Source organism: Crotalus tigris, unplaced genomic scaffold (assembly GCF_016545835.1).
Source record: "Crotalus tigris isolate CLP2741 ecotype Arizona unplaced genomic scaffold, ASM1654583v1 scf7180000017842.263358, whole genome shotgun sequence".
Taxonomy (NCBI): Eukaryota; Metazoa; Chordata; class Lepidosauria; order Squamata; family Viperidae; genus Crotalus; species Crotalus tigris.
In genome coordinates, this window is record NW_024096668.1 from 1 (window position 1) to 263,358 (window position 263,358).

General features: G+C 39.5%; 1 protein-coding gene across 2 annotated transcripts; it reads left to right on the forward strand.

The window, feature by feature from the left end:
- The first annotated feature begins 29,190 nt into the window (after positions 1-29,190).
- On the forward strand, positions 29,191-190,832 carry KIF26A (kinesin family member 26A). Of its 2 annotated transcripts, XM_039343331.1 has the most exons (16): positions 29,191-29,422; positions 29,568-29,834; positions 94,541-95,056; positions 114,687-114,844; positions 145,894-146,077; positions 165,745-165,951; positions 168,927-169,020; positions 171,153-171,415; positions 171,679-171,862; positions 173,329-173,488; positions 173,975-174,137; positions 174,823-178,135; positions 183,540-183,730; positions 184,201-184,221; positions 185,136-185,286; positions 188,331-190,832. In XM_039343331.1, exons 1-16 carry the CDS (start codon positions 29,405-29,407, stop codon positions 188,507-188,509), a joined length of 6,069 nt encoding a protein of 2,022 aa, XP_039199265.1. In that variant the 5' UTR covers positions 29,191-29,404; the 3' UTR covers positions 188,510-190,832. The 2 variants fall into 2 exon arrangements, with proteins under 2 accessions (XP_039199265.1, XP_039199266.1); XM_039343332.1 differs by lacking the exon at positions 94,541-95,056.
- Positions 190,833-263,358: the final 72,526 nt, after the last annotated feature.

Consider the following 263,358-nt stretch of genomic DNA (forward strand, 5'->3'; position numbering starts at 1 on the left):
GTTGGCGATGTCCAATTTGCTCTAGGATTTCATGGTGACGTAACCCTAACCCTAAGTGGAATTTTCCTCCAATGGGATTTTCCCATGTATTTTACCAGGAAACATACATAGGGCAGCCTAGAAAAGTCAGTGCCCTCCTAACCATACCCAAGCACTCCTATTTTGTTGGCGATGTCCATTTTGCTCTAAGAGTTCACAGTGATGTAACCCTAAACCTAAGTGGAATTTTCCTCCAATGGGATTTTCCCATGTATTTTACCAGGAAACATAGATAGGGCAGCCTAGAAAAGTCAGTGCCCTCCTAACCATACCCAAGCACTCCGAGTTTGTTGGCAAACCCTAACCCTAAGTGGAATTTCCCTCCAATTTTTTCCCATGTATTTTACTCAGCCTAGAAAGAGTTCACGGTGACGATGTCCATTTTGCTCTAGGAGTTCCCCTAACCCTAAGTGGAATTTTCCTCAATGGGATTTTCCCATGTATTTTACCAGGAAACATTAGGGCAGCCTAAAAAAGTCCCAACCATACCCAAGCACTCCGAGTTTGTTGGCGATGTCCATTTTGCTCTAGAGTTCACGGTGACGTAACCCTAACCCTAATGGAATTTTCCTCCAATGGGATTTTCCCATGTATTTTACCAGGAAACATAGATAGGGCAGCCTAGAAAAGTCAGTGCCCTCCTAACCATACCCAAGCACTCCGAGTTTGTTGGCGATGTCCATTTTGCTCTAGGAGTTCACGGTGACGTAACCCTAACCCTAAGTGGAATTTTCCTCCAATGGGATTTTCCCATGAATTTTACCAGGAAACATACATAGGGCAGCCTAGAAAAGTCAGTGCCCTCCTAACCATACCCAAGCACTCCGAGTTTCTTGGTGATGTCCATTTTGCACTAGGAGTTCACGGTGACGTAACCCTAAGGGTGACATGATAGAAGTGTTCCAATATATCAGGGGTTGCCACAGAGAAGAGGGAGTCAAGCTGTTCTCCAATGCACCTGAAGCAGTGGTGGAATTCAGCCAGTTCACACCACTTCGGCAGAACCGGTAGTTCATTTTTTGTTGCTGAGGCCCAGAATGGACTTCTGGAAGCAGCATCTACACAGAGAACTGGTTTTTCACATATTTGAATCCCACCACTGACTTGAAGGCAGGACAAGAAGCAATGGATGGAAACTAATCAAGGAGAGAGGCAACCTAGAACTAAAGAGAAACTTCCTGACAGAACAATTAATCAGTGGAACAACCTGCCTCCAGAAGCTGTGAATGCTCCAACATGAGTAGTTTTTAAGAAGAGACTGAACAGCTATTTGTTTGAAGTGGTATAGAGTTTCCTGCCTGAGCAGGGGGTTGGACTAGATGACCTCCAAGGTCCCTTCCAACTTTTTTTTATATTATTATTATTATTCCTCCTACTACTACTATTACTATTGTTGTTGTTGTTGTAGCTTAAGTCAAATAATAAAAATCTTTTTCATATTGTATTTTTTTTAAAGATGCTCATTTCTTCTCTATTGCAACTTGTGCTTCCTTTTCACAGTGATTAAGCTTGTTTGGACTCTTAGATTATCATTTTCTCCAGTTTGTTCTAGCCTCGTTCTTGTTGTATGAGGAAAAGCAACATTTAATATTTTTCTTGAATGTCCAGTTAATAACTGGGCTATCAAAGAGGTAAGATAATACAGTACATTTCCATGATGTGGAATTCTTCACCAAGAATAACTACAGTAGCTATGTTCAGTTGATTACAAATGCAAGCATTTTACTCATCTCAGATAATTAAATACCATTTTGCACATTAAACACATATTGACCAACTCAAAATTATTCACTCTGACTCCAAATGCAGCAAACTTAGGTCGATCAATGTATATTAAAGATTGCATGATTGTTCATTTCTGCCTGAAGTGACCACATTTATAACAGGTTTCTTTCTATCCTTAAGATTTATGTACCCTTGCATTTTGCCTATGAAAATAAGTTAGTATTACTTTATATTTTCCATACTTCATTAAACAGAAATTAGTTTATTGTGCAATTCTATGCATGTCTAATCAATTATGTCAGATTGAATTGTGGAATTTATTCTCAGATAACTATGAATTAGCTTTCAGTTGTACTATAATGTCAATAGTAATAATAATAAGTAGCATTTATAGAACAATATGCAAATGCACACTAAGCGTTAGCTTAGTAATCCTTACAACAAATCTGTAAAGAGGCTTTCAAGTTGGTGTAGTGATTGAGGCAAATAGGAGACTGTGAGTTCTAGTCCTACCTTCAGAATAAATGCAGTTGGGTGACTCTGGATTAGTCACCCTCTCTCAGTCCTAGAAAGAAGAAGGCAATAGCAAACCACTTCTCAGAATGATGCCAAGAAAACTTCTGGGACTTGCACACACAGATAAACAGAAACACATAAACCCAGACACACAACACACAGACACAGACACACAGGCATACATACAGAGGCTTTCATGACCACTATCATCCATGTGCAAACAGATATCTGAGGCACATGATGATATCTTGCCAAAGGCATCTCAATGAACTTTTAGTGGAAGTGAAAATCAACCCTTAAGACTGTTGTAGTGAAAAAATCTATACATACCTGTCAGAAATTTTTTCCATTGATTTCAATGAGGTTTTCTTCCAGATAAGAGGCTAGGGGACCAAAACTTTAATGATATTGCAATAGTTTAAAAATGTGACCTAGATGTTAGAGGAAGAAAAAAGAATGTTTTTTCAAAATACAATCCAAAGACCCACCTAATGAGCTGCTTGAGGCTATGTCAAATTGAACTACCATTTTGTTAGGTCATTGCTGGGCAACCATTGGCCCTTGGCCTAATTTTAAAAGTATCTCCAAATAATTAGGACTTCTGCAAGAAGATTCTATCCTAGTCCACTATAAAAGAAGAAACAAATACAGATAGAACAAGGCGTCTGGAAGAAAAGAAAGAGGATAAAGGATGTGCAAAGATTGGCTCTGTCTGCTCACTCATGCGTCACTTACATGCTCAATCTTCAAGGGACAATTGTCCTTAACAGCAAAAAATACCACTGAGCCCTGAGTAGGAATCTAATAGCATGTGTATATGCATTACCATATTAATACAACTCTTCTTTATATGATCCTTACAGACTTCTGCAACCATCAATGTGTCACATTAGGAGGAGGAGGAGGAGTTTTTTCATCTTGATTAAGAATTAATTGTATATAACATACTGGTGAAATGATTTAGCAAGCAGAGGGGATGCCTCTTCTCATATTTTTCTCAGCAACCCCTCACAGATTATTGCTCCATCTTAGGGAATGCTTGTTGCTTTTGGGACTATCAACCAAAAAATTCCACAGGGACTTTAATATGTTTCCTATTACCATGTTATTTTAAGGTCTGATTGTGTCAGGTAGACAAAGGAAGAAAAATGTTATCTTGGACAAACTGCTTACCTTTTTTCTGTGTGACATTAACAAGAAGCTTGCCTGGGGCTATTTCCCCCAATCTCAGAGGGCAGCAGATGTAGAAAATCCTTAGGGATGGAATCTTGGGAAATTTCATCAGCATTCATGGGTGACCTCGCCTTTTCAAACACGATGATGGACTTGATAAATCATCTTTACAATGAATTCTAATTATCGTTTACGTGGCCTGGGTACCTCTTAAAAAAGCAAAGAAGCTAATGTCCCTGTTTCTACATGGGTGTCAGAAGTTGTTTGTCCTTGTGGTATCCCTTTGTGGATTGCATTGTGTGACATTAACCTCACAGTCCTGAGAATGTTCGGTCAAACTACTCTATTAAGTTACATGACTGAGCCAAATTTAATTCCTTTTCCTGGCCCTTCCCCCTCTCTCTCACAATGAAATTACGTGCTATAATGTATAAGATAGGATTAGAAGTATAACATTATAGCAATTAATACTATAATGCCACCATGATTAGTGTGCTACATTGAATTTCATGGATTTTGCTCAGTGTTTCCTAGATTTCCCTTGGGTCCTCTAGACCGAACCTTTGCATTCTTAGTAAATTAAATGGTAAAAAAAATATAATCACAGCAATATATTTAATAAATTCAATTTAGCTGCAAGAAACAGCAATAAATACATCCATTAAATCAAATAATATACGTATACTGTATATTTTACAGCAAGAGGCTGTAACTATTTTCTCCTTTCAGGAAATTCTGGAGTAACATTAAAAGTAAATCTCACATTTGATTGTTTTATTTTAACAATGCTTATGTTTCCTTGCATAGTTTTACGTTTTTTTTCTCTTTCTCAATTTGCCCTCAATTCTATTATAACAAATACAGATCTGTTTAGTAGTGTAGAATAATGCAGTTGTCTCAGTTATTTCTATTATGACAATTTTTTATTTATGGCAACAATTTTTCATTTGACTTTAACTGTCTTTTTATATATCGCATGACCTAAACTGATTGGTCACGTGGCATCATAAGTAATCCTGTTCATCTTGATTGATTTGGAGTTCGGATTGTGTTTAAATCTGGATTCAATAGGGAAAAGGTAATTTGCAATGTACATAGGTGTCATGGTTCCAATAGATGAGGCCAACTAAAACAGAACTCCAAGGCTTGAATTTTCCTTTAAGAACATGTTTATTGGCTACAAAGTATCGACACGGTCAAAAGTGAAACCAAGACAAAGGTTCTCTCCAAAAAGGTACAATATTATAAAGTTAAACTTCCCACTCCAGTATTATGCAAACAACTACTTTTCCCAATAGAATAGTTTGGCAGGCTTTCTAACATAACGCTCAGCCCCCAGTCTAATGAACCTTGGTTACCATGGTTAAAAACTCCACCATCCTTCTCCCATTCTTGTGACAACCAAAAACAAGCAAGATGGCTTCTGCCAGGTTCGTTACAGCGTTGACAGTAGGCATACATGTTGTATTAGTCAACAACTCCTTAGGTTCATGTGATGATGTCATGTGATCCCAGAACTAGATACATATGCTTTGAGGAGGTGCTGTCAGATACAACAAATGCATTCACATGTGCTTCATATCACATATATCTTTGAAACTCAATCAATGTAATCATAGTGAGTACCAATTGTAAGAGTCAGTTTGGGGATTAGCGGTGGAATTTCAGGAATGGCTTCCTTCATTCTAGATAGAAGTAGGTAAAGTAGGTAAAGATAGTACTGATTCCCTTTTTATGGCCCTTGGAATCCATCCATCCATGCTGAAAAGCATAACAGCATATTTTGCTAATGATTTTGAGGTGGAACACACTCAAAAATTGCTCTCTGATCAGCCCTGTTCACAAGGAAGGTATGATATCATACATTTAGCACTCCTCCATCCCCTCAATAATGCTAAGTGTGCCCCTTGGCCACTAAAAGTTTGCCCTGCTGTAGATATCCCATAGATTTTCAAGGCTGGCTAATTATCTGGATCAAACTCATATTGATTAAAACAAATGTTTGCTTATCTTATTACCATGCATGGGAAAAATACAAACAACTCTAATGTGCAGATCAGAATGCTTGGAACTGACAATCAAACAAGATTTTATTCCTTAAACAATAAATACAATATTCAGGAAGAGACAAACATGGCTGGAACCACTGCATGTTATACTGAAGAAACAGACAAATATGACAGCAGCTATAGTGTATACAAGTGCTTTTCTCTGTCAAAACTAGATGGTGTTTTCCATGTTTTCTGTTTCTGTTCTGTATTGTGTGCCTCATGATCATATTTTGTGCTCAAATGATATTGTTATGTTCCTGGGCAACACTGCATTTTGAAAAACATGAAAGGGGGTTTAGTAAATCTAGTTTTGACTGCAAGTAAAACAAATGAAGAAGGAAATGTAACAATTATTGAATCTTCACTGAAGTTGTCTAAGGCAAACTGAAAAGTACACAAAAGCTGAGAACAAAAGCAGCCAACAACAGCTTGTCTAGAGTTGAGAAACGTGTGGACAAGAAGGGAATCTGAGAGCTTCTAAGTTATGTACACACAGGTAAAATTATCTTCTAAAGCTTTGGAAGCAAAGACTTTCATTTGCAATACAGTATTTTTATGGGATGTGGGGATACTTGTGAAAACTCCATCATCCATACCTTTTGACTACTGTTTCGTTGGTTTCCAAAACTGTATAGCAGGAGAAGTACAATAGTAACTGCTTCTTAAAAGTATTCTTTTCTTCTAAGTTTCCTGTTCAGAGTAGGAATTTTTATCATGTCCTACAGAATAATAGTAGAAGAAACAATCTTGGATAATTTTGAAGCTTTTGCAGAAAGCAGAAGAAAGTATGTATAGTGACAGTTGTGGATAGTAATGGAAGGCGAAGAGAAGGGAATTCAACAGACCTAGAGATGGGTCTTTGGAGTTGGGGGCAGGGGGAAGAAACACCATAATTTGTGTCTTCCTGTTTTTCTCCATTCCCAAGATTCAGTGCCTTCCACTCAAAGAGGCCTCTAAAAGGGGGAGTCTTTTTGAAGGGCCCTGATGGAAATTCGAGTTATTATTAAAGATACAGTAATGGATGTCTGTTTATCTGCAGCCCGGCCTCTGTGGGGAGGAGATAAGATATTTATTAAGAGACCTGCTTTAACACCCAAGGATTGCTTTCAGAAGGCCCAAGAAAAATGGACTTTATCTAGTCCATTATTATGTATGATCGCCTGTGTGGATGTTTTACTTTAGTTTGGACACCATGAATGAAAACTAATAACTTCTCTGTTATCAGCAGGACACCCGGGGGATTTTTCACTTTGTCAGAGCTTATTTAAGGGAAACTTGGGGTGGGGGGGTGCATGCTTAAGGTTTGGGAAGCTCTGTTCCACTAGGGAACCTCAAATACTGACTTCCATATAGATTCCATTGGAATAATTTGTAGAAGGAAGGTTTGCAACGGAAAACATGCTTGTGAATGAGAATTCCTGAATGCCAGAAAAAAAGTCTCAGAACTGCACAATCCAATTCTCCAGCTGCTGCTCCATAAAAAGAGCTTATTAATTATTCCCTGGTATAAAAAAAAATAGATATGATCACATTAAAAATCTCCGATCCATCAACCACTGTTTATAACAAGGAACTTGTTACAAAGATTCTTTGATGTTATATTACTTAAATGTCCACTAGATTTAATTTTTAAGCTATTACTGAATATGCAAAAAGAGAAGAAAAAACACAAACACCTCTAGTCATACATATGAAGTATATAATTAAAGAATTAAAATGTTATCAATAAGAAGGAAGAGAAAAATTAAACTAATTTCTTTGGCCATACGAGAGTTTGTTTATAGCAACAGATGAGCCCTTCAGATCATTGTTTAAGTGCCATACAATGATTACAGAACTGGGACAGTCCTTGGAAGTTTTCTAGTCCAAACAACTCCAGGAGGAGACTACTATACAGCTTACTAGAGTCCAAGGTCAGGAAATTTCTCATTTCAAGTTTAGATATTTCTCTGTAAAACAGGGGTATCCAATTTTGGCAACTGTAACACCTGTAGACTTCAACTGGCTGGCTGAAGAATTCTAGGACTTGAAGTCTACAAGTCTTACAGAGAATAAATCCACACCCTCTTCTCTGTGACAACTTTTTAGTCATTGGAGAGCTGTTGGCATGTCTCCCCTGAATTTTCTCTTCCTTAAGATAACCACACCGAGTTCTTTTAATCATTCTTCATAGGATTTAGGCTCTGAGTCCTTCATAATCCTTATTTGTTCTTCTCTGCATTCTTCCTGGTTAATCAGCATCCTTCTTTTATTCTTTTATTATTTATGTATTGCCCTTGTACTGCTGAATTTCACAAGAACTCCTGGTGATGACTATTCCATAACTATTAAAACAAACATCCATGTTAATATTTCATCCATAAAACATCTATCATAAAAATTTCAAAGAAATTAACATATTGAACCACTGTCTTGATAATATTATTAAATTAGATTAAATTTAAAACTGATGAGCCCTTTATCTCTAACCCAATTAATAATGATTAAGTAGTAATAATAACCAGAACTACCAGCACTGGCAATAAGTGATTATTCCAATATGTTCTCCAGAAGAACAATTGGATATACCAATAGAGTATTCTAATCAGTATTGATATACCAATACTCTAATTCATCCAAAAACAATTGGATGAATTCTCACTACCAGGAATTAAATCTGGGAAGACTGAGCTTTTGTTTTTCATCCTGATAATCCTTCTCTTTCACCTTTCATTGTTTCTTTTGGCTTTTAGCATGATCATTTGCAGATGTCTTATGTGGCACCTTGATTAGGAATTCTTATCAATGAGAAACTTACTATAAATCCTTCAGTGATAAAACTACAAGAATTTGTAACATTTTATTCTTGAATACCCATAGAATTGATCCATATGAATATATTCAGAATTTATTCATCCTTCAGTATCGACTATGGGATAAATTCATGCTTTGGTGGTACATGAATTAGCATAGGTCTTTCTGATTCTGTTCTCCACCTATTGGTTCATCTCTGCACTAATATGACTCATATGATCCTGGATCTTTCCAACACACATCTATCCTCTTTTCATCATTACCTTACATTTGGAATCAGTATAAACTGCTAGTGTTGACTTTCTGGGCCATGCAGAGAGGAACACCCAGTTATTTGAATAAATTTATTACAATTCATATTCTGTACATTTGTCTGGATCATGCAATTAAAGTTGATTAATATTTCATGATAATTGGCTACCTCGTGGTTTAATATTTTTCCCTATTTAAGTCCTACATTCTGGAATTGACTCCCCCTTCAATTGCCTTTGGAATCCAATTTCTTTCATTTTAAAAAGGCTCTTAAATGTTTCTTTTCACAAGATCTTCTTCTTCTTCTTCTTCTTCTTCTTCTTCTTATTTTATTTATTTATTTATGAGACTTATATACTGCTTTAAGTGCGAGCACTCTCTAAGCGGTGTACACCAGTAAGCAATGTATATATATATTTACATTGCCCCCAACAATCTGGGTCCTCATTTTACCTACCCGGAAGGATGGAAGGCTGAGTCAACCTTGAGCCGGTGAGATTTGAACCGCTGACCTGCTGAACACAGTCAGCTAAAGTGGCCTGCAGTACTGCACTCTAACTGCTGCGCCACCTCGGCTTCTTCTTCTTCTTCTTCTTCTTCTTCTTCTTCTTCTTCTTCTTCTTCTTCTTCTTTCTTCTTCTTCTTCTTCTTCTTCTTCTTCTTCTTCTTCTTCTTCTTCTTCTTCTTCTTCTTCTTCTTCTTCTTCTTCTTCTTCTTCTTCTTCTTCTTCTTCTTCTTCTTCTTCTTCTTCTTCTTCATTATTATTATTATGTTTATATATTATATTATGATAGTACTAATATAAAGAAATGTTTTGTATTGATTATTTGATTGTGTTAGGAAATGCAATGCAATAATCAGGAAATATATTATTATTTTCATGGTAATATTGAATAATGGTTTTAATTTACTTCATTCAATTACAGCAGCATACTAAATAATAATTGAACCATTATTTTTTAAATAATAATATTATTTGTACCACTGTTTGGAAAGCTATTAAAGAAGAGAGCAATTGACTTCTGGGAGAACTTTACTAAGTTGGAGGCAATAACAAAAATGTTTCTTAGCCTTGCCCCCCCCTCACATGGAAATGGGAGATAATTAACTGCTTCTTCCAAAAATGGATTGATTCCAAAGGTTCCGAGCTATATGGAACTTTAAAAATCAAAACCAGCACTTTGAATTTTTCTCCTAAAATACTCTGTATTCTCAGGATTCTGTCAAGATTCTTCCCCAAGAATTGGAGGCTGGCTACAGTTATGAATTATGATCAGATCCAGAGATGATGTATTAAGGAGAGGTCATACTACAGCCTCTTTCAAGACTGTAGGCATCTCCCCACCCCACTCTGTGTTGACAGCCTCCCATTTTCAGCTAAACATGCTCCTTTCTTTCATCAGCAAGAACTAGAAAGGTCATGGATCCAGATTACAGGTGACAAAGGTCATACTAGAGAGTACCCTATCCATTTCATCAAAGTGCAAAGGCCAGAAAAGTCTCAGATAATATAATAAGTGCTAATCCAGACACTACACTGAATTCTAACCATTAAGAATCAAGATTTTTTATTGGCAAAGTACTAAGCAAAATGATAAGGGACAAGGAGGGAGATCTAGCTGTTCATTTCTCCTCAACAGAGAGTAGACTACTCCCCAAAAGGCAGTCATCTGTCAGCCTGTTGATGCAATAAGGGAGGAGAAACCTTTTGCCTTTCTTACTTCCATAGTGTAGGATAAAACTTGGATTCATATGCTTTGTCAGATTTATATTTTGGTTGTAAATGATAATTTCAGGATTCAATTTATGATAGAAATGGTCCAAGATTGTAACGGAAACAGGAACATATTCCAGATTAAAGTCCCATTGGCTGCCAAGTATACCATTATACTTTTCGCTAAGAGTTACATTACTTATTATTATTGCAGCATGATCCTGTGAACTGAGCAAACTGCTTTGCATCACCAACCCATTTCTGAGTTCTATTTCTTAATCACTCTTGAGATTTGTCCGTGTGATTAGCCTAAAATTACCCTTTTTTTCCACATGCTCCAGTCCCCACCATACAACTGATTCACTGATCCCTACTCACCTTCTCTTCCAAAATGGTCAATAGTGCACAGGAGACAACATGTCAGTGGAAGCACTATTCCATTTTTTGTTCGGGTTATATTGCTTACATGAGGTAGGCGATTGGGTAAACCAAAACAAATCTAGGTTTAGATCATTATCCAATTAATTGTAGCAAGTGAATATAGACCAATTTCTTTCTCTCTCTTGCCAATCAGTGAGAAAGGATGCTAGGAACTGTAATTCAGCAATATATGGTGAGCTACAAGCTCCCCATCTTTAGTAAAACAAGATGGATGGCTACATAGATGGATGGAGCTGATGTATCTTTGGGATCCTTAATCCTTTTGCCTTCTCTGAATGTTCTTATTCCTATCTGGTGTGTTTGTTTGTATGACCACTCTTTGACTGGCCCCAGGCAATTGCTTCCACCATTCATGACACTAGCTGATAAGAACAAACAGGAAGTTCACAAAGAGACAAAATCCATCATCCTTGTTTTATCAGTAGAAAAGGGGTCTTCTGGCTGGCAAGACTGAGCCACAGGCAGACTATGTTGGCAACCAAAAGCGAAGTCTGCCAACATGATGTTCTTAATGTTCATCTGGCACATATACAAATGAAAGAATATTAATTTGGATTGATGAGACATAGACGTTGCATATAATTGTTTCTGATGCATGTATGTTTCTGTATATCTACTGTATGTGGTTTATATGAAAAGCTTTCAATAGGAGACTCAGTGGGGAGTAAAGAAGCAAAAAAGGAAGAGAATGCTAAAGCTTTTCCAATTGGAACTGACGTACCAGTTGCAAATCTGTTTGGATGGAATTAGCTTTGTGATAGTTATCCATATTTTGTACTCCCATTGTTCATTAATGCAATGCAGATTATATTGTGATATTATTTTTCAGTACAGTCCAGTAATTTTAGCTATCTAAAAGAGATCAGAAGGGACTTATTTTATTGTGCATATTAACTCTTAAAGTTCTAAAATGCTTAAGTGCAAATTGCCTGAAAAATGGCCTTTTCCACAGTACTTCTAAAGAATGTAATCAGAGGCCTTTCCCCAGCAAACAATGTAATTAGGGGGCTTTGGGGTATTTTGCCCAATTATGGAATGCCCATTTAAAAGAATCTTTTTTTTTTAAATACACATTTTATTGTTTTTTTTTTTTTACATCAAAATGCTCAGGAAAACACCGTGGTGAAAGGGTAATCAATCATAGCAAAACAAGTCATATATGTATAGCTAAAATTAATACCTTAAAAAATTTCCCCCTCTATTTCCCTCACATAATATAACAAATTTAGTTTAATCTATTTCTTCTTAAAATTCAATCAATCCACAAAATCATCCCTATTACATCTATATAAATCACTCCTGCTTTTAAGCTCCACTAATTAATTAACATATTCCAATTAATCTTAAACAAACATATTAATAAGACTTTGGGTATCCCTTCTACCACACATAATATTCCAAGAATAATATTCTTTTCATATATATTCCATCTCTTAATTTAATACATCATTAATTAATACTCTTTCTTCTCTTATCATAGATCTCTCTAACTCTTCTGCTATTACAAAATAGTTTTCTATATAAACAAAATAAAAACAAACAAACAAACAAAAAAAATTTCAACCTGTTAAGTAAAATTTAAATCTCAACAAAATTATCTATTGTATCTAAAACAAACCTATTATTACACCAGTTATTATCTTATTACTTTCATTTACTCAATTAAATTGTCAAATCAATCCAAATCTCTAAAGCCTTTTTGACCCGATAATTAAGCTTTTAAATCACATTTTTAAATCTGACTCTAGCTTTTTTTCTATACCAAGCTGGTTTCCATAATGTCGCATTTACGTCATCAAATCTCAGTATTTGAGTATTAATGTTCATCAATAAATCAATCTGATCAAAATTCTCTTCCCATTTTTCCAGTATCATGTAAGCAATATAGTCCATTTTGTTCCATATTATAATTTCACTTTGATTATCCAAGTTGTCATAACTTTCAATCAATTGTGTCTGGCTGTCAATTCCTGTTAATTTTAGCAATGAGAGTACTTCACTTAAAGTCATTTTTGGATCTTCAAAGTTCTCCACCCTTTGTGCATAAATTTGTGAAATATTCTCCTCTGTAGTAGTTAGTTGGTTTGTAGAGTAATCATTTAAAGTCTCAATCTGGAATTTTGGGTCCAAAATTTTTCTAAAATTCAGTTGACCAGTGAGTTCCTCCATCTCAAATTGTGTAGACTGTTGCATATAAGTTTGTCCTTGACCTGTAGATTGGTCTTTTAGAGTTTGAAGCCCAGCTTGTGGTTCTACAAGATAATCTTTAGTTTTTCTCCATGACTTCATCTCCTCTTTCATTTCCAATATTATTTCCAATATCAGCTCATAATCCAGTCCAGAATTCAATTGATCAGTAAATTCTACCTCCATCTCAGATTCTGTACATTGTTGTATATAAGACAATCTTGTAGGACATCCTAGCATAGGGCTTTTCTGTGGGAGGGTAAGCTCTAATAACTTTTCCGAGGGATTGTTTTATTTAGCTTTATTTATTTATTAGATTTTTATCTTGCCTTATTAGATGGGGAACTCATTAAATTTGCAGACGATACCAAGCTGGCAGGAATAGTCAACACTCCAGAAGACAGGCTTAAGATACAGGAGGATCTGACAGACTTGAACACTGGGCTCTATCTAACAAAATGAAATTCAATGGTGAAAAAAGTAAGGTTCTACATTTAGGCAAGAAAAACCACATGTACAGGTATAGTAGGGGGTACCTTGCTCAATAGTAGTAACTGTGAGAGGGATCTCAGAATCCTTGTGGACAATCACTTAAATATGAGCCAGCAGTGTGCTGCAGCTGCCAAAAAAACAACAACACAGTGCTAGGCTGCATTAACAGAGGGATAGAATCAAGATCACGTGACATATTAATAACACTTTATAATGCCTTGGTAAGGCCACACTTGGAATACTGCATGCAGTTTTGGTCACCACAATGTAAAAAAGATGTTGAGACTCTAGAAAGAGTACAGAGAAAAGCAACAAAGATGATTAGGGGACTGGAGGCTAAAACATATAAGGAACAGTTGCTGGAATTGGGTATGTCTAGTTTAATGAAGGACAGACGAGGGGGGGCATGATAGCAGTGTTCCAATATCTCAGGGGCTGCCACAAAGAAGAGGGAGTCAAGCTATTTTCCAAGGCACCTAAAGGCAGGACAAGAAGCAACAGATGGAAACTAATCAAGAAGAGAAGCAACCTAGAACTAAGGAGAAACTTCCTGACAGTGAGAACAATTAACCAGTGGAACAACCTGCCTCCAGGAGCGGTGAATGCCCCAACACTGGAAGTTTTTAAGAAGAGACTGGACAGCCATTTGTCTGAAATGGTATAGGGTTTCCTGCCTGAGCAGGGGGTTGGACTAGATGACCTCCAAGGCCTTTCCAACTTTATTATTATTGTTATTATTATTGTTGTTATTGTTGTTGTTGTTATTATTATTTATAAGAAACTCAAGCCAGTGAATGTATATTGTATTTTTTTCATCCTATTTCCCCCCCAACACCAGCACTGGGAGGTGGGTTATACTGAAAAATAGTGACTGTCAGTCAGGATGTGTGATAGATTAATGTATCCTGTTCTTTCAATGGCCACATAGTTCTAACAGAATTTGAATTCCATTGTCTTTTACAAATTGTTATATTCAAAATTGGCACTGACACAAATATTGCTTTGAGTAGTATGAATTGGCATAACCAGGAGTCACTCATAACCTTATTCAAAATATTATTCAATTCCCTTTGAATACATTTTGTGCGTCCCTTGAGTGAAAGGAAATGGTTATAAGAGCAACTGTAGACATTATCAAATGGGTATTTTTTTTTGCAAAAATTAGAATATTTGTAATTCATAATTATGTTTAAGATTCTACTCTGCAGCATGACTGAATCCTCAACACTTTAACATTTAAATATGATTTTGATTTTTTAATTAGAATATGAATTTTCTCCTTCCTGACATGAGACCAGTTATTGCAGGATGGCTATTCTGGGGCTTTTCACAAGAACAGGAAATGTGGATTCCAATCTCTTCAGGCCAAACAAGCTTAGCAGCCCAACTTAAATGAATTATTCAAACCTATATTAAATGTTATAAAAATGAGCTACAAATGCCTAGGGTTTGCATGGCATCCTTCCTTATTGTCCTCCAGTATGGCCATGAGGGTAAGATCTGAAGTTTCCATTTACTTCCATTTTAGATCTTATATTGCTGATATGTCCTTTAATACAGAAAGTTTTAGTTTATGTTTAATCACAAAAGGAAGTTAATGTTACTTGGTGGCTACAATGAATAAAGGGATGGGAACTAGGGAATGGGCAATAATGGTTCCAGTATAATTTGAACCCAGGTTTTAAGACTACATCCTATTTACATCATAAGTGAGCTACTTCTTAGGAACAGAGGAAAAATATAGTCTAAAGAAAAATCATACCACTAGTCCAGCAATATAATCCACTGATTTTCCAGAATTTTCCTCTGAACTGTTATTCAGGTACAGTTTCAAACCTTGGACCTTGTGTATATATATTATATCCTCCAGGGATGAGTAGGGAGGGAGTATGGGTTTTATGCTATGGAGTTTTAATGTTGTAAGCATCCAAAGTTGCTATTTGTGAGTTGTGGAGCCACATACATTTGTTAAACAAACAAACAAATAATCATTATACCAAAAAATTTATTCCCCACACTCACTAACACTGCATTTCCTTAAGTACTAAAGGACTGAAAATGCATTGAGGACAAGTCAAAATTGGGAGTAATGTATGCACAAGATATGCCTCAGGACCATTGATGTGATCCCTGCAAACTTTGAAAGACATTTAGGTACTGATGTCTAAGGAGATTCTTATTCATCCAGGTCATGATTGTCCCTAAGGTGCTGTTTATAAGGCAGCTGGACTTTCTTGGTTGTTTTCCCTTGAAAACATTCTCCTCCAAGCTTCTTCAGTTCTGACTGAATGGTGGGGAATGGAAGGATTTATATTTTTTGCAGTCATCTGGTCATTAAAAAGCTGGTCATCAGAGAGCTAATGACCAACCTTCACAGTGCTAATGACCAGCTGTCTGCAAAGAATATAAATCGTTCCATTCCTCACCATTCAGCCAGAATCGAAGAAGCTTCTTGAGTGAGAAGCAAAACATTTTCAAGGAAAAAAAAAAAAGAAAGTCCAGTTGCCTTTTGAATACCATCTTTGGGACATTTAGGTGCTGAGTTTGCACAGTACACTAAATCTTAAGCCAAATTAATTAAATATAATTCTTGTGTTCAGATAACATGCTATGTGCAAAATTGGCTTCATGCAATGGTTTGACTCCCATTATAAGCTAAGACGGAAGCTGGGTTCCTTCAAAATGCTGTGCCATAAATCTCTCCTGTCCCTATTTTAGCCTAGTCTAATGTTGTGTGAATCAAGTCTTGCAAAGACAGCAGTTGAACTATGGTTAGTTTATGGCTTTGACTCTAATGTGCACTATTATGGATTTTGTTGCTAGTGCCATTACAACCTGTCATTTCCACTTGTGAAGATGTATGGGTAGAGAGAGATCCCCAAAGGTTTCCAGATGCAGGTGTGAACACATGTAGTCCATCAGTAGGCAAAATGATGTGGTTGCTTCAGATGTCAAATGTAGAGGGCAGGAAATAGGAGCAAAATTATGTTGCTGCAAGGTGTGGTTTTTGTACATGCAATGAAGAGAGGACCCAGGTACTGTAGTGTTGAATATAATGTTAGATACAGTTCAGATACATATCACAGTTCAGAAACAAAGGGAATGCTATAATTTATACCCAAATTCAGCTGTACTCAAATATGTGATGTATACTTACCCACTTTGTGTTTTTTAATTCCCACAAAAAATATTGAATATGTCCCTTCACAACTAAACGTTTCCTTATACTTTCCCTAGAAAAACAGCCTAGTAATTTTATATATGCATGTATATAATTCCATTTTTCCACAAAGGATATCTGCATTGAAAAATCATGGTGTTTAACAAATAATTGGATTCTTCCTTGTGGTATTTGCTCTTATAATATTTCATTCACAGCTTGAAATTCTTCTTTGATGGTAATTAATGAAGAAACATCCATATGTGAACTTGCACAGAAGGTCGATGTACAATCCAAGGAATGGTGGTACCTTCTCTGTCTAAAAATCCTTTATTCAAATACTTGGGTGTGGTGGGAGTGGAATCTAAGCTTCTGAGTCTGAGAAAGGTCTTCCCCTCTCCTTGAAGTATAAGGAATAAACTGCCAACTTAAGAGGATTAACAGGGCAAATCCTTGCTCAGTTCCCCCTCTCATTCTTCCAGGAGTAACTTATTCCACTCACTTTCACAGTGCAACCTAAAATGGGGAAGGGGGGGGTTAGGATGAGGGGGAGGAGGTATTGAAGAGGGGGTTCATTGTGCCCATTTCTTTCTCAGCTTCCCATTCCCTTCTCTTCCCATCCTTGGAAGCGATTGATCCTGCTCTTCCCCTTCAGTGCACCGTAAGAACTGCTTGTCTGTCACTGTGAGCTGATGTCACCATAGACAGCTGTGCTTGGAGCGTGGGGGGGGGGGGCAGCAGTATTGGCTTGAGGAAAGGAGGGAACTGTGTCTCTTCTCCCCAGCCCTGAGGCATCTGCTGGCAGGGACGAGGCTCTTGAGCCAGGCACCACAGCGTCTCAGAACCAGGTTGGCTCTGGCAGTGACGCATCTTTCCTCTGAGTCATACGGACAGCGCAAGGGGAAGTTCCGCCAGCCGATGCCCAAGCCTGGCCAGCCAGGCAAGCAACTTTGCTGCTCCGTGGCTCTGAGTAAGCATGGCTTGGGTGGCTGCTGCTGCTGCTGCTGCCGCTCTTGCCTCCTCCCTGCGCCAGCCTCCAGGGTGCGCTCAGCGAGGCTGATCAGATGCTGGACAGCGACTCTAAGGGAAAGAAGGAGGGCCAGCGGTGGCGGCCAAAGCCAGCTAGCCTGGATGGATGGGAGGCGCGCTTGCTCTGGAGAGCGAGAGCTCACCTAAGGCAACCACTCGTTTCCCGGTTCTGCGCTCTTCCCAGATTTGGAAAGTGCTTTCTTTGTTTCCTCGAGCTCTTCCACTCGGAACACACCTTCATCTGCCAATCTCAATCAAGCTTCTGAGTTACCACCACCGGTCCCAACCTGCCGGAGTGTGAGGAAGGCAAGGTAGGCAACGGGGCGATTTGCTCCCATCCTGCGCCTTTGGAGCGCACTTTCTCAGCCCCGGCTAGCTGATGGCAGAGGGGGCTTTTCCTTGCCTGGTGGATTCGACCTGGGAGAGGCAAGAGTCTGGACGGGACGGTGAGAGGAGCTACTATTATTACTGCTGCTGCTCCTACCCTTCCCTCAGGAGGTTTTCCTCCAAGGCAGAGAGAGATCGGTGGATTGGCTTGGGATCCTCAGACACAGCGGAGGGCATCTCAACAAAAAAAACACCAGGAAGTGACCCTCCCCCGCTACCCTTTGGTTATTGCTCAGGAAGCCAAGGAGGTCAATTATCTCCCTTCACTTCTTCTCTTCCCCGAAGCGTAAAACTATGGCTTTCCAAAAAACAACAGAGCCTTCCAGCACTACGAAGAAACCTCCCAGTTTGTTGGAGATCGGAGCGCTCTGCTTGGATTCCGAGATCATCTTCGGGTTTACCAGCCACCTTCTCAAGAGGAAAAGCAAGGTAAGAGAAGGTGTGGCTGGGGAGCTTCCAACAGGAGGGAGGGAATAGCGGCCGCGCTGCTTCGGACTTCCTCCATTTAGACGGCCCACACATGGAGCAAAAACTTAGAGTATGGCAGTAAATAAGCGAAGGAAGGAGAGTTAGAAAGAAAAAGTTGAAGCGTCGCGCTGGACTTTTGATTAGAACCGGCGGAGGTTCCTTAGGCTACCGGCGAACGCTTTCAGCACCGCGGATAGCGCCATGAGTTTTATTAACGTTCATCTTCCAACGCGGACCTTGCCTTCTTTTTCCAAATCTCCTGGACTGCGCCCAGGAAAACAAAGCGCGACTCTACGACTTTCCCTAGCACCCCTCCCACCTCCCAATTCTTATTCTCCTCACTCCACTTCTTGGAGTCCAAGGAGGTTTCACACACATGAAATATTTAAGCAAGTTTAGCGAAGATCTGCCGAGCTGCCGAAGCAGGGAAAGCTTGGGAGTCAGGCACTTTATTGTTATGCACGAGTGCAAGGCGCGCCTTCCTTGTCCACCTCCCAGGTTAATTGCGATGCGGGAGGGAAGGAACGACTGAGCGAAAGCAATGCTAATGAAATCTCCCCCCCCCCCCCGCTGTTCACGGCGCGGGATGCTACAATGGGTCGCTTCCGCGGCTCCTCCATCATTTCTTTTCCGGCTCCTTCTGTTTCCTATAGAAAGTTTCATTTAGCAGCCGGGGAGCTGTGCGTCGCGTCTCTGGTCAATATAAAGCCACGCGTTTGCCATTGCTTTACACGAAGTAATTTATAGAGTAGCATATGGAAGACTCCCGCTCCCTCCCACTGCATTATTATTTTCTGAAATTCTATAGGTTTAAAATATATATTTTTATTCCAAGCGATTTAATTAGCCTAGTAGGTAACAATGCCTATGAGAGGAAGAAAGGCATGTCCCAAGATTGCTCTGTCTTTAGGACTTTTGACCCCGAATCCAGGCATTTGAAAGGAGAGACTATCCTGAGTTGTACCTTCAGATTTCACCCCTCCTTCTTCTCCGTATCCCCTCCCTCAGGCCAGCAGCGTGGCTTGGCGCCTCTCGCGAACCTCGCCTGCTGTGCTCGCAAATTGGATGCAAAGCGCTACGTTTGGCTAAAGCAGCGGTGGCGCGCAGCGGGGTGGGGGAGACAGTCGCTTCTTCAGGGGTGGGCTGATGAGATGAGGCTAGAAAGCTGTCGGTTGGAGGCAGGGAAGAAAGAGGGACGGGGAGGAGACGAAGAGGCACGAACTGTGCATTCCCTTCGGAGTTCCTCACTTTGCCTTCAGGGATTTGCCTGGGGGCTGCGCAAGGGCGAGCGGCTGTGGCGCGCCGGAGGAAGTAGAGCGAAAGGAAGCGGCGATCGCGCTTGAAAACATCCGAAACCTTGGAAAGGGGAGGCGGGAGGGAGCGTGTGTGGATGGCTGCTCGCGCTGGCCCCGCGGCTGAGAGCGAAGTCGGAGGCCGACCCGCATGGCAGCCTCGGGCGTCTCCCTCTCTCCTCTCTTCACTTGACGGATTAAACTTAGATGTCAACCCAGAAGCTGCCACCCCCTTTCATTTACAATTCGCCATTTGCACCGGGAAGGGAAAGCTCCTCCACCCAAGCGCGGGCATGGATTCAGAAAAGCGATGGGGCGATTGATGAAATAGGCTTAGCATTGGGAAGGGCGGTGGCGGCTAGTCCGACGAGGTTCGGCGTGTTTCACTTACCGGCATGTGCATCTGAGAACAATAAAGAGAAGATCCAGGAATAGGTGTATAAAAAGAGCCGAACTATACATATGTATTCTAGTTTATGGACTATCTGCAAAGTTTCTGGTTACACATTTATGACTGAGGGGCAAGAAAAAGAGGAAGGCATGGTCATCCCCGGTATTCAGGGCTAGGTTGCTTGGCAGGAGGAGCGTGGGAATTAAAAGCGCTCGGAGAACGTGGATTTCGCGCGCTTCTTTGCCAGCGCAGATGGCTTAATTTTCTTTTGACGACCGGTTGCAGAGCGACAAGTGACCGGCAGATGGCGCTGTAGCTACAGGGACCGGAGAGTCGCCGGCATTTGGCTGACTGACTTCTCTAATGCGCCTTTTCCCTTAGCTGGGCGGTTGCATCTCTTTAGCGGATTATAAGCCTTCCTCCCTGGTATTGCCCTCAACCAAGGAAAGTGGTTTCAAGCAACCACGAGCAACCATTCTCGCCATGAATCAAAAGAAGGAATATTTAAAAATGGTCAAAACCAGGAAAAGGGGGGGGGGCGTTTGGCATCCTGCAATTTACGTTTATAACTTGTGCATCAATTGATGGAGGGATGAAAACAAGTGACCTGCTTGCCAAATAGATACTCTTTAAAAGTATTATATATCAAATTGCAGAATTGTAAAAATTGGAAGGCACTATAAGGGTGTTCTAGTTCAATCCTCTGCAGGAAAATCAGTTAAACCATCCTCAATGGATGGCTGTTTCTCCCTTTCTTAAATACTTCAAAAAACAACTGAGAACTCAAAACATCTATAGATAGTCTCTCCTAATGTTGTACAGATATCACCTATTTCAAATTATTTGGAAGTTTTTTCTTATATTTAAATAAAATCTAGAGAACTGCAATGTTTATTCATTATTTTCTAGAAAAAGCTCTTGCTTCTCATCCTCTTATGGTATATTTGATATATCTAAAAACTGACATCATATCCCCTCCCCCCACCCTCAGTTTTCTTTTTTTCTAGCTCAGGGCTTTTCAACCTTTTTACTGATTGTACCACTTTTAGGATATGGCAATATTTGAGTACCACCTAGCAAGGTGTCAAAAACTTGATGACCAAAAATATAAAAACCTGTTCAAAGTTGCAATTGCACTGAAATGACTTATGACCATTTTTCGCACTTATGACCATTGCAGCATGCCCAGGGTCATGTGATTTATATTTGGATGCTTGGCAACTGATTCATATTTATAATAGTCACAGTGTTTCAGGGTCATGTGATCCCCTTCTGCAACCTTTTGACAAGCAAAGTCAATGGCAGAACTGCTGGTGTCCAAGTGCTAAGGTGGGACTTCCTTTCCTCCCTCCCTTCCCTGCCTGGGGCCTTTGCGGGTCCAGAGGACTCTCTCACTGCAAGTCCTTGCCTGTGCTGGCTCTTTCCCTCTGCCACTACACTTGGCTAGGCAGGGCTGTGTACCACCTGCCACTCATTAATGTACCACAAGTGGTACGAGTACCACCAGTTGAAAAGCCCTCTTCTAGGACATGTCCTCAAGTCCCTGTGTCATCTTTATTGCCCATCTTGACACCTATTTTGACCTGTCCACATCCTTCTGGAAATGTGATGTTTAGAACTATATACAATCCTCTTTGGATGGTCTCACCCAGACTAGAAGGAAAAAAGGTGTACACAACTTTTTCCAAACCAGTAGCCCCACTTAGCCTGCATATTAGTGCTGCTTGAAATAGTGAATTTTCTGATAACAGGATAACAGTACAGAATAACAGAGTTGGAAGGGACAGTTGGCTGTCCAGTCTCTTCTTAAAAGCTTCCAATGTTGGAGCATTCACAACTTCTGGAGGCAAGTTGTTCCACTGATTAATTGTTGTAACTGTCAGGAATTTTCTCTTTAGTTCTTGCTTGCTTGATTAGTTTGCATCCATTGCTTCTTGTCCTGCCTTCAGATGCTTTGGAGAATAGCTCAACTCCCTCTTATTTGTGGCAACCCCTGAGATATTGGAACACTGCAATCATGTCACACCCCCCAGTCCTTCTTTTCATTAAACTAGACATACCCAATTACAGCAACCATTCTTAATATGTTTTAGCCTCCAGTCCCCTAATCATCTTTGTTGCTCTTCTCTGTACTCTTTCTAGAGTCTCAACATCTTGTTTACATCGTGGTGACCAAAACTGGATGCAGTATTCCAAGTGTGGCCTTACTTTGTAAAGTGGCATTAATACTTCACATGATCTTGATTCTATCCCTCTGTTAATGCAGCCTAGGACTGTGTTGGCTTTTTTGGCAGCTGCGGCACACTGCTGGCTCATATTTAAGTGACTGTCCACTAGGACTCTGAGGTGCCTCTCATAGTTACTACTATTGAGCCAGGCACTAGCTGCAGTAGTGCATTTGGTTTTTCTTGTCTAAATGTTCTTTTTCACCACTGAATTTCATTTTGTTAGATAGCGCCCAATGTTCAATGTTAAAAGCTACATTTAATGCTATTCCATTTATAAAGACAATTAATATTTAATATTCAAAGCTGGATTGCTCTCCATTTAACAATTCTTCCAATCATATTGAGGTACACTCAAAATTCTTGGGGGCCTGCATGGCACTGTGGTGCCTCATCTCTGAAGTAGCCCAGGGAAGCCACAAGGCTGTGGCCCCACGCTGTGCAAAGAACCTTTGTGGAAACATCACAGAGCTTGGCTCAACACATTGCTGGAGGCTTGATGCTTTACAGAGAAAAATGACCAGTTTTTTTTCTGTCTCTCAAGGATGGATTTAAAACAACACAGTAATTGTATTCCATAGTAAATAGCAGCTGACTAGGCAATTAGTTCCTTATGCTAATTTCTCCAGCTGCCGGGTCAGGGTTCCTCTGTAGAAATCATCTCCATCAATTCATCTCTTAGGGGATGAGAGAAGGAGGCAGCTCTCACAGAGACAGTGTGACAATAGAGATGCAAAGGGGGGGGGGGAAAGCAACAGTGAAAAATTCCCGTGCCTTCTCTTATTTCAAGAGACTCCTCCCTTGAAGGACTGAGCCTTGTGCCTGGCAACTGGCCCGTTTAAGTACATCTTTGCTTGAAATTCGTGGAGGGCAGCTCCAGCATGGAAGAAAACAGAGAGAACATGCCTTTTAATCTGAAATGGGCTCCTTGTGTTTGTGGAATGGGTCTCTGCTTAAAGAGAATATCTGTGAATTCACCTTTGAGTTCTGGGATTCCTTTCCAGGTTTCACAAGCACCAGGTAGACCCCACCAAACTGTTGCATGACTCAGAGGGCTTAAAGGAGACATACATCTGGCACATAGGCCACATCTAGCTGGTGTTCAATTTTCCTTGTGGGAAGTGACAATACACAGGATACGGTACACTCTATACCCATCTCGCCTGTAATGGGAAGAAATAAAGCTCATTCAGCTCATGCTTTGCATCAGGAGTGGAGAAGCCAACTATACCATAGCCCACTAAGAGTGTGTTCCCAAGAATATGGGTGGGGGGGTTTAAGAGCAAAATGGGCAACTTAAGTCTTTCAGGTTACAGCTCTACATTAAGAAGTGATCAATGTACTCTCTATTACCACCAACCAGAGGGCTTACCTAGCAAATCATAGAACAAAAAACCTCTCATTGAGACCTTGAGTAAGGCTATCAGATCTAGGCTACAAAGATCCAGGCTTAGGGTTCCCTGTAACTCTCTGTGTTATCTTGTTGTCACCTAGAGGTCTGTAAGTTCAAACCTGGAAAGACATGTCAGTTATAAAAGCCGACTAATATATAAAGAAGACATTCTGACAGGCGTGACCATTATTTCTGCCTTTGCACTGAGGAATCCCAGAGGTCTTTGGAAGCCATTGTTGTATTCTAATGGCAGTAAAGGAGAAGGTACATTTTTAAAAATGCTTTAAAGTAGTGTTTCTCAACCTTGACAATTTTAAGCATTGCTGGCTGTGGAATTCTGGGAGTTGAAGTCCACATGCCTTAAAATTGTCAAGGTTGAGAAACACTGCAAAGAGTCAGTCTGATGTAACAGAAAATAAGCAGACTTCAAGTCTATGGTATTGTATCATAAGAGCCGGGGTGGCACTGTGGTTAGAACACATTACTGCAGGTCAATCACTGCTCACCCCAGGAGTTTGATCCTGAGCAGCTCAAGGTTGACTCAGCCTTCCATCCTTCCGAGGTCGGTAAAATGAGGACCCAAATTGTTGGGGGCAATATGTAAACTGCTTAGAGAGGGCTGTAAAGCATTATGAAGTGGTATATAAGTCTAAGTGCTATTGCTATTGTAATTTTCCCAGAAGAGCATGAATTTGGGAAATGGTACCAAGCACCCAAACTGAATGGACCGTAGAGTCTTTCTATATTAATTTCTGGTTATTTAAAAATATAAATTGAAAGAGGGGGCATTTCACTTTTTAATATCTGTTTTATTCTCTGATGTGGGAGAATATTATTGGCAATGCACCCAAGATTCAACCCTAGTTGCTGCCTGTTCCTGAATGGGCAGGAAACTCATAGAGCTCCTTGTGTGACTTAGGCCCTTAACTATTAAGCATGGTGCTCCTATGTATTATAATGCAGTGGGGAAAAATGACAAAGTTCAATTTAAACCAAGAGCCTGGCCATGATTTTGGATTCAAATCTTAAGTTCAGATTCTGAAAATGTTGTATTGATAAAGGAAAGGACTTTTTATAAATTGTGAAGAGTGCATTTTTATTGAGCAACTATTCCCAATCATTAATTTACATAGCTACTATATATGAAAAAAGGACAGGCATTATAGGGATGATCCCAGATGCCTTTGCCTCAATGTAGCAATGTTAATAAGGGCACCTTTTTATTGCTGCATTTCTGTCACTGAGTAATTATAGACCTATATCTAGAATTAAGATCATGATGACAAGGCAGTTAACCCAATTTGGTATCATGAGTAAACCTGAGAGGGAGTTGCAATGAATCCTAGCTCTCTGAGGAAAAGAATACCTAGAGAATATGTGTTTCCAAAGATTTGTCTTATTATTCATATTATTCACTTTGAATAATTTTCTTCCAGAGCCACTGGGCATAGCTCCAGATTGCAACACAGACAGTAGATACATACACAGATAGTAGATACATATTGAAAAATACTTCACAGCTACACACAGACAGTAGATACATATTGAAAAATACTTCACAACTACACACATATTTCTTAGAGAAAGCAGCATTAAGTAAGTAGCTTCTCAGTCCCATTTAAACAACTAAACTGCAGGATTTATAAAGAAAGCTCTAAAATTTAGGTACCACCATTAAGAAAATCTAATTAGATTTTTACTAGGAGTTACACAAATAATGCCTCCAGCAATATTAAGGTAGAAAGTATCCTATGAGTGAAGACATTTAGAATCAACAGAAGGTAAATTAAAACATATTAGATGATGTCATTTACAATAAAAAAGAAGAGCTTTTGACTCCAGTTATCTAAATGAATGGCAGTGACTAAAAACCTTTCCCCTTCAAAACCTAATCCACTATTACAATTGCGCTTCCATTGGTTCTTAAATTTGTGATAAAATCAAAGTTGATCCTGCAACTTACAGGACTCTGTTTTAGATGACTAGCCCCAAGCCACAAACACTTCAGAAGTTTAAGGGTTAAGACCAGCACTTTAAAAAGTTGATAGTACACATTCCCTATCTTAACAAAGAGAAAGGTGTAAACTGGCCATACAATCCAATCCTCCTTGTGTTTACTTCAGATTCTCACCCACTGCCTAGATAATGTGTACATAAGACTGCAGACTTGGGATAGGAGGAAGGGTAGGTTTACTTCCCTTTAACAAACTCCAGAGGAACTTCTTGCATTTTAACTTGCTTGCTTTCACCAACTCTGCTGTCTTCTTACAAGTGTTTCTCAACCTTGGCAAGCGTGGACTTCAAGTTGCTAAGGTTGAGAAACAATGCTCTCCTAGATTCAAGATTTGGCAAGGGAGGATCTACTATACATTATTGATTGACTATGATGGCAGTTTGAAAGCTACATTGGCTGCCAGTGCAGCCAGTGCAAATTCTGAGCCCATTTCAGAATGCTGCTGCTGCAGCAGCAAATTTGGGGCCAGGTTGTCTCAAGCGATATCTCTTTCTGTAAGTACTTGTCTGTGGGGGTGAGCAGGTAGCTATAAAAAAGGTGGCTTCATCTGGAGCCCTCCATGTGGGAAGGTCTCCTCGAGGAGCTTGATGAGGTGCCCATAATGGCAAAAGAGGCTAAAAAGAGAAGAGACTATTTTCTCTTTTTTTCTTAGTCGTTTTAACAGTTGGGTCCCTTAGACCAGGATACCGATTGTTAGGTACATGGTACTTTCATATATTCGTTCCAAAGCCACTTATTGATGTATTGCACTGAGTTTAAAAAAATAGTGCAACAGAAAGGCCATTAAAATAATTTGTGTTCCTTCCAAAAATTTAGCCCAGCCCATTAGCCTAAAAGGAATCATGAGATTTTCCTATTTTGCTGTTTAACTTGGGATTGCAAGAATGAAGTGTTTCCTCTAATAGGCTGTTTGGGATTAGATGAGGTTAAGGTGGGATCTCAAAGCTGTAGATAGAGAATATGCATGAGGTGACAACTGTAACCAGTTGATAAGAGGGCCGTGCTCATTTCCCAGTCATAAATGTTGCTTGAACAACAATGTATGTTGCTTAATCACCAATGCATATTACGTATATGTAGTATATAATATTTGTTATGTGTATGTCTTTGAGTCACTCTTAACTCCTGGTGAGCACCTGGAGAAGTCCATGCAGGTTTCTTGGCATGATGTTCAAAAGTGGTTTGCTGTTGCCTCCTTCTTCCTAGGGCTGAGAGAGAATCCCTGGCCCAAGGTCATCCAAATGGTTTTCATAGTCTCCCAATTTCTAGCTTAGTGTCTCTAACAATTATACCAAACAGGTTCTCATTTAATACTACTTTGCAAATATGAAGCAATTACAGATTACTTAAGTTAGAATAGGCAGAGTTTGGTAAAGAGACCTGTTAATTTAGAGCACTATATAACAAGCAGGGTGTGGCTGTTATTCTGGATGAATTAAACTGGAGCAAAAGAGTATATAAGTTTATGTCACTAGCTTGGCTTTGTTGACACAAAAATCCTGCATCATTTGAACAAGGCTCCACATAATCCAGTATCCTGTTATTAAGAGTATCAGCCAGATGATTTTCAGGAGCCCACAAAAGCAGTATCAGTGTTTTCCTACCAGCCTATTCAGCTTCGGAATGTGTACATTCCTTTTAGTTCTCCCTGGGATAATAGGTGTTGATAGGCCTGACTTCCATGAATTTGTCTAATCCTACTTTTAAATCCCCCTTGAAATCAACTAAGCTGGTAGTTATCACATTTTCTGGCAGCAAATTCCATTTAGGAACCAAGTATGAAAAAGTACTTTTTCTTGTCTCTTTTGCATCCACTGCCAATTAATTTCACTAGCTGTCTCTGAATGCTGGCGCTGAAGGAAATAAACTCTACATCTTGCACAATTTTCAAAGTTGCAACCATGATCAACACAATACAAAGAGGAACTTAAAGTTGAGTCCTTCATTTTTCTACAGCACTTGTTCCAACCTAGTTTTATTCAGTTAGATAAAACACATCAAGGTTTATCCTCTGGATACCTGTCGGACCCCATCTCTCCAACTGCCTCTTTGGAATTCTTGCCATTTTTGTCTCTGTCACCTTGTTTTAAATAATTATTTTATCTTTGTATACTGCCTAAAGCTGTTTTGGCAACTGATGTGGCTAATAAATTGATTACATATTAATAAAGCTTCTTTGTTCACTGACATTTCCCTTTAGTTTTTAGGTAATAAAAGATATCCTACTTTATACCCAGGTTGGGGAACTCTCAGTGACCGGATTTTGTTTGTTTCTGGAGCTGAATGATTAGAAAAGTGATAGTATAGCTGAATCTAAAGTAATTGGTGACAAAAGGTCCCATATCTTAGGATCAAAGAGTGATTAGGAGCCTTTACCTTCCAGGTTGCTCTGTGGTTCCCTATGCATTTACTGAGGATTCCCCCCCTCCATCCTGTTCCATTATTTAATGCAAACCGTTTCCAATATTTTTAAAGGCCTTTTCCAGAACCGTGGAGTTATTGAAGACTGGCTTTGATGAAAGATGCAGTATCACTCTAGTCTTTTGTAAGATGGACTTTGGTAACATTCATGGGCTAGATCAAGTCTCTGAATCAGAGATCCACATACCCAACTCAAATTCTCTCTCTCTCTCTCTCTCTCTCTCTCTCTCTCTCTCTCTGTGTGTGTGTGTGTGTGTGTGAGAGAGAGAGATTTGAACCTCACTTTTGTATTTGGGTATTCAAAGAAAGTGCTTCACAGCCAATATACACTTCAGTAGATTGGATTAAAAAGTAATTCAGGTGATGACAAGGCCAACAAATCATGTGATAAGTACCTTTGGTTAGGATAATTACTTGGAAATCAGGAAGGCAGGCAGATTTGGGAGGAAGAGAGTGATTTGTTTCAAAGCTAAGGCAAAGCTAAAAAAACAATTTTGGCCAGTGGGTTAGGGTTAGGGTCAGTGGGAGTCATCCTGTGATAAATTTAAATGATGCAAAGATTCCCAGAATTGTTTCAAAAAGAAGCATAATTCATAACATGCCTATACATTCCTTCCCTTTCTCCTTTTTTCCATTTTGATTATGAAAACAGACCTAGGCCAAAAAAATGCAACTTAAATAGCCAGCTCTGCACGTCCCCGTCCCTCAGCCGAGACCCCCTCGCGTTTAGAATCCCGGGGGGGGGGGAGAAACATTGCAGCTGCCAACGGGGCCCCTCCCCTCTCCCTTCCCTTCCCCTCCCCGCGGTTCCACGTGCTCTCGCTCAGCCTCCTTTCCGCGCTGGGGTGGGCGGAGAACGGCGAGCAACTTTCTCCTCCCCTCCCGCCCTCTCCTCCCCTTAGGCTCTGCCCGGGACTTCTCTCTTTTCAACTTTGCAGCCTACACTTTTCCTGCTCTGCAACATGGGAAGCAGCATCATGTAGCAGCAGCAGCAGCAGCAGCAGGGGCCAGAGCGGACCGAGTTTCGCCACGACTTTTCCCCGTGCAGACGCAGCAAGGGTGCTTGCCCGGAAGTTTCCTGCGTCCCGGGGGCTTCCCGGTTCGCGATGGGCTTGCTGGATAGATCCAAGCCGGGAGGCTTTCCCTGGCTAGCGCTATTATAGTTACTGCCAGCTCCGGATCTGCTTGGCTGGAGTCCGGTGGACCGCTGTCCCTTGCTGGAGCCCGGGCCGGGATTTGACATGCCGCCGGTGCTGGGGGTGAGTGGGAAGGGGCTGGAGCTGCCGGAGGCTTCCTTCACCTTGCTGCGCTGGGCGCTGCACCGAGCGGGGAGTTTTCTCGCTCGCCTTCCCCCGGTTGTCCCAAAGCGCCTAATCTTTGCTGCTCCGTTTGTCTCTCTTCCAGGTAACCGAGGGCGGCTCTCGGCGCGAAATCACGCCGCTCTCCCACGAGTTCCCTCAGCGCAAGAGGCCCCTCCAGCCAGCGGCCCCCGAAGACCGATGCGGCAGTCGCCCCGCTCCGGAGGGAGCCGGAGCCGCTTCGGCGGGCGAGCTGGGCCACTTCGAGGGAACCGCCAAAGGGGAATGGTGCAGAAGCTGCCAAGCCAAGCTGGCCGAACTCAAGAGGCAGGCGGTGAAGCTCGCCTCAGGCTACAACTTCCCGGCCCCGCCGGTAGGTTTGCGCTTCGCCTGCAGTGCATGTGGCGGGGGGTCCCGGAGTGAGGTTGTACGCGCGTGTTGTGTGTGTGTGTGTTTCCCGGCGCTTTTACATTCAAAGCCCAATGCGAGCGCGCGCCATGACTTTTGGCACTTAGAGCGCCGCAGGGAGAAGTGAGGTGTATACCTTTGGGACTCTGTGTGGCTTTATGTCACAGATGTACCTACCGCTATGCTCACCAAGTCACCTGTCCTTTAACACTGCTTCGCTTTGGAAGCCTCGGTCGGGCTACAAGGCAGAGCCCTCTTTTCCCCAGTAAAATGCTACCAGTCTGGTATGTAGCTTTGGGAACTGCTCCATCCGCTGTATGCATTCCTGCACGCGTACTGCGTGGTTTTCTTTCCGAGTTGCGCTTGGGGCACTGCGCTGCCGATTGCCCTGGCAAGTACAATAGGGGATTGCACAGTAGTTTGCCTTGTTAGCTGAACAACGCGTAAGCGTGCGCATCTGAGGGAAATGTGCATTCTGTGGCTCACTTTGGGATTTCCATTCTCACTGCATAGCAGTTCACGAAGGAACCTGCTGGATTTGAGAACCCCTGCTCTGCTTTTATATCTCTGTGTTCCTATATTCCTGAGTACATTTGTGTCCAGTGCAGAGTGTTGTCTCACCCACTTGCCCCAAGCAGTATCTGGCCCCTGTCAATATCTGCAGACATGGCTAGGTCAGAGCTGGTGTCTATTATTTCATAGTGGATATTCTTTGCATAAGCCTTCAAGATTTTCATATTACTTCCCAAGGTTATGTAGATCTCTAGAAACTATTTTTTCTCTCTGAATGGGAAGCTAATCATTTTGTATGCACAGTATCTTCAGAACATTGTCAGTACGGTTTTGTGTGTTTGCTGTGTATAACTCTGAATATTGCCATTGTTGCTTTTTAGATTTTTGGTACTGCTGGGGAACTGACTGCATCATATAATCATGCTAGGAATAGCCATGAATATATCCTTGTCCTTGATGCAGTGTTAGTTACGCATTGCTAGGAATTGACAATGGAATCTTTTCTCCCAGGCTCTGGGAAGGCATTGTCCAACTGTAGGTATGTCAGTTGTGCACTGCAGTTGATGCACATCATGTCTGCATGCTGTAAATTCTAATCCTTAGAAGGTAACTTATTTCTTTGAAGTAGAAAAATACTGATCGTTTAATCATGGAAAGACTGTTTGCATATCAGTTTTGCCTTTGATATATGATTTTTGTATCTATTCATTAAGCCTTTATTTGATTTGTATAATGCTGTTATTTCTACAACTTAAGATGACATACAAAAAGTTCCTTCCCCCTGTTCTTTCCTACAACAACAACCCTATGAAGTGGGTTGGGCCGAGGGAGTGATTGGCTCAAAGTCACTTAACCAACTCCCATGCCCACGGAAGGACTAGAATTCATGGCTTCATGGTTTCTAGTCCAGCACCTAACCCATCATGTTCTATGCCCATATACAACTCAGACGAAGATGATTGCTAGATCTTTTCAGAACCAAATATTTCTGCAAATAATTCATTTTCTGTCTTTAGGAAATCAAGTAATTTCTGGTGAGCCTGCAATATAAGGAACAAGAAGCTGCTGTTAAAAACGTCAATGAATTGATGTTTGATTTAGTATATCTATTTACTATTCTTCCAGGACTTAGCTTTAACAAAGATCTCTGTCTGCGGATTTTGCCCTGTGTATTTACTCCTCAAATTTAATGCTTAGATTGATCCTAGGAATTACTAATCAATATTTAATTATTGGCTGAAAAGAACAATAAAACCCTAAACCTAGATCAGGGGTCTCAAAACTTGACAACTTTAAGACTTGTGGACTTCAACTCCCAGAATTCCTTAGCTAGCCATGCTGGCTGAGGAATTCTGGGAGTTGAAGTCCATATCTTAAAGTTGCCAAGTTTGAAGACTCTTGATCTAGATCAGTGTGATAGAATTTCTGCATTCACATAGCTCACTTCATCCAAGAATATAGTATGATTTATGGAATGATCTGTTTCGTACCTAATTTGGAGATAGTGAATGAACCACCAACTATTACTTTAGTTTCTGTTGCATGAACTCAGCCATATAGATATGACTTGTGAGGAGATCTTTGGCATGAACTACTGAGGCTGGTCTTATTTGCCAAATCCCTCACTCTCTGGCTTTTGGCTACACTAAAATATGTTAGTGGCATTGGAAGTTGACAAACTGGATTCATGCTTTTCAGATGTAGATGTTCCGTTTCAGTTCAACTTTGAAGTACAAATATTCTCTTTTACTGGTATGTTAATTTAGTTAGGGGCTAAGGCTATCTGATAATTTGAACTTGGGACCTAGCAAATATACGCCTAAATTTCAGAAAGCAGCTAATAACCAATTGTGTGGGTGTTTGTGTATCTATGCATATATTTCTCTGTCTAGTGATTGCTAGTAAAAGAATAAAAGCTTAGGAAGGTAATGTGAAGACATTCAGGCTTCTGGCTATATGGAATTGAAGTGCATTGATCATTTGATTCTGTGTAGATTTAATTGGAAGTAAATTTTTTTAAGAATGAGAGGGCTTTTCTCTCAAGAAGCAACTGGCATAAGGTGTGAAAGTGTTAGATTAGAATAGCAGAGATGCTGGTTGAATTTGCCAGATGAAGCTGGATTTAGATCAGTGATAGGTCCCAACATTACTGGCCTCACAGAACTGTGGAGTTGTCCTTGGAAAAATGGCAGAATGTAAATGCCCTGGGTAAACATGGCACAAAATGGAAGCTGCTTTTACTTCTAGTGCTGCTGGTGGGCTTGCCAAAAAGTGGAGGTCACATGATACATCTGTTTTACTTGCCAGTATTACTTTTTTCAGACATACAAGTATGAAAAAGTGTCCACACTGACAATTCATTCAGGAGACCACAAGTTAGAGAAGCTGAGATAATCTAGTTTTGAAGTACAGTTCTCTTCATCCTTAAACATCATCATATGACTTTGGGAACTGAAATAGCATCTTGATATCAGGAGTATTCATGTAAAGTGCAGGCAAGTAAGGTCATGTGATGTCATTGTGGTAGATCCGGGTGCCTATGCCAATATTCCTTTGAATAGTGTCTCAATTGTATGGTAAGACACTACAATTCTTCCTATGCCAGAGGGCTAATGTTCAACCAGCTTTAGATTGGACTAGAATGAGACTGAATAGTCCATTGAATGTTTTTTACTTCAAATTAAAACAATAAGGTACTGCTTTTTATGACCCCCCTGGAAAATAATAAGGGGGGTCATTCCAGAGGATGTTCTTCATCTATATTCTAAAGTGATATTATCTATCTTAGCGGTAAGCAACCTTGGCTCTTTTATGACTCGTGGACTTCAACTCCTAGAATTCCTGAGCCAGCATGCTGGCTCAGGAATTCTGGGAGTTGAAGTCCACAAGTCATAAAAGAGCCAAGGTTGCCTACCCCTATTATCTATTTCTAAATTCTCCTTCTCATTGTTAAAGGCACTGATATGCAGCCTGTTTCTCGCTAGTGTCAAACATGCAGCCAACTGGAAGGTGCAACCAGATAATAGGTTTGTAAAGCAGTAATGATCCCACTTCTTCCATATTTACTAAAAGTCCAGAGGTTTGATGGGAATTCCTCTATAATGAGATATCTGTCTTTCCAACTCCTTCTGAGTTCCATTGCCACCTCAGAAAAAGGGTTGTTTCTTATGGAGACCAATCTGACAATCATATCAGTTCTACCTACAATAAAGTCTCATTAACTGGTCCCCACTTTTAGAAGTTTTATATGCGAAGTAAAAATCCTTGAGATAATTAGGATACCTTCTGTCTTTTATTATTTGTGAATTTTTTTCCCTGTTGCCTGAAACCAACCAACTCTAGGTGGCTTACAGAGCTTGCCTAATAAAAACATAATACGAAATCAGATTAAGAATTAATTGAAATAGCAGTTCCAGTTCATGGCTTGAATAAATCAATACAAAAGGTTAAAGATGAAATTTATGGAATACGGCACCATGGGCTTAGTTAATACCCCAAAGGCCTCTGGATAAGCCATATCTTCATGGAAGGGCATAGGGTGGGGGGGGGGCATCTGTGCTTCAAGAGGCAAACTTTTTCAGAGGAGAGAGTTGTTATGTAGAACACTTGCCATTGGACTCCCTTACATTGTACCTTCTGGTAGATGAAGACCCTTGAGTAGCATTCCTTATAGGATGGGTAGATACTACTTGGGAAAGCCCTGAGACTTAAAGGGCTTTGCATGTAGCAAGAAGCACCTTGAACTGCACTTGGGAACTTACTGGTAACCAGTGCAGTTCATGCAGCATGGGTGTAACATGTTAGTACTGTTACTGAATGCTAAGGACCCCTGCTGCTGTGTTCTGGGCTAGCTGAATTTTTCAGAGTGGTCTTCAAAGGCAATCCTGTGTAGAATGAATTAATCTAATTGAGAGATGACAGGGACATGAATGACAATGCATCCTGTCCCAGATAAAGCTGCAGCTAGTTACAGTATACCAGGTGAAGCTCTGCAAAATCCCTTCTGGCCATAATCTCCCCCTGCTCTTTGGGAAAGAGCTGTGAGTTTTGGAGGATTCCCAGATTGTTATACTGTTCTTTCTGAAGGAACACAATCCTATCAAGAGCTGCAGATATCATTGTCCTGGCATCAGTTAGCCTCTGAATCAGCAATGATTTTGCTTTGTTTGGTTGAGCCTGAACCTACTTTTTCTTATCAAGATCTTCATAGCCTCCAGATGCTGGGTCATGATTTCTATCTCCATCACCACTGGGCCTGGAGTAAAGATATATCATTGAGTATTTTCTGCATACTTTTCCTGGAAGTGGTGGATGACCTTTCCCAGTGTTTCGTGTATATGTTAAACAGGGTAGGGGAAGCCCAAATCTTTCAAAGGAAGGTGGATTGTGTAAACAAATATCTACCAAATTGTAACTTTTTGTGGTATGCATTTTATCATTTGGTAAACAGGTTGTCTGGAGCTCTGTATGTTTAGCTGTAACTCTTATGTGATAAAGCAGAAGGAAGTTGTGCCCCTGGTCCAATATTACAGCTTAGGCTAACTGTGCTCTAGGAAATATGCACATGCAGTGTGTCATCTGCAACACAATCCCTCTGTAGATAACCAGAACCTCTCTTGTGCTCTCTAATTAATGATCCAAAATTAATGTTAATAATATTGAATATGATGCACATAATGCCAAATATTACCTGTTGTTTTTTCTTAACTAAATCAATTTCTGTATAGGCCTCATTCAAAAGATTTTAACAGAGAGTTAGATTTTTGCTGATATGTGTAGCAATGTACTGGAGTATCTGAACATACATATCGTTAGAGTTATCAAATCCCTCTGTTATTCATTGATATCCATCAGGCTGAACCAAATTATGGCATGTATGTTGTGATGCAGATGACATCACGTATATTTGCAACACATGAAGCAGTGCAAGTTCTAAAGTACACCTTGTATAAAATGATATGATGCATGTATTGCCATTTTGACATCAAGGGTGGTGTGTAACAGATGTTGTGATTGCCATTAAAAGTCTCAGTGCTTTCTGAGTTTGACTTAGGTTGTTCTTCTCCAGTTTAGCACCCTTCAGATTTGCTAGTGGGCTTTCCCAATGCTTTTGGAAGGCATCTGATTGGAAAAAGTAGACTTATGTCACAGTCATTGCAATATTGTGCACTGCATTTTGTAAATATGCATTATTCCAGACCTGAGTACACATTGGGGCACAAACCAAATAGTAATTGAATTATATTTGATTTTTCTTTATATTAGGAAGAAAGAGAATGAAAATTTGTACTCAGTTATTTACAAGCCATTTATAAAATGAATGAGAAATTTGGGAGCTTTTTAGTCTTAATAGCAATAATTTTTAAAATCAGATTGGAAATAATGTATTGTTTTCCAAACAATGCTTCTCTGGTGATTTGCAATAATAAGAGAGGAGAGAAAGGAGGTCCTGCGGAGGAAGTCATTTTTCCATTGTCCTTCAAGAGTTCCTTTACGAACAACTGAAATTCCCATAGAATCTAAATATAACTTACCTTGAGGAGTGGCTTTGCTAAAATGATGTCAGGTTGTAGAGATCAAGTTGTCATGTTTCAGAGTTTGAGGCAAAGCCTGTTGATAGTGGGGATGTGGAGCAGGAAGATGGGAAGTCTTTTTTCTGCTGGTTTGTTTAGATCAGTCTTTTTTTTGTTCCCTTAATGTGAAATGAAAAAGAAAATCAACTGCAGAATTGTTAAGACTCCCTGTTGTCCAGTTAGTAGTGAATGGAAAGTTAATTTCCCATTGTTTACTTGCAGAGTATAATGACTTGCAAGGAACACATAATCCTGCTGAAGTGATCCTTGCTTTGGACAGGGCTGGTTGTAGCTTTTTAGTTCCGTGTTTTCTATAAACAAGCTTTTGTCAAAGGTAGTAAAGTCAACAGTGAAGAGTTTGCAAACCAATGGCTCTTATTTAGGGGATGAAACGAGGGAGTTCTCCCCTCTGGTCTGTTTGTGTGGTCTCATTTGTACCAATTTCTGAGGAATCCCCCTTTGAGGACGGGGAAAATTAGACCTATCCACCTGCTTTCCTTCTTTTAAGAGTATGCCAAGGAAAGTAATAACTTAACTGCTGTCAGGGCACCCTTGGATGGGCTTACCTCTCAGTGCTCCCAAAATATTCCCAGAAACACAAAAGGGGCTCTGTTTGGATCAGACCAGAGGCCTGCCTTACTCAGCATCCTGTTTCTCAGAGAGGCTCACCAGTGACTCGACAATCTTTGCCTTGGTTATTAAGAACCGTGGTGGCGCAGTGGTTAAAATGCAGTATTACAGGCTAATTCTGCCCACAACCAGGAGTTTGATCCTAACTGGCTCAAAGTTGACTCAGCCTTCCATCCTTCCAAGGTTGGTAAAATGAGGACCCAGATTGTTGGGGGCAATATGCTGAATCTGTAAATCGCTTAGAGAGGGCTGTAAAGCACTGTGAAGCTGTATATAAGTCTAAGTGCTATTGCTATTGCTATTCCCAGAGCCCAGAAAGGCAGCTAACTCACCTTTTGAAAGCAGGGGTGGGCTGTACTTTGTTGAAGAGTCACTGCACATAAAAGGAGCGCTTTGGGGTTGTATAGTTTTTGCTGATATTGATTTTGGTTGGAGGTTTCTGTTGTTTTAGTCTTTTGTGGGCTGGCCAAGGATGTTATTACAATATTGTTCAGCTATATAAATCTTTTAAAGTAAATATTGGGCAAGTTCAGGACAACCTTAGGGTCATTGTGTTAAAATGCTGGTGGGCAATCGATGGAATATATAGTCAGAATTAAATTTTGCTGCACCCCCATTTCTCTTCCTCCCCCCCCCTTAAACAACTTTATGCATATTTTCAGTAGGTATTTTCTTCCTCAAAATGTCAGGAAATTGTCCTTTTCAATTTTCAGTGGTTATGGTTAAGGGAACATTGCAGGAGCATCTGTAGGCTACAATGTGTAAGCCTTGCCAACTCAGATGGTACTGTGCTGTCAGCAATCATGTTCCTCAAGGGCTGGAAAAAGCAAAACAAAAGCACAACCCAAACCCAGAAATTGCCCCTCTCTGCTTAATATACAGAAGTATTGACTATTATTACTTTTATTTTATGCTAATTTGTGGAAGCATCATTTGGAAATTTTTAAACAACAAGTTATTCCTTATTGTGTTCCTAGTACAGATTGATCTCCTTGCACCTGCAATTTATATTGACAAAAATGTGATTTAATGAATGGATCACTGGTAATGTTAAAGAAAACATACTGGGGAAGGAGGTAGTAAAATATAGCAGAGTGATAGTGGATGGTTTGTTCCAGTTTTCTAAATGTGCCATAATGCTAAGAAGCATCAAGATTGCCAGTACTGTTTCTTTTGCTCCTTAAAGCAGTTTAATATGCAGAAATCTGGGCTGGGCTCCAAGTGTGTAGTCTTTTTTTGTATTGGAAAATGGTCATTGTAGTGATGTTAGAGTGGAAAGTGTTAACATCTGAATATTCAGAATACTGTATGGGTCAATGTGTTGATTTTCCACAGAGGCAGGAAATAAGCATTTCTTATGTAACTTGGCAGAATAGTTCTTGCCATTCTTCGCCAATTCCAAGTCCAACTGAGATCAGTGGGATTTGTTTTCTAGTTAGTGTGTTTAAAATTACAGCAATTGTCTGCATGTTTGCTGAAAAAAGCCCCAAACAGTAGGTGCAGCAGGATATCCTCTCAAGTTAACCCATATAGCAGAAGTGAGTAATTTCTGATGTTGTTTTTGCTTTATTCAGCTTTGGGGGCTGGAAGGCATGTCTGGTGACATCATAGGACCATCAGAGTGAGCAAAGCTAGCATGTGGACTATGGATCAGGTAACTCCCCCAGATAGATATGATGTGCAATTTGGTACCTGGACTTGCATCTCCTGCTGGAAGAGCAGACGGCAGCTGTAGCCAGGGGGGCCTTTGCACAAATCCATTGGGTGTGCCAATTGTGCCCATTCTGAACTGGGAAGCTTTGCTCACATCACTCATACTTCAATCCCCTCCTGTTTGGATTATTGCTATGTAGCCTATTTGGGCTATCCTTAAAGACTGTCTGAAAGTTGCAATTGGTCCAGAATGCAGTGGGATGTGACGTTTCAGCTTCTCCTAATTCACCTGAGTAACACCACTGCTGTGTGAGCTGAATTGGCTTAGTTGCTTTTTAATTACAATATAAGGTACTTGTTGAAGGTCCTCCAGGACACAGAGGCAGGTTATTTCTGGGATTGCCTCTCCCTGAAAATATCTGCCCTGAAAGGTTAGATAGGGTGAGTGCACTCCAGGTTTCTCCCTTAAATTTTGCCATTGGATTGGACCTTAGAGGCATATCTTTTCAGTGGTCCCCCCAGCCCCTTTGAACAACCTTCCATTGAGATTTGGAGGATCTTTTAACCTTCTAGAAGGCTCTTTCCCCAAACATTGGGCTAGGATGGGAGTTGAGTTCAGAAGCTGTTTGATCTGATGCCTGGTGGGAGGAAGGATACTTCTGTTTTAATAGTTACTGTGAACCATGTAGAATCATATGATATCAGTATCCATATACACATTCTAAAAAACACCTGGGAACCAGGTGAAAGACTGGGGGACCAGTTTGCCCTACCATTATTCAAGGAATGACATGGTGTCTACATATGGGCTGCAGGTTCCCCGTGCATGAGATTGGAGTTTCTCTTCCTCTTCAGCTGATTTCAAAGACGGGGAAGGGGAGGCTGGCAGGCAGGCAGGCAAGAAGGAAAGAAGAATTAGAAATAACCTCTCACACTAACTTGAGAAAAACTGTCAGCATACAAAAACAGGACGGTCCTTTGGGCCCTGCTCCAGCCCTCTGGAAAACATAGTGAGGTTACTTTATGTAATTCGGAAGTCTTAAGTCTTTTCATTACAGCTTCATCAAGGTCTTTCCACCTGGTCCTGATGGATGTAAGGTACTTGGATGATGGAAAGGGTGAATGCCAGAAGCTTTACTCATTGCTGATGAATGAAGGAAATTGTCTTCCTAGAGTCAAAAATGATGATTCTGTATTCAGGTTTAGAATAGTATGAACATAGAATGATGGTTCACTGGTTTGAAATCATTTTGTAAAAGAGATGTTTCATTAGGCTCAGCAAACACACAAGGCTCAGCAAACACACAAGTTATTTTAACTTCTATAGTTTTCAAACACATAATCGAACATTCATGAATCTTTTCTCATCTGTCTTCTTAATTTTTCCTACTCTGGCATGATAAGGATTGAAATTATACCAACAAGTCTTTGTGTAACTGGCTCTCAGAGACTGATGAAACAATAAAGTTTGAATACCTCTCTATATCCTAGGCACACAATGTCTTTTAGATTGAAACCCACATGGTCCTTTGAATGCAATATATTGGGGGAATGTATTACAAAAGGGGGCAGGGGCACATAAAGATATTTTAAAAATAGATAAGGAATGAACATTTAATTAAATATTAATAGGATCGCTTTCAAGTAATTTAGCTACTGAGCAGTTTTTAGAAGTGCAAATGGAAAATGTATGGGGAAGACTGGCCCAATTCTATCTCACACCCTGCTGTCTGCATTTATTTAGAGATATGCAGGCAGTCATGAGTAAAATTTCACATACATTAACCAGATCATAGACCACATCCAGGAGCTGGTTTTTGGTGCCCAAGTCCAGACTATGGGTTGCAGTACTTATCTCCTTAAGGCATAATGGAACTTGGCATTGTGATTTCACCTCCTGCCAGCTTCCATGAATAATTGGAATGGGATTATACCCAGGCACTCACAACATATGTTTTGCATTTAGGAAGTCTCAGATTTAATCTTTGGCATTTGTAGGTACAACTGGAAAAATCTTATGTTGCTGCACTGAATCAGGCAATACTGAATTAGATAGACCATGGTTGGACTGATGCACATTTGAAACTCTAAACTGAGTTAACAAAGAACACTTCCTGTGCTCACATATGGCTGTGTCCTAATGTGTAAATCATATGACTGGTTTACCCAATATGCTGTGATGTTGGTTGGGTTCCCACAAGATGCTGAACCACAGTTACTTAATGGAACAATACTTGAGGATGGATGTTAGGAGGGCAGAGGTAGGATAGAGATGGGTTTTCTGGACCAAGATTTCATTGGCATACAACACCTTTAACATTGCTGATGCCATTCAGAAACAACTTGGAACAAGGTAAGCACCTATGTGCAAATGTTTATCAACTTATTGTTATTTATATAGTGCATGATGAGAGCATGACAGAAGAGAAGTAAACATATGCATATAATCCATATAATTATACACAAATTAAGCAAATCCTTGGATCTGGCACAGTGGTTCTCAACCTATGGGTCGGGACCCCATTTGGGGTCGAACGACCATTTCACGGGGGTCGCCAAACAGCGCAGTCCACCATTTTTTCCCCCTTTTCCTTAGTTGTGCTACTCCCTTTTATTCTATTGGCTTTTGATCTAGCAGGACACAATTAAAATTGTTTCTGAAGAGTTTGGACTGATGAATGGATGTTTTTCCAGTTCCAAAAGAAATAAGCCAACGAGCAAAAAGACATATTTCACCATTTTTAGTGCTTCTATTGTAGGGAAGTCTAAGGAGAATTTGGCATTGTCAGAAGCACTATAAATGGGATTGGTGCTTTCCCTAAAGAAGCTGTTTTGGATGAATGAGCTTTACGTTGAGGGTTTGGGTGTGGAGGTGAAGTGTTTCATAGAGGCAGGTGAAGTAGTATCAGTATGCAGCACTGACCCCTGGGGCCTACATATAGTACTCCATCCCCACCCCCACCCCCATCAGGGATCTAGACTAGAGGAGAGAGAAGAAGACTGCAATTTATTTAGGCCTCCCAGGCTGGCGGCTGAGGGTAATTACCATTGTTCTTTTCCTTTCCCCAACTAATTTCTCCAGCACCCTGGCTTATTAGAGAGAAGGGAAGGAAACACACAAACCAGTTCAAAAGTCCTGAGGGATGGTGGGGGAAGGGGAGCGTGCAAGAGCATCTGCTCCTGACATCTGAGGTTACTTTGAACCTGTTGAAATACGTGGTAGCAGCTTTATTGTTCCTGCCAAGTGTTCAGCTATGGCGAATCAGGCTTCTCAGACATGTTAATAGCACAGCTGCAGGAGGGAATACTCACCCTGTGTGACTTCAGGTGATTCTCCACATGGGCTTGGTGCTCCCCCTTCTCATGGAAAAGATGGGCTAGGATAATTTCTCCTTCATTCCTGGGCTTGTCCATGCATTGCTTTTCTTTCAGTGTCATGTGGTTCTTCTTGTGCTGTGTATTTGAATTGGATAGATTTGTGGAGGAAAGGGTTTACCAGGAGCTACTAAGAATTATGGTCTGGTTCTAGGGAGGTACTATTTTCAGCAACACCCCCCCCCCCATAAATACCAGTTTCAGGGGATAAGCATGCTGTTGTTAGATGTTCTGCCTCTGGAAAAAATATTTTTGGGGAGAAGTAGGATGCTGGATTTAGAATTAACTTCTGGTCTGATCTAGCAGGATGTATCTTCCTTTATTAAGTTTAAAATGAAATATTGTTTAAAAATTACAAAATCAATGGGAGTACAAACAATGTACTTGTGTGTGTTAAAAAGTCAAGGTGATGGCCATAATTGAATGGGAGAAGCTTTGCTTCTTCTTTTTTCCATTTGTTGCACTTTTTACAAAAGTATGACTTTGGTCACAAAGACATCTTGACTTTTTGAAATCCTCCCTATGATTGCCTCTGGGTACATGTCAGTAAAGCAGTACTAAAACAATCAAAGAAAACTGTATATCATCTCAAGTAACAGATAACACAGACCACAATAAATCACCATGTAAAACAGCTGTGTCAAACATAGAAACCAGGTGGAAAGATCTTTGCTCTTACTAGAAAGACTTTAAAGTAGGTGTCAGAAAAGACACTTTGAGCAAGGTATCCCATTAAAAAGTGCTAAGAGACCATTTACTGTCTTCCTATGTACTGTATCTTGCTTAGAGGAATAGTCAGTGGAAGATCTCTAATAATGAGCTCATTGCATGCACAGTATACATAAGAGGAGAAGGTCCTTCATGATATGGCCTTAGCAAAATTTCAAATTGGATTGAGTCTTCAAATGATTTGGGAGCCAGTGAAGACAACAAACAATGAGTATGAGATGCATGAACCTGGAGTTCTTTTTGCTTTACCATTTCTTCTTTCTTGAATCTTTACATCAGAAAATAGTGTTATTCAGGGATAAGAGTATTGGACTGATCGATATAGGATAAAAGACTGGAGAGCCTTAATCTTTTCAAACAGAGTTCTATATCTTCCAGGTGGGAATATGATATGATTTGGGAGTTAACAATAGTGTGCTTTTTTTTTAAAACTGAAGAAACTAATTGTTTGCAATAGGAATGGTCAATCTGTTTTTCTCCAAATAATTTGGATTAAAATTCCCATAATCTTAGCTGTTGGCTAGATTGTGTGGAATGTATACTGTAGATGCTGGAGTTCAAGACTTTTGCTAGGATATCACTTTGCTTATGTTTGATCTCCATGCAACATGCTGTTGGATTACTCCCTGACACACATCTTTCCCACCTGTTACACTTGGAATGCTAGAAGAATTTACTTATGGGAGGCATATTCCTGGCATGTTCTTTCCATTCTCTTAAGGCAGTGTTTCCCAAACTTGACAATTTTAAGGCATGTGGACTTCAACTCCCAGAATTCCACAGCCAGCAGTGCTGGCTGTGGAATTCTGGGAGTTGAAGTCCACATGCCTTAAAATTGTCAAGTTTGGGAAACACTGTCTTAAGGCTTCTAGCTTTTTCTCTTGACCAGTGCCTGATTGAGATGGTATACATCACAGTGGAATCCAAAGCTGCACCTTCTGATGACCTGTTTTACAGTGCAATCTTGCTCTGTCATTACAGCTTATTTATACAGCTTTTCCATCTGTGTGGTCCTGGGTCCTCTCACTGACTAGTCTGCTTGCCTGTTCTTTCCATGGATGGAACTTCACAGCTGCAGGCCTGCTCTGTTCCATATGATGTATAAGTGGATATGTTTGGGTTCTGCAGCTGCTGCTAGCAAAGAGGGCCAGACTGGCAGCAGGTGGACCTGCTGCTTCTCCTCCTCCTCCTCCAGGAACTACAAACAAAGGCAGGAACCTGAGGAAACAATTGGTGGGATCAGTTAAATTGATCTGAGCCTAAATATAGTAATAGAGCTCGTGTCTTAGGATCAAAAAGTTTGAGGGTCATAATTGATCAGTACTTGTAGACAGAGTGTCTTGATCCTTGGTGCAGGATCCATAGTTGATAGGGTGTTTGCAGATGTTTTCTTATATCTATTAAACTGCCTTCCAGAATTATACTTATTTTAATATTCTTTTATTAATGAAAGGAATGATAGCATGCTGCAAAGCAAGCCCCAGCCTAAAGCACAATATATATTTTCAACAATATTAGAAATGGATGTTGAAAAAAATCAGGAAATTGCAATTAAAAAATATTTGGGGAATCATCTGGTTTTGGATGCTTTTTTTGGATATTCCTGCTATAGAATTAGAAGGAATGTGAAGGAAGGCTAATTTTTGTTTCAGGTTTGTAGTCTGTCTGTCTATCTATCTATCTATCTATCTATCTATCTATCTATCTATCTATCTATCTATCTATCTATCTATCTATCATCTATACCGTTTTTAGCTTACTGTTTTCCAATCCATTTTCTTCTTAAAACATTGTATTTTTGGGTAAGTTTTTCTTCTTTGAATGTTGGCCAGTTAGGAGAGGAATGGTTCTTAAATATCAGATTTTCTAGCACCACTTTTGGAATTTAGTAAAGCCTTAATACCATATGCCAATATCTTCACATAAGTAATTAAAGAGAACAGGATGGAAACTGATATTTTTTCATGTAGCTCTTAACACATCTTCATTCAAATTATTTGGAGATATTTCATATAGGTCTATAGATATAATGCTAAAATCTCTTGGAACAAAAATGGAATATGATACTTTTGTTAAAGTTCAGCATTGACTGGTGAAATATGGGTAAGGCACTGAACGCAAAGTCTGTGTGTGAATGTTCAAACATTAGTTTGTTAATTCCCTGTTTTATGTAGTACTTCTATTAATGTGATTGAAAATCTCTATGAATGGTTGAAATTTTATATATTGATTATTGCCCACTTTAGGAAGGATATCTCTTTAATTCTTACTTCGGTTATTAAATTGTGCTGCATGAATTTCAGCCTAGTTTGCTCTCCAGTTGTTTTGGATTTTAATTCTTATAACTTATGTCTTCCAGGTGCTACATTTTTTTCCAGTAGAGGCTTTCTGGTGAACTTCTGGGCTAATTTAATATAGAACACATTACAATAGTTTATATGGCAAATTGTTGCAAATCAGTACTTTAGCTCCTACACTAATTTAGCTGATTGTCTATCATTATTCTCCCAAATGTGCTTTTTCAAAAGGCAACTGGACTTCCTTTGTTTTTCTTGAAGATGTTTCACTTCTCATCCAAGAAGCTTCTTCGTTTCAGTTCTGAAGAACTGAAGAAGCTTCATGGATGAGAAGCAAAACGTTTTCAAGGAAAAACAAAGAAAGTCCAGTTACCTTTTGAAAAAGCACTTTTGGGACAACCATGATCTGGATGACTGCCAATCTCCACAGACACTTTCACTCTCCTTTAAGCTGGATCTTGGTGATGAGGCATGAGGCACAAAGTGATCTGTTGTATGGAAATCATGTCCCACCACAGTCTTGAATTCTGACATAAAAGAACAAGTTATTTGCCTAATATTTCTTCAATAGGGCTGGGGATATGGTTTTTGTATGACTGATGGCAGTGGAATCTGTTCTTTTGTAGATTTTTCTAAGAAGAAGCAATTTATAACACATCCAGAATCTCACAGTCATTTCCTCTAGCAATTTACCTACGAGATAAAGTAAAAACCATGCATTATTGATACCCATGTTCTGCATTTTGCAGATATTGTTAATTTTTTATCTGCAGCTTTGAAGGAGCCAGGAAAAAGAAATGAATGGTAGGGGGTAGGGGGTGGAGAGAATAGAATATATGTGTATGGGTTAATGTATGAATTTTGCATAATTTTAATATGATGGATATATAGCTTTTAATTTTATTTTAATAGTATTTTGCACTGGGGAAACATTGCTCTTATTCTCTGAAATATAGTTAGACTTTTTATGTTTGTGAATTAGACTGGTATATGTTTTTTCTTGCTCTGAAATATTTATCATGACCTTCTGTAATGATGCAGCTTGGGTCACCATCTTCGCTTAAGCCTTAAATTCTAGGTTCAGTTCAAGACAGGTGAGATAATTTATGAGCTGCAGACTTTAAATGTTGCTTTCTATGCCAATGTCCCCCCTCTCTCTCCCCCCTCTCTTTCACGCACAATAGATTTCCTCAATTGAACTCTTTGTAGCTTGTGAATTTCCAAGCCATTTAGTTAGATCAGTGGGCACATTTTGAATTTTGACAGCATTCCCATAAAATGGTTGCTGGCCAATCACAAAATATTGTGTTATAAAACAAATTGAGGTAACCAGCTCATTAACCTTCCAGCCTTTCCAGGATCCTCTTCTCACCTCAGTTAAAATCATTGGTAATCTTGCCTAGCTACCAAAGATAGCACCTCCTGTTTTCATTTCTTAGAATGCCTGTGGAGGATCACGTGACCAATCACAGTCAACAAATTGTGGTTTGTAATCCTCCTAGGATTTGAAGATATCTTTTGCTTTCTTCTTCCTTGGGACTATCTATTTAGGACAGTGGTTCTCAACCTGTGGGTCGGGACCCCATTTGGGGTCGAATGACCATTTCACGGGGGTCGCCAAACCATGCTGTCCGCCATTTTTTCCCTTTTCCCTAGCTGTCCTACTCCCTCTTATTGGTGGCCACACCCACTTGGGGGTCACCACAACATGGGGAACTGTATTATGGGGTCACGGCATTAGAAAGGTTGAGAACCACTGATTTAGGATGTTTGTCAGGTTGTTGGGAAGTCATATTTCATGGGTATTAGTTGTCTTCCTGGCATTTTCAGATCTTCTGCCATCAGAGTTAATAGATTAGATTAAATGGATCAAGGTAGTGTAAGGGACTTTCCTATATTTCTGAACTTCCTATGTTTCTTAACCTGCTAATTTCAGATAAAATTGTAACATATGCCTTACCAAGGTTAAGCTCTGACAATTTAAACTAGGATAGTGACATTTGTTTATGTTCCAAATTTTTAGGCCTTTCCATTTGCAGATGGCAGTTTTTCTTAACCCAGTTACACAAGAGGACATTAATTTCCTGAACCCTGGCGTATCACCTTCATGATCTACATGATATGAGACTCCTGCCCATTTATCTTTTCCTGAAACAAAAGGCATATTTTGTTGGACATTATGGAAATTAGAAGGCTGAATTAGTAGCAGAGTGGCAATAACTATAATAGGCTGCCTACCATGATTAAAGGTTCCTTTGATTGTAAAGGATAGAGATATTAACTTGGGTTTCTACTAGCAGCAGTAAAGCAGAAAATAATTTGGATTTTTCTTGAATTCTTTTTGATTTTCTACCACTGAAATTGGCAAGAAGAAGCCAAACTCGCAGATTGTCTGCATTCCATAGTGGTTGGCCCTTGTGTTTTTGTGCCAGCCATATGCCTTATTCCGGCTGACTGTTCCAACATAATTTTCATATTAATTTTTTTCCCCATTGGATAAAGATCATGGTAATTACAACTAACAATATGCAACTAGTAAACAGTAACATGTTGTAATGTTGAGTGGTGGAACTCAAAGCAAAATTATTTAAATTGGTGATTGAAGAGTTTGCTCATGCATTAACATTTATTGATGATGGTGCACATATGGAAGACTCATCTGAAATACATGTACGCAAATCAAAGTCCTCATTCTTCAAGGCTATTCCACCCCATAGTTCTTACTGCTTGGTGCGCATTGGTAGAGCTTTGTAGCTGCTACTTTGTGTCCAAATAGAGATGGGGCCTGTTGAACTGCTATATGTAGTAGTCTTCCGTGTTCCCTTTTAAGCAATTTTCAGTGAAATCTGGGCAGTGTCTGAATCTGGAGGTCTAAGATCAGCCTAGGCTTTATAATAAACATTTGGTTCCCCTGTCCTTCAAAGCAGTAACCTCAACCTATCTTTATCTTTCCCAATATAAAAAACATATATATCCTGATACCACGGGGAATGATCCTCAGGGTTTCATCTGCTACTGCCATTTTCCCCCAGATTGGCTGCTGCTGGTAGGGAGTATACTTGTGTATGTAGGAAAATATAAAAGTTTGATAATTGCCATGTTCAATGAAACAGTATTCTCTTCTGAGGAATACTGTAACCCATGGCTGCCAATTTTTGTGGCAGCTTCAATAACCTAATAGCACAGACAACCTCTTTTGATGCAAAAGCTGCAATTAATGTATGAATAGAGTTTTGGGGATTCCACTGTTCCAAAGTGCTTGGAGCTAGATCAAATACATTTAATAAATAAAATAAAACCTCCCCTCATATTCCTTACTTTGCAACTTAACAATTACAAAGTATTATGAATCTTTGTAAAATGTTAGAAAATGTATCAAAACCAGAGGGGGATTCTGGATGCCATATAGCAGAGTTGGAAAAAACTCTGCATTTGCTCCACAAGTTGCAATTTTCAATTTTGTTCTGAGCAGCAGAAACCAAAAAAGTTTTTTTTCAAGACTTAATATAAACAGTTTAACAATATGAACAATAATGTATTGAAAAAAACAATAATGCACACTCTTTTAGAGAAATGGAGTTTCCTTACTGCATCAATTCCTGTTTCCATTGAGGCTGACCTGCTTTTTTGACTGCCAGTTATATTGGACTATAACACTTCATAGCATATTCAATGAAAGGCCTATTATTTATATGGTATCTCCTTGCAGTCTGAAAGTCTCTTACTGAGCATCCTGTTACCGGTGAAAAAGGCAGTAAGTACATCAGAAGGAATTCTCCAGACAAAACAATTGTCAGCTAGCGTAGCAGGAATTTTATTCTTAGCAGTAAAGGAGGAAACAATATCTCAATTGTTGTTTGCTTAGATTGAAGCAAGACCATATTTATAATTTGATATTGACCATTTTTGTTGTTTATTGTTTTGTATAAATATAATATAGATGCTTTGGAAAGTAGCCCAAGGCATGAACATTATATTTATACAAGACAACTGAATTTCAGCTTTCTGTTCTGCTGAGCGGTGAGAGGGAAAGAAACTATTATTAATAGAACATGAGCAGTATCAAGTGAAATGAGTAGCTTTATCATTGTGGTCAGATGTGGTTAGACACCAGGAGTAAAGGCTATTTTTTCTAGCAAGAGCTCTTCTGGGTCTGGAGCTGAAGTCTTATAACCATAGGGGGATTCTCCAACATGGTGCCCATGGGCATCAATATACTGTACCTGCGCACGCCTCAGTTTATGTCCACAAAGTCCTGCCTTCTTGATTTTTTATCAATCTCCAAAAAATAACTTTGGCCCTTTGGCCCAAAGGAGTGTATATGCTGCCAATGCTGCTAAGCAGGATACCTCTAGACTCTAATATTAGCTTTATTGCCAAGAAAACCTTAAGGCCACATTAGCTCTCTTACCAGATATAATCTACTTAGAAAAAGAGCAATGTTGTGGAATTGGAGAGAATATTCTGGGACCCCAAGAGTGGGGGTTCCTGCTGTAATTGGGGATCAAATTGGGGACGTTTTGGAGATAATGGATGCACTTTACTGTGGAGCTACAATGCCGTTCCATAACACAGAGAAGAGGCAGACAGATGCATTTCTGCTAGATAGCTAGTATAAATTAATAGTTCATTTCTTTTTTAGACTGGCAAGAATGTTTATTATCCTGGAGCAATTGATTTTGAATGCTTATTACAATGAATTTAAGAGTGCTATAATGTTATTTGAAGTTTATTGAACAATACTGCATACTCTATCATGAAAAGCATGAAAAATTATATACACACCTACCAGCATAATGTAATTATAAGGACTAGGGTGATACAAGAGGTTTTCTTGTATTTCTGTGAGCCTTGAAGTTGCCAGTGTACACAGCTGCCTTGTACTCATTTCTCAGTTATATTGTTTCTGCTGGAGTCCTACTGGCATTCACCAGGTGAGCTGGCTGTTAGAAGAAATGATAAAATCCTAGTCTGTTGGTTCCAAAGCCAGCCACAAAGACTTTTATATTTGTATTTCTGATTATATTTGTAGGGATTAAATAACCAACATTCTGAATGCAATACCAATCCTTCCCTTCCCACCCCACCCCACCCCATCCCATCCCATCTCATCCCATCCCTTCCCATCCCATCCCATCCCATCCCATCCTATCTTATCCCATCCCATTGTCCTCAAATGTTTTGGATTTTAATTTAACAGAGTTTCTACTTAGCCTCAAAAAGGTTATGCAGATCAGTTCAGCTTTCCTATTTTGCTTGTACCTAGCACGCCTTAGTCAGAGTGGGAGATCAGTGTTCCATCACAGTTCTCCCCCACTTGGCATTATTCTGAGTGCTGAGGGTACCCTTCATCACCTTCAGTTGAATGGTGGTTCAACTTATCTGAAGTTGCATATTTGGAAGAAGATGTTTAAGGCTGTGTATCCCAGTTGCCAAGAAAGCAACATGAGCAGGTCCATTGAGTCATTAAGACTCAAGTTTTACTTGAGTGAGTTTTTATCTCCAATTGTTATGTCAGATAGAATCAAAAGCCTTTTTTTGTGGTCAGCCTTGAGGTATGTAAAAAAAAAAAAGCTTGTTTCCCAGAACTAAATGAAACTACCACAGAAGTGACCACGATTGCCATTTTCTTTTTTCTTTTTCTCAGTTTTTTTAAGGGATATCAGTGTTAACAGTAAATTTAAAACATATAAAGATTAAATCAGTGGAAAATTGTAGTATCATTTCTTTGTCTTTTGCTGTAGCCAGAAAACAACCCAATATGAATTGCGGTCATGATATTTTTATTATCAGTTCTTTCCCACAATGTGTCTCTTTATCCCTTGAAGGAAAACAATTAAATATCTTACCTAATAATTTGCTCCTCCTTCAGAGCATCGAAAATCTATTGTCAAAGGTACTTGTTTCATTTGAAATAATTAGAGTGGATCCTGTGGAAATCTGTAAGTTAGATATGAAAGCGACTATCACTTCCTTTGCTGGTTTTTATAATCCAAGTTGTTAAACAAATGAATTGTTAAATGTGTGGTAGCTTGCAACTGATTGCAGGTAGTCCAACTGGATTTGGGGTCTTGATAGTTGAGCAAAGTGGTAGGTAAGTGAGCAGTCATGTGATTGCTAAATCAAACTGCTGCAAACAGGCACTTCTGGTTGTGGTTGTTAAGTGATCTCAAAGGCCATTGAGTGAATGGAAATAAGGAGTGTGGGATGCACCAGGAGGGTGGGGTAGACTCTAGGACAGGGGTAGGCAACCTTGGCTCTTTTATGACTCATGGACTTCAACTCCCAGAATTCCTGAGCTAGCTATTGAAGTCCACGAGTCATAAAAGAGCCAAGGTTGCCTACCCCTGCACTAGGATATGTTTGTGGTGCAGACTGTGTGTTGAGTATCTCTTTGCCCAGGAGCTGAAAGTCCTCCTAGCCAAAATCCAAATAGGATTTTCAGCCCCTGAGCAGAGAGATACTTGAATGTGGCCTGCACTGGGCCTCCCCCACCACTCTGCACTCCTTACCTTACCACATTGCTTCTCTGTGCAGGGACTGAAAATCCTGCTTGGGTTTTGAATCTCATCTCTGGAGACTGGCTGAAAGAGCTCCCTATCTAAGGATTTCTGCTCCATTCCTGGTTGGCTTTTGGCAAGGAGCTCTTTCAGGCAGCCTCCAGAGCTGAAAGGGTTCCTTACCTGAAATCCAAGCAGGCACAGAGCTGAAATACTTTTGCAGGGAGCTCTTTCAGTGAGCACCCAGAGACAAGGCAGGGGGCAGCAGCTTACAACCTTCCCTGCTAGCTTCCCATTGGCTTTCATTATAGCAGAAATGGTTGGAAAAGATGATGACATGATCGTGGGACTCTTGGCAACTGGTCATAAATAAGACACTCAGATGGTGGTCATGTGACCACAGGGGGTTGGTCGTGGAATGTTTTGCAATGAATGAAAATGCTTTACAAGCCATCATTCATTTGTTTGCTAAATTATATAAAACAAATCCTTTTGTAAAAGTGAAACTTTGATGAACTTGTGTAAGATTTTGTTGATCTTGTATGAGAACCGGTCATTTTCTGAATTTGAATAACATACCCAAAGCCATTAATTATATTTTAAAGAGCCAATAGTTGAGTGTGAATCTGGACATGTTACGTTTGGGCTCATTGCAATTGCAGGATTAATTTTTCCCTCCTTGTTTTTTTCCTCAAAGACAACCTGCTTTATGTGAAACATCTTAAATCCAGTACAGTCGGAGCTCTTCATCTCCAATGGCCATTATCACAGTTGCCATATGCCTCAAAATATGTCAGTGCAACTGTGATAGCTCAGATTCTGAATTTGCTTTTCATTTTATTTCATGATCCTTGGTTGAAAATAAAAATCCTTCTTCAGCTGGGGCATGGATGCTATTTGGATGCATAATGGCTCATTATAAAGTAAAAGTAGATTTTTTGCACCTGGAATAAAATGCATAATATATTCCAAAATTGTGTTTCTAAAACTGAGTTTGGGGATTTATGTGGGAGAAACAATCTAACAAGTTGCCATTTTTCTCAGGATCATTCCACGCAATTGCTTATCTTTCTTGTTGGTCCAGTTTATGAACATGTAAAACTAAAGCAAATGTCAGCACAGTCTCTAGTTTTTATAGCATTATGGTTTACTTGACTCCCTAACATAAAATGCATTTTGATAGTTTCTCCAGCACTGGAGATGGATAATCCACGCAGTGGGTTGAGACTGTATTCCTGGCCAATCAGATCAGTCAGCCAAAGTTGCCACGCCCCGTCTTGGACCATGATCCTCCAGTCTTGACTGATCTTGCCATGAAGAGACATCTACAACTTTTGGCTCCTGGGCAGGTATAGTTCCTTTCCATTAGGGGGGATTTTTTCTAGTAGCTGAAATTGCTTAGTTTAAAAGTTAATTAGAGATAATTTAATTCAATTTAATTGACCACTCAAAAATTTCCTTGCTAAATTGTAAAACTCAGGAAGTCAGATTCCTACAGGGGAAACCACCCCCACTTAAAAGGGGGAAATCCCTAACTCCCCTCCCTAACCAACCCCAGCCACCTTCCAGCAGCCGGCAGCCGCCTTAAACAAACGGGGAGGCTCGGGCAACCCCTCGCGTTTAAAACAAACAAACAAACAAAAAAAAGACAGAAAGGCAAGCAGTTAGCGAGGGAAGCGGAGGACAAAGGGGACGCATGCTGGGAGGGAGATTGATTAAGGGAAACAGCTGGCGTGCGAAGGAGCAGTCTTTTCACTCCAGGCTGCTCAGGATTTTTTAAACGAGGCGCCATTGTCTGCACAGCTGGAAGCACGCGCAGCTCTTTGTTACAACCGCACGTGGCATAGGCAGCCTTGTTAACACATGCGCAGTAGTTTCCTGGCAGCGGCGGCCATATTTTTTGTCCAAACAGGGGAGTTAAAGTTCCTTAAGAAAGCTAGGTTCAGCCGCTGGAGTGAATAATAGGCAAGCAGTACTGGGGTACTAAAGCATCTATTAGTCATTCAGAGACATTCAAATCAGACACATAGCTACTGGTTCCAGGACTTGGTGTCTTCTACCTAAAGTAAATAAGAACCTTTCATAACTAACTGTGTTTAGTTGCCTTTGGCTCCTTCCAGACTTCGGGTCCCCCATTAGTGGCCCGTACGCCTCTGGATTTAGTGGTGGGTTCCAGGCATCCCCAGTCGCGTGCCTGTCCTTACCCACCATAGTCAAGCCGGGTTCCAGGCATTCCCATTAGCGTGCCTGTTCTTATCCGTGCACAGTGACTAACTCTGACAATTTGCAGAGTCTGCTCCTGAGTTCCAGACGCCCCCAGTAGTGCGCCTGTCCTTACTCAAAGTTGGAGCTCTCCTACTACCTGGGTCCCCCCTATCGCGGCCCAGCGTTAGTGGAGAATGGAGGAAGCAATCATTCCCTCCACTGGAGCCCCGCCTTCATCCTCTGGAGCACCTGCTTCAGAGGATTCGGAATCCTCTGCAGCCCCTAGAAAGGCTGCAAGGAAGTCATCAAAGAAGGCTGACAAACAGGCAATCAGAAGACACCAAGCCCTAGAAAAAGAGTTCGACAGAGCCCAGAAAAGGGCCAGAATTGAAAATAGGCAGAATGGGGGAATAGGTTCTGATCTACCGCTGGGTCTCCCTTCATCCCCACGGGCCATTTGGTCATTAGGGAGCTCATCACAGTCCCAAACAGAGGGTGGGATAGGCGAATTCTCATCGCTCTCCCGATCCCCCTCCCCACGGAGGTTACAGGAAACCCCGAGGACCATGCTAACCACAGCACCTGCAGGGTCGCAGGCAATGGTCACTCCTCCTGCATTGACGGGGGATCTGCTAGCTACCCTAATAGCACAGGCAGTGGACCGTGCATTTGAGGCCAGGGCTCAAACTTCAAAAGCCAAGTCTCTAGGACTTAGAACGAGGCATCGGGAGGAAACGGAGGACCATCAGGACCTCTCCTCCGTCTCAGACTCGTCGGTCTCTGAGGAAGCTTACCTGGACCAGCCAGGTACGTCACAAGGGATTCAAATGTCTGAGGAGGAGGAGGACACCTCACCTCAAGGGCCGTCCTTCAGCGGCCTGTTTAACCCTTCTCTTTTTGTTACTATTCTGCGCAAGGCTGAGGCCACAGCCCATCTGGGGCATGGGACACCAGCGGAGCCTGTCACAGTTGACACGGAGGCTGAGCCGACGTTCGCCGAAAAGGTAACCACTCAACACCGCATACCATGCCCGACCATGTTCCTAAACACAATAAGGAAACAGTGGGCAGCGCCAACCTCCCTACCGCTTCCTAGCAATGCGGAGAGGAAGCTATTTAACGTAGCAAGGGAGCTAGAGGGAATATTGGAGGTGCCGGTGGTGGACGAACCCATAGGTCCCCTGATATCGGACACGGCCATATCAGGAGATTTTGCTGAGGCTCTTAAAGCCGAGGACCGAAAGAGTGAGTCCAACTACAGGAGAACGCACCAGGCAATAGCTTGGGCTACCAGGGCGTCTACCTCCGCGTCCTTTTTCACCAGAGCCACACTTTGTTGGCTCCGTGAGCTACAGGGCCGGGTTCCCATGGAAGATATACGCACTCATCAGGAACTCAGCAAAATGGTAGCGGCCACGGAATATGCCTCGGACGCAACACTGTTAGCGACCAAGTTTTCAGCCAAGGCAATGGCGGCAAACAACACGAGCAGGCGCATCCTCTGGCTAAAGAACTGGCAGGCGGATACCAAATCCAAGTGGAAATTGGCTTCGGCTCCGTACCAAGGGGCAAAGCTGTTTGGTGAGGCACTAACGCCATACCTGACAGAGAACAAGGACAAGCGCAAGGTCCTTAAACACATGCTTAAAAGGCAGGACAAGAGACCCGGCTCCTGGGGAAGGAAACAATCCTTTCGTACGGAAGCCAGGGTCAACTACTTTCAAAATTCCCAACCCTTCCAAGCTAGACAGGATAGGGAAAGACAGGGGGACAGACAGAACACAAGACATAGGCAAACACAGGGAAGACGGCCCTTTCGGGGGAACAACCGCCCCTTCCGCCGTACCAGATGACTCCCGCCCAGACCTTCCCATAGGGGGCAGACTAGCAGGGTTTGCTCCCCAGTGGGAAGAGACCACCACGGACGTATGGGTCAGGAACACCATACGTCATGGTCTATATCTAGAATTTCTCTCAAAGCCCCCGAACCGCTTCCGCCCGTGCCCCTGTCCCACAAACCCAACAAAGAGAAGGCTCATGAACGAGGCCGTTCAGCACCTTCTAAACATACGGGCCGTAGAGCCGGTGCCTATGAACCAGAGAGACCAGGGGTTTTATTCTATCCTCTTCGTGGTCCCAAAACCCTCGGGGGGTTGGAGAGCCGTTTTGGATTTGAAAAGGCTAAATTTCTACATAAAATACCGCAAATTCAAAATGCAGACACTACGCTCCATCCTTGGAAGCGTAAGGAAAGGGGATTTTCTGGCATCGATCGACCTCACGGAGGCATACTTGCACATCCCTATCTCTCTGGCTCACCGCCGCTTTCTACGGTTTGCCTACAGGGGGCACCATTTTCAATACAGGGCACTTCCATTCGGCCTGTCATCAGCGCCCAGGGTGTTCACCAAGATTCTGGCGGTTCTGGCAGCACAACTAAGAAACGTACCAGTCAGAGTCCATATTCTAATCCAGTCATCGTCCGCCCAGCAGTCTCGGGCGGACCTAAAGTTAGTGATAAAAATGCTGCAGGACCACGGCTTCTCGGTGAACTTTCCAAAGAGCCATCTAACCCCAACTACGAGAATACTCCACCTGGGAGCGGTCATAGACACAAAGGAATGCAAGGTGTACCTATCACAGGAACGCCTCAGCAGCATAAAGAAAGCCGTAAAACAGGTAAGCCGCGGTCAGTCAGTGACGCTGGTCTGCCTCTCCCAGCTGCTAGGGAAGATGATATCGACCATAGCAATAGTTCCTTGGGCAAGGCTGCACTCAAGAGAACTGCAATGGTTCATGCTCCCGTTTCAGAGACAACAAATCAGTGCATCCCGGAAGAGGGTAGGCATACCTCTGAGAGTACGACACTCCCTCAGGTGGTGGCTATCTCCAGCTCTCCTCAGGGGGTCCCCCTTCAGGGAACCAGACAGAGTAGTAGTCACAACAGATGCGAGCTTATTCGGCTGGGGAGGCCACTTGGGGACCAAGTGGACACAGGGCCGCTGGTCAGCGGTGGATCTCCGACACAACATAAACTGGCTCGAGCTGCGGGCTATTCACCTAGCGTTAAGGCATTTTCACAGCAGCATAAAAGGCAGGCACGTACTGGTCCTGACGGACAACGTGACAGCCAAGGCCCACATAAACCGTCAGGGGGGCACACACTCTCGCTCGCTCTCGGCCGAGGCCCTCCTACTGGGGGCCTGGGCGGAACAAAATCTGGCCTCCATAAAGGCCGACCACATATCGGGGGAGGCAAACATCCAAGCAGATCTGTTGAGCAGATCAACAATAGATCACTCGGAGTGGCAACTACACCCGAGGATCTTCAGGGAGGTCTGTCACCGCTTCGGGCTTCCCCAGGTGGACCTTTTTGCCTCTCCTTCCAATGCCCACCTAACTCGCTTCTTCTCCCGATTCCCATCCAAGGGAGCAGAGCAGACGGACGCGTTACGGAGCCCATGGCCAAGGGGGCTCCTGTACGCGTTTCCACCCTTACCTCTCCTTCCGGCGGTAGTACGCAAGATTCTGCGGGAAAGGGCCGAGGTAATCCTTGTGGCCCCTTATTGGCCAAGGAGACCTTGGTTCGCAGACTTGAGGAGTCTCTCCCGCACGAATCCATGGCGGATTCCTCCGGAGAGGATCTCCCTCAAGCAGGGGGAGATCTCCCACCCAGAGCCACAATGGCTACAACTAGCCGTCTGGCTCTTGAACGGTCAATTTTAGCCAAGGGGGCTTGCTCACAGGGTGTAATTAGGGTCATACAGGCATCAAGGCGCCCCTCCACGAACCGTATCTACGAGGCCACGTGGAGAAGCTTCCAATCATGGTGCTCTAAACAGGAAGTGTTACTCGAAGGGATCACAATTCCCAAGATCCTAGAATTTTTACTAGATGGCCTAGAGAGGGACCTCTCGCCAAACACACTGTGCAGGCAAATCGCCGCCCTCTCAACTATACTTTCTGCCAGCCCCGGTGAATCCTTGGGCAAGCATCCCTTAATACGATCCTTCCTCAAGGGGGCTGCAAACATCAGACCGCCAACCGTGCACAGGTATCCATCGTGGGAACTACCACGAGTACTACAAGCTCTTACCAGAGCGCCCTTCGAACCACTCAAAACATGTGACATTCGCTATCTGACCCATAAGGTAGCATTCTTGGTAGCCATCACGTCAGCTCGGCGGATATCCGAGTTAGCTTCTCTCTCAATGAGGAAGGACCTGTGCCATTTTCACAGGGACAAGGTAGTCCTAAGAATAGACCCTTCATTCATTCCAAAGGTCAACTCCCTTTTTCACAGATCACAGGAAATAGTCCTACCAGACTTCTGTCCAAACCCAGCTCATCCCCTGGAACAACAATGGCACACCTTGGACGTACGCAGGGCACTAAGACATTACATTTCACGCACAGCGGAATTCCGACGCTCGGAAGCGCTTTTCATATCCTTCCACCCTGCTACTAGGGGCCGGAAGGTCTCGTCCTCTACCATCGGTAGGTGGATTAGGGCATGCATCACGGGGGCATACCAGGCGGAGTCCTTGCAAGTCCCCAAGCATATCACAGCCCATTCCACAAGGAGTGCTGCCACCTCAGCAGCATGGGCCATGCAGGCTTCTATTGAAGAGGTATGCAGGGCAGCCACTTGGGCCTCGCCCTCTCCATTCATTCGTCATTACAAAATCGACAGGTACTCCTCTGCAGAGGCCTCCTTCGGTAGGAGGGTTCTCCAGCAGGTGCTAGACCAAAGTTGCACACGGGACCAGTCTATTCCCCAACCCAAGGGACAATAGGCTTTGGTATGTCCCACTGCGTGGATTATCCATCTCCAGTGCTGGAGAAGGGGCGTTGACTTACCTGAACGCCTTTTCTCAGCACAGAGATGGATAATCCACACCCACCCTTATAGACTAGAATAATAGGGTATATTTAGTGGAGCCAAAACGTCTTACTGTCAGTCAATGGCTGCGCTCGAGTCTAGACTGGAGGATCATGGTCCAAGACGGGGCGTGGCAACTTTGGCTGACTGATCTGATTGGCCAGGAATACAGTCTCAACCCACTGCGTGGATTATCCATCTCCGTGCTGAGAAAAGGCGTTCAGGTAAGTCAACGGCCCTTTTGTCATTTTGGTGTTTGGGTTGCTGAGAGTTATTCAAAATACAGAATTTGCCATTGGTTTCTTCTGTAAAACCATTAATGAATAAAATATAGGTAGTATGCTTCCTTTGGACATAAACATCATTGTTAAGTTTATAGGGTATGATTTTTCAGTATATTGTGATCCAGTAGCACAATTTCTCATATAGTAGATTCTCTCCAAATTATTCCAGATATGAAAATATTCTTCCGTACTCTTCATGCTAATTTGCCACAAGTCCAAATAGGTTTGGGAGGATACAAAGACTATTTTCGGATCTTAAGTATCTTCTTGTGTTAATGCCAATCAGACAGTAGTTTGTCATTTTCTTCTTCTGAGATTTTTTTCAATTTTTTTATTTCTTAGTCCAGTCTGTACTCCTGAAATTAGATGTCATTCTTCCATTCAAGCACTAATCATGTCAAAACTTGCTTAACTTTTTGAGATTAGCTACAATCAGCTTAATGCTGCTCATTATAAAGAATTTTCCCCTTTATCCAAGGATATGCCTGTAGGTATTATTTAGAAACCAATTTTAGCTATGTAGTATCAGGGACAGATAAGTCTAAGAATCAGTCACAAAGATAATTCTTAATACCCGTACTAGAAGATCCAATTCTTGACTGAGAGTTCTGGGAATTACAGTCCTGACAGATCTAAAAAGTTCTAGATTAGAAAACATTGTTTATATACTCTGTCTCTTGTTTTAAAATATTGTCTTTTAGAACCTGTAATACTTGTGGGAAGGGCTTGAGGGCCATTTTCCTCTTTATCATTGAGGAAGAAGAACCCAACAAGAAATGGTTGGGTCATGGTGCTGGGCCCAGCCACCATTGTAATTGTCTAGGGTTGGCCTGGAATAAGATAATATCACTTTCTTAGACTATTGTAGATCATTGAAATGACAGACAGTACTCATCAGAATATTTCAAGAGAAGGGGACAAGGCAGAGGGTCTAATGCCTTCTGCTGGTGCTGGGCCTGGCCTTTTAAAATGGCAGGTTTCAGTAAAAGCAAACCACTGGTGCTAGAATGCAACAGTACTGTACATCAGTGATTGTGTTGTATGATGATTTATGAAATTCAGTTATCATATTGAGGATTTTAACCAGCACTTTTCAAATGTTTCAATAGCCATTCCAGAACCCAGCACAAACCTGCTGTGTGAGTGGTTTTATTTAATAAGATGATTATCTACATTTTGATATATTTTATTTGTAAGATTTCAGGTCCTTTACTCTAGTACAGCGATTCTCAATCTCGACAACTTTAAGATGTGTGATTTCCCAGCCAGCATGAAATCCACAGCTCTTAAAGTTGCCAAGGTTGAGAAACACTGCTCTAGTAGTTTGAAATAGTAGGGATGAAGTACAACCTGAAATGAGGCATGGACGTGCAAAAGGAAATGTGGTTCAGCTGTACTATTGTTCAACAATCTCTGAGTGTTTGGCACTGATTGAGGTGGTGATGAAAAACAGTGCCTTTTTAATACTGGATGCTTCAGAGTGAAGATGAGTCACTTTCATTAATAGCTTTTGCTGCCGGAAGAAATAAGGGGATTAAAGCAGTGCCTTCAAGGACAGTGAATTGGCTGGACTGTTTGACCCCATTGTAACTAGTAGCCACTAGTTCCTGTTGTTTTTGACGATTTGATTAGGTGTCTAGCCTGTTCATTGTAAAATGATGGAAAGAAGGGGTGGGGAGAGGAAGTAACTCTCCAAAGTGTATTCCCGCTGGAGAGTAAAAATATATGACTAGGGTGGTGTAGTTGGGTGTGTGTGCATGTGTGTGTTTTTATAAATGTTCCCTTTTGGTTTATGGAGTATATCTGTATTCCCACCTGCTGATTAATGGAATAGTGGGAGGTCTTGGGGAAAGTTTGTTCTGAAAATCAAATTTGGGATTATGAGCAAAAAATAAAAAATAAAAAAAATACAACGACACACCAGTCAATTCTGAGTTATTAATTGGTAGATGGGATTGGAATTTCCTATGCTGGATGATAAGTTAGCTGGACTTTTTCTGACAACACTTGTAGCTGCCTGTTTAGCCAACGATGCTCTTTCCTGGTTCTGTTGTTAACACAGGAAAAAGCATCAGGTCGCTTCCAGTTACACCCATTTTACCATGTGTTTTTAAATTAGGAGGAAAATCATATTTGAAAATGGGGTTGTGCCAGAGCAATGGGAGAGAAGAAAGAAAAGTTTCTGCTGAGAATCTTCCTACAATTGTAGTGGAAATGGCAATGTTCTCACATCCTCACAGTAATAACCATGACTGATGCATGCTTATGGTTAAGTATTTTACATCTCCTGGCTTATGTTAGCGCAAATGTTTTAGCAGCAGTGGTAGCAGCATCTGGCTTGTTGGCAGAATCAGTTGTTTTGAAGGCTCTGGAGATGCCTTCAGACAAGTTGATAGTTAAATGGCTCTCCTACTTTTTCATTCTAGGCAGCTTTCCTCTTCCCCCTATTCTGTTTCCCCCCATTCTCTCTCACTTTAATTTATCATATTTTTTAATCCAAGCAGTTGCGACTGCATTTTAGGTTTACAGGACAGCATTCTTTAATAAAAGATGTAGAAAAGAGATAGGAAGGAAGAGATGTCCTCTTTCAGTGAACACCTGAAGCTGTTTTTCTCTTAGTTTCCCTCTCCCTCCACTCCAAATTATCATGGTTCTGAGTTTTGGCAAACCTTTGCTTGCCATTAAATTATCCAAAAGTTTGCCAAAAGTCAACTTGCCTAGTTAGGAAGGAAAGCAGGGTTTGGAGAAAGAAATGCAGGGAAGAGGAAGCACAGATCAAGGATCTGAAAGGGGACCTATTCTATGTTATTCAAAGTGTAGGACAGGGAACAAAGGATGTAAGGTACAAGAAAATAGATTGTGATTGAATTGCTAAAAAAATTCACGAGAGAGTATGCCAGAGAGGTAGTGACGGGGTCCCTTTTATTGGATGTCTTCAAGCAGCATATGTTGGAAATTGTTTAATTTGAATTCCTGCACTGAGCAGACATTGAACTTTATAATTTACTTGGCATTTTCCATATCTACCATATATACTCACAGATAAGCCAAGAACTTTAAGTACTAAAATACTGCAAAAACTGGTACCAGCTTATTCATAGATGAGCTTGTCCACAAGTGTAAAAGGTAATACTTTTTAAAAGTACCCATATATCCCATGTATATATTACTTCCATATAACCAACCCAACCATAAAAAATGTGGGTGAGTTTGTTTGTGTGGGGCACATTTTTCATGGCATTTTGGTTAAAAATTCAAGGATTGGCTTATTCATAGATGGGCTTATACACAAATATATATGTTGTATGTTTCTGTGATTCTTACCTGCGCTCCATTCTTCTGCTAGCAATTTCCTTTTTCAGCATTGATTTCTTGGCAAACAACTTGAATCAGTGAAGTTTTATCTATTTTATCTGCATTCAGGACAGATTGTCTTACATGTGAAATCTTCACATTTTCTGTGGATAAAAGAGTGTTTTCCATATCGTTTCTCTTAAAGAAATATGCTCAGTTAAAAATAACTTTGGAATTCACTTATGTGACACGAATATCTCCCTCCCTAGGTATAATGGTATGTGGCAAGAGGTATAATGATATGTGGCAAAACCTGGCAAAGAGACACTGCCAAGGAAATGGTCAGAAGAGACAGCATTGCCCGCAGCTAATTAGTAGCTGTGGCAAGAGGCTCAGAAGAGACTTTCCTTAATTTCTCACACTGCACAGAAATAATAGAAGAAATGTACTTTCAGATTTATAAGATTCGGTCAATGTAGCTTTACAGTAACATAGAAACAGTTCATCTGGTTATGTTTTCTGTTTGGTTTGTCCTGACAGTCTTGCAAGTCTGAAAGTGCATTTCTCCCCTTGCTTCTTTTACAGCCCAAGACACTAAGGAAGGTCTCTTTTGAACCTCTTGTCCCACCCACTGTTCATCTGCCGACTATGCCTGTGAGAAAGTATGCTACGTAGAAAATGGCCAGCACCTGTGCAGTTCTTGCCCAGCATTTTTAAGCCAGCACTGCCATGTTGACTATAAGAGATATACTGCAGGACATCTGGAGGCATGTGGGAGAGAAGGAAGAAGGTGGTTTGTGTGTGGGGGAAATAAAGCAGCCTAAAGCAAAGATACTTTTCTCCAGTAGTAGGACTCATAAGGAGTAGCAGTTGGGGAAACAGTAGTAAGAGATGTAGTATGGAAAAGAATGGAGTAATGGTGAGCAGTGAGTACTAGCCTGTGAAGACCTGTGTGTTGCCTAGGGACATGTGTTATTGTGTTGTTTTCTCTTGTGTTTTGGAGTCCACTGACTTGAGTATACTGACAAGGACCTGTATCAATGCTGTCTATTATCTGAGTGTTCTTTTAGCAGTGTCTCTTTGCCAAGTCTCTCAAGGTCATTCCCATAAGCAGGGCAGACAAAGTCATCTTGGGAAATCATGGTGGCTTTCTTATTCTGATAATGCATTCATGAATAAGCAAACTCAGGTATAAGGTTATGGATTTTTTTAAAATTAAGAATCTATATTCTGCTCCTTAAACTTTCTTTCTCTGGTCAGTTTTGGATGTTGTCAGTCCACAGGTTTTCATGTTTTATTCATTTCATCAACACAAGTCCATGTCTAAGTAGACATTTGTGGTGACCATTTGTGTTTCCAAGAATGCTATGAATAATAGGACTTAAGCTTGACACCCAACAAGAGAGAAGTCAGTTGAATGACTCTCTCTTACTCTTTTATCCTTATTCAAAAGAGTTTTCTAGAGTTGTTCTTCTGCTCCACCAATAATGTGTTGTTTATGGGAGTTGTCATCACCCAAACGCTAATTATCTCTGTAGCAAATAGAGTGGAACTGTGGTTGCAGAAATGGTTCTTTGTTTCTAAATTTGCAGCCCATCCATATTCTCATTCAAGAATGAAGCTTTCTGATTATTAACATGCATATTTGCAAATAGTACAATAATTGCCTTGATGGGTCAAGAAAATATTTTAAATTGATGTATTAGGCAAACAAACTATGTGGTGAAATGTTAGTGTTTTCCTGCCCTCTGTGCAGACTGGAAAATTTCCTGCAAACCTGTTTATTTATTTAAGCCTTGTGATGGTAGAAAATTCCCCATTCTACATGACGAGATGCATTTAAAATTTAAAAGATGATTGTGTAGCAGTAAATGCCATGAAGAACAATGAAAAATGGCATTTGCATGAGAGCCACATTTATATATCAAGCCTATGTTTGTGGTTATTTGTTTATTTATTATGTTTCTCTGCTATTTTCATACAGTCGTATCTTGAAGTGATTTACAATCAAAATGATTAAAACTAATAATAAAATACTTTTAAAAATGAAAAAAGTGAACAAAAAGAAAACATTCAACTATAATAGAAATGTATTCTGTGAATGTAGAATCTATAGATTTGAGTTTTTAATTAGAAAATAATTATTATCATCACTATTCCCCTCTTCCTCAAATATTCATTCATAAAGGCAAATCAGTGTTGTGGCCTCCTATTTTATCATAAGATCAATGTTTCTTCATCTGATTATTCATCTTTGATGCTGCCCAACTCCAGTTAACTCGGGGTGGGTTAATCTGTAATGTAAATAGTATTTTATACTGTCTTAATTGTTTTTATGTTTTATGATGCATGTACTTAGAGTCACTTGTTGAGCTGGACAGCTATGCGAGTTGCTTTGTTTAACAAACCATAGGGCCCATCCACCCACTTACTGGCATTACACCAGTATGTTTCATTTTTTTATTTTTAATATGATTATGACAAAATGTTTACAGAGACATTTTGCATGCTAAAGTGGCAGAATCCATCACAAAATGTTGCCAATGCGTCTTTCATTCTAAAGGAGGTTCTGAATAGTGTTCTTGCTACCTCTTTCTAAATAGGATTCCTATTTCTCCTCTGCTCTTCATTATGCTTTTCTTTTTAAACTTTAATTGCAAAGATAAAGCATGTAAAAGCCCTAATTCAACGCTTCCTATTTTTTAAAATCTAAAATATAGTTTGAAAATTCTGCTAACCTTGAGAGACCTTGACTATTCTTTTGTTTGGTAGTAGCTCCATTTTGATTGCATTTATTGTGGCACTCATCAGGCAGTGTTGTTATTAGAAGAATGGTGTAATAAAAATATTCAAAATTGATGTAGGCTTCTGTCTTTTAATGCTTAATGATTACCAGTTTTAAACATATATCTTTTGCATACTTATGTTACTGGACTATTCTTCCATATAGCCCAGAAAAACATGAGCAATGAGAATGGCTAATTTTAAATGTAATATATGATTGATTTATGTTCTCAAAGAGTCAATAGCTTTGAATTTCTAGATACAATTGAAGTGATTCAAATTGAATGTCAGATTAAATCAACTCTGGCTTAGTGAGCTACATTAAATGTGGATGATGCTCTCCTTTAAAATAAAAATGAAATTTTGCTTTGAGAGTGGGAGGATACTGTAAGAAATAGATCTTAAAGACTGATTTATTGTAGAGCTGAGAAAGCATAATTTAGTGCTGCAAAAACCCATTTGTGAAATGTATGGAAATTCTATTTTAAGTCAGTCGAATATCTAAAACTTTATTCACATGAAATCCTTATAAAAACCAATAGGCAGTCTAAATGAAAGCAGCACTACTCATCTCTAATCTTGTACTTTATATCTGAAAATGTTTGAAGTTAAAAGATAAAAAATAATTTTCTAAGAATTTATTTTTCTAAATGGTCTTTATGAGTGATTTGAAAAAAATCACTCATAAAGTGATTGTGCAGTGGCACAATTGGACTGAAATTCATCTCAAGTTAATTAGGATTAAATCTTTTGCATATTGAACACTGAAGGGGATAGTGTTCAACAGTTCTTACTAGGTCATTTTTATCATGCTGTTTCTTCAGTTGTGGCAGCATTGCTTATTGGCAGTACTAATGATCACTAAAAGTCACTTTCCTTGATAAAGGCAGCCAGATGAGTTTGATTCATAAACAAATAAGTTGGATAATCATAGTGATTAGTCCTCTGCCTCCAAATTTCTCTTCAAAGCGATCTTAAAGTTAAAGATTTCCCCTCTCCAGGCAAACCTCTAGGGGGCAATCCTCATGTCCATTTCTTAACCAAGGGAACCAGTTGTCTGAAGACATTTCCGTAATCATGTGGCTAGCATGACTACAGTATATGCCAAGACGCACAGCTGTTAACTTCCCACCAAAGTGGTATTTACTTGCATTTGCATGTTTTCAAACTGTTAGGTGGGTAGGAGCTGGAGTTAGTAGTGGGAGTTCACCCTATTGCGTGGCTCTCCGATCTCAAACCTGGGCTGTCAGCTTTCCAGCTGACATGCTCAGCATCTTTATTCACTGACCCATCATGCCCCCAAACTGATTTTTTATCTTCATATAGCATTGTTCTCCAGGGGAATTTGAGAAAGAGGAAGTATTAACTGCAACTGAGAATGAAATAGTTTCCTTACTACTGTTATCTTGCCTGGAAACATGTCTTCAAATATGGCATCTTCATCATATTTAAGAGGCGATGTAGGATCATTTTGCCCCAATCCATAATGTCACCATGCTCTCAACCATAGATGTAGACACACCCTATTTTATCCAAAATTTTATGCATATTTTAATTTAGGTGTTAATAGTCCATATGATTAGATGCTCTTCATGAAAGAATCGCAGTATGTATGTTAGCACTTGAATAAACTTCTTCAATAGTGGGCATTTTGCTGTATTGTGGGCAGAAGAACAGGTCCATCAAAATAGTTTGTTTACTTCGCTGTGCAGATGTGCTGACCTTGCATAACTGAAACCAATCCAACCATAATTTGCTGCTTTGCAAGAGAAGACAAATTTAGAGGGAAATTATGTCAGGTTTAGTGGCAGAAAATTGTTCTGTAATAAGGAGGAAAAGATGAAAAGAAACCCCATCTGAATCCAATACTCCCAGCTGTTTTGGTGTGTAGAATGAGGTCTCAAGTACCCTAAGAATGCTCTATCTAAAGAATTGTTGCATTCTTTGGTGATTGCTTCTGTAAGGGTATGTGAGAAATGTTATGCTCCATGGGGAAAAAGTGGTGTATTAATGTGGCAGAAAAGTAACTGCTGGATGGCAGATTTATTCAATAAGGCTGTACCAAAGCTTTGGATTTGAAGGGAAAAGGAACGTTGGAGCATGCAGGGATGCTAATATATAGTAGCATACGAGAACAACTCCTTAAAGTAAGCATTATGATCTCTAAAAAAGACTTAAAGAGTTGCAGACATATGGTCTGTGAGAGCCACCCCCATTGCTTTTTCTCCTTTCAGTCTGAAGCAAAGTCCTACTATAGAAGATGTGCAAATTGTATCTGAAGGTAATCTTATTAAAAATTTATGTTTCAGCAGTCAAAATATTTTCATTAAACTCTAAATGTATTTTTCCCTTTTGGAGAAATAAGGGCATTTATCATTTCAGTTTTCCCTGAATAGTTTTTTTAACTGCTTTGATCCCTCTGTCCATCTGCTGTGGGGTGTGAGCGCACACACTTGCGCATACATTTGTGTGTGTGTGCGAGAGACAGAGACAGACAGAGATAGATGGAAAATGTAGGTTTTTTTTGGAAACGTATCTATTCCCCTTATGAACCTTCATTGAAATATTTCTGGATCAGCCTAGCAGTTTGTTTTCTCGACAAATTCTTCATGGAGATGCCAGAAAATCCAGTTCTGGGAGGGAGCCAACAGATTCATTTTCCTCATTCCATGGCATCATTAGGAATGGTACCTTTTAGTAATTGACTTTCCATTTGTTTTGGAAACTCTTAACAGCCAGATCTGTTGCAAAGATACTTGATTTTTTTTGTTTAAACCCCCCCCCCCACAATGGAACATCAAAGCATGAAGCATAAGAACAGCCTTGCTGGAGGAGAACAAAGCCTACCTCAGTCCAGCATTTTGTTTCTCACTGAGGCCAGCCAGATTCATCTGAGGTGTTCCTAAGTAGAGGATGAAAGGATATCCCTTACCTGCAGTTTGGTCCCCCTGCATTTAGCATTTGGAGTCAGGCTATCATCCACCTAAAGGGGATGCTGAGTTTTTAAGATCAGTAGACTTCAACAAATCTATCTTCTATAAATTTTATAATAATCTCCTTTTGAAGCCATCCAGTATAGAGATCACTGATGTCTTGTAATGAATTCCACAGATTAATTATGAAGTATTTTCTGTTTTATAAAACTTTTTTGAATAAGCTTCAGTGGATGTCCATTAAACTTAAGTGTTTGCAGAGAAGGATAACTTTTCCTCCATATCTATGCATTCGATGCTTTTATATCCTTTGATAGTCTTTCCCTCCTAGTTGCTTTTTTTCTAACCTAAAAAGATTCTCCCTTTTCTTGTAAGGATAATATTTAAGCTTTGGTTGCAGATTTTCTGCACTTTTTCCAATTTTTAAATATCCTTTTTTCAAATGTGGTTACCAGAACTGTACATAGTAGTCCAGATAAGCAACTGTACACAATACTCCAGATATTATTTCCTAATAATTCCTGATGTGAAATTTGTCTTCTTCACAGTTGCTATACCATTGCCTCAGCATCTTCATTGAATTACCACTGGAGCCAATATAGTTACAGAGAGCTCAAACTCATCAACATCTGAGTAAATTTAAGGTGGGATGTGTATGTTGTTCCAAAATACATTAGTTTATACTTCCTGGAGTTGAATTATGTTTGCCAGTTAGATTGACCATCTATTTTAATGAGAATTCAGTAGCCTGGGATTGAGTTCAAGGAGCTCTTCCCAGTCTCTTGGATTTCCTTCCCCACACTAAATAATTTGGTATCATCCACAAACTTGGCCAGCTCTCTCTTTACCCCTTAATTTATGAACAAATTAAAAAACACTGGTCCCAGCTCAGATTGTTGAGAAGCTCTAACTTCTCTTCACTGAGAATATTGCTTATTTATTCCTGACTTTGCTTTCTATTGTTTAATCAATTAGCAATACATAAAAGGGTACGTCTTCTTATCCCAAGCCCATTAGACTTACTCAAGAAAATTTGCATTAACAACAACAATAATAAGCTTGTGTGGTATCTGACTCCCAGTACCCAACATCTCTGGGTGGTTCACAACAATAAAAAAAAATACAATAAAATCAATAAAAGATGGCAAGTTTGAAATGAAGCAAGAAGTCTCATTCTCCCTTGCTAAAGACTTGGGTGAAGAGCTAGGTCTTCACTGCTCTTCTGAACAAGAGCACAGTAGGAGCCATGTGGATCTTGGCAGAAGCCTCATTCCTCAATTCTGTCCCAATAGACAGCATTGTTTAGTTGAAAGAACCCAGAACATGCCAATCTTGCAAGATCAAAATGGTCAGGCAGATACTACTGTATAGAAATAGGTAGTCCTTCAGTTAACAAGATTATCTCCCTCTATTGGGTCTGTTGACATTATTGATAAAATCCAGAAGCAATGCTGATTTTCTATATGCTCATTTAAAACAAACACAATTTCTACAGTTTACCTGGTGCAGGCATTAACTATTATTTTTTTAGATGCTGATTAGGAACTTTTGCATGGTTCCTATTAAGACTTACATTTTTATATGCTGATATTTTTCTTCTTTAGGAACTCTTTAACTTCAAAGTTAGACTCTGTGTTATATGTTTGCCAAGTTTTGGGCCTTGACTTTCTTACAGTCACTAAACTCAACCCTGAAGTCTAATTTCTGGAAGTAGAAGATTAGTGTGGTCCTTTCTGCTCAACTTGATAGCAGATTATCCTTGTTGCTATTTCCTTTCCTGTTTCCTTGCCATGGATTTGAACTCTTAAGTATCTTTTCTCTTGTTAAAAGAGTCCTAGCTTGGGACTGAGTTGTTGCATGAGAATATGACTTCATTCAGTAGCTAATTACTTGATTAGTATTCAGCTGCAGATTTAAGCCCCTCCCTCAAATTGTATGTTCAACAAGCAATAAATATTCAGTTCAAGCGGATAAAAGGCAGAGAGCCTCACCCAATTAACTAAACAATCTGTCCTTAATGCAGCTGATTAGTTTTACAAACCCAACAATTCCATCCAACACTCTCCCCTTCCCCCCTCCCTAGCATCCTGTTTGTTCATAAGAGCCCATCATTTTCACCAAAGCTGACTGAGATTTGGGACATCCAGTGCTTTTTTTCTTAAAAAAAAAAAAGATGCTGGAACTCACACACTGTCATACAACCCGCCTTGCCTACCCTATAAGGTTCCATCCCAAAAAGGTGCCGGAACTCTGTTCTGGGCATTCTATGAGAAAAAAAGCCCTGCGGACAATCATATTCTTTACAAAATGGAGATAGTGGTGTATTTAAATACAAAGAGCCCCTTAATTTATTCACTCTTGCCCTTCCCATGGAAGTATTAAAAAAAAGAGAATAAGTGTGTTGCCCCAGGTTGGAGAAAATTGCTCAGTAAGCATTGTTTATGATTTATTTGAATCCATGCATATGGATGAACTTGTAGTTATGCAGCTACCATAGGTAATTTCCTTACTCTCCTAGTATACTTTTGACATGGATCTACTAATTTTCATAAATATTATCTGGAACACATGAAGAGAAGACTCAATAGCTACATTGAACTCAAGGAAAACTTTTGTCTGCAGGCTATATAATATCCTTCTATTTTAAGTGAGGCTTCTCTTCTAGTGTAACAGCTGTTGTAGAAAAACTGCTTCTGTTTGCATCGTGTACTCTATTAAAAGTGCTTATGTCTTGAACAGTTGTACAACAAGTAAGAATTAAACATGTGGTGCTCCCCCACCACAAAGTTCTGTTGAAAAATTACCTAACTCCTGCTGGCTAAATATTAAGTGCAGCTCTCTGCCATCCAAAGATTTTTTGTTCCATTTTTTATTTATTACTTACAGGAATTTGAAAGCGGATATGATTTAAGGACGAATTGGCAATACAGGATTGCATAAATGAAATAAAATGATCTCTAATTGTTTATGAGGTAAATAACAAATCTCCATACATAAGAACATTGGTTCAGTAATGAAATTTATGTCTATAACCCCTTAAAAAGTACCAGGATAAATGAAAGTGATGTTATTCTCAGTGATAAATGAACAAGAAAGCAGGAGCAATTTCTCTTACCAATTCACATTGAATCAAGGGGAGCCCTGGTGGTGCAGTGGTTACAAGGCAGTATAGCAGAGAAATTCTGCCCACAGTTCCTGATGGGCTCAAGGTTGACTCAGCCTTCCATCCTTCTGAATTTGTATGAGGACCCAAATTATTAGGGGAAATATGCTGACGTTGTAAACCACCCAGAGAGTGCTGTAAAGCACTATGGGGCGGTATAGAAGTCTATTGCTATTGCTAGTCTACCATTTTAGTATGTAATTTGTTCCACTATCATTTTTTCCCCTCATTGTTAGGAAGTTTCTTCAGACATTCAGTTGGTATCTGCCTTTTTTTAGCTTAAATTCATATAGGGGATTATTTTTTTTATTTATCTTCTCCATACTAACATGTAAGTTAGCTTACAACAATTAAAATATAAAATAACAAACAAAATATAAGACATAAAACAAATTCTATAACCAAGTTAAGAATTAAAAGCTTGTGGAAGAGAAGGGTTCCTGCCATTTTTATGAGTACTGGGAGAGTGAGCTTCAAATGTACTGCCTTGGAAAAAGTATTCTGTGGACAAGGAAGCATAGAGAAGAAACCTCTTTTTGTTGAACTCTACTGAGAAACCCATACTCCCTGTTTGCTTGGTCAGTGAGCTTCCTCTAAGGAACCTGGTTATCTTACATTCTTAGTCAGCAATAGCCAGTCAATGAATCACCCACTAGGCAGTTAGCAATAACTTTGGGTGACTAATTTCCTACAGAATTCCAAAAGAGTATACATCAAAGGCATTATGGGAATCCAAAATAACATCCTTATTCAGCAGCCTGGTACTCCTCAAGAGTACTGGACATAAAAAGAATAAACATAGGTACAAAGCTGATATCAGCTGTGAGGCAGGCAAATGCTAAGGAATTGGGACTGCCTTCATCTGGGAATAGAAAGATTCCTTTTCCCAAATCAGATCATTGTTCTTTCCATAGAGACCATTCTTAAGAAATTTCTGCAGGATATCAGATTAGAATCTTTTTTGGCTGTGACTTTTTACATTCAGAATATATGTCCTGCCATTGTATTATAGGCCCTCTTCTCTAAATGCAGTGTTTCTTTTTAAGTGCCTGGTTCGTACAGCACCCTAGATGTAATCATATGGTTGGGACAAATTAATGATAAAAGAAAGGCAAGTGGAGAAGCAGCAACATTCAGATGTATCCTTAGCCATAAAATCTAATGAGTGGCATTTGCTGAGATGAAATAGTACAATTTAAAGTATATCTTTAAAAGAAGATTTCATACTTCTGGACTAGAAACCCAGTTATTTTTAGAGCAATTGATAGATATAGCTTTTGTTTGGATAATATCGAGAGGGGATGGTTATGTACTCATCTTTAAATTTTGCCATGCTATTCTTGCAATGTAAGTGCTCTACAAGAGGGAACCTTTATGTTAAGTGTCTTAAGTGTTTAAGGTTCATGGTAGACATGTATAAATTGAGGCAACATGTGAGCCCTGTAATCCTGGAGTATGGCTCATGGAGTCCTCTATATCTCCCCCACAAACTGTATTTTTTTATATTACAGGATGTGATGGAATGTAGTTTGGAATCCCAGGAGAGAGGAAGTGCATTCCGGAGGAGCAAGAGACAATTCAGTTCATATAGTTCATGTGAGACAAATATCACAACATGTATTCCTTGGTTTTTGAAACTTGTCCCAGCTGTGAATAATATGAAATATATTACTTCATTTTAGAGAAAAGTTAATTGAGCTTTTATCTTGGCTCACCAATTTTTCATAATATAGGTGGTCCTCAACTTACCTTGGTCAATGACTATTCCAAGTTATGGTGGCATTGAATGAATGGTGGTTATGACCAGTCTATGGAATTCTGGCTACCTGCAGTCAGGCGATTGTGATATTGCCAGGTGGCAACTGGCTCATACTTATGTGTCCCATGATCATATGATTCTCATTTGCAACTTTTCCTGCTGATTTCCCCAGAAAGTCAGTGGGGAAGATGACAGGGAAGGTCACAAGTCACTGGGATAAGTCTCTCCCCTCCTGCACAAAATTCCTGAGCCTCATTGTGCCCCCTTCACATCCTATAGAATGCTTGCTGCACTTCCCTTCTGTACTTCCTTGTATTCCCATGCACCCTCCCCAAGCCTTCCTGTGCCTCCCCCACATCCTTGTGCCCACCTCACTTCTTTCCCCACTCAGCAGCAGCTACTTACTTATCTGCCAGCTTGCTTGAGACTGGCTGGGAATTGCAATTACCTTCTGGCTTCCCCATTGATTTGGTTGTGGAAAGCAGGCAGGAAACTGTCTTGCCTAATGACTGTGGGATTAACACTTGCAACTGGCACTGCAGGGATTGCCTTTGCTAAGCGATGTGGTCACACTTTACGACCACATTGCATAGTGACAGAAATTCCAGTTTCAATTGCTATTGTAAGTTGAGAACTATTTGTATAGAAAATGTTTGCATATCTTTGTGTAGATACATCATTTGTTTATGTGATATAGTGTATCCATATGGGATGGTGTTTGTGGCACACAAGCTCTGTGCTGCTATTGTTACTTGAAAAGATACATCTTTTGTAGAGATTTTAGTGGTAGACCTCCATGAGTACCACCAGTAAGTTTAAGCTGGTCTTCAACTTCAATAACAACAATAACAATAATAATAATAATAATAATAAAAATTTGGAAGGGACTTTGGAGGTCATTTAGTCCAGGGCTTTTCAACCAGTGTTACGGGTACCACCTGTGGTACATTGGCACCTGGCGGGTGATACGTGACCATCCTAGAAAAGTGATAGTGGGGGAGGGGAATGAGCTGAACTGGTGGCAGCACCGCACAAGCCTGAGCGAGAGATGGCTGGAGCTGCAGGGCTGTCAGGGCTCAGTGGAAGCACCAGGATCAGTGCCACTTTCCAACTGATCAGAGCTTCTTCGGGGCTGTCACGGCTCAGGGGAAGCGCCAGCTGGAGCTCGGCACTGATTCTGGTGCTTCTGCTGAGCCCTGAAGAAGCACCGATAAGCTGGAATGTTGCAGCATCTCCAGGATCTTGTGATTTACATTCAGATGCTTGGCAACTGATTCATATTTATGACGGTCACAGTGTCCCAGGGTCATGTGAAGTGACAAAAACCTGCTGCAACCACCCAGCAGACGGAGGTAATAAAACCAAATACCACACCACCCCCGCTGCCAATCCTCAACAGAAATGCTCACAACAATGAAAACCGCAGACAGGAGGAAGAGCATCGCCGGTTGGGCAGGCAGGTGTCTTGCTCGGCTGTGGCTTGGGGGGCACTTTTTTCAGTGCCATTGTAACTTTGAACAGTCATTAAGTGAACTATAGTAAGTCAAGGACTACCTGTACTTTATTACTTTTTTCCTTTTTTTGGGTGGGGGGTCATCAAGTTTTTGACACCTTGCTAGGCGACTGGTGGTACTCGGATATTGCCATATCTTAAAAGTGGTACAATGGGTGAAAAGGTTGAAAAGCCCTAATCTAGTCCAATCCCCTGCTCAGGCAGGAAGCCCTTTTAGACAAATGGCTGTCCAATCTCTTCTTAAAAACTTCCAGTGTTGGAGCATTCACAGCTTCTGGAGGCAGGTTGTTCCACTGATTAATTGTTCTAACTGTCAGAAAATTTCTCCTTAGTTTTAGGTTGCTTTTCTTCTTGGTTAATTTCCATCCTTTGCTTCTTGTCCTGCCTTCAGGTGCTTTGGAGAATAGGTTAACACCCTCTTCTTTGTGGCAGCCCCTGAGATATTGGAACACTGCTATCATGTCCCCCCTCATCCTTCTCTTCGTTAAACTAGACATACCCAATTCTAGCAACCGTTCCTTATATGTTTTAGCCTCCAGTCCCCTAATCATCTTTGTTTGCTCTTCTCTGTACTCTTTCTAGAGTCTCAACATCTTTTTTACATCGTGGTGACCAAAACTGGATGCAGTATTCCAAGTGTGGCCTTACCAAGGCATTGTAAAGTGGTATTAACACTTCACATGATCTTGATTCTATCCCTCTGTTGGCTTTTTTGGCAGCTGCAGCACACTGCTGGCTTATATTTAAGTGATTGTTCACTAGACTCCAAGATCCCTTTCACAGTTGCTACTATTGAGCAAGGTACCACCTATACTATATCTGTGCATTTGGTTTTTCTTGCCTAAATGTAGAACTTTACTTTTTTCATCATTGAATTTCATTTTGTTAGATAGCGCCCAATGTTCAAGTCTCTCAAGATCCTTCTGTATCTTAAGCCTATCTTCTGGAGTGTTGGCTATTCCTGCCAGCTTAGTGTCAGTCTGCAAATTTGATGAGTTCGCCATCTATCCCCTCATCTAAATCATTGATGAAGATGTTGAAGAGCACTGGGCCCAGAATAGAGCCCTGGGGCACCCCACTATACACTTCCCTCCATGTAGATGCAGTTCCAATTGAGGACCACATGCTGAGTATGGCCGGTCAGCCAGCTACGAATTCATATAGTGGTGATGCTGTCTAACCCACATTTTTCTATCTTATCAAGTAGTAGGTTATGGTCTACTTTATCAAATGCCTTACTGAAGTCCAAGTAAATTATATCCACAGCATTCCTCTGGTCCACTAATTTTGTCACCTGGTCAAAGAATGCAATAAGATTTGTTTTTGACAAACCCATGTTGGCTTTTAGTAATGACTTTGTTTGCCTCTAGGTGTTCGCTGATTTGTTGCTTGATTATCTTTTCCAAGATCTTCCCAGGTATTGAGGTCAGGCTGATAGGTCTGTAGTTTCTTGGATCCATTTTTTTTTCTTTTTTGAAGATGGGAACTACATCAGCTCTTTTCCAATCCTCTGGTAGTTCCCCAGTGCTCCATCTGGTGTAAAAGATATACCATCTGGTGTAATATTTATGGTTTGAGTTACCATTTTATACTAAGTTTCTTTCTCTAACCCTGGAAAATTTTTAATAGGAAACCTTGGAGATTTTAACTGAAAAAACCCTATCTTTTCAGATGATTCCATTTCTCTGTTCCACTAAAACCAAAAGTCAATCAATAAAGCTGATGGAAGGTTTTTAACTCAGATAGAAGAAAATATTTCTTCCTACAATGCAAGATTAATGTATGGAATTATTATCATAGCAGCTTTGAATTTATGGAGAATCAACTACATACAGCAGTGATTCTGAACAGCTGCTTGAATAAACACTGCCTCCACAGTAGTTTCTTGCTGTGACTCCAAAATGAGGCCAGTAAAGCTGCTGCCCTCACAGGGCAGTGGGGCTATGTATATCAAGGGGTGCCATGCGTGTGTGTGGAGTGGAGCAGGTTGGTAAAGAATTCCTGTCTCCCCAGCCTTTTGTCATCTTCAGGAAGTCTAGGAACAAAATCAAAAAGGGAAATCAAGGGAAAAGCAGCTGTCTGGTGGGAGGTAGCAGCAGAGATTACATAGTATAAGAACTTTCTCAAGGTTGCTATTCCTGCCTGAGCTGCATAACAAACATTTGATTGTTGGGAGGCTGTATTTTGGACAGCCTAATGGATAATATGAGGAGGTAGTACTGCAATTGGAAGACCCTGCAATGGAGGAATCGTCAACCACCCTCCAGATCATTCTCCATGCAAATAAATATGTTCACGTAGGAGGTTGCATTGCTTTTTCTGGGTCAGGCTTCAGCCTATAAGATTAGCAGGCTGGTACCAAGAAGGAGACTTTGTTGTGAGGACATATCCTCAAAAGTTAGCAGACTACAAGTTCTCAATTTTCTTGGCAAGATATTCTGAAGTATCTGCCATTGACTTCTTCCTAGGGCTCAAAGAGAGCAAGACTAGCCTAAATTCACTGTGTTAGTTTTGTATCTAAGGTGGGACTATAACTCCTGATTTCCTGGTTTCTAGTCCAGTGTCTTAACCATTGCACCAAACTGGCTCTCAAGTGGGGAGTAACGTGTCTCCAAATACCAGTTGCAAGAAAACCCACAGTAGGAATGTTTCCGCCTCCTGCTTACAGGTGCCTCAAGGTGTCTGGTTGGCTGCTGGGAGAAATAAAGTGCTGGATTAAGATAGACATTGGCCTGATCCAGCAGAGCTATGATGAGTTCGTAAGTATTTTAGTAAAAGCAGATTAGCTTTATAAACATGCTAATGGATTTATAATTGTTTTTCCAGCTGTGTAAGCTACACTATAAATTATAGTACTGTGATATAGATAAAGTGATATAAATGTCAACAATAATAGGCAGTAGTAACAATGGTGACAAAAAAGCCATGTGTTTCTAAAAAGCTTTGGGGGGGGGTATTCCCTGTCCATAAAAGTTACAGTAAGTTAATAAGAATCGGGAAAGAGGAAAATAATGCAAAAATTATTTAAAACCAACAATAAATGTACAAATTAAAAGTCATAAAATTACCAACTAGTTCGTGTATGTAGTTTGTAGAATACATGGAATGCTAGAATTGAATGAAATTAAGAAGGAAACATTTTGCAAATCCAAAGTAAAATATCTGTTTAATTAGATAGTAAAGAAAGGAGATTAAAAGTAATATTTTGTAGACGGTAATTATGGTATTGTTTTTTTTTTTTGTGTGTGTGTGTGTGTGTATGTGTATAGTCTGGTTTTTGTGTTTTGCTTCACATTTCAACATGATAACTGATCTCTTTGGAGTTTGGGGCTTTGTGTCTTTTTAATTACTTTTAAACCACAGCTACTGCCTTTATTTTGTTTTCCTTCCCCTAAATAAACTTTACAGTGACTTGTTGAAATTCTTCCTGTTCAGGGACAACTCCAAAAGATCTGCTCCTTTATTCACCCCCCCCCACACACATGGCTTGAGGTTAGAAATGAAGTCATCCAAAAGGGAGGGGGGAGTCCGACTGCAAGATAAGAGGAAAGGATGTTATAGCAATCAAGTTACCGACAGGCCTCCCAGATGTAAAGATACCAGACTGCTTTCATTTGCTGCTTCCAGCACAGTTCACATTCCAGTGGCAGGGCTGGTGTTATTTGTTAAACAGTTAAGATGTATAACTTCATATCTTTAGGGGAGACCACCAAAGTATATGAAAGCATTTGGGAGGCTTTTGAGTAACTTAAAGACACTATAACAGCAACAAGTTGCTAGATGGATGCTTAAAAAAAATAAAATAAAAAAAACAAAACATGACACATCTCAGAGCAGAGTTGAGGGAGAATGAAATTCATTGGGATCATTTTCTGCAAAAAGAAAACAAAATGAACTTGTTTTGAAGTGTGGAAGTGAGGGGAGGCACTCCCAGTATCTGCTACCAGTAACAGGAACAGGAACTCTCAAGTCATAGGTTGAACAAGATTGCTTGCAAGTGAAGAGCGGTTTACCCACATCATCATTTTGTTTTTTATAGGCATTTTATTGTGTATATGTGTGCGTGTGTACAATTCACCACATATTCACATGCATGTATATGCATATACACAGAAATATACATAGAAGTGATAATGTAATAAATGTTTAAACTTTGGGTGAGAAAATTTCTGGACATTTTGTATCATGGATAAAACAAGTCCATAGTTTTTGATCAAACTGCTCAGAAGCTCACTTTCTTGTTCCTTTGGGAAAATAAAACTAATCAACTGTTGATGAACAACACATATCAGGAATCCAAAGCTGTGAATTGGGTGTGAATTTGGCTTTTCTTTTGGCCATCCCTGGCCCTATTATTTGAATTTTGATTCTGAATACTGGAAATATTTGTAGTATCAGGGTGAAATTGTTAGACTTTGTCTAAAGAGATCAGGTACAAATGTAGCCTATAGTAGGCTGTGACTGAGTAACTTTGGGGCTGTCTTTGTCTCTGCTTACAAAGGTTGTGGATATAAAATGGAAGAGAAATCTTCATGTAAGCTGCCTTGAGTTCCAGAAGAAAAGGACATTAATTGAAAAAAATGAGTAAACAAAATTAAGAACATGGGCATTCTTGATACACAGTGATTGATATAAAAATAATAATTTTTGTTTAATATGGCAATGATAGGACAGACCCCAAACATATAAATTAACTTTACCACTCCATGCAACATTACCAATCTGTAAAATAATCCACCAGATTGTATTATTACCATTAAAATGCTCTCCTCTTGAATGTTTTATTTCATGATGGAGCTGTTGTAAACTTTGAAATTATTGAGTTGAATTTATAAATGAAAAAAAATGAATTTCTCTGTATTTTGTTCTATTTTCACTTATCTAATTTCTGACCTGCTTCTAATTATAACAATTATAAAATAGAAATATAAACTCATTAAGGTTATCATAAAGCTCTTTATGTAGCTTTAAAAAGTTGCCTTGCAGCAAAATGGGTGGCAAACAAATTTAATAAATAAAAATAAAGCAACATACTTTTTCTCCTTTCTACCTTTTCTCTCAAGTATCCTTTTGTTATGTTGTGCTTTTATTCTGTACAAGGTTTTTCAAGCTTGGCAAACGTTAAAATATGTGGGCTTCAATTCCCATGCTGGCTAGGGAATTCTGGGAATTGGAGTCTCTCTGATTTAATTGTTGCAAGCATTTAAAGATACTATTTTTAAAAAGCCTAATACATTTATACTTACTTTAAATAAGACATCCCATTGGTTTTTGAAGAGGAGGTCCTGATTGTTACCAAACCTTCATTTGTGGACTGATAGAACAATGACTCTAACTTTTGTACTGTATTAAAGTATTGAATATTTGAGTGAGTAACATTGCTTTGGAATGATTTTGCCCATACTTGATGTCCTCCAGATGTGTGGGGACTGTAGTTCCCAGAATTTCTTAAATTAGTTTAACAGGAAATCATAGGTGTTGCCATCCTGACACATCTTAAGAAAGCCAGATTGACAAAGGCAATAGTAGTTTGCAGCTTTGCTACTTAGCACCACAATGAGAATGATGACAAGCCATGTAACTGCTGTCCAAAGCAGTAATATATTGGATCTTCTCATTATTTGGATGTAAGGTCATATCATTGTATAAAGAGTTTGCTGCCTCCTTGTCTGTTCCATTCCTTATGCTTCCTTTCCTGTTTGTGGAATATATAAGATTTCTATTGACAATCTAATGTCCTATATTTTATATTGCTAAATGTGGCTTGGTGAGATGAAATGAAAAGAACAAGCAAATAAAGTTTGCTAATTAAAAGTGGTTGGGAATTTGCTGGCAGTCACTGCTATTGATACCTCTGCTCAGCTTAGTTTTCAGCCCAGGGTGTTGATACTAAAGTTTGAAGACCCCTGTTGTAGCTCATCACATCCTTTTTTTATTTACGAAAATTCTGCAGTGTCTATCTAATAACTCTGTATTTTAAAAAAATCAGTTTCTACTGTAGAATTCAGGCATGGACATTGTATCAAAAAACTTGTTAGCAGTTTTCTCTTTTCAAGGAAACAGATATTTTCTAGCTTCATTCCAGACTGGGGCCCAGTGAAAACTTTTGAACAAGCCAGTACTATAATAGTTGACAAGCAGTTTCCCCATTCGTAACTGTTCTCTGCAATGCACAACTTTAGAAGGTTTCTAGGTAACAGGAAGATAGTGGTTAACTGTATAACAGTAGATTTGGGAAAACTGTTGTGGAACAATGATGAAGCTGAGACATGTTACCTGGACCCAAACAGATTGTCACTCAAGTACATAGATAAAGCTTCCATAGCTGAGAAATCAAGATTTTCAAGCATAAAAACCAGTATGTTTGAACTGACATCTAAAGAGAGGAAGAAATACTTTTTAAAAGCTTTCTTTTGCTTTATTTTATGTGGTGGACTGTGCTTTCTTTTTTCTCTTTTTAAATGTTCTGCTTTTACAAGAACTTTCTAAAGTTTTGAATGGCATAAATTATACTATCTTATACCCTTAGATAAATAACTGATGTTCTTGCTCTCTTGGGAAAATTAGTAAATGCCTTTTGATACCACTTGTGGGATACATTTGGTAAACCTTCTTAAAAAGCAAACCATTAATCCCCTTCCCATTTCCTGATTGCCCTGAATTGCCTCTGTTTTTCTGATCACTGTTCTGTTTTCTGTCAAGGAATAGATAGCAGGAAGCAGACTTCTCCCTGTAATTTTTTTTTATCAATAGAGAGGATAATAATGGATATTGCAGCATGTCATGTTAGGTAAAAACTAATTTGTAAGCCGGACAGCATAAAATAGGGAAGACAATTAAGTTAGAAGGTCATTAACATTGATTTTTTTTTCTGGTAAGTGTGTGTGTGCATTAAGAAAAACAGCATGTGTACACATACTCATATCAAACACATTTACATACATATATACAGACATCACTATTTCTTAGATAAAAGTTTGGAAAATAATTTACAGTGATTATCAGATTTTATTAATATCAATTTTAAAATGATCCAATTTCAAAATATAAAATAGATTAGCACTAGGTTTACAATATACACATGTTATAATTCAAAGAAAGTTGCTATTTTCTAAATTAGTAATGCTCAACAATTCTTATTTCTTGGGTTTAAAATAGGATTTCCATTATCTAGGCAGGATAAAGAACACTTCTTGCCTCTGCTTCTTATTTTTATTTTTTCACTTAAACAGTAGATTTCTACTAACAATTTAAAGTCTCTTAAAAAATGTATGTGTTCCTATGGAAAATGTGGCTCTAGAGGTGGTTGAGTAAACATATATGTATAGAGTTGTGCTTTATTGTGTTTTATCTACTGATTTATTATTGCTTTTATATAATTATATTTCTGTGTATTCGTGCTATGTGCAAAATTGCATAGCATAAATACTCTGCTTTAGCTATTATCATTCACAGAACAACCCCATTGGATTAGGCATAGCAATAGCACTTAGACTTATATAGCGCTCCATATTCCTTTATAGCACTCTCTGAGCATGAATGACATTCTTTTTATTTTCTTTCTTTCTTTCTTTCTTTCTTTCTTTCTTTCTTTCTTTCTTTCTTTCTTTCTTTCTTTCCATCCAACATTAGTAACATTGATGAAATCTTTTTAAGGTCTTATGCACAAAACTAATTTACACTTATACTAAGCTGATCATTTTGTTGGCAACTTTAGCATGTAAAGAGCTTAATTGAAAGAATAAGATGAATTAAAAGCAAAATAACTATGTAAGATTGATCACAACTTTTCTTTCTTCTACTGATGGAGAAAGAACTATCAGGGTGACTTGTCAGTGTGAGATGGTAGGTATTTAAAAATGTTGTGAAATTTTACACTTTGAAACAGTTTGGTTGGATTGGATTGGACTATTCCAATGTTTTTAGGATCTGTCCATTTGCTACTTTTCTTGGTTTATCCTTCAAAGTTGGTGGGCCAAGCTGTTTCAAAGTTAAAATTTCACAATTAGGCATATACCAGAATTGTCTATTGATTTTTCTTTCACAATTTACTTCTCTTGCTTTACAATGACAAATGATCCAGTTTAATAATAATCTTTCTCACACACATACATGTAAACACTCTCATGAATGAAAAACTCTTTCCAGGCTTTATGAAATATTACAAACATTTAAGAGTTATATTGGCGAATAGTAAGTGCATTTTTATCCCAATTCATATTAACTGAAAAGCTGCTTATTTGTTTCTACAGTTTCCAAATTGAGTTAAGCAGCTAAATTAAACTGGCCATACTAAAAGGAGCAAATAGCCAAAGTTGATCCTTTCAAAGTTTAACAGAGTTCAGTGGAAAATACTTAAGCATATCTTTAACTTTCTCTGTTTATATCTGGACAACATTTTTCCAGCAATTTGAAATGCTTGTTCTTGAATTAGTTGTTTACTTTGGGTTTCTTTTGGGCTTGCTAGTTTAAATTATTTTTACTCTCTTATGTTTATTTTTAATTTTTGTTTTGTAAGGTATGTTTTTAATCTATGTATGTTGCTCAGAGAACTTTGAATGAATAAATATATTGTATATTATTAATATACAATATATTGTATATTACTTTTCATGCTTTCTCCAAAGTCATACAGTGGTTTGGATTTTTCACAGATTAAAAAGAGTGGCAGTTTTCAAATTAGTATTTATAACTTCTCAAAGGAAATTTGAGTGCCACATGCAGATGTCTTAAGGTAGGGTAGGGCTGTCACATGTTTATGATTTGATCTCTTGCAGTCAATGGCATCAGATATGCTCAGGCAACAACCAGGGACCTAATGAAGCTATTATGAATGGGAAGTGCCTGCCCATGTGTCAGGGTTTGTTTTGAGCTACAGTGAGTACTTATAGAGTCAACTATCATTCATAATTTACCACGATGGGGAGTTTGGAGGGTTACTGGCAATGTAAAGTGACCATCATCCTGTAAGTGACCAGTAATGATCACAAGTGATAACATTGTTTTTTTACTATGTGTGTGTGTGTATGTGCTACCAGATGTCATTTACTTATAAGAAAAAACTCACTGTTATCTAATGATTGGGCAGATGTTTGCTTCTTTTCTCATGAGGCAGGTAACAAGGAAAAATGCAGCAGGGGAAAATGAAAGCAGAAAGCCTAATTGTGTTTTCTAGAATAAAGCAATAGCAGAATAACAGAGTTGGAAGGGACCTTGGAGGTCTTCTAGTCCAGCCCCCACTCAGGCAAGAAACCCTATTGCACACAAATGGTTGTCCAATCTCTTCTTAAAAACCTCCAGTATTGGAGCACACACCACTTCTGGAGGCAAGTCATTATAACCAATCTCTTGCTTTTGCACTTATCATTAGATTCTGTGGCCAGAGCCACAGATAAACTATCCTTGTCTTCACCTAAATCTGACTGAAACAGTCCTCCTATAGAGATGTAGCAATCCTCACATATCAGTCATACGGATTTCTGCTTACTGATATAAACAGGAAGGAATGTAGCCCAGTGGTAGATCTGTAGACCTATCAGAGGGTCATATCCAGTGGTGGGATTTAGCCAGTTCGCACCACTTTGGCAGAACTGATAGCTAATTTTTTGTTGCCCAGGCCTAGAATGCACTTCTAGTTGTTCACCTATTTGAATCCCACCACTCATATCTATCTTCTCTCAGTCTATTATATTTATCTACAACTTCAAGTGAACATCATTGATGAGCTCCAGATACGAGGACAGGTGAAAATTCACTGCATTCTGTGGGATGTTCTTTCAGTAAGTGCATGAGACAGAAGTCCTTCCATAGTTTCAGCACAGCTTTTAGCACAGTTGTTAGGCAGAGAATTGATCCCCAGCAATATGTTTAGGTTTCCCTTCTTACTCTTTTCTTCTTCTTCTACATTGGCTTCCCCTTTCCCCAGCATTTGTTGCAGATTGTAATGTCTTCCTTGTGTAAAACTGGAGGGTGTCACTTCCATATAAGGTTTTATATGGAGCTCAGGCTATTAAGGTGAAGAATTCCTGGTGGTGGTGGGAAGATTATGCAGGGATGATGGGGCAAGGATTGTCACAAGGCAATAAAATGTCTTTAACAGGGCTGGCTGAATGTTTAAAGTCACATTTGATGTTTCTAACAGTACCTTGTGTTTCCTTTACGCCCATCCATTATCCAGGTGTTTTTGTAGCACCAAGTGGGAAAATAAAAGTAATCACCCCATCCAGCTGGGGCCTCCATGGGAGCCGAGGTGCAGAATAGAGGGTTGGAACAGCTGGGGAAAGGGCCTTTGCCTCTCGTTTTTTTATTATTACAGAACAAAAACAAAAGGCGATTATTTTAAAGGGATTTTACAACTTATTGAGGAAGTAATACTCCATGGAAAATAGGGATCTTTCCGCATATCCTGACATGCTATCTTTATGTTCCAGAGGCATCTGCTTGGCTGCTTTGGGAAAGGGGGATGCTCCCCATGGAGACTGCCAGGAGTTATACTGATGTTGCATATTTTAGTTTCTTTTTATAATCAGCCCTATAAACTAAGGTTTAGTTCCCCCAGAGTAAGTACAACACCCCAGGAGACTATTTAACTAAAACCTTCTCCAGACAAAAGACATTTTTTGCATATTGAAAACTGGCATGCCAGAAAGAAGACGAGAATTTGTCTCTCAGACATTTAATCTTCTTTGTAGATTTTTAAAAAATGTTATGGATAGGATTACATTGTGTAATTGATGCAGCAGAAAGTGCTTCTGGATTCCAGCCACTATATTTCATTCTGTTTTGTCTCCAGGTCTGTCTCCCTGCCAATCAATATAGCCTCAAGCCTCTCCCAAGCTTGTAGATTCTTCCCGTTTGCCCACTGGCTTTCCGTTCAATTGGATCCCCCAGTTTAAGGAGTTAGAATTAGAGGAAATTCCCAGCTGCATTTTGCAGTGGAATAGCACAGATCACAATAATTCTTAGCTATTTGGAGGACTCAGCTAGATAATCTCTATTCTTTTTCAACTTTACAGTTCCACAGAATGGAAAAAGGGTAAATTCCATGGGTATGTCTGCCAACTTTAAGATAATCTTACAGTAAGTAAGACTGGGTTTGCTTTAGTTGGATGATCTCTCTGAAGTGTATAGTACCAGTGCAGACATTAATCTTTAAACAAGGTAAACAATGTATGCAGATGGGAAAGTCCTGAGGGATGAGAAACAATTTTTCTAAAGATGAGAAATAATTTTTAAAAAAACCATTGCAGCCCTGAATTTTGCTTTCTCCCATTCTCAAATACTTGACTCTTCCTAAATACATTAGGATCTCACTTGTGAGAGGATGTTTCCCAATATATTCCTGTTTTAATGTTAAAATCAGCTAAGGGGGCTCTTCTGTACACCCCACTTCTGGAAAAATAAATTATTTGAGAACAGAGAGTGAGAAGAAGAAGAAGAAGAAGAAGAAGAAGAAGAAGAAGAAGAAGAAGAAGAAGAAGAAGAAGAAGAAGAAGAAGAAGAAGAAGAGGAGGAGGAGGAGGAGGAGGAGGAGGAGGAGGAGGAGAGGGAGGGGACTGCTTTAATTAGGATTCTTGGACTATGAAATGCATGATTTCCTAAGGCTAGACTAAGACTGGTGGTTTTACTCTAGCTCAAAAGGAAGATGGAGTGATTTACTCAAAGTTCAGTGTGTGCATATGTTTTAGTGGCCGTAGCTTACCACGATAAATATATATATATAATTATGAGGTAATTACTTTAATGGCCTTAGCTTTAAGCATTTTAACATTGTTTATTTCAATAATTCTATTTGTGTCCTGCTTTTCTTCCCGAGAGAGCCCAAAGCAATGCACTAAAACAGTATAAAGTGGGGAATTTAGTTGAATAACACCAGCAAGGCAGTTAATATGAAAGTAGTTGGTTTTATTGTTACTGTTGTGTTTGTATTGTTTTACTGATTTTTAGTGTGCTCTGAGAGTCACTGTTAGAGAGTGAACTATAAATATTTTAACAAATCTGGCACCGAGATTCATCCTTGCTGCTATCTGATAATTTGGTGGGCAGTTAGACATTATAATACACTGATCTTTTTAAGTCTTTATCCCCTTCTTCCTTTGTGTCAAGACCTTGTGTTTTTAGGAAGACTCAGGATTTTGGGAACAGCTTATGGGCAAGGCAGAAAGGATATTAATCTGAGCCTTGCTGCATCTGATTTTCCCTGGGTTTACTGGCTACTATTTTGTCTGTGGAAAGGGTTAACAACTCTTGCACTTCTTCATTACAGTAATATGCATGCTGGCTATTTTCCATAACATGTTGAGTTACACTTATTAAGGACTATACTAGTTGCTTCTTGGTATGCTCCCAAAAATACTGTAGAAGTAAGAGCCAAAGCATTTCAAGTATCAAATAAGAGCAAGTGCAACTTTAGTATGTGCTTGCCATCTGGCTTTGGCTTAATCATAGACTGACATGTCCCCACCCCCGTGTCCAGTGCTTTAGGAATGGTTAGTTAGGAAGATTTTCTTCTGCTGAAGGAATATGGTAGTGGACCTCCATGTCTTCTATGTGCAGAAGAGCTCTTTTACTGGGTCAGAATGCCACAGAGTTGAATAAAGAAACCTGTTTAGTGGATACATGTCTGGAAAACTAGAAATCACTTTTAACTTGTCCTGATAAATATGCATTCAATAGAGAGAGAGAGAGAGATGCAACAGAAACAGTCTTAAATGGATAACAGTCTAATGGTACAGGTAGTCCTCAACTTACAACAGTTTGTTTAGTGACCGTTTGAAGTTACAATGGCATTGGAAAAAAGAGACTTATGACCGGTTTTCATACTTACGACCATTGCAGGATACCCATGGTCAGGTGATCAAGATTCAGATGCTTGGCCACTGATTCAGTTTTATGACAGCTGCAATGTCCTGGGGTTACGTGATCACCTTTTGTGACCTTCTGTCAAGAAAAGTCAATGGGGAAGCAGATTCACTTAACAACTGTGTTACTAACTTAAGAACTGCAGTGATTCCTTTAACAACTGAGGCAAGAAAGGTCATAAAATGAGGCAACCCTCACCTAACAATTGTCTCACTGAGCAACAGAAATTTGAGCTCAATTGTGATTGTAAATCGAGGACAAACTGTTGTTTTCTTATTATAAATGTATTTTAGGACAGAATGCATATTATATGACATGGAAGATTTTTGACTGGATCTTCCAAGTCATTTGAGAAAACAAGAAGGGTTTTATATATCACTGGGGGAAGAGCAGTCACATTTTTCCAATCTAATTCAGATCTGCCTCTCCAGTTACAATATGTACTATACTACTGCAAAGTTATATTGTGTGATGTTACAGAAGAATGTTACAGCCTTTTCAGTCTGACTTTTGAGATTCAGTTTTTGCACAGGAGTAGATTTTTTTCCCTTCTTTTAATGGCTAGTAGCTATGACCAGTCTAGGTTTAGTTTTCTCCTAGGTGTAAAACATCTCTCAGCAGGTGGCTAGAGAGGGGCCTTCCTTTGCTCTGAATATCAGCAACTTCCTTTAAAACTTCAAAGCCCTTTTCCCCCTAAGGTCTCCAGTTCCAAAGGGAGTAAAAAGCTATAATTAAAATACCTTTCAGCAGAACTCATAAATCAGTTTACTAATATGGTAAACAGTTTGCATATGTCTGTAGGGAAAGAGAATAATGGGGCGGTAAATAGTTAGGCTTTCGTTCACTGCTAATAGATACATCTAACTTTGGCAGGAGAATATGCTAATGTTAGATGTATTTACTATGATTGCTTGGATTTAGACACACAATTTGGAAAATATCTTTTGTGATACCTACTGAGGATCAGAACTAATATTTGGTCAGTTTGCTCACTGGTATATTTTTCTATTTTTTTTTAAAAAAATGCTAAATAGCCAGTACATAGTAATAAAACAAAAAAACAAAACAAAACGAGTTAAGTACTTTGCAGAGAACCAGAATGGTAACCAGAGAGGGCTGGCTTATATTAAGGGAGCTTATCAATCACATGTGCTATATGTCTTATTTATTTTAATTAAATTTTGAAGCTGCCTGACTTGATAATGACTCTGGGTAGCTTACAATTAATAGGGAAAAACTGCATATATAGAAAAAAAATCACAACTGACTGAAAGACACTAAAAGGAGAGAACAAAATCCCCTGGGGATCTGCAGTCACCCTATCCCAAGGCCTCAGAGAACAACCAAATTTTTAATGATTTTTCTGAATGTCATTAAAGGAAGAGCAATGTGAGTCTCTGGGGGATGTCATTCCAGAAGGCAGGGGTTGCAACTGAGAAGGCAGACTTCTTGGGATCTGCAAGGTGACACCGTTTAATTGACAGGACCTGCAGCATGCCCATTCTGCCTGACCTCACTGCCTAAGCAGAAACATTTGGAGACCAGAGGTCACTCAAGTAGCCAGGGCTGTTACCAAGGGCTTGATAATTATCATCTTGTATTGCAGCTGGAAGCAGACTGGTAACCAGAGCATCTTGAAAACAGTGAAGACACGTGAGTCTTAGGCAACATATCACAACCCTGAGCTACAAATATTCTTTTCTGTTGGTATACCCATTCTGCACATGTTGTATACATGAAATAGAATAACTTTTGAATTTTAGAGAAATCCTTCTCATATCTGCTTTTTTTCTTTTTTACAATGCTATAATCCATTTGTGACATACATACAAACATATATAGAATGGGCAATACCTGCTCAACAGTAGTAACTGTGAGATGGATCTATGTATCCTAGTGCAGAGGTCCCCAACCTTTTGTGCACCAGGGATAGGTTCCATGGAGAAAGGTTTTTCCACAGACCGGAGAGTGTGTGGTTTTGTGTGCTGCTTGCATCCCACTGACAGGGCTTTGCTTGTTTGTGCGGACCGGTTGCTGGCATGCCACAGCCTGGTACTGGTCCATGAACTGGGGGTTGGGGACCCCTGTCCTAGTGGACAATCACTTAAATATGAGTCAGCAGTGTACTGCAGCTGCCAAAAAAGCCAATGTTAATGCAGCCTAGGACTGCATGGCTTTTTTTGGCAGCTGCAGCACACTGCTGGCTCATATTTCAGTGATAGTCAACTAGGACTCTGAGATCCCTCTCACAGTTACTATTTTTGAGCAAGGTAGCACCTATACCAGTGATGGCAAACCTTTTAGAGACCGAGTGCCCCCAAACCAAAACTGTCGTGCTCCCCTCACTCACCCCTGCCCCCCACCTCCCCGCAGGGCCAAACATCACCTCCATGGCCCACTGCAGATCGCTCAGATGGGCCAGCAGCACCTTGGTGGCCACCCCTCTGCCTGTGCCCCACAGCATCATCTGTACGCAACAGAGTGCAAGGGCAGAGTCTTGCCACCGATGCCCGGCTGCCATGTTCTCAGCTGCGCTGCTCTGCGTGGACTGTGCCCGGGGACGACTCTCCTCCAGGGGGCTGCTGATGAGGGGGCCGCGGGGGAGGCGGGGCTGGAATGACAGCACACATGCCCACAGAGAGGGCTCTGAGTGTCCCCTCTGGCACTCGTGCCATAGATTTGCCACCACTTACCTATAGTATACATGTGCATTTGTTTTTTCTTGCCAAAGTGTAGAATCTTACTTTTTTCACCATTGAATTTCATTTTGTTAGATAGCGCCCAATGTTCAAGTCTGTCAAGATCTGCCTGCATCTTAAGCCTATTTTCTGGAGTGTTGGCTATTCCTGCCAGCTTGGTGTCGTCTGCAAATTTAATGAATTCCCCATCTATCCCCTTATCCAAATCATTGATGAAGATGTTGAAGAGCACTGGGCCCAGAACAGAGCCCTGGGGCACCCCACTACACACTTCCCTCCATGTAGATGCCGTTCCATTGAGGACTACATGCTGAGTATGGCTGGTCAGCCAGCTACAAATTCATTTAGTGGTGATGCTGTCTAACCCACATTTTTCTATCTTATCAAGTAGTAGGTTGTGGTCTACTTTATCAAATGCCTTATTGAGGTCCAAGTAAATTATATCCACAGCATTCCTCTGGTCCACTAAAGAATGCAATAAGATTTGTCTGGCATGATCTGTTTTTGACAAACCCATGTTGGCTTTTGATAATGTCTTTGTTTGCCTCTAGGTTCTGATTTGTTGCTTGATTATCTTTTCCAGAATTTTCCCTGATATTCAGGTCAGGCTGATAGGTAGTTTCCTGGATCCATTCCCCCTCCTTTTTGAAGATGGGAACTACATCATCTCTTTTCCAGTCCTCTGTTAGTTCCCCAGTGCTCCAGGATCTTTGAAAGATATTTGTTCAGTGGTTCTGAGATCACATCTGACAGTTCCTTGAGAACCTTGGGGTACACTCCATCTGGTCCTTGTGATTTGAATTCCTCTAGGGTGGACAGGTGCTCATTTACCATTTTCTTTCCTATCTTAATTTGTGTTTCTAATCTGTTTTTTTATGGTACTGTTTTTGATAGGTTGGACTGTTTTTACCCTTTGTGTAAAGACGGATGCAAAAAATGAGTTAAGTAGCTCTGCTTTCTCCCTGTTGCTTGTCATGTTCTTGCCACTTTCTCCCACTAATGGACCAATCATTTCCTTAACTTTTTTCTTGTTTTTTTTACATGTTGAAAGAAGCTTTTTTTTTGTTATTTTTGACTTTTGCCACAAGTCTTAGTTCATTTTGAGCCTTAGCTTTCCTCACTTCATCTTTGCAGGTTCGGGCTATTTGCTGATATTCTGCCTTAGTTATGTCCCCCTCTTTCCATTTTTTATACTTATCCCTTTTGTCTTTCAATTTAAGAGAGAGTTCTTTACATGTGACATGATAGATATCTTCTGTTACATGAGAGGCTGCCACAGAGAGGTGAGGGTTGACTTATTCTCCAAACCTCCTTTGGGCAGGACAAGAAGCATTGGGTGGAAGCATGTTAAAGAGAGACCCAACCTAGAACTAAGGAAAAACTTCCTGATAGTGAGAACAGTTAACCAATGGAAAAGTGTCCTGGAGTCGTAGGTGCTCCATCACTGGAGATTTTTAAGAAAAATCATTTGTCTGAGATGATATAAAGTCTTCTGCCCTGGTCAGAGGGTTGGACTGCCTCCAAGGTCCATTTCAGTCCTGTAATTCTATGTTTATTTGCAAGTCTGTGAGTTTTGGAAAGATTTGCTAATTTGGAAGGATATAGGTTGTTAATTTGGAAGCTTTAGTTAAGAGAGGTGATTTGCTTTGTCTGCTTTCATTACATCATAATAAGGCATCTACCATCCTACAGTCTAGAATTTAAAATACAAAATCCTGTGATTTTCTGTGAAAGACCTTAACTACAGAAAGAGCTCAAAGTGAGCCCTTGAAGTTGTTGGAGGTCTGTTGAAGGACATTAGTATTAAATATAGGAGTATATCCAAACTGTATTTAATCTTTGTTTCTAATCTTCACAATAGCATTGGCTGGGGAAGCAAGTCCAAGGAGGTAATGTTATACTTGCTGAGCCCCTTGTTCAGCCTGACTTTGAAATAAAGTGTGAGATAAACTCACCCAGTGGAAGAAGAGTATGTGATGTTTTAAAGTCAGCTTTTTGGTGTGCATATCACCATGAAAGAAACCACAGATTTCTTGAATTTCTCATCAAAAAAATGCATTATCATGATGTCTAATTGAATGCATCTAGGTTTTGCAAATGATGAGAAAGTTGGACTGAAGACAAGCAATATTTTTGTAGAGAGTTGAAACTAGCCCTGCTTTTCCATGATTTAAATTCATGATTTGTTCCATTGTCATTTCATGCCAGAATAGTTGAATAGGCTTTTAATGAAATTGAAAAGCCTGACAAATTTTCTAACCAAGGGAAAACTAAGACAACCGATAGCACTATGAGAAGCAATGCTTCATTTATATCACCTTTGATTTTCTGAAGTGTATATTCACCTCTGTTTCTCATTCTCATACTATCCTAGGCAAATCTTTTTTTTTTTTTAAACCTCCAGAGAAGGAACACCTATGACCTCAGGAGACAAGTTGTTCCACTATTTAACAGCTCCCACAGTCAGGAAATTGCTTCTTTTTTCAGGTTCAAAATCAATGGTGTCAAATCATTGGCTCTTGTTTTATCTAGGGGTGCTATGAAGACATCCTCACATAATGGAAAACTGCTGTTATGTCATCACTCATTTTTCTCTAGAATACCCATTTTTAAAACAATTTTAATTAAATTTAACCTCTTGAGTCCCACCTGGTTCTTTTGCTCTTTTCTGTAACTTTTTTAGTTACTCAGCATCCTTTTTGTTTTATGACAAACTGGAGCCAGTGTTCCAGGTTTGATCTGACTAGTGCAGCATAAATGCAGTATGGCAACTTTGCATCATCTTGTCATTGAATTTCTGTTGATGGAGCCCAAAACTACTTCATCTCCTTTGGTAGCTGTGATGGCGAGATGGGCGGCATATACACTTAATAAATAAATATGAATAAATGTTGCTTACTCATGCTTAATTTATGAATTATCAGGACATATCTTTCTTGGAGGTAGTACTACTACTGAGCCTGGTATCTGACATGGAATAAGGCAGCTGGTTGGATTAGAAGACCTCCAAGATGTCTTCCAACCTCTATGATTCTTTGTTATCTTCTGCTTGGTTGCATGGTTTGTAGTACAATTTTTCTAATTATTATTAGAGACAGAAATAATAATAGATAGACTAACAGGATATGGTAGAATTCTTTTTTTAATGTTTACGCAACCAGCATGCATCCTTTCTTCAAAATTGTAAGATTTTGAAATGTGGTGGTTTTAATAAAAAATATCTGCAAACAGTAAGTTTGTTTCTCAGCATGATAAACTTAAATATATTAGATTTCATTAGGAGTGAGGGAAAAACCAAAAATAAATCAAGTAAAATCTATATATTTGACACATCACTAAGAAGAAAGTATAAAATTTACATGGAAGGAAATTGCTTCCTTTCCCAAATATTGCATTAGAACAGTGTGTCCCCAAAAACCTATGTTAGAAATATATAAAAGTGCACATTCTCTTGCAGACTCTTTGTTTTTTAAACATGGCTTGATACAGAAAAAGAATGAAAAACTGATGTGAAAAATGAGATGTGAAGTGATATTGAACAGGCTGGATTTGTCCATCCCTAGTTATCATTGTTTTTTAAATGGAGAGCTAATTAAAAGGCAAGTACATGAGCAGTTATCAAGTGCACCGCAAGCTCTATTATTAGTGCCTGATAATCATTTTCATGCTGGGCATTATAGAGTGATGGTGCTTATTATGGCTTATTAATCAGGTATGAAGGATCTGCCAAGGACTCAGATGATGCTTAAGTGTGTGATAGCCTAATACATTCATATGTAATCACAGACAAGGAGGAGATTGTATAGAATGGTATTTCTCTCATATCTAAGAGCTAAGTTACAGTTCATACTTGAACCCTAAATGATTTCTTTTTAAGTGTTTTTGTTTAAATTATGGTACAAGGAAATTTCAGGCTGGCAAGATCTACTTTTTTAAAAATTGGAACTCAGAAGGTCTAATAGATTAATGAACAAGAGCAGGATTATGCTAAATTCCTAGATCTGGGAATGGAATGTTCCCCAAAACTCTGGAACTTTCTGTTTCCCTCTAAATTAGGGGTCTTCAAACTTGGCCCTTTTATGACTTGTGGTCTTCAACTCCCAGAATTCCTCAGCCAGACACGCTGGCTGAGGAATTCTGGGAGTTGAAGTCCACAAGTCATAAAAGGGCCATGTTTGAAGACCCCTGCTCTAAATCATATTGAATCTCCCCCACCAAATCTTGGTATTCTAGGGGTGGTTCAGAGATTTTGGGAAGAAAATCCTCCCAAAATGAAAGTGGTTTATAGTGTTCTGGGTGGTCTAGCCCTGAAACAAGCTGGATCATTATATTTGCAAGACCTCAAATCACTTTTGTTTTGAAGGATTCAGTCCTGTAAACTATCCAGTCTTGTAAGTGAATGTTCCAGGGGGAAAATGGAATTAGAATTGGAAGTTCTGTGAAACATTCTGTTCCTCCATTAACAAATTTTGCAAATCTCTGGAGACTTATGCAAAAATTATACACTTAGAGTTTTAGAGTTGAACAGAGCTCATCCACCCAAAATGCATCCCTTTGGGGGCCATTTTTGTCTCAAGAGAATGTTTAGATACATATTTGAGGATGGTATGCTTGAATAGAAAATAAATTAAACTCACCTCTGGGCATATACAATTAGAATATTTTCATGTGACCTGTAGTAAGAATGATTTCCACTGGAGACTATAAAGTCTATTGCATGTTGAAATAGAAATATTGTACTATAGTAGATGGCCCAATCTTTTATCTGTGCTTTTGGAGAAAGATTGTGGCTTAGTGCCAGAACAAAGACTTTACAATAGATATCCCATTTAGTTCAAGGATCATATTAAAGAGAGATTTGAGAGAGGTTTGCCTCAGGCTTGTAAGAACCTGCTGTGAGAGAAAATAGGTAAGATTAACTATTATATAGTTAATATAATATAGCTTGTACCACAATATTTGATTTTTTAAAAAAATTTCTTGATAATTAACTCATTGTGCTTCTGTTCTTGTTTTTTTTTCAGGACCCACAATTATCAGCTTTAATTTTTGACAAGCTTCAAGTGCCTGAATGTTTACAGAAACCTAGGAGTGAAGGGGAAAGCAGGTGTGATGTTTGTGCTGCCCACCTGAATCAGCTGAAGCAAGAAGCAATCCAGGTCATCCACAACCTTGACCAAGCCAGCTGTCAAGAGGCAACAGGACCCCCCACAAATGCTGTGGCAATGGCTGCTGTGATACCAAGATTGACCTCCAAAAATATGGTCAGTGTCTCTTCTCAGAGGGACTTGTCCCTCATGGCTGGACAGGGGGGTAGACAGCCTGGCAACACTACAAGCTATTTCTCTGGGACCGAGAGGAAGAAGGGACTAGGGTGGCCACAAGGTGCAGGTGGCTTCCCAAACTCCAGCGTTCAAGTGACAGTGGCTCCCAGTGGCCTTAGTGGGGCACTGAGCTCAGTAACGATCCAGGCTCAGCAGTACCTTGAAGGGATGTGGAGTATCTCCCGAGTAAACAGTTTTCTTCCTCAAGCTTGTCTAGTAAGTAATTGCCTACTGTTTCTGATATTCCATATAGTTACAGGTTTTGTTGCCTCTTTTCTTGAAAGCTTTTACCTTATCCTGAGGGGATCCAGGAGTTGGGATGTTCACTGAATCCTATTTTTCTTTTTTCTGTATTCTGTCAAAACATTTTTTAATTGTTTTTTACCCAATGACATGAGTGCCCCAATTAACTGGGTACGTAATGCTGAACTATCTCTTGGAATGTATTTATTTAATAGATGTTTATCCTTTATTACTTGAAAAGTAATTCAGGGTGGCAAACATAGTTAATATTTTCGTTCCTCCTATTTTCCCATAACAACAATCCTATGAGATGGGTGAGACAGGTGACTGGCCCAAGGGCACCCAGCTGGCTTTCATGCCTAAGGTGAGACTAGAACTCATAGTCACCTGGTTCCTAGGCCAGCCCCGTAACTACTACAGTAAACTGGCATTTCAACTGATTATTTTACTGTCCAGAATGAAAAATAATGATCCACCTGATCATTTCAAATACTATCCATGTTTGAAACCTGGGAATTTCCAATGCTTTTCACCTTCTATCCCTTCCCCAAAAGATAGAATACAGATAGTCCTTAACTTATAACCACAACTAGGGATGCTGCAACAATAATAAGTTGAGGTTAGGTTGTAAGTCACTTTTTTCTCCCAGTGCTGTTGTAACTTCGAACAGTTGCTAAATGAATGGCTGTAAGACTAAGGGCTACCTGTAATTCAAGAGCTAATATCAGAGCTGTCATTGCCATGCTTTACCTACAGAATGCAAATCCCTTGGAATGATGCTAGTGGGGTTTTCCCTTCTGCTCCTCATTTTGAAAGAGGGAGAAGCACTTTCTGCTGTGGGTGGCAGCCTTGTTTCAGGGAAAATGGAAGTAAGACTGAGGAAAGTCCAATGGGGAAGAGCTTGTGCTGCAACATTTACAGTATATTTACAGTGTTCAATTGATATAGTAACCCCTCTTATGTGTGTGAACTGGGCGCCTCCCAGAATTTAAATTAAAAAAAACACCAAGTCCATATAAATAAATAGTCAAAATAATAACAACGGAAAGCTCTAAAACCAAGTTCAAATAGTGAAAACAATTCACCATAAAATATTAAAATGTGGGAGAATACCAACCAGTAGGTTAAAAGCAATATGGTCATTGTATATATTGGCGTACATCATAAAAGCAATTAAAACAATACAAAATTGATGTAGTAAAACTATTGCATATATGTTAATATATCCAAGAAACTGAGCCCTAATTGTTTAGGACTGGGCAGAAATTCTGAAGATAGGCAACAAATTATAGGTTTTTTTTTTTTTAGTCTTACATTTGAATTAGTGGCCATGGTTGCTATTTGATTGTATCATTTGAGATTGACAAGGCTTGAGAGCTAAATTGTCTTGTTCAATTTTACAGTAGTAGTCACAGAGCAAAATACCTCATTGTAACAGTTCCACTTTATGTGCTCAAGTGTTAAACTTGTCATGAAGATAGCCTTATAATCTTTTGTGATGCTTGTGTAAATAATTTCTGTGTAGAATGGCTGAATTTTCTTTGACTGTTGAAGAGTGTAATTATGGATGCTACATTTTCATAATAGCTTTTTATTCACCTCCGAGTTAACAAACTGGAATACAAATTCTGTATGGTTTAGAGATAATCCCTGGATGAAGTATGGCAGCTGTTCAGAACTAAATGGTTTCAGTAAACTCTCAAGAAATAATGAAGTAAAAAGTTCAGGGATGTAAAAGATACATTTGTGTTGGGTTTCAGTTAAGATTCTAATAGATATTGATATGAATCTGTGAATTTACTGGAAACAGGCCAACATATGAACTGTGAACATAGGTTATTTGCTGTATTTCCTCGTAATGTATTAATATATCATACACAAGCAAAAAAAGGATAATATGTGGCTTTCTTGAGCAGTCAAATTTTCCAAAGAAACAAGGTGGCTTCTAATTATTGTTTATGCTATAAATATAACAACTTAAGTATTATTCCTACACTTGTGCAGTTTTCCTTATAAATATTAAAGTTTCACATGAAACTCTGAGATTCCCAAATTTCTGATTTTGAATGCTCTCTAGGTGAGTAGCCACAATTTTTCTCCATCCCTTCTTCATTTTTAAGAATGAGCAAGTACGTGCATCAATGGCCCACAGAGATCTCTTCAGTTCTTTCTTTTATCAATATTTAGTATAAAAGGATGTACTTTTTTGAAGCACAGTCACTAGATAACAGTTCACTGGATGGTTACCAGTGCAGAGTTTTGGAGCAGGTCAGTCATATGATAGTTGGAGAAAAATGGAACAGAATTAATCATGATGGGGTGGAGCCAATACTAATCATATTTTGTTTATTTATTTATGTTCTGGCCTAGTCCCAAAGGATTGGGCAGTGTGCCATATCAACAAAAATATTCCCCCTAGAATAAATAAATCAGAACAATGACAAAATCAAAATCACAAACATGAAAGAAAAACTCTAAATCAAACCACAATCACTTAGTGTCCACGGTCAGTTAGCTAAAACAATAATCATGTTGAAATAAAAAAGGTTTTCTTTAAAATAAAGAAATATATTATAATAAAACACAAACAATTTATCAATCCCCCAACTCCCCTCCCAAAAACCCCCAAACCACTAAAGTGGGTAAGAATTCTTTATTTTAATAATGTTTATGTTGTCTGCAGCTAATAGACTGTGGTGATAGTTAAGACACTGTAATGCAGCGGTTCTCAACCTATGGGTCGCGACCCCATTTGGGGTCGATTGACCATTTTTCGGGGGTCGCCAATGGTGGCGATCCGCCATTTTTCGCGGCGCCGTGCACGCGCGCCATGCATGGGGGCGGTGCTGTGCATGCGCGTCGCGCATGGGGGCGGTGCCACGCATGCGCATCGTGCATGGGGGTGGTGCCACGCATGCGCATCGTGCATGGGGGCGGTGCCATGCATGCGCATCATGCATGGGGTGGCGCTGCGCATGGGGACGGTGTCGCGCACGCGCGTCGTGCATGGGGGCGTCGCCGTGCACACGCGCCGCGCAAGGGGGCGTCGCACATGCACGTCACGCATGGGGGCGGCACCGCACATGCGCGCGGTGCCACGCATGCGCAGAATGTTTGTGTGACGGGGGTCGCCGTCACACAAACGTTGAGAAGCACTGCTGTAAAGTCTTTGGAGGAATGAAAAAAATAAAACTTCATTACCACATAGGAATTATAACTGTTTAATTATAATTGTTAATGTTGCCATTCAGTCACCTGAATTGCAAGATGGGTGGCAAATGAATTTGATAAATAAAATAAAATAAATATTCTAATTTTTTTGCCATATCAAATACATTATTTGATATGGCACGTTTTGCACACGTTTTGTTACATAAGATGGCTATTTTTGCATTTGTTCTGTTTCTGGTTCTGCAAAAATCAGTGCAAGACTCTGATGTTTCACAAGGTAAAACCACTTCTCTGATGTTACCAAGGAAAGAGTTATGAAAGTTTCCAGGAGTTGAGTTCAACTAAAAAGAAATTTTACTTTTTTATACCTATGCATAAAGCCAGTGTTATCATTGCTGAATATTAATTATATCATTAAGTTGGATTTTATATGAGAGCTTGAACTGCCTTTCCTATCCACACCGCAATTAAAAATTATGACAAATAATTGGTTTGTTTTTACTTGATTCAGAATTTGGTGTTTATGAATATGCTTGAAGATAATTTTCAGCGACTTACATATGAGAGGAGAAAGCTAATTTCTTAAGTGAGAAGTTAGCAACTCAGAGAACACTGGTTGGAAAAAAAAGTATCCCATGTGTTTATTATTATTAATGGTCAACTTACAGATTTCAATCTGGCACAGTTAGTGGCAGATAAAAATGCATGATTTTTCTTCCTGTTGTGTGTAGGTCTGCATCTGAAGTGCAGCTCCAGGAGCCAAATTGCTGCTGAATTGTAGTTTTAATAGTACAGGAAGAGACATTATTTATCTTAGAATAATTGACTGTATCTGATTTAAGTGGGTTTTTTTGTCTGATTTCTGTCCACTGTCTAGTCTCCTCCCACTTTTGTGAATGAGACAAAGGCACAGTTCAGAGAGTAAGAATGGCTCTAAGTTCAAAAGAAGTATAAACATCCATGTTCTATATGCCACAGAGGTTTGATCAAAAAATGCATTCTGAAACCACAGTCTCAGTCCATTCTCTTTCTGAGTATAAAAAGAAAGACTAAAGTCCTAAAACCTCTCTTAACCCAAGCATCCTGCCTGAGAAAAATCCCCCAAGCAACCTCTGTTTGATCTTTTCTTGCTTGCAGGCCAAGCACTTATTAGTATAGTATCTCATAAAAGGACCTGCCCAAACTAGCCATAGAAGCCCACTTGAGCCAGCAGTCCTAACTACAATGGTAGGCCTAGATTTCACTTGTTCTTATTGAAAACCAACTTTAACATTAGGGATAGATTAGAAATTCATAGATTGTCTAAATACTTTAGGCAATCCCAATATTAAATATCTGATTACATATCTTTTTCCAAGTGTCTCTCAGTTGCATAGGCATTACATGTGTAAATGGATCTACCCCAAAGATATAGTGATTATTTTGAACTAGCTCTAGTTGTGAGAGCTCAGGATTCCACTGGCTTGTTACTATACCTGTTCTAGAATAGATGGAAATTTTTAGAAGATGCAGGGGTTTCAAAGTAGGCAAACCAGTAAAAACTATTGCTCTGAAACTAATTAATTAATGTTTTCCTAGGGATTTTGAAAGAGATTGCCATCGAGATAAATAATCCTTCTTAACAAAGCCATTAGCTCTTTTGTAGCACATGTAAGCTGCTGAAGAATAGAAAGTTGGACTAGAACTGTACATCTGTATTGTAACTTTTACTTGAATGATGATTTTATTTTTATTTATATTCCTTTTTAAGTACAATATATAATATTGCTGGATTTCACTGTGTGATTTCACATTTCAGTAAAGACCATTTTCATGTTCGGTAGAATACATTATGCAGGATCCAATCTGGGTCGGTCACTGGAAACAGGGATTTAGTCTTCTGAGCTTTTGGATTTGTGCTGGAGCCCATCCTCAGGGAACATCTCTCTTATCAGAATTCTGATCCTAGTTCCCGACCCAGATTGGATCCTGCAACATTATCCTGGGACCCTTAATTATTCAATATTATTCTTTGCCTTCATCGGTGAGAATACGTTATATCAAATTTTTTGGATACTCTTCTATGAATGAGGTTGTGTGTGTGTGTGTGTGTGTGTGTGTGTGTGTGTGAGAGAGAGAGAGAGAGAGAGAGAGAGAATAATTATATCAATTTTTTTGGATACTGTTCTATGAATGGGGTTGTATGTGTGTGTATGTATTCAACTGTTACGTTAGTTTTCAAACTCCATTTTCTATAACTTCATAACTGACAGTTTCATGGACTTTGTTAGCATTTTATCTTTTTAGAATTTGAAGATTTTTTTTGTACATCTCAAGAACAATTTGGGTGTACTAATTGAAAAAGATTTATTATACTCCTGATAATAACATGAAATTGTTTCATGACAGAATCTGTATATAATAGCACAGTGAAGTTTTAGTTCTCCCTTTTTCCTCTTTATGTGTGCTATTGATTTTATTTCACTTTCAGGCAGTAATGGATTTATAATTAGAATATAGTCACAGTAATCAATGATGGGATTATTAGGCATATAAATAGAACTTTTGAAACTAAGATGAGGTAATTTTCTGCTGCAACTGAGGAACAATTATTGAGGTTTTGCTGAGGATTTTTTAAATAGCACTTGCATACAATTAAAGGTGTTTTAAAGGAGTAAATAAGGCTGGTTACCTACTTTAAAATAATAATAAAAAATAACTAGAAGAATAACTTCATATGTTGCGTTGAATTCTGTGTCTACTTACCATAAGTAGACAAATTTAAAAGTTCCTGAATTGTATTCTGAGAAATCTCTTGATAGAACCACAAGCTTGCTTTAATTCCAAAAAAGAAAAAAAGAAAAAAGCATTTTTGGGGAAGTTACTGAAGTCAATAATTTGTGAAAAGAGTTAACTTAATCCAATTAGGTTCAGTGAACCCTAACTACAGGTACCAAGGCTTGAATTTATATTACATGTTGTTGGTTGTTCACCTTTCATCCATGGAGTCTGACACAGCATGCATAAGTCTCCCATCCTGCCTCATAAAAATTCTGTGCTTGAGGTTAGGGTGAACATAGATGTGAACTTAAGCTTTTCTGTTCCTCATCAGAAACCTAACCACTGTAATGCATAGCCAGATGTCTGAGGACATTGAATGGGAGATGGAAGTAATAGAGTCGGTTCATGAAGAGAAAAGAAAGCAAATAACATTATGTTTTGAAGTGCACACATTTATAGATACTTTATTTTATTTTATTATTATTTTATTTTTCTATATTCTGATGATTGGGAATTGGAAAAGTCCCCCCCCCCTTTGCAGGAGAAAAAGTTGCCCCCCCCCCTTTTGTAGGAAGAAGGGATTGAATTACCTGGACATGCTTTCGGCAATATTGAAGATCTGCCAGACCTTGGACAGCTCCCAAAGATCAGCAAACAAATTGCTTTATAGGTTTCTACAACTTGTAATTTTCAACTGAGATAAAGCTTTGCCAACTTTTCTAAATCCTACTTCTCCATTGAGGTAAGAATAAGAGAGTCTTGATCTGCCATCTTGGATTTCCTATACTGTGGTATAGTTTCTAAGCAGATCTGTTTGCATGGGCCAAGAACTTATGGGAAAATGTAGAATTCAGTGTGTCTGGCTTATTTGTGTATTTGGGATCTTGGGTAATTGCCTCTGTGAGTTCATAATTCCTTTTTCTGATGGAATTTAATATATACAGTACATTGCTTCCATGAGAATCTTGAGATTCTGCTATTATTCCATGTGGATTTATTCTGGTAACAAATCATGAGCATATTGTACATTGCTTCTATCTTCTCCACAGCCATCTTTACCAAATACTGTAATTGCTTCTAGGATATAGGATAGTTGGGTGAGGAGTCTGGGTGCAGGCAAATATACTTGTTGAAGTTTACTGAACAGCAGTCATGATTTACACTGCGATGATTATTTTAATATGATTTTTTTAATTGAAAATTTTTAAATATTTTTACAAAAAGCAAAAAACAAAAAAACAACCCTAACCCACCCACCCCAACTCTCCCTCTCCATCCCCCCCAACCTTCCCAGAGCTGAGTATAGGCTTAATTAAAATTTTTAAGAATCTTAAAAAAATTGAAAAAGTATAAATCATAAATATATCTAAATACCTTACATAAACAACTTATAAAGTAATTAACAATAAAATATATGTAAGAAAAAAGCATAAGTATTAAAAAGAAAAAGTACTTGAAAGAAAAAGAGATAATAAAAAAAAGAAAAAAGAAAGAAGAAAAGAGATATAAAAAGAGTACAATCTATAAAATATTAAAATTTATATACAAGTTATTAAAAAGCTAAATGAATATTTTTATATCCAATTTATATTGTATAAAATTTATCCATTTTTCCCATACCGCAAAGAATTTCTCTTGCGATTGCTCCTTTAAGAAAGCCGAAATCTTTGCCATGTCCGCCAAATAAGAAACTTTAAAAAACCACTCTTGCAAGGTAGGCAAAGATTCCTTCTTCCAATATTGCCCTATTTTAATATGATTGAATCTTTGGTTTTCAGACTAATGGAATGATGTACGCTGTAGATCCTTTTTATTGCAAAAAAGAAAAATTAACAACAGCTTCCATGATAATTAGATGAGAGAAAAAGATGACTTTCCTGTCCCATCATTTACTGTGCTGTCCCACAGTCAGGGATAACTGCTCTAAAATACAAGAGGCAGGCAAGGAATTAATCAACGAATAGATTTAAGGGAATCCCAGTATTTTAGTTAAGCCAAACAAGATCCAGAAAATTAAGATAAAGCAAAGTTAGGTATACAATGTCATAATACACAAAAGTAGTTTAGAAATTCAGGATACAACTGGTTACAAAATACATTAAGTGTGGATGTTGTTTTCATCATTAGATTACTTCCAAGTGATAAACTTTCTGATCTAGCATGCAAGCCTCTATCCGAATCCAACTTATTCAGTTCAGAAACAAAGTAGTTCCTGAATGTTTCTCCCAAGGAGCCTTTACAAAATTGTACTTCTGCTCAGTTCTCAGACTCTCAGCCCAGCTTGACCAATATTTCCACAGGCTTGGAAGCTACTTTGAAGCATCCATTTCACTTTGGCTTCTCATTAGCAGTTTAGAAAATCATCCTTGCTTGCCATGATGGTCTGACATATGGCCATTAATAACTAAAATGTCCCTGGGATTCTGTGATCCAAATAACATGGGAAAAATTTATTTGAAAATTATATATAATATATAGTACAATGAAGACCAGTTTGGTGTAGTGATTAAGGTATCAGGCTAGAAACCAAGAGGCTGTGCATTGTAGTCCTGCCTTAGGCATGAAGCCAGCTGAGCTAGCCTCCTTCAGCCCTAGGAGGGAGGCAGTGGTAGACCATTTCTGAAAAACCTTGCCAAGGGGACTTCAGGAACTTGTTCAGGCAGTCTCTGAAAACTGAATACAATTGAATGGAAGTAAATATATATATTTACCAACAGTGCAGTGTTGAAATAATAATATAGGTACAAAATTCTTACCTCAGTGTTTTATGGGATAGCTTACCTATTGCATATGTAAAACTCTGAGGTACATGTTTAGATACAGACAGCAGTGATAGTTTTCTTGCTACTGTGCAGCAGCTGCAGGTATTAAAAACCTCTATAGAAATGAAGTTTAGTAATAAAATTCCTCTTATGCTGTTTTTAATGAGCCCCATTGGAATCATTGGCAAAGAGCAGTAAAAAGTTGATGCTGAGAAATATTTTTCTAGAAAAAAGCATAAACCGCATTTCTGTACTTTTAGTGGCAATTGTAGTGTATAATTTTATTGACACCGTGGCCAAATATGTGTATGCGTTCTTTATGCTTCTAGGAAGGTTTTATGGTCTTTGAAATTCCACAGGGAAAGTAAAAATTTGTATAATATTTATTCTAGTTAACAGTTATGGATCATAGAATCTTAAGCTAAAGCATTTTAAAGTGAGACTATTATTATTTCATGAGCAAGCACATTTTTGTTTTGGGAAACTTGTTACATTTCTATTCTAATAGCTATGACCACTGTGAGATGTTTTAAACTAAGTAATAAAACTACTTAACCTCTTTCAGATTTGTATGTCAATGCATCAGTCAGAACCAGATCAAAACCTAGGAAGAATTTCATATTGCTCTTTTTTAAGGAAAGACTTATTGGTGTAAACCACTGTTTTTAGATCCCTTCTCAGTATTCCTAGGTTCCTGAATGATGAAATGAATCATGATAGTTGAAACTTTGTGAATGATAGCCAATTACAATAATCTTTTCCTGCAATGCCTAGTTCCAGGAGTTTTTGTGCAGATTCTTAGTCATGTAGGGCAGCAGTGAGATTAGTGCTGGCCACTGCCCTAGATGATCTAAGAGCCACTTCATGCCCTAGTTTTCTCTCACCATGTGTGTTTCAGGTAAATTTGAAATATAGTTCCCAAATTTTCCATTTCTTGCCAGCAAAGCATTCTAGTTTGACTCCAGCTGAAGAACGCTACATTGGGAAAGTAGTAGTTTGAGGTTGTAAAATTTTAGCCTATATCAGCTCAAGCTACAGTGCTTTCCCCACCTGTGAGCCTTCTTCAGTGTTGTAGATTAGACACAGAAAAGAAGGCCATTCGTCCTGATTGACATTCACAAGAGGAGCTGATACAGTTTCAGTTCCACATCTCAATCTGAAATCCATCTAAAAGGAGTCTAGCTTAACAATCAATCCATTCACCCGGGGTCTTTACATTGGCATTTCAACAACAACAACAACAACAACAACGTTGGAAGGGACATTGGAGGCAAATTGTTCCACTGATTAATTGTTCTGTCAGGAAATTTCTCCTTAGTTCTAGGTTGCTTCTCGGCCTGCGGGCCGGCAGTTTAACACCTCTGGGTTAGGGGAACTAAATATGTCTAGCCTAATGAAAGGAAGCATTAGGAGTATAATGTAATAGTAATAAAGTTGGAAGGTACCTTGGAAGTCATCTAGTCCAACCTCCTGCTCAGGCAGGAAACCCTATACCATTTCAGACAAATGGCTGTCCAGTCCAGTCTCTTCTTAAACACTTCCAGTGTTGGAACATTCACCGCTTCTGGAGGCAGGTTGTTCCACTGGTTAATTGTTCTAATTGTCAGGAAATTTCTTCTTAGTTCTAGGTTGCTTCTCTCTTTGGTTAGTTTCCATCCGTTGCTTCTTGTCCTGCCTTCAGGCGCTTTGGAAAATAGCTTGACTCCCTCTTCTTTGTGGCAGCCCCTGAGATATTGGAACTATCATGTCATCCCTAGTCCTTCTCTTCATTAAACTAGACATACCCAATTCCAGCAACCGTTCTTTATATGTTTTAGCCTCCAATCCCCTAATCATCTTTGTTGCTCTTCTCTGCACTCTTTCTAGAGTCTCAACATCTTTTTTACATCGTGGTGACCAAAATTGGATGCAGTATTCCAAGCGTGGCCTTACCAAGGCATTATAAACCTTCTCCACTACCTTTCTCAAATGGTTATTCAATATGGTTAGATCAAGAGTTGGTTTCTTTAGGGGATGTACCAGCACCTTCTTCAAGGTAAAAGGCATAATCCCTTCCCTCAAAGAAGGATTTCCTGTCGCTTGAAATCTGCATATTCCATTAGTTGCCTAGAGGAACCTTATAATGAATAGATCCAACTCATATATTGCCAAGGACCTGTCCATAAGATTAAAAAAATCCAAGGTAATATTGAAAGATATTACTCTGTCACCCTCAAATCTCATGTCATATCTTCCTTTGTTAATCACTGATAACTTGTCTCTTGGACTCATAACATTTCCTGCAGTATTCCTCCCTCCCTGCCCCCACAACCATCAAAGTGAGACACTCATCCAACAGATATTTGTCACTGACATAGGATTGGTCCTCTCCTAACTCTTATCATTTAAATATTATAAATTATTATAAAAGTCCAGCCACTCAACCAAGCAATCCCTGTCCCCCTTTGGACTCTGGTGTTCTCAAGGTACTTCCACTTGCACTTTCAATGCAGGTTGGGCCTTTCTCTGTTTCTCATTCAGAGAGCAGAGTTCTTAAACCAGGCCATAATACTTGTGTAGTCAAGGCAAAGCTTCATAGTTGAAACCTACAAGATAATCAAAAGCAAATCGGTCTTGAATCTCCAGTGACTCTGAGGGTCTGTGATTCTGAAAAGTCTTTTTGAGTCTGAAACAAATCCCTGTCTTCAGGACTCTGTGATTAAGGATTAGTCGTATAGTAGAAGGATAATAAACTATTGAAGTAATACTGAGAGGAAATTTTGGAATATCACTGTTTCTTGTCTCTTTAGAGTATCACCAGCTGTTCATCTCAATCAATCCTAGGCATGACAGAAAACAGCAAAAAATGCATGGTTATGAAGCTGTATTCATGAACTTGATGTAAGCTTTGCAACCAAAAAATACGATATAGGCTAGCACTTGGTAGAGTAGCAATGCAAGCCTTGGAAAAGCTATTCTGATACTGGGGATGTGTCTGTCAGCAAAAGTCAGAATTACACAGGAAATGTTTTTTCCTGTGACAATCCAATCCAGTATAGGAAAAAGTATTGATACTTTTGAACTTTGCTATGGGAGAGGATTCTTGAAAATCTCATGGGCAGCCCCAAAAATCTCAACAAATAAATCATAGAAAATATCAATCCAGAATTCTCACTTGAGGCACAAATGACCGAGCCAAGTTGGATAGATTATGCAAAATATGGCTCTCTAGAGAAATCTAAAGTGCTAGTAAAGGTAGATGGAAAGAGAAGAACATGAGCAGTAGCATGGTGGATGGAAGTCAGGGCTGCTTCAGGCATACAAGGCACCTGTGTGCAGAATTCCATTTGCTAACTTTGCCCCTCTAAACAAGTCTTTTTAATATTCAATTTTTTTAAATAAAATTACATAACAAAAATTATGCAAGGGCCTGTTGAATCATGGATATAGTTTCTTTTGGTGGTTAAGTATTCATATGGGAATCAGCCCAATCACTGATATAATATATTTTTTAAAAACCCTTGTATGGTGCACTGGCACTGCACATTGGCTGCCTATCTCAGAATGAAGAAGCAAGCAGGAAAGTATCTTGATGAACTCTAGAGAGAGGTTTCTTCCATAGAGACTGCCACAGAGAAGGAGCATTTCTTGGTCCTCATCCCATTTAGCTCATGGAAGGTGGGGACATTCAGCATCTTCTATTGGAATGCTTAAATGAACCACCTATAGTTGGAATAGACTGTCCTCGATATACATGAAAGCCAAACTTTTTAAACTGGGAGCTTAGATTGTATCTTTAAACCTGATGGCAATTATTCCAGTGATGGAAGCAACAATATTATAGTGTTAAATATTCTCATCCTGGTTAGCAGCTGTTCTACAGTAATTTGGTATAATTGTGCTTACCAAATAATCTCCAAAGGCATAGAGAATGCATTGCAGTAGTCTAATTGTACAATGATGAGGAGGTGAGTAATAGTTATACAGTAATTCGGTCTTCCTCAAGTCTTTCTCAACAATCTCCAAATCTTTTGGGATTGGAATTACCATGCTTCCCAATCTACACACGTTTTTTGTTGACTGGAAATTTTTTGTAAATCTAATATATCTGAGGATCATCAAGACAGGAAATGCTTCTTTGATCCACAGATTCTATTCTCACTTTATTGATGAATATATATTGTTCTTTTCTCTGCAGCCAATTTAGTTTATCATCATATTCAAGAAAACACACAGATACTAAATTTAAACCTATGGCATCAGTCACTTCACTCAAAGTCTTAGAAAAATGTGTCAATAAGAGACAGGATCTTCTTAAAATTTTCTCCTCTGTCAGCATAGCAAAACTTGTTTAACTGCTAACTTTAAATGTGTTAATTGAATAATTAAAGATTTAGTAGTGTGATATGGATCATCTATAGCACGGGTGTCAAACTCGATTACATCACGTGACATATCATGATGTATTGTGACATTTTTTGCCTTTGCGGAACCAGAGTGGGCATGGTCTGTGCATGACGCATCCGGCCCATGAGCCGCCAGTTTAACACCCCTGATCTATAGAAATGTTGTTTTCCTAATTAATTTATCCTGGCAAGTTGACTTCATTTCTTCATTTGACACTTGGTGTATGGGCTTGTGAGCTTTCCATTCCATTGACATAAGGCATGAAAGATGAGCAAGATTCTGCTTTCAGTGATTACTATGGCATTGTTATGTTACTGGCATTTCATTTTTTAAAAACAATAGAGGTTTCTCAGACATGGACAATTAGTTTTGTTAGAAAAACATAAAACAGTCTCCCCTTATTGAACAGGAAAATAAGCTTCTTATTTTATAAGCTTCTTTATACAGTGAATTAATTGTGCTTAAGTATTGCCTGCTTTGATCTGCAGGAACTTCCAGGTTTTTAGATAAATGAGATGAAGGTTGCATCAAATGAAGGTACTAGTCCTCAAAATATTTTTTGAGGATGTCAGTCCCTATTGGTTGGAAACTACCGTACGTCCTTTTTCAAAGACCGTTGTAAATAATGATCTATCCAAGGCTAAGGATGTAGTGTGGGAAGCTAAAGTCAACGATATCATAAAGCACCATAGTATGAATTCAGTTGATAGTACAGAATTAAAGACCCAGGAACTGATGTAGTGAAGAGGAGTTCTGATGTTTGTGTGAACATATTAGAGCAAAATCTTGGAAACACAAGAAAGGCTGCAACTGTTATTATTTGCAGCACTGAACTTAATAAAAAAATAAAGTTCTCAAACCTATACTCTTGCCCTATTGGTCTGCATTTGTCTTGTTTAGACTGCCCGATTATTCAGAAGTACAGGTAGCCCTTAACTTGCAACCATTCATTTAGCAAATGTTTGAAGTTACAATGGCACTGAAAACAATGAGTAATGACTGGTCCTTGCATTTGGGCCATTGCAGCAACCCCACAATTCAGATGCTTGGCAACCAGCATGTATTTATGATGGTTTTGCAGTATCTTGCGGTCATGTGATTTCCAGTTTCTATTTTCCCAGCCAGCTTCTGATGAACAAGGTCAATGGAGGAAGCTGGGTTCACTTTTACAAATTTCCTGCCTGAGTAAGGGGTTGGACTAGATGACCTCGAAGGTCCCTTCCAACTTTATCATTATTATTATTATTTAACATCTGGAAGGATTGCTTAACAACCGTGGTAAAAAAGGTATAAATTTGGACATGACTCACTTAAGGTAACAATTGCCTTGCTTAACAACAGAAATTTTGGTTCCAGCTGTGATCATAAGTTGATATTAAACTCTGTGTTCCTGGTGCTCCTCTTGGCTCAGAAGAACCACTGAATTTGGGCTGGTATCTGAAGAAGCAGGTGCTGGGGTGGTGAATTTCCCCCCCCCCCCATAATTCTATACTGGAGATTCTCTATGGATTCAGAAACTTTCAGAGCTACATTTGGCTTACCCTCTTCCTCTGAGAACAAGCTAGCTATGAAGTCCAAACAGATTATATAGCATATGGGAGGCATAACTGTCCTAGAGCATCACTGTTAAAAACTAAGTTTTCTTGGTTTGTGTAAACAGATTGATCAGAAATTACTACAGAACAACCTCTCCCTGTCAGTGTAGTGTGCCATCCTCAGGTTATGATGGCAACTGGAACTTCTGGAATTGCCACTAAGTGATGCAGTCATGTGACATTGCACTTTACAATGGCATCAGCGATGGAAATTATAGTCCCCATTCCTCTCATAACCCATAAACTACTTGTACTCAACATGTTTGATTTCATTAGTGTTTTACTTGTGTGGCAATCTGTGTCTGGAAAGTTGTTTGCACATAGGCTTTCCCACTACAGATGGACATTCTAATGTATGGACATCTGGTGGTAGTAGAATGGTAGTTCTTTCTTTAGCCCTGAATGACTATCATGGTTCTGCCACTAGATATTCAAATTTCAAATGATTCCTTCCTAAATGCAAATAAGATATGAAGGTCTCTTCTTCTCTGTAATAAATGCAGAGCAATGCCTGTGGCATACTATGACAAGGCTCTAACATGTTTACCATAGGAGAAGGTTGTAAAACATGATCTATGGCATCAAAGAATTTAAAGTTTTGTGGCATCCTGGAGAGTGTTTAATTGCATTTGGGTTTCATTACAACACTGTCTCTTTTTGGCTAAATTTATTTTAACTAATTAGTTTGAAATGTCAAAGTAGTATTTCAGATGCAGAAATGCACATTATTCATATAATGGATAAGCCTAGTGAAAAATATGTATTGTGGCATCTGATCTAATTAAGCATTTTTAAAAGATTTCATTATTCTAGTAAACATTTCTAAGGAATTGTATGGAATTGTATTTCTCATATTGGTACACACATATCAGTGGCTTTTTAGATGGATCAAAAGAAGGTATAATAATTATAAATCAATCTAGCTGGAAATACTATCTGAAGGATAGTATAGATGATCCTTAAAAACCCATAATAGGTATGTATCGCAGAAGAGAATGAGGATGAATATTTTTATCCCACTTTTCCTCCAAGGACCTCAAAGCAAGATACTTCAAACTCTTATCTACTTTTATCTTCTCAATCCACCTTAAGAGATAGGTTGCAGTAAAAAGAGAGGGACTGGTCTAAATCACCCAGTTGTGACCATGCCTGGATTGGGAGGTGCTGTTCTTAGTCACCTCATAGTTGAACTGCTGCATCATTTTGTACATGGGGATGCCCTTGAAAAGCATTAGGAACCTTCATCTGGTCCAGAATTCAATAGCATTTGAAGTTTTGGATACATCACAATATGCTTATATAATATTGCTGTCATGTGAGCTGCATTGGCTTTTGGTAAGTTTCCAGGTGTTGGTTGTCAGTTTCAAAGTCCTGTGTGACACAGGATCAAGTTACCTGCAGGACTACTTCGTCCAGTGATTTCTGCTCTCCTTACCAGATCTGGCAGAATGGGCATGCTTTGGATCCCATCAATAAAACAGTATTTTGTTTATCTTATTTATCAGATAGATGGATAGATGGGTGGACATAGAAATTGGGTGGATGGCTGAATGAATAAATAAATAAACAAAATCTCTAGGTTGTCTGAAAAGCTTTAAATACATGTTCATGTATTTACATCTGATTATCTGGAGTGGTGAACAAACATATATAATGCCTCTTAGATTATATACTGAATGCAGAGTACTTGGAGAGAAGAAGGGGCTCATATAAAGAAGTGGGGAACAACAGATGATCAGGGATAGCAAAATACCAAAAAACCCACTATACTTTGATACACATTTCTCTCACTTTTCAGCCATTGATTGATTCACTAATTATGTGCCATTAAGTCAGTGCCAACTGGGGCTCTTGAGGTTGTTTCCTGTTCCTGTTTGAGGCTTTGTATTTCCTGTGTCATGTGTTTTGACCTGAGTCTGAGTGTGCCCTTTTGGTATTGGTGGGTTAATCCTATTATGTCCCCAAAGGTCATGTCTTTTAGAGTTTGGGTGGGGTACGTAGACTTTAGAGGTGTTTGTCTTCTTAATTTCACAGCTTCTAGCTTACTGGCCCAACCTTACTGAATGGATTATTATATCTGCATTTCTAAAAGCTGGTTTCTGCTGAATTTTCTGGCTTGTGGGAAGGGAGAAGTTTCTACCTTTTAAAGATCTTCTCCATTATTCCTTTGGAGAAATTTATTCTACCTTTTCAATATTTCCAAAATATTTCTTTCTCTGGATTCTTCCCACATGACTTTTGGTAAGTTCCTCTTAAAACAGAAGATGTTTGAAGAGATGTGAGACTGAGAAATAATTCCTGACAGTTGTAACAGGCAGATAAACAATTCTACCAGGCACCAATAATTCTGAAAAACAAAACCATTCTGCTTATGGTTTTCTGTGTTTTCATGCTTGTCAGATGGTTTAACAGTACATTACCTGTAACAGAGGTTTTCTGCATTATTCGTGTTATGTTTCTCTGGTTTATGCTTTGAATCTTGCCTAGTGTTGCACATGACTTCTTTTTATTACTTATTATGGCTGTACAGAATACAGGAAATATCTTGTCAGATAGACATGAAGGGTTTGCAAACATATGACAGCACAATAGGCTTAGATCAGCCTTCTGCAATTAGGCACTCTCCCAGAAATGTTGGAGGGCAGTTCCCATCAGACCTGGATCAGGATGGCTACAGATGATGAGAATTATAGCTCAATATATCTGGAGAGCACCAGGTTCAAAAAGACTGGATTAAACAATCTGTTCAATTGATGTAATCGAAAGCATGGCAGCTTCCAAATTTTGCAGACGACAATTTGTAAATTGTCTTGTAACTGTCCTTCTGTTCCATTTGCAATTTTTGATTCTCCAGTAATATCTCCTCCAGGATCTGTTGCCATCATTTGTGAGTGGCCAGAGCTATACAGGCCTTTTAAGTTTCTCCCTAAGTAATTCCCTTTCTCTTGTCTCTTATTTAGAACTGGAAATATTATTATCTAACTGTCTTTGAGAAACAGGACACTTCCACACACCCTGATTCCTGTTTCTGACTCCTTTAGTAACCAGGTTCAAAGGCAACTTGTTGTCTTTCCTAATCCCATAAACTTTTTAATTCACTCTCCTCTAGCTGACTAATAGGATGTAAAATATATAGTTTATTAATTTTTTTTTAAATAGCAGCTTGTTGTGATGATGAAAAGATAACTTGCTATCAATTTTGGAACCTGGTGCTTTTCTCAGTAGTTGTACTATGGTTGCATGGTGTTGCAGTATCTGGAGTGATTGGGGGGGGGGAGCATTCTAAATAATAACTGCATAAAGGCTCCAAAAACAAATAGTTGAAGACAGCGTGTGGCCAGGAAGATTGTCCTGGAAAAATAAAAATCTCCTCACCTACCACTTAGGTGAGGAAAGAAAATGAATTACTGGTAACTCCAGACTTATAGAGATTCAGAGAAAGAAATACCTCTAGCAGTAAGGTGGCCTGTCCATGGAAGGGAAAAAAGTATTTTTGTCAATTCTTATTCTACTTCCTTTGCCTAGGTTTCAAGGCATAAAGGAATACTTGCAATTATTTGCAGATAATTGCAGATATGTTTTAAAGTAAAATCAGCAGTCTAGGATGAATTTTTGTCAAGTCCCTTTCCTTTTGAGGTCCTGTAAACAGAATATTGTATCTGCTACAGCTCAGAACAGGATGTAATGAATGTTTTCACCAATAGGAAAAGAGGTCCATAAATTTGATAGAACATTCAACACAGCAGATGGAATGATTACAGTGTTTATGTCTTACACTTGCTTTTTCTCTCATCCATGCAGTCATAAATAAATAATTTTGGGCTCACCATTGTTGAGACAGAAATAAACAGCTCAATTGCTGAACATAGATGATGGTAGGAGAACAGAGGTATGGAACTTAGTTTGAAGCAGTGCAACAATGTGGTATGGATCTTTCAAAGCTGCAAAGGGATCTTTTGATTTTCATCAAGAAATTGTTTTCTTTTTATTAAAGTGTTTTTGTCTCTTCATTTGGATATTTTAAAAAGATCTATGTTTGCTATGTTTCCTAACAATTGCAGTTGCTATTTGATGCTACTGTCCCCTTTCATTAGTTCTATTTTCTAGCATTCTATCTTCAGCCTAACAAAGCTTGTACATTGGTTGGAATTGCCTCATATCTGTCCCAGGATATATCCCAAACATCATGATGTAAGATAAGTATCCTTACTACTATTACCACAATTAGTTTATTCACTTAACTAGTACTTTACCATGCAAAAGTCAGTCCAATTTTTCCCCAATCTATACCTTCCAGAAGTATTGAAATTGGAGATCTCAGAATTCTGTGGTAATAGTAATAAATGATACAAGTAGGCAAAAAAAAATCAATTTTGTCTTTATCAATGATTAATTCAGAAAGCCTTTTATTTATCTTAAATCAGACATGTCAAACTCGCAATGTCACGAGACATCACACAACGTATTGGGACGGTTTTGCCATTGCTGGCAATGGGATGGGTGTGGCTTCCGGATGACGTGTCCGGCCTGCGGGCCGACAGTTTGGCACCCCTGTCTTAAATCATGATGTTAATTTAATTGCATTTATTTAATAGAATTAATACCATTTTTGTGTAACTGCTCTTGTGTGATACTTAAATATTCAATATCATCTTAAACAACTGACAACTATCGCATGTAAAATAGCTCCCTTCAGTCCTACTTAGAGGGGCAAATTATGAGGTATGCTGGGAACTGCAATTCTGTAATAGGCTTCTTAGTCTGGCTGTAGTTTCTCATAGTGATGTTTTTAATTATGCCCTCTGTAGCATTTGGATGACCTTCTAGTTTCATATTATTTGAAAACCAGACTAATAAATGCTTCATCTTAACAAATATTTTAAATTACTCTGTTTTAAAGTTAAATTAAATTAATTTAATTTTTCATAGGAGGCAACAACAGGAGAGTGTGGAAAAGAAGGTTCTAATTTTCAAGTTACCTCAGGACAAAACAACTGTGACCAGATGGGGACTGGCGGTTCCCAGAGTTCGGTTGCTCCTGCTGGCGTCTCCACAGGTACTTCAGCAGCAGCTTCTTTCTTCATAAGGTAATACTGCTGCATTGAATATTAAGTGGCGGCAAACCAAATGTTCTTAAACTTCCTTCCTTTCAGTGACTGCTCAGGTAATTGAATGCAGTGAGGCTGTTTGGATAATGTAATTATTATACATGGCAGCACAAGTCTGAAACCCCTAGTGAGGGGGAAAAGTAGCTACAGGAAATTGTGGGGAGAAACTGATGGGCAAAATTAACTTCCTCTTTCCACCCACTGTGCAACTGCTGGAAATCTTGCCTTTTTAGCCCTGCTTTGCCAAAAGAAAAAAGAAAAAAAAAACCTGCCTGTGTTATAAAAGTGCATAATTCTGCTGCCAGCATTGGTTCCACCCCCATCTTATTTGTTTTTCTTTTTTTTATTGAAAATTTTTACAGTTTTACAATAAAATAATCCCCCTCTCCCACCCCCCCTCCCACCCATCATCCTCCCCCTTCTTCCCATAGCTGAATACAGGGTTAATAAAAACTAAAAAAAAAACCTTACAACTTAAATAAACATCAAACAATTAATAAATACATTCAAAAAAAACAACAAAATTTTAAATACTTTAACTCCAATATATAAAAACAAAACAAAACAATAGTTCTAATCATTACCTTAAACATAAATTATTCAAAAGCTAGACAATACTTTTTGATCTCATATTTGTGCTGTATAAAATTCACCCATCTTTTCCACACCCAAAAATATTTCTCTTATGATTGATCTTTCAAATAAGCCGAAATTTTTGCCATTTCAGATAAATAAGAAACTTTAAGAAACCATTCCTCTAAAGTAGGCAAAGATTCCTTCTTCCAGTATTGCCCTATCAACAGCCTTGCTGCTGTAATTAAATTCAACATTAAAATAATTTCTTTATCATCACAATCAACAATAATGCCTAACAAAAACAATTGTGGTGTAAATTTTATCCTTCTATTAAAATTTTTTTGAATATTCCACCAAATCTTAATCCAAAAAGCCTTTATATTTTTACATGACTTGGAAATTTTGTGATTTTCTTAATAAGAGTTCTTAGCAATTGTATCACAAGATAGATCCTGGCATTCAGTTTATGGGAAGCTGTAATAATTAACAACAATAGGCAACAAAAAAGGAATTGCTCATCTAGATAAGTTTGCTTATGAACCTTACTTATGATGAAGTAGGAGCCTCTTGTGAGATTTTCTCATTCAGAAACTTTGGAAAAGACTGCCAGAACCCTGTGCATTCAGAAAATCTAGGTTCCAGGAGAAATTAGAAAAGACTACTCTCTAAAATTTGGAATAGAAAGCATTCCAAGGTTAATAGACTACAAACCAGGAGACCCTAAGTTTTTAGTGCAACTTTAGTCCTAAAAACCAGCTGGGTGAATTCAGGCTAAATTGCTTTCTCTGTATACCCTTAGGAAAAATGAAACCATTTCTGAAAATCTTGCCAAGAAAACTATGAGAATTAGTCTAGAATAACTTGAAGTGCCTCCCTCCCCCCCAGTCAGTTATATGGCCTAAAGGCAATCTTTCAGTCTCTTTAAACAATTCTTCACATCTGTTTGGACTGGAGTCCCCAGTCCCTGGTCCCTGGAGAGGTATAAGTCCGTGGCCTCTAAGGAATTGAGCTGTACAAGTGGTGGGGAGTGAGCGAAGCTTCATTTGTGTATATGTGGGATCTAGGTTGTGTGTGAAACCACCTCCCACCCTCCCATCCCCTGATCCTTGGAAAAAATTATCTTCCACAAAACTAGTTCTTGATACAAAAAACTGGTTTAGGCAACCTTCACACAGAGTGATACATAAGCAATTATTTTGTTTCTTGCATGGCATTAAATAAAATAATAAATTTGCCACCCCCCATTTTTGGGGTGTGTTGCATGATGCTCTCTGTGGACATTGTATGTCAAGTACTAGGAGGAGCAACTAGTCAACCTATGCAAAATCTAGATGGGGCTCTTTAGCATGATTCTTCTTTCTGCTAAACTGCAAAAGAGAAAGAATACCTGAATAATATTCTGTACTGTACATTTGAAAGCCATTATTTTTATCTCACACTGATTCCATCTGTTTTTTTATAGATAATATCCAAATTATCTACGTAACTTGGAAAGAGGTTACTTTGTTACTTTCCATAAATGTAGAATATGTATCCATTTTGAGTGAAAAATTGACATTTAAAAATGGTTGCTTAACTTCATCAGACTGGTGTTATATTTGATATTTTTATTCATTTGCCTCAAAAGCAGTGCTTTTTTTCTAAAAAAAAAAAAAAAAAAAAAGGTGCCGGAACTCACACATGTCATACAACCCGCCTTGCCTACCCTACAAGTTTCCATCAAAAAAAGGTGCCAGAACTCTGTTCTGGATGTTCTATGAGAAAAAAAGCTCTGCTCAAAAGGAATAGTTTTTATTTCTCTTTTTTCTTGCTTCCTCCTCCCCCCCCCCTCTTTGTATATTTGTATATTCTATTCTTTCAGTTTCCTAACTGAATATTAGGAAAACATCAACAAGAAAATCAATTACCCAGACAGGTGATGGGCTCCCTTTCACAAGAGGGAGGGTAGAAATGAAGGCTAGGCAACCATCTGTCAGGGATGTTTTAATTTGGATTCCTGCATTGAATTACATTGGATGGGGAAAAAAAAATAACCTCTTCCAAGTTCAATTCTATAACTCAAATGCCCAGAGCTGCACTTTGATGCTTTATCTTTAAAGAAAACCTTTTAGTACACTTATTTCTAGAATCAAATGTTCAATCATATTTGTATGCTTCTGGGTTTTCAGATTAAAGAATCTAATTATTTGCTAATGAACATTAATGATACATATAAACTGAGGGTCACTCTCCTATTACAGGCACCTGATGGTTTGCTGATAACCATTTGGCCCTTAGATTGACCATAAAATACAGTCAATAATTGAGGTGACTGAGAGAGCAGAGATCTTACCAATTTTAAACCTGACAAGACAGCTTGTCAGGACTCGGGGTACTGATTGAACAGTGACTGAGCATATGATTAGGCCATTGGAGCAGTAATGAAATGGCAAAGAAAGCATTGCAACATTAGTACAACTGCTAAATGACTAATGTGCTTCCAAGGCTCAGGTGCTTCAATTAGTTCTAATAAATTGTTCACTTCGCTATTCATTGTGAACTGTGGTTAGTACTGTGTAGGAAGCTTTGAATTGTTTTGTATGCCATTTAGGGATAATGATGGGATAGTAGCAGCAGGAAGGACTGTTTCCCTTCCTTGTGTTCTTCCAGATGAGTAACTTCTAGTAGTACTAATCGAAAGGCATTATGCAGTTGCTCCCTTTTTCCTTTCCTTAACAGGTTTTCAGGAGTAGGAAGAAAAAGATAAGTATTACAAATATAGAACATTAAAGTTTTGTGCTTGAGACATGGCAATTGCACAATAAATATCTCCTGAATCTTCCGTTGATGTTTGGATCACACATGATTATTCTTGGAGAACTCTGTTTTCTGCCTGTATTCTTAGTTTTGCACATAATGACTGTTGTTGAAAACTGTTATATAGACTTACAGTATGTGTTAGACATCCATACTATAAAGGATAAGTAATAATGAGTTCAGGAGCTCCTGAATTACAGTTTCTGCCTTTTTTTTACCATTGGATGTATGAGGTGAACTGCTGTTAATTGTAATTTCCATACTCTCTTTATATGAAGTAAATAAATATGATTATATTATAATGGGAGCCAATTTAGTGTGGTAGTTAAGGCACTAGGTTAGAAACCTTGAGGCTGTGAATTATAATCCTTCTTCAGGCACAAAGCCAGCCGGATGACTTTTGGACCAGTCACTTTCTCTCATCCTTAGGAAGAAAGCAATGGCCAGCCATTTTTAAAAACACTGCCAAGAAAACTGCAGGGACTTGTCCAGGCAGTCACCAGGAGTTAATACTGATTCAGAATCAGTCTCAGTCAGTCAATCAACCATAAAATTATTTCCTCAACATTACTGTTCTTTCTTGGGAAAATATAGATAGATACCTTATGGCATATTAATGGAAACCATTTGTAAGGTGCATGAAGTTTATATACCAGCCAAAATAGCCTAATATTAAATCTATTGTTGGTCTTTCAAGACTTCAGATAGATGAATCTAGAGTTCTCCAGCACTGGAGATGGATAATCCACGCAGTGGGTTGAGACTGTATTCCTGGCCAATCAGATCAGTCAGCCAAAGTTGCCACGCCCTGTCTTGGACCATGATCCTTTAGTCTTGACTGATCTGGCCATGCAGAGACATCTACAACTTTTGGCTCCTGGGCAGGTATAGTTCCTTTCCATTAGGGGGGATTTTTTCTAGTAGCTGAAATTGCTTAGTTTAAAAGTTAATTAGAGATAATTTAATTCAATTTAATTGATCACTCAAAAATTTCCTTGCTAAATTGTAAAACTCAGGAAGTCAGATTCCTACAGGGGAAACCACCCCCACTTAAAAGGGGGAAATCCCTAACTCCCCTCCCTAACCAACCCCAGCCACCTTCCAGCAGCCGGCAGCCGCCTTAAACAAACGGGGAGGCTCGGGCAACCCCTCGCGTTTAAAACAAAAACAAAAAAAAGACAGAAAGGCAAGCAGTTAGCGAGGGAAGCGGAGGACAAAGGGGACGCATGCTGGGAGGGAGATTGATTAAGGGAAACAGCTGGCGTGCGAAGGAGCAGTCTTTTCACTCCAGGCTGCTCAGGATTTTTTAAACGAGGCGCCATTGTCTGCACAGCTGGAAGCACGCGCAGCTCTTTGTTACAACCGCACGTGGCATAGGCAGCCTTGTTAACACATGCGCAGTAGTTTCCTGGCAGCGGCGGCCATATTTTTTGTCCAAACAGGGGAGTTAAAGTTCCTTAAGAAAGCTAGGTTCAGCCGCTGGAGTGAATTAATAGGCAAGCAGTACTGGGGTACTAAAGCATCTATTATTCATTCAGAGACATTCAAATCAGACACATAGCTACTGGTTCCAGGACTTGGTGTCTTCTACCTAAAGTAAATAAGAACCTTTCATAACTAACTGTGTTTAGTTGCCTTTGGCTCCTTCCAGACTTCGGGTCCCCCATTAGTGGCCCGTACGCCTCTGGATTTAGTGGTGGGTTCCAGGCATCCCCAGTCGCGTGCCTGTCCTTACCCACCATAGTCAAGCCGGGTTCCAGGCATTCCCATTAGCGTGCCTGTTCTTATCCGTGCACAGTGACTAACTCTGACAATTTGGCAGAGTCTGCTCCTGAGTTCTAGACGCCCCCAGTAGTGCGCCTGTCCTTACTCAAAGTTGGAGCTCTCCTACTACCTGGGTCCCCCCTATCGCGGCCCAGCGTTAGTGGAGAATGGAGGAAGCAATCATTCCCTCCACTGGAGCCCCGCCTTCATCCTCTGCAGCCCCTAGAAAGGCTGCAAGGAAGTCATCAAAGAAGGCTGACAAACAGGCAATCAGAAGACACCAAGCCCTAGAAAAAGAGTTCGACAGAGCCCAGAAAAGGGCCAGAATTGAAAATAGGCAGAATGGGGGAATAGGTCCTGATCTACCGCTGGGTCTCCCTTCATCCCCACGGGCCATTTGGTCATTAGGGAGCTCATCACAGTCCCAAACAGAGGGTGGGATAGGCGAATTCTCATCGCTCTCCCGATCCCCCTCCCCACGGAGGTTACAGGAAACCCCGAGGACCATGCTAACCACAGCACCTGCAGGGTCGCAGGCAATGGTCACTCCTCCTGCATTGACGGGGGATCTGCTAGCTACCCTAATAGCACAGGCAGTGGACCGTGCATTTGAGGCCAGGGCTCAAACTTCAAAAGCCAAGTCTCTAGGACTTAGAACGAGGCATCGGGAGGAAACGGAGGACCATCAGGACCTCTCCTCCGTCTCAGACTCGTCGGTCTCTGAGGAAGCTTACCTGGACCAGCCAGGTACGTCACAAGGGATTCAAATGTCTGAGGAGGAGGAGGACACCTCACCTCAAGGGCCGTCCTTCAGCGGCCTGTTTAACCCTTCTCTTTTTGTTACTATTCTGCGCAAGGCTGAGGCCACAGCCCATCTGGGGCATGGGACACAGCGGAGCCTGTCACAGTTGACACGGAGGCTGAGCCGACATTCGCCGAAAAGGTAACCACTCAACACCGCATACCATGCCCGACCATGTTCCTAAACACAATAAGGAAACAGTGGGCAGCACCAACCTCCCTACTGCTTCCTAGCAATGCGGAGAGGAAGCTATTTAACGTAGCAAGGGAGCTAGAGGGAACATTGGAGGTGCCGGTGGTGGACGAATCCATAGGTCCCCTGATATCGGACACGGCCATATCAGGAGATTTTGATGAGGCTCTTAAAGCCGAGGACCGAAAGAGTGAGTCCAACTACAGGAGAACGCACCAGGCAATAGCTTGGGCTACCAGGGCGTCTACCTCCGCGTCCTTTTTCACCAGAGCCACACTTTGTTGGCTCCGTGAGCTACAGGGCCGGGTTCCCATGGAAGATATACGCACTCATCAGGAACTCAGCAAAATGGTAGCGGCCACGGAATATGCGTCGGACGCAACACTTTTAGCGACCAAGTTTTCAGCCAAGGCAATGGCGGCAAACAACACGAGCAGGCGCATCCTCTGGCTAAAGAACTGGCAGGCGGATACCAAATCCAAGTGGAAATTGGCTTCGGCTCCGTACCAAGGGGCAAAGCTGTTTGGTGAGGCACTAACGCCATACCTGACAGAGAACAAGGACAAGCGCAAGGTCCTTAAACACATGCTTAAAAGGCAGGACAAGAGACCCGGCTCCTGGGGAAGGAAACAATCCTTTCGTACGGAAGCCAGGGTCAACTACTTTCAAAATTCCCAACCCTTCCAAGCTAGACAGGATAGGGAAAGACAGGGGGACAGACAGAACACAAGACATAGGCAAACACAGGGAAGACGGCCCTTTCGGGGGAACAACCGCCCCTTCCGCCGTACCAGATGACTCCCGCCCAGACCTTCCCATAGGGGGCAGACTAGCAGGGTTTGCTCCCCAGTGGGAAGAGACCACCACGGACGTATGGGTCAGGAACACCATACGTCATGGTCTATCTCTAGAATTTCTCTCAAAGCCCCCGAACCGCTTCCGCCCGTGCCCCTGTCCCACAAACCCAACAAAGAGAAGGCTCATGAACGAGGCCGTTCAGCACCTTCTAAACATACGGGCCGTAGAGCCGGTGCCTATGAACCAGAGAGACCAGGGGTTTTATTCTATCCTCTTCGTGGTCCCAAAACCCTCGGGGGGTTGGAGAGCCGTTTTGGATTTGAAAAGGCTAAATTTCTACATAAAATACCGCAAATTCAAAATGCAGACACTACGCTCCATCCTTGGAAGCGTAAGGAAAGGGGATTTTCTGGCATCGATCGACCTCACGGAGGCATACTTGCACATCCCTATCTCTCTGGCTCACCGCCGCTTTCTACGGTTTGCCTACAGGGGGCACCATTTTCAATACAGGGCACTTCCATTCGGCCTGTCATCAGCGCCCAGGGTGTTCACCAAGATTCTGGCGGTTCTGGCAGCACAACTAAGAAACGTACCAGTCAGAGTCCAGTGCTACCTGGACGATATTCTAATCCAGTCATCGTCCGCCCAGCAGTCTCGGGCGGACCTAAAGTTAGTGATAAAAATGCTGCAGGACCACGGCTTCTCGGTGAACTTTCCAAAGAGCCATCTAACCCCAACTACGAGAATACTCCACCTGGGAGCGGTCATAGACACAAAGGAATGCAAGGTGTACCTATCACAGGAACGCCTCAGCAGCATAAAGAAAGCCGTAAAACAGGTAAGCCGCGGTCAGTCAGTGACGCTGGTCTGCCTCTCCCAGCTGCTAGGGAAGATGATATCGACCATAGCAATAGTTCCTTGGGCAAGGCTGCACTCAAGAGAACTGCAATGGTTCATGCTCCCGTTTCAGAGACAACAAATCAGTGCATCCCGGAAGAGGGTAGGCATACCTCTGAGAGTACGACACTCCCTCAGGTGGTGGCTATCTCCAGCTCTCCTCAGGGGGTCCCCCTTCAGGGAACCAGACAGAGTAGTAGTCACAACAGATGCGAGCTTATTCGGCTGGGGAGGCCACTTGGGGACCAAGTGGACACAGGGCCGCTGGTCAGCGGTGGATCTCCGACACAACATAAACTGGCTCGAGCTGCGGGCTATTCACCTAGCGTTAAGGCATTTTCACAGCAGCATAAAAGGCAGGCACGTACTGGTCCTGACGGACAACGTGACAGCCAAGGCCCACATAAACCGTCAGGGGGGCACACACTCTCGCTCGCTCTCGGCCGAGGCCCTCCTACTGGGGGCCTGGGCGGAACAAAATCTGGCCTCCATAAAGGCCGACCACATATCGGGGGAGGCAAACATCCAAGCAGATCTGTTGAGCAGATCAACAATAGATCACTCGGAGTGGCAACTACACCCGAGGATCTTCAGGGAGGTCTGTCACCGCTTCGGGCTTCCCCAGGTGGACCTTTTTGCCTCTCCTTCCAATGCCCACCTAACTCGCTTCTTCTCCCGATTCCCATCCAAGGGAGCAGAGCAGACGGACGCGTTACGGAGCCCATGGCCAAGGGGGCTCCTGTACGCGTTTCCACCCTTACCTCTCCTTCCGGCGGTAGTACGCAAGATTCTGCGGGAAAGGGCCGAGGTAATCCTTGTGGCCCCTTATTGGCCAAGGAGACCTTGGTTCGCAGACTTGAGGAGTCTCTCCCGCACGAATCCATGGCGGATTCCTCCGGAGAGGATCTCCCTCAAGCAGGGGGAGATCTCCCACCCAGAGCCACAATGGCTACAACTAGCCGTCTGGCTCTTGAACGGTCAATTTTAGCCAAGGGGGCTTGCTCACAGGGTGTAATTAGGGTCATACAGGCATCAAGGCGTCCCTCCACGAACCGTATCTACGAGGCCACGTGGAGAAGCTTCCAATCATGGTGCTCTAAACAGGAAGTGTTACGCGAAGGGATCACAATTCCCAAGATCCTAGAATTTTTACTAGATGGCCTAGAGAGGGACCTCTCGCCAAACACACTGTGCAGGCAAATCGCCGCCCTCTCAACTATACTTTCTGCCAGCCCCGGTGAATCCTTGGGCAAGCATCCCTTAATACGATCCTTCCTCAAGGGGGCTGCAAACATCAGACCGCCAACCGTGCACAGGTATCCATCGTGGGAACTACCACGAGTACTACAAGCTCTTACCAGAGCGCCCTTCGAACCACTCAAAACATGTGACATTCGCTATCTGACCCATAAGGTAGCATTCTTGGTAGCCATCACGTCAGCTCGGCGGATATCCGAGTTAGCTTCTCTCTCAATGAGGAAGGACCTGTGCCATTTTCACAGGGACAAGGTAGTCCTAAGAATAGACCCTTCATTCATTCCAAAGGTCAACTCCCTTTTTCACAGATCACAGGAAATAGTCCTACCAGACTTCTGTCCAAACCCAGCTCATCCCCTGGAACAACAATGGCACACCTTGGACGTACGCAGGGCACTAAGACATTACATTTCACGCACAGCGGAATTCCGACGCTCGGAAGCGCTTTTCATATCCTTCCACCCTGCTACTAGGGGCCGGAAGGTCTCGTCCTCTACCATCGGTAGGTGGATTAGGGCATGCATCACGGGGGCATACCAGGCGGAGTCCTTGCAAGTCCCCAAGCATATCACAGCCCATTCCACAAGGAGTGCTGCCACCTCAGCAGCATGGGCCATGCAGGCTTCTATTGAAGAGGTATGCAGGGCAGCCACTTGGGCCTCGCCCTCTCCATTCATTCGTCATTACAAAATCGACAGGTACTCCTCTGCAGAGGCCTCCTTCGGTAGGAGGGTTCTCCAGCAGGTGCTAGACCAAAGTTGCACACGGGACCAGTCTATTCCCCAACCCAAGGGACAATAGGCTTTGGTATGTCCCACTGCGTGGATTATCCATCTCCAGTGCTGGAGAAGGGGCGTTGACTTACCTGAACGCCTTTTCTCAGCACGGAGATGGATAATCCACACCCACCCTTATAGACTAGAATAATAGGGTATATTTAGTGGAGCCAAAACGTCTTACTGTCAGTCAATGGCTGCGCTCGAGTCAAGACTAAAGGATCATGGTCCAAGACGGGGCGTGGCAACTTTGGCTGACTGATCTGATTGGCCAGGAATACAGTCTCAACCCACTGCGTGGATTATCCATCTCCGTGCTGAGAAAAGGCGTTCAGGTAAGTCAACGCCCCTTTAGCATAATCCTACTATATGATATTTTTGTATTTAGCAATAAAGAGATAGATCTTTTAGAAATGTGCATGTTATGCTATTTATATTTGTGTATAGGCATGTACATATTAACTTAAACATTTATGGTATACAAAGATTAGTCAAAGTCCTTCTAGCCATTAGCATAGTTTCTCTACTGTCCTTCATAGTTGAAATCTCCTTTTAGGACTGCACGCTTTTCATTTTTGCCCCTTCCTCATCTTAACATTCATACATTATTTAATACAGTGAACAATGTGAACTGCCTTTTGTCTTTCTGAACTGCTTGCTGTCCAGGCTTTTGTGATGTGACCTTGGTTAGTAACCATAGAAACATGTTAAAAGCATCAGCCTAAAAAAAAAAAAAAAAAAACCAAAAAAGAAACAGTAGTTTGGAATGACAATTCAGTGAAAGGAGATCATGATACATTAACAATAATAAAAGCATATATTATGTCTAACCTGTTAAACCTGATTATTCTGGATGATCAGCACTTTCAGAATGTTCATCAAGATAGAGGAAGACAGAAACATATCGTACATTTTAATAATAGTCTATTTTGAAATATTTGTAGCCAAATCTTGGAAAAGCGTCATCTCAAGTCTTGCTTTAGCTCTTAAAACAAGCATTATTTCCTTGTTGAGTTGCTGATATATTCCTCAAAATTTCTGTATTTAATAGCTAGAAATGTTTATACATCCTGATCATTCTAGGAATAACTGGCACTTCAGCTCAGTGTAGAGCTGGCATCAATGCAAAGCCATTTAGGCAGATGGAGAATGCATAGCTGAGTCTGTAGTTATGTAGGTCAGTGCAAGCTAATGCAGAGGACTCCAACCATTCTCATTGGCGGACTGGAGAGAAAGGGGGAGAAAAGCATTTTACAGGTGCATGCAGACACACAAACGGGGCCGCAAGCGTGTGCGATGCAAACGGGACAGTGCTAGTGCCCATGTGACACTCACTAGCACAGCGCTGGTTTTGCCCTGTGGGACCTAGCATCGCCCCATTTTTGTGCAATGCTCCGCCTGGTTTTCATGTTGTGTGCCGCCTGGTTTCCCCCCATTTTTGTGCCAGACAGCACCAGTTTTTGCACTGCCCGATGTCCAGTTTTCCCCTATTTTTGTGCCATGCACTGCCCAGTTTTCACATCAGTGTCCTATTTTCACCACACAGCGCCCTGTTTGCATAGCGATGGTGGCGCTAGCACGAGTGGGGATGTTCCACAGACTGGTAGCCAGTAGGGTCGCAGACTGCAGGTTGGGGATCCCTGAGTAATGGATTCTGTGACTCATCAGATACCAAGTTATTTCCTTAACAACTTACATATAACATTACTGGAGGCTATAGAGAGAAGTCAAGATTTTTTAAAAGAAATTTATATGGTCATTTTTGAGGTACTGTGGTGGTAATGGAGAAATCTCTTTGAATGAAGTGTAATACTAAATAAAGAACAGATGTATCGTATGATAAAGCTGCCCCTGTAATGAGCATTTATTTTCAATGATGTGCCCAGGAAATAGGGCCTTCAATTTATCATGAGATGCATTATAGTAAGATTAGACAAATTTTATATTCTTTTGTGTGGAAATGGATTGTAGGGAAATGCTTTGCTCCATGAAAATAAAAAATAATACTGGATTAGTGTAAAGTTTGATTATGTTAAATAACCAAGCACATTAAGTCCTTCTCATGTTTTCTTAAATGATTGTGAAGATGTTGATGAATTGTCAATTTATGCTGGCTGTAGTAAGATAGGATGTATTCTTCAAGCTTTCATTTGATCATTTAGAAATGGGAGAGGATAACACTGATCTGCTTTTGAGTTTTCTTTCTTATGCAAGCCCAACGCCTTGGCTTAGTATATATCACAAATTCTTGATGGAATCTCAAATTCATTGTCTTTTACATCTGTCCATTCATTTGAAAAATTAGTTATATTTTAAAATAGAGAAAATGTTACTCATTAATAAATGAGTTGGACCCAAGCAGTTTATTATTTAATTCACTGTCTGATGTGAGGGAAAAAAATGTTTCAAATCCCCTACTTGTATAAACCTGTTTGACTGACCTTGAAAAAATCACCTATCTCAAAGAGTTGCTGTGATGCTGAAACAATATTTTGGTATCCTCAGAGGCAGTTCAAGATATCAATGTATAACAAAAATGTTCTTTATTCATTAATTTCAAATTATGCATTGCATGACTCATGCATAGATTTTCTGGCCTTTACAGACCAGTAATTGTTGATTCTGGGAGAGAAAATTATCCTTGGTATTTGAGAAACAATTAGCCATTTGGGATATTGCTCTAGCATCCTGTGTGGATTATTGAGTGAATAATTCATGTTTGTTAGACCCTTCCATGCTGCTGACCTTTGTCACCTTCAGATGATCAAAGGGTTATACCAATCTCATTTTGACAAATAAATTGGTTCTAGTATACGCTGGAATGGGTGACTGACTACAAGCTCCACAGGACATTACATGCCAGTTTTGAAGGAAATGACAACTACAAGCCTCCTTGATTGGCCAGTTTTGTTACTTGATGAGGGATAGTATTCTTCAGAAGAAGAGTAAATAATTTTTTCATGTTCCATGCCTATGCTCTCCAGATTAAAGGCTTGGATGGACTGTGCAATACCATATGTCAGCTCTTTAATAACTCAGAATTTATCAAGAATCCAATTTGGGCATAAGATTTGTACACTGTTATCTTCCACATCCTAGTTTCTTGAACTGTACACAGGATGGTGCCCTGGTTCTAATACAGTATTAGTGAAATACATTGCTTGAATGTTATTTTATTGGTTTCTCTAGTCAGCTCTTTGGGCTGCATGCATAGCCAATGGGAAGATTTCAGTAGCAGACTGCAATGTCAATTTAGGCTTGGTAGCATTATTGCATATTATATTATTTCGTTTCCTTCACCACTCTAAGTGGCCTTCTCTTAGCAAAATAACATTTACTTAGCTCATATTGTATTCTGTGTTAACATTTGAAGGGAGGGAAGAATTATGGGTAGCTGCAAGGACATGCTTATTACAAATAATCAAAAATGAGTCTCAGGAAGCCATAGTTCAAATAGAGCGTTGTACATTTTTATGAACACAGAGGAGAGAAATCTTACTGTCATGAAGAGTTCACATTTTAAGGGGAGGCAAAGGAAATGTGCCTGGCAAAGTCAGGGTTCTAATGTATGAGGAAAAGGAGATTAGATAAGAACCTGCAATATGTAGGAGATGTATGAGTGTATGAGTTGAATATCTTTGCAGGTGGCAGTCTTAGATGGGAAGGATAGTAAAGGCTGAAAGTAATGGAGAAGCCAGGGAGGTTAATAGACAGAATATTGGAGGAGGATTGAGTGATCAGATTGGAGGGAGGGAGATGAGGGAGGCAATTTTAGACAGGAGCAATTTGTGAAACAACAATAATGCTGAGTGGGAGACTCAGTTCAAAACTAAAGATGTGGGTTAACAAAGGAGGGTATGCGGGACTAATGTGACCAGAAGGAAGAATAAGGAATGAAATCAGTCTGAAGGCAGGAAGATTAGTGTCTATGCAGGTTGAATAGATAGAAATTATGTCTAGAATTGAGAGAGCAAAAAAATGAACTATTAGGGCTTGTGGGTGACAGAGAGATAAAATTGCGCACTTCATCAACTGTGACCTGTGCGCACTGGAAAATCTGCATGAAGAAAAGAAATAAAGAAAATAAAAAACTTTGGTATATGGGATAGAGCCAATAACAAATGGAAGGAAGAAATGATTGAAAAGTATTATGATGAGAGTTTTAAAATGTAACTTTTGCAATTTTCTTGTATGGCCGAAAGTCTGCATAAATACTTTTTATTATTATAATAATTTCTTAGGTTTGCCTAGCTTATAGAGTTTTTTTTTTTTAAAAAAGTAACTGATTTCAAGAGTGATATGAGTGAGGATTTGATTATTTTCCCATTCATCCCATTATTGTGTTGCTAATAGCTGTCCCTTTATTAAGCTGCAGATAATGTTGGAAGAAACAACTCAAAGGAATACAATCTAGGTTTCCAATTGTGTTTCTCCTTAGCAAATAATATAACTTTGGGAATGCAAAAGATACGGGGGACAGTAGGAGGATTTAATATCTCCTATTATTCTACTGCATTATTTTTAAATCCCAAAAAATGGCAGTTAATATGCCTTGTAGGGGAGCAAGTTGAGGAAAATCAGTGAAGTTCATTTTTTTTTATTTAGACTAATTTTTATATTATCCATTCAAAAGACTTTGGTTAAGACACTAGTATATGGACATTCCCCATAATGAGCCACACATATAACATAATTAGAGGATAATGTGAAACCATTGCCCAATAGACAGCAGCTAGGTGTTGAATACTTTTTTAAGCAGAAAAAAATGACCCTGAAAAGCTATCTTTCTTTTGATCGGTATTAACAAAAATAACTTATGGAATTAGATAATTGAATGACTATTATTAAACAGCCTTCTATGGCCTTATGCATTCTTGTTTCTTTAATCAGTTTTAAGGTACTGTACTATATTGCAAACAACCAATCACTTTTTTTTCTGCTTTTATGGATTCACAAAGTAAACATAATTGTATTACTACATTTTGGACTTTGCATCTACTAAATATAGGCAACCTTTCTCATTCAGGCACTACAGAAAATAGGATGGAGAGATCAGCTTTGCAATTTAGAACTTCATAAATCTGTCATAGTACTAATCTTCTCTTAAGGGCAAAGCTGTTCTTTTTTCCCTTAAACAAAAGGTGACAGTCTCAATTTGCATGAGCCCTTAGGCACTGAAGCTTGTTGCAAGTGAAATACTACTGAGTTTCTATTAAATGCCAGTGGGGTAGAAACCAACTAAAAGAGAGAGAGTACAAACTAAAGTTCTAACTATGTAGCCCTTGAAATGTATTGGGCTGTACTGTACTCCCATCATTCTAATTACAGTAAGAGGATCATTTCCTATAGGGTAAGTAGGTATATTGCTTATATCAACTTCACCAGACTTGCCTGGAGGATCGCTAGGAAATTCTAGAGCTGTAGGCAATCTTCTTCTTCTTCTTCTTCTTCTTCTTCTTCTTCTTCTTCTTCTTCTTCTTCTTCTTCTTCTTCTTCTTCTTCTTCTTCTTCTTCTTCTTCTTCTGCTGCTGCTTCTTCTGCTTCTGCTTCTTCTTCTTCTTCTTCTTCTTCTTCTTCTTCTTCTTCTTCTTCTTCTTCTTCTTCTTCTTCTTCTTCTTCTTCTTCTTCTTCTTCTGCTTCTGCTTCTGCTTCTGCTTCTGCTTCTGCTTCTGCTTCTGCTTCTCCTCCTCCTCCTCCTCCTCCTCCTCCTCCTCCTCCTCCTCCGTTACCAGGAGCGACATTCAGCTGAAGGAAGTCTGCTTTTAAGTGGTTGCACTATGGTGGGTTAGTGAATATGTCTAATTTGCACCAAGCATTCATTATATATATGACATTTCTTTTATTCAGGAAGTTGATGTAGGCATAACATAGTCCCTCCACTGATTATTTTATTCTCACAGTAGTGAAGCAGTGATTGGCCTAGGATCATCCAGTGAGCTTCTTGGCTAAATAAGAATTTTAGCCTTAATTATCCAAAGCCTAGTCCAGGATTCTGGCTAATACTTCTGACCAGGGGTTCAACGCAGTCCTTCCAAAACATTAATCAATCAGAATAGAGCTAGAAGGGACATTAGAGGTCTTCTAGTCCAACCCCCTGCTCAAGCAGGAGATCCTATACTATTTCATATAGGGGGTTGTCCAGTCATTTCTTAAAAGCCTCCAGTGATGCAGCATCTACAACTTCTGAAGGCAGGCTGTTCCACTGGTTAATTGTCCTCGCTGTTAGGAAGTTTCTCCTTAATTCCAAGTTGCTTCTCTCCTTGATTAATTTCCATCCATTGTTTCTTGTCTTGCTTCTGGTGCTTTAGAAAATAAGTTGACCCCCTTTTCTTTGTGGCAGCCCCTCAAATACTGGAATACTGATATCATGTCACCCCTAGTCCTTCTTTTCTTTAGACTGGACATATCCAATTCCTGCAACCCTTCTTCATATATTTTTGTCTCCAAGCCCTTAATCATCTTAGCTGCTCTTCTTTGCACTTTCCCCCCAAAGTCTCAACATCTTTTTCATAATAGGATGACCAAAACTGGATGCACCATTCCAGGTGTGGCCTTACTAAGGATTTATAAAATGGTATTAATATTCATGTGATTTTGATTCTATGCCTCTGTTTATACAACCAAGGATTGTATTAGCTTTTTTAGCTGCTGCTGCAGCTAATCCATTAATATGGATTGCCTGATCTGTTTGAAAGCGCTACTGCTTAATGAGCTTTTGGTAGAATACTGTTATATGGCATGCTATCCTTTATATTTCTGCAAATAAAAGAGTTGTAGATTTATTTCATCAAATAAAAGTAAAAAATTACACAGAGAAGTTGCCTATTGTTACCTTTTTGTTCTTTTTTACTTCCTTAACAAATAAGCTATTGTTCTGAACTATCCATTTGTTGTACATATTTCTTATCCCAATCCCCTTTCCTGTCCACATTTTCCTAATCTCTTAAGCAATCTTCAGACTGCAAGATTTTGTTTGTTTTTTCTCCAGTACTTTTTGTGTGTCTAATCTCCAAATGGGCTGTTCCTTTAGCCTGATTGCCTTCTTCTCTCTTAATAACTTCTGACTTTTATTTCAGTTAGTTGTCTTTATCTGGATATCTCTTATTTAACCCCCTCCCCCTCTACAGGTTGAGAGCAGCTGCTGTCATGCTCAGTAGCTTTGCTTTCCTGGGGTTTGTAGCATTCCATAGTTACAGTGATAATCATGACTTGCCAAGCATGCGGTAATTTGACAGTGTGCACCTGTTTTTGTCTCTTTTTTTATTGGTGACATTCCAACTGTTTGGTACCATTATATATTTAACTATTGTAATGCTTCTCCGGAGTTGACAGCCTTGACAGACTGAGGGATAAAGATCTGTCTGTATGCGTGTATGTATAATTTTGTCTTATTATTGGTAAGGTAGAAAGCATTTTTTTGGTATTCATAATATGCACTTCTGAAGCCTACAGGTCAAGTTGCCTTTTCTTTGACTCAGACTTAGTTTGTTTGCTGTTAAATTATATTTGATGGATAAACCTTAATTTTTATTCTAAATGTAATACAGCAATAATATGCTTCATGTACATCCTACATTAATATACATTCTATGTTAACCATTCATAACACAGGGAGGATTAAAAGACAACTTGGTTTCAATGGAGTTATACACTGGTTTCCTCTTACTCAGTGTCCATATGGGTTTCTGCCTGCTGTGCATCTTTTAGTATTATTCTTTATCATTTTCACCATGTAAATATACTTGCACTTTAGATTTTATGGCTTGATTTATATAGTTTTCAAGGAATGGCAATAATCTCTTTGTGCATACTAGTTCATTTTTAGCTCTTTAAGCATGCAAATAGGAACCCCAGTGGAGGGAACCCATTCACTACCATAAACCTTCCTACTTGGTAACTGTATATTGGGCAAATCAGTAAGTAGGATGGATAGTACCTAATAGAACCTAGACTAGCTCAGTAAGAGGTTCCACAAGAGCAAGGATGACATACCCATGGTCGTAGATGTTGTTGAACTTAAATTCACAGGAGTTGTCAGAATTACTAGTGAGAGATACTGGGAGTTATAATTCAGCAGTCTCTGAAGGCCCCAGGTTCCCATTTCTCACTATAGTATCTTTTATAAGGGTCTTCTACAACCTAGAGCTACCATTAATCTGGAGAGACTCTGACCATACTAATTTCACTGAGAGGTAAATTAAATACCATCCCAGTAAATATTTGCTACATGCTTCTGCCTGACAATTGTTTCTGTGCAAAAGCTACTGTTCCCTTGCCATTCTGGTCTCTTTTCTTCCACCTGGTTTCACTTTTGCTTTTGAAATGGTGAGAAAAATGGGTAATCAAAATTCAGTTCCTCCTCTCAATTGAGTTCTTAGCTTCCAGGAAAAGATAGGTATTATTACAGAAGTTCTGAATGGACTTTTGAAGTGAGGCTAAGGACTGTATATAATTAATCTGAGATGTGGCCCTATGGCTGCAGATAATTGGCAGTGATGAAAGAACTAAGCAACCTTCATCTGCCTGTTGTTTGGTTTTATAAATAATCTCAGCCACTTCATTAGTTAGCATTTCAAGAAGAAAACTATGTTTACTTTATACTGCAAGAATTAGGATCCTCTGGGTTATGGTTCACGTTTATCCCATAAGGTTTCTGCTGAGTCTCTCTCTGAGAACAAAGAGAGGTTGGTTTCAGTGAGACGTGGCTTCAGGTGATGGTTCCTCGGGGTTTTCCTTGCCTTTCACCAGAAACCTGCTACTTCAAAGGGCTGAGAATGTCTTGAGGTAGCAGTTCTCCAAGTAGAGCAGGGGTGTCTCCTCCTACACTATTATTGTGTGCCTCTGCAATGAGGACATGAGCTGTGAAGGAGTGAGGCATGTGAGTAGGCTATGTATTCTGGGCTCTGAGACCAGACCAATTCCATTTCCCATTTTAATGTATCATTTGCCTCTTAGAAGAGCCTTATGTCCTCTGGACTCTCAGTGAGTCTCTTTTGCCCTGAAAAACATTTAAACCACCAAGGAATGTGTATGCAAATTTCCCAGTACAATAATTTTGTTAAGAGTATGCTTTCCTACATCAAAGAAAACTTCACTTTATTTTTTATCATTTTAATAGCATTGGTGTTTCTTTTTCTTTTCTCTTTGTCACAAATAAATCTCACAACAATCAGTGGCAATTGTGAAAGCCCAGTTGATTTCAGTGAGCATAATCCCTGGAAACTAACATTATTCTTCCCATTGTATTTGAAGAAGAGAGCTCACCAAAAATGTCCAATATGTATTTTAAAACTTAGGATAGGTTTTTCCAAACAAAGTTATTTGCTTATTTATTGTGTTTTAAACATAGTTGGAATAGATCTATCCTTAAGGCAGCTATTTCCAAAAGATACAGATTTTGCTTTTTTTTAACACTCACCCTGCAAAAACAATATTGTAATTGTTCTTCGCTTCCTTTACTGAATACAGTTCAAGTATCTTTTTCTTCATTGGTTATGTGATCTTGTATGATTTTAAGCAATCATCTATAATCGTGGTTCTCAACCTGTGGGTCAGGACCCCATTTGGGGTCGAACAACCATTTCACGGGGGTCGCCAAACAATGCAGTCAGCCATTTTTTCCCCTTTTCCTTAGCTGTGCTTCTCCCTTTTATTCTATTGGCTTTTGAAAGCCAATAGAATAGACTCTCTTGAATAGAGTCTAATTCTATTGGCTTTCAAAAGCCAGTAGGAATTGTCCAGGCTGTCTCTGCCCTGCTGAGCCCACCAAAAGTCCCATTCTGCAAACGGTGCTGCACCAGTTGAGTAGTCCTGACTTACGACCAGTTGAGTAGTCCTCGACTTACGGCCTGTTGGGGGGTCATGGCATTAAAAAGGTTGAGAACCACTGATCTAGTATTTCCCACTACTTTGCTTTGTATGATAATTAATTTGGAAGTTTAAGAAAGTGGACATCCAATTTGATTTTCTACCCTGCTATGGATGAATCCATGCATCTGGGCCCTACTTTTGAAATTTCGATAGTCCTTGGTTTGATTTAGCAATGCAGGATTTTGTTACAAAGTGGTGAACAGCAATTCCATTTGTTCCTGTTGATAAGCCTAATAATGTGCATTTTAAAAATTATTATAAAGCAACATTATTGAGCATATTTTGAAATGAATATAGTATCGTGTTCACTGGAAGATCACTATCCTAGTTTGTAATTCCGGTCTAGATAATAAATGTATTGTTATTAAATATCTAATACAGAATTTTTTTTTCATAGAAAATGGAAGAATTGAAGGTAATTCTTGAAAAAAAATTAAATATACAGGATAAAAATTCCTGATTTCAAGAGACATGGAAATAACTTTTTAGAATGGGGGTAATCTGCATTTCCGGCTTAGAGCCAGATCCACAAAGTGTCAAATTTTTACTACTATTTTGAAGTTCATTGGTTTGGCTTGGAGCCAATTGAATGAATTACTCAAAATAGTTTGCATATTTTATTTTTTTTCATCAAAAGGCGGGTGAGGCCTGTGTCTGAAATTCAGTGTGAGAAATGGCCTTCAGACAATAGAAGGTATCAATCAAAATGTCATTTCGTTATGCTAGTTAAATGACTTTTTTGAGTCATTTAACATAAGCGAATGACTTTCTAGGAAAAACAATTGAATTTCCTATAAATTTTACTGCAGAGTTAATTATATTAAAGAAGGACTGCTAGTGCAACTGTTGCCATTTCTTTGTTTTGCCTTATATGCAGATATATACAAATCAGCAAAATCTGAAAAAGATCAGAAATGACGAACAGATTTTAGTTCATTCAACAGCATCTCGCTAGCTCATGGGTGTCAAACTCGCCATGTCACATGACGTGTCGTGAAGTATCGTGAGCTTTTTTGCATTGCCAAAGCTGGGGTGGGCTTGGCCTCCGTATGGTCAGTCATTGAAGCACCAGCTCCAACTTATTAGTCAGTTTCCTGGATCTACTCTTGGCTGATCTATACTGTTCTTAGTGTGCCATTGTACAGTTTCTTTGCCAAACTCTGTAAGAACCATTTTGTAATAATTGGTATGAGTAAAACATTAAAAGAAACCTCTGGCAGTTAAGATATAAATAATATGAATAATTAATGTTAAAATGTATTGTGTTTACTAAACACACACATTTATTGAACACTAAAAATTGTAGTGTTAAAAGAATACAAAAGCATAAAAAAGAGAAAAATGCACATAAAACAGCATACCTGCCATTCATAAGTTAACATAACCAATGTATGGATGCAAGCCCTTCCTCCTGACCCTCATATTTTTGACATATTAGGCCATTTATACACAATCACAAACACACACACACACACACACACATACAAACACATTTATTAAAATGAATTGTAGAACCATTCTAGCTTTGGTATGGCTGTATGTCTCAGTGATTCACAAATAACTAACTCATGCTATCTGTAATTGTGCATTCCTTTTGACTTGCAAAACTGTAGGTTTTTTCAGAGCCTCTTTCTGGAGGAAAATATGCACGTCTTGAATAATAACATCAGACTTTTTTCAGATTTTGGTTTTAAAATTTAGATTTGCTTTCAACATTGGAAGTGAATCTGAAGAAAGATTGACATTATCAAGCTTGTTATATATTCTTTTGCTTAAATTCCCTATTCCAGTAATCGTTATTAACATTGCCATAACAAATAAGCTTAAGGCATAAATGGCTTCATCTTTATACCACAAGACTCTTTGCTATTCTTACTGAGGCAGAGTATAGTGAAAGATCTATCAGATTCCACTAATTTGGAATATCCTATTTTAGACTCTAGAATTGAGAATTTAAGACCTTTAATTATCCAGGCATACTATAATGATTTATTTTCAATTTTGGTTCCCTGGATGAATACCATTAGTGAATTGGTTTTCCTGGATTTCTGTTTCTTGGCTTTTCTTTATTCAGCTATACAATTTAGCAATCTGTAAATTGAACAGAGAAAAGAGCAAGCTAGAGGCCTATCCCTTGCCATTTGATATTTGAGTGCTCCTCAATGTGCTGTATATTAGTTTTTATTTTCTGCCCTGACACCTTACTATGAGGGAAGAACTCTCTGGAGCATCTTAAAAGACTTCTATTAAAGACAAAAAGAGTTAAGCAAAATGCAGACAGTAGATCTCACAGTCACAGGAGAAAATAATATATAGTGACATTTCAAAAGCATTAATTAGGGAGGGAATCAAAAGGTAGTGGAATGGGTGTTTCAGCTCCTTTTCATTATGTCTTTTGCAGAAGATTAGTCAAACTCAAGGAAAAAGATAGTACATGTATCTCCAGCTTTCTCAGACTATAAGGATTTTGCTTAAATCAGACATGTGTGGTTGTTATTAACCTTAATGTCCATTACCCTTCATGGATTTAGGTGAAGATTTCCTAATTGTATGTGAAGATTACTGAAGGCATTGAAAAACCCAATTTATAATAATTTACTGAGGAAGAGATTAGCATTGGACCCCCTATGCTTTGCAATATATCCATATTGTAACACTTTATGTAGAAATAATATCATTGTCATTTGTAATTGAGGTTGTCAGCCCCAACATTGTAGAGTTTTTTCCTATAAAGCACGTGCTACTGAAACAGTATATTTCCTTCTTCTTTCTAAGGAGACTGTTGCGATAATTTTGTTTTAACTCCATAGTGAAGAATTGTGGCTTAGATTGTTAATGGCAAATTCTGGAAGATTTTTTTTAGCAGGAACTAGCCACCATAAGGATAATAAGTTTCAGCATTTACAGAATGACAGTAATGGGAGGAAAGACATCTCCCTCTCCCTCCCTCTGCCATTTTTGGTTGAATGTTTTAGGAGGCAGGGTTGCTGGAACTGATGGATGCATAACTGATTGAACACTGATTCTCATGCGCTTTTTTTCTTTATATCTCATCAAACTGCCCACATGACCTGATTCTGCACATTCAGTCACCATATATTTTAGTTACATAACTAGAAGTGCAGAAATAGTGCATCAAATCCACATGGGCCATATGAATAAGCTACATTAGCTGGCTGAGATGCACGGGATTCATTTCAGGATTTTAATAAGCACTTTCCTCATTGACTGTCATCTTTGCAAAACAATTTATATCTGGTTCAAGATACAAAGCAACTTTCTGGTAACGTTTCCTATGAAGATTTGTTAAGAAATTTATTAAGATTATTTAAGGAAAAACTTCTTAACAGTGAGAACAATTGACCAGTAGAACAGCTTGCTTTCAGAAGTTGTGGGAGCTCCATCACTGGAGGCTTTTAAGAAGAGACTGGAAAGACTGAAATGGTATAGGGTCTCCTGCTTGAGCTGGGGGTTGGACTAGAAGACCATCAAGGTCCCTTCCAGCTCTATTCTGATTGATTGAAATATTTGTGTATATGCCAAATAAATCCCGCCTATTTTAAAATAGTCTGAAATAAATTTTCAATAAGTTTTCTTCATTGGTATAGAATTTTAAATTGGCCCAGGCAACATACAAGACATTTCAATAGTATTTTGTCTTAAAAACCATATTTTTATTTCCCTCAGGGGCTGCATTTATTGGCCTATATTTGCCAAGTGCCAGTGCACAGAGAATGTTATGAAATTGGCAAGCTCTTTGGGAACTAACGTTGCTTGTCCTTTGCTGCTGTTCCAGGCATAGTGCCATGCTTGTTTTCATTACCATATAGTTTTAATACATTCCTTTAAGGAAAATCACTAAGATGATAGTTGCTTCTTCTGCTGTAAAAGGCAGTGAGTGCAATATAATTCAGTAGTTCAGAAAACTCCAATGGGAGTGGGTGGGAGTGGCAAGTTACTTTGTTGTACAAGTGTGATGATTGTTCAGAATCTAGTGGTTATTTGGCAATCTTTGTATTTTGATCCTTGTATTGCAATTTCATATAAATCCCCGAATTTTTGTTTTTGCTCCTGATTATTGGTGGTGCTTCTGAAATTGCCCCTACAGAAGGAACTTTAGTGCCCTCTATATAAACCTTGCCAAGCTGTTGCCCTCCAGATGTGTTGGACTATAATTCCACTCAACCCAGCCAGCATGGCAGTTGGTGATGCTTGACTGAATGTTTTCATATATAAATAAATGTTTTGGAAGCTCCAGAGACATTTATTATGCAGCTGAAGTAAAATTAAGATTGCATATTGTGCTCACTGTTAACTGCTCTCCATAACAGCTGCTTTCAATTTTTTCTCTGAGAAGAAGCAACCATATTTGTGTATGTGTATGGATGCGTGATTATTTAATACTAGAAAAAGTTGATCAAAGGCAGTATAACAGTTTATCATAATCTGCAATACTATGTAGAAAATGGAGATAAGAGATTTGGTCTTTTTCCAGTAAAGTTAAACCCTGGAGTCACCCCGATTTAAGGCGGACAAAATGAAATCTTTTTTGATATTATATATAATAAATTTTGAGATCGATATTGCAAGATCACCTCCAGACTACAGTGATTTTTGAAAGGGTCTGAACAAAGTAATGATGGATATATCTATCCGTGGCTCTACCAATATATCTACCAATAATAGATATATTAATTGTCCATAATAAATGGACAACATGCCATTTGACAAGAGCAACAGGGCAAAAAAAAAAAGGCATGAGTTCCATCAGGAATTAGAAACTGAAACTTTTTGGTCAAATCCAGCAGTTTTATTTATGGCAGTCTTTATACCAGACATGTCAAACTCATGATGTCACGTGACATCACACAACATATCAGGATGGTTTTGCCATTGCCGGCAATGGGGTGGGCATGGCTTCCAGATGACGTGTCCGGCCCGTGGGCCAGCATTTTGACACCCCTGCTTTATATCTTGTGTGGCATTTTCCATAGAATCTATATGGGAGAAAGAGAGACGTCATGAATTACACTGAACTATCTCTCCTAAGTATTAAGTGGTTCAGATGCATTAATCATAGGATTGCCTTAGTGAAATGAGCTGATAATGGAAAATTAGAACATCCTCATTGCCTTATTCTACAGAGAAATACATACGAAGAAAATGGAGAAAAAGAATGGAGAAAGCCTGTTTTTGTGGGCTGCTAAGATCTGTTGGATAGATAGTAATATATTCAGCTAAACCTCCCTCAAAACTAGGAGCTGTGCATTATCAGGAGTTCTGGGCTGTGGAGGGTTTATATGACTTTAGAGTCTTATATGCCTTTATATGTGATGTGAAAAAAATGATTGAGAAGCCAGAGTTGCAATATTACTGGGACCAATGTATATATATGCAGTTGTATCTCTACCTCACTTGAACTATATTTATGGAGATTGAATATTTACATGTGGTTTCTATTTACCGTATATGCCGGCGTACAAGGCGACCCTGCGTATAAGATGACCCCCGTCTTTGTCGCCGAGTTGCATTCCTAGAACGTCGGAAACTACCAGTATTATACGCCGGAAACTACCAGTATTATACGCCGGAAACTACCAGTATTTCCGGCGTATAAGACGACCCCCATCTTTGGCGCCGATTTTAACATTTGCGGAAGTCGCCTTATATACCAGCATTTATGGTAATCATCTTCCAATGATTTAATATTAGCTTTATACATCTCTGCTTCACCCCTCTCACTGATTCCAAAATAAAAGTTGACAGATTATCCTCAAAAAGATTCTTATGGATTCTAAATTGTTGTTGTTAGTTGCGAAGTCGTGTCCGACCCATCGTGACCCCATGGACAATGTTCCTCCAGTCCTTCCTGTCCTCTGCCATCTTCTGGAGTCCGTTTAAGCTCACGCCTACTGCTTCAGTGACTCCATCCAGCCACCTCATTCTCTGTTGTCGCCTTCTTCTGTTGCCCTCAATCTTTCCCAGCATTAGGCTCTTCTCCAGTGAGTCCTTCCTTCTCATTAGGTGGCCAAAGTACTTGAGTTTCAACTTCAGGATCTGGCCTTCTAAAGAGCAGTCAGGGTTGATCTCCTCTAGGACTGACCGGTTTGATCGCCTTGTAGTTCAGGGGATTTGCAGGAGTCTTCTCCAGCACCATAGTTCAAAGGCCTCAATTCTTTTGTGCTCAGCCTTTCCTATGGTCTAACTTTCATAGCCCGAACTGGGAAAACCATGGCCTTGACTATACGTAATTTTGTTGATGTCTTTGCTTTTTAGTATGCTGTCTAGATTTGCCATAGCTTTCCTCCCCAGGACCAAGAAGCGTCTTTTAATTTCTTGGCTGCAATCCCCATCTGTGGTGATCATGGAGCCCAGGAAGATAAAATATGTCACTACCTCCATTTTTTCCCCATCTATTTGCCATATATTGAGAGGGCCGGATGCCATGATTTTGGTTTTCTTAATGTTGAGTTTCAAGCCAACTTTTGCACTCTCCTTCTTTACCTGCATCAAGAGGCTCTTTAGTTCCTCTTCACTTTCTGCCATTAGAATGGTATCATCTGCATATCTTAGGTTGTTGATATTTCTCCTGGCAATCTTAATTCCAACTTTTGATTCATCTAACCCTGCCTGATGTACTCTGCATATAAGTTAAATAGGCAGGGCAACAGAATACAGCCTTGCCGGACTCCTTTCCCAGTTTTGAACCAATCAGTGGTTCTCTGTTCAGTTCTCACTGTTGCTTCTTGACTCACATATAGGTTTCTCAAGAGACAAATGAGATGGTCTGGTATTCCCATCTCTTTAAGAAGTTGCCACAATTTGTTGTGATCCACACAATCAAAGGCTTTTGCATAGTCAATGAAGCAGAAGTAGATGTTTTTCTGGAACTCCCTAGCTTTCTCCACGATCCAGCGTATGTTGGCAATTTGATCTCCAGTTCCTCTGCCTCTTCAAAATCCTGCCTGTACCTCTGGAAGTTCTCTATCCACATACTGCTGGAGTCTAGCTTATAGGATTTTAAGCATAACTTTACTTGCATGTAAAATGAGTGCAATGGCGCGTCAATATGTGTCTGAACTGTCCTCCTAACAATGTTTCCATATTTTTCCATTCAGATTTATGTCTAATGATGAGTGGACAAAAAGAATTGTGATTAGAAGCTTCCTTTTTCTATGAAGGAAATACTTTAGCCAATGAGAAATTTAAAGGAAAATGTATCAATACAACTGCCTAATCAATGGGCTCAAAACGGGATTTTCTCAATCCATTTCCCCCATATGTTGGTACATAAAAATATATAAAACACATTTTAAATAAAACAAAAAATATTCATTAATTTAGAGAACACATGATAAAACGAATAGGCCTAAATTATGCAATGATTTATGCAAATTTGTGTCATTTGGGAGAATAAATTAAATGTTCAGTGAATGACTCCTGTTGAGCAGGAAGTAAGGATATGATGTTTGATGATCCCTTGGTTTTTAAAATATATTTATTATGTATAAGGATGCTTATGGTGTCATTGGAGTTGCATTAGTTGAAGACATAAATGTGTGTACTTTGGTATGATGGCATATTGTTGGATGAGAACTCAAATGATTTGCAATGAATATTAGATAGATTACATGTTGCAATGAAAAGTATGTATCAGAAAATTAATGAATCAGATAAGGGTAATTTAACAGACAAAATAGAGTGAATACTTTCAAGTAGATGAATTTGTCTATTTTGATAGAATGTTTAGTGAAGATGTGAAAATTGAGAAATTTAAAAATATACAAACTGGTAAAAAGGTAGGGAATTTTGTGAGGTCTGTTATGAAGGCTGTTTACTTGCTGAAAGAAGTAAAACATTTGCAAGAGTGTGCTTCTGAGCTTTTTGTTATATGGGAGTGGAAATTATGTACTGTATGTCAGGAAAAACACAAACAAGAATAAGTTGCACTCAGTAGGAGTTGTTATAAATCAAGAAGACATAGAGTTAAGAATAAATAGATCATGAATGAATGTGGATTGAATACAAAAGTGAATGATCAATGTGAAGTAAGCCTATTGAGGTGATTTAGTTGTATGGAAAAAAATGAGTGAAAGCTACATTGCAAAACATTGAAAAGTGAATGAGCTGAAAGGAAGGGGAAGGTAGAAATTGATTTTTTTTCTTACAGCTACTAGTGCTTCTTGATTTTTCTTGATGTGATCTGTGTAATGTTGTTTATCCTGAAATGTAATATAAGTTCATTCAAAAAAGGTAACTGCAGTCCTATCAACATGGGCACATTATTTACTAAACATACAGGTAGTCCTTAATTTATGACCACTCTTGGGACCAGAATTGCTAAGCAAGGTGATTGTTGAGTGAGTCAGATTTACAGTCTTTTTTGCCATGGTTGTTAAGCAAAATACTGCAGTTGTTAAGTAATTCATGTGATTGTTAAGTGAATCTGGCTGCACCAATTGACTTTGCTTGTCAGAAGCCAGCTGGGAAAGTTGCCAATAGTCAGTCACCTGGCCCGGGGGATGCTGCAGCCCTTGTGAAATATATGCTGGTTGCCAAACAGCTGAATTTTGATCATGTGACCACAGGGGATGCTACAATGGTTGTAAGTATGAGTTAGTTATAAGTCACATTTTTCATTGCTGTTATAATTCTGAACAGTTGCTAAACAAATGGCTGTATGTTGAGGACCACCTGTATTTTATTTTATTTTCACATGTAGAGCAGTGTAATACAATACTAAAGGAAACTTGTTCCAGCTTGAGGGGTTTTTTATACTTTTTTGTTTCAGTTTATTTTGGTCTAATGTTGCTGATTTAAGTAAAGATGCTGCTGATGATTATTTTTTTACAATTTTGATGATTCTATATTTAGGTACATATTTAGAGTTGCATAGAATAAGTTTTTGGTCATATAAGAATGCTATATTGCCAAAATCAAATTTGGGAATAAAGCTTTCTTGTTTAAGTGTGGCCCATAAGTATACTTGTAAAGGATTTCAAAATAGTTTCTATAACATTATTTCAGAATTGAAATGAACTACAGTTTAATCTAAATTTCAAGTTTTAAGAAAGTCAATTCAAACCAGATGCCAACTAATTTTGGCTCTCCCTTTGACAATTATTTTGGTTTGAATTTAATCTAGTATTAGATTGTAGCCTTGGATTTTATTGCAAATCTAACACCTTTATTGTATATCTGACCTACATCTTTCATTTGTGGATTCCCTTGTGAGCATTAAATGTATCTGGCTATTAACACTCAGCCTGGGTGTCTGAATAAACATTGGATGCGTAATTCAATCTAAGCATTTTTTTCTCTTTTATATATTTTTCTCAAGGGGACTCTAGCTGCAGTCTGTACTGAAGCAATCATTAATCTATCAGGATTTCATGTATCCCATCATGGAGCATTGAAAAGATTCTCTAGAGCTATTTTTTTCCTATTTGTTACTTCCATGTTACAACATATTATGGTAGCTAAAATATGCATAATATTCCCTATTCATCAAAAATATGGAGATGTCTTTTTATAAAGCAGTGAATATTTCAAGGCTGTTTGGTCATAGAGAACAGTCTTAACCCTGAGTATCAGAAATACATCAATAGTATCTCAGAATTGCAAGACACTCTTGTACTAGCTGTCAATCAGTTTATATAAACATGCAAATTAAATTGTGCTATCAAACCAGAGCAATTTGCTGTGGCCTTTGGTTCATACTGCATTTCAGTTTTATTTTGTTGCTGTTATATCCTCATATTTTGTGCTCAAGAGAGATCCTTGCTATATTCTAAAATAGAATATATCTTGCAAATTCTTTTGTGGGCAGATGTTATATTATGTTTGTAGAATGAACTGAGAGTCAGCCTTGATTATCCTAGTAATGCATGCTATAGTCTTTTATTTGGTTAGTTATTCCTTAAACAGATTTTCATCTTTTTGCTAAATGTATCCAAGGTAGTTTACAATTTAAAATAATGGTCATGGTTATAGGTTAAAAGATCAAGGAAGAGGAAAATGAGTGTATTGTTCTGTTCATACATAATTGCATGCTAAGGAATGATCATTGTTGCTTATGCATCAAAACAAACATCATCTGAATGCTAGGGAAAAAAAATATTTGTATTCCTGTGGGTGGAGGGTGGGGTGGGAAATGGGGAATAATCAAGAGTCGCAGAACACAATTCTTGATGGAGATTAAGCCTAAAGAATGGATAGGTAATTTTGGCCAGGGACCACACTGTGTGTTTTCTCTTTGGCCTTTGAGGGATTCAAGAGGGCATGGCTGTTGATGCATGGGCTTGTGAGGTGGTTATCCTTCAGATTTTTCACTTCTCAAATTTTGCTATTCAGTTTTCATCTTTACAAGTATACCAAAATAATGCTTTAATATAACTAACTTCTAGAATGCTAACTTTGAAAGAAGGCAAGACTATGGCATATTTAAATTTAAATGCCTGTTTTGTATGGATTAATGTGAGCTTTATGTGAGTTGGAATGGAATGAACACATGGTAAATGACTTGATCTGGAATTAGATGGATTTCTCCTTTGCTTGTAGTCCTAGCTATTTTTGTGCATAGAAATCATTTTTTTTCTCAAACTAATGTGCTACTGTTTGGAACATTAAAAAGTGCCCTTCAATATATTTTTCTTTTATAAGAGACAATGAAATTAAGAACAAATTTTATAACCTTACACATAACCATGCTGCTAAAATTCCAATTGGTTGCTGTGGCAGTCTTGGACTTGATTTTAGACCACTCTTCCCCTCTGCCCCCAAAACTTTCCATCCTTCTTTTGATTTTTACACATAGTTTGGGGGAGGGGGAAGGTTTGCAAGCTTCAGTCCAATTAATTTGCTTTTGCCAAAAGTTTTTGCTTTGTCTCTTAACTTGTTAGGGTACGAATTAATGTAACTTTTGTATAAATGTTAGCAGCAGCAAAAGCCCATCTGGCCCTGCAACTGATAACTGGATTCTTTCAGCATTTTATGACTTGAGGTTCTGGCAGACTTTAATCTGATTCTTCTAGGCTTCTGCCAAAGTTTTTTTTTTTAAGTTAGAATCTAACTGAAACTCTTTTAGAGATAAAAATTACATAAATATCTTGCCAATTCATTTTTTTAATCTATTTCTATTATTGCTGACATTTAAATTCTTATAAAATCTAATTATAGAGTAAAATTGCTTACTTTGTTAAACAAGTGGTCATGGTGCTGAATATCTGTTTTGTACCAATATTAATTCTCTTTGTATATAATAATGCTAACTTTTTTCTTGGCCTTGTTTTGTTCAGAGCTGCCCAGAAACTTAACCTGTCCTCAAAGAAAAAGAAGCATCATGCACCTTTGCTGCATTCCCATGGTGTCTCTCTCTATGCCACTAATTTTAGTGGCATCCTACAGATGTATCCTCCTCCAGCACCACCATGCCTTTTAAGAGCTGTATCAAAAGTCAAAGACAACCCAGGAATTGGAAAGGTATTTAAAACTCTGTTAATTCTCTAGTTGCTTCTTCAGTAATAATGAAGAATTGGATAGCCAAATGTATTCTGACTGGAATGAATCTGATCTAATATAGATAAACTGTTTGTTCTTGTTGACAAGAATGTAATCCATGGTTACAGATTCCTGGTATTTCAGAAGCAGATCATCATAAATTTTAATTTCAATTGGCACCTAAGCTGTATCTGAAAGCTGCTGCAAAGAAAGCTGTCCCAAAAAAGAGCTTTCGGAGAGGTGCTGGAACATTGGTAATAGTAGGTCTGTTAGGACTATGCTGAAACTCTGGGAAACCTTTTTCAAATATGGATGTTCCCTTTTTCATATTTATGTCTAAGATTATGTGGAAGTTATTTGGTAAAAATTATCTGTGCAGAATTTTTCTGCACAGCCTGAAGATTAACTTCTCGTACACACCACTGCCTCACCCATGGGTCACTTATGTAGTGTCACTCTCTGGATATAATATGAGCACAGATATATTGAAGTTTTGCTGCGGTATCAAGGTAGGCCTTAATAGCGGCTTTAACTCATGTTCATTCAGATTCATTCCTCATCGTCCTCTAGCGGCGCTCTAGACGTCTCTTAACCCTTTTCAGCTCCCTAAGTTCTTCTATAAACAATGGGGAGTGGTGGGAGGAATGGACCAAGAGAGATCACAGGTCTGATTCTACTGAAGGCCTTGGACACCTCCCAGTTCTAGACCTGGGCCAGAGCTTCAGTAGGACCATGCAGCAGAGTTTCAGGTATAACCCTCAGTTCCCTTTGGAATCCCACCAAATCTATCAGTTGCTGAAGGCAGATCAGTTCAATAGGTGCTACCTCCCTTCAGAGGGCGATAAGAACCTCAAAGTCACCAGGATGTGATCTAACTATGACAAAAGGCACAGAGGTGACTCCCCTCTCAGATCACATTGCCATTACTCTGACAAGATGATGTCTGGTTTGTGGCCACTGTTTCATGAATGACCTAGGATAGCCCATGGTTGCCATGGTGGTCCTGAACTCCTGAGTTGCCTCCAAGGCCCACCCCAAAGAAAGCAAATTAATGATAAATTAAGAAGTTTTCATTGTGTCTTCTGTCTGCTAGTTGGTGTTCATGGATATGTTTTGCTATTCATATGCCTGTCTGCCCTACATAGTGGCTGTTACAGTCCTTACACTGTATGTTGTAAATGACTCCTGTTTTTATTTCTTAGGCTACTGGATCTTTGATTCACTTAAGATGATTTGGAGGGCTTTAGTTTGTTGGTTTTGAGATGTTTTTGATGTATCACAGTATTATCTTTTTCATAGTTTGCATTGGTTGTACTGTAGCGTGTTGTATGGTCAGACAAGTTTCAATAATATCCATTTTGCTGGAAGATGTATAGATGATCTGTTTCCTTTTCCTGGGGTTCTTACATAGCTCCTCTTGTGGGAGGTTGAGTTGTTACTTTGGTAGTGGAGCATTTGGTTCACATGAGTAGTCTTACAATAGACTTGTTTCTAATTGGCCACCATTTCCTCTGCTGATGAAAATATCTTCTATGTTGTTGTTGTTTTCTTATTCCCTTGTGAATTTTATCCTTTTGAAGAAGTTGATAGTTTCATGTCTTCTTTAGTTGTTCCTTTTTTATTATGACAGAGGTCTCTTCTACATACTAGATCCATACTTTGGTTGATGTATGGGATCAGTGGTGGGATTCAAATATGTGAAAAACTGGTTCTCTGTGTGGATGCCACTTCTGGAAGTCCATTGTGGGCCTGGGCAACAAAAAATTAGCTACCAGTTCTGCCAAACTAGTGTGAAACTGTAATGCAGTGTCCAGAAACTATAACAGTCCCATACATATGCCACTTAGAATCATACAGCCAAAATATGGATATTACCCTGTTGTGTCCCCTTTATGGATTACTGCCTTGTCATGGCGAAGGGGCTTGCGTAACTCAATGAAGCTATCAGCTATGCCGTGCAGGGCCACCCAAGACGGACAGGTTATAGCAGAGAGTTCTGACAAAATGTGATCCACTGGAGAAGGAAATGGCAAACCACTCCAGTATCTTTGCCATGAAAACCCCATGGACAGTACTAAAAGGAAAAAGATATGACGCTGGAAGATGAGCCCCTCAGGTCGGAAGGTGTCCAATATGCTACTGGGGAAGAGCAGAGGGCTAGTACTAGTAGCGCCAGAAAGAATGAAGCGACTGGGCCAAAGCCGAAAGGACGCTCAGCTGTGGATATATCTGGTGGTGAAAGGAAAGTCCGATGCTGTAAAGATTTTTTCTCCATAGGAACCTGGAATGTAAGATCCATGAATCAAGGCAAGCTAGACGTAGTCAAAAAAGAGATGACAAGAATGAAAATCGACATCTTAGGAATCAGCGAACTAAAATGGACAGGAATGGGTGAATTTAACTCAGATGACCATCAGGTATACTACTGTGGGCAAGAATCCCTCAGAAGAAATGGAGTAGCCTTCATAGTCAATAAAAGAATAGGAAAAGCAATACTGGGATACAATCCCCAAAATGACAGAATGATCTCAATTCGAATCCAAGGCAAACCATTCAATATCACAGTAGTCCAAATCTATGCCCCAACCACTGGTGCTGAAGAGGATGAAATTGACCGGTTCTATGAAGCCCTACAGCACCTTATAGAATTAACACCAAAAAATGATGTCCTTATCATCATGGGGGATTGGAATGCTAAGGTAGGAAGCCAAAAGATAACCGGAATAACAGGCAAGTTTGGCCTTGGAGAACAAAATGAAGCAGGGCACAGGCTAATAGAATTTTGTCAAGAGAATACGATGGTCATAACAAACACTCTTTTCCAACAACCCAAGAGACGGCTCTACACATGGACATCACCAGACGGTCAACATAGAAATCAGATTGACTATGTACTCTGCAGCCAAAGATGGAGAAGCTCTATACAGTCAGTAAAAACAAGACCAGGAGCTGACTGTGGCTCAGATCATGAGCTTCTCGTTGCAAAATTTAGGCTTAAATTGAAAAAAGTAGGGAAAAGCACTAGGCCACTCAGGTATGAACTAAATCATATTCCTGATGAATATACAGTAGAGGTGACAAATAGATTTAAGGAACTGGATCTGATAGACAGAGTGCCTGAAGAACTATGGATGGAAGTTCGCAACATTGTACAAGAGGTAGCAACTAAAACCATCCCAAAGAAAAAGAAATGCAAGAAAGCAAAATGGCTGTCTCAGGAAGCTTTGCAAATAGTTGAGGAAAGAAGGGAAGCGAAAGGCAAAGGAGAAAGAGAAAGATACACCCAATTGAATGCAGAATTCCAAAGAGTAGCTAGAAGAGATAAGAATGCCTTCTTAAATGAACAGTGCAAAGAAATAGAAGAAAACAACAGAACAGGGAGGACCAGAGATCTCTTCAAGAAAATTGGAGATATGAAGGGAACGTTTCATGCAAAGATGGGCATGATAAAGGACCAAAATGGCAGAGACCTAACAGAGGCAGAAGAGATTAAGAAGAGATGGCAAAACTACACAGAAGAACTATACAAGAATGAGCTTAACATCCCAGATAACCACAATGAGATGGTCATTGACCTCGAACCAGACATCCTAGAATGTGAAGTGAAATGGGCCTTAGAAAATCTGAGCAACAACAAAGCTAGTGGAGGTGACAGTATTCCAGCTGAGCTATTCAAAATCTTAAAAGAAGATGCAGTAAAAGTGCTACACTCAATTTGCCAGCAAATTTGGAAAACTCAACAGTGGCCACAGGATTGGAAAAGGTCAGTTTACATTCCAATTCCAAAGAAAGGCAATGTCAAAGAATGTTCAAACTATCGCACCATTGCACTCATTTCACATGCTAGTAAAGTTATGCTTAAAATCCTACAAGCTAGACTCCAGCAGTATGTGGATCGAGAACTACCAGAAGTACAGGCAGGATTTCGAAGAGGCAGAGGAACTAGAGATCAAATTGCCAACATACGCTGGATCATGGAGAAAGCTAGGGAGTTCCAGAAAAACATCTACTTCTGCTTCATTGACTATGCAAAAGCCTTTGATTGTGTGGATCACAACAAATTGTGGCAAGTTCTTAAAGAGATGGGAGTACCAGACCATCTCATTTGTCTCTTGAGAAACCTATATGCGGGTCAAGAAGCAACAGTGAGAACCGAACACGGAACCACTGATTGGTTCAAAATTGGAAAAGGAGTCCGGCAAGGCTGTATACTGTCGCCCTGCCTATTTAACTTATATGCAGAGCACATCATGAGAAAGGCAGGGCTAGATGAATCAAAAGTTGGAATTAAGATTGCCGGGAGAAATATCAACAACCTAAGATATGCAGATGATACCACTCTAATGGCAGAAAGTGAAGAGGAACTAAAGAGCCTCTTGATGCGGGTGAAGAAGGAGAGTGCAAAAGTTGGCTTGAAACTCAACATTAAGAAAACCAAAATCATGGCATCCGGCCCTCTCAATTCCTGGCAAATAGATGGGGAAGAAATGGAGGTAGTGACAGATTTTATTTTTCTGGGCTCCAAGATCACCTCAGATGGGGACTGCAGCCAAGAAATTAAAAGACGCTTGCTCCTGGGGAGGAAAGCTATGGCAAATCTAGACAGCATTCTAAAAAGCAGAGACATCACCCTGCCAACAAAAGTGCGTATAGTCCAGGCCATGGTTTTCCCAGTTGCAATGTATGGCTGTGAAAGTTGGACCATAAGAAAGGCTGAGCGCAAAAGAATTGAGGCCTTTGAACTATGGTGCTGGAGAAGACTCCTGCGAGTCCCTTGGACTGCAAGGCGTTCAAACCGGTCAGTCCTAGAAGAGATCAACCCCGACTGCTCTTTAGAAGGCCAGATCCTGAAGTTGAAACTCAAGTACTTTGGCCACCAATGAGAAGGAAGGATTCACTGGAGAAGAGCCTAATGCTGGGAAAGATTGAGGGCAATAGAAGAAGGGGACGACAGAGAATGAGATGGCTGGATGGAGTCACTGAAGCAGTAGGTGTGAATTTAAATGGACTCCAGAAGATGGTAGAGGACAGGAAGACCTGGAGGAATGTTGTCCATGGGGTCGCAATGGGTCGGACACGACTTCGCAATTAACAACAACAACAACACCCTGTTGTGTAACAAAATGTCTGTAGGAAAACAACCAAACTTCTAGAGCTCTAAAGAGTGTATTGTTCAATTCTGAGCTACATATATTATTTTTTATTCATTCTAGATATATCTGCACAACATAGAGTTTGATGTGAAAATAGTCTCATAAAGTAAAATATTAAGGTTTCCATTTTGCAGCTAAAATTCTGGAATATTTAATGCAGATTGTTAAACTTTGGAAAAAGGAGGAAGGAAGATGTTTATCATATGTCTGTTTATTTAGCTCTATATATCTATCTCACAGTTCAAGGCAACTCTGAATGGCTAAGATAATGAAGAAGAGAGGAAGGATAGGAAGGGAGGAACAAGGGAAGGAGGGAGGAAGGAAGAAAGGGAGGGAGGAAAGAAGAAAGGGAAGAAGGAAGGAAGATTGATTTGTTAAAAATACATAAGACATATTGTAACAAATAATATTAATGAAGATGCTGTTAAGGGACAAAGGGCCTGGTTGGTTTGTGGTCACTAAGTCCCAAATGTGAGAGTAAAAGTCAGGTCTTCATCAGGCAATGGCAATTCAGGGGCTCTGTTGGATATAGCAGTGGTGGCCAACCTATGGCACGGGTGCCAGAGGCAGCACTCAGAGCCCTCTCTGTGGGCTTGTGCGCTGTTGCCCCAGTCCTAGGCCTTCATCTGGGTTTTATAAAACCTTTTCACTTTAGGCCTCCACCGCCATGTGCAAAAAAAAAAAAAAAAAAAAAGGTTCAATCAGTCAATTTCAACTTCTCGCGAAAAAAAAAGATCTTGCAAAGTTGGAATTGATTGAACTCTTTAGTCCCACCCAGTCTGCCGTTACCACCACAGCCACGCCCACCCAATTTGGCCACACTCAGCCAATGGGCCACACCCACCCAGCACTCGACGATGCATAAGTGGGTTTTGGGTTCTATTTTGGGCACTCAGTCTCTAAAAGGTTCGCCATCACTGGGATATAGGATTGTACAATTTGTTGACAAAAGTTATTTGAATCAGAGATAGCCAAAGTTTACTGTAACAATTTAGTGGCTGGGCTCAGGGTTTTGAAGGTCATTAGTAAGATATTGATCAGGTTTGCTGTAGATGCTATTCCACAATTCCCAGTGAGTTTTCCTCTGTGCATTTCTTAACTCTTGCACTAAGGAAGCTAGCTGGGATGTGGGATGAAACTCTGCAGCAAACCTGATCAGTAAGTACCTTGATGTCAACAAAGCCTTAGTCTGAGGAACCAGACTAAGTAAGTAAGTACATGACTTCTACCACGTACTGTACTTACAAAACTGCAACCTTTCTTTGCTGCCATAAAAATTCTGACAACAGATTATTTTTGAGTAGAAAAGGTGATCTGAGGAGATACCTTGACTTGGGTGTGGAATGGAAAGATACGTTTTCTTGTAGCAAATTAGCATACACATACAGTACTACTATTGCTATTCTTTGGAGTTTTTCTCTTGAGAAATAAGCAGCTTTGAAAAACCTAATAAAAAGCACAAGAACTAAAGAAACATATAGATAAATATATATATAACTTGCAAGATTTTTTCCCCAGTGTACATATTTCTAAATTACCTTGTCAGATAAAAGTTTGCTCTGTGATTGAGCAAGAGAAAAGGTTAGTGCTTTAAACTTCAAAAATGTGAGCATTTTGGGAGATCTCAAAAATAAGTTGCATTAACATTTAAATTCAGTTATGGTAGAATTTATTCTCAGAATTATAGAACTGGAAAGGGTGTCATTAACAACAGCTAGATTTTACACTTTCCAGTTCCCTCTCATTAGTTTGAGGTCATTTTAGGCCTCTTTAGAGAGCTGACAAATATTAAAAATATGCAAGGCAAGAATTATTTCCACTTAAAGTAGTTGGAAGATTCTCTATAAATTATTACATAACACCACAGGGATTGGAGTGTATGTGTTTTAAAAAATCAGGATGGCAGCCACGACCATACAATTGAAACCCTATTTTTTTTAAAAATGACACACTTAATGCATGCAACCCGCCCCCAGCTTTAATCATATCGTTGCAGCTACCATCTTGATTTTTTTGACTCTCCTGGTGGATGTCCCTGCATGACACAATGTACTATGAAGATGTCAGTATGAAGCATCCCTATGATTTCCCTGATAGATTTTATTAAAATTTACAGAGAATGGTATTCTATAATTTGTCTAAACCCATGTTTCTAAACCTCGGCAACTTGAAGATGGATTCAGCTTCAAGAATTCTCCAGCCAAATGGATTCATAACTGGCTGGCCAACTGCATTCAATGTGTAGTCCTTAATGAACTGCATTTACATGGAGGGAAGTATGCAATGGGGTACCCCAAGGTTCTGCCTTAGGCCCAATACTCTTCAAAATCTTCATAAATGATTTAGATGAGGGGATAGAAGGGCAACTTGTCAAATTTGCAGATGATATTAAGCTGGCAGGAATAGCCAACACTCCAGAAGATAGGCTCAAGATCCAGAAGGATCTTGACAGATTTAAATACTGGGCATAACTAACTAAATGAAATTCAGTGTTGAGAAAAGTAAGGTTTTAAAGTTAGGTAAAAAAAACCAGATGCACAGGTGTAGAATATATGGTACTTGGCTCAATAGCAGTAATTGTGAGAGGGATCATAGTGGACAACAACTTTAAAATGAGCCAGCAGTGTGCTGCAGCTGCCAAAAAAGTCAACAGTCCTAGGCTGTTTTAACAGATAGATAGAATCAAGAAATGTTAGTATTGCTTTATAATGCCTTGGTAAAACCAAACTTGGAATATTGCATCTAGATGTTGAGACTCTAGAACAGTGGTTCTCAACCTTCCTAATGCTGCGACCCTTTAATACAGTTCCTATGTTGTGGTGACCCCCAACCATAAAATTATTTTCATTGCTACTTCATAACTGTAATTTTGCTACTGTTATGAATCGTAATGTAAATATCTGATATGCAGGGTGTATTTTCATTGTTACGAATTGAACATAATTAAAGCATAGTGATTAATCACAAAAACAATATAGCAATGCTTGCTGGAGAAGCTTACTCTTCCTTGCTCAAAAATGTTGGGAGGGAGGGAAGGGGAAGGAAAAAGAAAGGAAGATTGAAGGGGAAAGGAAGGAGATGGAGAAGGAAGGAGATTGAAGGGGAAAGGAAGGAAGGAAGGAGAAAGAGATTGAAGGGGAATGGATGGAGATGGATGAAGGAAGGAAGGAAGGAAGGAAGGAAGGAAGGAAGGAAGGAAGGAAGGAAGGAAGATTGAAGGGGAAAGGAAGGAGATGGAGAAGGAAGGAGATTGAAGGGGGGAGGCGCTGCCAAGGATGCACAAGCAGCTCTGCACAATTGCCCGGGGAGGGGGGGAGGCTCTGGCGGAGAGCCTGGTGGAGAGCCAAGCGGTGGCACCTCCGGGGCCTCAGAAGTCGCACGGAGGATCTGCGCGCCTCGGAGCCGCTGGCTGCTCTCTCACACCCGCCAACCTGGAGCCCCCCCATTCTCATCCTGGCACCTCTTGCCCTCTCACAGCTGCCCCCTGGGACCTGCCTGCCCCTCCAGCCATCACAGTGGCGGGGTCACGGGAGCCCCTTTCCACACCACGCAGCCCATAGCACACAAGAGGGGTGCGGCCAGAGCACCAACTCCTGCTCGGAAGGCGCTGCTTCTCCCCTCCTGGCCAGTCCGGCTGGCCTCCGATGCACATGTAGGCATCGCTGCCGCCTCACCCTCTTTCCTGCCCCCTGGCTGCTTCCGAGGCCTGGAGCCCGGCAAGCTGGGAAGGAGTCACTCCTGCCCGGCAGCCCCCCAGCCGCGCCGGGTGCCAGAGGGCCGAGGCGGCCTTTGACAGTGAGGGAGGCGGGCTGGGCGGCTCAGGGGAGACTCCCGTGTGGTGTGTAGGGTGGCCGGGCAACCAGGAGGCATGGAGACCAGCTCGGTGCTGCAGCTAGCTCAGCCGGCAGCAGCGGCAGCGGTTTTCTCACCCTTCTCTCCTTCCTCCTGCTGCCCTCAAAGTGGCTCGGGCGGGAGCTGGGAGGAAGAGAAGTGCCTGGGGGAGCAACTGGGCTGGTGGAGGGGCTGGCGGGCTGCATGGCATCAGCCCCCACAGCGGCTCCATTGATAGACGGAGGACCAGGCCGGGCAGCGTGGGGATGACGAGGACGGTGGCAGCGGTGGCCACTGCTGCATCATCGGGTGTCCCCGCCGCCCCTGCGCTGCCCGGCCTGGTCCCCCATCCATCAATGGAGCCTTGGTTGGGGCACCTGGGCACAGGACCAATCAGGAGCCTGCAGGAGGTAAGTCCGCCTGAGAGAAAGGAAGCGAAAGTGCCTCTCTCTCTCTCTCTCTCTCTCTCTCTCTCTCTCTGCAAATGACAGAGGAGGCCATGTGGAGACGAATGCGGAGCGGTGTCTCGGTTCCTAAGACCATCGGAAATATGTGTTTTCCGATGGTCTTAGGCGACCCCTGTGAAACGGTTGTTCGATCCCAAAAAGGGTCGTGACCCACAGGTTGAGAACTGCTGCGCTAGAAAGAGTGCAGAGAAGAGCAACAAAGTTGATCAGGGGACTGGAGGCTAAAACATACACAGAAAGGTTGCAGGAATTGGGTATGTCTGATTTAATGAAAAGAAGGACCAGGGTGACATGATAGCAACGTTCCAATATTTGAGGGACTGTCACAAAGAAGAGGTAGTCAAGCTATTTTCCAAAGCACTTGAAGACAGAACAAGAAGCAACGGATGGAAATGAATCAAGGAGAGAACCAACCTAAAAATAAGGAGAAATTTCCTGACAGTTAGAACGATCCATCAGTGGAATGGCTTGCCTTCAGAAGTTGTGGGTACTCCAACACTGGAGGTTTTTAAGAAGAGATTGGACAGCCATTCATCTGAAATGGTAGGTCTCTGCTTAAACAAGGGTTTGGGCTAGAAGACTTCCAAGATCCTTCCAACTCTGTCATTCTGTTATTTGGCAGAATAAAAAAAAATGGAATAATTTCTTTGTGCAGTCTCATTGAGCACTATTAAATTTAATGTCAAACTAGTAAGGAAGATGTTTGAAAGCCATTTAATACTGTGACCAAAAGAAGTTAGATTATGCTCAGTTTCTGACATTAATGTGCCACTTAAGATAATTCATCAGATTGTGGTATTTAAAAAAAGACATCCTTTTTACAACAAATGGTGCTTTTCCTTCTTTCTGGAATTGTAGATAACCTTTTTCAATGTAAAACATTATTTTTCTTTGAACTCTATTCAACACATGGTTTATAATTTAGTGTCATTTACCAGACTAACAGGAGGTGTTAGTTTTATTCCAAAAATCCTTTCAATTTTTAAAACAACAGAATAAAAGAATAACAGAATAACAGTTGGACGGGACCTCAGAGATCTTCTGGTCCAACCCCCTGCTCTAGCAGGAAACCCTATACCATTTCAGACAAATGGCTGTTCAGTCTCTTCTTAGTCTCTTCTTAAACACTTCCAGTGTTGAAGCATTCACCACTTTTGGAGGTAATGTTGTTTCACTGATTAATTGTTCTAACTGTCAGGAAATTTCTTCTTAGTTCTAGGTTGCTTCTCTCCTTGATTAGTTTCCATTCATTGCTTCTTGTCCTGTCTTCAAGTGCTTTAAAGGAATTTATTTATCTTTTTGTGTTAAGCAATATAAAGCTGTTTGTGTGTATGCATGGGAACCAAGAAAAAAATCCATCACTTAAAATATCGAGAAATCATATATTTAGTTCTTTCATTTTTTAAAAAAATTGATTTTTTAAATCTCTTCTCGTCAGCCATAACTGAACACAATTTACTAACTCTACATAGACTTTCTTTAACTGCTTGTATGTCCTCATCAGTTCTTCTTATGATAGTTGTTGGATGGATAACAAATAGCTATTTAAATTTGTCATCTTTATTGTTACTTGTTTCCTAATAACTTCAGTGTAATTTTCAGTATAAATATTTTCAGATCATGTCTGGATCTGATTTGGTCACCACCCTCCTTCCCTCCACTTTAAAGCCTTAAGGCATTTTGTAAAACTAGAATAATAGTAATCTCCATTATATGATTGAAGTCAGATGAAATGAAGTTTATCATGATGATATAAAGTAATAATAAAATAATAAACCAACCTGATTTTTGTTTATTGCCTTGTATCGATAATTAATGCACAGAAAACACATAGTCTCTCTAGTGAATGCTTTTAATGAATGAATCAAAAGGTGGAAAGTTGCAAGGAATACTTACTGTATTTCATTCTGTATCTACTTTTAAAAAAAGTGGTTTCATGCCAGCCACTGGGGAAAAGAGAATCAATTGTCACTTAGTATAGGCTATAGTATGAAAAGAGTAACGTGACAGTACTTCTTTTAGGTTCTCCCAAGAAAGTTTAATAGTTGTTCTCTTAGTATAACAATTCTTGCATATAAAAGTGCCATAAGCAGAAGCAGTGCAGTGTATGAAGGATATCTTGGGACCAAATCTACAAGTTATATTTTTCTCAGTCAGTGGTAAGACTGTGGGTGATTTCAGATGGGAACACTTTAAAGTGCAGAAGCAGAATGGGGTTGTTATATCCTTTTCAGGCCTCTTAAAATTTTCATATAAGAGAAAATAAGGGAGGAAAAATAACTGGATCAAATCAGAGTTGAATTGTGGAGTCCTCTCTGAGCTTGATTGTTTGCTTGCAGAAATTTGGTTTCTGACCATACGTTCTTGATATCAGGAATATAATCTAAGAGGGAAAACATTTGATTTTGTTCTTGTTACAACAACAACAACAACAATAATAATAAAGTTGGAAGGGACCTTGTAGGTCATCTAGTCATTCAGTCATTAAAAGTTGGAAACCTTTACAAATCTACTATAAATCACCCAAAGAACTAATAGTAGTGCTGCCATTTGCTTCTCCTTTCTTCAGAGAAATGATACAATATCTGATTTCAGCCTAGGACATTATGGCCCACATTTATTTGTTTGCTTATTGATGGGTCAGCATTATTAAAGAGTTTACCCATATTATCATGCATGATAATATGATAAATAAAATCAGCCTTAAATCCAGTGCAAATTAAAACTCAAATCACTTCCAAAATACTAGAATTATATTTGGCTCTAACTAGATGCCTGCTGAGAGCAATAAAATTCATTCAACTAAATGTTTAACTAAATAAACCAGCCTTTAGGACTGTTCTTCAAGTGATGAGAAGTTTTAACAAACTTCAAAAGAGGCTAAAAAGAACTGCAATTCTTGATCTTGAAGTGCAGATAATTGATACAGGTAATACAAGTTACCTTTCCAGTAATTCAATTCCAAACCATTTAAGGCTTGAAAAATAATATTATTTTCAATTTTATTGAAATACAGAATATTCAACTCTTTCGTTATTTCCAGTTCACGTTAGAATAAAAATAGTTATAGTCTCAATCTCCTGAACCAATGTCTGGAACTCTGAGATGGATAAGGGTAAACAAATTGAGTCTTATCAAGATAGGAAAATGGATAGCCCATAATGGGCTATCTTAAAGGAGTTTGCTATTCCCTAAGAGCATTGTTAAGAAGTCTTCCCTGGATGCCAGATTATAGCAGTTAGCTTTTCAAAGCAGGTCAAGGTTAGATGTGGTTTGTACTTCACTGGGGTCCACAAAGATTCTCATGAATGTAGATTATATTAGATTATATTAGAAAATACCCTCCTAAATCTTGAAATGATATACAGTAATATTAAGTAATATTCATATTCTCAACAGTTTTCCTAGGCTGAAGTCCATTTCCATGCTGCCCCTGTCTGGAAAGCCTGACATGGCCTCAAAGGAATAGAATATAGAATCATAGGACTGAAAGGGACCTCAGAGGTCTTCTAGCCCAACCCCTCCTCAAGGCAGGAGTCTTATACTATCCCAGTTAAGTGGTTGTCCAATCTATTTTTGACCCCTCCTCAAGGCAGGAGTCTTATACTATCCCAGTTAAGTGGTTGTCCAATCTATTTTTGAAAACCTCCAGTGATGGAGCACCTACAACCCCAGGCTATTCCATTGATTAATTGCTCTGTCAGAAAATTTCTCCTTATTTCTAAGTTGTGTCTCTCTTTGACAAACTTCAACCCATTATTTCTTGTCCTGCCCTCTGATGCTGTAGAGAATAAGTCAATCCTCTCTTCTTTGTGACAACACCTCAAGTACTGGAAGACAGTTATCATGGTCCCGCCCAGATTCTTTTCTTCAATAGGCTAGACTAGACATACCTAAGTCCTGCAACTGTTCGTCATACAGTTTAACCTTCAGACCCTTTATCATCTTTGTGAGTATCCCCAGTAAGTTCTAAGGTGAATAGGCGTTCCAGGAGGGCGGCACTATTTAGCATGAGAAGCCTTGAAGTGCCAGTTGCATTGCTGAGTTATGGGGTTTCACTGTGTGACTTTCCCCTTGTATTTTTTTCCTGTGCCCAGCCTGTGCTTCTACATTGCACATAGCATCTTGAGCACCTACAAAATACTGCTGCAGGCTGCAGCACCTATAGTGCAGAAAACCAAGGAAGAAAGCTTAATAGCTTAATAATAATACATGTGTCCTACACATAGGAGATTCTAAAAAGGGAAGTGGAAAAAAATTGCTGGAAAACCTGCACATTCATTTGCAATCAGTGTAGAGAAGACAGTAATCTAATTTAGTGTAAAAATAGTAACTTCCTGCATTCCATCTGGCTTTTGTGTTTGATATAATATTTTCCATATATGTGTTTCTATCAGTCCTAATTGTTCAAAAAATGAAAATTAAATTTGTTTGGGGGGGCTCTGCTTTACATGTTTTGTTGCATATGTGTATGTGAATGTTTAAGAGAGTATTCGTCTGATTTGTTTTCATTTCAGCATCAGCTTAACATGCTGTTAAAATGACAGGAATAGAAGCATTTCAAAGTGTGTATGTTGCTTCTGTAACCTTCTGTCTCCCAGTTATTTTTATTTATTTTTAAAAGGGTAGTTTTGCACTGTGGTAGGATTTCCTTCACTAATCCTGTTGAACACCACACCCACCAGCACTTTTCTCTTGGACTCATACTGAAATGTATAAATCCGAGAAGTTCAGCAGTTTAATGTTAACCTACCATGTTTAAACCCACATGAATTACTGAAGCAGTTAATTAGCAAGATAGTTGTGTGATTTGCATAATACAGACAGCCTCATGAATAAAGACAAGCATCCATTCTTATGAGGATGCTTAGAAGGGCTGCCATGCATGCATTTGTTTTAGGATAATTTGCAGGAATTATAATTGGTTTGTAGAAGAACCTTACAGCTTGATTTCTAAACATGCTGATTATGATCATGCAGTTAACATAACCAACAACTTGAAATATATGACTGTCATATTGTTCTCTACCCTGTAACAAAACACAAGGAAACTATATTAAAATGATTTAAAAAGACATAGAATTTACAGATTAGGTAGGAGGAGGTAAACCCTACACTCCCTCATCCTCAACTGTCACCTTGAAGTTTTACCAATTGATGGGAATCTGTTTTGAGAAGACATCCAACATCTACAAACATATTGAGAACTCAAGCTTAGTTTATCAGAGTTTGATCTTTCATGAAAATGAAACTTACATTCAAATATCTGGATGGTCCTCATTGTATATGCTGATGCTGCAGGTAGACCAGTCCTTCTCTGTCATCACGATAAGTTCAGTGCATTTTTGTAAGACCTTCATTAGAGCTTTTTGTCTGCTATGAGCCTCAAATATTCTCCTTTATTGAATAATGCTGGTTTGGTACCATAAGGAGTATAGCACCCAAATTTAAAAAACCAATTTTATAAAGCAACTTCTTGTTTGTTTAGCACTTTGTCCATGGAGAACCAAGGCAGATAATACTCATCTTCTGGGCTTTCCTATGTCTTCCTGATGTAATTGTTAATATCTTTATTAATTCTGGTGTTAAAGTCTCCAATCAGTAAAATATCTGCATTTGTCAGCAATTGGCAGCTCTTTTCAAAACAATTTGCAGATAGGACCAAATCTTAAACTGCATGTTTAAACTTGCCAACAGAGAAATAAATATCAGTACAAAGAGTTGGCCCAAAGGATTTATTTATCTAACTGGATTATGTGGATGTGATTGTTATCAGATCAATCCCTCCTCTGTATAGTTCCCTTAAAGTCACCCGAAATAAAAGTTGATATTATTCACTTTCTCTTTCATGAAGATCCAATTTCATTGGTGGAGGAAAAACCTAAAAAAAGAGAGGGGGAAATATTCTGGTACCATATCTCCTGTAGGAAAATAATCTCCATTTTTTCCAAGTATTGTTTAAAGTGGGTATCCACAAGCTTGTTCTGACTATCTGGTAATGTTTCAAGGAATGACTTTAATATTTCCAGGGCCCTGGGAGCCAATTAGTCAGCAGTGTTCGGAGTCTTATGCTTCTACCAAATTTCAGGAAGGTGTACAAGACGATAGGGAATTTAGGACATCATAAATTTTGCTTTCACAAATCAAATCTGTCTTGTTTTATCGATTCATTTTCTGAAGCTGAGGGGTCCCCTTAATCTTTCTCAGAGCCTTGGTGGCACAGTGGTTAAAAGTATAATATTGCAGGCTAACTTTGCCCACAGCCTGGAGTTCGATCCTGACTGGCTCAAGATTGACTCAGCCTTCCATCCTTCCGAGGTTGGTAAACTGAGGAGCCAGATTGTTGGGGGCATTATGCAAATACATAGTAAACTGCCTAGAGCAGGGGTATCAAACTGCCAGCCCGTGGGCCGCTTTCATCATATCGAAGCCACGCCCACCCCATTGCCGGCAATGCAAAAAGAGTCGCAATACGTCACAACACGTCACGTGATGTGGCAAGTTGGACACCTGTGGCCTAGAGAGTGCTGTAAAGTGCTATGGGGCAGTATAGTGTAAGTCCAAATGCTATTGCTATTCCTCAGTCAGAGAGGTGGTGGGAGTATGATGAATTTGTTCATAGTCAGATCCATCTCTGCATAGTCATCCAGTTTCAGTGTGATATTCCTCATTGGGAGTAGGGGTTGCCTATATTGCAATGGATTCATTTGCTAGGACAAGTGAATCCATAGTGTATTTGAAACATAGCTTCTCATCTACTAAAACAATGATTTTAAAGAAGTAGGCTCTCAACTGCAGCTCCTCCTTTATGATCCTTCCACTTAAATGCTGATTAACCACTATGGAACAAAAGATGGATGAGAAAATAGATATTTATATCTGTATATTTTTTTTTCTTGAAATCTCCTAAGCTTGGTCAGATGTTATAGTGGCAGAGGTAAGTTCAAAGAAGATATTGATAATTCCTAGTTAAATAGAAGATTTTTTTTATATTCAAATCATGTATGCTCACACATCTGGTGTGAAATGATGCATAGCAGGAACTTTGGATCTTTATCTGCATGACTAGATCAACTTTGTGCAAGAGATGTACAAATTCTAAGTTTCTTAAGACATATCTGAGCATTTTTGTACAGAATTTGCAGTGCTTTTCTCTTAAAATAAGGTCATCCATTGCCACTAAATGGAGAAATACAAAACTAATCTTACTATAATTAAGATTTATTAATTATAAATAATTAAATGGACAAAAATGAATACATCTCAGGTCTGGTGTATTCATATTTTGAAATTTGTGTAGCTTCCAGTGTGCACAAATGAGATTGCATCTCTGTGGGAGAAATATTGGCTTGCGGTGAATTACGTAAATTAATGTCTTACGCATCTTCTTTTTCTTCCTTGAAATTGCTAGTTTTGTGCCATTGCTTTTGCATCTATAGCTTTTATTTTCTTTGCTTCACGTAAGTGCATGGCAATAATCAGCTTGAGTTTTTTCTCTCTCTTGCTGTTGTTGATTGAGTGGATTGTGACCTTCAGGGAAGCACCTTCATCCCTAAAGCAATGAATAGTGATTGCAGGATTTTCATCAGTATCTAGTTATTGGCCTGTGGGGTTTAAAGAGTTTTTTTTTTTTTTTTTGAGATCTCCCTTTGATCTCTGGCCTCCTCCTCCTTTCAGGGTTACCTAGTTTAAACACCCCATCTGATGATGACCTCACATCTCCTTCCAGATGTGGAAAGAGAGATGCCATGTATTTGATCCACAATCACATGGAACATGCTATTTTGAGGGCATTTCCTTTCTTCTTTCTGGTTCTGTTGTTTGAGATACAACAGAGAACTGATAGGATTTGGGGTGAAGAATATGTCTCAATCTTTGGGTTGTAATATATAGGTGACTAACTGCTCACATAAATATAGGAGAAATTGTTCTTATATCTAAAGCAGGGCTAGAACGTTTTACAATATTTACTGTTAATCTGTTTGCTGTATTGAACATCAGACTCAATCACTCAATCACTCTCCCTTTCTCACACATAGGTGTACATACACAGGCATACAAAAAATTGGGAATTATACTTGATATTATATATTTATGCAAAAGTATATATTCCCCAGCTCATGAAGTTTACATGGAAGAGATTTACTATTATTTCTATTTGCATCCATGTTTAAGAGCAGCAGGGTGGAAAGTATTTCTTGTACTGATCAGTTTCTTTAAAAAAGGAGGTGGGGAGGCTTGCAAATTGTCCTTTCAAATTCCAGTTCTTAGATATGAACAGTTAGAATTGTGATAAAGCAATGTTTTTTTCTCACTGTATAATCAGAGGGTTTGGCATATCCTACTTATTTCTGTGGCCAATTCCTGTCAGGTCCTGATTCAAATTTTGCAGTCAGGATATGGTTCTTGTTTTCTTTCCATTTCTCCATTTTGCTCTTTTGGATATTGTGTTTTTCAACCCTGCCAATATGTCTCAGAAACATTTAATTGGGTTGGAATAGTCTTTTCTTGTTTCCTAGATAAACCAAGGGATATAAATGCTGTGAGTCTGACATTCTTCATGTAGCATAACTGAAGACCACGCCTGATTGAGACAATTTGTTAGATTCTAGTTGAGAAAGTCAGTTTTGGTTCACTGTATTTTATAAACTTAGTTGTATTAGAAGATCAGTTTGTTCTGCTGTTTTTATCTAACATTCTCCTAAGTCAGGGTAAAATCATGATGACTGAAGTGAGCATTGGTGTAGCATTGATAAATGCCACCTATCAAATATAAACAGAATATTCATAGTTATAGTTCCTTATACTTCAGTGCATTTTTTGAATTGATATCCTCTTTGTATATTTATTTACAGAAAATGATACTTACTTGGCCCCTTGGCAACATTCTCAAGGTCGAAGGAACCTCTCTAACATACACTGGTAGTAGCTTCATGCAGCTTTTATTGGAAACTAGTCTTGAATGTGTCACCTACAATACTTACTTTCGCTTTGAAGCAATTGCTTATTTTATTTTAAGGTTCAGTTATTTTCTAGGACTGTCATGCCATATTCATATCACATTTGGATGATGGGGGAGATGGAAGAGGGAAGAAACCTAAATGCTAAAAAAAGGATAGTGACTTCCCAAAGCTAACATGTTTGATGAATATTGTATTTGTGGTAGTAAGTGTTTTTAGCCAAGAGGATTTCAGAAGATAATTAACCTTGATGTTTTCCATAAAAATAATATTCAGATCTGTACTTTGGGAAATATTTCATAGGACAGATAAATATATAATATATTTAGAGATGGCAAAGCACTCTGAACTGGTGCTCTTTTTTAGAAATCTATTTCTATCTTCAACATGTTTCAGTTAATTCAGCATATTTTTGGATAGAAAATATAGGTATGCAGTATTTGTGCATATATATTCTTTTTATCTGAAGAGTCCAAAAAGTAAATTGGAACAGGGAGAAGCGTTCTGTCTCTGACTGAGAGAAAATCTCTCCAGCTCTGTAATTGAGTAGAGTTTTTCTCACCCAAATCCTGTGTGTTAAACATTACATAATGCTGGCACTGCAGTGTAATTAATATTTATTGATATACTGCCTTGAACATGGAGGTCGCATTTAGCTCTTGTGATTCATTACCACTGGTAGAACTATCTTTCATGAATTTGTCTTTTCCCTCTTTACATCCATTGAAGACAGCAATACTTGTAATAGCAAATTCCTCCATACATTTTAGACTGAGTAAAACATGAATGCACAAGGCTACCTACTTTTGCCTTTTTTATTTCTGCTTTGTACATTATTGTATAATGTTCTGAACATGATGTGTAGAAGCTCACTGTAATAAATACCTACACTGATGCAAGCGGTAGAATATGCAAAGATTTTGTGGGAAAACCTTGTGTTTGAAATTATATGACCAATAATATATTTTTTTGGCAGGCTAATTAATTCAAGCTTAAGACATAGGCTGTAACTCAGTGGAGGAAGACATGCTGTGCATATGAAAGGTCAAAATCAGAAAGAACTCAGAAAGATTCTTATATGAAATCCTCTGTCAGCTACTATATACAGTTTAGTAGATAGCTAGATAGACTCATGGTTTCATTCAGATCTGTATAGGTACTGTAAACCAAAGATTTGAGATACAGTGTTATTATTTACTTGTAACTAGACTAAAATCTATATTTTAAATGATTTTTAGGTGAAGGTGATGATGAGAATTTGCCCATCACAAGGAACACATGACACATCGGAATCTATGTCATTTCTGAAAGTAGATTCACGAAAAAAGCAGATCACACTTTATGACCCATCTACAAGTGGCTCTAATGCAAGTCACCGAAGAGGAGCTGTGGCTGTCCCAAAGATGTTTGCTTTTGATGCAGTGTTCCCTCAGGATGCTTCCCAGGTACCAAAGCTGAGTATATAAAGCTCATAATTTGAGTTTCTGCTATGGCATTTAATTCTGGCAAGAGAGTTCTTTCCTGCTTTTACAGTATTTTTTTTCCCTTTGAATTAGTTGGTTTAATTACTGGGAAGGCATGCTAATTAATAGTCAGTTTGCAAGGCCTCACGCTGTTTTAATTTAGCCCAGATGTGAAATTAAGAAGCAATATCTGTAGAGGTAATTCTGTTCAGTGATTATATTCCTACTATCTTTCTTGTGTGGTTTAAAGCAACATATACGTACAACTTGTGACTTCCATAGTATCCCTTTTTAGTCTTAGTTATAGCGTAGTATTTATAGGCTTTGGCTTATCTGTACCATTATGATAGATCACCAAATATTTTGTTGATTGTGGAAGTCTATTTTTTTGGGATAGTCTAGTTTTTTCCAAAGTATATTGCAGTGATGGTGAACCTTTTAGAGACTGAGTGCCCAAACTGCAACTCAAAACCCACTTATTCATCGGTGGGTGCCGGGTGGGTGTGGCCCATTGGCTGGGTGTGGCCCATTGGGTGGGCGTGGCTGTGGTGGTAATGGCAGACTGGGTGGGACTAAAAAGTTCAATCAATCAATTCCAACTTTGCAAGATCGTTTTTTTCCCAGAGAGAAGTTGACATTGACTGATTGATTGAACCTTTTTTTTTTTTGCACACGATGGCTGAGGCCTAAAGTGAAAAGGTTTTATAAAACCTAGCTGAAGGCCTAGGCTGGGGCAACAGTGCGCTTGCCCACAGAAAGGGCTCTGAGTGCCGCCTCTGGCACCCGTGCCATAGGTTCGCCACCACTGGTATATTGACTTCAGTTCCCGTAATCCCTACCTAGCCCATAGGAACTGAGAAAATCTAGAATGCTGCAATGGTTTTCATAGTGTTTTCAAGAAAACATAGACAGGCCTCTTTGAGAAAATATGTGATGGCCGACTGTCCCCCCTAAAAAATGGCTGCCCATCATTGCCAATCTTTGAGATTAGGCACAACTGTGGAACAATGACCCATATTTAAAACAGACTCTTGGCCTGCAGTCTAATGCATGTACATTGGACAAAAAATGGCCTAAGTAGCACCCTTAGCACATGTCTTACAAGATGCAATGGGACCCTTCATTAGAAGGATTTTCTAATGGACTTTGTAGGATTTTCACAATACACAAGTTATAATGTCCCATTGGAGACAATTGGAAGATTGAAATAACCTGTTTTTGAAAGTACAACTGACAGTGTGTGTTTCACCAGTTTTGTTACTTTCTGTATCAACATAGTCCAATTCATGGCTATAAAAACAAAGAAGGAACAGAATTAGGAAGACTGCTCTCCTTCAACCACCATGGAGCACTCCTCCCATTCCTCCTTTGTCTTTTTTCTTTTCTCTGACTAAGAAATAACTCACCATTCTCTATAATTCTTGCCATCCCTCTTCCTTTCACGTTCAGATGGTGTGAATATAAACAGAAAATGTACTAAAACATTACAAAGAAATCAGTTATGCTTTATTTTCACATATATATGTGCCCAATATATCATGAACTTGCTGTCTGGTATTCATCTACATGTGAATGGACATTGGATTCCCCAACTCCTTCTTCCCCCCTCTCCCGGATTCTGATAGTATTGTCAATGAAAGGGACCTGGAACATACCTTCTTAGATCTGATGGAATAAGGAGAAACAATGGAAGAAGACATCTTGCCTGACCCTAGACCGTTTGTTTGGAATATAATATAGTATATTGTGGAAACTCAGAAAATAAATTAGTTCAGTAATACAATTAAGTCTGGTATGCAAATGTATCTTGTCAGTGTATCTGGTTAGATGAAATATTCCACTAGCATGTTATAATGCTAAGATGGAGACATAGAGTCAGGTCAGTGGGTTTTATGGCTCCCTTTCCTTTCTGTTCTGGCATGAATTTCCCCTCTATTTTTTAAGTAGCCTTGATTTTGGTTAAGAATTAGAGCTGCTTATGGTTTGCATATGGTATAAAATTAACAAATCTGTGTTTCCTATTGGATCAAAATTTGAAATGTGGGCTTACCGTTGATTTGAACATTGTTTTTATGAGTTGAGACAGTTAATATTTATCATAATATTTATCTGAAATGAGGACCTTAAGTTAGTTTATGTGGCAACTTGGTCAGCTTTAAATTTACAGTATATTATAACCCTTGGCTGTAATTATGGTTGTCAAGAGAAAAATGGCAACGAAGCATAGATTTAGCTCAGGAGCTGGTGTTTGTCTGAAGAGAACCAGGCCAAATACATATGATATAGCAGGAGGTTGCTGTCCTGAATGGTTCTCTGGCCGGTAAAGAAAACATAAAGCTGTCAGGAGATGACACATGCATCAGAAACTCAAAAGTAGTAACAGAACATGTGTACGTAATTTAGACTTCTATTTCCTGTGCTTCCATTACATTTGAAAAAAGAAAATCTGTTTTCTCCCCATTGAATAACATTCCTCTTCCTTTCTTTCCCCAGCACACAGATGAGACTTAAAAGCATGCCCTTTATGTCTCTGTGTGTGTGCCAGGAGATGTGGTTGTCATCATTAAGATTAAAACAGAAAACTTCAAAAAAATTTCATTTGGGGTGCTTGAGTTTGCTTGCTTCTCCTAAGCTTCCTTGGCAGTGCATGATCTGCTAGTATTAAAAAAAAAGATGGATGATGAGACATTACATTAATTCTATGTTTCTAGGTGAGCATTTCCTTTGCCATTGAATTTATGGAATTGATATGCCACGGCACCCTCTTTAGAGGAATAGGAAATCATTTGTGGCTTATGTAATAGGTTTAACTGGAAAAAAATGGAATATAGACACTAGAATAGTGTAACTCATGCTATGAAATGTGCAACTATATTGCTTTAAGAACCATTGTCATGTAAAAATAACAACACAATGCAAGTCCATGCTTATTAACTGACTTCCAACTTCTTCACTAGGCTGAAGTGTGCTCTGGAACAGTAGCAGAAGTAATCCAGTCTGTTGTGAATGGTGCAGATGGTTGCATCTTTTGCTTTGGCCATGTCAAGCTTGGTGAGCTCCCAAATTCATTACAGTTAATTACTATGTCAACCTGGTAATTACATGCTGTCAGCTCTTGGAACAATAAACCTGGACTACATGAATAGATTAGAATTTTTTTTTAATTAGTTATGCAAACTTCTCCTGCTTTATTTCTACACTGGGACTTTAAGTTCTGTGCAATCTTTTCTTTCTTTCTTTCTTTCTTTCTTTCTTTCTTTCTTTCTTTCTTTCTTTCTTTCTTTCTTTCTTTCTTCCTTCCTTCCTTCCTTCCTTTCTTTCTTTCTTTCAAAAAAACCCAATTGAATAAAAGGTAAAAAGTAGCTTATGTGCATCTATCAGGTTCTTTAGAAACAGATTTTGTCAGGGATAGGTGTAACACAATTCAAACAGCGCAAAGAACTTGCAGAAATTAATTGGTTACAAAGTTACAAAGAATGGAAGAATTAATTAAGTACTGGTGGATTAATAATGAAATATGTAAAAGCTACTTTTTGCACCTGTTCTCTCCCATTGTCAATTAAGGTGTGTGCCACTGGTTATAATCTGAAGACTTGTATGAAGAAAGTATTCTGTTTCTGTAAACCAGATGTTATCTACTTATAGCCCATTTTTATCCCTCAGTTGAAAATCATCATCGAGATTGCTAGAATTTCCATATATAGAAAATTCAACTTTGGAATTTAATAAATGTTTCCACATGTCTTAAGATACAAAATCCCAGCTTTTTTGGAGGTGAACTAGAATAGGGGAAAAGTGGTAAAAAAAATTACTCCGCCAATGTGGGGAGGAATATCCATCATGAGGCTCCAATATAAATTCAAAGCACTTGAGTGACAGAAATCAAATGCCATTTAAATGCAATGCTGCCTTCATAGAAGTGTAATTCAAGGATCAAGATAAGTCTTATTTATTTTACATTGGTTAATCACATGAATATTCTAAATGTCCATCAGTTCTCGATGTTAGATTTTAGGTAAAACCTTGACAAACGTGTGTCCAGAGGAGAACAACCAATGGGAAGACGTGAAGAAAAATTAAGTAGGAATTATTTGAGGATTTGAATGTATTTAATCTGGAGAAGACCAGTTGGAGATGCTATACTAGTGGATTCCTGAACTGGTCAGGGCCTTGATTTAGAAGCTCTCCAGTTGTTTTCCAGTCCTTCCATTCTGTGATTCTATGAGAGCTACTTCTAATTATTCTCACTGATTATAGATCTCAAATGAAGGGCAGAGAGCTTTGGATTCACCAAAAGACCCCAGAATTAGATCCTTTGCTTTCATCAGCCTAAGACAGTGGTTCTCAACCTGTGGGTCGGGACCCCATTTGGGGTCGAACGACCATTTCACGGGGGTCGCCAAACCGCGCTGTCCGCCATTTTTTTCCCTTTTCCCCAGCTGTCCTACTCCCTCTTATTGGTGGCCACACCCACTTGGGGGTCACCACAACATGGGGAACTGTATTATGGGGTCATGGCATTAGAAAGGTTGAGAACCACTGGCCTAAGATGACAACTATTGCCAGTAACTAGGATCTCTTAAAAAATATAATACCCCCCTCCCCCCAAGATTTTTGAGTGAAGAATTAATTTGCTTTTCCTTGAAATATCAGGAAATGTGAATGATTCTTTAGCAGAATATTTAGGAGGAAGGTGGCTGCATTAAGGACAGCCAGACAATTGACCTCCTGAACAGACTTGTTGGAAAATGAGAGCAGATGAGGCAGCTTTTTTCTTTCCTCCATTTCTTTTTGTAGTCCGAGGAAAGACAAGATCCATTCTCTGCATTGGGAAGATTCACAGTGGGAGAGGGTGGAGGTGGGTGGCTTCATTCCTTTCACAAACACTATTGCTTCTTCCTTTCTCCTCCTCTCACCAGCAAGTCAGCTGTTCCAGAAGTTCACTTGTTTATTAATTACGCATAAATCATCCACTTGTTGATCTTGGTGCGTGTGAATTCTCTCAAAACTTAAATAGCAAAACAGATTCTTGCCAGAATAAGAAAACAGGAGAATCTTCCTTCTACCGAATAAAAAAACTCTGATAATTCTCACACACTTCTATGTAAAAGGACAAGCTGACACCGTAACTAAAGTAATGTGCTTAGTGGGCCAATTACATTTCCATTTGCTTTCCATTTTAGGCAAATCCTACACAATGTTTGGAAAAGATAACTCCACACAGAGCCTTGGCATCGTACCTTGTGCTATCTCATGGCTCTTCAAGTTAATCAATGAGCGCAAAGAGAAGACTGGGACTCGTTTCTCAATTCGAGTATCTGCTGTGGAGATTAGCGGCAAAGATGAAAACCTTAAGGATTTGTTAGCTGAAGTAGCCACCGGCAGTCTTCAAGATGGACAGTCCCCAGGGGTCTACCTACGCGAGGATCCGATATGTGGAACACAGGTATAAAATCTCAGGACAGGTGGGAAGTGTGGCCTTTTCTTTTTTCCTGACATTTCTTTTCTTTTCTTTTTCCTGAAATGCTTTCATCTGTCAACAATTCCAATCAGTTTTAAAATATATATTTTAATTGTCTTTTTCATTTTTAATCTCCAGTCCCACAGCGTACATATTTGTTTCTTTTAGCACCCTTGAGTCTTCCCCTGTTCAGGAAGCAGGGATCATTCTCTCTCTCTTAATTAGTCGTTTTCTTGTTTATATTCCAGCTTCAGAATCAAAGCGAATTGAGGGCCCCAACAGCAGAGAAAGCAGCTTTTTTCCTCGATGCAGCGCTGGCTGCCAGGAGTACTAGCAAACCAGAATGTGAAGAAGAAGATCGGAGGAATTCGCACATGTTTTTTACACTTCACATATATCAATACCGTATGGAGAAGAGTGGCAAAGGAGGAAGTATGTCAATTTGGCTCAAAATCTCTTTCTTCTTGCATTGATTTTTCAAAAGAAGTGCAATTGATTTTTTTATCAAAAATTAAAGTCAACACTGAAGCTGATTGTATTAGCCAAGAAAGCTTTCAACTGGACTGCTTTTTGGAATATCTAATTTGAAAACCTAGTATTCAGTATTTTACCTTTTGCTCCAAAAGATCAGGTCCACATGTAGGCTCCCCTTCCCAATCCTGTTTTCAAAAGTTTTTTTGCAGTAGTTTAGGCTCATAAATAGTCTAATAAATGGTCTAATAAAATAAAGCTAATAAATAGTGTAAATTTCCTTAAGGAGCTTCATGTCTGAGTAGGGAGTTGAAATCACTCTCTTTCTGGTTCTTAACTGCCATCGCAGCTACTGTGCCATGTCAGTGAACAACTAGATAGAAAGCTGTGTGAATTGGAATATGCATATCTTTGTGTCTATTAAAAAGTCCAGCTGCTAACCCATTGGGATTTAAAATTAACTAGAAACGTGTGCCTCTTACACAAGTGGAGAGATATTTCTGCACAAGATATTTGCTAGATGTTGATAGCTGTGGGAAGCTAACAGATAGATACAGGTAGTCCTTGTCTTACAATCGCAATTGAGCCCAATATTTCTGTTGCTAAGCAAGGCAGTTGTTAATGACTTTTGCCCCATTTGATGATCTTTTTGCTACAGTTGTTAAGTCACTGCAGTTGTTAAGTGAATCACACAGTGGTTAAGTGAATCCAGCTTCTCCCATTGACTTTGTTTTTTGGAAGCCGGCTGGGAAAGTTACAAATGATGATTACATGACCCCGGGACAGTGCAGCTGTCAGAAATAGATGCCAATTGCCAAGTGCCTGAATTTTGATCCCATGATCCCGTAACTTGGAACGGTAACTAAACAGATAGTTGTAAATCAAAGATTGCCTGTAGTTACTTCTCCCTGACCTGAATTTTTAGGAAATGTTACCCAGTTTTATTAATGTCCATAGCAAGGTTTGTTATTGCTATGTCATCTGAGGTTGATTATTACTTCTTGCCTGTAAATGGAAATGTTAAAATATTAAGTTCAGTGACGAGATCTGCACAGTTAAAAATAACATTTGAATTCAAGAAATGCTTTCCTAATGTATTGATTTCATTGGTTTGGTTTTAAAATTCCTACTGTCAACCATACAGTATATATGTTCACTTGTTTAAATATAGACATACACAGAATATTTTGTTCACATCTTTTTGATTCTAAAACATGGCCAGAACTAAGCAAATTAATAGTAAATTTACAATTAGTAAATTGTTGAGCATTATTATTGGTTTGCTTGATTTTGTCCATCATGCAGTCATTTAATAGGCAATAGTACTTATCTTCTATTTCCATCAGAATTTTATTTCCTTCCATTTTATTTTTGATTATCCTAACAGACTTGAATTAGTATATATCTGTGTTCCTATGGCTTTTCAGTGTCAGGTGGACGCAGCCGTTTACATCTCATTGACTTGGGAAGCTGTGAAAAAGTGCTAAGCAAAAGTCGAGATGAAGGAAGTTCCTTCTCCCTCTCTCTGTCTGCATTGGGCAGTGTTATTCTGGCCTTAATTAATGGTGCCAAACATGTGCCATACAAGTAAGTGAATTGCTCTGTGTGTAATAGAGTCATGTCTTTCAGAGTCTTAGCATTTAACTTGTAGCTATGTTGTATAATGACTGGGAAATGATGAATTACATTTTTTACTTCCTTTTTCTCATGTGAACACCCCAAAATGATTCACCTGTGTCTGAGTAAGAGACATGTAACTATTTTCATCAGTTTTTGATTAGGAAAAAAAATTGATTACTTTGAAACAAAATCAGAAGGCTAATGAGCAGAATTCTCCTTTCTTAGTGCAATGATAATAATCTAAAATAAAGCTCAAGCTGATTTTTGTTTTGTAGAATTAGGATTAGATTGCCTATTCTTTTTTTTTTTTTTGAAAAAATCACAAAATTTCATTTGAACCTGAGATATTTTTTTTACTCATTAATTTGTTGTGATCACTGAGAAATAGACTGCTTGGAAAAACAATAGCAAGAAATGGAAATATTTCAAACCACTGTTTATACCTCTGCATAGGGATAACAAACTGACAATGCTGCTAAGAGAATCACTTGGGAATATCAACTGCAGAACAACTATGCTAGCCCACATATCAGATTCCCCAGGAAGTTATGCAGAAAGTCTTATGACACTTCAACTTGCCTCTCGTATCCACAGGATGAGGAAGAAGAAATCCAAGGTTGGTGTGCACAGAGAAATAAATATTTTACAATTTGGAAAGAATTTTGCTAACTTTCATCGCAATATTGTAGTATTCCTTTACTGTTAATTTGTCTTGCTAGCTTTTGACCTCAGGGTGTATTAGAGAAAATATTTGCCTGAAGTATTACCAAAGTCAATATCATAAGTCATATGACATTTCACTTTATAACTGCATTGCTTAGTGATCCTGGTTCCAGTTGTGATTGGTAAATGAGACCTTCCTGTAGTCCAAACCTATTCATAGTCTCTCATTGCTAGAATGAATTGCATAATGACCAGATGTAATTAGGCTTCAGATATCACTGATCATATGACAACACAGTCATATTGTGAAATGTGGGCTGAAACCAAGATTTTGTAGACATTAAAGCAAACATGCTGTATGAAAACCTATCACCCAACGCAAAATATTGTATACTTGGCCATTCAATCAATATTCCTTCATGGTGATTGTGCCACTTAATTGCCACATCATTCTTTTTTGCCTTTTGAAAACTGCAAGTTATCATTAAAAATGTATCATAAGTGCCTTTTATTGGAATGATTCCAATAGATACCAAAAGTTATTCTGTAAGAAATGAAAAAGTGACTCCTAATTTGTCCTCTTGTGAATACATTTAATATTAAAAATCCTTCTGTGTTATTTATGTTTTTACAATCAGCAGTATGCATCCAGCTCATCTGGAGGAGAAAGTTCATGTGAAGAAGGCCATGTACGAAGACCTCCTCATCTGAGACCATTTCATCCAAGGACTATAGCTCTTGATCCTGACATCCCTGTATTGAATCTTTCTAGTGAACATGATTATTCCTCAAGCAGTGAGCAGTCCTGTGACACTGTTATCTATGTAGGTTCCAATGGTACTGCTTTGTCAGATAGAGAGCTGACAGATAATGAAGGCCCTCCAGAGTTTGTTCCCATAATCCCTTCTTTGAACAAAAAAAGAAGCAAAGACAATTGTGGTCTTCCAAAAAGCTCTGACAAAGATCACTTTAAGTGTAACACCTTTGCAGAATTGCAGGAAAGATTGGAGTGTATCGATGGAAGTGAGGAACCTGTCAAGTTTCCTGGTGGAGAGATTACTGCTGTAGCTTCCAGTAGTACAGTACCCATGTCTACAGAAAATGGGCAGTCTAAATCCAAACCATCTTCTCCTCTTGGAGGCTTTAAAAAAACATTTTCACAAGAAACAGGAACTCCAAAAAAGGGACATAGCATTTATTTCCAGCACAATGTCACTTGCCCTGAAAAGAAAGTATCTCCTTTAAAAACAGAACATGCCAAATTGCAGTCAAAACCTGAAAGCAAGAGAGTAGATTTCAGTGGGGATAATGAAGTAGTGGCTGATTCCTGTCAATTATCAACAAATAATTCTCTTAAGACTCATGAATCAAGTCAAGCTGATGATGAAGTGGTTGTGAAAGAAAAAACTTCATATATGAGGAGACCATTGCCCAGCCCTGCTCCTCCACCACCTCAGCAGCAGGAATGTCTAGTGACAAGCAAACAAGCATATCTAAATGTGGATCACAACAATTTCATCAGGACCCCACCTGTAGGAATGAGTAAACAAGTGGCTAGTGAAACTGAACATAACACCCTAACTAATGACACGGAACAGCAGGCAGATGGTATTGAAGTACATAGATTTCGATCATCTTTCCGAGGCACGTGCTTTGACAGGGATATACTGACAACAACAGTGACTTTGCAGAAGCCTGTGGAACTCAATGGTGAAGATGAACTTGTCTTTACAGTGGTTGAGGAGTTATCTATCAGTGGTATTATGGACAATGGAAGACCTTCTAGCATCATCAGCTTTAATAGTGACTGTTCTCTTCAGGCTCTTGCCTCTGGTTCTAGGCCAGTTAGTATCATCAGCAGTATAAATGATGAGTTTGATGCTTATACCTCTCAGGCGAGCACAACAGGTGTCAACATTGATATTGTTGTGCCCTTTTCTGAAGAACCCTTCACTAGTAGCAGCAGACGTTCTTCGATCAGCTCATGGCTAAGTGAAGTCAGTATCTGTACAATTGGAAGTGATGGAGCCCATTCCAGTGATGGTTTTCTTATGCAACCCTCTTATGGCTGTAACACGTCCGACGAACCTTTAACTTTGGGTTCTCCTAATATCTCTGTTCCCTTGAAAACTACCTTGAATGATAGTGGCTTTTACTTTTCAGAATTGGAGAGTGAGAGCATGAATTCAAGCAAAACAGCCTCAGGAGTCAACAGAAGCCTTCAAAACTATGACTTAACCAAAGTGTGTCAGATTGGAAGTACTCTTTGCATCACTGATCAGACCACAAAAGTTAAGCTTTCTAATTCTCAAAATACTCCAGTGATGGAAACTATACACTCCAGTCTTCCCCGAAGAACAAAAGCTACCTCATCTCTGACTCATAATAATACTCTCTGTGACAAAGAATTGCAAAAGCCACATGTGATGTTTGAAGATCCCTGGTTGATTCGCACAGATGATCATCTGGAAGCCAATACCACAGATCTGTTACCTTCAAATTCTCAGGCATTTAGTACACATAAACAATCACCAAGATCTACCCAACAATTTAGTAACTCAACTAAGGCTTTAAAATCCCAGACATTACTTGCCTGTTCACAAAGGGTGGTAGATGGTTGTGAAATGAGCTGCAAGTCTTCTAGTGGAGTTGCTAAAAAATCTGAAGCTTTCCCTAAAATTCCACATCTTAAAAGAGGTGCCACCACATTGGGAGTAGTTCCTGTGTCACATAGCAGTGGTGCTTTTACAGAAAGTATGCACAGAGGGAATTCTGAAGCTGCTTTTGCCATTGGGAGCCTGAAAAAGAAGAATACACAGCAAAAGATGAGTATGTTACCCAGGCCAAATGGCATAATACCTCCAGCACCTCCTATTCGTAAGTCCAGCCTTGAGCAAAAAAATGGAGGGGCCAAAGATGTAGGATTAGAAGCTAATAGGGCTGCTGCAGTAAAACATGAGGATGAGATTGATTCACGACTAAGAACTGGGTTATGTACTGCTGAAAGTGCCAGTAACAAATATAGCCCCAGAGGAGACCATTCCTTGCCAAAAGCAACTTCAAGTTTAAAGGCCAAGGCATCAAAAAGTGAAGCTGTCCATCGTTATGGGAGCCACACATCCCTTGAAAGATGTGATAGCTTGATATCTATGGGAGCAAAAACTAGTCTGAATAAGGAAAATGGTGGTGGCAGCCTTAGCAATGGCAGAAATGGCCGACTAGTCCCAAGACTGGGAGTTCCTCCTGATACTTCTGGCCTGACCGCTCCTCCATTGTGTGCCATGTCTGTATCTTGCAAAAATAGTCAGATGAAAAGTGCTACCAGCCAGAAAACTGTGGTAAGTGGGAATAAGAGTCGTAGCCTTTCAGCCAGTGGATCTAAATCGCTGAGCTCTTCTGTGAAGTCATTGGCTCAGTCCTCTGGGAAGAACTCTAGCATTCCTTTGAGTGGGAAAACAACTCCAAAGTCCTCACAAGGTACAAACAATAAACCTGGCCGAGGAACAATTATGGGAACTAAGCAGGCCATAAGGGCAGCCAATAGCCGTGTTAATGAGCTAGCGTCAGGAAGCTCAGGCAAGACGAGCCATTTCCGGGGTTCTACAGACTCTGATAGTGGCAATGACAGTGGAATTAATCTAAGTGATGAGAAGTCACAGATCCAGGTGCTTCCATCTCCATACAGTAAGATAACTGCACCAAGAAGACCTCAGCGCTACAGCAGTGGACATGGGAGTGATAACAGCAGTGTCTTGAGTGGGGAACTACCACCTGCAATGGGTAGGACAGCTCTTTTTTATCATAGTGGTGGCAGCAGTGGCTATGAAAGCATGATCCGTGACAGCGAAGCCACTGGCAGTGCTTCTTCAGCACATGATTCTATGAGCGAAAGTGGGATGTCTTCACCAAGTCGCATGAGAAGTTTGAAATCCCCAAAGAAAAGATCAGCAGGTAAAAACACAATAACTACAAAAAACTGGTATAAGCATTTCTATTGATTTGTGTCTGTAGCAGGTCTGTCAAAGCCTTAAGCCTACCTATTAGCAAGTAAGGTATCTGAGAAAATGCCATCATAGTAGTCCTTGAAACTGAAAGTATGTTTAGACCTGACAGATTTTTAATTTGTAAGTAGCACCTGAGCTTTAGCCTAAGAGGCAAATGATCAATCTTCATGGCTTAATGAAAGAGGCAGATCCTCAATACTACATTTTTGATTAATAAATTCTGGCACTGAACTCCCTAAATACATGTTAACTAGTAATGGCTATTTGGAACCAGTTGCTTTATTATGGGACAGGTGTGACTGATACTCCATGGGGATGCTAGCAGATTTTATTCTGTTTCATACAAATTACATGGGAGAGGTTGAAGTTTTCAAGGGCAGCTTGAAAGTTTTCTTGAAGAAGAGATAAAAAGAATCCAATTTCTCAGCCTATCCCATGTAATTCTTTATTCTAACACTTTTGGGGAAGCATCCATGAAAAAGAGTAGACAGTTACTTTAAAATAGATATTGTCCACTGTTATAGCAGCTCCCATCTTGTCCATAAATATTCTATTAACTGATGTTAGATCCATCTGAATAGCTGCAAATGAACAGAGTATGAAGCAGGATGGACAGATGTGTGTGTCTTTGTATGTGTTTATACACACAAAGACACAATGCTTGGGCGGTGATGGGTATGAATAAAGGTGTGTTGACGTATGGAAATAAAAAGGATTGTGAATGGATGTGTTGAATATGGCATGGGTGACTTTGTTTCCAATCCATATTTAGCTCAACTGAGCCAACTGCTATCATGGGTTACCAGATTACCACCATAAACAACACAACCCACAGAGTGCAAAAAGAGTCTCACCCAGGTTTTGAAAAGATATGTTCATTTGAAAGTGGTGTTGTATAATTCTAGCAGATATTCATACAAATCTTTGATTGGTAGGTCCCCAAATGAAAATATAGGAATTTGGAAATAGTGCACTAAAATATCTGATTAATGCATGGGTGTCAAACTCGCCACATCACATGACGTGTCACGACATATCGCAACTCTTTTTGCATTGCCAGCAGTGGGGTGGGTGTGGCTTTGGTTTGGCAGTTTGACATCCCTGGATTAATGGAACTAATAATCTACAAACCTAAGGATCAACTGAAATTAGAAATAAATTGGAGATTCACAAGCATAACAGTTCCAGAAAAACTTCTTTTCACTGAAGAGTTTACTATTATGTTCAACTTTTGAAAAATGGATTTTTCTAGTTTGATGGTGCTTATGCCACACTGGAGAAAAAAAAAAACACTTGAGAAAAGAAAGCGCTAGGACAGTGATGGCGAACCTTTTAAAGACCGAATGCCTAAACTGCAACCCAAAACCCAATTAAGCATCATTGGGTGTTGGGTGGGTGTGGCCCATTGGGTGGGTGTGGCTGGGGTGGTAATGGCAGACTGGGTGGGACTAAAAAGTTCAATCAATCAATTCCAACTTTGCAAGATCTTTTTTTTCCACGCGAGAAGTTGAAATTGACTGATTGAACCTTTTTTTTTTGCACACGGTGGTGGAGGCCTAAAGCGAAAAGGTTTTATAAAACCCAGCTGAAGGCCTAGGACTGGGGCGATGGCACGCGTGTCCACAGAGAGGGCTCTGAGTGCTGCCTCTGGCACCCGTGCCATAAGTTCGCCACCACTGCGCTAGGAGGAAAGGAGTGAAACAGCTGACAGTACTAACTACTGGGAATAATTTAGTCCATAATTGCTGGTCCACAGTGTCCATAGAGTGTTAGCTTAGCTTCCCTTCTTTAGGCAAGACCTAGGTAAGAGTGGATTTCCCAGAGGTTTTGTTTTGTTCAGCAGCTAGACTTTTCTTCAGCAGCTAGACCTTTTAAAATTTTCCCAACCTACTGAAGTCTCAGGCTTAGCACTGCATAGAATTCTCTATCAAGATGACATGGAATATCCATCTGCCAATGTGACATCTCTTTACCCTAAAGGATGTTGCATTAATCCTGGAAGAAATAAACAAAACTGAGACTATATCAAACAAAGAACCCTGTGAATATTGTTAAACTATTGTCACAAATGTCAGAGGGAAAATACCACTTTTTAAATGTAAGTTTGAAATTTACCATCCATGGTAGGAGAATGTTAAAATGCATTGCTGTGACTACTTATCTATTAGGGATGCAGTCCCAATTTAAAAGCCATAGATGATATTTGTGTACCATTTCCTCGCAGGTCTAGGATGCATGCACATACAAATATGTGATTATGTTGTACTTCCTAGTTGTAACCAGTTTATTTTACTGTGTGACCTATTGCTTTAAATAGGTCCATTTCAGCCTTTGCAGCTGCTGTTCTCTTTTCATAGCACATCAGCTTCCCAAGTCTACCCTGCAAATCAATATTAACAGCTGTGTAAAGTTGCCCACATATTGAGAAGGTATTATGGCTGATGGATTTATATTTGGTTTTGCCCCAGGAAATGCTTTATAAGGCATTTCTTTTTAAAATGGCAAACAGTTCTTTTCTCAATTGGAATAGTCCTCTGCTGATAAATTACAGTTTACCTTTTGGAGTGTTTAGTGCTTTGCCACTCCTAATTTAGTCAAATGTTCTAGATTTTGGAAGAAAGAAAACTAATTGTATATTCCTATTGAAAAGTATGTCTGAATTCAGTTGGGCCTAATTCCAGGTAAATTAGTACAATTGTATATAAATATGTATATTTATTTGAAGTTAGCATAGCCTTAGGATAAATCATTGGATAAATGGTCATAAAGCAAAAAATCATGACTCTGCTGATTTATGACAGCAGTTCTGGCTGCAATTGTTCAGTGACCTGTGCACAGTTGTTAAGCATGTTGTCATGTGACTGCATCTTGTGACTTCCTACTGACTTTTCAGTTGCTTTGCTTATCAGAAGGCAACAGTGAAGGTTGCAAATGGCAATCATGTGACCATAGTCATAATTGCATGCTGATGCCAAGTAATGCCTGAACTGCAATCATGTGACCATGGGGATGCTGGAATGGTTGCAGTTTCGAAAACTGGCTGTACATCATCTTGTTCAGAGAAGTCAAAGCTTTGAACGGTCATCAATGAGTGATCACTAAAGAGTACTAAAGAGTGTTATAAAGACTCAAAATTGTGTTTATGCAATAAACTTTACTTGATTACTGAATTCATTCAATTTCTCAATTTGCCCAAGAAGCTTAGCTTGTTGTTCAGATGAATTTAAACTGATCACTCCCAAGAAAGTGGACAGGGCTGTAAATTCTGGCAGATGTGTTCTAGATCTGTGTCCCACCAAGTTGGATAAGCCATGTCAGATATGGCATGTGGTTGGCTCAAAGTGGTAATTAATAATTCATTGTGGGTGGAGTGGTGCCACCTGCCTTGAGGGAGGCAATGGTATATCCCCTTCTTAAGAGTCATCCTTGGACCTAACTGTATAGTTTCTAACTTTTCTTTTTAGGGGAGGTTGTTTATGAATTGTAGGTGCTCAGCTTCATACGGCCCTTAATTAAATGCATTTGGCTCATTTTCACTCAAGGCTTAGCTTTGAGACAGCATTGGTCATGCTTATGGATGAGGCCTTGGGTTGGGGGGTGATGCATCTATCCTAGCCCTACTAGATCTGTTTAACACACTAACCTTCTGGTTGTCTTCTGGACTAGCTCTGGAAGTGGGCTATTTATAGTGGTCATTCCCCTTCCTCTGTGGCTACTTTTAGTTAGTGTTGGTGGCAGGGAGAGATTGAGTTCTAGCACCCTGCAATATGAGGAGTCTCAGGTTTTCAATCTCTTGACCTCTTTTGCTATATCTACATGAGGGAGAGGTCATCTAGAGGCATGAGTTGTGGTATCATCAGCATATCCATCTAGACATCTCTACCTCTGGCCAACCAAGCAGTGGTGTCCTGGTGTTGGCCTGGAGGCTGCAAGGATTCAGATGGGGAGGAGATAACTTTGACTCAACCGTAGCAAGACGGAGTGGCTCTGAATTTTTAGTCTCCTGGTTCTGGTGAGATGTCATCTTTGACTCTGGCCAGGGAGGCACTCTCCCAAATGGAGCTTGCATGGAACTTTGGGTTCTCCTAAGCTCACAGTTCCTGCTGAAGGAGCAAGTAACAGCCATGGCCATGGAGGCCTTCATGCATATTTGTCTTGTGTGCTCTTTCCTGGACCAGGAGGCCTTGCTCAGCCACTTCCTGGTTGGGTTACTGCAATGTCCTCTATATTGGCCTGCTCTTGGGGACCATCCAGAAATTTTAAGAGGCCCAGAATATAGCAGTACATGCAATTGTGGACATTCTATGGTTTGTCCATATTTTATCGCAGCTGCATGATCTGTAATGGCTTTCAGTTTTTTTCTGCAATTCAAGGTGCTTGTTATCACATTTAAAACTCTGGATGGCATTGAGCCAGGTTATTTGTGGCACTGCCTCTTCTGGAGTGTATCTGTCAGTTTCACCAGTTTTAATAGGATGTTTATATGCTCTAGGTCTCTTGCCTTAAACTGCTTTCTGTAGCAGTTCTGGCCCTGTGGAACTCTTCCCATTGAGATCTGGCAAGCCCTTATTCTGTTAGCTTTTTCAAAAGTCTTGAAGATCTGGCTTTTCCAAAAAGTGCTGGAGTAGAGCGAAGCCGGAACCTAGTACAGTTGAATATTAGTGTTTGGATTTGTTGTTTTGTGAGCCATATGGACTATAGATAGACTTTGATTTATGACCATTCATTCACTTAAAGGTTGAATGTAGTGGTCTTAGGATAGGGTCTCAGAGTTCTGGCTATTGCAGTTTCCTTGCAGTCATATGATCATGATTGCTTACCTTCCCTGTCAGCTTCCCACAAGCAAACACAATGGGGAAACCAGTTGGAAGTTGGAAATCATGGTTGGGTGAGATCTTTGCTTAACAACCTGAATAGTCCTTTAATAATAGCAATCAGGACTGCATGTTTGGTCACATGATTTTTCACTTTATGGCTGACTTTTTTTTGCTTTACAACCACATCATTTAGCTTATTATGATGTCACAATCCTATTTGTTTACTTAGATTGTCAATCATTTTGATATGGAAACTTTGTATGTTAAGGCATCACAAAATTAAGGAGAGAAAAGAAAGGCATTTGGGTCAACTGATATTCATAGGCATACAATTCCAGTGAGAACTGTTTAGTCTCAGCTACAATTATGCTTCTTGATTATACTGCCCTGGGACAGAATTTCACTAGACACACAATGTAATTATTATTATAGCAAAATGTCTGTGGCTACATATAAGTATTATAAGTATTGTCTGGCTTAGAATGTTCATGGATTTTTTAGGAGACAAAGATATGAAGACATCTTTTTTTTTAGGTTTCCAGCGCCGTCGACTGATTCCAGCTCCTCTGCCTGATTCTACATCTCTGGGCAGAAAACAGAATGTTGCTGGCCAGTGGGTTGATCTTCCCCCTTTACCGGGGACTTTCAAAGAGTCATTTGAAATAAAGGTTTATGAGATTGATGATGTGGAACGATTACAGCGACATCGACAAGAGGAAAGTGAGGTCAGGATACATTTTACAACAAAGTGGACAATATAAATTTCACAATTATTGCTTAAAACCTAGTATACAAGTGGAAGAACAGTTAGTAATTAAATCAACATCATAAGCCATTTTTAAATAGTTCATATGTTGGGATATCTTGCCCATTGAAAATAATTTGGTCTACCATTAATTGTGTTTAATGTTGTTGATGGAGTGAGTGGAGAATATCAATTAATACATTATGAGTAGGCTTTATAATAATTGCCTTCCTGATGAAACTTTATGGGTCTCCTTTCACTAAAGGGTCATTAACTCTTTATGTAAATGGCACAACATATAATTTAGTATTCTGTTAAGTTCAAGATGCTGTGAGTTTAATTTATTTGTAATTGGCAAAACAATCCAGTTAATTCCGATAGGTAACAGGAATTACAACCATTAGTCTGCTACCTGTTTAAAATAACTGCTTTTTATTTCATTTACAACAGCCTTTCCAGGATGTTGAAAAGGTAAGTCATGTATTTCCATCTTACTTATCTCTTCAGAGCTAGTTATTTCTGTGGTAAACATAAAATTTCCAATTAGTTGTATTGTACACACAATTGGGGATGGTTTCAATGCAGAACCCTCAGGCCAATGGAAGGAATCCTAAGTGAGTTTGTAAAATAACTTCTCACCCAAAGGCTACATGAATGCATTTTTATGTTAATTGATAACTCTACAATTAATCTTATATCTTTTATTATACATTGTTTCTGTTGTTTTAGTATCCATTATTGTAAATTGTGTTTTGCTGCTTTTTAAAATTTTGAATATATTTGAATTTTATTAGCACCATTATTTTAGCTTTACATATAGTTTATTTTCGTTGTCCTGAGAGCTTAAACATCAGACAAATAAAATAGGAGTGGAGACTTTGTTTTCTCTCCTACTTTTACTCTGCAAGCCCTTTACCAATCCACTTTCAAACTATGATGAAAATGAAGTAAGACAACTGGAGCATGGGTTATGGAGTAAACCAGATGGGGAATGATTAAGCATACCACCTGCATATAGGGTTGAGATTTTGAAATTTTATTTTTTTCTAATGGAATTATATTTCCTCATTTTACAGGGGGAAAAATAATTTCTGTAACATATGTTTGTAATTTAAGAGTATTGTAAAGGAGTACATTAACTCAGAATGGCAATAAATGCCCTAAGTGCTTATAGAAGGTTGCCTTTATTAAATTAGCATCCATGAAAGTACACTTTTAGCCAAGATAGGGTGGGAGAAACCTTAGCTAATGTTTAATATTGCTTGTTGAGGCTGCATATCAGTGGTTGAAATTGAATGGTGTGGACTATAGACTTCTGGGAAATTGGGAAAAGCAAGCAGATGACCAACAAAGAGTTACAGATAAGTAATTTTTGTTCCCTAAAGGGCTTGATATATTTTAATACGAAACTGAAAATCCTAGAGAGACGCCACCAAAGGATTAGGGAAATGAAAGCAAAGCATGAGTTATTGAAAGAGGAGTTGGAAGAAACAAAATGCAGGCTGATGTTGGATCCATGCAAGTGGAAAGGAGAATGTAAGTATTTATTTAGTGCTAATAGCTAAAATGTCTAATTTGACACAAAATTATGAAGAATGGTACAACCTAAATATTTTAATGCAGTGTTTTGATCCAGAATTGTTGAAGAGCTTTAGGGATAGATATTAACTGCCTTGATCTCTTTTCATAATTCATCCTTGTATTCTTTCTGTCCTAGCTTTATATTAATTCACTTTTAAAATATGGAGCTCTTTTAAAATATGGTGGCAGAACAAAGTTAACAAAAACTAAATTAAAACATTTAAATGAATTACATTTTTAATGTATTTATTTTAGATTTGAATTCAAGAAAATTTAAAAGATAAAATTAAAAAACCAAAAAGTTAAAGAGGTTAACAAAAATATCACTATTTGATTCAGGTAAAACATTTTTTATTGACAAGTCTATGTTTAGTGTACCATCAAAAGCCCTCTGATTATTTCCTCTTTCCATTACTTGAGTAGTAAAATTAAATTGTTAACACTGTGGGCAGGCCCACTGTGGATAAAAATCACATCTCAATTTTATGCTGCAATTCAATCAGGTTTGTGGAAAAGGGAGACTAGTGATCAACTCATTCAAGGTTAAGGGAAGATATTTATGTATGTAGGTATGTATGTACGTATGTCATATAGCCAGTCATTTACCAGAAAGAACTCTGGATAGAGTTCTAAATGCTTTTAATATAAAAAAGCATTTAAAATAACATTGACCCTCAAATAAGACTTGCATCCTGCAATAATACCATGCTGGCTCTATTAATACCCCAGATCCATGCCAGGCCTTCAGTGGTTTTCTGAAGGATCAACAGGGTTAGGGCCATCAGTATCTCCTAGAGGAGGCTATTCCATAAGCAGACACTGTGACAGAGAATATTTGCTGCTGGGGTTCCACCAGGCAACACTGTTTTACTAAAGACACTCAGAGCATAAACTGCTAGATCTAGGGAGATGGGCAGAAACCCATGACATATAGAGTTTAAAAGTGATAACCGGCACATATAAAGTATATTGCAATAATTCAATTGGGAGGTGATAAAAGCTTCTGTTATGACTCAGATAGGTAAGACGAGGCAGGCCTCCAGAGAGTTCTTTATTGCTCCTGGAAAGAGTTAAGAAATGAACCTCCACTGACCAGTCAGGCTCCACCCCCAGTCCCCCAAACAACAGCCCTTAATTACCTAGCAAGTCCACAAGGCAAAAGTCTTGGCAGAAAGCCAGGGCAGTTCTCAAGGCAAGGAGCAGTTTTCCAAAAGGGGCACAGTGAAACAAAAGACAAATGCAGTTCACAAACGGGCACAGTTCAAACCAAAAGGCAAAAAGCATTTCTCAAAACAAGACAGGGTCCAAGGTAAGGCAGCCCCTTCAGGGCCAGGGCAAGCCAAGAACAGTCCTCAGCAAGGCAAAAGCAGTTCTTGAAGCAAAACAAAAAGCAGTCTTTAATGCAGACAAAAGCAGTTCTTAAAACAAGGCAAAAGCAGGCAAAGCCAAGAGAGTGTAAAGAAACAGTTGTTCCTGGCAAAAGCCCATCCTCACGGTGTCTCCTTAAATGTTACTCTTCAGGTCAAACTCGTGAGAAGGGGCAGGGCGCCTTCCTCCTGAGTAGTCAGGTCACCCTGCACTGACTCTGCCTTCCTTCCATTCTTTGTACTCGGGGGACCAGGCAGAGGAGGCATTTGCTCTTCTCCAGAGCTCTGGAGCTCCTCTGCTCTTCCTTGATCAGCCTGAGCCCTCTCTTCCTTCCTATCTACTCTTCTGAGGCCCTATGGGCCCAGGACTGCCTCGTCCTTGTTCTCAGGCTGTTCTTTTTGAGCCATAGAGACTGCACCATCCTCTGCTCCATCTCTTCTTCCTCCTCCTCCTCCTCCTTCTCCTCCTCCTCCTCCTCCTCCTCCTCCTCCTCCTCCTCCTCCTCCTCCTCCTCCTCTGACAGCTTCAGTGATCATGAGAGGTGCCTCCTGACCAAGGACAGGATATAAAATCTATTTGTGAAAAGGTTCTCCTAACTGCAATTTGTACCTCCCCTTTAAGAGGAGCGGTGATTCCAGGAGAACCACCAGATTATGCATACACTGACGAAAAGTAACCTTAGCTAGAGTTAGATGGCAAATATCTTGTAATGGTTGACCTGAGCTAGTTATTTCCCATCTTGACCTGTTCAGCCTCCAGACACTCAAAAATCACGTCTGCAGCAACACTTGGATAGCTTCAGGTGGAGGTATACAACTATCATCAGTATGTTTTATACTATGCAGACAAATCACCCCACTCAGCAGTAGATATTTAAATAGAAGTGGAAAGAGTTTAGCCCTGTGGCCCTGTATAAAGTAAACATCTAGACCTACCTACCCTACACCTACCAACACTGTCTGAAACTGGTCTTGGAGGAAGTAGGAGACTCACTGAAGAACCATATAAGCTAAATAAATAAATGCCTCCCACTTCCAAGCCCTTAAACTGGACTAGTGGGATACCAAAATTGATGGTATCAAAAGCCACTGAGAGGTCAAATAGCATCCAGATGAACCCACCACCCCTATCCTGAGCCCCCAGAGGTCCTCCACGTGCACAGTCAGTACAGTACTTTCTTAATACTACTTCCTCTCTATAATGCAGACATGTCAAACTCAGGATGTCACATGATGGGACTGTTTTGCCATTGCCGGCAATGGGGTGGGCGCAGCTTATGCGTGACGTGTCCGGCCCATGGGCTGGCAGTTTGACACCCCTGCTATAATGGGTCCAGAGAATCTGCTTCTTCCACAGACCTTTGAATCCCCATCTGGGATCCACAACATAGAGTCCAGTTTGTTCTAAGGCTGCCATTGCCTGCTTATTCCAAGCAGTAGCTAAGACCTTGACTGAATTGGAATCCACTAGGTTCATTAGGTGTCTGGGATAGACTGATCAAAGAGATCCCTCCTGTTGGAACCTCCTTTCTTAGAAATTCTTAATGCATAATGCTGGTTTAAGATTGTTATTATTTCTAGATGCTTGCTTGGATATTAAATATCTTCTTTGTTTGTTTTTTATGCTACTAGTTGAGGTTGATCCTGATCTTGATAAGGAATCGCAAGATTATCTGGAGGCATTAGAACAAGTGACAAGTGAACTAGAGCAATGTGTGAATCTGTGCAAATCGCATGTCATGATAGTCACCTGCTTTGATATCGGAGTAATCAGTGACATCCAGGATGGAGCACAAGAAGTGGAAATTTGAAAACTTTTCTAAAGGGATTTAAGGCAGTGGAACCAAACTTTCAAGGAAGAAAGAAAAAAATAGGTGTATTGGAAAGTGAAGGTGGAGGCGTGAGAATTTATTGCGACAAGGAATGTTGTGGAAACCAGAAACTGTCAAGGAATTGGAATGTTCTAAACCTTTATGGTGCCTCAACAATCTATGAATTGTACAAAGCTTACCATAATTTCTAAAAGAGAAAAGCAGAGAAGAATATGCTGAGAACTGTTTGAAAAGTGAAGTGCCTTTACCATTCATTTGTGACTTGTTTCCTTAATTTTTTATTTGTTGCTATAATTGAAACCAGCAAATCAAAACAAATCATAAAATGTATTCCTATGAAATATTTTCTACTGTATAGTGTAATTTATGACTATATGTAAAAACAAAACAAAAATTGTAGCAAAAGCAATAATTATGTTTTCACACCTGAATTTGCCTCCTTGTTTCATGGAAAAGCTGGTTTATGTAGCAGAACAACAACAAAAAATTATATTGTAATTGCTTTTTCATGGTTTAGGATTTGATATATTTTTATGAACATTATCTATTGGAAAGGTATATAATGACATTTTGGAGCACTTGCTTTGTATTCAGTTTTGATACTCTTTTTCAGAACACGCTTTTTCCATGTTTTTTCTATACAAATATTAGGGCTGAAATGTTTAATAGATTGATTGGTTACATTTGTCAATGAAAACACCATAAGTTTGATTAAAAAGGTGCCTCCTGATTAACTGAGCAGCAGATTTTAAAACTTTCATTTAAACCTATTTTTAATACAAGGAAAAGCTGAGGATGGCATGTGGCATTTCCAGTTCTCTCTGCTACATACACAGAAATGTCTGTTTCCAGGTGGTGCTTATTGCAACATACCTGTGCATGTGTTTTTTAAAAACAAGATATATTACTTTTTCCTCTTCAGACTTTTTGTTTTTATTTATGTGCATTTAAATGATTAGTGAATTAATTGATTAGTAAAAAGCCAAAACTCAAATAGTTGATTGGCCAATATTTCTTTTATAAGACAGCAGTTCTAATAAATAGGTCAACCAGTTAAGTAATTTCATGGGTAACATTCCTAAACTACAAAGCCCAGAATGGCTTGAGATTACTTGTTGGTAGGTCTGCCATAGGAGATAGGCAATGAAAGCCTTGGTAATAAAGGACAACCTATATGTTATTGTACAAACATGATTCCATAAAAGACCCAGTGGTTTCTACTTCTAGTCAAATCCAATTTGGGAGAGAAAAAATTTCAACAGTGACACTTTACTCCATTGTTGTAGAGCTGATAGAAAGAGTGTTGAGCTAGCAAATTATCAAGTAGGATATGGGTCAAGCACCACATCATGGTTTTGCTTTTGAAAATGGCCTCCAATCTCTTTGACTAGATGAAAAGAGCTATGAGAGCTTTTATATACACGTGTATGTATATTATATAGTTTTGCCCTAACTCTGATAATTAACTGCATTCATTACTATCCCCCTTTCCTAGAATTCCTTAACCAGGGGTTGGCATCATGGAATCTCTTACCCCAATATATCTATCTTGTTTTTTACCATTGGAAAAGCTCCTCCTACCATAATTACTGTCCCACTGAACATGCCTGGGGTGCCTGGTCATTGTTCAATCTTGGACCAATGTCGTGTTGAATTGGGGAGAGATGGTGGAGTATAAAGTTGCCAGCCCCTGCCTTAATCTAACTTGATGAAGTCTGTTAACTACACTGTGGCATTTCTCTCTTCTGAGTGCAGGAAAAAAAGAGTTGGTTCCAGACTTAGTCACAAGAGCAGATCCATTGAAATAAATTCATTTCCTATGATTTCAGTGGGTCTACTTATCCTATGACCAGGCTGGATCTAATCCTCTGTTTACAGCCAAAATCGCACAGAAGTGGGGTATAATGTTTTCTTGGGGGAGGGGGGTAATTATTAAGTTAGTCCATATTTTTGTATAGTTTTAACAATAAATATAGCATTTGCATTTTATGAACTTTGAAAGACAAATATATCTTTTTACAGTTTTTCTAAGGAAGGCAAACTCTCAGGATTGTTTCTAGACATGCTGCATGAATTTTGTGCTCTTTCTCCCTTTCTTTCTATTCTTTTTAAATAAAACCACTTTCAAGTGGAGACTGTTGATAAATTGTTGCCAAACAAAATAACTTTTCGAAAAGTTTGATAGTGTATGTAATGATTGCATTTCATAGGGAACCATATTTTCTGTCATCCTACTATGTACGGGGTTGCGTTTCCCCTCCAGATCCTTTGTATAAATGTATACAACAATGGCTTGCTTCAGCTTTTCCATGTGAATAAAAAGATTTGTCTATTGCTGTTTTCTTAATTTTAATGGGTACCTTTTTCTTCTATAGCAGTAGGGAATAGAACACTTGTACTTGTCATCCTTAAAAGAACCAGTGTAAAGTACCAGGGTAGAAAGTGGGAGTTCTAGTGCTCCCTTAGCTTGGAAAGCCAGCTGGGTGACCTTGGGTCAGTCACTCTCCCTCAGCCCAATTCACCCCACAAGGCTGCTGTTGTAGGGAAAATAGAGGGAGGAAGATATGTTGGATATATTTGCTGCCTAGAGTTAGTTGTAAAAATAATAAAGGCAAAATACAAATAAGTAAAAATAAAAAGTTCACTGTATATTAATTAAAATACATACATAGTAGTTAGGATCTCTGTGATTTATATTAAGTAATACAGTATATATATATTGATCCAATCTGGGTTGGTCACCAGGACCAGAGGTTTAGTCTTCCAAGCTTTCAAACTTGTGCTGGAGCTCATCCTCGGAGAATCTCTCTCTAGCAGAATGTGTGTGTGTGTGTGTGTGTGTGTGTGTGTGATGCTAGGATAGAATCTAGTAATATCCATCCTTCATAATTGGATCCAAACCTATCATTAGAAGTTGGAATATGGGAAGGAGCAGCAGTAAAAGAGCATGTGGGAAACATTGGGGACCATTGTTGGCATATCTCTTCTTTAAATACATTCCCTGTATTAAATTCAGGGAATATAATACAGCCATTTGTTTAGTGACAGTTCAAAGTTATAACAGTATAAAAAAGTGATTTATCACCATTGCAGCATTCCCATGGTCAAATGATAAAAATTCAGACACTTGGCAATAGGCATGTATATGATGGTTGCAGTGTCCCAGGGTCATGTGATCACCCTTTGCGTCCTGACAAGCAAAGTCAATGGAGAAGCCAGATTCACTTAATAGTGTTACTAACTTAACACCTGCAGTGATTTACTTAACAACTGTGGTAAGAAAGATCATAACATGGAACAAAAATCATTTAACAACTTGTCTTGCCTAGTAATGGAAATTTGGGGCTCATTTGTGTCATAAGTTGAGGAACTACCTGTAACATGAATTGGTCAGCATCCAATTCGTCCTATAAAACAAAAGGATAGAGACATTTTAATAATAGAATGCATTCATATGCTGTAAAATGCCAAGGATGAAGCATCTGAATGTAAGAAAAGATGAATTGATCAGCTAAAATTTAGAATAACAACAGCAGCTGCAGCATGAAATGTGTATAAATTTTCAGTACTTTTCTGTGCAGTTAGCAGAAAGCTCAATCTATAATTATAAATCCTAATTATTTTCCTTTCGTATTCATACACTTATTTGAAGAAATAACAATTACTCAGAAGGTAAACAGCCTCAATTACAAAATCATTAAGCACCAAGCTATCAGTTAAAAGGGATCAATTCTTGTTGCAAAAAAGACTACAGTTGAGACAAGTAGATCAATTGGCTGATCTCTTAAGCAGAAGAGAAAAAGTACAATGCAATCCAAGAATTTCATGGGATGAAAGCAGGATTCTGTCACTGGATAATAGAAATGAAATTTTGTTCAAGACTTGCAAAGGGTAACCTAGGAATGGTATGTTCAATTTATATTGTAGTAATATCTTTAGTTGCAGATAAATGATGGTCTGTGATGAATGGATTTGGAAGCATTTATTAATCATATTTATATAGCCTCTCATCTCACTGAAGACAACTTTGGATGGCACACAACAATACCATACTCTTTCCATCCATTTCCCTGCTTTTTAAAGAATTTTTCAGACACAAATCACTTGCACAGACACTGGGGCTATGCAGTTGTTGTCTTTAAAATCTGAAAATCCACCAAATAAATTGATGCCAATGATTGAAAAATGTGGTTACACAGTATGTATGTGAATGATTTTTTTAAAATGATTTTTAAAAGAATTAGGGAAAGTGTAGGTTCACCACATTCACTCCTTCCTGCATGCAGATCAATCAAAGAAATTAAATATAGAAGCTGGGCAGGAAATTGGAATTCTACATATCATCTTTTGGCCTTTAAGTCACAATGAAGTTTCAGGCAGGAAATCAAGGAAGGGAAATGATTTCCATCAGACTGTCTGAGCTGATTGCAGATAGATCACCTCCTTGGTAAGTAGTGCTCTCTGGATGGGTGGGATTCATCTCATCTGACTAACATAGCCATTGCTTAGAGTGCCAGGAGATGAATTCCACAGTTCTGGATGAAACTCAGATGGGGGAAGGCCGTATTGGTGCTTTCTAAAGATCCCCATCCTACTTTGTATTTTAGTCCCCACCAATTATTTTCTGAACAAAACGTCTGGATTTCTTATGCAAAAAGAGCAAATGGAAGTTTGTGAAGTCTTTCCATTACAAATACTGATATTAACAAATGTGGAAGTCATTGAGCTTCTAGTACTATTTTCTGGCAACTACTGAGCAGAAGATCTCCACAGCTACCTCTCAATTGTTATTATAATCAGTGATATGGATAGAAATAGGATGGGGAGGTTAATGGATTTTTTTAAAAAAATTATTTCCATTTTGACTGTCACACCAGAATTTTGAAAATAACTTCCCCTAATGTATTAGTGCCTATTGTACATATTTTTTAACTGCACCTATTTTCATATTGTCATAGTACAGTAGTCCTCAACTTACAGCAGTTCAGTTAGTGACTGTTCAAAGTTATAATGGTGTAGTAATCAGTGCTCAGTCATTGCAGGATGCAAATATGGCTGACTGCCTTCACAGCGTTTATTCTTTTTATATAGTTTTCCAAGCAGCAAAAGTTTAACATGGCAATAGCATTTTATTGGTAAAACTCCTTACCAGTCCTTAAGGATAGAAAGCCAGAGGCCCAAAACAGGGTGCAGTTTGTTGCAACTTCCTGTTGGTGTAAGCTAGCTGATATCAGGCAGGTGAGGTCATTGTACCAGCCTGGGGTACTTTCCCACATTGCCATGGTGATGTGAAGGGATGAGATAATGTAGGCGTTGGAAGGGCAGTTTGCTGCACATGACCTCTACTTGGCCCCCACCTCTACATAACGGCACTGAAAAAAAATGACTTATGACCATTTTTCATACAACCATTGCAGCATCCAGATGCTTGGCAACTGGTTCATATTTATGACAGTTGCATTGTCTCAGGGTCATGTGATTGTTTTTTGCAACCTTCTGACAAGCAAAGTCAATGGCAAAGCAAATTCATTTAACAACTGTGTTACTAACTTAACAACTATAGTGATTCACTTAACAATGGTGGCAAGAAAGTTCATAAAATGGGGCAAAACAAATGTCTCACTTAGCAATAGAAAGGTTGGGCTCAATTGTGGTCGTAAGTCGAGGACTACCTATATGTTTCTCTCTCTCTCTCTTTTTTTAATCCAGTGCTTAGCATACTCTGAGAACTCACATTATGTTTTTTAAACTCTGGTTTATGAGTTCATATATTTTTGTGCCCATCTGATTTTGATTTATTCAATTAATCATGATTAAGCAAAGTAAGTTTAAGTATGTTGTGTGAACAAACCTTTGATATTTATCCTCAATCTAATGGGATTTAAACTTTTAGAAATCTATAAAGGGCCCTGCTGGATGAGATTAAGATCCATCTAATCCAGCATGGGATCCAGGGCCCAAGCAGGTACATTAGGGAACCTTAAAACCATGTTCAGAAGTTCCATAGTCTTTTTGTATTATCATTTAATATGACAGTGACTATATATATGGGCCCCTCCCTCTTGGACTGAAAAATGGAGGAGACCTTGAGCATCCTCTCAAGGTCATGCAGGTTGGGCAGATTCCACACGGAACTGGTAGTCCCTAAGATATCCCAGAATCAAGCCATGTAGGGATTTATGGGTCAACAACAGCACCGACTTAAACTAGTGACTGTCATTATAGCAGCAAATTCCACTATTTATTTATCAATTGTATAGAGAAGAACAGATCTGAATTTCCCTTCATTTAATTTCAGTGTTAAGTTCCAATATAGTTGATGGCGAGAAATAACTGCTCTTTATTTTCATTTTCTCATGCAAAATTGTATGTATTTTGATCTTCTCTTATCCAGCTTTGCTCTGAGCTGTAGTGTTTCCTCACAGAAATTGTAGGAGAAAAGCAAACTGATCTAGAAGGTGGGATTAAATATGTTAACAGTTTAGAGTCATTGTGTTACCACAAGTGACCTAAGTCCAGCCTCCCATGGATTCTGCTGACCCTAATCCAGCACCAATTTAGCTTTGACTATTAATTGACTAGATTCTTGTATTAGAGGTAGCAACAATAAACATTTCTGTGCTTTAAGCATTATCAATGCTTCTGGTTGTTTGCACTTGTCAGAAATGTTGCTGTAATCACCTAATCTTTTTAAGTGTCTCCCCCCTCACTTCTACAGCAGCCTTTTTTAGTTATAGTAACTAGAATAGAGCATACCTTGCAGCCTTATCATGGATTTATGCAGGAACATTACTATATTGACTTTCATTTTTAATTCCATGCATAGTGTTTGTTAAGATTGCATCTCCTGTGTTCCTCAATATATTCAAAATCCATGAGGGCATTTTCTGTAAGAGTAAATTGAAGATTTTTCTTTCAGACTGGCTTTTGATTTTATAGCTCTTAGGAGTTGGTTATTGTTATTGCTGCTGCTTTTTCTCCTATTATAGTCTTTCTTCCTTTCTAAAAAATAATTTGTGTTGCATTTTTGTATTTTTATTGTCGGGCTGTTTTTGTTTTGATTGCAAGCTTTTGTTATCTGCTTTAAAAATCGTTGCTTGGAGGGAAAGATACAGGTTACTGTATGTTTTATTATAGATGCAGAAAAGAAAGGCCTCAGATCTAATCTCTAGCTTGTCTGTATCACATGTCAAGCCTTTAAGAAGGGAAAATGTAATTGCTGACCTTCGGATTGTGTAGTCCAATGACCGCTGTCCATAGCATTAAGCCAAAAAGAAGTCTTTCTCATTGCAGGCTGTTGGATTCATTCAAGGGAAGATGTACAGGATTCCACTTTGGGCATGCATAGCAGAGTTGGTGCTTGGGAAAAAAATAACAGTAAAGCAGGAAAGGAAAGAAGGGAAAGGAAAGGAAAGAAAGGAAAGGAAAGGAAATAAGAATGGAAGGGAAGCTTATACTACAATAGTACAAATTTATCCTGGGATGCTGAGGGTTTGCCCTTCAAAATGAAGAAGGTGGGCAAAGTGGACAGAAAATCAAGAAATTAGGAAGGAGCAAATGAAACAAAGATCTATTTTCTTATGAAAGACAAATAAACAAAATTGCTTTAGGCAAGAATCTATAAATGAATGTGCAAAAGTCCGTGATAGCCTGTGTATTTATAAGATTTTACCTTATATCCCCTTTACACTATTATATTATTTTTATGGGTTATTGTATGTTGGGAGAAGAAAGTTTACAGCGCTAATATATCCAATTGGATTTACTAGTGAACTAAATGGACAGGTAGCTACTGAGCCCAAGAAATAGAAAAATCATCTAATCATTTCCTTTTCCTGCCATTCTTGCATTATGTAACATTGTTTTATTTTATTTATTTATTGCATTAATTTTCAATATTTTTTATGGGAGTTCAATGAAGTGTTTATGGGGTTTCTTCTAATTTTATTCCCCTGACATCAAGCCTGGGAAGTCAGATGGATGGAGAGATTTATAACTAGCCCCAATTCATCCAATGAACTGGCTGAGTAGAGATTTGAACCGCTTTCTACTTAGTCTATGCCTAGTCTATGTGATTATATAGTTATGCTGCTAAAATATTACATTTCTGAAATACTTCCAATGCTGTCACTTGAAGAAAATCATGCTTAGCTTTAATAAGGACATTCTGGCTGAGATCCAGTATCATGTAAATGAACTTCTCTTTGTGCAATGGGAGTTCCCTTTCCTAATGGATTTTACCCTCATCTGTCAGTCAGAGAAAAGACTCCCACATGATCTTGATCTGTAGCATGAACATAATTTAGCATACAACTTTTTCAGAGCTCTTTGATAGTCATCAGAACTGTGCAAATGCTTTGAAATATGTACTTTCAACTGTCTGGACATGGGACACAAAGCTTCTTTTTTCAAGTCATTATAACATCTTTAACCAGATCCACATGGCTGCTTTAGGTGACGCTTCCTGACTGTCTGTTACTTTGCTTTGCTAGGGAAGTCTAATCGTCTAAGGGAATAATCTGGGGAAATAAGAGGAAGAGCCAAAGCCAAAACAACCATCATGCAAAATGTATCTCAGCCCACAGAAGGAAAAGAGAATGCAAGAGTAAAAGAGGGGAGAAGTACTTTTAGACTTCCATTAGGTGATGTTAGTACTCATGGTTTGTGCTTCTTCCTGGACTACCACAAAGGGATGACATCGGTTGCAAGTTGGAAAACACTTCTCTCCTCCTTTAAATTTACTCTCCCCCAAACTAGGGAAAGTCTCTTCTGAGATGCTGGGCTGCTGTTGGGAGTTGAGATATCTTTTGTATGATGATGTCTAGACTGCAGCTCTTCCCCCTATTTCTCCAAGGTCATTCCCACAGACCATTACAGGAAGAATGTAAAACAAAGTGCACATGCATATGAAGGTTGCTACAGTTGAGAGAAGCTTCCAAAAAAGCCACAAGATAAACATGGAAAAAGAAGTGTCTCTTTTAATGACCTCAGAAAGAGGCTTCACACCTCCCATGTATTCTGAAGCATCTTTTTCAAAGGAACTGCACAGACCTAATAGTCATTTTGTTACTTTTTTCATTCTTAATTTCTACATTTTACTCATTAACACTATAACAATATGTTACCAAGTAACATGTTATAATAAAAAGCTTAACTTTTTTAATACTTTGAGGCAGTATGCTATTTTTTGTTCAGATTTATGGTACTTTCTAAAAGAAATACATCTCTAAATAAGTGTTTTCCCTGCAGAACATTAACTGTTGCATCCATTTTTCTGGTTCTGATATATTGATCAGTATTTTGAAATTGCAGAATTGCAATTCTTGGGCTGCAATTTTCTACATTCCTCTGGGAGTTACTTCTGAGTAAATACACAAACGACTAGCTTAGTTGTTGTTTAATGGCTAAGGAAAAAAGTTATTGGATGATGTAATATCAAATAAATGGAACTGTTACTTGGCAGCCTAAGCTTGTATGGAATAAAGCACCCTGATCCACAATTCATTGATATATGGAGCTACTTTATTTTCTTATTAAATTTGCACCAGAGATAGGGCACTGTGGATTGGGTAGCCAGAATCAATTACCAATGACTCTTACTAAGAAAGTGCTAAATAACTTCAAACCAGAAAGGACAAGTGATTGTGGAAACCAAAGCACTATGCAGTATAAACATGACATACATATGGGCAAAAAGGGGGGGGAATAGAATTTCTGTAGATTTTTTGGTAGGTAAAACATGGCTTGATCAAAAGAAAGGAATCCACAAATATACACACAGCACAGGCAATTGCTAGCAAAGGCATGTAATATAGTAGTATGTGGTTTTGAACCAATCAATTTCTATTATGCAGGATAGGCATAATCTTTCCACTGTCCATTGTTGCTAAAGGAATCACAGCTTTGTTTGATGTTTTCAAGCTGCCTTGTTTTTCTGCAAGTACTTTGCCAATCCTAATGTACTTATTGGTCTTTTCTCTATGTCAATCAGCACTTAACAGAAAGGACATGCAGGAGCTCTGCAGAACATAACTCTTGATAGGTCTGTTCTTTGTTGTTGTTGTTGTTGTTAATTGCGAAGTCATGTCCGACCCATCGCGACCCCATGGACAACGTTCCTCCAGGTCTTCCTGTCCTCTACCATCTTCTGGAGTCCATTTAAATTCACACCTACTGCTTCAGTGACTCCATCCAGCCATCTCATTCTCTGTCGTCCCCTTCTTCTATTGCCCTCAATCTTTCACAGCATTAGGCCCTTCTCCAGTGAGTCCTTCCTTCTCAGTAGGTGGCCAAAGTATTTGAGTTTCAACTTCAGGATCTGGCCTTCTAAAGAGCAGTCGGGGTTGATCTCTTCTAGGACTGACCGGTTTGAACGCCTTGCAGTCCAAGGGACTCGCAGGAGTCTTCTCCAGCACAATAGTTCAAAGGCCTCAATTCTTTGGCGCTCAGCCTTTCTTATGGTCCAACTTTCACAGCCATACATTGCAACTGGGAAAACCATGGCCTGGACTATACGCACTTTTGTTGGCAGGGTGATGTCTCTGCTTTTTAGTATGCTGAGGTCTGTTCTTTACAGCAGGGCTTTTCAACCTTTTCACCCATTGTTCCACTTTTAGGATATGGCAATATCCGACTACCACCAGTCGCCCCAAGGTGTCAAAAACCTGATGACCAAAAAAAGAAAAAGAAAAAAGTGATAAAGTATAGGTAGTCTTTGACTTACAACAGTTTGCTTAGTGACTGTTCGAAGTTAAAATGGCACTGAAAAAAGTGACTTATGACTATTTTTCACACTTATGATGTTTCAGCATTCCCAGGGTCATGTGATTTACATTCTGATGCTTGGCAACAGATTCATATTTATGATGGCTGCAGTGTCTCAAGGTCATGTGATCCCCTTTTGCAACCTTTTGACAAGCAAAGTCAATGGGAAAACCAGATTCACTTAACAACCTTTTATATCAGGGGTGTCAAATTCAATTTCATTGAGGGCCGCATTAGCAGGGGGGCTGTTCTTCCTTCCTTTTTTCCTCCCACCCTGCCTCCTTTTCTCATTCCCATCTCCTTCCTTCCTTCCTTCCTTCCTTCCTTCCTTCCTTCCTTCCTTCCTTCCTTCCTTCCTTCCCTGATCCTGGCTCTTCTGCTGAGCCCTGACAGCTGATCTGAGCTTCTGCTACCAAGTTTCAGTGGTTCTGAACCACTTTGTCTGTGTGGCAAAGAGAAAACCCTTGATAAGTGGGTTGATTCCACACAAACTGCTAGCTTCCACAGATGGAATACAGCAGCATATCCTACATCCCTCAGGATGAGCTCATCCAACATCCTGGTCCCAAGGGAACAGCCTGGTCTTCAATGGTTCCTGAAGGCTAACAGGGTTGTGGCAGTTGAATTTCAAAGATGAGATCACATAGCAGCAATGTGGTATTATATTTAAGTTAATAAATGTATTGCTGTAACCACAGATCTTAACATAAGTATACCACAAAATAAAATAAAATAAAATAATAAAATAGTAATATAAAATACCATAATAAAACTATTAAAATGTTACAACAAAGTAAAGCCAAAGCTACAGTAGATCTAAGAATTTAAGTTTATTTTTCTAAGTTTAAATGACAGCAGTGCAAAAATAGCAACTTGGTTGCTGGCAGTTGGAAATACATGTGCAATAATACATGTGCAATTTTTTCAAGATCAGAGTCCTCAAATTTATGTACCATTAATAACTTGGCCTTGATCTCCTTATAAATAGTACAGTGGAGGACATAATGAATAATATCCTTCATTTGACCAACACCAAAAGAACAGAGGCATTGTTCAACTGGGGGGGGGCGCTTTACAAAATCTCCCTTCAAGATATGTGGAGGGCATCCCTCTGCAAGTGAAGGGACATTAAAGCCATGCTCAGTGGAGCACTGGTTATATTAAACAAATACTGGGAGAAGCTTCAATGTTTCTTATAATGAAGACACCGGGATGAAAATTTAGATGACAATACTACAGTACAGTTTATTTATTATTTATTTATGAGACTTATATACCGCTTTAAGTGCAAGCACTCTCTAAGCGGTGTACACCAGTAAGCAATGTATATATATATTTACATTGCCCCAACAATCTGGGTCCTCATTTTACCTACCCCGGAAGGATGGAAGGCTGAGTCAACCTTGAGCCGGTGAGATTTGAACCGCTGACCTGCTGAACACAGTCAGCTAAAGGGCCTGCAGTACTGCACTCTAACTGCTGCGCCACCTCGGCTCTTGTGTTGCATCTTTATTAGCATCCTTTTCAAAAAAATATTTTCTTTATCTAGATTTAAATTCTCCCAAAGGTGTGATAGGGAATACATTTGAAGAATAGGTGACAGATGTTTGGTCCATTGATTCCCAGTTATGTAATGGAGAAAGCAGAGCTTGGCAAGACGGGACTCTTGAAGAGTTTTTCGTTTCTTACAGTGCCCCAGCAATGCAAGGCATAGTCTAACAGTGATAGTCCTATCAAATTGGGCAATGACCTTCTCATCTCATCTCTAATCTCAACACCACACAGCATCTGTGCCACAAACTTGCCTTGTAATATTTTAAGTGCTACCAATTGCCTTCCTTTAGAATAAAAAAATATCAGAATAGCATCCACCGTATGCTGGTCAGTTGCCAAGTTAGTAGACAAGTGGGCTTTCCATAAAAGGGACTTATGAAAGTTGATGTTCAGATATTCCACAGAGGGACATTGCTATGTTTGTTGGATGTTAATTCTCCATTTGTATTTAGTACTATTTTCCCCCCAAACAACTACCCTTGTTTTATTATAATTTATTTTCAGTTTTTCCATTTCATAGTTAAGACATATGGCCAGTAGAAGATTAATATAGGAAATAAGAGCCATGTCATTGGTACATATTAACAATGAAGTTTTCTGTCCATTGATTGAAATACACCAGAGGGCATACAAAACAACTCCATGTCACTTTAATTGACGTTACCTCTGCCTTTGATTCTTTTTTAAAAAATAATATTTTATTAATTTTACAATTTTACATTTAAGTATTTAAAAAGCAACGTGGTGGCTGGGTTAATCAATAGTTCGATAACAAAATCTTTAGCACAAATCTCAGGTTACAACATCAAATATTTCCTCTCTTTTTCCCTTAACATTTACTGTCTCATATTTAAGCTAATACAGTTCTTATTATATCAACTCACTAAAAACATCATTATTACATTTATCAATAAATTTTTAACTTATACATATCTTAATTATTTTTTACATTCAATCTTCATAAACAATCCATATCCTGTTATTAATTTGTTTCCAAAATTTTAGTTTCCCATCAATATTCCAATTTAATCTTTGATATTTATAATTTTCAAGTTTTAGGTAACCAAGATTTCCCTTATCTCAATTTATAACAGAATCTAATATCCAAAATACAAGATTTGAATATAATCTTGTTCTATTTCCTAAAAGTTATCTATTTCCCACCATATTAAATCATCTACTTAATAATACAATATCCCCTTTAATAAATCAAAACTATTGTATATATTACCTGGGTTAATCAATAAATCAAACATATTCATAATAATTAATTATTTTTCTTTTAGGTCTAATTTTTAAATATTAAACAGATAAAATCCTTATTTTCAACTAATTTCCAAATATTTTAAATATAATGATCAGAATTCCCCTTATCTCAACTTCTCCCTTTAACCCTCTAATTAATAATATGAAATCCCCTCTAATAAATCAAAACCCCAATTTTCTTCAGCCTTATTCAGGCTTTCTTCCTTTGCCAACTAGACTTCCATATCAGTGCTTTTAGACTGTCAACTAGATCTCCCTCTATTATTGTATATGCTATTTGAAATAAAGGAGATCATTTAATTGCCATTTTTTGGAAGGACTAACCCATTTGTATTCATAAAGTTGTCTCCCTATTATTCCAATTCCCTACAATTGTCCTAATATGTTTATCTTCCATTCAATCTGTTCTTCTTCTTTCTCTAATTTCTTCTGATTTATATGGAAAGTCTTTTCCATTTTCAATGTTGTCGCTCCCTTTTCTGGATTTTCCATTAACTGTATTTGTTGGTCAGTTGAGTCCTCTGTCTTTATATTTGATTGTTCCACTTCTTCTGTTATCTTCTGCGTTGTTGGTTCTTTGGTTGTAGTCAAAGTTTGGGTTTGTGGATCTAAGCTGGCATCTTGATCTTTTATGTTGGGTCTTATTTTATCACAAGCTGAAAGAATGGTTTCAGGTATTGCTTTCAACATGGAAAGGATCTTTTCCTGATCTTCATCCATCTCTTTCATGTGTTTATAAATAGTCTTTATAGTAGAAATTATTTGTCAAGCAAGATTTTATAGTCCAAGATATTTCATCATCTCATATAGTAACCAACATTCCTCAAATAAAGAGATAGGAAGGCAATTCCCCACCTATAACTCTGAAAGTCAATAAGGATTTACATTCACAGTTCAAGCAGGCCAGTTATGCCACCCAGCTGTTCTCTTACAGCTGAATTTCTCACAGGTGGTGCCAAGGTCAGAAGAATCTTATCTAAGATCTGGGCTTCGAGCCAAGTCTCTATTAGGAAATAACAAGTTGTAATACCAAACGTCACCACAAGATGTCACCGATGCCATTTAAGGATTTTTAAGTCCCAAATTTTTATAATCTTTTTTCCAATTTTATTTCTTTTTTGTAGATAAAAGTAAAAGTCTCCAATAAAAGTAGGAAAATTTTTGGTCCCCAAGTTTCAGGAACATATAAATCCAATTAAATTAAAGTTGTTCTTTTAATGCATTAATTCCCTGGGTAGTCAGTCGCCGCTATTCTTAGAGAGTGGGATAGAAATTCCTTGCCCTCTATCCTCACAGGGGGAAAGATACTTTAGGCAGATTTTACAGGAAAAGAAAGTACTTAGGGTAAAGAGAACATCAGATCTCACCCAGTTTCATCCGCATTGCTTTCGAAGTGTTTGGTGGTAAGTTTGATTTCAGCTGTCTGCAGCCTAGTGATAGGCCATATTACTATGGCTGATCTTTCCTCCACCAGTTTGGAGGGCTGCCCCGGATCGAGCGGAAGGGATGCCACCCTCCTGCGATCAAGCGGGGATCCCCTCCTTGCTTGTCGCCCCTATAGGGCGACTTTCGACCCTGTCCAGGGTTCCCCAGCAGAGTGAAACTGAATGCGGAAGATGAAGCTCACTTTCCAGAGGCTACGGCGGCCGTGATGGCAAATCGGAAGTCATGCCTTTGATTCTATTGACAGGTCTCATCTATGGGAGAAACTAGCTAGGACAGATATTGATAACTTCTTCTTAACTAATTATTGAATTATATACTAACATTGCAGCAAGAGTACGAATGAGCACACGAGTCCTTATAACATCCTATCTTATTGGAGAGAGAAGTTAAACAATGCTTTTTATTTGCTCCCTTTTTATTTAATTTCTATATTAATGATATAATAGCGGCTGTGAAGTCATTACCTGGCATTGTCATGTGACGCTAATGCTACAAAGATTGCATTGTTGCTAATTTTGTTTCTGATTTTAGTTTTGTTCAGTTTGAGGTGCTAGTGATCACCTTTAAAGTCTTGCTAGGCTTGCTCTTCTATGTGGAATAAACAGGAAAAAATGCAATCATTCCGTGGTTTGTTTTTATTTTTTTGTTTTAGCAATTTCATTATATTGAAATGCTGCTTTCAAATGAAGTATCCACATTTGGCAGTCATTCTTACATGCCTGACTTTTTCTCTTGTCCTCCTGAAGATAAATTCTTGTTCTGCAGTTTGCCTCAATGATCGATTTCATTCTACCTTTTAATATTAACAAATGAACTTTTTGTTTTAATCCCTCCACATGTTAAATTACAAACTGGAAGCTTGCTAAAGTTATGTTCAGAAAAACATTAAAAACAGATGCATTAGATATTTAGGAAATGCCAGAACACTAGGCTAATTCCCTTCATTTCATGCAACTAGCAGCGGGGTGGGAGGAAAGCCACTTAAATTTGATCATAGAAACCAATTTTCTTGGCTTCTTAGTTCAAGAATAAGCTTGGCTGCTTCATCAATATTTCTTCTGTGGTAAAACCACAGGAAAAAAACACTCTGAATCAGCTAATTCAGATGGAGTTAATTTTGTGCTCTTGGAAAAACATAAGATACTTATTTGAAAATCTTGGAAAGCACCTATTATTTGTTTGTTTGTTTGTTTGTTTAATCTGGCCACTTGACTAGCAAGCAGGTCCTCCCAGAGTCTAGCTAGATCAGCGGTTCTCAACCTGTGGGTCGGGACCCCATTTGGGGTCGAACGACCATTTCACGGGGGTCACCAAACAACGCAATCCGCCATTTTTTCCCCTTTTCCTTAGCTGTGCTACTCCCTTTTATTCTATTGGCTTTTAAAAGCCAATAGAATAGACTCTCTTGAATAGAGTCTAATTCTATTGGCTTTCAAAAGCCAATAGGAATTGTCCAGGCTGTCTCTGCCCTGCTGAGCCCGCCAAAAGCCCCAGTCTGCAAATGGTGCTGCAAGTTGTCTGCAGCGAAAGCGAGCTGTCTGGAAGTTTCCACCCTCCCTGCAGAGCAACTACTAAAAATGTAAGTAAAAGAGGGCCAGGGGTGGGAGGTGGGAGGCCGGCGGGTGCAGGGAGGGTTGCTGGTGCGTGTGGGGCCCGGTGGGTGCCTTACCTCCCTTGGGCTGGGCCAGCTGGTGGCCCAGCCGGTGGTTGGCCTGTGCCATCTCTGCCACTTGCCAGCTACGCCTCGGCTGGCACAGGGGGCGGCACCACGCATGCACGGCGCTCCCGGGCAGGGAAAGTCCTCAATTTATGACCGGTTGGGTAGTCCTCGACTTACAACCAGTTGGGGGGGTCGCGGCATTAAAAAGGTTGCGAACCACTGAGCTAGATAAATAAAATGATATGGCTTTATAATATCTGCCTCTGCTCTACCTCCATTTTGGTTTCTTTCTGGAACATCTCTAAGGGTCATGGAGCATTGTGAGTTTTAAGGCCTCCCAGTTCTAGGGTGTTTCCACCTTTAACTCTGCATGGGGGTGCATTATTCCAGAGACAATTACTATGCAATTTGGCTGTCATCCTGGAGTCTTGGGTCCTGCTCAAAGGGCAGGTGACAGCTCAAGTCAGGGGAGCTTTTGCACCCATTCCTGGAATGAGAGGCCTTATTCACTGTAACTCACACTTGAATTTGTCTCCCATTCAGCCTTGTGATTGCAGGGGTGCTATAACAGCTGGAACTCTGAGGACCCATCATAAGTCCCCATTGTTCAGCATCATCATAACTTTGAATGGTCACTGAACAATAGATCATAATTTGATTCTTATATTAACTTCAAGGAACTTTCCCCCCAAAAACACTTCTGTGGTTCTCTGCTTCTGGAATTGGACTTTGAATTGTCTGCAACTGAGAGAGGTTGGTGAAGTCTCCACACCCACATTAGATTCATTAGATCTCACAGCACAGAAAAGTGGTGCTTTCTGGTGCAGCCTTGGTTCATCTTTCACTTGATACAATGCATGCTAAACCAGTCTCAGCCGCTACTAGATAACTGTGAGTTGTATATATTTCACTAGCTTAAGGCACTGGTTGTATCCTAGGGGTAGCTAAGTGTTATATGGTTGGGCTTGCCCATTACAAGTCTGTGCAATTGAATCTAAAACCTAAAACCCAGGGAGAATTTAAATAGCATCTAAGGAGGAAAAAAGAAAAGAAAGGCAAAGCCTTATCCCACTAATTGTGAAGGCCATCTGTTAGAACCAAACTGCTAGGTATTGTCTTAAATAAGTGTAATCCCATCTTTGTATGTGAACTCTGTTTTTAATCTGCACAAAACTCACAAAAGGCATCTGTTTCAGAATTTAAATAGCTAAGTCTAATCAAACTAATTTGACTCTTTCTGCAATAGGCTTAATTGGTAGCCTAATTTGGTAGCAGAAAGGGCATACATTGTTTATTTACATATCCCTTGTTTTTTTTAGCAGAAAAACAAAGTCCCTTAATTGTCTTGTATGGGATACTTTTTTCCCAATACTCTTTATTAAATACTTTAAAATATTAAGTATTTTATTAAAGATTTTAATAATAGTAACAGATATACAAACTATAATTTAAAAGACAAGTAAAGTAGAAGGAAAAAAGGAAGAAGGGGAAAAAGAAATAAAAGGCAAAAAGAATAATTGAAGAAGTGACTTCCAATCATCTTTACAGCAATCACATCATATTTAAGTGGGACTTAATGGAGGACTACTGAATCCTCCATTTCTCTCTCAATGAACAAAATAAGGTTAGTTTGTGTTTAGTGATCCAAATTCTAAGTCCAGCAAATATATCTTGATAAGAGATTAATTACAGGTTCTGTATGTCCAGCCTGCACATAATTTGATTGTTGAAGTAAGTACACTCTTATCTTGACAATGCCATCTACTTTCCCTATATAGATATCATTAAGATTTCAACTGAAGAACAAAATAGTTTTTAAAATTACTGCATGTTCCCAGATAATATATTATAAATAAGTTTCCAGTTTGGAGTTGGAAAAAAAGGTTAATCAATTCATTTACTTATCAGATTATATTTCACTTTTCAAATCCATTATGAAGAATGCTTATAATGAAATATTGAAACCAAAAATAATTCACTAGGCATTGTTAAATGAGGGAGGGATGGTATGTTGTGGACAACTGTCTTCTTTTCCCAAGGCCTTATGACTTGCTGAGTTCAAAATGAAAGTAAATTGTGACTGTTTTCTTGATCGTTATTGTTATTATTTCTCATGCCAAATTCTTGATTTGGCACAACCAGGTCATGGTTGCGCCAAAGCTTCTTGGATGAGAATATAAATGTTTTCAAGAAAAAACTAAGAATGTCTAGCTGCTTTTTGAAAAACACCCTTGGGACTTTTAACAACAACATAATAGTCTGAATAAAAGAAAATATATTGCATTAGCTATGGAGATCCATAAATTGTATTTCATGAAAGTCCTTTTTTCTTCTTCAAAAACCTTTCCTTCCTTTAGAGCATAGAGAGGTCACACATGCCACTTTTAAGAAAGTTGCTTCTGTTTTAACAAGAAAATACTCTAAGCTATTTTAGTGGTCATATTTATGTTTGTTTGCTATTATCTAACGGTATTGTTTGAGCATGCAAGTACAACCTGACAAGCATTATTTCATTTTTATGAGAAGCTAGCATGAAAATTCCAGCCACATGGATATGGGCTACCAATCTCTCCTGATAAGAATGAGTAACAACGATGTGTCTTCTATTTTTCCTGCAAATGAATCATTTGATTGGGAAACTGTGAAACCCAGATCAGAGTGAAATGTTTTCCAGTATCTGGTTTCCTGTTTACTGCGTTTCTCGATTGGATATCTGATGGTTTCTCCCTTCCCTTCAGATATCTACAACAGCAATGCCAAGGTTTTTATCAAAAACTGGCACCATGGCTTCATGGCCTTACAGGATTGCGAGACTGCAAGACCTGACCTTGTCTGGGTGGTACATGACCTGGGAAGGAAATTGAAAGTCTGAGACTGTCACAGTAAGAAAGGCTTTACATCTATATGACAATCCCTCCTCCTTTAGTGACTAAATAAGAGTAAAAAAAAAAAAAACCAAACAAGTTAGCTCAGAATCAGTTCTACACTTCTAGACTTTTCTTGATATGAAGGAAAAATCAAAATATCTCTAAATTCTTCGACATAACAATGGTCTTCCACATTGCCACTAAACTTGACAGGGCCAGAAAATTTAACATTTGCCAGAATGACCTCTTTCTCTTTTGCACCCAAACCATTATTTCATCACTGTTATTGGAACATTAGAGTCTCCTATTTTTTCATGGGTTTTAAAACTACCATAGAAACTTAATAGATAAGTTGGAAATTAAATCTAGAAGACCAAGAGGAAAAGATAACCACCGCAGTGGTGTTTCTTAATTGGAGGAAAAAAAAAAGTAATATCATTCAGTAATAGATCAAACAAGTGGCATAAGCAACAAAATGATGCAAAATATGTGGAGGGAGCTTGGTTAATATAGGGGGAAAATGAAACAAGCAAATTATGTAGGCTGTAACAAGGCACTGGATAGCCTTGAAGAAATATCCTGAGATAAACTCTTGCTGATTTGCTGGGTTGGCAGGACCACCATTGTCTCTAGCTGGTCAAAACTCTTCTTATCTGGGCTCAGACATTTTTATGAAGGATGTTTGGGGAAGAAATCTTCTCAAAGAACAAATGCATGCATGTTTATGATGTAACTTTGCATGGCTATTCTTTATTAATATGAAAATTATTTAAATGATTGTATATGTAATGTACAGTGTATATCTATATTTCCAAAATACAGATTTAACATATTGATACAAAACACCCATTTAGTTTCAGGACTAAGGGGGATTTTGAACCTGTGTCCTGCCTATCATTTGTCAACAATTCATAAAATAACGTATGGTTAATTAACAACTAATTCACAACACTAATGCATTAGAGATATTAAAGAGTCTTCAATAAACTCTTCCAGAGAGAAATTGCTAAAGTTCTTCAATCTTAAACAAAAAATATAATTTAAACAGGATTTGGTTTAAATTTTGCTCAGAACCAAGACAGTCTTGAGACATAGTAGGCCAATTATTTATTATCACTGCCCATTAAGCAAGCTGGGTAACTTACAGGTTAAAAACATCAACAAATACACAAGCATAAAACAGTATTTATTTTGAGCAATTGCCTGAAAAAAGCTTGTAAAACAATGGAACTGGCATATCTTCAGTGGCAGATTTAACAAAGTATAAGAACAATCTGACAGAATCTGGAGTTCTCTTTCTCTTCTCTGTGTTTGTATGTGTGCATGGAATCTCCTTAATGAAACCCGGGGGCCAGCTGCCTCAGTCTTGCCTCTTCCATTAAAGCATGAATCTCAGCCCTGCCACCCATAGATAGTTTTTTTTAAAGTCGCCAGTATTTCCAAGCCTCTTGGGAATAGAGTAAAAGTTTATTTTGCTCAACTCAGCAGTCTGCCAAGAGTGTATCTCTCTCTTTTTCTCGCTCTCTCCAAATGGTAAAGAACATTCTTTTTCTGAATAAATTATGACATGTGTTGGAAAATCGGGGTCCTAATTAAAGCTGGCATTTTGGTGCTGCCTGCTGGTTAGCTGCTTCTGAGCTCCTTGCTGCAAAGAAACATAATTTGTGACATGGGAAGTCTCTGGCAGGCAGCTGATGCCTATAATAAAGGCCTTCCACCCTACTTCAATACTGGCTTAGTAACCTTGAGGGCAGAGCTTTGAACTTTTGATCTATAATAACCTTTGTAGAGAAAAACAAAGAAAAGTTATACTTAAGTTTATTGCTCCAAACGGCCATTCAAGCAATTTAGGCTTCCTGTGTGGATCTCAGGGCATTTTTCAGCCAAGTTGTAAAATGGGTTGTTAGTTCTGTTTTTATTTTTATTTTAGGCCACTACTTATATTTGCACAAAGAACCATTCTGGTACAATGATTCTGGTTGGTTATATTCCAGCCATCTTTATTTCTTTGGGTTTATCTTTTTGAACAAATACTTCCTAATCACTCATATTGCTTGGGGACTCTTCTAGTCAGTTGACCAAAGCTCAGATGGACATCGGTTTTCTTCTCCAAATGTTTTTCTGCATTAAGAAATGCTTCTTTTCCCCTTCATAGAGGAAGTGTAGCTCTGGTGTATGTAAGTACCATATAAAAATAAAGCTTCTGAAGACTCTTGAAATTTCAGTTCAAGAATGGAACTTATAACTAAATTATGCTACTTGGTTATTAACCTGTGTCAATTTTTGGCACCATGGGACCATCAAGAAAGATATAGAAATGGGAGCCAGGTGATGCATACTGGTTTTACTGACCATCTTTAACATTATTCTCCTGCCTGGCTGGCTTTCATTGCCACCTGGTCTTGCACATATGGCTATCTAGAATAATGGCGATGAGAACAAAATAAAATTATGATACACTTGGCAGAGCTGTCTGATGCATTTGAATTACTTTTTTTCTGACTATGGCTCACTGTGCTGAACCCTTTAGTGAGCCATTCAATCACATCTGTTTCCATGTGACATTTGTAGCTTCAATCTCCTCACCTGAGACATAGGAGTCTCTAGGCTTGTGTATTTAACTAGAACTCTTGGTAAGAAATATGCCCCTGCACTGCATTCCATATACTGTACATTTTTAGATGTGACTTATAATTCTAGGAAATAGGAGGATTGCTGTATATATCTGTGACATATAAACTGAATTTGGCTTTTTCCACAATCAGAGTAAATCCCACTCCAGGTGAGGGGGTTGGAAACAAAGAATGTGGGGAAAATAATGCCTTCCTTTGATGTTACAGGATCTAAGGAGACAACAAGACACTAAATGTTATTACAGCCTGTTTGCTAATGTCTGAGATGTGGCCAGGTGTTTCATTAGATGTTATTGCTTTGAAAGTTCAAATTGATTCTATTCAGGAGTATTTTTATTTAGTTATAACACTAAATCTACTATCTTTTAGTAGGAGAACAGGCAGAGTATTTCATAGACTGAAGGAATATCAGGTTTGGATAACTCAGACCTAAAACAGGCTCAGTAGAAGCCACTGATGGATAACATGTTGGGTCAGAGTTCTGCCACATTTTCCCAGAAAAAATTGGCAGGATATTATTATAGTACATATATTGTCTCATCACCATAAGATGTATTGGCTGTTGAAATATCTACAAAAGTTTTTTTTAAAAGAAAACATCTTTCAACTGGAGCTGATGAACTACCTAGATAGGCACATGTGGCAGCAGTAGTATGGGAGTGATTGAATGTTATCTTCTTCATGCTACTTTTTAAGCTTCCTGTTCTAGGTTATGGACCGGGCTTTCCTAGTTATCACATCCAATTACTAGCCAAATCTGACCATCCAGAATCAACTAGGTGCTGGATGCAATAATAGAAACATCATTTACAAGTTTCAACTACTTCTACTTTATTCTCTATTAAAGGAAAGGTCCTCAACATTTCTGGCTCTGTGACTGGCAATGGTGGTGGAGGGGGTGGAGAGAGGGGATGTGCCTGCCGCTCGCACAAATGGAGCTTCGCACATTTGCCTGTGGCTTGTATGGCCCAGTTCCCAATGGACTGCTGACCGATACCAGTCCTCAGGCTAGAGACCCCTACTTTATTAGATCTGTAAACCTCCTCTAGCTAATATAGTTAGTATATTTATTTTAAGAAGGCTGCAGACGAATTTAATCTCTATAACAACAAAAATGATAGACGGTAGCAATGAAGTCAATCAACAGAGTGAAAAACATATTTTGTGATAAACAGTTGAAGGAACTGGACATGTCTAATCTGAAACAGAGAACCAGAGGAGCAGGAGAGATGACAAAGGTCTACGAAAATGCAAGGACAAAGTAATTGATTTTTGATGGCTCTGACAGCATGATGCTAAGGACTTCTGTGCTATTGATTTATAGCATTATTTAACCAATATAATTTGCCATATAAAGGCTACACACATTACTGTATATTACTGCTGCAATGGCTGGATGCTGCTATAAATTGTTAGCATAAAAATTATCTAGCTCTAAGAAACATGTTATAGGAGATAGATTTCACTTAAATATTAGATAAACAATCTTGATGATAGAAACCATTTAACAATGATTTTATTTCACAAGTTGATGGCTCTTTCTGGCTGGAAGTCTTCAAGCAAAGGCTTGGGGTTAGATTTCCTGCATCTAGTAATCTGAAACAACTACAAAGCCTCCTCCAACTTTATCTCCTTAAACTTCAAAAAATGTTTCATAGGGTTAGATTTGGCTCTGTATTTGCTATCTCTGCAACAAACAAAACATAGTTCAAATTATTCAATTTTTGCAGGATCCAATCTGAGTCAATCACCAGGACTAGAAGTTTAGTTTTCCAAGCTTTTGGACTCATGCTGGAGCCCATCCTCAGGAAATTTCTCTCTCTCCAGAATATGTGTATTCAATTTTTGTCTTGGGAAAACTTACTATAATGAAGGTTGGAAAAGTTTATATGAGAGACTAAATTGCAATCATGAGTTTCTGGTTCAGTTTCTGCCACTTTGAATCAAAAAATCTGTAAGACAGAGGGCTTAAAATGATCTTTGAGGACTTGGAAAGACAAGTGGACTGGATCAGCCTGAACACTGCTTTGTTTAAGCATACATTTCCTCTGGTGCTTAATTCCCTGGCTTTTGAACTATTTATTTACTTACTTAAATTTACATCCCACTATAATTCAATTACAAGTTCATAGATATAAGTATAGTTCATAGATATAAGCATATGCAATTAAAATATCCACTGTAAAAATCCACAAATAAAGCATAGTTCAAAAACTAGCAGTTGAAAAAGAACAATAGAAAAGAAGAAACAGCACCAATTCCAAAATGCTTGATGAAAGAGTTGTTTTTAAAATGCAGTTAGGGAGGGGGCCAATCTAATTTTAACCAGGAAGTTGCTCTAAAAGGCCAGTGCTGCCACTGAAAAGCCTCTCCTGAAGCGGAGAACCTTCAGTTACTTCTCTGGGGAAAATCATGTTAAGTCAGGTTTATTCTAGATGGAATACCAGGCTCTGAAGTTAATTTGTAATTATTTCCCAAATTCTGCAGGCCAGAATAAGATGAGGTAATCACAAATACTTGAAAGTCATCCCATGAAGTCATCCCAAGGACTGACCAATTCCCTTGATTATTGTAAAAAACAACAACAACATAAATGTGCAATCAGTATTCATGTTGAGGCCATTGGCATGTGTTGTTTTATATTTAGAACAAGAATGGCATGAGATAGGGAAGAAATATTGATTTAAAACTAGAATTGGGAGGCTGGGAGAGAATGAGAGGTAGACACAATTTCGATAAGATTATCCCTTGGGATTTAAAGACATTTAAGTCATGAGGAGTGACTGAAGAATAGTGGAAATAAAATAACACAGAAGGAGAGGGTTTTTGTTGTTGTTGTTGTCCTTGGTTTCTGATCTTCCCCCAAAACTTGTGGATGGCTCTTTTTGTTTATTAAAGACATTTAAATCCCTCTTTTCTGTTTTGGGGAATTCTGAAGTTCTAAAGTGGTTGCTGTCTACGGACAGACTGGATTGAACTATGTTTAATCTTAACCAGGAGAGATGAGGACTGAGAAAAAACTTTAAATTTGATTTTGGTTGGGGAGTTGCGTTGATGTATCTTGATTGGTTGTATTATGCAAACTGTGCTTGCTTGATTAGTTCATGGTTCAAAGTATTATGGAAACCAAGAAAATGGGTTCATTCAGCAATTTGTATAAGCATAACATATGAGCACAGCTATGAACTAGTATTAATAACAATATTCATGCTGATGCTTAAATGAAATGAGATAAGAATCACACTTTTGCAAATCCCTTCAGAGTTTCCTTGGCCAGAATTTTTGTGTCTCGGGAGTAGGATGTTATTTATTTGTGGGCGACAAGGCTTAATGTGTAACATGGAAACATTTTCTCCCCTGAGCATGTTCTATCTTCAGTTTATCATTTGCAGCAGCAAAGTTCATTACACTTTCTAGTAATCTGTAATATTTCTGAATGATGCTATACCAGAAGAGTTTCATTCTAGAGTAGGGCTGTCATCTCTCATCATATTGTGTTTTGCAGCTCATATATAGCAACCCTAATCTAAGGAATTGTGAGGAGCAAAATATGACAACCTCAGTGGAAGTAAGGCAAGGAGTACCATCTTTTAGAAAATCTACCAGCACTGTGTCCAAAAGGTGCTTTTTCAAAAGGCAACTGGACTTTCTTGTTTTTTTCCTCAAAGATACTCCGCTTCTCATCCAAGAAGCTTCCTCAGTTTTTCTTCAATTCTTCAGTGAAGAAGTTCCTTAGATGAGAAGTGAAATGTCTTCAAGGGAAAAACAAGAAAGTCCAATTGCCTTTTGAAAAAGCACCTTTGGGACAACCATGACCTGGATGACTGAGCATCTCCATAGAAACTGTGATCAGTTGGTGATTAATTACATACATACATGCATATCTGTGACAATATTCGTATTGGGAAGTAACCAATGTTATGCAGTACTCCATACTGCATACTCAGCCTCTCAGTGTCACCTTGCATCATGAGATGAGTGGCATACAAATTTGCTAAATAAAAATAAAAAAAATATTCCATTCATCTTGGAAAAGATTCCTGTTTCCACCAAATCTACTACTTCATATTGCATGTTTTGCACCCCCCCCCTCTCTCTGTGTGTGTCTGTGTCTCTCTGTTTCTCTCTCTCATTTTGTTTTCTTTTCAAGCATTACTTTCTTGGTCTTTTCCTACCTCTGATTCATTCATTCTGACTTCATTTATTGTTTTCCAATTCAATATTCGTTCATTCTCTCAATATAACAAAACCATTTCAATGTACTATTTTCTGTTGTTCACTCACTTTAATATTCAATCCATATTCATTCAACATCTCTTTTTGTTTCAGTACCACACTTTTTAAGTGCCCCATTCTTCATGATTCCTAACATAAGCAATTGTCACTTTCCTAACACAAAATAAGCAGCAGTGCTCTTATAAACAGCTATTCTGGCATATTTTGAGCAACATTGTTCACAATAGGCAACATATTTTCCTTCCCCTTTCTGCATTTTCATATCTTAAGTGAACATTCTATTGAAGTATCCAGATTCATTTGGTTGTTGTAATTGTTAGCCAAATGTCTGTCTCTTTTGCTACTTCACTCATTTTTTCTTTCTGCAAATAAATAAATAAAAATGATACAATACTATTAATAGGGCTGATCCAAAATCTCAATTCATTTACTAAATGAATCAACACCAATTATTTTCTTATCTTTAGATGCTTCTCAGATTCTGAACTGAGAATGCCTGAGAAAATACTTACCTTGTTGAAGAAAAGAATGAGGGGGGACATGATAGCAGTGTTCCAATATCTCAGGGGCTGCCACAAAGAAGAGGGAGTCAAGCTATTTTCCAAGGCGCCTGAAGGCAGGACAAGAAGCAACGGATGGAAACTAATCAAGGAGAAAAGCAACCTAGAACTAAGGAGAAACTTCCTGACAGTCAGAACAATTAACCAGTGGAACAACCTGCCTCCAGAAGTGGTGAATGATCCATTACTGGAAGTTTTTAAGAAGAGACTGGACAGCCATTTGTCTGAAATGGTATAGGATTTCCTGCCTGAGCAGTGGGTTGGACTAGATGACCTCCAAGGTCCCTTCTAACTTCTTCTTCTTCTTCTTCTTCTTCTTCTTCTTCTTCTTCTTCTTCTTCTTCTTCTTCTTCTTCTTCTTCTTCTTCTTCTTCTTCTTCTTCTTCTTCTTCTTCTTCTTCTTCTTCTTCTTCTTCTTCTTCTTCTTCTTCTTCTTCTTCTTCTTATTATTATTATTATTATTATTATTATTATTATTATTATTATTATCTTGTTTTATATATTTTTTCCTGTTGCTTTCCACAACTTTTTCAAAGTGCCGTAGTCTTGATTCTCTTTTCTCTCCTGATTCATGAAATTGTCATCACTAGAAGTGATGGTATCATTGTGCAAGGCAAAAAGCTAAGCCATCCTTGTAAAAACCTGTTGGCCATCATAGCCCAGCATAAGAGTGATTACAGATGGTGTTAAGGACAATGAAGGCAAAGAAGGAATAAGCAAAAGAGAGTGGCTGTGCTGAAGAAACTTGAATATGTTTGCCATGAATGTAGAAAATGTAGAAGCTCAGCTACTGATTATATTTGAGCAGTTGGCACCTTGAACTCCTGACAAGCAAATAAACAAAATGTGATGGTCAAATGCAGTTAGTAGTAGTTTATAAATCTTATAAAGTAGTAGTTTATAAAAATGTGATGGCCAAATGCAATAAGTAGTAGTTTAAAAATGAGATTGCATATACAAGCTCTCAATCTCCTCTGTGTTGGCTTGTTCTTGCAATTGCTGCTTACATACTGAGGGCAGCATTAGCTGTGATAAATGCCATTCTTTCTTCAAGGAATTTGCACCAGGGATGACAAAAAGTGCTAGATTCTCAGAAGAGCTTTTTAAAGAGACATTAGAAGGGGAGGATCGGTATATTTTTAAAGATGAGCTGTCAAAGGAAAGGTTATTGTAGGCCTGCTGAGTGCATTATTTATATGGCTTGGACCTTGTGAATAAAAGGAAGTATAAATCTCCATGTAACTTTTCTATCCCCTTACCATTTATATACCTATTTTTCATAGGAATAATTTTTCATCTCTTTCATGTATTGTAGTCTTAAAAGCTGAGATCAAGAAAGAGATTTTTAGGACCTGGTTACTCAGAATGCTCACATGCTCAAAAACATAAGCATTCATTCATTCATTCATTCATTCATTCATTCATTCATTCATCCCCCCCCTTCATTATTTGAATGTTTTTCTTGGTCTAGCTACACAACTTCTCACTTATTGAGCTTAATCCAAGAATGATAGACACAATGAGCTTGACAATTCCCAGGCCTTTTGAAGAAAATTGATTGATCTGTATAGGTCTGCCTTTTCTTTGGTGTCTTCCACCACATTCCCCAAAAGGCAGATGTAGAACATGTTCTTTAATTTTTATTTTAAGGAAGAGAAATGGGGCAATCCAAGGAGAATCCAAAGTATGGATCAGTATGCAAAATATTATATTTCCAAGAGTTATTTCAGTACTTAGATTTCTCCACACCTCTATTTATTGACTTTAGTGAACAAAAAAGTTACTAGATGTAAATACTGAGGATGGGGGGCTCAAATGAGCATTATGTCATCTGTGTCTCTGAGGCTCTTAAAAATATACAAATAGCCATTGAGAGTCTTCTTCCAGAACTATTACTGCTCTGATCCTCTTTACTAGTTGAAAATTAATCAGCTGCCATAGTTATTATCCCAAATACCCCATAGTAATGCAAGAAAACATACATCTTATAGGAAAAGTACTGAAATGCCTGCCACTGCTACTATCCTCTGCACTCATGTTTTGATAAGGCAACCCACCCTTCCTTATAGCTTGTAACAATGCTTGAGAAAGGAATAGAGGGACAGACTACAGGTAATCCCCAAGCTGCGAGCGTTCCCTTAGCAAACATTCGAAGTTATGCAATAAGCACCCCCAAGTGCTTACGAGCAAATCCCAAAATTACAAATATTGTGGCACCACAGCAGTTGTTCATCCTTATGAGTGACTGTAGTGGCACTGCAACATTCACCCTGGTTATTCCTTCCCTCCCCATCCCCCGCCCTGGGTCTCCCTAGGCACCAGGCCTTCAATACTCACCCTGTGAAGATCGAGATCCTTTGTTTTCTTGGCTGCTCTTTTGGTGCATTCACAGAGAATGGAGGCCTAAAGTAATGCAAGATCACATGAGATCAGTGGTGTGAGTTCTCATGCTACTGATGTTGTTATTATGGTTCTGGCTAATGAAACACTTCAAAGAACTTCCAGGCATTATTTTCCTAAAAGTCTTTTATTGTTACAAAATGTCGGCATAGGCACAATGGGGGGATGCTAGGATCTAAGTTCTCTTCCTCTGAGCAGTTAAATTATCAGCATGTTTCCTCCCTAAATTAGCTGTCATATCTCACATTATCCAATTAGTGTGAAGGTCAAATGTTTTCTTCCTCTTTCTTTCCCAGGCTTTACCCCCAACCCCCCTTCTGCTCTGTATTAACCCCATAATTACCAGACAATTCTGCATATTATCAAAAGCAAGAATATACAATATTTGCAGTGTTGACAGTTGTGTTATTTTATGGTACTTTAGGCCTCTGTTCTCTGCAACAGAGAACAGAACCGAAGCCGGAGGATGCTTCCATGTGCCTCTGGAGGCTGGATCTGCCACCTGAGGCCTTTTCCAGGCCACTGCCACCCAGATCTGAGGCCAGGGGATGCTTCCGTGGCCCTCTGGAGGCTTGATCCAGGCACTAGTGGCCTTTTCCAGGCTGCTGCTGCCTGGATCTGAAGCTGGCGGAACACTTCCCTGGCTCTCCAGAGGCCCATTTCGAGGTGGCAGTGGCCTGAAAAAGGCCTCAGATGCCCAGATTGGATGGGAGAAGCATCTCCTGGCCTTGATCCGGGCGGCAGTAGGAACCTCAGCAGAAACAGATCTTTTCAATGTGATTCTGGCATGGCAGGAAAGAAGGGGGAAGCATGAGGTATCTTAGTGGGTCGGGAAGGCCTTGGAGGCCTGTTCCATCACTAAGCCCTCCATGGCCATCCCCACCCTGAGATACCTCATGTTCATTTAACGAGCCATGTGCATTTTAATGAGGAAGTGATCTTGTTCATGGTACGAGATTAACTCCTACGGGTTTTCGAGTTACGAATGGAATGGGCAGGCTCCATTACATTCATAACTCAAGGACTACCTGTACACTCTCTACTGAGAGGACTTTGACAATGGAGGAGGCTATGAACAAGGCATATGGAGAGATATTGTGAATAGAAGAGTTGGCTTTTAATAATCCCAAATGGCATCTATGCTATGGTTTAGCGCCCAAATATCTAAAATGCCACTTTTTTCATAAAGATTGATAAGATTCTTGATTTGACATCCTTTCCAGAGTGCTCTTCCTTTCAGTTGTGAGATGAATAATAGCTTAGAACTGCATCCAAATTATTTACTGGTGTCAAATTTTCAGTGTTGCTTCAAAGAACTAGTGAATTATAGATACTAATCTGGGGGCATCAAAAAGCAGTATTAAAAAGTGTCACTGTGAGAAAGGTTAATACTTTCTGATATTAAAGAGTCACAGAATCATAATCTTGTTTATGAAAAGTCTTTTACATCAGCAGAATGTGGAGAGAAAGATGACGTAAACCAGAGTTTCTCAATTTTGCCAATTTGTGGATTTCAACTCCCAGAAATGTCCATATGTCGACTTCAATTCCCATAATTCCCAGCCAGCAGAAGAAGCTGTTATGAGTAGATCAAATAGTCAAGAGACTATTTGATCTGCTCCGAGGATTTGAACTTCAGAAATGACTAACTACATTCTTTATCATTGCTAGGATAGTGTAATCCCCTTAATCCCTGAACTGGAATTTGGAAAAATAGAGATCTTCCCTCCTACCATTTAGCATAAAAATAAAACAAATCAACAGACAAATGCCTACAGTTCTATAAGTCATTTCTGATCAGGACAGAATATAATGTGTAGAGTACTTAGAACTGTATGAAAGGATTTTTAAGGAATACTTTTAAAATTCTAAGGTTTTTTTTTATGTTCCAGTGTCTTTTGTTTTAAGAAGAATGTGATAAAATTTCAAATGAAAGAAATATTCTTACAATGAAGATTATTAGTCATTAGCTTAAAACAGATTGAGAGGAGGGTTTTTTTGGGTAATGGGGAGGATAAAGAATATGTTGGAATTAATTATTGAGGTTGAGGATGCAGAAAAATATAAGAGATTAACTTTTATATAAAAAGGTTTTTCTATATAAAAAATGTAATTAAGACATTCAACTAGCTAAGACAGTTCATAAAACGTTGCTAAATGTGGATGTTGGGGATGAAATACTGAGAAGCAATGAAATAGAATGAATGGTAGCATTTTCTTTCAACATCTCTTTTCCTCATGCAAGACTTTATAATTGGGGAGACCACTGTTGATTGGAGTGCAGGGATTATTTGATATGAGGGAAGATTTGTCCAATTTTTCCTTTTCCAAATCACCTCAGTGGTCTTTTAATGAACAGTGGAAATGTCTCCTCTTTTTGTGGCAGTTGCTTCCTCAGCACCATCTTTTAAACTTTTGAAGCTTGCCAGATTCGGAAGAACCAGATAAGGACCTGAGCTTCAGAGAGATTAGAAATAGGAACAGAAAGGCTTAGAGTTATCTGGTCTGCTCTGGGTAAACGAAACTTTATAGAATTTTTGGATCTATTTCAGAGATTATGAGTTCATTTGAGTTCATAGTACCAGTAGGATCTCAGATAGCAAAAATATGCCTATGATGAATCTGGTGGACAGGAAGAGGTCTCTCTTTAAATAACAATCTCTTTCTGGTGAACATTTGGATGTGGAATCATCACCATCATATCATCATCTGATTAAAAATCTTTATCATCATCCTGAAATGATTAAAAAGTAAACAAAGAAACTTAAGAATTGGACTGCACCAGGAAAGAAGAAATGCATCAGTTTTGGTGTGTGATAATTCTCCATGAAAGCTGGGCTATTTGATGAAATATAACTGGATACTGGAAAAATTGAAAAATGGATGACAAATGGTAGAACATTTATAATAATAAGAGACAGGGACAAGGCTGTCATTGTAAACAACTACAATCCAATTATTTGCTTGCCAACAATATTCAATCTGTTAACTTGTACATTTGCAAGTGCAATACTGACCTGTTTAATCAAAAATTCATTGTATCCACCTGGAGAAAAGAGTCACTGTTGAAATTCACAAGGCACAAAGGATCAATTACTGATTGATAAAATTACCCTAAAATCTCAAGTGAAGAAAAGCAACTTATAAATGGCTTGTACTGATTATAAAAATGAGTCTGAGTCTCTTCCACACAATCGGATACAGAAATATTTGTAAATATGTGGCATTAGACAAACATCCAGAATTTTGTAAAAGAAGCTATGAAAAAATAGCAAACAACCACACGTTTATTTAAATGATTTTAAATGACTCTGGATCAGCGGTTCTCAACCTGTGGGTCGCTACCCCTTTTGGGGTTGAATGACCCTTTCATGGGGGTCGCCTAAGACCATCGGAAAACACATATTTCCGATGGTCTTAAGAACTGAGACACTGCTCCACATCTGTCTCCGCACGGCCTCCTCCGCCATTTGCAGAGAGAGAAACAGAGAGGCACTTTCGCTTCCCTTCTCTCTCTCTCTCTCAGGTGGACTTATCTCCTGCAGGGCTCCTTATTGGCCCTGCACCCGGGTGCCCCACCCCCTGGGAGAAGCGCGGCCAGGGCCTCGTGGCTTGGAGCTGCCCGGGGAAGCCCCGGGATCCTGGCTAGGAGTGGCCTGTTGGAGGCTTTGCTGAGCGGGCCAGCCCTCCCAAAAGCCGTAGCCCAAGGGAGACCAGCCCCTGCGATCCCCAGCCAGCCTGACCATTGGACCTGCTGGCCGGGAAGGCGTGCCGGAATCCAGGCTGCCAGGAAGGAAGAAGGAGATTCGGCAAAGGTAGGAGAGGAGAGCCTCCTCCTGGGGCCGGTGCTGGCGGTGGCTTCCTTGCCCTCCCTTTCCTCCTCCCCTTCTTCCTCTTGCTGCCCCCAAAGTGGCTCGGGCGGGCGCTGGGGCAAGAGGGGTGCCTGGGGGGAGCAGCCGGGCTGGCAGAGGGGCTGGCAGGGGCTGTGCGGCACCAGCCTCCACCGCAGCTCCATCCCAGCAGGGGCGGCACTACTGCTTGTTCAGAACTCCTTGGGGCTTGTTTGCACGAGCTTGTGGCAGATCAGTAAATAAAGGGGTGTGGAAGCCAAACATCCAAGGCATTTGCACCCTTAACGTGTGGACACTGCTTTCATGACTTGCTGCCACCACCGTCTCTCTTCCTGCCCTGCTTGGGCAACGCGCTGCTGCTGCTGCTGGCTGAGCTGGGCTGAGCTGAGCTGAGCTGAGCTGTGGCTCCAAGCCGATCCCCATGCCTCCTGGTTACCCGGCTGTGCTCTGCCCCCAGCCACCTTCCATGCTGCACCGGACCGGGCTGGAGCCTTCCCCGTGCCACCCGGCCTGCTCCCTCGCTGTCGGAGGGCATCTGTGTGTGTCTCCAGACCTTACTGTACTACCATCACCAGCAGCCCTAAAAAGCACTGTGGAAGAGTGGGGAATGCTGGGAGTTGCAGTTCATCACCATCTGGAAAAACATGACTCTCCAAAGATCGATCAATCCTTCCTTCCTTCCTTCCTTCCTTCCTTCCTTCCTTCCTTCCTTCCTTCCTTCCTTCCTTCCTTCCTTCCTTCCATCTATCCATCTCCTTCCCTTCCCCTTCAATCTCTCCTTGCTTCCTTCCTTCCCCCCTCAATCTCCTTCCTTCTCCATCTCCTTCCTTTCCCCTTCAATCTTCCTTCCTTCCTTCCATCTCCATCCCTTCCCCTTCAATCTCTCTCTCTCTCTCCTTCCTTCCTTCCTTCCTTCCTTCCTTCCTTCCTTCCCTTCCATCTCCTTCCCTTCCCCTTCAATCTCTCCTTCCTTCCTTCCTTTCCCTCTCCATCTCCTTCCTTCCTTTCCCCTTCAATCTTCCTTCGTTCCTTCCTTCCTTCCATCTCCATCTCCATCCCTTCCCCTTCAATTGTGGTCCACTTTAATATCTCAATGGCTTTCAATAATACCGGTCATGGTATCCTTCTGGGCCAGCTCAGGGGAATAGAAGTAGCACTGCATTATAGTAGGGGAAAGGAAGGAGATGGGGAAGGAAGGAGATTGAAGGGGAAAGGAAGGAAGGAAGAGATTGAAGAGGAAGGGATAGAGATGGAGATGAAGGAAGGAAGATTGAAGGGGAAAGGAAGAAGATGGAGAAGGAAGGAGATTGAAGGGGGAAGGAAGGAAGGAAGGAAGGAAGGAAGGAAGGAAGGAAGGAAGGAAGGAAGGAAGGAAGGAGAGAGATTGAAGGGGAAGGGAAGTTTGTTTTGTTGATGAAGGTTCCTCATGAATGTAAAATATGGTTGTCTGTTCAGTTTTCTGTGAACTTGAGAGGTAGCATGCCTTCATTTGGCTTGATGGTGAGGGGAGCAAGAGATTTCTTTTTTCTTCATCTCTCTGGTGACCTTAATCTCTGGGTTTGTAGCATTAAGTGTTGAAGCATGCTTTTAATTTGATTTTATTTTAGGATGACAAATGTGTCATTGTCATATCTAATCTTTGCTTGGGATTTGATTTTGGGAATGTCAATGCTTTTTAGCTGTTACGTGACTACTTCTGGTACATACCTTGATTGGGTGTTTCTGTGATCTGATTTTATACATAATTGTTAAACTGGAAGAAGGTAGTAAGGCTGAGGTTTAAAGAGGCAAAGTGCACAGAACATCTCCCTAGGAAAGATCAGAAGAGACATGTGGGTGGAGGCAGCTATAAGGAGACCAGCCAGAAACAGACAAAATATGAGAAGGATTAAGGGGTCCTCCCTGGCTAAGGTCAGTGACTTATCCACATACAACTAAGCTGAGGGGCCACAAAAGGAGATTTTTAGTTAAAAACTAAATGGAAATTTGTGAGATCCCTTTTTTTCTGAATGTTGTTGATCTTCCCTCAAAGAAAAGAGCCACTTTCAAATCTTTCAGCCATTTTTGTGATAGTTGAGAAACTATCTCCTGTACTTTCTGCCTGCCCCATATGATTAGAGAGAGTTGGAATGTTTCAGATCCTGTTGATTAAATCATATCATCAGATGAGAACCAGGAGGTGGACCTCCTTTGTTGCAGGGCTTCTCTTCTGTAAGAGAATTCTCCCTGATCTCATTTAAATGGGCCATAGAGACTGGTTCTTCCTCATGGCCTTGGGCTAGCATATGTTGCAGGCCTCTTATGGGAATGCATTGTATTCAGATTGTGTGTCTTATAGTTCCTTTCTTTTTATTATACTGCTGCAAACTCTTTTTAATATTATACCCAGCCTGAAGTCATTATAGAATCAGGGCCTTAGAAATTTGACAAACAAGCATACTTGTTGCACTTAATAAGACATATTCCCCACAACGGCTCAGATGACAATATATCTAGGCTTTTGGCATATAAAAAATGGTGTGTGTGTCATCAAAATGTCTGCTATCATTGATATCACTGAAAAAGAACCAAAACCAAAACAGAACTCCTTAGAAAAGCTTGTGTGGTGAACTCTAGACTTTAACCGTGGGAGATTTTTCTCTCCTTCTGAACAAATTTGGTGAAAGAATCTTCACAGTTTCTCTGCCTGCAAAGTGGGATGAGAATTTGAGAGGCTATTTTAGAACATTGGCCAATTTAATGTTTATTTGCGCTGCTTATCTTTCTCAGAGGGGGTTCCCAAATAGAAGGCACCCAAGGCTGCCAGTCAAACAACATTTTGCAACTAGTATTTCTTTTTTCCTTAATGGATTTTTGTTTCTGTTGTTAGAAAATCGGAGAATCATCAGAGAACTCAGAAATATAGAAATGGCTGACATTGGAATCCCTCATAGCATTTTGTAAATGAAGGATAATGATGGTACAAAAGCCCACTTGCCTTAGAAGTATGGGACTGATTTTTCCTGATATTAAGGTCATCCTTCTCCATCTCAAACATTTTTATTACTGTAGAGACAAATGACATTCATAGATGGAATATTCATGAACTAAACAAAATGGTTAGCCTGACAAATTCTTCCAGTCACATCAGAGAAGTAGCAAATCTGCTAAGCTTCTCTTTAAAAATCTCTGTTTTCAGATCACAAGTTGCAATAAAACCAAAAAGCAAGCTGCCTTTGTGAGTCTATCTGAGGGGTGGTTTTTATGAGCATACTTTTGTTAACTAACTGCTGTGATCTTGCCTACTGAGTCCTGAAATTAAAGTTTAAAAAGAGAAAGGGGTGGGTGAGTAGAGGGGAGATGCCCAAAAGCAACCAGCAGCTGAATTGACAATGATTAGGTAGATGACTGTTATTATTGGAACTAACAAGTTGCTATTTGTTTGAAGTGCCTTAGCATGGTTTGCAAAGCATACAATGGAAATGAAAAGCAGAACAAATAATGTGGTGGTGGGGAGACATTAAGCCATTTGAAATACTGTGGGGAGAATGTAAGCTTGCTGAGATTTACATGCAAAGAAAAATTTTATAGGATGTGATTGCTAACAAATTCTGCACTCATGTCCACTGGATGATTGCAGTGTTACAGCTCAAAGGTTTGGGCACATACCCAAATCTATACAAGGTCTGGACAAGTTCCCAACTCTCACTCCATCCCACCCCAGGAGAGTTTGTTTGTTTATGTATTTATTTATTTAATATGCTGCCCATATAAAGCAATTCTGAGCAGCTTACAAATGATAAAAAGATAAATATAAAAAAAATTAAAATTAAGAAGAATGATATAAGAACTAAGACCAAGTGGACCGACAACACAGAGGTATAAGGTCTTCTTCTTAACCCCATCAATCCCCTCCAGCAAAGATGATCCCCATCAGTACCCCATGCCAACCAGGAGAACCAGGTTTCAAGCCCCTTCCGAAAGATCAGGACGGAGGAAACACACCTTACCTCTGATGGTAGAATTTTCCACAGGGTGGGAGCCACAGTTGAAAAGGCTCTTCTCCTCAACCTCGGCAGCCTTAAAAGATGGAGTTTGCAGCAAGTCCCTTCCACTGGAGCAAGAAGGTGTGTGTGTGATAATCCCACTGGAGTGAGATAGTTCCAGAGATACCCTGGATCCGTGCCATAAATGTTGAACAATTATATCCTAATATGGGATTGAGAGAGAAATATCTGGTCTTCTGTCCACAAAACATAAGCCCTTGAGGGTAATGGACAGAATCTAGACAAGTGAGGGATAACTTCTTCCACATCAATCTACTTCTAAATTAGGATAAAGATACTATACAAAGGAAAGCTGTTTTCAACTCAGACTACTAGTTCTTCTAGCCCAGCATTTCTGATATTGGGAAGTGTTGGGCTTTAGGGTCTGTGGTCTAAGCTTTATATTTCCTTAAGTTTCACTAGAGTTGCTAGCAAAATGACAGGAAATCTGACATTTTAGATTTTAGACTTTGGTCACTAAATTCTGAAGCTCAACACTGTCCAATAGATAATGGCACTGAAAGCCTATAACAATATACTGCTGATATTGTTGAGCCCTTCATTATTTTCTTCAGGATGTCCTTTGAAAATACACACATAGGGAACAGAGCCTTTCAACTGCACTTTTGCTCTTAAAACGCAGTTAAAGGCAGTTAAAAGAGATAAAGTCTCTTTCAAGTTGAACTTCTTTCCTGGTGGCTTTGTACCCACATCCATTTAGTTTTCTCGGGAACTGTGCAGAAATGGTTTGCAATTTCCCAAGAGGTTTTTGTTCAATTTATCAGTATAGGCAATAAGACTTGCTCTATCCAAATGTTAACTGTGGTCCAGTTCTGCTTAATTTGTTGAGATCATACAAGGCCCACTAGTTGTTATCTGGTACCTGATATCAGGCAAATATTGTTTCATTTTCTCAGATTTTAACTTTCAATGTATCTTTTATCCCTACAGTCCTGTCCTTTGTCAGTTTAGTGACATTTTTATTAGTTGTTATAAACCACTCTTTTTGATTTTGTGTGTGTGTGTGTGTGTGTGTGTGTGTTTGTATGTTGCCTCCAAATCAGCCTTGACTCCTGATGACTGCCTGGATTAGTCACTGCTGTTTTCTTAGTAAGATTTTAGAAGATTTCAGCCTCCTTCCTAGGGCTGAGAGAGAAGAACTGGCCCAGTAATCCAGCTGGCTTCAAGCTTCAAGCCTAAAGTAGGACTAGAACTCATGGGCTCCAGGTTTCTAGCCTGATGCCTTAACCACTATACCAAACTGGCTCTTGTAATTTACTTTAGAATGATGAATCTCAAGATTCACTTTCAATAAGCTATGGAAACTGTGTCTATTTTCCCATGACACATTCTATGATAATTTAGTTATTATAACATATAAACCATGATTTATAGCATGATCATTTTAGACATGACACCTCGGTGGCAATACTATGTTGCAACAATCTCCTCTGTGGCCTTGTGAGGGTGAAAAAAGAAATGAGGGCCATGTCCTGGAAATTTGCCCAGCAGTGATTTATGGTTTAACATAACGATGGCGCTTTTTTTTTTTAACTGTCTGGGAACTTTACTTAACAATTCTGACAAAGTGGAAGAGGAGAATTGTGGATGAATCATGTGGGTAAGGCTAGCTTTTAAATTTGTTTTCTGTGTTTTAGGACAAAGTTAGGATTATATTTCTTTTTAAAACAATGTTAATCCTTTGTCCACACTGTAATTTTTTTGCTTCCTTTCTCTAAATGGAAAGAAAATCATGGTTGGAGAAATCTCTTTACAGCCATATGACCCCAAATATAGGACCAAAAGTTACCCACTCCTGGTTTAACATATTGTGCAAATTCAGCCAGTTGTGGTTAAATAGATAAAATTTAGCCAAACCATGGCTTAACATGACAAGAGAACCCAGCTAGTTTGGCTTTCTATTCATGGAATTTTAATATCCATTCTATATAGTTTTATATGTTGTAATTCATTAACAACAAATAAATTACAACCAAACGATTATTTGGACATAGTGTGGGGCAGCTGGCATAAATCTATAGATTTGGAATTAATTAAATAATATAAATAAAATGGTGATTGTTTCTCTCTTAGCTTGTAAATTATTCCAATATCTTTGCTTACTATTTTGCTACTTGGCATGAACCTGGTCTATGCAATCTAAATTATTGCCTCAAAACTGCAGCCTAAGGAAGATAATTTTGCAAACTATGCTTTCTACAATAGTCATCTAGAGAAAAGGTTACATTTAAAGTTCCTGGCATGCATTAGGGATTAAGTCCATTTATCAAGGTTAGTTGTAAGATTTGCTATAAATGAGCCATAGTCAGAAGGACTAGAAAGTTACAGATAAGAAATAGGCTGCAGGAGGCAGATATAGAGCTAAACTTGGTTATACGTCATAACTAAGATGCCTTCTGGCATTTAAATAGAGTACTGAGGCTCAATCAGAGATGGCTGTTGAAGTACAATTATGCTAGAAAACGAAGCAAAAAAACCCCACAGCCTTTTAGATGAAGCAGTACAGTATGCTTGCTCTTTAGTTCAGGAATGAGAATCTGTGGTCTTCCAAGCATTGCTGAACAATAGCTCTTACATTCTATAAAGGATATTTTGACTGGATTTTCTAGACTTTATATGGAATTGGTTTGTTACATAAATCTTTTCACTCTGGTTCGACATAAACAAGATATGTCAGCCATTCTTTCCCAGATATATCTGGAGCTCATATCTCAATTTGCCAGACATGAGAAATATGAATATGTTTCTTTATATGTCTGTCATAATTACGAGAAATCTCATTAATGATTGTATTTGCTAAGAAAGCAGACATTGATCCATCTAGTAAGACTAGTTCATTCACATTGGAAGAGCTCTACTGCTTTTCTATTCCATATGCCAGTGGTGGTGAACCTATGGAACGCGTGCCAGAGGTGGCACTCAGAGCCCTCTCTGTGGGCACGCACGCCGTTGCCCCAGCAGAGTTCACCAGAGTAGCGAGCACGTGGTGTTTGAAAGTGATAGGGCAGGAAGTGAGCGAGTAAGCGGCATTGGGGATTATTTGCAGGAAAAGCAAATGTTTTTCCAGAGATATGAGCTTTTCCTTAATGTAGCTTGTTGTATGAGTGACATAAAGGAACATTTAAAATGCCATTTTATGGTATGTATTGAAATATTATTTTGTGATCTTTGCTAATAGTGCCTTTGTCCACCCTCTGTACTTTTCTGTGTTGATAGAATCATTTTCTACTCTTACCATTCTTGGTAAAGCATCATGTTCACTGACAATGTTACGTTAATAACCAATATTATTGAACCAAGATTATATATAATTTTCAATAAACAGTTCTGACAGTGTTTCTGTCAATTCTAAATTCTATTAGAAGTTTTTCTAATGCAGTTTTTGTATAGAAAAATGTTGTCTTTCAAATACCTGCTATTGATCTCAGTACTGATTGCCAGATCTGATAATCCAGGGGGATTATCTTTCCACAGTGGTGGCCTTTGGCCCTAGGCAAACGAGTCACTGGAGGCCTCCATGGAAGATAAATAACACAAATCTATATGGGTGTTCAGGAAAAAAAGGCACTCCATTATTAATAATAGGCGGTGTCAAAGCTGATACAAATATACTGATGCAGGTGGCTGCCTAGCTAAAATGAGGCTACACAATCTTCACTGTAAACTAAGTAAAATTATTGCAAAACTGGCCTCCTTTAAGTGAAGGTGTTCTGGACAGTTGCTCCTTTTGCTCCCTTAAACCACCTCTGTCCTTCAAAAATAAAAAAATAAAAATGGAAAATTAACTTTATGTCAGGGGTTGTTGTATTACTGTTGTTTCAAAACACATCCAGAATGATTTCAGTAGCATTATCAAATTGAGGTGTAGAAAAGGATTAGCCAGCTTGAATAAGAGTCAAATATGAGAGATTAACTCTTAAGGAGTTTCCAGTATTTCCAGCTTCTTAATTCTTGGATTTTTTTGAAGTTAAGGATGAGACTCTTGAGGGAGAGATTATGCACTCATCTTAACATGAGTAATAACTTACTTGGAAGTAGGAATTCTAAAAAAAAAAAAAAAAAAAAAAAAAAGATGTTCTGAATCAAGTGACCGGCAGACAGAAGTGGGAGTGTTGGAGATGAATATATTTAAGATCTCAAGATCAGCTTTGGTAAAAGTAATCAAATTAATAAAGAACCACTTCTATTTAGATAAATGCACCATTACCTAGAAACTAGTAAAATATTTGAAATTAATAAAACACATTAAATCATTCTGCACTCATTTTATTTGCACATTATTACCAATACATGATTAACTTGAGCATGGTTGATTCAATCAAGCCGAATTTATGGGTTTATGGAACACCTTGAGTAGGACATTAAAGCTGGACTAAAATGTGGTTGGCTACTTTGTGCTTCAGTGTATTGTATTAAACTAGCCAGAATGGGTAGAAATTCTCAGGCAACAACATGAGATATTTTGTCAAAACCTATATTTTGGGAACAGAGTGGTTGGGAGTATATATTAATGAAAACTATAAAAATGACATTTCTACCCATTTCTGTTTGTTATTTTAAATATTCAGGCTAATCTTCTAAGAGACTGGCTTTACCAGAAACAAATGCCCAGAGGTGATGAAGTCTATCTGGAGAATACACTAAAATCTCACATGCACTGATCTCAGAATTTATGTTTGGTCCTATCTATTTTAATCCATTAGATCAAAACATTTTCATGACACTATAAGCTACCAAATGTTCAAAAGACGAAAAAGAAACAGGATCTATTTTTTAAAAAAGAGGAATGTTCTTTGTTTGGAAAAAGAAAGAAGTGGGGAAGGCTGATAGAACGTGCCAAAATAGCTAAGCATTTAATGTCCAGGAGCTTTGCTTTCCCAAGAGTTTTCTGAGCATTCATTTAAATAATTTCCATTTTGCGTTGCATTAAAGTTGACAGAGGGGAAACAAATGAGCAGCCATCTGCTAATCATGTTAGTGTTTCATAATAAAAACAAAGTTGCAGCTGAAAGGGCAAGAGATCTGACTTGAGGAGCATATATAATTTGACTGAGGGTCTTTCCCACTCCCTTGTAAAATATTTTCCACTTGTTCTTGAATTGGCAGAACATACTTCCAACATGAAACCTGCTGCCTCTATGGCCTCTGTTCTCTGTTACTGTCAGTACTTGACAACTCTCCAAGGTAAAGGGTGACAAAGCCTAACAGGTTTTACCCACCTTGAGGCTTTCCTTGAGTTAAAAGGAAATAAATGCTACTTCAATACCCATTTTAGGCTAATTAGGGCTAAAGGCTATCTCATTCATAAGCTGGAGATGAGACTACAGCAATATTATGGAGAAAAGGCAGTAAATGAACGTTGGCAGGACACTGTGTGATTGGTAGGTATAAGTGGGGACACAGCTTAGGAAATGGAGGCAGATTTCTGAACACAAAAGGAGTGACCTAAAATCATTCTTAAGGTTCAGCATGATGAGATGGTGTTTACACTTCAGTGTCCAGGATTTGAGCAGGACTAAACTAGCAATGTTGCCTCAAGGGAAGTACTGCAGTGTAGTGCAATGCATAATGTAGTGAAATAATGCTGGAGAAAGTAGTGCATGCTCACAGCCAGGTCTGTCCAAAATCAAAGAATTTCAGGGGGTGACTTTGGGCTACTTATCATCTCTTGGCCCAACCTGTTTCACAGTCATGGGGTATTGGATTACATTGTCATGAGCTCCTGAAAGAAAGACTATATAAAAATTCAATCAGAATAAAGCTGAAAATCATCTTGGAGGTCTTCTAGTCTAGCCCTCTGCTCAAGCAGGAGACCCTGCCTACAGTATACCATTTCAGACAAGTGGCTATCCAGTCTCTTCTTAAAAACCTCCAGTGATGAAGCACCCACAATTTCTGAAGGCAAACTCTCCCAATTGTCCTCATTATTAGGAAGTTTCTTCTTAATTCCAGGTTGCTTCTCTCCTTGATTAGTTTCTATCCATTGTTTCTTGTCCTGCACTCTGGTGCTTTGGAGAATAATTTGACCCACTCCTCCTTGGGGCAGTGTCTCAAATACTGGAATACTGTTATCATGTCCCTCCTAGTCTTTCTTTTCTCTAGATTGGCCAAACCCAAATCCTGCAAGCGTTCTTCATATTAAACACAATGATGTGGTTAAAGCACAAAGGGACCATCTATTTCAAACAAAAGGGGAGAATTGATTGGCAAAGTGAAAAGAGCAGCAACGTGGAAGAAATGATCATGGAATGCTGCAGTTACTGATTTTAAAGGAAAATGAAAATATAAAAACCTCAGAGTTGAATTCTTGAGGTGGGGCACTTGACTCAAACACCATGCTTCAAAGGATGGCTTAATATTTGAAATGTTTGCCTCAGTGACTTTGACCAAGCAATTGGGAAAAGTAGGTTTAATGAGCAGAATTGCCACCTTAAATTAGTAGGAAGATTGCTGGATACTTATCATGAAATAAGCTCAATGAATTTCATCCAAGGACTTTGTGGGAATTGGCTAATCTGAAGAACCTGGACTGTCCTCTTGTCATTCTGGCAAGCTAGTCAATTTTTCAGATGGGTTTTTAGGAAGTGAAAACTTTTCCTTTCCTAAGCTACACACTCTCTACTTTCTAACAAGTTTGCATTGCCCAGAAGATGGAGAAGTTAGAAGCTCTGGTTTGAAGGAAGAAAATCCTTTCTTTGCCCAGATGAGAATAATCACTGCTTTCTTCTTCTGAATCTAGAAAGAAAAGCTTACTGTGCTGAATCAGAACAGCTGTGTTGCTTCAGAATAACTCTTCACCCCTTCCACTACCCTTTTTAATAACTCCTCTAAAGCACTGCTTCTCAACCTTGATAACTTTAACATATGTGGACTTTAGCCCCCAGAGTTCCCCAGCCATCATTTAAGCTCTGTTCTGGGAACATTATAAAGCTGCGGAAGTTGAGAAACATTGCTCTAAAGCAGGATGTCAAACTGCTGGCCTGCGGGCCGGACATATCATGTGGAAGCCACGCCCACCCCCATTGCTGGCAATGGCAAAACTGGCCCGATACATTGCATGATGTCATGTGACATTGTGAGTTTGACATGTCTGCTCTAAAGCATCAAAAGCCCAAAATAGATGTATGGGCTCTATGACCACATAGTTAGCATGAAGGAATATCTTGCATATATACAGGAGGTTCTCAAATTATGACTGTAATTCTACCTAGATCCACAGTTGTATATCATGGCAGTCATTGAGCAGATCACCATGTGACTGTGCCCATTTTTAATGACTTTTTTTGCAGCAGTCATTAATTGAACCCATTTCTTCAATAAACTGGATGGAAACCAGAAATAAATGCTTGAAACCAGAAAGAAAAAAAAAACACCAAAAATTGTGGCTATATGTCTTCTGGATATTGTAAACAGCTGAAAATGCAAGTCGATTTCCAAGCACTCAAAATTTAATCACATGACTGTGGGGGGGGGGAGCTGTCAGAACTCCAGGACTGGGTTGTAGCTCCAGGAAGGTCTGTCATAACTTTGAATGGTTGCTAAGTGACCACTCATTAAGCAAGAACTACCTGTATGGGAAATCTTCCAACTTGAAGTGTTCGATGTCATTCTTCAGCCCTGATGCTAAAGTTCTGAAATTCACCTCTTTCATTGGAATGCCAGTGCACAGACAACTTTTCTATTGCAAAACCATACATTGTCTGCAGATTATAAGGGCAGAGGGGAGAAACAGATTGTTTTTCTCCAGGCTGCTTTGCCATTTCTCTTGTAAACATTTAAGCTCTGATCTTTGCAAGCAAACAAAAATCATGTAAGTTAGCAACTGTTCCATAGTTTTTATAATATGCCTTTGTCTAAGCAATTTTGTCAAAGTTCATAGTTTTTCTATCAGGGTCTGAGCTTGTAAATGGCTGCTTTCCAAAGTTCTTGTGACCTAGAGCAGATGGGAAGGAGGGTGGATTGTGAACTTCACACCTTCTTTGGACTACAGGCTTGAGGCAGCTGGAGAAGGAGGCAGCATAATTCTATTCTAAAGTTCAGGGTGCAAATGCCATTTAGTGTATGTGTGGAATTGGTGTCATTTCATAAAGCTTAAAGTGCAATTCGGTAACAGGAATAAATCAGAATGTGTGGATTTTTATATTTTCATGTGTTGATAGGTATTCACTATACTCCAATACATAAGGTTTTTATTTTCAGGGAGGTGGTGTAAAGTTTTTCATGACTAGAATATCATTATCATGTTTTCAGACTGACAAGTTGTGATTAGCAAAGCTCTTTCTCTCCTTTTGCACTGCCCATCAAAGCCCCAACTAGACGTATTGTCTCTGGAGTCTTAACTATGGAGAATTCAAGCTCATCTAGATTCTAGTAGGAAAACTGATTTATTTACATGGCAATTTATGAAGTTCTGAAATGGGGCTCTGCACACAGTGTGACAATATTTATTTATTAGATTAACGGAAGAGAGAATGCTGCATTTTGGAAGCTGTGTGATCATATAATAGTAATAATAATAATAAAGAATAAATGAAGTATAGAAAAGAGACATGGCAATGCAAAGTATTACATGGCCAGTACATTAAAAAATTAGCAGGCAAAGCCAATAATGGCAAAACCTGACAATGGCTAATAGCGGGAAAGTTGGAGAAAGAGACAAAGGAGCTAATTTTGGTTGCACTATATTAAGTTTTAAGAACAAATGCATACTAAGTCAGAATTGAGAATATTGCAACCAACAGCAAATGCCACCTCTGCAAAGAAGCTGAAGAAACAGTGAACCACCTAGTTAGCTGCTGTAAGAATGCACAAACTGACTACAAACAATGGCATGACAAACATGCCACAATGACAACAATGGTGCCATTGGAATATCTGCAATAAATACCATTTGCCTGCAAGCAAGAAGTGGTAAGAATACAGAATAAACAAAGTAATAGAAAATGAAGAAGCTAAAGTGCTCTAGGATTTTAGAATTCAGACAGGTACCTGCCACATATTTCCCTTGACTTAACAACTGTTGATAAGAAGCCCACACACACAAATATAATAGTGAACATGGGAATTTCTGGAGAGAGAGCAGAAGAGAAGAGAAAGAATTGGAGAAAATTACAAAACACAAAAACCTGCAAATAGAAGTAGAATGATTATGGCAAAAGAAAACAGATAAGTACAATCCTAAAACATCTGGAACACCATTTGAATATCATTGGCATTGATAAAATTACAACCAGTCAACTCCAAAACCTGGAACAGCTTACATTCTGTGACAATACCTTTAACACCATGAAATAACAACATCTGCCTATTCTGGGTCCTTGGGAGGACTCAATAGGTGGATAAAAATGCCAAATACAGTTTAAATATCTGGCTGTATGACAAACTATAATAATAATAAATAAATAAACCTGCAACAATATCTGTAGCACTATCAAACATCCACATCTGCCTATCCCAGGTCCTTAGAAAGGACTCAATAGAGAGACAAAAATGCTAAATCCAGTCTGAACATCTGGCTGACTATATGACAAACCATAATAATAAAGAATAATAATAAACCACTGTTCCTTTTTCTAAATATCTTTAAATTTAAATTGTGATACTAAAACAGGAGGATATAGCCTTAGGACAGCATTCAGTCTTCCCAAATGATATCAAATGTGACAAAAAGAGGAAATTGTGTATGAAGGAGTAGTCTTATAAATAGAATTTAATTGATTTAATTTAGCTTAAATGAAAATACATATTAAATTAAAGTAAATTTATATTTTGATTAGATCTTGACTACTTTCAGGAATGTGATTGCTGGTGAGTTTGAAGTGATATTATTGGCTACCCAACATTACATATACCCGCACTAGAAGAACTACTCATTCATGTGTGAATGTTGACCTATCTTCCCTAGCAAGGATAGATACATACACTTTAAGCCAGTAATAGTTAGCTTAATATTGAGGATGAGGAAGAAGATCATATGAACTTGGCTCATAGAACATAGCTAACCATTTCTTAGACCCATTCCTGGTAAGCATGGGTCTTGCTTGTCCATAACTCACCACATACAAATAGTCCTCATTTAGCAACTTCCTTGTTTAGAAATCACAGTTGTGACAGTGATGGAACTTCATGACCAGTTCTCACATTTATGACCTTTGAAAGTCATAAGCAAAGCAAAGGAAAGCTGCAGTAAGATCATAAGCACAGTTAGCTTCACTTATTGGCACTCCACTTGATGACTGAGTTTCCAATCCCAATTATGGTGGCTAAACAAGGACTATCTATATATCTAGATTTGGGTAGGAAAAAAACTTTTCTGTATCTGATAAGACATCATTTGCTCTAAAAATTCCAACCAGAAGAAAATTTAAGAGAAATTCTTATGGTGTGGTATTCAAGCCTGTAGTTAATTATGAGTTGGCTGGGGATGCGTGTAGGAGGGAACTAGTCTCACTGGGCTTTTTCAGTGACACTGTCAGAATCCTCAGTAAAGGGATTATTGCCTTCCAGACTTTTTTTAAAAAATCTTTCTCAAGATGGAATTTGGAGAAATTTGGTAGAGATATTCAGAAGGCCACTGGTGCCAGGTTTTTCTAGAATTTCTGCTGCAGAACTGATGTGGGAATGGAGGCTAGAGAAGGTTGACAACATTTCTTTAGGATCTCCTGTAATTTGCCCCTTAAAGTTATGAAAAATTCTCAGAAACTGAAACTTTATGATTGCATGAGTTGGCAAATTTGTGTCCCCTGCAGTTCTTTATACACTCTCCTCTGCAGTGAAGAGCTATTTGCAAAGGGACAGTTCACACAGAAAGAGGGGAAGCTCCGAGACCCTTGTTAAATAAAATTGCTGCTGAGCAGAAAAGTGAAAGCTTTAGAGAATAACATTACGAAGAGCAAGAAGAGCAATAACCTTTAGATATTTCACATCAGGGAAATTGCTGACTTCATAGCAGAACCAGATGGGATTTATTAGAACTTTGGTTAGGAATTGTATATATTACTGTACTTCGTGAGTCAGCATCTGCCTGATGATAAAAATGCTAATTTAACATGTTTTGACTGGTTGAAATGATATGACCTTAATATAGCCATTTTTCTTCCAAAAGAAGAATCTCTCTTCAACAGCTTACTACTTTCTTTTTCCGCTTAATTTAGGCAGGGTTTATCTTCAGCAAAGCCTTCCCTCAGTGAGCAAATGAACTCAATCTAACATTTATAATAAAAGCCTGGTAATGGTTTGCTGGTTATTACTGCTTCTCCCTTTCTTGCTCTTCCCTTGTTTGAGTTACTGTTGGAATTGCTTTTGTATTAAAGATGTTGTCTAGTTATTTCATCTTTTGAGAAAGAAATGCCAGTCATAGAATACTGACAGATATAAAGAATTTTGTCAGAACTGTAAAACTGGCAGAAGGACGGAAGGATGGAAAGAAGGAAGGAAGGATGGATTTGCAGCCTTCTCCAGCCAGTTAGTCTTCAGGCAGATGTGCGTTCTGTCCACTAATTTGGCCACCCTGATTTTAAAAATGTATTTGTTTGTGTGTGTGTATACATATACAAATAGTAAGTATTTTCCAGTGAAACCGATCTAATAGAATACCTGGTCTACTGCTATGATTACTTTTGCCTTTCAGCACCAATCTAGGAGCATTTTGCAGGCTCAAGTCGCTACTGTGATAAACTATTTCTGTAAATTTAGATTTTGCTGACTAGCTATATTAGTCTCCCTTTAACTCTTTGTCAAGGAGAGACTGCAGGTGGGGGATCAGCTTGTGAACTCGCCAATAGGTGTGGGACGACTAGGAGCGTTACAGCCAATCGAAGCAAATGAACTGGTGACTCGCTGAAGGAGCAGGGCGCAGAAGCAGCTGGCCATATAGGTAAACTCCCAGATACTTTATTTTCACTCTGACGATGTCATTAGTTTGGCCGACACCTGGTGCTCGATTTCTTTTGTTTTTCTAATAAAAAGCCTGAAGATGACGAATGTGACTTCGTCGAAACGTCGCCAAGACACTTCCAATTTTACGTGGGAGAAAACCCGAACAACCAAAGACCTACATACAAACAACCAAAGACCTACATACAAACACCCATATATATGTTTTCTGAGGTTTTCGCAGGTGTTTGTATGTAGGTCTTTGGTTGTTCGGGTTTTCTCCCGTGTAAAATTGGAAGTGTCTTGGCGACGTTTCGACGAAGTCACATTCGTCATCTTCAGGCTGGTGCTTTCAGCTTCGTGCTTCCTGGAATGGACAAAAATACAAACAAACAGAAGGAGCACCCATGGGATCACCCCTCTCACCTGTCATTGCCAACCTCTACATGGAACACTTTGAAACCCAAGCTCTAGAAAAATCGGATCACAAACCCAAACTCTGGCTCAGATACGTAGACGACACCTTCATAATCTGGCCACATGGGAAAGAAAAACTGGACAACTTCCTCACACACCTCAACAGCCTACACCCCAAAATACAGTTCACCATGGAAACAGAAGCTAACAACCAACTTCCCTTCCTGGATGTCTTAGTCTACAAGAAATCCAATGGCTCCCTAGGACACACCATCTACCAGAAGAAAACACACACAAACCGCTATCTGCACGCTCTCTCACACCACCACCCAGCACAGATCAACTCTGTAGCCAAGACACTCATCTCCAGAACAAAATGCTTAGCTGACGAACAACACCTAAAACCCGAACTACACACTCTCACCAATGTACTAACATCCAATGGATTCCATAGAAATAAGATTACAAACCTAATCCAAAAAGAAACCCCCACTAAAATCCAAGACAAAGAACAAGAAAACGGCAAAGCCCTCCTCCCATACATAAAAGGCACCACAGACAGAATCAGTAAGATCCTCCATAAACACAACATCAAAACAGCATTCTGCACAAACAGAAAAATATCCACCATCCTTAGAAACCCCAAAGATAAAATTGAATTAGAAAATCAAGGAGTATACGAAATCCCATGCACCACTTGTCCCACCACATACATCGGACAAACCAACAGAAGAATAAGTGCACGCATTGAAGAACATAAGAACTCAGTCAAAAAAGAGGAACCAACATCTTCCCTGGTCCAACACCTTAAAGCCACAGGACATGAAATTGACTTTAAAAGTACCAGAACCATTGCCAAAAGTGAACATTTTAATAACAGAATAATCAGAGAAGCCATCGAGATAGAAAAATGCCCACACAGCATGAACAAGCGAGATGATACCTCCCGCCTACCAGCCATTTGGAAACCCGCCCTTATTGACAAACGACTCCCTAACACAAAAAATACCAGACCCACACTCACAAAAACCACACAGGATGTCACCACCACACATCCACGCAAAAAACAAACCCAAAGCCACACCGATGACGAGGCACGACCACAAACCAGAAGCCAGACCACAGCTGCATCATTAGCCACTTTAAACCCCTCCAATCCATACATGAAGCAAACTGACACCCTCCATGAAGAGGAAGCACGACCACGAACGCGAAGCCAAAAAATAGCAAGGCAGCCCAAAATCTCAAACCCCTCTGCAACTCAGACTAACCTGAGCACAACCAAACAGAACACTCCCCCAGCCAATCAGAGCACAGCCAAGCCCCTAACCATTCAGAACACACCTCCACCCAATCAGAACACAGCCAAGCTCCCACCCAATCAGTTCATACCCCCACTGGCAGTTAAAAGGAAGAAACAGCTAAGACCACACATTGCTGCTCAAAGCACGAAGCTGAAAACACCAGCCTGAAGATGACGAATGGGACTTCGTCGAAACGTCGCCAAGACACTTCCAATTTTACGCGGGAGAAAACCCGAACAACCAAAGACCTACATATATATATATATATATATATATATATATATATATATATATTGTGTGTGTGGTGTGTGTGTGTGTGTGTGTGTGTGTGTGTGTGTGTGTAGGTCTTTGGTTATTTGGGTTTTCTCCAACATCAAATTGGAAGTGTCTTGGCGACGTTTCAACGAAGTCTCATTCGTCATCTTCAGGCTGGTGTTTTTGGCTTCGTGCTTCTAGGAGCAATGTGTGATCGTAGCTGTTTCTGCTCTGATTGGATGGGGGGTTGGCTGTGCTCTGATTGGATGGGGGTTGGCTGTGCTCTGATTGGTTAGGGGAGTGTTCTCTTTGGGTGGGGGCTTTGTTGTGCTCAGGTTAGTCTGAGTTGCATGGGGATGTGAGATGGTGAGCTGCATTGCTATTGTTTGGCTTCGTGTTCGTGGTTGTGCCTCATCTTCATGGTGGGTGTCAGTTTGCTTCATGTATGGATTGGAGGGGTTTAAGGTGGCTAATGATGCAGCTGTGAAGATGAGGCACGACTACGAACGTGAAGCCAAACAACAACCCCCCATCCAATCAGAGCACAGCCAAGCTCCTAACCAATCAGAACACACCTCCATCCAATCAGAACACAGCCAAGCTCTCATCCAATCAGTTTATACCCCCACTGGCAGTTAAAAGGAAGAAACAGCTACGATCACACATTGCTCCTAGAAGCACGAAGCCGAAAACACCAGACTGAAGATGACGAATGAGACTTAGTCGAAACGTCGCCAAGACACTCCATCCTAGTTTTAACTAACTCGCCCTGGATGTTCTCTATATGACAATCAGGACATCAGCCTTCACTGCTCTCTCCCCTCCACTCTTGGTGTTCATCCCCTGTGCATCTTCATCGGGGTCACTCCACACTTTCCGTTGGCGCGTTCGGGTCAGTACTGCTGAACGGGGTGATTGAGTTGTTACAGGCAGTGGGGTTCGAGAGGCTACTCTTTCCCCTCCAGAAGCGGTGAATGCGCCAACATTGGAAGTTTTTAACAAGAAACTGGACAGCCATTTGTCCAAAATGGTATAGGGTTTCCTGCCTGAGCAGGGGGTTGGACTAGATGACCTCCAAGGTCCCTTCCAACTTTATCATTATATATATAAACAGATAAAAGAAAAAATGAACACCAGGATATAATAAACCAGCCTGTTTAATATAAACAAGCCTGTGGTTAAAAAGAGTTACTAAGCTTTCGTCTGGCCAAAAAACTGCCAACGTCATCAGAGTTAGAATAGCAGGAGATTGGGAAGGCAGCTCATATAGCCTCCTGCCTCTGCGCTCGGCTCCTTGAGCGCGTCATCGGCCCATTGATTTTGTTAATCCTTATCACACTGAGTTGTTCCGCATCAGGCAAACTGTCTTTGACTCCACTGGTTGTTTTGGCTGGACAAAAGCTTAATAACTCTTTTTAACCACAGGCTTGTTTATATTAAACAGGCTGGTTTATTATATCCTGGTGTTCGTTTTTTCTTTTATCTGTTAGCATAATGCCCAGGATTCGCATTTTTAGTATTTTAAAAGACGTATGTATGTATGTATGTATGTATTTATGTATGTATGTATATGCAGGTCTTGGTGTATTCGGGTCTTTTCCCGTGTAAGATTGAGAGTATCTTGGCGACGTTTCGACGAGGTCCCACTCATCATCTTCAGGCTGGGATCTTCGGCTTCATGCTTGTGTGAGCAAAGTGTGATTGGAGCTGCTATCTCTCTCTATATATTGGTGGGTGTGTGTGGAGTGCTGGCTTAGTTGCTGTAGGTGGATTGGTTGGCTGTGTAGGAGTTATTGTTTGTGGATTGTTTCGTAACATCCTAAGTAGTTGAGATGCTGGCTGTGTGCCCATTAGTCTTTTGTGTTGTAACGACCTGGGTAATAGGTTGTGTGATGACATCCTGAGATCTAGTGTAGTGATATCCTGAATTCTGTGTTGCACCATCCTAGGTGGTTAGCTGTGCTGTAACATCCTGAGCTTTGGCGTTGTAGCCTCCTGAGTTCTGTGATGTGATATCCAGGGCTGAAGCAACTAAGCCAGCACTCCACACATGGCAAAATAAGGTTGACATTTCTACTGCTGCTGAGCAAGTGCTTTTTGTGGGGAGGGAAGAGGATGGATCACACATTTGCAGACCAAGGTGCAGTAATCTATAACATTAATTGTCTGAGAGGTTTTCTTCCTTCCTTCCTTCCTTCCTTCCTTCCTTCCTTCCTTCCTTCCTTCCTTCCTTCCTTCCTCCCTCCCTCCCTCCCTCCCTCCCTCCCTCCCTCCTTCTTTCTTTCTTTCTTTCTTTCTTTCTTTCTTTCTTTCTTTCTTTCTTTCTTTCTTTCTTTCTTTCTTTCTTTCTTTCTTGGTAGTAGAGCATTTGTGAATTTGGGGGATTATTCTAGTTATCTAGATCAAACTTTTGAGTAAAAATATTTCAAAAACTAAACGGAAACATGAAATAAGTTACTTTGATTAGAGCTTTAGAACAGGAGTCTCCAACCCCCAGTCCGTGGACCAGTATTGGGCCACAGCATGCCAGCAACCAGTCCTCACAAACAAGCAAAGGCCCATCCATAGGATGCAGGCAGCACACAAAACCATGGACCCTCCAGTCCATGGAAAAACCTCTCTCCACGGAACTGGTCCCTGGTGCCCAAAAGGTTGTAGACCTCTGCTTTAGAAAACTGATTTCTACAAAATATATTGGATCAGTCAAATCCAATGAAATGAAAATTTCAAATGTGCTACAATCTTTGGTATGAATCACACCTTAGTTTTCACCTTAGCAGAACAGGCAAGATCAAAAGGGAATAGCCAAGAGGTATAATTTTCTCCTTTTTTGTCAGGTTCCTAAATGTTAAATGCATGTCCTTTCCCAGCAGGAAACTCACAAAAGGATGAAACGATCCACAATGAACTTCAGTCTATTAAATGTCACCCCCCCAGAATAGGTAATTACTGCATGCATATTAAATTGAAGCAGTTCTTTCCTTATGAGGTGTCTCTTTTACAAGCAAAAGTATTACTGAATCTTAATTGGTGAGGCTGCAAAACTTCTCAAGCCATAAATTAAAGACTTTCCAAATATAAATGTTAACTGCATCTTTAAAATTTTGTTTTCCAAAGAATTTGCCAAAAGAATGTTGAATCTGCGAACAGAAATATATGAAAGGATTCAAGTTTATGATGGAGTTTTGACAAGATAAGTTAATAAAAATATGGAACTACCAATAAAACAATCCAGTTACCGTATCTACATACTATTAGTAATGAACTCAGATGAATAAAAAAAGAAAGATATATAAGTTTTCACCAGCTAATATCACCTGCTTCCACATATATAATATATGCACACTTCCCCTATTTTCTTTCAACTCTGAACTTCCCTCACGTTGCTTGAATATATTCTGGAAATCTTTAAAGTCACAGTATCAGTCCATCTGGCTCAGTTTAATTTGCACTGACTGGCAGAAGTTTTCTAAAGCTTCAGAGAAAAATCTCTCCTAATCTGAAAGTGCTGTGGGGTAGACTTGGGATTTTCTGAAGGCATAGAGTGTGCCTCATCTTTGAGTTTTGAAATCTCCTTTAACAAAACTTCCCACCATAGGAGAGCCAATTTAGATAACTAGCATATCACCACATCTTAAACAAGATTATTTATGGAGGGCTGAAAATAAGTGGAATAGGGCTTCCCTTCAATTATCAGTCAATGAATAGATCATTGGTTGTCTAATGATATTAGCAAGGAAAAGAAACCCAATTTGAGACTACTATTATTAAGTTAGGGGAGTCAATTCTATCTGAAATTATAATGCAGAAATAATCAGGGATAACTCAGATTATGTGTCCCATGAGGAAGGTTTGAAAGCTTTGTGGCCCCATTCTATGAAACAGGTCATTAACCTTGACAAGGATTCCTTCAGACCCACTGGATTTATGAGCTGTACAACTCTTCTGTGTTCTAATAGCAGACTTCTGTTCACAAAGGTCAGGGGTAACAGCAAATAAATGGCAATGAAATTTCACCTATCTAGTCCTTAGATACAAGAGAAAGCATAAAACTAGAATGATGCTAGAGGTAAAACAGGACTAGATCTGACAGGTCTGAACATATAGGCTGTCCTGGCACTGTATATGCAAGCATATTTGGAAGTATGCCAACTTTCTAAGAGAGCTATTATAGCTCTAAGGTACCTTCCTTTTTAAGTTTGATTTGTATCTATTAGAGAGTTATTAATTTTCGGTTTCTTTATCTTGGACTTCAGTTGTTGTTTTTGCCATTTTTACTGGATATAATGAAAATAGCCAGCTATATTTGGGATTCTAAGACTCTAGTGCTGGCCTCTGAAGGAATAGGAATGAAGTCAACGTTATAGTTTGTACAAAGATATCCACAGAATTTTTAAAGACCCAATTTGAAGAACCAGCATATTACCACATCTTTAAAATGGTTATTTATGGAATTATTTGGAAAGACTGGAAATAAGTGGAATAGGACTTCTCTTCAATTGTCAATGAAGAGACAATTGGTTGTCTCTTCTCCAAGCTCACACTATCCAGCTCTTTCAAAACTGTTCACTCTACAAGACACTCTCCTTTTCAGACTTGCCCAATTCGAGTTGCCTCTGGGTTATGAATTTTAATTTTCAGAATTCTCAGCATGGCTATACTGGCTGAGAATCCTAGAATTTGCAATACATATGTGGAGGAGACTCAGGTTGGAAAAGTCTGCTTTGCCTGGATTTCTACATAAATCTTCCTGGATGGCATTGAGTTAAAGTCATTGATAAAGATGGTTAACAATATTTTCACTGTTTTCTGTTAACCTATTATGAATGAATTCTTTAACTGAGTAGAAAACTCCTGGCCCATTTGAGCTTGTATGTTGTTGTTAGTTGCAAAATCATATCCAACCCATCACGACCCCATGGACAATGTTCCTCCAGGCCTTCCTGTCCTCTACCATCTTCTGGAGTCCTGCTTCAGTGACTCCACCTAGCCACCTCATTCTCTGTTGTCCCCTTCTTCTATTGCCCTCAATCTTTCCTAGCATTAGGCTGTTCTCTGGTGAGTCCTTCCTTCTCATTAGGTGGCCAAAGTATTTGAGTTTCAACTTCAGGATCTGGCCTTCTAAAGAGCAGTCGGGGTTGATCTCTTCTAGGACTGACCGGTTTGAACGCCTTGCAGTTCAAGGGACTTGCAGGAGTCTTCTCCAGCACCATAGTTCAAAGGCCTCAATTCTTTGGTGCTCAGCCTTTCTTATGGTCCAACTTTCACAGCCATACATTGCAACTGGGAAAACCATGGCCTGGACTATACGCACTTTTGTTGGCAGGGTGATGTCTCTGCTTTTTAGTATGCTGTCTAGATTTGCCATAGCTTTCCTCCCCAGGAGCAAGCGTCTTTTAATTTCTTAGCTGCAGTCCCCATATGTGGTAATCTTGGAGCCCAGGAAAATAAAATCTGTCACTACCTCCATTTCGTCCCCATCTATTTGCCAGAAATTGAGAGGGCTGGATGCCCTTGTATAAGTAATGCTAAATCATAAAAGGTAATCTTAACTCTTGATGTCTACATGGTGGGTAGATAGACAGCTAAATAAATAGACTTACCCCTTAAAACAGGGGTGTCAAACTCGCAACGTCACGTGATGTGTCAGATGTATTGCGACTTTTTTTCCATTGCTGGCAATGGGGTGGGCACGGTTTCACCATGACGCATCTGGCCCACAGGTCGGCAGTTTGACACCCCTGCCTTAAAAGATACTGTTTCCATCATGGGCTTTGTAGCTAATCTGAAAGATGTACATAGATATAAATGTTTTTCTTTAACATTGTGGGTTGTTGTTTTGCTTTGTCAGCAGCACCTGGCCTCAACATTATCATCCTGTGAAGGAAAGATCAAACTTTTTTTCCCTCTCCTGGCAAGGAACATGATTATTAAAAGGTTTCTCTAGTACAGCTTGTCCCTGTCAGAAACCGAAGGTCATAAAAGAAGATGCCACAGTTTATTTATTTCCACCCCTGCTGCTCTAATTGAAGGGTCAGTGGCAAACCTGTGCTGTGTCCCCATTTCTTTATAAACCCTCACAATTTATTCTAAAAGTGAGTAAAATGGCTTCAAGATCCTTAAGTAGTGATCAAAGACTTTGAAAGATCAGCAGCTTTGCTCAATGTGGTTTTTAATATATTTTTTCTGCTTCTTTTGGAAAGGACATTTTCATGTTAGATTAAAGTATATTTTATATTAGAGTAAGTGTATTTAAATACTGCAATAGCCAAACATAAAGGGGAAGGTGGGGGATTATTTTTTTATTCTGCATAAAGGGGAAGGTGGGGGATTATTTTTTTATTCTAGAAATGAGTGACAGTAAGGCTTCATTAATTTTTTTTTTTAGCTTGGCATAGTTTTAGTAAAGTTTTTTTTTTTAAGATTATAGTTATATGTTATAGATTATATAGTAAGAATAATGTATTATTGTGGTTAAATAAAATTGTTGCAGTGTTTTTCTACTAATGTTTTTAGAACTTTTGCAAATCAGTTCTTCCTTTGAATTCCTTCATGGTCCTCTCAATTGCTACCAATAACCTCATAATATAACAAGAATGATTGTGATATACCTTTAGATCAGGTGTGTCAAACTGGCAGCCCGTGGGCTGGATGCGTCCTGTACAGGCCATGCCCACCCTGGTTCCGCAAAGGCAAAAAACATTACAATACATTATGATATGTCACAATATGTCACATGACGCGATGAGTTTGACACCTGTGCTTTAGATTTTATTTATTGACATAATAACAGATTTAGCTTTCTCTTCACTATGGATAGTTTCCTATTGCTGAACATTAACATACTATTGTTACCCATAGCAAACAAAATATTGATATTGTATTTGGAACCATACATCTTTTAAATTATGCATCTTAGGACTTGGATACAATCCAAGCTTCTTAAATATATACTCCGGTTCTGATTGGGTGGAGGTGCATTCTGATTGGTTAGGGGTTTGGCTGTGCTCTGATTGGATGGGGGGTTGGCTGTGCTCTGATTGGCTGGGGGAGTGTTCTGTTTGGGTGGGGGCTTTGTTGTGCTCAGGTTAGTCTGAGTTGCAGGGGGAGGGGACCAGGGAAGGGTCTTGAGAGTAGCAGATCTGGCCGTATGACCCAGAACACGGGGGACAGGAATGCCCGACCCCATGGGACTGATCAAAAGGGAAGGGGAGGGAGAAAAGAAAAAAAGAAAAAAAGATGAGGCATGTAGGAATGGGGGCATACCCATGGGGGGAGGAAGGATATCTGAGAGGGGAAGACTGATAAGAATGGAGGATGAAAGTCAGGAACAGCATGCAGAGCAGCGGATCGGGGGGGGGGCAAACAAGAGAAGGAAAGACTGACAGGAATGGAGGAGGGCAGGCAAGAACAACATGCAGGACAGCAGACTAGGGGGGAGAAAAACCTGGGAAGGAAAGTCCAACAGGAACGGCCATCGGAATGTGGGAACAGCATGTAGGACAGCAGGTTAAGGGAGGAGGAAAACTAGAGAAGAGGAGATGGACAGGAATGGATGAACAGCAGGCAGATCAGCAGATTGGGGGGGGGAATTGGAGAAGGGAAGATGGACAGTAAAGCAGGAAAAGCAGGTAGAGCAACAGATTAGGAGGGGAAGAAAACTGAGGAGGGGAACATCGATAGGAATAGATGACGGAAGGTAGAAGCAGTATGTAGATCAGCAGGTTAGAGGGTTGGAGAAGGGAGGATTGATAGGAATGGAGGATGAAAGGCAGGACTGGCAAGGTAGGGATAGAGAAAAACTGGAGGAAGAAAGATTGATGGGAATGGATGATGGAAGGCAGAAATGGCAGATAGACCAGCAGGCTGGGGAGGGAAAAAAATTGGGGAAGGAAAGAGGGACAGGAACAGATGACGGAAGACAGGAACAGCAGGGAGATCGGCAGACCGGGGGGGGGGAACTGGAGAGAGGAGGATTGATAAGAAGGCATGATGGGAAACAGGAATAGCAGGTAGACCAGCAGACCAGGAGGAGAGAAAAACTGGAGAAGGGAGAATGGATAGGAATAGATGATGACAGGCAGGAATGGTATATAGGTAGGCAGGTTAGGGGAGGGGAAAAATTGGAGAAGGGAGGATTGATAAGAATGGATGACGGAAGGCAGAAAGGGTATATAATGGCAGGTCAAGAGAGGAGAACAAACAGAGGAGGGAGATGGGATTGGAATGGATAATGGAATGCAAAAATGGCAGGCAGACCAGCAGACCAACAAGGAGAATAAAAAGGGAAAACCCCATGGCGGGACTCTTGTAATACCGGATCGGAAGGTGTACCCCGTAATGAGTAGGAAAGAGCGATTGGAGAGTATATCAGTAACAGCAGTACAGGGAGGAGGAGGCTGGACAAGGATGACACAGCAGAAAAATGCAAAATTGGAGTGCAATAAAGAGAGGGCGGGGCAACTAAGGCAGTCACAGGCAATCAGGAAGAGTGGCCCTGTCACGCGAGCAATGAGCAAGCAGTTAGATCGGCAAGGGGATAAAAAGAACTTCCCCACCCCGAGCCTCACTCTGAGGACACTGGCAGAGGACCAGCGAAAGCTAAGTTGTTTTTAACTTTGTATATAACTGTTTTTATTGTTTTAAATATTATTTTAACAATAAATAACTAGATTATACTCTTCCCGGAGATCGAAGATTGCATTATTGAACAAATATGCCCGGGATTCGCATTTTTACACCCATTAAGGATATATATATGTCCTTATATATGTAGGTCTTTGGTTGTTCGGGTTTTCTCCCGCGTAAAATTGGAAGTGTCTTGGCGACGTTTCGACGAAGTCCCATTCGTCATCTTCAGGCTGGTGTTTTCAGCTTCGTGCTTCGAGCAGCAATGTGTGGTCTTAGCTGTTTCTTCCTTTTAACTGCCAGTGGGGGTATGAACTGATTGGGTGGGAGCTTGGCTGTGTTCTGATTGGGTGGAGGTGTGTTCTGATTGGTTAGGGGCGTGGCTGTGCTCTGATTGGCTGGGGGGTTGGCTGTGCTCTGATTGGCTGGGGGGTTGGTTGTGCTCTGATTGGCTGGGGGAGTGTTATGTTTGGTTGTGCTCAGGTTAGTCTGAGTTGCAGAGGGGTTTAAGATTTTGGGCTGCCTTGCTATTTTTTGGCTTCGCGTTTGTGGTCGTGCCTCATTTTCATGGAGGGTGTCAGTTTGCTTCGTGTATGGATTGGAGGGCTTTGAAGTGGCTAATGATGCAGCTCTGGTCTGGCTTCTGGTTTGTGGTCGTGCCTCATCATCGGTGTGGCTTTGGGTTTGCGTTTTGCGTGGATGTGTGGTGGTGACATCCTGTGTGGTTTTTGTGAGTGTGGGTCTGGTATCATTTTTTGTATTAGGGAGTCGTTTGTCAATAAGGGCGGGTTTCCAAATGGCTGGTAGGCGGGAGGTATCATCTCGCTTGTTCATGCTGTGTGGGCGTTTTTCTATCTCGATGGCTTCTCTGATTATTCTGTTATTAAAATGTTCACTTTTGGCAATGGTTCTGGTATTTTTAAAGTCAATTTCATGTCCTGTGGCTTTAAGGTGTTGGACTAGGGAAGATGTTGGTTCCTCTTTTTTGACTGAGTTCTTATGTTCTTCAATGCGTGCACTTATTCTTCTGTTGGTTTGTCCGATGTATGTGGTGGGACAAGTGGTGCATGGGATTTCGTATACTCCTTGATTTTCTAATTCAATTTTATCTTTGGGGTTTCTAAGGATGGTGGATATTTTTCTGTTTGTGCAGAATGCTGTTTTGATGTTGTGTTTATGGAGGATCTTACTGATTCTGTCTGTGGTGCCTTTTATGTATGGGAGGAGGGCTTTGCCGTTTTCTTGTTCTTCGTCTTGGATTTTAGTGGGGTTTCTTTTTGGATTAGGTTTGTAATCTTATTTCTTTGGAATCCATTGGATGTTAGTACATTGGTGAGAGTGTGTAGTTCAGTTTTTAGGTGTTGTTCGTCAGCTAAGCGTTTTGGTCTGGAGATGAGTGTCTTGGCTACAGAGTTGATCTGTGCTGGGTGGTGGTGTGAGAGAGCGTGCAGATAGCGGTTTGTGTGTGTTTTCTTCTGGTAGATGGTGTGTCCTAGGGAGCCATTGGATTTCTTGTAGACTAAGACATCCAGGAAGGGAAGTTGGTTGTTAGCTTCTGTTTCCATGGTGAACTGTATTTTGGGGTGTAGGCTGTTGAGGTGTGTGAGGAAGTTGTCCAGTTTTTCTTTCCCATGTGGCCAGATTATGAAGGTGTCGTCTACATATCTGAGCCAGAGTTTGGGTTTGTGATCCGATTTTTCTAGAGCTTGGGTTTCAAAGTGTTCCATGTAGAGGTTGGCAATGACAGGTGAGAGGGTTGATCCCATGGGTGCTCCTTCTGTTTGTTTGTATTTTTGTCCGTTATAGATGAAGTATGTGTTGGATAGGCAGTGGTTGGTCAGATCTAAGATGTGTTTGGGGGGGTTATATTTGTTTTGAATAGCTGTCAAGGCTTCTTTGATAGGCACTTGGGTGAAGAGGGATATGACATCAAAGCTCACAAGTAGGTCGCTGGGCTGTAAGTTTTGTTTCTTTATGATCTCTATAAAGTGGAATGAGTTTTTTACGTGTGAGGTGATGGATTCTGCATAGGGCTGTAGTTGTTTGGTGAGAAATTTGGCTAGGTTTTGTAGAGGTGAGCCTATGGAGCTGACTATAGGTCTGAGTGGGGTTCCTTCTTTGTGTATCTTGGGGAGACCATAGAGTTTGGGGCATCTGGATGATTTCTCTCTGGGAATGATTCTTTGCTGGATCTCTTCGCTAATGGGGGAGGCTTTTATTTTGGATCTGGTGGTTTTTTCCAGGTAGGTGGTGGGATCTGTATTTAGGGGTTTGTATGTGGAGTCTTGGAGTAGGTTGGTTAATTTGGTTTGGTAGTCAGATGTGTTCATAACCACCGTGGCGTTGCCCTTGTCTGCTGGTAGGATTATTATGCTGGTGTCTTCTTTCAGGTTACGTAGTGCTGTCTGTTCCTCTTTGGGTAAGTTGCTTTTGGGTGGCTTGCTGGTACAGAGGATGTTGGTGATTTCGAGTCTGATTCTGTTAGCGTCGTCGGGGTTGATTTTGGTCAGGCTGGTTTCAACTCCACATATAATGGTTTCAGTGGGGATGTGTTTGGGAGCGACTGCAAAGTTGAATCCTTTGGAAAGGACATTGGTTTCGGCTTTGGTGAGGATCCTATCTGAGATGTTATGCACTGTTTGTTTCATGTGTGGCTGTGAGGGAGGAGGGGTTTGTTTCTGGCGTTCTTGTAGTCTTCGGAGTTTGTTGGTGTGTGTATCTGTCTTGAGGGTGGTCTGTGTTTCGGCTCTCCAGACGGCGAGTTGTTTGGATTTGTCCCAAAGTGCGGGGTGGATCTTGTTGCTGAGTTTGAGGTGGAGTGTGAGGAGATCTTTGTTAATTCGGTCTAGGAGGAATCTTTTTGTGTGAAGTTCATTTCTGATTAGGGCCAATTCTGTTCTTTTCAGGATCCGTTTGGTGGCTGCAGAGTTGGAGTGGAATTTCAGTTGGAAACATGTGGGGATTAGATTTTGATCTCGGCAGTTACGTAGGAATGCGAGGTCGCATAAAATGGAAGCTCTTTGGACTTCAAGTTTTTCATAGGTCCTGGTCAGATGGTGGATTTCCTCCCCGTAGAGGTTCAATATTTGTTTTCTGAGGTTTTCGCGGGTATTTGTATGTAGGTCTTTGGTTGTTCGGGTTTTCTCCCGCGTAAAATTGGAAGTGTCTTGGCGACGTTTCGACGAAGTCCCATTCGTCATCTTCAGGCTGGTGTTTTCAGCTTCGTGCTTCGAGCAGCAATGTGTGGTCTTAGCTGTTTCTTCCTTTTAACTGCCAGTGGGGTATGAACTGATTGGGTGGGAGCTTGGCTGTGTTCTGATTGGGTGGAGGTGTGTTCTGATTGGTTAGGGGCGTGGCTGTGCTCTGATTGGCTGGGGGGTTGGCTGTGCTCTGATTTGGCTGGGGGTTGGCTGTGCTCTGATTGGCTGGGGGAGTGTTCTGTTTGGTTGTGCTCAGGTTAGTCTGAGTTGCAGAGGGTTTAAGATTTTGGGCTGCCCTTGCCTATTTTTTGGCTTCGCGTTTGTGGTCGTGCTTCTTCTTCATGGAGGGTGTCAGTTTGCTTCATGTATGGATTGGAGGGGTTTAAAGTGGCTAATGATGCAGCTGTGGTCTGGCTTCTGGTTTGTGGTCGTGCCTCATCATCGGTGTGGCTTTGGGTTTGCTTTTTGCGTGGATGTGTGGTGGTGACATCCTGTGTGGTTTTTGTGAGTGTGGGTCTGGTATCATTTTTTGTGTTAGGGAGTCGTTTGTCAATAAGGGCGGGTTTCCAAATGGCTGGTAGGCGGGAGGTATCATCTCGCTTGTTCATGCTGTGTGGGCGTTTTTCTATCTCGATGGCTTCTCTGATTATTCTGTTATTAAAATGTTCACTTTTGGCAATGGTTCTGGTATTTTTAAAGTCAATTTCATGTCCTGTGGCTTTAAGGTGTTGGACCAGGGAAGATGTTGGTTCCTCTTTTTTGACTGAGTTCTTATGTTCTTCAATGCGTGCACTTATTCTTCTGTTGGTTTGTCCGATGTATGTGGTGGGACAAGTGGTGCATGGGATTTCGTATACTCCTTGATTTTCTAATTCAATTTTATCTTTGGGGTTTCTAAGGATGGTGGATATTTTTCTGTTTGTGCAGAATGCTGTTTTGATGTTGTGTTTATGGAGGATCTTACTGATTCTGTCTGTGGTGCCTTTTATGTATGGGAGGAGGGCTTTGCCGTTTTCTTGTTCTTTGTCTTGGATTTTAGTGGGGGTTTCTTTTTGGATTAGGTTTGTAATCTTATTTCTTTGGAATCCATTGGATGTTAGTACATTGGTGAGAGTGTGTAGTTCAGTTTTTAGGTGTTGTTCGTCAGCTAAGCGTTTTGTTCTGGAGATGAGTGTCTTGGCTACAGAGTTGATCTGTGCTGGGTGGTGGTGTGAGAGAGCGTGCAGATAGCGGTTTGTGTGTGTTTTCTTCTGGTAGATGGTGTGTCCTAGGGAGCCATTGGATTTCTTGTAGACTAAGACATCCAGGAAGGGAAGTTGGTTGTTAGCTTCTGTTTCCATGGTGAACTGTATTTTGGGGTGTAGGCTGTTGAGGTGTGTGAGGAAGTTGTCCAGTTTTTCTTTCCCATGTGGCCAGATTATGAAGGTGTCGTCTACGTATCTGAGCCAGAGTTTGGGTTTGTGATCCGATTTTTCTAAGCTTGGGTTTCAAAGTGTTCCATGTAGAGGTTTGCAATGACAGGTGAGAGGGGTGATCCCATGGGTGCTCCTTCTGTTTGTTTGTATTTTTGTCCATTATAGATGAAGTATGTGTTGGATAGGCAGTGGTTGGTCAGATCTAAGATGTGTTTGGGGGGGTTATATTTGTTTTGGATAGCTGTCAAGGCTTCTTTGATAGGCACTTGGGTGAAGAGGGATATGACATCAAAGCTCACTAGTAGGTCGCTGGGCTGTAAGTTTTGTTTCTTTATGATCTCTATAAACTGGAATGAGTTTTTTACGTGTGAGGTGATGGATTCTGCATAGGGCTGTAGTTGTTTGGCGAGAAATTTGGCTAGGTTTTGTAGAGGTGAGCCTATGGAGCTGACTATAGGTCTGAGTGGGATTCCTTCCTTGTGTATCTTGGGGAGACCATAGAGTTTGGGGCATCTGGATGATTTCTCTCTGGGAATGATTCTTTGCTGGATTTCTTCGCTAATGGGAGAGGCTTTTATTTTGGATCTGGTGGTTTTTTCCAGGTAGGTGGTGGGATCTGTATTTAGGGGTTTGTATGTGGAGTCTTGGAGTAGGTTGGTTAATTTGGTTTGGTAGTCAGATGTGTTCATAACCACCGTGGCGTTGCCCTTGTCTGCTGGTAGGATTATTATGCTGGTGTCTTCTTTCAGGTTACGTAGTGCTGTCTGTTCCTCTTTGGGTAAGTTGTTTTGGGGTGGCTTGCTGGTGCAGAGGATGTTGGTGATTTCGAGTCTGATTCTGTTAGCGTCGTCGGGGTTTATTTTGGTCAGGCTGGTTTCAACTCCACATATAATGGTTTCAGTGGGGATGTGTTTGGGAGCGACTGCAAAGTTGAATCCTTTGGAAAGGACATTGGTTTCGGCTTTGGTGAGAATCCTATCTGAGATGTTATGCACGTGTTTGTTTCAGGTGTGCTGTGAGGGAGGAGGTTTGTTTCTGGCGTTCTTGTAGTCTTCGGATTTTGTGTTGGTGTGTGTATCTGTCTTGAGGGGGGTCGGTGGTTCGGCTCTCCAGACGGCGAGTTGTTTGGATTTGTCCCAAAGTGCGGGGTGGATCTTGTTGCTGAGTTTGAGGTGGAGTGTGAGGAGATCTTTGTTAATTCGGTCTAGGAGGAATCTTTTTGTGTGAAGTTCATTTCTGATTAGGGCCCATTCTGTTCTTTTCAGGATCCGTTTGGTGGCTGCAGAGTTGGAGTGGAATTTCAGTTGGAAACATGTGGGGATTAGATTTTGATCTCGGCAGTTGCGTAGGAATGCGAGGTCGCATAAAATGGAAGCTCTTTGGACTTCAAGTTTTTCATAGGTCCTGGTCAGATGGTGGATTTCCTCCCCGTAGAGGTTCAATATTTGTTTTCTGAGGTTTTCGCGGGTATTTGTATGTAGGTCTTTGGTTGTTCGGGTTTTCTCCCACGTAAAATTGGAAGTGTCTTGGCGACGTGTCGACGAAGTCCCATTCGTCATCTTCAGGCTGGTGCTTTCAGCTTCGTGCTTGAGCAGCAATGTGTGGTCTTAGCTGTTTCTTCCTTTTAACTGCCAGTGGGGGTATGAACTGATTGGGTGGGAGCTTGGCTGTGTTCTGATTGGGTGGAGGTGTGTTCTGATTGGTTAGGGGCGTGGCTGTGCTCTGATTGGCTGGGGGGTTGGCTGTGCTCTGATTGGCTGGGGGGTTGGTTGTGCTCTGATTGGCTGGGGGAGTGTTATGTTTGGTTGTGCTCAGGTTAGTCTGAGTTGCAGAGGGGTTTAAGATTTTGGGCTGCCTTGCTATTTTTTGGCTTCGCGTTTGTGGTCGTGCCTCATTTTCATGGAGGGTGTCAGTTTGCTTCGTGTATGGATTGGAGGGCTTTGAAGTGGCTAATGATGCAGCTCTGGTCTGGCTTCTGGTTTGTGTTCGTGCCTCATCATCGGTGTGGCTTTGGGTTTGCGTTTTGCGTGGATGTGTGGTGGTGACATCCTGTGTGGTTTTTGTGAGTGTGGGTCTGGTATCATTTTTTGTATTAGGGAGTCGTTTGTCAATAAGGGCGGGTTTCCAAATGGCTGGTAGGCGGGAGGTATCATCTCGCTTGTTCATGCTGTGTGGGCGTTTTTCTATCTCGATGGCTTCTCTGATTATTCTGTTATTAAAATGTTCACTTTTGGCAATGGTTCTGGTATTTTTAAAGTCAATTTCATGTCCTGTGGCTTTAAGGTGTTGGACCAGGGAAGATGTTGGTTCCTCTTTTTTGACTGAGTTCTTATGTTCTTCAATGCGTGCACTTATTCTTCTGTTGGTTTGTCCGATGTATGTGGTGGGACAAGTGGTGCATGGGATTTCGTATACTCCTTGATTTTCTAATTCAATTTTATCTTTGGGGTTTCTAAGGATGGTGGATATTTTTCTGTTTGTGCAGAATGCTGTTTTGATGTTGTGTTTATGGAGGATCTTACTGATTCTGTCTGTGGTGCCTTTTATGTATGGGAGGAGGGCTTTGCCGTTTTCTTGTTCTTTGTCTTGGATTTTAGTGGGGGTTTCTTTTTGGATTAGGTTTGTAATCTTATTTCTATGGAATCCATTGGATGTTAGTACATTGGTGAGAGTGTGTAGTTCGGGTTTTAGGTGTTGTTCGTCAGCTAAGCGTTTTGTTCTGGAGATGAGTGTCTTGGCTACAGAGTTGATCTGTGCTGGGTGGTGGTGTGAGAGAGCGTGCAGATAGCGGTTTGTGTGTGTTTTCTTCTGGTAGATGGTGTGTCCTAGGGAGCCATTGGATTTCTTGTAGACTAAGACATCCAGGAAGGGAAGTTGGTTGTTAGCTTCTGTTTCCATGGTGAACTGTATTTTGGGGTGTAGGCTGTTGAGGTGTGTGAGGAAGTTGTCCAGTTTTTCTTTCCCATGTGGCCAGATTATGAAGGTGTCGTCTACATATCTGAGCCAGAGTTTGGGTTTGTGATCCGATTTTTCTAGAGCTTGGGTTTCAAAGTGTTCCATGTAGAGGTTGGCAATGACAGGTGAGAGGGGTGATCCCATGGGTGCTCCTTCTGTTTGTTTGTATTTTTGTCCGTTATAGATGAAGTATGTGTTGGATAGGCAGTGGTTGGTCAGATCTAAGATGTGTTTGGGGGGGTTATATTTGTTTTGAATAGCTGTCAAGGCTTCTTTGAGAGGCACTTGGGTGAAGAGGGATATGACATCGAAGCTCACTAGTAGGTCGCTGGGCTGTAAGCTTTGTTTCTTTATGATCTCTATAAACTGGAATGAGTTTTTTACGTGTGAGGTGATGGATTCTGCATAGGGCTGTAGTTGTATGGCGAGAAATTTGGCTAGGTTTTGTAGAGGTGAGCCTATGGAGCTGACTATAGGTCTGAGTGGGATTCCTTCCTTGTGTATCTTGGGGAGACCATAGAGTTTGGGGCATCTGGATGATTTCTCTCTGGGAATGATTCTTTGCTGGATTTCTTCGCTAATGGGAGAGGCTTTTATTTTGGATCTGGTGGTTTTTTCCAGGTAGGTGGTGGGATCTGCATTTAGGGGTTTGTATGTGGAGTCTTGGAGTAGGTTGGTTAATTTGGTTTGGTAGTCAGATGTGTTCATAACTTACATGGAACACTTTTGAAACCCAAGCTCTAGAAAAATCGGATCACAGAACCCAAACTCTTGGCATCAGATACGTAGCGACACTTCATAATTCTGGCCACATGGGAAAGAAAAACTGGACAAACTTCCTCCACACACTCAACAGCCTACACCCAATACAGTTCACCATGGAAACAGAAGCTAACAACCAACTTCCCTTCTGGATGTCTTAGCTACAAGAATCCAATGCTCCCTAGGACACACATCTACAGAAGAAACACCACACACAACCGCTATCTGCACGCTCTCTCACACACCACCCAGCACAGATCAACTCTGTAGCCAAGACACTCATCTCCAGAACAAAACGCTTAGCTGACGAACAACACCTAAAACCCGAACTACACACTCTCACCAATGTACTAACATCCAATGGATTCCATAGAAATAAGATTACAAACCTAATCCAAAAAGAAACCCCCACTAAAATCCAAGACAAAGAACAAGAAAACGGCAAAGCCCTCCTCCCATACATCAAAGGCACCACAGACAGAATCAGTAAGATCCTCCATAAACACAACATCAAAACAGCATTCTGCACAAACAGAAAAATATCCACCATCCTTAGAAACCCCAAAGATAAATTGAATTAGAAAATCAAGGAGTATACGAAATCCCATGCACCACTTGTCCCACCACATACATCGGACAAACCAACAGAAGAATAAGTGCACGCATTGAAGAACATAAGAACTCAGGCAAAAAAGAGGAACCAACATCTTCCCTGGTCCAACACCTTAAAGCCACAGGACATGAAATTGACTTTAAAAATACCAGAACCATTGACAAAAGTGAACATTTTAATAACAGAATAATCAGAGAAGCAATCGAGATAGAAAAACGCCCACACAGCATGAACAAGCGAGATGATACCTCCCGATACAGCCATTTGTGAACCCAGACCTATTGACAAACCGACTACCTAATACAAAAATGATACAGACCCACATCAAAAAACACAGGATGTCACCACCACCACATCCAGCAAAACGCCCATTCTAAAACCCAAGCCAACACCGGATGATGAGGCAGACCACAAACCAGAAAGCAGACAGAGCTTCCATCATTAGCCAATTCAAAGCCCTCCAATCCATACACGAAGCAAAACTCGACACCCTCATGAAAAGGGCACGACAACAAAAGCGAAGCCAAAAAATAGCAAGGCAGCCCAAAATCTTAAACCCCCCTGCAACTCAGACTAACCTGAGCACAACCAAACAGAACACTCCCCCAGCCAATCAGAGCACAGCCAACCCACCAGCCAATCAGAGCACAGCCACGCCCCTAACCAATCAGAACACACCTCCACCCAATCAGAACACAGCCAAGCTCCCACCCAATCAGTTCATACCCCCACTGGCAGTTAAAAGGAAGAAACAGCTAAGAACACACATTGCTGCTCGAAGCACGAAGCTGAAAACACCAGCCTGAAGATGACGAATGGGACTTCGTCGAAACGTCGCCAAGACACTTCCAATTTTACGCGGGAGAAAACCCGAAAAACCAAAGAACTACATTATATATATATATATATATATATTATAATATATATATATATATATATACACACACACACACACACCACACATAATATAGATATATATAATATAGATATTATAATCAATATATATATGTCTGTTGGTTGTTATATATATATATAATATATACTAGATATAGTAGTAAAGTTGGAAGGGACCTTGGAGGTCATCTAGTCCAACCCCCTGCTCAGGCAGGAAACCCTACACCATTTCAGACAAATGGCTGTCCAGTCTCTTCTTAAAAACCTCCAGTGTTGGAGGTTGTTTACTGCTTCTGGGGGCAGGTTGTTCCACTGATTAAATTGTTCTCACTGTCAGGAAGTTTCTCCGTAGTTCTAGGTTGCTTCTCTTCTTGATTAGTTTCCACCCATTGCTTCTTGTCCTGCCTTCAGGTGCTTTGGAAAATAGCTTGATTCCCTCTTCTTTATGGCAGCCCCTGAGATATTGGAATACTGCTATAATGTCCCCCCTTGTCCTTCTCTTCGTTAAACTAGACATACCCAGTTCTAGCAACCGTTCCTTATATGTTTTAGCCTCCAGTCCCCTAATCATCTTTGTTGCTCTTCTCTGTACTCTTTCTAGAGTCTCAACATCTTTTTTACATCGTGGTGACCAAAACTGGATGCAGTATTCCAAGTGTGGCCTTACCAAGGCATTGAAGAGTGGTATTAATACTTCACGGGATCTTGATTCTATCCCTCTGTTAATGCAGCCTAGCACTGTGTTGGCCTTTTTGGCAGCTGCAGCACACTGCTGGCTCATATTTAGGTGATTGTCTACTAGGACTCCGAGGTCCCTCTCACAGTTACTACTATTTAGCATGGTGCCACCTTTGCTGTACTTGTGCATTTGGTTTTTCTTGCCTAAATGTAGAATCTTGCTTTTTTCACCATTGAATTTCATTTTGTTAGTTAGTGCCCAGTGTTCAAGTCTGTCCAGATCCTTCTGTATCTTAAGCCTGTCTTCTGGAGTGTTGGCTATTCCTGCCAGCTTGGTGTCATCTGCAAATTTGATGAGTTCCCCATCTATCCCTTCGTCCAAATCATTGATGAAGATGTTGAAGAGCACTGGGCCCAGAACGGAGCCCTGGGGCACCCCACTACACACTTCCCTCCATATAGATGCAGTTCCATTGAGGACCACTCGCTGAGTACGGCCAGTCAGCCAGCTACAGATCCATCTGGTGGTGGTTCTGTCTACCCCACATTTTTCTATCTTGTCAAGTAGTAGGTTGTGATCTACTTTATCAAATGCCTTACTGAAGTCCAAGTAAATTATGTCCACAGCATTCCTCTGATCCACTAATTTTGTCACGTGGTCAAAGAATGCAATAAGATTTGTCTGGCATGATCTATTTTTGACAAACCCATGTTGGCTTTTCGTAATGACTTTGTTTGCCTCTAGGTGTTCGTTGATTCGTTGTTTGATTATCTTTTCCAGGATCTTCCCAGGTATTGAGGTCAGGCTGATAGGTCTGTAATTTCCTGGATCCATTTTTTTTCCTTTTTTTTTTTTTTTTTCCTTTTTTGAGGATGGGAACTACATCAGCTCTTTTCCAGCATCTTGTGTTCCAGGATCTTTGAAAAATATAGTTCAGTGGCCTCGATATCACATCTGCCAGTTCCTGGAACTCTGGGGTGTATCCATATGGTCTGCGATTTGAACCATCTAGGCTGGACAGGTGACCTACCTACGATTTTCTTGCCTAATCTTAAAACTTGGTTTCTGTTTTGTTTTTTATGGCACTATTTTTGATAGGTTGGTTGTTTTTTCCCTTTGTGTAAAGACAGATGCAAAAAATGAGTTAAATAGTTCTGCTTTCTCCCTGTTGCTTGTCACCTTCTTGCCACTTCCACCCACTAATGGACCAATCGTTTCCTTCACTTTTTTCTTGTTTTTTACATGTTGAAAGAAGCTTTTTTGTTATTTTTGACTTTGGTCGCAAGCCTTAGTTCATTTTGAGCCTTGGCTTTCTTCACTTCATCTTTGCAGGCTCGGGTTATTTGCTGATATTCTGACTTAGTTATGTTCCCATCTTTCCACTTTCTATACTTGTCCTTTTTATCTTTCAATTTGTCAGAGAGTTCTTTATGCAGCCATGCTGGTTTCTTTTGAGAGCTGTTGTTTTTCCTCTTTGTTGGTATTGTGCTAGACTGTGCTTTTATTATCTCATTTTTCAAAATTCCCAAGCTTCTTGAGTTGTTTTCCCCTTGAGGATTCTCATCCATGGAATCCTTCCCAAGCCCTCTCTAAGTTTATTGAAATTAGCTCTCTTGAAGTCCAAGACTCTAGTTTGACTGTGTTCTATTGGTTGTGCTTCTATAATGTTGAATTCTAATATTGCATGATCACTTCCTCCCAGGGTTCCTATGGCTTCAACACCGTCTATCATTTCATCTATGTTAGTGAGAATTAGATCCAAAATGGCTAATCCCCTAGGTCCCTTCTCTACTTTCTGGGAGACAAAGTTGTCTGCTAGGTTTGTCAGGAATCTGTTTGATCTTCCACTTGGTGCAGAGTTTGTCTCCCAGTGATGTCAGGGTAATTAAAGTCCCCCATTACTATTGTGCTTCTTACATACCTTAGTTAGCTGACTAGCAAAAAGTTCATCTATTTCCTCTGTTTGGTTGGGTGGTCTTTAGTATACACCTATGGCAATGTCATTTCCCCCCCCCCCTTTTATATTGACCCAAATGCATTCAAGACAGTTTTTATCATTGTTGTACTCTATTTCTGTGGAGATGTAGTTATTTCTTATATAGAGAGAAACTCCACCTCCTCTTTTATTTGGTCTGTTTCTTTTAAATAATTTAAATCCCTCTAGCTGTGTGTTCCATGTGTGAGTTTCATCCCACCAGGTTTCCGTAATGGCAACAATATCGTATCTGCCCTCATTAACCTGAATTTCTAGTTCACCCTGTTTGCTGTTCATACTCTGTGCATTGGTGTATAAACAATTGAGTCCTTTGTGGGTGGCCCTGTGTTTCCTTTCTACATAACCTGTGTGGTGCCTGAGTTCCCCTATTGTCTTACCACCTATTTGGTTAGTGCACTTTATGTGGCACTCGCTATTAGAGGCTTCATTTTGATTGGTAGCAAGGTTGGTATTCTTGTCCACACACACATCTATGCTACATGCACTGATAGCCCTATAGTTTTTAAATTGCTGGGGACAGGGTTGTTCCGTATCAATTAACTCCCTGTCCCCGCTGTTTAGTTTAAATTTCCCTCCAGAAAATCTGTGAATTTATAGCCGAGTAACTCAGTCCCTTTTTTTGATGGATGCAAACCATCTCTTTTGTACATATTTTGATTGGACCAGCTACTGACATCGTGACTAATATATCCAAAGCCTTCCCCTTTACACCACTCCTTTAGCCACATATTGAATTGTGCTATGTGCTGGCCTTTTCCATTTTGCTCCTTATACACTGGTAAAACCTCTGAGAAAGTAAGCCTACAGCCTATTCTGCTAAGTTCCTTCCCCAAGCTCTGGAAATCATTCTGCACAGAGAGTACATCTTTTTGGGACAGCTCATTAGTGCCAAGATGTACAATAGCCTCCACATCACAGTCCTTGCTGCCATTCTTGATTATTTTAGAAATACGCTTCTTGTCCCAATGCTGCTCGAAGCACGAAGCTGAAAACACCAGCCTGAAGATGACGAATGGGACTTCGTCGAAACGTCGCCAAGACACTTCCAATTTTACGCGGGAGAAAACCCGAACAACCAAAGACCTACATACAAACATCCGCGAAAACCTCAGAAAACATATATATCATATATAATCATTCCCAGAGAGAAATCATCCAGATGCCCCAAACTCTATGGTCTCCCCAAGATATACAAGGAAGGAACCCCACTCAGACCTATAGTCAGCTCCATAGGCTCACCTCTACAAAACCTAGCCAAATTTCTCGCCAAACAACTACAGCACTATGCAGAATCCATCACCTCACACGTAAAAAACTCATTCCAGTTTATAGAGATCATAAAGAAACAAAACTTACAGCCCAGCGACCTACTAGTGAGCTTCGATGTCATATCCCTCTTCACCAAAGTGCCTATCAAAGAAGCCTTGACAGCTATTCAAAACAAATATAACCCCCCCCCCAAACACATCTTAGATCTGACCAACCACTGCCTATCCAACACATACTTCATCTATAATGGACAAAAATACAAACAAATAGAAGGGCACCCATGGGATCACCCCTCTCACCTGTCATTGCAAACCTCTACATGAAACACTTTGAAACCCAAGCTCTAGAAAAATCTGATCACAAACCCAAACTCTGGCTCAGATACGTAGACAACACCTTCATAATCTGGCCACATGGGAAAGAAAAACTGGACAACTTCCTCACACACCTCAACAGCCTACACCCCAAAATACAGTTCACATGGAAACAGAAGCTAATAACCAACTTCCCTTCCTGGATGTCTTAGTCTACAAGAAATCCAATGGCTCCCTAGGACGCACCATCTACCAGACGAAAACACAACAACAAACCGCTATCTGCACGCTCTCTACACCACCACCCAGCATCAGATCAAACTCTGTAGCAAGACACTATCTACAAGCCAAAACGCTTAGCTGAGAACAACACCTAAAACCCGAACTACACACTTCACCAATGTACTAACACAATGGATTCCATAGAAATAAGATTACAACCTATCAAAACGAAAACCCCACTAAAAAATCCAAGACAAAAGAAACAATGAAAACGGGCAAAGCCATCCTCCCATACATAAAAGGCCATCACAGACAGAATCAGTAAGATCCTCCATAAACACAACATCAAAACAGCATTATGCACAAACAGAAAAATATACACCATCCTTAGAAACCCCAAAGATAAAATTGAATTAGAAAATCAAGGAGTATACGAAATCCCATGCACCACTTGTCCCACCACATACATAGGAAAAACCAACAGAAGAATAAGTGCACGCATTGAAGAACATAAGAACTCAGTCAAAAAAGAGGAACCAACATCTTCCCTGGTCCAACACCTTAAAGCAACAGGACACGAAATTGACTTTAAAAATACCAGAACCATTGCCAAAAGTGAACATTTTAATAACAGAATAATCAGAGAAGCCATCGAGATAGAAAAACGCCCACACAGCATGAACAAGCGAGATGATACCTCCCGCCTACAGCCATTTGGAAACCCGCCCTTATTGACAAATGACTCCCT

Excerpts from the sequence above, each read along its gene's own strand:
- KIF26A (XM_039343331.1), top strand. Across the intron at positions 29,835-94,540 it reads ACAACTTCCCGGCCCCGCCG|GACCCACAATTATCAGCTTT; the intron begins GTAGGTTTGCGC and ends TTTTTTTTTCAG. Across the intron at positions 174,138-174,822 it reads TGAGGAAGAAGAAATCCAAG|CAGTATGCATCCAGCTCATC; the intron begins GTTGGTGTGCAC and ends TTTTACAATCAG.